This window comes from Lates calcarifer, linkage group LG13 (assembly GCF_001640805.2).
Source record: "Lates calcarifer isolate ASB-BC8 linkage group LG13, TLL_Latcal_v3, whole genome shotgun sequence".
NCBI classification, from domain to species: Eukaryota; Metazoa; Chordata; class Actinopteri; family Centropomidae; genus Lates; species Lates calcarifer.
Window position 1 is genome coordinate 1075718 of NC_066845.1, and position 233187 is coordinate 1308904.

The 233187-nt window shown below is 39.8% G+C and overlaps 7 protein-coding genes across 15 annotated transcripts; 4 read left to right on the forward strand and 3 right to left on the reverse strand.

Moving 5' to 3' along the window:
• Positions 1-20533: 20533 nt before the first annotated feature.
• Positions 20534-28160, reverse strand: suds3 (SDS3 homolog, SIN3A corepressor complex component). Of its 3 annotated transcripts, none has more exons than XM_018703680.2 (12): positions 27947-28160; positions 26196-26265; positions 26002-26057; positions 25332-25403; positions 24541-24560; positions 24271-24427; positions 23922-24017; positions 23752-23813; positions 23642-23663; positions 23153-23258; positions 22188-22272; positions 20534-21514 (listed from the first exon to the last, which is right to left on the reverse strand). In XM_018703680.2, the coding sequence occupies exons 1-12, from the start codon at positions 28056-28058 to the stop codon at positions 21416-21418; spliced, it is 957 nt and encodes a 318-aa protein (XP_018559196.1). In that variant the 5' UTR covers positions 28059-28160; the 3' UTR covers positions 20534-21415. The 3 variants fall into 3 exon arrangements, with proteins under 3 accessions (XP_018559196.1, XP_018559349.1, XP_018559271.1); XM_018703833.2 differs by lacking the exon at positions 27947-28160 and adding an exon at positions 27130-27748; XM_018703755.2 differs by lacking the exon at positions 27947-28160 and adding an exon at positions 26727-27056.
• A 2842-nt stretch (positions 28161-31002) lies between these two features.
• Positions 31003-95584, forward strand: taok3a (TAO kinase 3a). 3 transcript variants are annotated; one of them, XM_051074882.1, is made up of 22 exons: positions 31003-31173; positions 49839-49906; positions 54682-54808; positions 63019-63258; positions 66166-66237; positions 66987-67088; positions 67364-67409; positions 68945-69041; positions 69577-69690; positions 70820-70911; positions 71140-71233; positions 73945-74026; positions 77253-77420; positions 78830-79027; positions 80808-80936; positions 86659-86895; positions 88085-88213; positions 89222-89425; positions 90089-90328; positions 90860-91072; positions 91527-91709; positions 94172-95584. In XM_051074882.1, the coding sequence occupies exons 4-22, from the start codon at positions 63127-63129 to the stop codon at positions 94331-94333; spliced, it is 2694 nt and encodes an 897-aa protein (XP_050930839.1). In that variant the 5' UTR covers positions 31003-31173; positions 49839-49906; positions 54682-54808; positions 63019-63126; the 3' UTR covers positions 94334-95584. The 3 variants fall into 3 exon arrangements, with proteins under 3 accessions (XP_050930839.1, XP_018559454.1, XP_018559518.1); XM_018703938.2 differs by lacking the exon at positions 49839-49906; XM_018704002.2 differs by lacking the exons at positions 31003-31173; positions 49839-49906 and adding an exon at positions 31235-31698.
• A 582-nt stretch (positions 95585-96166) lies between these two features.
• pebp1 (phosphatidylethanolamine binding protein 1) lies at positions 96167-98011 on the reverse strand. The gene is given in 5 exon segments (XM_018704333.2): positions 96167-96484; positions 96486-96625; positions 96890-96990; positions 97332-97441; positions 97785-98011. Coding segments are annotated over 5 exon segments (564 nt in total). The 5' UTR covers positions 97920-98011; the 3' UTR covers positions 96167-96406.
• Positions 98012-99311: 1300 nt separating this feature from the next.
• On the forward strand, positions 99312-107216 carry vsig10 (V-set and immunoglobulin domain containing 10). Its single transcript, XM_018704456.2, has 9 exons — positions 99312-99707; positions 99805-100116; positions 101567-101872; positions 102736-103008; positions 104643-104927; positions 105169-105282; positions 105487-105499; positions 106636-106778; positions 106875-107216. The coding sequence occupies exons 1-9, from the start codon at positions 99656-99658 to the stop codon at positions 106967-106969; spliced, it is 1593 nt and encodes a 530-aa protein (XP_018559972.1). The 5' UTR covers positions 99312-99655; the 3' UTR covers positions 106970-107216.
• A 1604-nt stretch (positions 107217-108820) lies between these two features.
• On the forward strand, positions 108821-114851 carry wsb2 (WD repeat and SOCS box containing 2). 3 transcript variants are annotated; one of them, XM_018704707.1, is made up of 10 exons: positions 108821-109094; positions 109312-109480; positions 109950-110029; positions 110585-110784; positions 110875-111006; positions 111895-111995; positions 113140-113336; positions 113475-113564; positions 113667-113786; positions 114215-114851. In XM_018704707.1, exons 2-10 carry the CDS (start codon positions 109379-109381, stop codon positions 114426-114428), a joined length of 1236 nt encoding a protein of 411 aa, XP_018560223.1. In that variant the 5' UTR covers positions 108821-109094; positions 109312-109378; the 3' UTR covers positions 114429-114851. The 3 variants fall into 3 exon arrangements, with proteins under 3 accessions (XP_018560223.1, XP_018560077.1, XP_018560143.1); XM_018704561.2 differs by lacking the exon at positions 109950-110029 and having other exon boundaries at positions 108825-109094; XM_018704627.1 differs by lacking the exon at positions 109950-110029 and having other exon boundaries at positions 108826-109094; positions 113670-113786.
• On the reverse strand, positions 114815-119300 carry rfc5 (replication factor C (activator 1) 5). Its single transcript, XM_018704805.2, has 11 exons — positions 119131-119300; positions 118414-118478; positions 117975-118111; positions 117746-117825; positions 117552-117625; positions 116897-117056; positions 116671-116752; positions 116409-116538; positions 116061-116138; positions 115684-115738; positions 114815-115562 (listed from the first exon to the last, which is right to left on the reverse strand). The coding sequence occupies exons 1-11, from the start codon at positions 119175-119177 to the stop codon at positions 115463-115465; spliced, it is 1008 nt and encodes a 335-aa protein (XP_018560321.1). The 5' UTR covers positions 119178-119300; the 3' UTR covers positions 114815-115462.
• Positions 119301-120471: 1171 nt separating this feature from the next.
• On the forward strand, positions 120472-221964 carry ksr2 (kinase suppressor of ras 2). 3 transcript variants are annotated; one of them, XM_018705066.2, is made up of 22 exons: positions 120472-121719; positions 132718-132858; positions 133841-133991; positions 144490-144525; positions 145548-146049; positions 168605-168777; positions 181894-181963; positions 183251-183334; positions 183660-183745; positions 184446-184466; positions 184756-184865; positions 188145-188313; positions 189011-189052; positions 190947-191016; positions 195505-195553; positions 197136-197497; positions 200688-200784; positions 200872-201005; positions 203543-203677; positions 206128-206257; positions 207411-207544; positions 216615-221964. In XM_018705066.2, exons 1-22 carry the CDS (start codon positions 121546-121548, stop codon positions 216619-216621), a joined length of 2877 nt encoding a protein of 958 aa, XP_018560582.1. In that variant the 5' UTR covers positions 120472-121545; the 3' UTR covers positions 216622-221964. The 3 variants fall into 3 exon arrangements, with proteins under 3 accessions (XP_018560582.1, XP_018560424.1, XP_018560651.1); XM_018704908.2 differs by lacking the exon at positions 216615-221964 and having other exon boundaries at positions 207411-210751; XM_018705135.2 differs by lacking the exons at positions 144490-144525; positions 216615-221964 and having other exon boundaries at positions 207411-210751.
• The last annotated feature ends 11223 nt before the right edge of the window (positions 221965-233187 follow it).

Here is a 233187-nt window from a genome sequence, read left to right on the forward strand (position 1 = left end):
TGAAAACAAGTTTATCCCAAAGTGTTGTGAGAACAGTCCATTTGCTTCTTGTTTTTCATGCAGTTGTTTCCTTTGATTCAAATGGAGTTTCCAAACTGAAATCCCCCCGTCTGATTTTTCTTTTTGTTGTCGTAGTGAGTGGCCTTTTCCCTAATCAGCTTTTGTTGCAGACACTAGCCCCTCCAACATCATAATACCACATGGGTCAGACTGTTTTAAAGATGAGTGGTTTCTAATTGTTGTTGCGGCCACTTGCCTTTTGATTATCCATTTGGGGCAGCAAGATTAAAAGCCTCTTTAATTCACAAAGAAACAAAAAGACCTCCCTCTCATGTTGCAATGGGGAAACTGATACTTCATAAAGCATTTCTTTTTTTTTTATCACTGGCTGATGAGAAGTTATGTCAGGAAGCGTGCAAACATGTGCAGGGCTGCTACTGCAGATAAAGGGTTGTGAGGAGAGCTTTAAAATGGCAGTCACAATCTTGGGATGGATGCGTTTTCCCCCGAAGGTAAAAGAAACAGTGATTATGGCTTGATGTCGCTAAATTAGCGAGAAAAAAACAGGCTCTGCGAGGGAGAAAACAGAGCCTTATCCCCACTGAATCTTTTCAACTGTTTGGGCACAACAAGCTCTAAACTTAACTCGAAACCAGAGCACTCAGCAGCTGTAACAGGATTTATGTTCTGTGGCTTCACAATGTCAGTTTTTAAGACTTTATCTGAGGGCAGTTTTAGGTCCCTGCAAGGCCAGCAGCCATTTAATACCTGCTGGGTGAAAGCTACTCAAGAGTGGTTCTTTTAGAAGTTTGAAGCAGAGTGAAAATAACTAAAAAATGTCCTTGCTTATCTTTACCCAACACTCATTTGGTGAGCAGTGATCTGCAAGACATGCTCTAACATCAGTTGAGAAGAGCACATAGATAATATACACACAGTACAAAGCGATGCAAGAAGCAATTTTCATCTTATAGTCTGAGGTTCCATTTACATGATTTTTAGTTTCAGCTGAGGGCATCATATTGGTGTTAGTGTAATTTCAAAATATTCATGGGCACTTAAATGTATCCATTGTCCTTTAACCATCACTGGACGAGATGGGAGCGTGACAGCATCATTCATGGAGGACGACATCCTTCCTCGTCTTGCCCCCTGCATGGTAAAATAGCTGAGAGAAAGCAGAGCAGCGTGTTAGGGAGGACAGCGGAGAAGAAATGCAGTGCAGTGCAAGCAGTATGCCACAGTATAAATGATGAGCCCTGCTGATCCCAGTCAGTGATCAGAGGTTTCAGGTCAGTGTCAGCCTGCTGCATGGGCAAATCAATGATCCTTTCAGACACAGACTCAAGTAATGTAGCTTCAGGTGGATACTTCACTGACTAAATCCTGTCCAAGTTCCCCTCCTTAAAAAAGATTCCTCTGTAAGCCCCGTCTGTGTTATAATTGACGGCCTCAAAAGCAGCATTAGTGTCTGTGAGCTGAGATTTTAGAAATCGTTTTTTAGTGTACAGTGTTTAGCTCCACCTCCACTGTATATCATCACTCTTCTCCTCACTACCAGTGATCTCCAAACCTCTGATGTAAACTGTGTACAAGACACTTTTACTGTTGACATGTTTTATATGAGAGACTTTAAGAAGATGAGCCCATAGGTCATGTGTAAGCAGCTCACTATGATCCATAGTCACATTTTATTGTTAGGTGACTTCAAGTGACCGTAGTACTTAGAGATGGTTAGATGATGTAATATATACATCAACAAAGTCCATGTTATGAGGAGGATGGGGTGGGTCAGTGGGTAGACAAAGCACAGCACCACTGTTTGTTTCCCATGTGATACCATTAGTCATTGCTGTTTGTTTTATCCATGACTGTCCATACAACCTTACTCGCATGTTTACAGTTGTTACCAGGATGATAAAGGTCCTCTAACCTCAAGGAAACTTAACCCAAACCATCATCTTTTCCTAAACCTACACTCCTACAGACCATATTAATATTACCATGATGACAAAGGCGTGGTACGCCTGCTGCTGATACCCTATAGGTTGTATCCAAGGGTAGTGTATGGGTGTTTAAGTTTGAGGAGTTGTTGTTTTATGTAACCTTTCTCAATCATGTCATTGCACCACAGTTTATTTTTTAGCTTAGTTTTGCCATTAAACATGTTTGACTTGTTCACCTTGTTCTGCTTGTACTTTTTCATCCTCTTCTCTGTTTTATCGTTGTTTGCTTCCAGGACACATTTGCATTAGTAGCCTCTGGAGTCAGCATGAATATATCAGGTCCCCTCTGTGCTTGTGATGTGCATGTTTATCCTTGTGCTGCTAGAACAGATGATAGTAAACAACACAGGATCCCTTTAATGTATCAGAACATACAGTGGTACTAGTGGTCAAGTTATATTTAATTCATATATTTAATTAGCTACAATACATACATAATAACAGTACATACAGTGAGAACTGTATGTTTTAAAGGGTGCTCAGTCTGAAAACAACACTACCTTGCAAAGGGCGTCAGTGGAGGTGTATTCTTTTCAGGTTCAGGTGAGATGATAAAATACATTCTGTTAGGAAGCCCTGCATGCCCTACTGTGGTGACTTGGTTAACAAGAAGGTACATGTATTTGATGAGGGTTGGCTGTATACTCATTAAGTCTACCATGCAATAATAACTACATGTGTTAATTTACTCCAAACTCATTATGAATACAAATCATCTGATGGATAACCTGAGGATAATGATGATAATGGCAGAGAAATTAGCCCAAAGCAACGGCTGATGTTGAAATTATTATGGAGGAACATATATGCAGTGCACAGTGGAGCACTGTGTCATCATTACGGCAATATGTGTTGTAGATTTGTATTACAAGTAGGTTCAAATGTATGCGAACTGCGTGTGCAGAGGGATGGTGGAATGAGTCAGTGTCAACATATGTTTATTAATAAGCTAACTGTTGCATTTATGTATAAAAGTCAAACCACTTAATAAAACCAATAAAACAGAAAAGGAACCCTTAACCTCTAAATCATTGAATTTAGATTCAGGCAAACAACTTTATCTTCAAGCACTGCTCCAAACCTGTGATGGTATAAAATATATAATTTATTTTAAAAAGTTTGAGGTAAATGAAGAGAGTCACTGAGGGCAGAGGCCCTTTATGCACAGAGTTCTTTTAAAAGAAAAGGAGATGCTGCAGCTATTGATGAGCAGGGATTTGCAACTCAAACACGTTTCAAGGCTTTGGCACAACATCTGGTGCTGTTAAGTTGATCTGCTGCTCTGAAGAGTTGGAGAAATGGAGGATGCCAGGCACTTATGAAAGCAAGGTGAAAATACAAAGCAGAAATGCATTTCACAATAGTCTCCTGAGAGCAAACCCCTGTCACTGTCCAAGGTGCTGCAATTATTCTGAGAGCGTCAGCTTGAGAGGGGAGAAGCTTTCCTCTGCCTCCAGTCTCTCAGAGAATGTACAGCACATTATTTACAGAGCTCTTGTTTGTTTCCTCAAGGCAGTTCACTCACTGTATGTCTGAATCCATTTCCTTTTTTTTTTACAAGTTTAAATCTTCTAACATCCCTAAATGAAGCTTAAACTGGTCTTTATCAAAATTACGTGTCACAGTCACATGCTGTCCAGTAGAGGTAAGATTAAATGTATTTGTTCAAATGATGTACTTGTGAAATACAGGCAGTGCACTGAGTACTGGTATTGGTCACTAAGTAATCAAGTATAAGATTCCTTCTTTGTCTGAAAATGTCCCTTAACTTTAAAATTTAAGAGTGAAAGGAAAAATGAAATACAGTAGACGTCAGACTTTCTACTGCAGAGTCGGGGGCTACATTGCCATAAAAATGACCATGATCTTTATGACTCACTCCTACCTTAGTATGACTCATACTGCCAAATGTGAGCCTCAAATGCAAGCTGACCCAACATTATGTTTTAGTCTGTCAGACTTTTTCTATTGTACAAAGTTACAGGTTATACAAGTTATAATGCTGCATTGAAAGGGGGGAAGAAATGTCTTCATCATTTCCATAATATAACCAAACCTTAACCTGATTAGAGCCTGAAGTTGTGTACAGACAAGAATCTACTGCAGAGCAGCTAATCAGCTCCAGTCCAAAGCCAGAAGATCAGAGGTGCTTTCCAGACTGGAAAAGACACAGCCATGAACAAGCAGTCTGAGACACACGTGCATAGTATGAGGAACATGGTCACTGACAGTGACTTCTCCATGCAACAAATCAAGGGAAGATTCCATGGAGTAAAGACAAGACACTGCACAGTTTATAAGAGGCATGAAAAAAGACTGGGTCACATTTCATCTAGAAAATGTCAAGCTGCAAAAGATCAGTTTCAGCACTCCCAGAGACAAGAATGGACTAATCTGATTTATCACATAATGTATTCCTAAAGTACTCATTCCCTCTGGGTCGCATAGTAGGTGGGCTACTGAGTGCTAATTGTCCTTATCACACATGAAAAGTTATTTGCTCTAATCATGCAACTCATAATGGCATAATTTTACTAGAATTTACATATGCAATGAATATCATGATTGGCGTAGAGATCCTTCTCACTGTGTACCTGTAAAAGCAGGTGAATAATATTTCTGGAGATCATTGTAAATTCTCATGCTTTAAATATCACATTTTTGGTATACATTTTGTTGTTTTGTATGTTTTAACTGTATACCCTTACTTTAACTACCATTACTTCTATAATTAGGTCTATTAAATATGATCTATCTATTTATTTCTAACTAATGATGTTGGTTTTTCCTTTTTTAATCATAAGCTATCTCCTGCCAACTGCACAGTCAGCCTGTAGGAGCAGGCCTACCCATGTTTGGAAATCACTGCTCTGTTACATCAATATGATATAGTGCTGTAACCAGAGGAGTGATTGAACCCATCCACTTGCCTCCACAAAGCAGCCCTGTCTGGATGGTGCCAGTAAAACGGCGCTGCTTCTTGTGAATGTACAAGAAAATCACACATAACTTTCTTTGTAACAAAAACTTACAGTTGTAATAAATCGGTTCCTTTTGAAGAAAAAATCTTCAGTCTTGAAACCATCTTAATCTGTAAGCCTGGGCAAAAGGAACAAAAAGGGTAATGGTGCTGACGAAGGCTTTTCTCTTCACAGATAGGTGAAAAATGTTCCAATAATGCAGCAGCTGTGATTAGCAAGACCTTTGTAGAGTCTCTGCGATGCTATCACTTCTCCTAAAGTCGAGACAAAGAGCCGATATTGTGCTTACGTGGGACTTCTGGAGGAAAAAACCACACCACTGTCAGATTTTATAAGGTAGAAGTGGGTGTCTATATGTGTGTGTATGTGTGTTTGTTGTAAGCTTGTTTATTGAGAGTTGAGTTGTACCTTGCTGTCCTATAACATCTAACCCGTTGATTTTCATAGAGTCTGATGGCCACCTTTTTGATTTTTAAAAGGTGTCTGGGGATGTGTGACCTTCAGTATGTAAAAACACACAAGGCATACAAGGTCTTCCTTTTAGTGAGTTTACAAAAAAGTTAACATTTTTAGTTTGAAATTTCTTGCAATGTCAGTGCAGTTTTCATTGGTACTGAGTGACGGTTCATCCGTGAATATAACTGTTTTGTCCTATAGAGGCAGTGTAATGAAAGGTCAATATAAAGGCCTTCACTGCCACACCACTGGTTCAGTTGGAGGGATTATGTATATTAACTGGCTTTAACAACTGCTTGTATAATTCATGGCAGGATGGCATGTTTAATGTTGCATCATTCTTATTTTAATTGCCTGTGATGAGTTTATGGCCTATTATTACCAGGTTCAGTTTCACTGTCTTGTGCTGGAAAGGGGCTGTCTTCTAGAAATTTCCACATATCTTTGTTGGTGTCATATTTTAAAGTTAGCCCAATTAGTCTAGTCTAGTCTATAAGGTCTACAGCCATACAAGCAGCTCTGAGACCACATTTCAGCACAGCTGGGCTTTGAGCTAAATGCTAACATCAGCAAGCTAACATCCTCAAAATGACACTACTAGCATGCTGATGTTAAGCAGGTATAATGAGCACCATGTTAACCATCAGTGAACATGTTAGCATGCTAAGCATAAAATACAAATGGGAGTGTGACTGACTCTGCAAGTTGATCATAAAGTATTGAACAAATTAAAATTTTGACCTAATGATGGAGCTAGGTGAGGACATATTATTATCATTATTATTATTATCATTACAACTTACTATATTTTGAGGAGAACATAAATGTTGCTTCAAAGTAGAGATTTTTCACCTGATAAGTGAAAATTTGTCAATAACACTTCTACTACGGGAATCATGGATATTTCTGCCAAATTTTATGGTAATCCATCCAATAGTTGAGATGTTTTCACCAAAAAACAAAAATGTCAACCTTAGGGGAAAAGCTGGGATCACCAGTCAGCAGACTTCATCCTCTGGGGACCATGATTCTTTGCAACGAATTTCAGGGAAATCCATCCTATAGTATTTGAGATAGACGGAGAAGTGCACTGATCAATTGACAGGCTGACATTGTCATCCCTAAGTCATATCACTAGCATGGACTACAAAGAGTTCAAAAAAGAATACCTTTATTTGTGAGAATGTTTTATTCTTAATGACTGACAAGGTGGAGATGATCTGATCCACTGGTCTGTCACCTTGTTCTAAACTTCTGGAGTCCATGCAAGAACTTTTACATTACTACTTCAGGTATGAGTGCCAGGCGTCTGGACATCATTACGAGCTAATTTCTCCTAGAAGTAAGACACATTCAGAAACTATTTTCTCTCAATAATTAACGACTGTGTCTGTCGGCTGCTTGCCAGGCATAAGTGTTCAGCCTCCTCTGAAGAAAAGCAGGCCTTGATCCATCCTTCCCACATAATTAACCCCATTTGAAAGAAACCTTTTATTTTCTAGAATTCTTGAAAAAAGATTTCAAAACAGGTACTCTCTTTTAAGGAAACCGACATTAGAGATTTTAAGGTTGTGTGACTGCCTTTCCAGTATGGTCCTGATGAATGCAAATGCTGTGAGTGCTGTGTTGAGTTGCTGCTTGATTAACTGCAGATTGTGATACAACTGACGACATAGGCAGATTATCCATTAAAAAACATCAGCTTTTCCCTCACCTGAAAATTAATGTTGTGATATCCATAATCACAGTGAGGTCCAAAATTAAAAGGTTACACTCCTAGGAGCTGATTTAGTCTTACCTGCTCTCTTGCCTGCTTTGTGCATTCATAGCTTTGGACGCATCTGTACTGTCTCATTTCTCAGAGTTTCAGGATGTTGAGCAAGACCAGCGTAGTCTCCTAAATCACACTACTACAAGATACACTCTGTGCTAATTCTCACAGTGTATTGTGTCATTCAAACAGTGATTTTGGAAAGCTGCAATAAGATATTTGCCAACTCAAAAATAGTGAAAACGTAAAATCTGCAAAACAAAAAAAATAAGAATAAATAACAAATCTCTATAGTATCACAACAAGACATGTGTATTTTGTACCAACTGTCAATTTACATTATAATTAAGTGTTCAATTCAAATGTTCATGTTTTGATAGAGCAAATAAGGATCATGGCACTACAAATTGTTTGACAAGTCAGTGGAAAGCAATTGTAGGTAAATAATGGAGCTGTGAGAGGCCGATGGTGGTGACAGAGATATCACAGGCGCAGAGCTGGATGGGTGACAATGGAGCGGTGAGGTGAATGGGATCTGAGCCACAGGAAATGAGGAATTAACAAGAGCAAAAAGGAAACTGGCAAGAACAGAAAAAACGGAGAGCGTTTACCACTAGAGTAAACTGGCCAAGTGTTGAGGGAGGAACCAGGCTTAGATACAACAGCTTGCTTGTGGCATTGATGAGGTGATGAGTAACAGGTGTGCAGGAGAACTGGCAGGAGCAGGGATGAGATAGCCACGCCCTGCACGACACACACACGTACACACACAGACAACGAACAGGAACAAATAGTACACATAAGGGAGAGGGAAACTGAAGGTAAATAAAAAGGGAAAAGAGAGTGGAAACAGCTTAACCATAATAGCTGCATTATACGCACAACTAACCAGTGTGACTTTTAGCATCTATTTTTACACTGTTAGCTTACCTTAGGGTTGCAGATGGTTAGCACAGGAGCAGAACTTGGCTGAGGCTTGATGATTCTTGGGCTATAAGCCATATAAACCACAAGCAGGGGTCATTACTGTGGGTATTCTGGGTTACCTGGAGGCTAATGTTTGTTGGTCCATCCTTCTTAATGCTGCCAACAGCTACAGCCACATGCTAAGCTGATCAAAAAGAGGGATTCAAGGCTGTTCTATGGTCAGCTACCATACCACATCTTACATATATATATATATATGATCCTCCAACATGCAACGTAAGCGATAGCGGGTTATTTATATTTAAACTCCTACTTAATATCTTTAAGCTCTTCTACTTCTTCTCCTTAAATTGCTATTTCACAGACATAAAGTTAAACAGCAATACTTTAGCTGAAGTAAGCATACATTTTCTTTACATATTTAGCCTTTTAGGCCTGTAATGCACTTGCTAACCATGCTTATGTAAAAAGAACATATATGTTTGGATAACCTATAGGGTATAATATACATTATTTGTCTAGATGGCACTTAACAGACATGCTGTGAGGCAATCATGATGTGACTCTATGCTAACTAACCTACAGATTTCAGCTTTAACTGTTGGTGTTTTGGATTAAAATACATTGTAGTTGTATTGCACATACCTTGATGATATACATGTCATTACAAAACCATGAAATTCAGCCTGACTTTTCCAGTAGCTGTTCACAAACATAGATTGGATTCTTACTTCTGAAGACAAATGCATCTTTGTAATACCCACTTCAGTGTTGTAGCAGAAAAAAATATGGAGGAGAGAAACATCCCTGATATTTCATGCCATAAACACAAGGTAAGTGCTCCCGCTGCATATAAATAGCATCATTTCATGCCAGCCATCATTACACACCAGCATCATTAAACATTGCCTCAGTCAATCAGACCTCCACAGCCTCTGGCCAGGGTTTGTAATGCCACAGCAGTTATACTCTCCAGCCTGCAGCTGTCTGGGGTCTACTGGTGGATATACTTGTCCTTGCATGGCTGTAATGCAGTTTTATAGATATTAAACACACAACTGGACAATGTTCGTTTTGTCCTACAAAAGAACTTGAACATCATTATCATGTACAGAGGTTGTAACCACAGTTTATCTGCATCATAGGGAGGATCCAGAATGCTGCTAAAGTTGGTGTACTGAAACTTCTTGTTTTAGGATATAAACATCTGTGTGAGATAATGTCTGATAAATTTTTTAAAGTTTTTTTTTTTTTTTTCAATTTTTTAACAGCATGAAAAAAGTGTGATTTTTTATTTCTAGCAGGATTATTGATTTTGCCAGATAAAATGACAACTGTCACTAGCAAGTTTCATAAGCTAACATTAGTTCCGCAAGTTGGATAAATACACTGTCTCAGCAGACCTTTAAAATAAAGAAGGGCCTTGAATATGCACTTTATGGCGACATGCAAGGTACTGGCTAATGATTGCAGCTTACATTTAAAACTGAATTGACTTTTGCTTTTATGTTTTTGGTTTTAGAATGACTAAAACAAAGACATCACCATCCAAGTTCTTCAAAGTATTGCTTTAACTGAATTAACATAAAACAAACCACACTGCTTCTTCTCATAAAACATAATATTGCTTGTTTGAGTATTTATTTTTTGAGCAACTCTTGGCCCTGCGGCGCCTAAATACTCAGTGATATGTTGTGTAAAGCTTATCTAGACAACTGTAAACTCTTCAAACAGAACCTGCGGCTGTTTGAGTCCGTCCCTGTACAACAATCCTCAGAAAAATCTTAGATTAAGTAGTGTAGCTTGATGTGCTTCCACTGTGAGAGGTTATGTGATTGCATTTCACTCTCCAATGAATTGGACATTTGCCTTTGCCATTACTCAAACTGTGGCAAATGGAAAGTGAAGTCATCAGCATGCGACGCCTGTAACGCCTGAGCTTGGTTGATGTATTCTGAGGCGGGGTGTTGCTATAATCGGACCTAATGGAAACAGATGTTGTGTTCCATGGGACATGGCATCTCTAGCACAGCGTGCTGGCTGCCAGGCGTTTGGCTCATGAGAGACATCTTGCTGCTTTTCATCTCCACACTCACTTCACATCAGAAATAATCTTTTGGGAACAATGTCGTAAATAACATCCGTACACTCTAACTGAGGCAAAGTGCAAAACAAGAAAAGATTCTGAAATACACCACACATACAAATCCATACAGAGATTCCTTGTGCGTTTTTCTTTTTCTCCATTCTGCACATGTAAGAACACAGAAAGACAGAAACTGCTTTTCTCAATAGTCCTGACATAGCTGCACACAAAATTACCTCTGAAAGGCCAGGGGAGAGGCAAAACAATTTCCTGACAAGTGCAAAAACAGTGGGTACGAAAGCGGGGGTTGAGAAACAAAGAATTATATTATTATGCATAGCCAGTATGTTGTCAAGGAAACTCTAATTGGAAGTAATTTTGCACTCAGTCCTAATAAAGCTAATGGAAGCAGAGGTATCATATCATGGTCTAGCACATTTCTCTTTTTATTAGCTTGAATCTCTGGAAGCAGGGTGTGCCTTTGTTACCTATTCACACTGGCTGTTCTGTCAGCAAATATTCAGCCCTGAAAAAGGCTCCTGTAGCTGCAGCAGTGGAAGTCAGTATGGAGGAGAGAGTCACAACTGACCGACAACGGTGCCATCAAACTGATGACATCCCGACTCTGTCACGACCCATAAAGAAGGCAGGAACGGCAAGATGGAATCCATTATCCCCTCCTCTCCACTCCAAATGAGGCACCGGCAAGCACTCAGAGCTCTCCTCAATGCCTCGTGAAGACATCTCACAATCAATGGGCTTTAATCACGTCCATTTTCCCTCTTTTTTCCCTTCAATAAAGAGGAGAAAATGTCCCAAGCTCAATCGACGCTAATAACACTGGAAAGGAGCAAAATGTACACGTAGGTAGGAAGGCAGCGTTTGGGAAACAGTGAAAGAAGCAAAGGGTCATAAGTTCATAATACTGCAATTATCCACAATTTTAGGTTTGAGCTAGAAACATTGAAAGTGAATGGATTTTTAGCCACTTAAGGACAGAAGAACTCCTCCAATATCTGATATACCAACAGCTCTGACATAAAAATGCCTTGTGGCGAACACATTAGCTGTAGAAGACACGGAGCAACAGAGTCAGTTTGTGGCCAACTTTCATTTTTGATCTGTTTTAGCTGATGTTTGACATTTCTCATCACCTAGTCAGTTACAAGTATCTACTGCATATGCTAGCAAAAAATCTTTTGCTTCTTTCATTCAACATTCTTCACCAGTTGCCAATTAGCATAAGCTAATTGGCTTATGTCCAACAATTTTAGGCATAGCCTGACTTACTCTTTCCCTCTTCATGCTAAGCTAAGCCAATGTTGCTGGCTTTAACTTCTCTAATGTACAGACATAAGAGTGATATCAGTGCTTGGATGATACTCTCAGCAAGAGAGCAGATCATCAATTTGGCATGTTTTAAGCTAGGTGTCAAATGCATTGTCTTCATTTGGTTTCCACAGCCTTCTCACTGTTCACTGAGTGGCTAATTATTGATCGGGAATCATGAATATGTAATGCAGCGTGGAAATCACACTGTTTTTGCATCTGAGGCCACCACCGGCTTACACCAGGACTATAAAAGAAAATATTGATCTGTTGCAGTGATCCCACTCTTTGCCTCGACAATAACACTGAGAGTAACAGAAGAAAAGAGAATTAGTAGACCCTAGGTAACAACAACCCTCTGCTAAAGCCTTAGAAATCACTCAGCACAATCATGCTCATTTTATAAACACTGCTAAGGTAAAGCTCAGTGATGTTATTTATTAAATTACATTCATCTTATTCATAATTAAATTCATTATTAATCTCCTGTCCTCAGTTGCCAGGATGCAGTTGATTAGTATTCACTCATCTTCAAAAAATGAGGATGTATCTGTCCTGGTATCCCTGGTAGGTTGCATTGCACACTGCTCTTTACTTTGGACTAGTAACCTAAGTGAACTCACATCTTCTGGCAGTTTATTTGAATTCTAGAGCATTTACAGTTTTAATTTGGTGAGAACAACACTTCAGCTCAGCTGACACCCAATAAATACTTGTTTCTGTCTTCTACAATGCAAACCTTAGGGGTGATTTGTAATGATTGAGAGTGTAATCTAGGGAAACAACCTCAACTTGCAAGGTTTTTTTGGTTAGAAGGACAGATGTCAACATCTAATAGTCAGCACATCTTCACACTCAGTCTTACAGGATGTACCAAGGGCAGAAAGTCAAGCTGCTCTCTCGACTAATGCTCTGAGTCAGCTACATCTTCCTTGTGTGTCTCTGTTCATCAAAAGCAGATTTAGTGTCTGAGATATCAGACTTGATTGATGTACACACAACCAGATAGCTTCATTCTGATTAACATTTTTAAAGGTCTAAGTTGACATTTTGGAACATAAGTGTGTTGACTTTCTTGCCAAAAGACAGAACAGACAGACATAACAAACTCATATCTGTGTGGTTAATATGGAGTTAGTCTCAGATAGCCCGACCTATCTCCACAGTGCTGTCTCAGTGCTGGAGAATGGTCTGGCTGCACCCATCATCATTCTGCTATGGGGGAAAAATGCTCTGGATTGTCTGTATTTCTTTAAACCAACCACAATTGTCTTGGGTGGTTATAAGCCCACAATATAAAATTCCCTGCAAAGAAGACACCACCAAAAACACTAAAAGACATGTCAACTGTGTGATTGCACAATCCCAGTCATTTTAGCATTGAAGTTGCTGACTGAGATGTTGTTGTTCCACAGCCACTTGGATATTGAAAATTGTAACAGGCAGGACACAGAATTGAGGAGACTGAAATAGGTACCCAGTGTCAGGTTTATACCCACAGTCTACATCTAGTGAGTTAGACTATATGAAGTTACAGTTAGCCATTGCTTAGCTTAGCCTAGCATAGACACTGAAAACAAGGGGGAACAGCTAGTGTGGCTCTCAAAGCCAAAGTGTGACATAACTGTTTTAATGGGGGTTATGTCCCAGGTTATTTCTTGGCTTGGTGTAGTCACGTCCTGGAGTCTCTGCTGGTAACTTCCAAGGAATAGTCCAGTGTTGTTTTTACACTTTGGGTTTTATACAGATTAAACAAACACGATATAGTGTGTTAATTAGTGAGCTTTGGAGGTGCTGGCTCTCGCTTCATATTCAATGTGCAGACACGAGAGTGCCACTGATTTTGTCAAGTAACTCTCAGCAAAAAAGTAATGAGCCTATTTCCCACAGTGTCAAACTATGTCTTTAACTATTCCTTATGTCCACATCTGATGAAGCTCAGAAAAGGCAGGATCCCTGTTTTTTAGTACATGTAAAGTCGCTGCATCAAAATACAGCACCAGTCAAAGGAGAGATGAATTATGTGTAGGCAGCATCTTCCATATGCCTGCCTGCCTCCCAGAGGGCAAGACGCGATCTGTCTTTTCAAGGTAGGGACCTCTCCTGAGGTGATGGAGCACCTCGAGACACCCATGAATGCAGAAATTGTATGACAAACTTATTCTGTATAGCTATTTACAGATGACTGCGTGGTCCATCTTTCAATCCATGAAAGCTCCCACCATGTTTCTCTTTATCTCTGAAAGCCTCTGAATAAAATATGCAGAAAGCTGATACACTTCTAGAGAGGTTACAGAGGAAGCAAAGTTTTGATTCCTTTGGGGGCCTTGTGTGGAGAGACTGAGATGGATCGCTAGATATCTTCCTCTTATCAGAGAAAATCTTATCAGTGGAAGAAGGATCTCACTTTCCCAACTGGACACCAAAGTCAGTGTGAAGGTTATTGCTTAAAGCTGAGAGGATATTAGTAGACGCGCTCTTTGTTGAAGAGGCAAAATCACAATGGAATTCATTCACAGATTTCAGACGTTGTGCGATAGAAAAAAAAATGGTGTCAGGGATGTCAAAAATTAATTCAGATCTACACAATAGCTCTAATGAGGGAAAGAAATCTCCAAACATGCGCTGACCCTGAAGCAGCTGAAAGCCAAGGTCATCGAGGATGGTGTGGTTGTAAAAGCTTGCTCTCTCCAGCAGTGTGTGTCATTCTGAATAGCAATTTAAATAGCATGACACAGAGAGCCACACTAGCATTAGTGCTAGTATTCATGCAAACAGAATACATATATTACATCACACTTAGATTTTCAGGTCATGGGGAATGAATTCTCTCAATGCTTTTTCCTTTTTATTTTTAAATTCTTTGTTACCCTCTTCCCCTGTTAAATTATTCATATCAAATTGATGGAGTGGATCTGTGTCGCTTACTATCTTGTCTTCTATCACTTCTTTGGGTAATTGTAGTGAAGGAAGCTGACTGGTCAGACATCATAATTTCCATAAACAAATGCAAAAAGTGGAATGTTGGAACAGAGCTATGTTTCTATCATTCTTGCTCTCTTGTCTTTTTCACTGCACATAGATTACTCCCTGAAGTATAAAGAATAATGCCCTGGAGGGTGTTCTTTAAGGTGATTATGGCCACTCCGGCACTTGTCCACTCCTTGTAGCTAGTAGTGCCAGAAATGACAGTGAAAAACTCCCCCTTGGGGATTTGTGCTTTGAAATTACCTGCCATTCTTCTGCCATTCCTTGTACAAATCACCTGTTCTCTATGTAAAGGACAGTCATACTGGCCTTGCCTACTGTCATGTCCTGTACTCATCCAAGGTTGGATGACTATGTATGTGGGACGACAAGGGCACAGGACACGACAGGACATAACATCCATAGTTATCCTTAGTTGGATGGATGACTGTATGAAGCTGGAGTATGGAGGGCAGACTTTCATCTATGATTTTTAAAGGCACTTGATGTTTTAAGGCAGATCAGCTGTAAAGAGTAAATATAGTATAAAATTGCCCCTATCAGTATTTCGGTACATATTTTATATTATTGTTAACACTGATGCATGTATCATTAATTATCAGGTATCACTGTACTGTTGGGAAGTTTCATCTACAAAAATGCATTAAATAATATAAAATGATCAAATGTTTTGCATGTATTATAAATGTATTATAGTTCCTGAAATGTATGGAGTAGGACTATAAATACTCAAGTGAAGTATAAATACCTCACATGCTGCTTACACACAATACTTGGGTAAATGTAATTAGCCACTTTCCACCACTGGTATTTTATTTATTTTGCATTTTTTAGGAATCCAGGAATATGCATTACTTAAACAAACAACCAGCAGCCATGATAGCAGCCTGCTCTCGAGGACACTTGTTCTTTTAGATTATACTGTGCTTACATGGTGATTACACATAAGATGGTTTGTTTTTAATCAAACCTCCACACAATAAACCTGGGGTAATGTAATATTCCAGCATACACTCTGAGAGAGAGGGGGGAGGAAGAGAGGGTTAACGGGGGCCCAGTGGCTCATATTTGCCCCAGGGCTCCCTTGCAGGGCAATCTGGCCAACCCGTTTGTTCAATAAAGAGAGATCAAATGGAGGTGTATAACAAAATCTATTGAGGTAAGTAACAGAGAGAGTTTTTGCGATTATACTCCATCAGTGTGAAGCATCTTTAATATGTGTATGCCCATATAAGGACAGGAGATAGGACAGATCCCTGGAGTCTAGACACTAGTGGTGGAGAAGAGCCAGCGGGGAGTTGATGGAAACCTTTAGACAAGTGTCCCTGGACATTATGGAGGTTGTGGTGGTGATGGGTTGCACAATAGTGGGTCTGAGAGACAGATGTGCAGAATTGCAATGATATCTAAAAAAACAGCAGCCAGTGATTGAGTGGCTCGAGGAACACAGGCAGAGAGATCGTTGGTTTTAGGGGGTTGTTTTTCCCCATGATCTCCTATGTTTTCCCCTGTCCTGTTGTGTCTGGTCTGTCTTTTCTCTGCTGTCAGTCCTGCCTCTGTGTGTGTGTGTGTGTGTGTGTGTGTGTGTGTGTGTGTGTGTGTGTGTGTGTGTGTGTGTGTGTGTGTGTGCTGGGTGTGGCTTCCTGATTCCTACCCCTGCCAATTCACCTGCACACCTGAGACTCATCTGCTAATCCCCTTCTCATCAGATACTCATCAGCTGCCACTACTCATTAAACCCTGGATCTTCTCTCCAATCTTTGCCAAATTGTTCAGTCACCCAGTGCAGTATTAACACTATGTCCTACTACTTTTGAGCTTTACATTTTGCCAGTTTACCCATTTGCTCTGGAATAACTATTGTATGCCTTTGTTACTGGTTCACCACCCAGACCTTGCCAGCTGCTAGGCACATCCAGCCTCATCCTCTTCTGCCAGTCCTATTTGGAATCGCTGCATGACAAACACTCTGCCTGCCCCCCTCTCCAGTGTACGTGGTGCCTGCACCCTGTTTACCAGTTCTACTTTGTGTTTGTAACCCTCCCTCAGTCCAGATCTCTTACAACCCAGCTCTAAGACCCTTTGCAAGTTTTACAATAAATACTTTAAAACTTCAGTTGACTCTGAGTCTGTGTTCTGCCCACTGATTCCAGCCATTTTTAAAAAGAGACTTAACATTGGTCAGATATGGTAACAATTCAGTTGTGTATGGAGGGATTGGACAGTATGGGGAAGTGGAAACATAGGATCTGGAGTATATAGCCAACATTAAACCTGTGGTAATATTGCATCGTTTAAAACAGCAGGAACGGCTGCAAGACACACTTCAAGTGCTAAGAGTGCTAAACATAGACGTTGTTTAAAGGGGACCATCATCATTAGGCAATTCTCTCTGAATTAGCTGAAGGGTTGTGAGAGAAAAACACACAGAGAAAGGTCTAATTTGTACAAGCTTAGCTTTTGCCTCACTCTAATAAGAGGGGAAAACTCTGTAAGTGGTGTTAAGCTTTTCTCAAATTGTTTTCTCCTGGTTTTGTTTGGAAGCATTTGAAGTGGGGCAGAGGAAGTGAATCTGAGGACAGAAACATTTCTGGCAAAAAAAATAAAAGAATCTTTCAATACACAAACTTGTTACTTGAAATACAGTATACCAACTTAAGAAGCTCATGCATGGGCCTCTGAGACAGATGATTTATTTAACTTTGCTCTGCTTTATGTTATGCTGTCTTTAGTGCGTAACATCAAAAGAGCAGCCAAACAGAATAGTTGTGAGTGTATAAATAACTGATACGATGACCCGATTTTGTAATGAGCAGTAGCTGCTTAACAACATGAATGTTTAAAATGATCAATATTGCCAAGTAGTCCAGTGAGGCTGCAACTCTATTCCACAACCTGAGGTCAAATATCAAGAGTCAAATGAGAAGCATGTACTGTAAATGAATTCCTCTCCTAGTGCAGACCTGCTGGGAAGTGATAAACTGTAGGAACAGGCATACACACATACACACACACACACACACACACACTTATGCAGGGCCTAGCAGGGTTGTCAAGGAACTACCATCATCTCTTCAGACCACCAGAGGCAAATCTAAGTCTGCCTGGAACCCACTTGGGTCCCACCAGATAGCGCAGAGCGAGATGCAGCTCTTGGCCCTGTAGCCATGCATCGAAGCACTAACATGCGGTGGAGCGAATGCTCAATTTAGGGGGAAGAGGATGAAAGAGGGAATTCAGCACTGGAACTGGGGCTGGTGAGGGATTGCAAGGGGGATTTTTTTGATGCCCTGGGTGACTTTTTATGCACACAAGCAATAACCACCAAAAGAGTGTTACAGCTCCAGCGAGACTTACCAACAAACCCAAACCTCAGCCAGAGCGCTGTAATGACTCCTGGTCATGGAAGGCTGGAGAGCTTCCTTTTGTTTTGTGCATGGCGAGTGTCAGCAGGTGTTTTACACACTCTGGTGGGTAGACATGGTGCATGAGGAAGAATTGATTCATCACCAGAGAACTGTCTGCATGCTTAAGTGCTCCTCCCTGTTCCCTTGCTTATTCAGCATATTGATTAAAGACAGTATAAACAGCCACCTGCAGTGAAAGCTTGAGACTGATACACTCCCAAAGAGCAAGGGATAGATCATTTGAAAGGCATGGATGCGAAGGAGGGAGGGTGAGGGCTGCTGCTTTGTTAAATGTGAAGATTATAAAGCAATGAAATGGGTCATCGACACACCACTGAAGTGCATGTAATCTGTATGTGTAAGAAAGTGGGAGTACTCTGAACAGTTGTGAAAACCCATTTAAGTAGTTAGAGCAACAGTGGGAGGTATGGGTGGGGTCGATGCAAATTGTCTTAGACTCACATTTAAAGGCAGAGAGCCCTGGTTCTTGACAATTAGAAACTGTACATTATTAATAGTCACATCATTTATTGAGCATAATACATAAAAAAAAATCTAATATGAAATACTATATCTATTTAGTATCTATTTATCTATTTGTAACTCCAAGTGACCTATAGTTTAGATGAAAAAATGGGCCCCTGGATCCTTGCATGTAAAAGGTCCCTCATTCCTTCCTGTATAGGAGCAAATCATTTCTCCCCTCTTTGTGGTCATTTTCATCTCTTTGTGGTTGTTTTGTGTCTTCTTGTGGCCTGGGTTCCAGCCACCTCTGGTCACCCTTCTGTTCCTGCATCAAATTCCAGATCGATTAAAATGCCAACTATGAAGGAACACAGTGGTTAGATATGAAGCTGGTGCCAAGAAATCCATACCCTGTAGATCTAACATAAGTGTCTCAGTGTATGTTATTCTGGTGTTAGCCAAAAGCCAGACATGGGATGCAATAAAGGGAGCAGACAGGCATCACATTCACTATCAGCTCATTTCATGCCCTCGCAAGAGACTGAGCAATCACACCTGACAGGCTTCTGGACAACAAGCCTTTTGAGATGAGCCTTGCATTTTGTGCAGCATGGCAAAACAGTAATTGCCCTCCTTGTCAGGCTGTGTCATTAAGTCAGGCAAAGTGAAACATACCATCCGGTTAAAGCGATAGGACACACAAGAGGGAGAAGGCAGGCTGCTCGGCAGGCAGAGACCTGTGCTGAATGCCAAATAATTCAGCTGTTTACAAAGTGGAGGGAAGGTTGAGAGCAGCTGTGTGAGTTGGGAGGAACTGTGAAGCGACTTGGTCAGGTTGATTATGTGGAGTCACTGGTGATGTGGAAGAATATCCCCCTTCAGATGACACAGAGTGGAGATTGAGAAATACACATCAATTCATATGAGTCTTTACTGTGCCTTTATCCTTAATTGTCAATTTAAAATATTATTAAACATGTTAGAGCCTTATAATAAGCATGTTTTGCCGAAATATTGTAGAACGTTAAAACCTTGGTTCTCAAACAGTGGGTCATGGACCCCTAGTGGTCCATGTCTATATTGCAAGAGGTCAGTGGAATATTTTGAAATATGTTTATACATTGATGTTTGCTCATTTAAAGTAGCTATATATCAATATTTTCATATTAACAACAGATTGCAGAACTGCTTGTATATGAAAGGGATCACTCATAATAAGAGAATCACCACCTGACTCTGCAGCTCTCCCCAGCTCTGTAGCGTTTGAACATCTTTCACCTCATTGTTTTGGTTTTCTGCTTCCTGCCGCACCAGGGAAGTTTCAAATGAAAAAGATGCCCATTGTGTGCTAGCTGCAGAACAGAATCAGCACTCCCAGCACATTTCTTTACTCAGCCAGATGTATTTAAAGGTAGCTGTTGTGTTACATGCTAAGTTTGATCGAAAACATTCTTGAAACTCAGAGGTGACTGGATAGTTTGCTTTTGAACATCACCGCGCTCTGTCACATCTCTAATGTGGCTCTAAGCATGTTAGGAGCCTGGACCTCGACAGTCAGATTTTGTTGCATTTGTTCAATGAAAACTTTCCTCTCAGAGAATTTCTCTCTCTTCCAGTAAACCCGAAGAACCACAACTGGCTGCCTGACTAGTTCATATTCCAGAGATATCCAGCTGGCTAAATGGATTGAATGTAGCTTTGTACATGTACTTTTCAGGCACAGGTAGAGTCACATTTGTGCAGTGAGTGATGTCAGTGGTTTCTCTTAGTGAAGGGGCCTTTAAGGGGTGTCAGCTCAGGGTCAAAACAAGGTGAGAAGCACTGCTCTACTCGATATTTTTCAGACCTGGAAATGGGTCTCAGTAAGAAGCTACTCCAAATAACCAAGTTACAAAGGAACAACATAAACAATGCTCTGATAAAATAGGATGTATGAGTATCACATATTGTAGTTTTGGTACAAAATGGATGCTGAAGTCAAGGCACAGTCTTTTTGGATAAATTTCAGAATCTAACATTCACCTCTGTTTTTTTTCATCTCCATTATAGCACTGTCAGCAAACCTATTTGAATATTTCAGAATCATTCAAACAGTGAAAACTCATCAAGTTGAACTCATCAAAGGCAGAAAACATTTTAATAAAATGGAACACAGTACAAATCAACAGTCAACTTAATGCTCCACATGCAAATACAGCTGAACTAATCCAGGTCATTCACATACGGAGAGGATGACAAAAGGACATAAAAAATATTAACATAAAAACTTCAAAATACTTTTTTTTCTCCAAATAAGCACGGCAAGCCTCCATGTCTTAATGACAGTGCAAAAGGCGTATTGTTTTGAAACTGGCATGACTCCTGTAAGGAAACTGTAACATCTTCACTCGAGGGATTAATGATATTCAGCCAAACCTGAAGCAATTCCTCATCTCAACAGATGCAGTTTTATTAGACAGGTCCAGGTCTAATCAATGTTGTTGTTTTTTTTTTGTAGAGAGTTAATACCACAAATCCTGCCAACAAGGTTTTTCAGTGCTTGCTTTGTTACACGTCAACAGTGAGACAGTTTGAAAGGCTTGAAGACGGTTTCTGTGAGGCTGCTCAAGAGAAATAACTTAATGATAAATGTAAATAAAACTGCATGGTGTAGAAGAGACTTATGTTAATAGCATGTGACAAAAATCAAAGTAGCCTCCTTTATGACTACTAACTGCCTTCATACACATGCCACATAGTGACAAATAATTCTGGAAAACAGTCCTTTTTCTTGTGTTGGCGTTTGGTTTACGTGGGGAAACATAAAATCTGACGAGATATCCCTGGCTGTGGAGGAGTGTATGTGTTGTGGGGGGTAGTGTACACTATACGATGGAGAGGCCACATGTCAAACTCAACTGAGATGCATCAAACAGGGAAACAGTGGATGAACAAGCGTATGGATGAATGGATAAATGAACAGATGGGGGCTGGGCGTAGGAGGGGGGCGGGGTGATGTTTCATGCGGCCGACCGTCGGCGGATGACAAACGCTCCTCTCTGCAGCTGTCCCAGGTAGATTCTCATTTTCGTACTGTCGCTCGTCTTCCTCACCCAGATCTGGAGAACAAAGACAGACACAATCCGTCAACATAGTCATTTAGAAATAATGCATTCCAAAGCGTAGCTGTCACTGGTAAGACATGTCGGTGTAAACCACCATTATCTACTACAAGACAGTTTGTAAGAAGACAGTCAAACTGCATTCTCCCTATCCATGTTCAACTAAATCCAGGGTGTCCCAGAAATAAATTCACATTACATTTTTGTCAGAGTGGTCACCAGAAAGATGAACTTTCCTTTTCCTGCGATCATTTCTTCATAGTGATAGTTTTGTATTGATTAGAGTGGGAAATGCTTGCGTTACTTGTCAAGTACTAGTAACATCTGTAAAATAAATCTGTGGCTGTTATCTCTTACTGTTCTACCCTTCACGCAAGTACTATTGCCTGGTCCTCCACAACATTAGAGAAGGTAGATACAGGTGCTATTCTGTCATTTTCTAACTAACAACAAATCCCATCAAAAAGACCAAGGCTGACAATGACTGACTCTGCAACAGTGTAACTTGTGTGTTTCTAATGATTTTTAATTAACAATGGGGCAAGTTTTGGCTACATGGACAGAGGTCTCTTCACAGGATTGGTAGACAATAAGAAAAACATAGAATATCACCTTGTGTTTTAAGCAGTAAACCCAGTGCAACAGGAGCTGGGTAAGAACTAAAGCTCACCTCATTGGTCCCCACTGAGCTGATGACACAGCTAATCTTTGTGTTGTCCTTTGATTCCAAGTAGATGGCCTGGCTCTTGTGGTACCTGTCAGCATTAAAAAGGCAAACGTACACACAAAAACAGCATTAATTTGGCATACACAGTGAGGAGTGAGGGATTGGCACAAGTGCAGACAGGAAAGGGGTTCACAATATATAATTTTACCCAGCTGAATAAACCGCATTCCTCCTGAGATGGCACTAAATAGATAATTGGACTGGAAAGTCAAAACAAAAGTCTGTTATTTTTTTAATGGCTTCAAACTGTCAGTGGACAAAACCAACCCAAGGGAAGAGACTGACAACCAAAGTATTTGATCATTAAGAACCCACTGAAGAATAATGACTCATGTGTCTCCCTGCAGCTCTTTGAGGAGGCTTTCTGGTGGTGATGTCTTCTTTAACAATGAATAAATGAGACTTTCCCTTTAAAGAATAGTCCACACCCTGTACCTCAGAGCTCTCACCTCTCAACTTCCTCTGTCTGTATCAGCAGCTAATAAGTTAGAATTATGTTGTTTTTTTCATCCTGCTTCAAATGACCTCATGTTCTGACACGTCTGATGCAGAGCTCTACTCTCAAACCCGAAGGCCATCAGAGCTGAGTCTGGTCAAGCATTTCCATTGGCTTCGTATCTGCATCACAAAAGAATGCTGCTCTGGTTCTGAATATGTATTTTTAATGGTGGCTTCAAACACCAGCATTTATTCAGTGGCTCCTAAGTAATATCTCTTTCTGCAGCCCAGACAAATAGAGGCTGCCATCAAAGTGGTTGGAAAATGTCTTTTGAGAACCAGCTCAGACACAAAAGCCATCCAACCCATGGCAATGTGGCCATCTAGTGGTGACACAAACTATGTGAAAACTAGCACAATGTCAGAGATACACGGAGTTGACTGTTTTGAGGATGAAACTTCTAATTCACCATCTTTTGTCGTAGTAAAGTTTCCCTTCCTCAATGCGGGCCTCGTAACGCTGGGAGGGGTTCTCCATGGGAGCTGAGGGGACGTGCTCTGGGGACGAGGGAGACACTGAAGAGGGAGAAACATCCAATCAGTAACACTAAGTAAAACTTATGTACTAATAGGTTAATGCTTTAAGGAATAGTTTTGAAACATTTGGGGAAATATGCTTATGTCGAGTAGAGAGGGAGAAGAAAAGAAGAGATGAACAATACCACTCTACCAAGTAGCCAGTTAGCTTAGCTTAGAAAAAGACTGGAAACAGGAGACAAAATCCACCTACTGGCACCTATAAAGCTCATTAATTAACTTGTTATTTGCTTAATCTGTACAAAAATCAAAGTGAAGAAAGCAGGGCAAATAAGTGTATTTCCCTAAATGACAAACAACTTCTTGAACCTAGAGAATTCACATGAGAGGAAATTAACTGCAAAAGGTGAGTGCTGACGTACCTGGCCGTTTTGGTGACTTAAGCTGTAAAAGAGAAGATGTGAAAATTATTAAAACAGAAATAATATTCAGCAGGAACATGCATAATATCAACAAATTCCAAAACACTTACCTTATTAAGTGTTCTTAAATCTTCCATTATCTGTTCGTCTGTTAACAAATAATTTAGCTGAGGTATGAAGAGTTAAGGAAGGCATTTTAAAAACTGTACCCCTAACAGATTCATATAAAGAGGCAGGTAATTGTACCCAGTCTGAGACTACAAGTTTATATGAAGGATATCTGGCGCAGGTTTCCTCCGTTTGTCTGGTATTGGGACTGGATCATTGGGCCGTCTCCTCAGCTTCCGAGTCATGATAGGTTTTACCTCCATTGAGTCTATGAATGAAAGAAATAACAACAAACTGAGATCCAAAAATAACATCCAGATATAGTATTTGCTGTATCTCAAAAAGCACTTTCCTGTTTTATAAAAAAAAAAAAAACTTCCAACACAAACAAAAGGACAGCCTCTTAATTTGCTGTATGTGAAAAGTCTTACTTTAAACTTCGTATTTGTATATTTTAACTCCATTTCTCTTTCTTCTGCTCAGCAAGTTCCTGATTAATAATCCTGTTCTGGATGCCTTACCACCTGTCAGCTCCATTGTTAATTTTTCATTCTCGATCATCTTCTTCTTCTCCTCCAGCTCTGCAATTAGGTTTTCCTTCAGTTCCACCTTTTTATCGTCAAACTCCTTCACCGCTGCCTTCTTCTCCTTGATGTAGTTCCTCTCCACCTGCTCTGTCTGCAGAAGGTTGACACAGAAATAATGGTTTTTTTTTAAATTGTAATGTCCAAAAAGTAAAAGTCAATTCTGCAAAAGTACATCAGTCAGTTAGCAAGATGATTTTTACTCACCTCAAGTTGGAGAAATAAATCTGCAAAGGGAAGAAAAAACATAACTGGTCATGTAAAACAAACATCAGTTCAATGTCATTAGCTTAATCACTAGCACATTATACCTGACTTATAGCATGACATGAAAAAACAAAAACAGTGCAAAAAGTCAGATGCTTCAGCAAAAGTTAACTTTAAACTTTAGCAAATATCAATGAACTTGATAACAGGGGAGAAAATAAAGCCCCAGATAACTAGGAGTGTATATTTTACTGTGTTTTAACCTTTTGACATCTATGCTCAGCTGTTCGTTAATCATTATAGTGGGTTATTTAACAGAACCTGGGGCTGATTCTTTATTATTTCATTTTGTTTTATTTTTTGCTGTACAGTCAGGGCAAAACAAACCAATTCTACTAATTTTGAGCAGGAAAAGTCTGAGTGGTCAAATGGCAAAAGACGAACAGGTTGGGAGCAGAGACAGAGGAAGACAGCTCAGCCCTTTCTAAAACAAATGTGATTTCTGTTCCTGTTTACTAGAGTATAATGTATTTAACTGGGTATACACTGTACTTTTCCAGTAACCTCTCCCTCCTCCTATTCTTAAATTTGGGCTAGTTTCCTTTTTCTGCCTCTCACCTCCAAGCAGTTGTTTTGCAGCACTGTTTATTGCCAGTGTTCTCTCCTTGCCAAACAAACCAAACTAAATTAGGAAGCACTCCAGAATTTGAATAATCTCCTCCGAGCATGGTTGGTGTGGATGCATTATAAGCAGCACAGCGTGTTCTGTCTCTAAATATTGCTAAACTTGCCTGCATTTCTGAGTCTCTCTTTGTACTGCTGGTCCAGCTTCTTCATCCTCTTCTGATACTCCTGCAGTGTACCTGCAAAGAGAAAGTGTTTTACTTGCTTTGGTAAATTCTGCGGTTAATAAAACTCCAACACAAGTTGTTTCAATAAAATAAGTTTGTTGTGCTGTAGGCCTATTACTCTCAGCACCCATGCACAGTCTGGACTCAATTACGCTGACATTACACCTACATTTGAATTTACAAACAGCCCACAACATGTCACTACAGTTTCTACACGAAACAACAGTCTGAGTAATAAAGAAATCATGAACAGCTGAGGGTGCGACACTACCTTGAAACAGCACGATCAGCAGTTCAGAAACAGTTTGTATCAGTAAACAACAGGCAATCTTGATGATTTAAAATGAACTGGCCATGGCAGAGGACACTCTGTCATTAGTTATCATCGGTTTCTCTTTTTAGCCAGAGAAGATGGCTGCACTTTGAAACTACCTATGAAACTGCCTTTATGGCCCAATGATGTAATCTCTAACCATCACCATGAGTAATAAGATTTGGCTGTGTCCTTAAAAAATCTGTAACGAATTACCATCCTTCACACAAATCCCACATGACAAACTGCACCAGTCACTCACGTTTGAAAAAAAAGAAAAAAAGTCCAAGTGATTACCTTCTTGTAACTGCTGCAGCTGTCTTTTCAGGGAGGCCAGTTTGTCTTGGTACATTCTGCAATTAAATAAACCAAATATAATACCACATTTCCTCCCACTACGTGCTGCATTAAAGCAAACATTGGAAACTTTCCCCTTCAAATTATTTTTATTATGGTTAAAACAGCTGACCCACAGTTGGCAAAACACTTACTGCTCTTTGATTTCCACATAGTCATCCTCGTCATGCTTGGCAAGGTCTGTTTCACTGGCATCCTCAGTGTCTGGAAAAGGGCATGACAGGAGAAGAATGGGCTCACATTTCAAAACAATTTCTTAACTAATATTCAAAACCGATTCTCTGTTTTATTAATACTCTACATGTGATCATTTCGGCATGCTATAACACGAGACAATTGTTTTTTCTCGCTTTTCCAAGACAAACTTGATGCAACTGAGTTCACAGACAGACAGCAGAGATCTGTGCGGATCAAAGGACGTGCGTGGCACTGGTAAGGTAATGGTGAACACCCTGCTTGGGAATGCCCTCTGGTTTGTTAGATTAGGAGAGCAGGGAAAATATGTTTGCCACGAAAGATCATAACTATTTATATTCTCGGATCGACATCAGGAAAAAAGTTCAGCTAAACAAAGCTAAGGTGAGCACATCTAGAATACAAGGAACGCAGGCTATAAATTTGGTTCAATGTCATTAAAATATCGAGCGATAAAACGTAGCTCTTACTTTGAGAGTCAAGCATTTGCCGCATGGTGAGTTAAATCAGAAACGGTCCCCGGCTAACTTGGCCGTGCTGTCAGTCCAATGGCAAACATGTCTAACCGAGGCTAGTACGATGTGGCAAACGTGAGCGCTAAGTTTACAAGCACCGGCAAAGCGAGGTCAGTCAGTGTTACCTTCAAAACCCGACACATGAGAAGGGTAAGGCCCGGTCGTATTAAGCTGACACAGCAGCTTTCATTTTCGGTTAGCATTAATGTGCTAGCTCAAGTTAGCTCAGCCTACTGTTTAAAGGGTAACCCGATCCTAGCTCGCGTAGTTAGGTATAACAAAACCATCAGCATATCCGGAGGAGTAAAAAATACGTTCGGCTGTTCCCTTGTAAGTCAATGCCAGGAAACTAGATAACCTTGTAGTGCTGTCATCGCCTTGCTTTTCCTCCTGCCTCTCTTTCTCTTTCTCTGCAATCCGTCCTGTCTCACTGAATAGTGTGAAAAGGGCAGTGCAGTGGACACAGCACGCAGGGTTTCGCCTGCCTGGCGACCTGTCAATGCTCGGAACAACCGTTACGTAGCTAGTTGGCTAATTAACGCGATGTACCTACCCCTGGATATAATTTATTAAAACGGTGTATCTGTCCGCCCTGAAACAGGGCGGGACTAGCTTAACTTTAATTACTGTTACCTTTTGTTATGTATTGCACAATAACGTTAGCCTGTGTGAGCAATAATGTGGTTAAAGCTGATTTACGCCTCACGCGTAAAGTTGCCACTGAAACATTAGCTACGCAGCGTGTCAACAAACACGAGTTTATTTGATACTGTATTATCGTTAACCGTGGGTCAAATTTGATACCGACGCTGGAAACGTCAAGCCAGTGTAAGCGATTCCGTCTTGTTTACACCATCTGCTTCTTAAATGTTTCTGGGCAGGGACATAGTTGGCGGGTTGCTAACTTGTTATGTAGCTAATAAGCTAACTGTGTACAACTGCAGCTCGCATTGTGCTAGCTTTGGAAACAGACACCTTAAAATTTAGCATAGCAATGCGAAAATATTCTATTATACGAGAAATCGGTTTCCAGCCAAACCTAAGCCATAGATCGCTTTAAACGCCGAATTAAAAATTAGGTACATTTATGCAATAACCGAGCGTTTCCGTTTCTTTTCCAACAAGTAGACTGAGCCCGACGGTGGGAGCTTTTGGGTCAATTCGTTTAACGTTACCTTCTTCTGAGTCTCTTCCTCTAAAACTCCGATCATCGTCGTCATCCACGCTATCAAGTTCTTCTTCATCATTGTAATAATCCACCATGGGCGATAGCAAAGTCGAAGCCATTTGTTCGCTTGGAAAATGTAAACAAACACAAAATAAACAATCGATTTGTGTTTTGCAGCTTGCTTGGAACAGCGCCTACAACTGGCAGGACCTCCAAGTGTCAAGCTGCCTTACCTTATGCCTGTACACAATGTCTGTAATATTAACGTATAATATGGAAAAAACATCTTTAATTTGGTTTTCCAAACAATAAACGTACACAATTTATGATAGAGTTCATCAATCAACAATTGCCATATTTTATACATTCACATTCAACATTTTAAATATTTAAACAGGCATATTTCCGGACATGAGGGGCTGTGGGGTCTCTTTGTTTTGGCACCCGGTTAGTTCGCTACACCTTTACTGCTTCTACACTTACAGGCGAGCAAAATGTATGGTTATTAACGAAGTGTTTTTCAATAACGCCACCACCGCTGAAGATGTACTCCTACTTTTTATCTGTTTTCCAGTGCTTAAACATGCTTATCCAGTAGTTAACCCCATCACTCCTAAGACGTTTTTGACTAGTAGGCACCAAAATAGCTGTAAAGTTTATCTTTGTCCTACATTTATTTCGTCATTGAACTGAGCAGTTATGTGGGAAATGCAAGTTATGTTATCTCCCAACACTCTGGGATAAAGACTGTTTCAAAGCCTTCACCGACAGCACAAGGATCATAATACTTAATAAAATATTTTATTCCATTTTGACACAATGATTATTTATTCCATTCGTCTATGTATTTGGTGTCCAAAAACAGTGTATGTCTAAGTGTGTACTGCTGTGTGTGTTGAATGTAAGCTCCCTTGGAGGTGAATGAAACATTTCCAAAATTGTTTACCTTTGGGGGAGGGCAAGCCTGCCTTGTCCTATGGGGCAGCTATGGTCCTGTGTTTATAGGTATGCACAAATGCTCACTGACAGTCTCATCATACCATGGGGAAAACATCTGCAGTTACTGGTGTGGAACTACAACACTGAGGTCCACAAACTCACACATGAGATACAGCCTTAACATCTGTTAACATAATCCTCAACCAAAGTCTACTCTTATGCTTAGATTCCTGTGGGTATTTGTAATGCTGATAGTTTGTTATAGGTCTTGCAAATATATAATCCAAAACAGATAAATCCATTAATCTATGTAGCATCAGTACTGCTTTCCAGGAAGGACAGGATTCACATTAATGTGACAACTGGAGAAGAGGATCACCAAAAAATGGCAAAGATTCACGGGTTCTGGCTTCTTATTTATATATATATATATATATATATATATATATGCTATTTTTCTCAGTCAACTTTAGGTTTAGAACTTTTTGGATAAAGCAAGACATTTAAAGACCTTGGGTTTTAAGAATATGTAACAGGCATTTTTTAAATACAACTTTTGTCTGATGTTTTGTAGGGCTAGCAATTAATGTGCAGTGTAGGATACAACATCAGGCAGACACTGAGCACTTTCATACTTTCATGACTCACTGATTGTACTTCACACAAAAGCTGTTCCTTGTTCATAGAAACTGAACCAATGTCAGAGGGATTACTGTTATTGTTATCACCAGGAAACAGTGGCATGCTTACAGCTGCAGGTTAACACATAGAGCCCCAGTGGCCTAATGGATAAGGCACTGGCCTCCTAAGGGATTGTGGGTTCAAGTCCCATCTGGGGTGTGTAGCAGACCTACGGTGGATGGGAACTATATTCATAACCCTGAGGTCCATGGAATGGAACAATCCACTGATGTGTCTGTAGTTTTACATATAACCTGAAACTCCTTAGGTTTTGGACTGTTTTTCAGACAAAACAAGGCATTCACACATGCACCTGGGCTACTGGAAACTCTAACAGACAGTTTAGAATATGTCATAGTCAATAGTTTATGCTAAAAAAAATAATAAATAGTTGCAGCTCTAAATTGAATTACTATGATGTCAGCACCATCTACTTGCAGATGTTTACCAGTCTAATGTGGTATTTCAGAGTCTAGTCTGTCAGGAGACATGCACCTTTGTTTTACTGTAATATGTTATATGGACATGTAAGACACTGAGGTAGCATTGCAGCGGCATCATCTGAAACAAATTGAAAGGCACTGTGTACACAATAATTCAAGTTAAAAAAAATCAAACTTGAACATTTGGGCTACCAAGGAACAGGCCTACTGTGAATATCTCCGGACATAACACACCCACAAACAAGCACAAAATGACAACAAAGAAATGCCAAACAAAACCATATGTCTCTTACAGTTGTTTTGCATCTCTTTCAGTCTGAACGTCTTGCCCCTCTATAAGAGGGTTTTGGGGCCTTCTGGAAGTCTGCTTCCAGCCACCCATTGTCTTATAATCCATCCATGAAAATGTATTCAGTTGCCTTCGAGATTAAAATTACTACTGTTATTATTTGCTTCTATAGATACAGTAATACTATAAAGTAAACACAAATAAAGAGGTGTTTTCTCAGTCTTTTATTTTGTACAAAGGACACATTTTCGCCCAGCCAGGTACATCCTCATGGCTTTTTTTTTTTTTTTAAACTGATAACTGATGTGATGAAACTAGTACTGAGTGCTACAGTTGAACTTCAAATAAGCAGCAGCAGGTGGCAGCATTGTATTAAGTGGGTTGTATTCAAGAGAGGAGCTGGATTGCCATCGCCGAAGTTGCAACAGAATCGGGATGACTCAGTGCATGCATCTTTGATGATTTGCAAAGAAAATAAGGTATAGGATTGTTGGTCGTTAACTTTTAATTCATTACCTTGTTAATCAAAACAACATCACCGGAGCGATACGTAATGCTGTATATTTTTACGTTTGATTCGGGTGAACCAATTGAGCAAAAGATACTCACAAAAACAATCAATTTGGTATTTATTCAGCGCAAGAAAATAAGACACGCGGGCTGGAAAATGCACATCCTTCACCACATGTGACAACTTTATTTCCGCCCGTCTGTCAAACTAGCTGTCAAACACGAGCGAGGGGTTGTGCTCCTGCTGCTCCGTCATTCAGGAAGTCCAGACCAACTGACAGCACTTCGCAAAAGTCACACCGACATCTTCAGAGTCGGACTAAATGCTCTTGAAGTGCGTACGCTTTCCAACAACGGCGACTTTTACGAAAGGTGAGCGTTTTCTCTCTCTCTCTCTCTCTCCTCTCTCTCTCTCTGTCTGTTGTTGTGGCGCTGTCTCTTGTTTGTTCCCCCCGCAAACGGTTAACGTCTTGTGTGTGCTACATAGCCTGGCGCTCTCAAACTGAAATGACACTTCCTCTTGTCTCAAGGGCTAAGCTACCGTAGCTAAATGTCAAAGCGGTTAAAAGTGGATATAAACGAGAAACAGCGCTCATTAGGCTGCACCTGAAGTTGGAAATGACCACCATCGCCTGGTTTCGACGTTGTTCGGCTTGTTGTTTGAACGCCACTCTTACTCAGAGGTGGTGAGTACGGAGAGTAGCATCAGCTCGCTGGGGGTTAAGTGCGTAGGTTTGGTTTTTTTTTTTTTTTAACGGTCTTGAGCGTAGTGCATGTTTTGTTGATTGACGAGTCTCTGCACCTGCTGGAAAATCTACGCTGAATTTTGGATATTTACGCTGTGAACTGACTCGGGGGGAAGAAGACGCTTTCCTGTTTGGTTTGTTCCTCGGGGGGGTGAGTATGAAGAGCAAAAACGGATGACCGGTTGTCATGAAGTGTGCGCTTGAAGGTTTTTTTAAAGACAGCTTGACGCTATATAAACTTGTTCGGGGTTGTTATTTTAGCATTGTCATGCAATGTGGGTCAGTGTGTATGAGTCTGTCACATCTAAAATGACTGTGGTACCTTCCATTGCATCCTACATTGTTGTGAGTGAGATTTTACTATCAACGCGCAGTCACAATGGCTCGGTGTAACGTCCACTACACATGACCCCGAACCGCATTTACTACATTACTACGTCTCGCTGCAGTCGAGCATTGCGTGCACTCTTGACACTTTTTCTTTTTACGATTTGGATTGTAATATTGGCTTGCATTTACACAATAATTGCACGTCATTAATTAAAAAAAAAAAAAAAAAAGATTATTTCAAAAAGTCCTTCCTGGCCGTGAACGCCGCAGGAGGTCGTCACCTGCATGCAGGACGGTCAGCGCTCGGTTAAATAAGCAGCGTTAAAAGTAAATGTAGGCTAACATGACGCGCTCGAAATGGCAGATGTAGAGAGCAAGCTGAGCACTAAAACCCAAGCTGACCCAACATGATGTCATCTCTTGTGTGTAGAGCGCATGAGTGAAAGGCAGCAGACCTGGGTTTTCACTGCTAAAACTGTGTCATTTGTAAAGATTTATTTTAAGAAGACTGCCCACGCAATTTCAGGCACAGATGAACAGAATTTAATCTCACATTATGTCATTGCACCTGCACGTCATTCAGGTCGATTTATAGTATTTCTTTCTGCTCAGAGGTTCAGACATGTGGATACTAAATCCACATAAAGTTATTTCACACACATTTTGTTTAGTAGAATAGAGTTACTCGCCTTGGCATAATGCTGAGTAAGGAGTATCAAACTGATGTCAGTTAAAGAGAATATGATATTCTGAGGAAAGAGGTTGTCAGGGTTTGTGCTTTTCTTTACAGTCTTTTAGCCAAAAAGTCTCTACTCAAGAGTTTCAGTGCCCTACTTTAGTTTTCAGCCCTCTCCGTTCAAAGGGCACAGGACTGTTGTGCAAGTCCTCTACCCCGTTGACATCACCCATATCTAGGAGTCTCATTGGCAACCTAATGATTATGCAGGCGAGACAGGGAACAGAAAGTGACACACTTCCTTATTAGTATGTATCTAGGGCAGTTTGGCGTTTATGATTTTACTCTGTTAATGCCATTGTAAGGTAAATGTTTCACTTATCCAGGCTGGATTGACTGACTGATAATACCCAGGTTATGACGCACTCAGTTTGTTACTTGTAAAATGGGACCCAACTGAGGTTAGCCACATCTGGTGAGGTGAATGGTTTTTATAGTGCAGGTTGTGAAACGTGAGACCAAAAAGTGTAAACTGTAGAGAATCTGTTTTAATAGGCACATAATCAATATACTATTGTTCAGTATTTTGGATTAATGATGATGTGCTCATGTCATTTGGCCTTTGTTGAACACTTGATGACACTCTATATGTAATGTGACAACAAGCTTCCATCAGACAGGCAAAGGCAGTCTTAAGCATATTGCTAACAGTCATCTCTTTTTATAGAGCTGTGTGAGAGATTATTGAGACGCTAGCCAGGGGTCTTCTCATGAATTTGCACAAATCCTTTTGAGTACCAGTGGTGTGTGTGTGTGTGAGCTGATGGATGCACTGGGAAAGGACACATCAGCTGCTCTTGACAATTGGCTCATGTCGCTGTCAGACACAGGGGGTGGGGTGGGGGTGTGAGCTGGACATGCTCCCAGCTGAGCCTATGCTCACACTAAGGGCAGGCACCCATTTGCACATGGGACTGATTTAAATTGTGTTCAAGGTCAGGCTCAAGTCAGACTGTGAGAATACACTTTTTTTAGGGCTATGCTGGCAACATGGTCATGGAAGATTGTGTCATATCAGAAAGTCTTGATATTTACTAAACTTTGACGACTGTGTCTCTGCCAGTTATTTTTTCCAATTATACGATTAACCATTTTGTCTATAAAATTCTATAAAATAGTAAAAAAAAAAAGCCCTTTAAAATTTCAAACGGTCTAAGGTGACATTATCTTGTTTCTTATAACAAATAGTCCAAAACCCATATTATGTGCGAGTACATTCATAGTAAACAGTGTGCATTTGTAAATGTACAAGCATTCCAAGTTGGGTTCACCAACCTGTCTTAACTTCACAAACTTAGGAACCTGATGAATGCTGACTGTTCATGACGAGTTGCATGTTTTTCAGATTTCATCAGTAGCATAATCAACACAAAACTGCCATACAAGACTACCTGTTTGGCTCCCTTGGACAGGTCTCAATCACAAAAATGTTACCAAAGAGAGGAAAGACTTTCACTTTGCAAAGCCTTGTTCTGCGTTCAGAAATCAACAGACAAAAGCAATTAGAAATTTAGTAATGTTAGTCATATGAGAAGACCTGAAAATATCAGTAATACTGGTGCTGCCAACAATTTATCATCAGACATAAAGTTAGATGCTAAAAATGTCTTTCTAACCCAAAGTTGTCCAGTTGCAATATGAGAGATGGTTATGGGGACGTGACAGTCATTGAGATAGTAGGTGATGTTAGACAGAGGATCCTGGAGAGCGATCTGCATAAAGAGCCTGAGGCAGCTGTTGGAGTGAGAGGATTTCCCGAGAAACCACTGTAAAGTTTCAATACCAAAGTTTACCGAAAAAAAATTGGATATAAAAGAAAACCCGGTGATGGTGAACAGAATATTAAAGCAGCATTATGTCTGCTTTGTATGATGAAAGTATGATGCCACAGTCGAGAATTAACTCCTGCAGTCAGCGCAATGTAGTTGGTCCTGTTTTTTGGTTTCTGTTGACAGACAACTGAACACTACTAAAATAGCATGGTAACCATTTTTATTTTTATTTGTATTTCCTACTTTGGTCCACTGACCCTGGTGGTCAGATTGCTGTTTTGTGATTGTGACGTAGCCTGACATAGGTTAATAAAACCAAATTAATTTCAAAAGCTGTGCTGTGTGATTGCTGTATTTGGCATTCAAAGTGAGCAATCGCAGAGAAAACCATAGGTGACAGAAAGTTGGCTTCATATCTTTATTGCTACGAGAGACGGGTTCAAGATGCAGCATTTTTTGCGGGACAAGCGCTGGTTTAGAATGGATGGAATGTCAGAAGAGAAAAAAGGTGTGTTTTCAAATTTAGTCAGCTTAGTGTGGGCATGGCCCAACACTACCAGCAGACCTGACATGAGTGGGGGGAGGTTTAAATGCCTGGCAGCAGGCTTAATCATGCCCTATTCTGTAAAGGGGTTTGGATAATCTGGGTGAGTAAAGTTTAAAATATAAAGCAGAGCAATAGGTAGGTGCTTCTCTTAAACTATTCACCCCCAAAACTTTCTGGAGGGCTGTTATTCAGTAATTACAGTGAGGCCACACCAGCATTTATTACACTTTGTACTAAATTTGTTTAATCTGAATCGGTGGATTTGCTCATGGAGGCAGCAAATCCATGAAAATCCTTTAAATTGCATAGGAAGAAGGCAAAGCAGCACAATATAGAACAGTGGGAAGGACATCCCCAAATTTAGTGACCAAATTCAAACCCACATGGTGGCTCATATCCAATGTGCTACAGAGTGTTTGAGAAAGTGTTGGAGTGTATTGCCCTGTTGCTGTGCCTAACATCTGATCCCGATGAGAGAATTTGTTCTTACAGGAGCTGTAAATTATTACATTAACCTCACAAGGAGGAAATGGACTCAGCAAAACAGACATCTTAAACCCCCACTCCTTAATCAGAAACATTTCTTATTTCTGCAGGTTCCTGTCCATATGTCATTGAGATGTTCTACAGGCTTCAGCAAATTCATCTGTACAGCCAAAGTCAGTGCTGTCAAACAGGCTACAATAGTTACAATTGTTCGTGTGACCTCTATGTGCCTGTTTTAGCTTCTGCTTCACAGCTCTTCTAATGTGCTGCTGTAGTGCCTAATGCAATCTCTTTCAGTCTCAGCTGAATCTCGACTTGTCTAATTTAAGAACAACCAGAAGGCATACATGCCGGTTTGTGGCCTTACAGAACCTGAGCCTTTTTTAATTAGCGCTGAAAACAGTGTTTTGGACAGCCATCTCTGTCCCAGCTATTATCTAACAAGTGATGTCTCCCCAGATTGTCCAACTCTTTCTGTCCTCTTCCTCCTCTTGTGCGGGGTCATTTGGATGTCAAAGTTAACAAGTTTACCTGCCCTGCTGTCGAAGAACCATGACAGGCCCACTGGTAGGCCCATATGTCTTATTGCTTGCCACCAACCCTGTAATGAGTTTACTGGCTGTGTGCTAGGTCAGCTCAACATATCTGCAAGACAACCATGATGATATTTTCCAAAAATCTCTCTCTCTTTCGATGCCAATGGTGAATGTCTTGGCAGGTTTTACTTTGCATCTAGGGCAACCTGTTGAAAAACGCACACTTCTCCTCCCTGCTGACTAATCCACCTCAGCATTTCTCACAGCTCTCTGCTGAAAGTGATGAACTTTTCTCCACTTCCATGTGACAGAAGGTTGACTTTTGAAAAATATATTAGAGAATTGTCAGTTTAGCCTGGTGCTACAGCAGTTTGGTGGTTTATGCCACGGTAGCAGAGCGCATCAAATATTAAAGCGCTGCTGTCAGGCTTAATGTTCTGCAGTGATCTGGTTTAGCATGTCTAATATAGGAATGCTGTCTCCAGATGACAATGAGAATTATGCCCTCCCTACCCCCACCTCTCCTCTACTAGCAGATGTGTTCATGCGTACTGCTTTTAATGATGATTTCAAAAGACAGCAAAACTCTGCACTACTGCAAGATCGTGGTCTTGTGAAGCCAGCAAGAGAGAGAACCAGTACAAATATTTGGTAGCGGGATTAATCTGCAGTAGCAGTAGCACTTTATTTAATTACCCAAACGTGAGGACTGCACGCACATGCCCATGTTCCCAGCGGGTGGATTCTTAAGCCTTTGCACCCAAGATAGACTTAACCATCTAGCTTCTCAGTTAAATGTGTGTGTTTGGAAGACTACTTCATCTACATCTTCAGCTCTTAAGCAAAATGTATTTTTTACCATCCGTCTAGTGGTCCATGTCCATGAAGGCCTAAAAGACCAAGTCATAATAAGAAACTCTTTCATCAGCATTTACTTGTGCATTTGTTGGAAACTGTATTCGCATCACTGACCATGATAGGAGTCACAAGGAAAAATGTGAAATGGATCCAGTCATGGCCCAGCAGCTGGTGCAGACCTGAGTCATGGTCTTGGTCTACTGAAAGCTGTTTAGAAGGGGAGGAAGTCACGGCCCAACAGATGTCTCATCAGCAAATGCCTCCCCAGTGAGTGTGCCACTTCTGCTGTTCACTCGCCACTTTGCACTGCTGGAAATTGTCTTCGTCTGACCATCTTGTTTAGATCTTGGGCGAGCAGTGGATCCAGCTGTCACCCTTTGAACAGCTGAAAATCTTGCTTGTGTCTGGAGGTCTGGCCAGCCTTGATGCACCTGGCACATTCAATTTTTTTCTTTCTCAAGTATTTTACAGACTCTCTGCTAACATGACATCTGGCTTAATTTGTTTACCACATGCAATATTGATATGTTTTATGCCAAAATGCAGAACAGATTGGTTGTTAAATACGTCATTCTTTCATATACATTACATGGATTGTTTCTCCCCTCATTGTTTTCCTCCTCAAACATACTAAACCCTCTGTCATAAGAGAGGCATTTTGGCAAGTCAGCCTGACTGGGTGTGGGAGGTTAGCACGAGCGACTTGATCACAGCCCTTCATTAGAAGCACGCCTCCACTCCTTTGGCGAGGTTGCAGCTGTGACCATGAGTTAGCCCCTCTGCCTGCCCCTCTTCTTTTCAACCCCCATTATGTCCGGCTACATCTGTCTCCAGCTCTCCTGTGAAATCTGCAAGCCTCTCTCTGCTCTTCCATGACTAGGCCAAGTTGAAGTGCTGGGGAATTATGTGCAGCCATCATCATCACCCAAAGAGACGTCACCGTTGCTGATGGCTGACTTGTGTTATCTCTGCCCACCACCACCCCTCCTGGGTCTGGGGCTTAATTTAGCTCGGCAGAATGAAGGAAAGAGCTTAGGCAGATGTATTTTTAGAAATATATGGTTCACTGTAATAGGGATCTTTAAAAAAATTGAAATTGTCATGTCATAGGCCTACAATCATGCATCCATACTGCTGACTCTCCCCTGCATCCAACCAGCTGGGAAAACTATATGTGCTGCTAGCTTAGCAGAGTGGGGCATGTCAGCAAGGCTTAGGATGCATAATTGTGATGGACATGTTTGCTGATGTGAGTGGGGGTGAGGTAATACACTGCACCACACTGGTCTATTTTGGGAGCTTTCTTTGCCTGCCCAAAGCGCTTTTGTGTCTCACAGTTCTACATCATAATTTAAAACATGTTTCTGATTTTGTCCTTCACTTCTTTTTAAGAGTCAATTACAGAGCGTGTTTCACTGGTGTGTTGCTTGAGCACTTCCAGGTCAGGCTCAGTGGTCAATGTTGGCAACATGGCATTATTTAATGATCACTGTCACACTTTCATTCCATAGCATTACTAAATGACGTGGGATTTTTAAGTGTGATGTCGCCTGGCAAGATCGTGCTGAACCTTTTTGGTCTGGCTGCTACAGAATCCTGATGTAAATGCTTGATAAGTCCTCATCTGTTGGGCTACCAGAGTGTGTGCCAAACCCACCCCATCCCCCCTAGTCCCAAGAGAAACTAGGCCTCTGCCCAAGCTCTGTGCATCCCTAATGCTGCGACTGGACAGCCTCCATTGGGTCAAGTGGAGATTTGCCTCTGATGAATCTGGGGGAGATTGTGTTGTGCACTGGCAAGCCAGCAATGAATAAATGTGACTTTTATTTTTTATTTTTAGTTAAGTCTGTGCCTCAGCCTGGCTGAATATGTTTATCACAGGACAACCCCCCACACCCCCCAACAGTGATTTTAAATGCAAGTGAACATCAAGGCTCACAAATTGTAGAGGTTTTACTGTTGGGCAACACAGATATTTTCTTGCAATTCAGCCTCCTCCCATCGTTGCTGCTATTATCTTTCCAGCTGACCTTTTTCTTGATTAACCCCTGATTCATCAGGCCGGATGTGAATGGTGTGTCATATTGCATGAGGGGAACATATTAGAAATAGATCGTAAGGCGAGCCAAAGCAAGTGCTTCTGCCACCCTTTTCTTGCTTAATAGTCCACATTAGGTTAGCCTTGTATGCCTTTCTGAACCCAGAGAGCCCAAGGTTAAACTGAACAATTGTCCAATTAAACTGTGACTTGGAGGGAACTCTGCCAGTCAACACCCGGCTCCTCTACTTCCCTCACTCATTCTCGTTTCCTCTCTTGCTCGCGCACACACAAGCTCACCGCATACTCACAAACGAACCAGATGTGCAGTGCTACAAAGCCAGGGGGCCACGAACTTTGGAATAATTGCAGGGATGAGATTGTCCCTGAGGGAAAATGAGGAAATGGTTAAATTATCAGGCCGTGAGGGTATCAAAGAAACTCTTGCATGCACACGCCCTTCCTGGGTTTTCATAGACAGCAGCTTGCATGACCCGTGTCCAGCTATTGTTTCCTGGTGTGATACAGCGGTCATGTCAGATAGGAAAGCCTTTTGTGCATTCTTAATCAATTCACAGTGAAGGAGCAGGAAGCAGGCCAATATTACTGCAAGATTAGATTTCAAGGTTCAAGTTACTCCTCTCGCCAATAATCACAGGCTGGATTTTGTTTTGTTGATACTCTGTGATCATTGTCACACAGAAGATAATTAAGCATTTGTTCATAGATAAGCTTTTAAACTGTTGATAATGTCTAAGTCTAGGCCGACATTGTGACTAGGGAGTTTTTAGTTGTACAGTAATACCAGGAAATGAACTACCTTTGAGGACAGTTAAAGAAGCTAGGGCTGAATACTGGCCCTGGCTTCTTTCCCACACATACATAACACATACACATACATAAACAAAGTCAAGATAATAACCATGATTGAGGGCCATAATGGACACCAGGCAGGACCACTGCATCTGACGCGCTCTGACATCCATCTAGTCTAAGAGCTTTTGTCTATGTATGCCTCTCATTCTCTCTTGAACATAACCACACATCTCTCTCACCCTGATTTATTGGGCTGTGTGTTATAAATAAAGTGTTCCTGTTATTAATTTATGGCCCTTCCTTTTTTACTGACAAATATTTGCAGTATAAAAATTTACATGATTAATTATTGATTGGCAATGCACATAGGACTGCAGGGTTTTGTGGACTATAGGGGTCATGGACGTCTGAGCTGTGTGCACTGGTGAGGTTGGACTGTACAGCTCAAGTGGAGGATGCAGTGATAGTGAAACATTTACTGGAAGGAAAGAGTGACTGCTCTCCAATCCCCTTTCCATTCTCCCTTCCCAAAGAGACAGGGTGTGAGAGGTTGAGTTAATGGATCCCACCAGGAACAGCGAGTCTGGACCAACAGTGAATGTTACAGATGAAGGGGAAAAAAAGAGGAATAAATAAAGAACAGGCAGCAGAGTGGTGTACTGATTGGAGTGACAAAGTCCTTGAAATCTAAAGCCTGGCTAGTACGACTATTTTCCTGCATATGTCCTGGAGCAAGAAAGTGAGTCTACTTGCCATTAAAAGTCTGCTGGATTCCTTCAAACTGATACTAAGTGAGAAAGTTACATACAGAGAGCTTGTCTGTGCACACAATTATGGTTGAGGGCGTTTATCAAATACAAGCCATCTGGTTCAAACTCATGCACGTCATTTTTAGTAATCTTTTCGTCTAATAATTGATCGTATAAAGGCAGTGATGTAATCTGTGGTGATAAAATTGCCAGTATTAAAGGTAGCGCTGAAAGTATTTACAGATTACTTGATTGTCAGTCAACAAAAGTAATTTAATACCTGGTTGATAGTTCAAGTAATTTATCAAGCAACAAATCTTAAACCCTCTCTTGTTCTCCTCAGTTGTAAGGATTTGCTTCTTTTACACCTGTATGTTTCTATAAATTGAAGTTGAACGGTTGGTCAAACAAAACAAGCAATTTACAGATCTGACTGTGAGAACTTGTAATAGGGAGTGTTCATGATTTTCCCACATTGTAATAAATAACTAAACAGTTAATTTCTTCACTGAAAGTGGGTGAGTGAGTGGAAAAATTGATCCATAATGACTATGATTGCTAGTTGTTGAAGGCTGTTGAACATCAGTGAAGGCAACCTCAGATCACTCATGTCTGCAAACACAAGCACATATGACCTGTACATGACAAAACAAAGTTGTGCTGATGCCTTGCTACTGCAGGTACCTTCATGGAAATGGGAAATCTCTGTGATATAGCCTGGTCTGACCCAGCCAAGCTGTTGCCTGTGGTCACGTCTCTTTTTATTGGATAGTTTCACAAACAGTCGTTTAACAAAACCCATCAATACGCCAGTGCCTGAGGTTTTAAAGACTCGTCACTTTAGCTACAGTTGACGTATTGATGCACATTGAATCTTTTTTATGTAATTGGCCTGACACAGACAAATAGCCATTCTAACAATGGCATTAGTAAACATGTCATTGAGTTTAGTGTATTAAACCACATAACTGTTACGTAGGTGATACCTTAAAGGCATTTGTGTGGGTAAAATCTGTTCTCCACAGGCCTGATATTATATTTTTTTTACTCCCCCTCTCTTTTTGCGTGTGTGTGTGTGTGTGTAAAAGGCTTGGATGAATCAGTTCAGATCTAAAAGAGGAAGGGGGAGGCTAAGTTCTGAGCCTGAATTAATTCCCAAACTAATTGCGGGCAGACTTTACAGGGGATAAAAAACTAAAATCCTAAGGCCTAAAACCCATGGGCCCTCTCCCACTCTGCATAAATCCCAGTGATGATGTACATAATTTATACTGTCAGTGTATATTTGAAAAAGTAGAGGAAGAAGAGGCAAAACACGGGGGAAATGACTCAGTGGCCTAGATGCATGTTTCCTTTTTGGGGTTTTCTCTGCTTAATTTCCTCCGCTTATCTTTCTCTTTCGTTTTGGCTGATCATTCTCTCTTTTTTGGGCAAAGGAGGGTTGCAGGTTTGCACGTTTATGCTTCTCCTCCTGCTTAGCATCCACTGAGGCATTATAGCTAGAGTCAAATTACCCACCACCTTCTCAGGCACTCCTCAGCTGATGTGCTGTGATGATCAAGCCATTTCCGTGTTGACATGACACACTAACGGCTCGTCTATCACACTGATCAAATGAGGACAATAGGGGCACTGTGTCATGTTAGTATTCAGTGAGTAAGACAAAGTTTGTGGTGTTTGTCTGGAACCACTTGCAGGCTTTGACACACAAACCCTGACACCCCATTTTCTTTTTTCTTTTTTTGGTTTTCTTTTCTTCACGGTCAACTGAAAGCCACAGGCTCCTTCAGAAAATGGCTCCCTGTGATACACTAGTGGTTGCAGGACATTTTTATTCAGTCTATTATGAAGCTGACAGCTGTGGGAGTCCTGGCCATAAATGTATAACTGTGAATCACAACATCCCCCGCCATCCCGTGAGGCCCCGGCAAATGACTGCATGACATCATCATTTTCCCTCCAAGAACATGGCCTTCAAGAAAGTCAGAGAGGGCGTCTTGTTCATCCTGCATAGACGTCTTACATGGAATCCATTCGCTGAGCTGTTTGGAGGATTTAGAATAGACTTGTGTTCACTGCTCTGGCTTTGTCTGGAGGGGCTGTCGGTATTGCTCTGAATTCAGCAAACCTTGGTTGGCAGATTAGGGAAATAAGGCCGTTGAAAAGATTAAGATACTTCCTCAGGCAAGGGGTCTAAATCTTAGTTCTCTGGCTCTTGCACCAGATGACAGAATGAGGGAAAACGTGATTCACTCATCCTGTCTGGGAGAGGTGGACACATGCAAGGACAGTGGTTGCATCACTCCACCATTCACGGCACTAGAGCATCACTCACACTCCAGCTAATGCAGCTCAACCTGTCTGTTAATTTGAGTCTCTTTAATATTTCATTATGAAAAAAAAACTCAGCAAGTGGCAGCTGCATGTCCTACTCATTGCAACAATTTCTCCTTTGCACTGCTCTCAGTACGGTGCATCCAGTAGGCCTCTATTAATCTTTCTGCTGCTCTTGATTGGAAAATCCTGTTGGGCTTTAGAGTAGCACTTCACTCGACGCTCAGCCTTCCCCTTACACACACATGCACACATACACACACACTTGGAGCTGAAACTAGATCAGCTGGTGTGTACTTCCATGAGGAGAAGCCCCTCTGTGTGTGTGTGTGTGTGTGTGTGTGTGTGTGTGTGTGTTGTGTCTATGCACACTGCTGATTAAATGACTGTAGCACTTCATGTAATGATTACTTGCATTCTTCGTGTATGTGTATGGCTGTGTACATGTGCCAAGCCTATGTGTGTTTGCACATTGTCTTTCATACACTCAAACTCTCTGGTACTCTCATGCATTTTGCATGGCCTTGTGGGAAAGCAGAATGGGGATACAGCAGCAGGATGACTCACTAGCCGGTGTCGGCATTTGACCACCGGCACTTGTAACTGTGGTGTCGGGAACAAAGCTAGGACTCTCTCTGCACGAGTCTCCTCTAAGACACACATGCAAAGAGCGACTGAGTCTTTGAAGGGTCAGAATATTTGAAAAGAGGGCTCAAACCTCAGCCATGACACAGCGGGTGCAAATCATAGTCAATCTGTGTTGGCTGTCATGTGGCCTTGATGTCAGGCAGCCCCAGACTGGTCGGTCTCACACCACCACTTATGAGTTAATATGTGTGTATGCATTTTAAAATTTGTTTATAGTTGCATAAAACATAGGTCTTTAGTCATTGTGTACACATGTATCCTAGTACGCTTGCACATTGTATGTGTTTTTTTATATGTATGCATGTGTGATTCCACAGCTGTCATGTGTTTGTGTGTGCAACTGAAGAGTATTTTTGCAGCCACAATGAAAATCAATACAGCTGGGAATTGATAGTGTCATAAACAGGCCCTGGGTTATTGCCTAGTCAATATGGCCCATATAGTCACCGAGTCCCAGCTGAGCCTGGCTGGATGTGGCCAGTGGCAGTAAGTGTTACACACATTGATGAAAACACCAGCACTCATCGAATGGCCTGTCTTTTGCTTTCACACCATTTTAGCACAAGCAGAGGCCTGATGTGTCACCCAGGGTCTATAACAACCCGGCACCCAAAGGCCAAGACCTCACTGACCGAGCCTAATTGACATTTACTCTTAATTGCTGTCTGTCCTCTTCTCTCCCCTTTTTGTTAATCAACAACAGGAATATAATTTTATTTAGTCTGTATTTGTATTCCAGGACATCTTCAATAAATCCCTCATATTTGTGTTGAAATTTACTGTCAAGTTTCCCATTTTCTCGCCTAACCATCCTCCTCATGCACATTAATGCCAAACTAAAGCTTAAATCTACATATGATTTTTGTGGATATCATGAATAGTAAGCTGACGGCAGGCAGTGAAACTAACTAGGTGCAAAAGTGATGAAGCACAGACCATGGGGAAAAAGTAACGGACTCTGGCTAATGACAAATTTGAAAGTTACAGGACGGACAAAGGCTGCAAAACTGAGGAGTTAACATCCATAGAGCTTGTGGTCTGTTAATCCATGGAGAAACCTTGTGTCTCCCTTGTTTCGTGAGGATTGCTTGAAGTGTTAATAGATAGAGAGGAGGTAGTCACTTCTTTTTTATTTCTTCATGGCATGACTTGAATGTTATTTGTCCATCAGCAACTGTATGTAAGCCTCTCTAGATGTTAATCATATCCTCCTGCTCGGTGGAAGAAACACCACCATGACCTGTCCTCACCTGTGCTTGTGTTGGAAAACACACTGCCGGTGTGGAATAAAGCATAACACCAGATTTTTTGTGTGAACTCAACAGCCACAAATTTACCTCTTATTTAGATCAAATTTCCCACAAATCATACTCCAGCTGAGAGAATAATTTGCTTTGTTCATGTGACTGTGCTATTTTTGATTACGCTGTAATGGTGTAAGCATGCAAGAGCAGGGGAAATGTCCCAGTGGGAAAAGCTTCTAAAATATTAATAATTATGTGTTTTATTTTTTGATGTTTTTTGCTTTTTCCTCTAGTATTCTTGTAGTATTAAAACTGCAGTGTCTGAGGTTTAGACATCACCCTTGTTGAAATGTTAGATTTCCTTTGTCACCTATGCACATTATGAATGCCTTTAGTGGGTGAACACCTATCTTTAGAATTAGCTAATGTTCTTTTTTTTGGGGGGGGGGCATTGTAAAATTGGCACAAAGTGTACTGTGACTCGTGTGAACTAAATCGTTTGTCACCGGCAGCGTGAGCACTGAGAATGTGTTCATTTTGCAGTTGAAAGTTGCTGTCGTGAAAGTGAGCTGGTGTAGACAGATTCTCTGTTGAACCCGGTGACCTTAGGCCAGCTTCATGGATTAAATTTGGCTTGTGTGTGGGCCAGTGCTTTACAGATTACACCCTGTTAACCCTCTGATTGACTGGTCTCCAGTCACCCAACCCTGTCATTAACTCCTGATATAGGCTTATTGGCTAGCAGGACCATCCACTTGAACTGGCTGTAGTAAATATAAAGGTGGAACAAAAGGTTTTGAAGGCAAAGGGGTCGTGCATGTCAGTGAATGAGACTGTAAACTGTTGTAGGTGCTTAAATACTGGTGGCTTGTAATTGAAATTGGATCAAAAAGCCCTGACCTTGTGTTTCAGTATCTTGTGGTGAACCAGCTTTGGACTCTTCCACTACAGCTGTTGCGTCATCATTCTCTGTTCTCTGTGTTGTTGTGCTTTGCAGATATTCATTTGTTCCACCTTTAGAAAGGTTTAACAAGTTCAGTTGATCAGTCTTTGTTATTGCATAGCAGAAAAAGAACAGGTGTAACTAATCACATTAACGATGGCTTCATTTTTTTTTAGTGTTCCAGTAATACATGTCATTGAGCCACTAGGCACATGAAGCTGGCACACCTAAATACAGGGCACCTCCTGCTATAACATGTCAGATTAGCTTCTATAAAAAATCATGGGTGTGAAAGAATTTATTTTGTGGTGTTCAGTGCTTAGACATATAACATTAAAAACATGCAGGTACACAAGTGGGAATTTCTTTTGTTTAAATGACACAGGCAAAATTTTGGGTGAACCACTGGAATAAAAACTTCCTGTTGCTGTGCACACCTGTATTTTTTTCCTACACAGTAAATGCAGTCTGCACCTGTTATAACAATGGACTCCAGGGGCAGAAATTAAGATAAATCAGTCCCAACCTTTTCTCCCCTTGTTAGGTCATTTACTCCCTCCCTCCCTCTCGTTTTCTCTTTGTCTCTCTTTTTCTTTCTTTGTCATCGTCTCCTTTTGCCCTATTTGTCTCAGTCTCTCATTTTAATCCAAAAACACATACACAGTCATACTTGTTCTACAAACTCATATAGGAAAGTGTCCTCTTGTACTTAAACTTTAAATACTCTTACTGACACATAGCCAAAACCCAGGCTAATGCAGGATAGTTTTTGTCCAAGTTGGAAATAGACAATCTAGGTTAGTGTGAGCCCTGGGGTAATTTGAGTGTTATTTTATTTATTTATTTATTTATTATTTATTTATTTCAAATTCTCTCGGGGACAGTGACTAAGACATTATGGCAAAGGTGTACATGCACAGTCTCTGCGAATTGCTCCAGATTAATTGAATGGTTTTCAGACATAATTTGCATAAAATCCAACACACGTGCGTGTTGGTGCTTGTTTAGTGAGTCAGCTTAGAGGAGGTGGTGCTGGTGGATTCGTGCTTTTAAAATAATGAAACCGGCACTGTGCTGGGCCTACAAGGGTTTTCAAAAAATAGAGTTTGACCAAAATGATTGCCTGAGAGAAAAGAAATTACATAAACATGAAACTCCCACATTTGGACATGTGTTTTACTGCAGGCATGTCACGGAAGACGCACAGTGCAACAATAAGTGCTTGCAAAGTACAGTAATGAAAATACAAACAAACTGTTAGTAGGTGGGTTTGACTATCATTCAAAAGGTTTTGACACTGGTACCAGTATCTGTAAATTGCCTTTCAATACCAGTTCCTAAATGATACATTTCTATTTTAATACAGAAAGTCTTGATTTAAATCAGCTTTGTTTAGATCTTAAAAATCAGATTTTTCAGCAATAAATGAGATAGGAAACAAATCTTTAGTTTTACTTATCAGGGCCATGGCATTTTTAAATATTTGAAGCAGTTTTACAGCATAATAAGCTTATACATGCTCTATTTTTCAAGACAAAATGGAAATACATACTCGCTATCTTCATTTACTATTGCTGTCTTTATCTAACATTGGATCATAAAAATATAACTATTTTAGCTCACTAAAGGTGGGACAAAGGTGTGCATGTGTTTGTGATCACGGTTCAGTTAATTTACTCCCCTTTTTATAGCATTTCGTCCAGATGGTTGATCAAATGTATCCTGGTTGTCTTTTCTGTTTTCCCAATTCCTAGCTCTTTATAGTCTCCATTCAACAACAAATCTGTGTGGCCAATAAAACTTAAACATTTATCAATTTATCTATTATGTATGGTATTGGTGAACAAATTCACCATTTTGTTAAAGGTGGTTTACATGCATTTGTAAAAAAAATAGTTTAAAAAAACAAGCTAAAATTAAAATTGTGAGGAATGTGTTTACACGTCTTGCTTTATGTGTATTTGTGGCTATTCCTGGGCGTCACCTTGGCAGGTCCACTCCAGTGCCCTTGAAAAAACAACAGTGGAAGGGTTAAAACAATCACTGTCAGGTCTGTGGTTATAGTGGATTACAGGGTATGCCAAGTAAAAGGATGTGGAGTATTCTTACTTCAAACAAGAAAAAGGATCTGATTTCCTGGTTTGGTTAAATTGCAGCTTCCATAGTTAGAGGTGCTGCTCTCCAGCTCTTCAGCCCTTTCTCCTGTTCTGTGTATGTGTGTGCGTGTAACCTGTTGATCTTTATAACACTCAATCCTCGCCAGTGGTTCCCATGAACAACCCCCTGCTCCTCCTCCCTCACTTTCTCTGATGTGCAAAATTGTCTGTGAGGGACTGTTGAATAATTTAACAGCATGGTGACGGCGCTCATGTGACACTGTACTTAGTGTTTGTTCTTGTTTCATTCAGTGTGTGTGTGTGTGTGTGTGTGTGTGTGTGTGTGTGTGTGTTGTTTGTATATATTTAAGGGGGAGGGGTTCGGGAAAAAAAGACAGAGATTGATTTTGTGTATGTGAGTGTGTGTGAAAGACTATGTGGGTTTGGAAAAAGCAAGATAGTAGACCACACACACTATTGACCAGGTTTAAAAAAAAAAAAAAAAAAAAAAGCTCAACTGAAAAGGCGCTAACACAGATAGTTGCCAGACAGGATGAATGGCTTTAATAGAGAATACTCCAGGCTTTGCTCCGGAGGGACAGACACACACCCCGACCCCTCTGGATTCATGGGATTGCTCTATAAAAGCTTTCACACTGAATGAGGGATGGTTTTTGTGTGGCGGTGTGTAAGTGTGTGTGTGTCTGTGCTTGCATATGTGTGAATATTTGTATCTTTTGTTACCTTTTCACAGGTACAGATATATCCAATGCACAAGGCAAACTGTTATACTTTTACTGACGGCTCTTTCAGATAGCATACATATTTGCTCAATGCTTGCCCTCAATACAGATGAAAAGATCTCAGTCTTCACTGTATATTTGGGGAGGTTGAGGCACTGTGAAATTTTTTTTCCAGCCTCCAGATTGGAAGAGAGGACTTTTGTAGCTTTGAGAATAGAAAGTATTCCAAGGCAACTGAAAATAATAACAAGGTCTTGTCCAGTGGTCCTAGGTTGTCAGTCTCCTCAAAGAGAACCACATACACACTTAGAGAGATTTTAATTTTGCTACAGTTATCTTTGTCTGTTTTCTCACCATTGGTGATCCTCATGGCACTGAGATAAATGCATTGCAGTTTATCTGAAAGAATGATTTTAATTTGAGTGGGGCGACATGATCATGCCCTGTGTGAAAGCCACATAACTGCACCCTTGCAGACTCTTAAAGGAAACTGGTAAGCAATTAAGCTTCAGCTTCAGCAGGAACCTTGTGAATTCTCTGCAGAGAAATCTATAGTACCTCCAAAATGTTGCATGTGCATGTATGCAGATATGTGTTTGTGTGTGAGTGATAAAACTATAAGTAAAAGTTTCTATATTGTCAGTGCCATAATTGTACCACATTCCAGCCTTCCATAATGGAGAGAGATCATCTTTACCCCACAGCCCCTGGCCCTTGGCCAAACACCCTACAAATGCCTTAGGCTAAGTTAATATTGCATAGCTGCCACTTTACACACAGATCCTATATATGGACATGTGCAAGGGGGGGGGGAATTGTATGAAAAATTTTCTCACGTGTGAAGGTTTCAGTGTTGTGGTTGTGTGTGTGCTATTCCTATTATAATACCCTGTAAGTCTGCATCATTGCATGTGACTTTCCTACATCAATATGGAGATTAAGACTGATATTGACCTAAAGCTTTAGGGCAAAAACTGGAGCTGCTGTCTTCTGCTTCGCCAGAAGTGTGAATGATCTGGCTTGGCACGATTGAGAGCTAATCTACTTTAATGGACATGTCTGCGGAGGGGAGGATTGTTGCACTATGCACTTTTGACATTCATTTAATTGAGGTTGAAAGCTTTTGACTGTTTTTTTTTTTTTTTTGATGACAGTTGTTGCAATAAATAAATGAACATTTAAACATGCCAACACTCCTAATATTCAAACAGCGTCCAGTCACATTACAAGTTGAATACACGTGAATGTGTGTGGTGTAGCTGCTCAGCTTAATTGCATTTGTGCTTTTGACCAGTTGGATGACTTGTTCAAGGGAGATCACTGCTCAGAAGTCATCCACACTTTCCCATCTAGTGCTTGGAAAGACAAAAACCTGTTACTGATAAAGATACTTATTACATTTGTTGTCTCTGCAGGCACACAAGCTCATCTAGGATCAGCTCTTCATCCCCAGAGTGCTCTAGCAAAATGAGGTCCATAAAAGGTCATTGGTGCAAAGTTAAGATTTTGAACATCAACTACATAAGTAGAGTAGCCACTGTATGGTTTTGGGCTGTTGTTGCTTCAAGGCAACAAAAGGGTTTTAAGTTGGTGGATAGGCCACTTATTTGTCTCATATTTGTCCCTCAATCCACCAACACCCACATTTATGTTGGCATTAGCCTTAAAGCTAATCTGAGAAGGTAACAGTCTTTGGTGTGGGTGTGTATATGTGTGTTTGTATGCATGCATGTCTCAATGGTGTCACTAAGCTCTTGAGATGAGAGCTGCCCCGAAGTCTCCAAATCCTGCTTTAGAGCGAAGAGTATGTATGTATGAGTGTGTGTGTGTGTGTGTGTGTGAGTGAATGTGTGTGTATTCTTCACTCTGTGAAAATGAGTCACTGCTATAAAAATCCACACCATGCCGCCCTGGCAGGATAATCAGGACATAATGTTTAGTTTCTTTCTATCTCACTGGATTAGTTTATTTTCATCCTGGGAGAATTTTGTATATTGTGGAACTCGCCTCATATTTGGTTGTCTCAGCTCTATTTAAAGCAGTATTTCACTATGGGGCATGTGATTTAAAGCACAACTACCAACCTCCAGCATGACTCATCAAAAGCCCACCTTAGTCATCATCAGCCACTCTGGGATTCATCAAGTGTTGAATTTGTGCACACTTGAGTCTCATTATCATTGATTAAATTCAGGCTAATCAGGGCTCAAAGTAAAGTAAAGACAGATGAAATATTATTACTAGTTGTTTGTTTGTAGTGCTTTAATTGTGCACATTAATTCACAGGCTGCTGACGAAGGGGATCTCACACCCTTTATTCAAAATTCCCTAGGTTTCCATCCAGGAACTTAGGTCATCATGTGATGTTCATATCTGGCATTAATATAGTTCCTAGGTGATCTGACAACAAAGGGACATCTCAGAGTAGTCAGTTCACACCTGATATTAGAATGCATCTCTACATATGTCCTGAATGACCATTTGGATTGGATTTCACCCCACTGTTCTATATGCAAATAAACCTGTACATCATCTCTGTTTGAAGATGAAATGTGGTATTGTTTTTAACAGATGACTTGTGTGCATTCACACCTTTACTTAGAGCAGTCCACTCGTGATTAGGTATGAATGGGGCCATAGATATATGACGTCTTGAAAAACTGAAAGAGGAAGAGGCCCGAACTTGGCCAAAGTCCTTGTTTGATACCCGATATCACATCCAGCTTGATGAATTGCTTGGCCAATCCCTCTGAAAGCTGTTGCATTGGATTGTTTTGCCCAAGAACAGAAATGCAATACAGGGTTGTCGAAACAGTCTTGTTCGGCCAAATTGTGCCTCAGAAATTGACGGCTCGTGAGTCAGGATTTGTGATTCATTTCACAGCGTGTGTCATGTAACAGGAGGAATGGATAGTAGGAGTTGAAGATCAGGATTTTGATCAGTAGCCAGTGCATCAACGAACTTTGTCAGGAAGCCTGTGGTACAGTCTGTCAGGGATGGTGTGACATTTATCTTACTTAATTTGTTAGAGCCTACGTTGCCTGACCTTAACCCTACACACCTTAGAAGAAGTAAGAATTTGCTACAATGATCTGGCTCCAGAAAAGTATCTACACTCAAGGATAGCAAAAAACACAAATAGTATCTGTTTTTTCTGTCTTCTAGCTTCTTATTAACCAAAGAATACATAAGCAAGGCATAGAATCGATGTGTGGATCAGAAAAATAGATCTCTCTCTTTGCTTTCCTCCATCTCACTCTTCTTATTTTTCTCTCATCGCTTTTCATGTCTTTACTGTTTATCACACTCAGAACCTCTGAACCTCAGCTGGCCCTGTGACCTTTGTAACCTGGTCTCCTCAAACACAACAACAGTTACACACACACACACACACACACACACACACACACACACACACACATACACAGACACAGACCTTAGTTGACATTGCAGTGAATATATGGTATTCCTCTTAACCACTCGGCCACTGCACCAGTTGACCTGGTTTTATTTATTTAATGTGGCCTCGCTTTCTGCTTTTGTCCCACTCACAGCATATGTGCATATAGAATGGACAGTATTTATAAAACAAAGTTTCAGTTCTCAATTATTTAGCAAAGCTGTTAATAATTACTCTTGATTCCTTTGCAATGACTTAGTTTAGCAACTGCAAATCATGTGCTCAGCTGTAAAACGGCATGTTTTTAAAATAATTTTTACTGTGATATCCTCAGGAGACAATATTATGTTAAAAATTAAGTAGGTAAGGATATATTCCTGGCTTGTACCAGGTGCATTTACATCTTTAAGAGGTGAAAGAGACTTTTATGACATTTCACCAAAAACTAGATTTTATTTCTTACCTCTAGGATCTCAGATGTGAGGGTTTGCAGCTTTTCTCTGTTTTATATCATTGGAAATTGTTTTGGTTTTCAGATCATAGGTCTGCGAAAATAAGGCATTTGAAGGTTGGAAACCTTGAGTTCTGGATACTTGTGATGGGCCTTTTTTTCATTTTTTTATGGCATTTCTAAACTAAACAATTAATCAATCAATAAAGAAAATAATTGCTAATCGATAATCATTAGTTGCAACCCTGAAAGTAGATTATGTTCAGAATCAGAATAACTTGTTTGGTCATTGTCACATGTACAACAAAATTAAAAATGCCATCCAGTCGATGCATTATTCCTAAAATAGAATATAAAATAAATGAAATTCAGATTGTATCCTTGAAATAAAATGAATCTAAAGGCCTCTTGAAGATGGACTTGAGTAAAAGAAAAAAACACATTCTTTTCTCACTCTTTCCCTCCATCTATTTATGTCTTTCTGTTGTTGGTTGGTCACAAATGCCAAGCAGGGTGGAGTGAGCGAGGAGCAGGCGAAGTGCAGCCACAACTTTCCCAGAGGCTCATGCAAGCGTCAGTTTGTGTTATAAATCATTCAGGGACACTCAGAAGGGGCACAATACATTTTTATCCATCTTCTCTCATCCCTCCATCCTCTCCTTTTATTATTGAATGCGGTTCCTCTGAGCACCCAGTCTTCCGCTCGGCCCGATCAAAAAGCAGGAGGAGTAGGTTTGGAGGGTCAAACCAATAAAACAAGAGCACAGTAAAATATGGATAAAATGGTAGAAGAAGAAGAAGAAGAAGAAGAAGAAGAAAGGAGTCGTTCCAGTTTGATTCCACGCAGGAATTAATAGCTCAAAGCAAAGGCCACAGGGTCATTTATGTTCTGAATAATGGATCTACCGTACTTCCTGACTGTCCGACTGCTTCTAGACAACAGTTGGTTTTATTGTGTTCTGGCCTTGTAAATCACAATGTACACGGTAGAGGGGTCAGGTTATGGTCAGCAGTAATGCTATAGATGCTGCACCAACTGCTTGTCATAATGAAACGCAGTCTAGTAGCTGGCAGCGCTCTGCTGTCAGAACAGCTCGCTCAGATTTGATGTGTATTTGTGGGTATACTGCGTGTGTGACATTGTGTGTGTGTATGTGTGGGAGAAAGCAAAATATTGTATTTGTGCTTGCTTGTGGGTGTGTGAAAGCTCATGTTTGTCCACAGCGCCATGCGTAGTGTCCTTGAACACATGTATTTGAAAGAAGGAGAAAGAGAATGTGTTCAGCCTGAAAGAGGCACTTCCCTTGTTTAAAGTGCAAAAACATTTAGTTTGAGATACCATCATCCCAATGCATTCTTGGATAGACATCAGGCTTTCTTTGCCCCTGAATATGGACAAACAGATGTAGAAAATCTATTAACATAAAGATGGTTGCTATGTTATTATATTAAATGTATACAAAATACAGTGATACCTAACCTCCTTTATCTCACACTGATGATACTATGACAATGTCTCTAAGAATTAAGATTATATTGTATCTTCCCTGATGAAAGCTGATAAAAGATCATGGAGTTGTTGAGAAGATAATAACTGACAATCATTTTAGATATTTTCATTGGCCGTTAAGTCATTCCACCATCTGCTGTTGTGTGGAAATTTGAAAGCTCTACCTCTGTTTATACTGGAAGAACATCACTGTCCTTTTGCTCCACTCGTGTTTTATGAGCTGCAAAGCAGCAACCCTTTGTACTATAAAGTAGTCCTGCAAATATCTTATAAAATCTGACTCATGGCATGTGATATAAATGTATAAATTGCAGTGCAGATGTTTGCAGAGGCTGCTAGTCTTGTCAGCAGTCGTCCCGTGTTGAGTACTATCTCTGTAAAGAGGGAAGGAAAGACAAACTTTACTTTGTCGTGCAGGTGTTTGCAGAAGTTGCAGTCAGCCACAAAGTGTATCAGATCATCATCAGTGTCAAGAAGTCACAGGAATGAAAGAGACATATTTAAAAATAGACCCTGTATTTCATAGTGTCATGCTATAGTGGTTACAGCTAGCGATGATTTTCATTATAGATCAAACAAATTTTTTCAATCAATCTAATAAATGCTTGATGTATAAAATGTCAGAAAATAGTGAATAATGCAGATTTGTCCAAAGCCCACAGGTATTTACCATCAGAGAAGAAAACAAGAGCTCTGCATGTGTTGGAACCAATGAATCTTTAACAGTTTTGCCAAAAACTGACTTAAATGATTAATCCATGTTGCTCTATTATCATTTCAGCTCTAGTCACATTACGACAGGCACAGTTTTCTAATGTAATTAACTTACATTTACTCATTTAATCTTAATTTAACCATCTAACCTTTCTTTTGTTCATTCAATTCTCTTTTCTCAGGTACTGTTTTATTCCAGTCATGAGGAAAGTTGGCAGAAAGTCAACTCTGGACTTAAACTGAGGAGAGAAAGGAGAAGGAGAGGAAGACAGAGGCTGGTCTGACACCCCCTTTACACATTTCCTACAGGTAGGTTTGAGTCTTTTGTCAATTTTTTTCTATATTAGGCCACTCCATCATGTATTATGTGTGATTTGTAAAACACAACTTCTTGAATTTTATTTTAACTTCCAGGATGGAAGTTAATAACACAAAATATCTGACAGGCCATACAGGTGATTTATTGACCTGTCTCACTGAGGTTGCCCTGCAGGTCATTCTGTTTCACTCTTTGTACAAACAGTCATGTTTGTACAGTCATGTCAAGACATTTGTGTGTGTATGCGTGTGTCAAAATCCCCTTTGTGTTGCAGTTGGACAGCCAGCTCAGACATCAGCTGACTGTAAACCGGGTCTTGTTTGCCTTGTAATGAAAGCTTGCTGCCCTGATGGCTCACTGACATCCATAACAGCTAACCAACTCTCTGTCACACTGAATTAAAGCTGAGTCTGTGAGGCAGAAAAGTTTCTCTGGCATATACCATAACTTTCTCAAGTCACCTATGTGTGGGTATACACATGTACATACAACTGTGAATTTCTGTGTGTGGGGATTTCTGCACTGTAACAGTTTGAGGTTGCTTGTTTGGCAGCTTGCACAAAAAAGTGAGGTACTTAAAACCGGAAGCCTGGTAGCCTAGATCAGTTTAGTGACTGACTATATCTAAGTCAGACTGTCATTGTGTTTGTGTTTGTTAAAAGACTAATATGGTAATGATAATGGTATAATGATAATGTTACTGAAAGAAAGTTGTCTTGTTCAGGCATCTCAAAGCTGTAGTGATTGAGGGAAGTCTGAGGTTTGTCTGTGGTTTGGAGTCTTTGGTGAATTGGGCAATAATGTAAACCCCTCTGTCAGCTCATCATCATCGCACAGTAGAGAGCCAACACCAATAATTGGATTCAGTGGAAAGTCAGGCGTGTGTTAAAGTGTACATTCTGTGCTGTGGGCAAATGTTGCTGCTGAATCACACCCTGAGCGCGAAAAGAGCTTGAGGGGATTGGGTGTGGTAGAGGGGAACAATTTGGGTTACAGAACGCTACTGGAGGCAAGGCAAAGGCTGATTTCTAGTGAACCGATTCTAGACTAGTAAGCATGAGGGTTTGTGAAGCTCAGGCTGGCTCGTGGTGTCTAATTCCACAAGAAAGTCAAGAAAGTTTGTAGGGGAGTGGAGACACAACAAAATATGCTTGGTTGACATCTTCCTCTTTGTGATGGCTGACAGTTTGCCATGCTGTTGTATTCCTGTTAAAGTCATGGTATGACTTGAAGGGAGTGGTACTGTTCTTGAAAGTGACAAATGGAGATGATGTTGATGTCCACCGCAAGTCACTCTCAGGTAACTGGTAGCTGTCATCTTATTTTTAGTACACTAAAAACACTAAAACCAAACTCTTCTTACAGTTTGCACAAATTATGAGTGTGGATACCTTTCATAAAAATATTAAATAAACTTGACATAATGACGTGATGTCACAGTACCTGACTGAGGTCCACAAGGTTTCGACATGGAGGACTGACATTTGAATTCAACTATTGTGTTATAAGGTTGTGGTGCATGATGACTACTCTGTCCATACATGGCCACGTGTATTGACTTGCACTTCACAGGAGGAAAAAACACTCCGATTTTCCACTGATAAGAAACAACCTTATCACAGCCCTCAAATTGGCTAGTCATCATCACCATACAACTCTGCACTGTGCATTTAAATAGGCTTCTATATTATTCATAACGAGGCTGACCCATTTAATGTCATGCAGGAGGCATGCACATGCATGTAGACGTCACACATACGCATACAGTACTCTCATGGGACCCAGTGCTCTGGTGAGATGTGAGGCTCTGTCTGCTTTACTTTTTAACTTTTTATTAGACATAATTAACTGAAATGCAGTGATTTTCTTTTTTTTTTTTTCCTTTGAGTGAGTGTATGATCCAGGCTTCTTCTCACTCATACATACATGTGCACCTTCACACAGAAAACACACTCCACTCCAAAGCTCTAAGTCTACTTTCTGTAACGTTATGATAGATTAAAGGAAATGGGATCTTTACGTAATTCTTATTCCCTCTGTCTTAGACACACGCACACATGCACTATCCTTCACACAGTGTCTCAACACACAGTTTGGCAGATTTACCCATTCTTTTTTCCGTTTCTGATTAGAGCTGGTGATTTGAATTCCAGTACGAATTCCCACAGTCTGCCTAATTCCTGTTCCTGCCTAAAGCCGGGAGGGGGGCCAGTAAGCCGCTAAACTTGGCTATACAAGCACATACACACACACTTAGACTGACACACACATATGGACACTAGTGTGCTCCCACTAGTGTTACAGCGCAAATTTATTTTCACACACCATATGAACATGTATATATATAAATACAGACACATGTGCACAAGCACTGCTGTAATTTAACAGGAACACATATATTTTCCTACAGTACACACATGCACAGACACACACAACCTCAGAAGAGTTAGGAGTTCACAAGATAAGAGTTTATTTTGAATACTGGCAAACCCAGGAGACAATGCCGTAAAATGAATGATAAGAAATTCATGTTTTCTTCCTTGTCAAAGCTTTTCTTTTTTAAAGGAGTTATAAAAGAGAAGGCAGTAACAAAGAGAATTGAAGACAAAGTGTTAAAGAGTTGGAGGATATAAGAGAGGACACTGAAGGAATGAATGTAGGATAAGACAGGGAGGGAACCAGATAAAGTCACTTTGCAAGTGTCAGCAGCTGAAGAAACTTGGAGTTTCTGTCAAGTTGTTTTCCATTAACCTTTATCTTTACACATCTCAGAAGGGATATGATCATGTGGCACATGCATCCATATTGTCTATATACAATGTCATGTGATGTTCTATTATTTTCTATTATTTCTTGTATGTGCTATCCCAGTTAATTCTTGTGATCTTGCACTTACAAAAATAAATCTTCACTGTGTTTTTTTGCACAACATGTCAGTTAACGTGGACTTGGTTTTAGTTAAAAATATTGTGATCTTGTTTTCAATCCTCTGTATCAAATGAAGTCAGTACTGTGAACCAGTATTCTTGATCAGTGGCATATATATATATATCCTATTCTTGTACATAATTGGCAAAGAGCAGACAGTGTGGTGCCCCATTTCAATACGACTGTTGCAGCACATGGTATACAGTAGAGCCATATCCACCAGCCTGATGGACTTACAATAACATGTTGGTACATCAATTAGTCATAGCAACACCAGCAGGGGACCTGGGGGTGGGAGGGTGTATATATTTGTTTGTGTGTTTCTGTTTGTGTGTATCTTGTGCATGTTGAACTTTGGCCTACAGTAACATATGTATGCTTGCATGTGTTCATGTACAAGTACAACCACTGGAGAAGTACCAGTACCAATACTTTAGATCACGTGTTAGATTGTTTTTACCGACTTCAAAATCAATTGGAGTAGCCTTTGTGAAATATTGGATATCAGCCAGTCAGTGGTGAGTCACTCTTGATGCCTGTTTTGAATGCTGGCAGATTAAAAACACAAAGTTCTTTTCATATTTTGAAAATTCTTGATCAAGAAATTGTCAAAAGATATCAACTGTCAAAACTTTCAGTGCAAAAACCTTTTTATTTTATTGTTGAATCCTACAGTGTTTTCAGCTGTGTTTGTGTGTGTGGCTGTCTGTGTGTGGTCCAGATTAGCATAAACCATATAATCCCCTCTACATACAATTTATTTTATGATATATACATAGTTTTTTGTATACAGCAGATATTTTAGTCACATTACACACGCCCACAGTAACCCACACACACCGTCTCATTTACTCAAATGCCAGTGCATGCGTGTAAAGCATGTGGTATCCCTGAGCATACACACTGTTGCACACCTACATATAAGTACAGCGTCATGCAGCAGTGTGTAGAAGTGTGCATGTAGAAAAAATTCACACTCAAACACATGAAGCGTTTAATCTGTCTAAGCCATTTGCCTAATCAGCTCTCTCTTAGCACAATACCATTCATAGATCCATAGTAACCACACACACACACACACACACCACACACACACACACACACACACACACACACACAACACAAACAAGGCTTACTGTCCAAACACTGGGCTTTGCTGGACTAGTAACAGCTTTACCAAGCCCCCTGTGTTACAACCTGTTGTTGCCACATTGCATCACTTCACACATCTTAAGAGAGGAGGAAGAGGAGGAGGAAGAGTGAAAAGGAGGGGTGAGAGGGAGGTGTGCAGTCTCCAGAGTGATCACATGACTTCAGTGTTCATTTGCTCCATTTTTATCTGCTTTTTACTCATCTACTGCCTCTCCATCATTGTGGTTTAGAGCTTTCAAACCTCCGTCACACGGGGTAAAGCTGTGTGCTTACTTTTAGTAGGGCTGTTTCCCTTTTTATCCATCTCTCAGATCTTCTCTCTCTCTCTCTCTCCTCTCTCTCTCTCTCTCTCTCCTCTCTCTCTCTCTCTCTCTCACTCACTCCCACTCTCTCCAGGTTTCTTACTCTTTATTTCTTTATTGTTTTTCTCTATTATTTTGGAACCTTTTTATTCTCATACTCTCATTTTCTATTATTGAAAGCAACATAGGCATACTATGCGTGTATGTGCACACTCATGGTGTGTGTTTGTGTGTGTGTGTGTGTGTGTGTGTGTGTGTGTGTGTGTGTTTTCAATGGGGTGCAGGTTCAGATGGGGGTTGTGTCAGGCTTTATTTCAGCAGCTATCTGGAGCGCTCAAGCAGGAGAGATGAGAGACAGACAGGGCTGATGCAACCAGGAGACACAGACACATAACACAGATTCACTTATGCACATGGACACACACGAAGTTCCTATTGTAGGTAAACAGATATAAAACACACAATGCACACAATGAAACACACAGAAAGAAATACAGGCAACAACATGCACACAAGCACAAACTAATACAATGGACATAAACATGAAAATGGATGAGTTCAGACCCTTTATATTTCAATCATGTTGGTGTTATGTAAAGCTGAAATGATTAGTTGATTAACTAATAAATCAACAGAAAATTAATTGGCATTTCTTTGCCTTACACAATATATACTGAATATCTTTTGTATTGGTAACAAAATGTATTTAGTATCAAAGGTAGAAGTACTCATTATGGAGAATGGTCCCTGTCAGTGTTATATCATCAGATGGTTATTATTGATGCATTTACGTAATCATTGTCTTTAATGTTGGTCAAGGTGGAGCTAAATTTAATTAATGCTGATGTATAACAATGCTTTCTAATTTATAAACTGATCGTTTATTAATTGTGATTAAACTTTCAATGGTAAATTAAGCTGGGGAATTTTAGGAATATTCCAAGTTGGAAACTTGTAAAATATTTTATAATTGATGCTGAATAAATTAATAGAAACAGGTTAGATGAGTAGATGAACTCTCCTCAATCAGCTGCTAAATCAAACTATAACCTACAGTCTGTACAAACAGAAAACTGAACTAGAAACCGTATCACATTTGAGCTAGCTAGCACCATGATAGCTAGCCTCTTGAATTCAAGTCAAGTCAATTTATATTTATACAGCACCAACAGATCACAACAGAACTTATGTCAAGGCACTGTCTCTTAAACTTAATTAAACCACATATCAAATATATTTACCTCAGTAATATCATCAAACCTTACTTGACTGGAAGTAGTCTGTGGGCTCAGATACAGTAGTGTGGCTTCAATAATCCTGCTGTAGTGAGGATACATGAGAACTTCAAAGATAATTCCACAAATTTATGATTTATGCTCCTTTTTTGCAGTGTTAAAAGTTAAGCAGTTTTTGGAAATCCATTCATGTTTTCACCAATTAAGTGTATGATAGCTAATTTATAGCATCTAGTGCCAAAAAAAGTCCATTGATCAGATATCTGAAGAACAAGCATCTAAGGAAAGTCAAACAAGCCAGCAGCCTGATAGATTATGGCAGCTTAACTAAAGGGTTTTAGTTGAACTGCCAGTAACCATGAATAGTATATAAATAAATCTGCAGTCTACAGGCTGAGTGCATACAGTTACATTGCTATACTGTACTCTGTAGCTCACTGATCATTCGTCACAGCTCTGTCATAGGCATGGAGGTCTCAGCTAAGGGTTTCATGCCTCTCAGAAAAGCCTCTACAACCAACAGATGCCTTAAGGCAACAACCATGTGTATGCCTGTAAATGTGATCTTTCACATTATGTAAGCAGGTAAACTGAAACCTTGCCTGTTGTTTATGTGACAGCCTGTGGTTCTCTCCAAGCATGTTCTTGGAGCATTCCTGGAGAGAAATCAAAGCTTAATGCCATGAAATTGACTTTAGTGATGCTACAGTACAACTGGCTGCCATTCTAACTGCTGAGATGCTATAACAGCTTTGTAGCAGGCTGGCACTGTGACTACACCTTTCAATATAGAGAAGGTTAAAAGAGGCAGTGTGTATCTCCATGTTGAGGTTTTCTTGGCCAACACACTACTCTCACCTACTTTTGGGATATTAATCTGAAAAGAAATAAATCCAATTATCCAATTATGCAGTCACAACTTGAATGCATAACATCATTTCATTGTTGTCCAAAAACCTTGGGAACTAGGCTGTTTACAAAATTATAACCTGAATGATGACACACTTCTTTCCCTCTGCTCTACAGAGTAACAAATAACCAGTGTATCTTCACAAAGGCCTTGAACACATGAGCACTGGCAGAATGCCTTTGAACTGCCTTGAGCTTTTTGTTTTTCTATGGTGTAAATGATGATGCTGAACCTGGAGGCCACTGTCAGACTTTGAATGCTGTGCACCGCTTATATTTTACAACTTTTTGGTAAAGTTCGCCATTTTGTTTTTTTTTTAAATCACTGAAAAGCTGTAATTGAGTAGATTTTACTAAACATAATACAACATGTAGATATGTATAGGAGAAAATAAATATCATATTCAAACTGGGAGAAATAAATTGAATCAGAACATCCCCATTAATGTCTGTTCAACGTCTTCAGTGAATCAGCCTTAGATTCCCATACTGTACCTAAAGTAATACCCCCAAAGCTTGAGCCTGCCCTCTTTATATATCTGGTGCCATGGAGGAGAGGGTACAGGACTTTGCCTTTAAGACTGATATTTTTGGAGTGGGTGTGATGGCTTAGATCCCTTTAAGAGCAAGGGATTAGGATGATGCTGATGCTTAGTGTCTTGGCCTGGGTGCCTGTGTGTCTTGCTGCCTCTGCCTGTATGTCAGCTTGCTCTGTGTGGGGCTGGCCTTTGGAGCCAGATTTGCTTGCTGCATCTGGCTGATGTGCACAGAGATTTCATGGTAAACAGAAAGAGGAGAGAGAGAGAGGGGGAAACGGGAATGAGAGAGACAGTGTGTGACTGTGTGCATGTGTGTGTGTTGCATGTGCAGCGAAGCTAACTGGAGCAGGGTGTCCAGGATGCGTACACGCTTCACAGCCTGGCTGTAGCCTTGTGATACAAAACATTCAGCACTTTTGTGTGTGTGTGTGTGTGTGTGTGCGCGCGCACGCATGCATGCAGGCAACTGTTACACTGTGTGCATGTGTGGAAGTGGTGCATCAGTGACTCAGCTTCAGCTGTCAAGTGTGTTACGTGTGTGTGTGTGTGTGCGTGTGTGCGCACGCACATGTTTACATGAGCAAGTGTGACTGTGACTTTGATGAGCAGTAGGACTAGTCAGCTAGCCATCATCATATGACTGTCTTTTTTCCTGTCTTATCACCTATCAGCTGTCCATGAGATACACAAATGAAAACACTCAGAAAAAGGCATGCACACATATAAACACATGCACCCACTCTACACAGGCACATGTACAAACACACACACACACACACACACACAAACTTAGGTATCAACCTAAGTTGTGTGTGCCAGTGTAATGTAATGCTTAAGCATACATGTTATTTAACTTTACATGACAGTTAACATAATTCTGATTGTCTTAATAGTTATTCTCCTACACTGTATTCATAAAAGGTTAATTATTTGTTTACTTGGCTCTTGTAAAAATTGTCTTTCACTTTCAAGTTTCAGTTTCAAGTTTTCTGGCAACAGTAAGTGTTTGGAAAAACTGAAGAGAATCTGCGTAGTTGGCCTGAAGGAAACAAATGTGATAATCTTGTCCAGTGCAGTGCACAACAATAAAAATGTCAGCTCATCATCTGTTTTTTTTCTCTGTTCTGTCTCCCAGGTCTAGCTGGCCAATGCCGGGCCCATCGTGGACATCTGGTGGTGGTAGCAGCAGCAGCAGTGTGTATGTGAGTGTGGTCCCTGGCGCCTAGCCCATGTCCAGCCCATAATGCCGTCATCCACACGGAAAGGAGTGCCGAAGGACCCCGAGCTGGCCGACCTCTTCTTCAAAGATGACCCCGAGGATGTCTTCTGTGACCTGCATGAGATCGGACATGGCAGCTTTGGTGCCGTCTACTTTGTAAGTGCTTATTCAGGAACACAGTCTGAAGGAAACCTAAAAAAAGGCCTTCAAGTGGTTGTCAGGGCCATATTATCAGGACATGTCAGATGACAATCTTGGAATAGATTTCCAAATCCAGCATATCTTTGTTTCAAAATGTATCTAATGTAACTGGACTTGAATGGATTGAAAATTTTTGAAAGTTATTGAAATACTGGAGTAATTTATTGGAATTTTGTGATTTTATTGGAATTCATTTGGCTCGTTCATTTGAGTTTTATAGTTTTTAGATAAAAGGCAGTATATGAACGATACCATGCTGCCACTAAGCAACAGATTCTTAGCCCTTATTATTATTACATGAATGTGGCTTTGATTTATTTATTAACTAGTTAATAGATATTCATTTATTGATTCACTGATTTGTACACATGTTGTAAGTGAAGGCAGCTGCATTATGGTTCTCTGAATACAGTTAAATGGAGATATATCCCCTCTCAGCACTTTCACTGTAGCCTTTCTTATTAATCTCATCATCACTAATTACTCATCAAGCCTTTGATTCTGAAGCTGCGTGAAGGGGGGGTTGAAAGCATGCTGCAACTCTCTGCTCTCTCTTCGTTTCCCCTCCTCTCCTCTCCTCTCCTCTGCTCTGCTCTGTTCTGCTCTGCCCCCCCTCCAGATGCACGGCTGGGGGCGATAAGCCTCCTCCTTCCCTCCTAAGACAGCTGTTCTCTTGATATAGAAAAACAGAGAAGCTGTCGATAGTGGGGCAGGATTTTCTTGGCTGCCAGAGCTTTACTGTCCCCTTCTATCCCATGTCATTTACACACATACATACACACGCACATACGTGCGTGCAACAATACATCACTAGCAGCCCTGGTGCCCATGTCCGTCTGGCTAACAGGCTCCAGTGTGTGTTTAAATCCTGCCCTGCTGCCAGTGCTGTGATCACTGACACACTTCTGCTGTCTGCATTACAACTGGTGGACTTCTAGCTTTAGCCGTTAGTGAGAGCAGCTTTAATGAAACTGTTTCATGGCAGTGTACATTTTTTCCAAAGCTTAAATACTGATGACTGATGTCTATACATAGCAAATCACATGTTACGATGACACATGCCTGTGTAATAAAAAATGTATATAGAAATGCTATGGCATTGTTACTTTTCTCTTTTCTTCTGCAGTGTTCATCTCGCACAGTATATATTCACAGTTACCTCCATCCAGAAAATAGGGTATCCTGCATGTAGCCTGAGAATCAAAACCCAGGGCAGAAAAGGTCTGCAAATTCACTCACTGCTGCTCATTAGCTTATTGCTTTGAGCACACTGAGGAAATTCATGGTGAATTATGTTAGCATATCAACATTTTTATCAATTTATTTTAACTACTGGAGAGAAGCAAAATAAAAGTGCAATTGTAAAAGTGCATCCCCAGTGGAAATTATGCCGCTGCAAACAACCCAGTGTTTGGAGAAATCTCTAAGCACCCAGTGAAACTCATGGACACACTGGAAAAACCTCTGATCCACTGAGTCACTACTTTGATTTAGTTGTACCATCTAACATTTAAGAAGTAAAATGTCTGCATTACTGATACTGTATAAGACGAATGCAGGTTAAATGCATGACAGAAGAGTGTAGTGACAACCACTGTGAATGCATGAATATTCACTGGGTTATTCCCGTACATGCATGCATAGTCAAATAAATGTATGCAATTATATGTGCATTCATAGTTAACGCATGGGAAGACTGAGGAAGAACTCCATTATAGAAGAGAACAAGGGGAATTCCCTTTGTTGAGTATGCAGGCCCATCACCCAGAGCTTGTAGCACACGCTACTCCAGTGTATTGATACAACCCCTTTCTTCTGCCATTACAATTAGCCTGAATGTATTTTAATATTTCAGCATTACATGATTTTTTTTCTCTTCTCCACAGCCATCTATCTATATACTACACTAAAGGGAATGGCTATTATGCATGAACTGACAGGCAATCATAGTGATCAAATGAATCTAAAAAAAAAAAAAAAATTCAAATGGGAATACTCTGTTGCCTGCTCTCACTATAATTCCATTTGAATCTCAACACGAGATTCCCGTTCATTTGTAAGTGGGATGAAGCTGACATAAGGGCTTAGGCTGAGCTGCAGTGGAGCTGTCCCTAAGGTCAAATGCCCCCAAGGTTAACACCACTGGTTTAACATGTGCATGTGAATGTGCACAGATAACTCTAACACTCACTGTAGCTACAGTGTACATGCACCACTTACCTGCAGCCTTCCCCTAATCACATTGAGTGCTTTGATCAGGCAGAAATTTGTTTAAATTCAAATGTAAGAATCTGTTACTGCTGTATCACTCTGTCGCTTTGTGCATGCATTATGATGTTTGGCATGCATGGGATTTATCTGGCTCACTTCTGGATCACCCTTGCAGCAGTACATATTACTGTCAAGTGAAAACTAATTTCTTTTCAATTTACAGAATCTGTTCACTGCTGTATCATTCTGTGGTGATATTATAGTGCAGGTGATGTTTTTGTAAAAATGTGTTATTTGTAAGTACAGTGCATATTTATTTCACTAGCTCTCTATGATGTGTCTGTGATGGCATTTAATGTTCATTTTTGTATTTAACATTTTTAACAGAAAACCACTAGTTACCCTCATTAATCAGGCATCAGGAACAATGTGTTACCTCCTCATAGTGTGTTATATCAATGTGTGTCAGTTTCTCATTTATTGATGCCAGATTCTTTTTATAGAGCTTTATCGCTGGGGGACCAAAACAATGTCCTGTGATGCCTTGTGGGAGTATTACTGTATGAGTGTTTGTGGTAGCTGTCTTTGCCTGGGTTTTTAGACTTTGAAGACTTTAATATAAACTGACCTCTTTCATTTTCAATCTTTCAGGCACGAAACTCTTACTCCAACGAGGTGGTGGCCATCAAAAAGATGTCCTATAATGGCAAGCAGACTACCGAAGTAAGAAAGACACACACAGGAACACATGACCACCAGCATACCACACCTTGGATTTGTTAATGTAGCACCACAGTTTGGTGGTTGTGTCTTTGAACTATATCACAAAAAAGCTCAAGTTCAAGAGGGTATTTGGTGAGGCGGTGGTCAGATAACATAAATTTCTCATGCTTACACACAAATTTACACCAGTGAGAAGAAGTGCTCAAAATGCAAAAGCACTGTTAATCATTCTTGCTGCTATTTCACACAAAACTTAACTCTGGATTTTGAGATTATGAGAGGTCTCATTTGTGGTCATTAGTTATTAATAATAATTTCAAATAATTTCTCACCATGAAGATGTAAAGTTTGGAACAAACATTTGCTGCTCTCAAGCAAACCACTGAGGTTAAGTGTATTTCAGAAGACGGTGATCACAGCTGAACTTGAGCCCACATCTTTGTGGTTTAGTAAACTTTCTTTTTATAAACCTGTGAATGATGGTTTTCTGTGAAGGCTCTTGCTTGAGATGGTCAGACTGTGTCTAACTCGTTTCAGTTTTGTGCATTTTGTTGTTCTGTTTATTATTTATGTTGATGCAGTGCTATGGTAACAGGTGTATCAAATCCATAATACCTGTGAGTGAGTGGTTACTACAGTGAGGCCAGTTGTGCCAATGCAAGCAAAGTCACAGCAGTGCCTACTTATGTGCTATTGTAATCGTACCTGTAGTGTGTAACCATCTGTGTGCTTGAATTTGTTTTTGGCAGAAGTGGCAGGACATCATTAAGGAGGTCAAGTTTTTGGGACAGCTGCGACACCCAAACACGATTGAGTACAAAGGCTGCTACTTGAAAGACAACACTGCCTGGGTTAGTGGATCCTTCTTCATATCTCCTTTTGTCCCTGTCTCCCTGTTTTTGATTCTTTTCCTCTTTGTTTTTATTTCACTCACTGTGTTTCCCTGCTGCCAGCTACTGTTTCCCTTCATATGTTGTTATAAGTACCACCTCCACTGTAGGCATGGTATTGTGATCAGTTTGCAGTTGAGAACAACTTCACAAGTTTTCACAAACTTAACTTAAAGCTCTGTATTTAGGATATTGTGAATGATTAGTTATTCAACTGTAACTGTATTCTGTTCCAGCTGGTGATGGAGTACTGCCTGGGCTCCGCATCAGATTTACTAGAGGGTAAGTGTGTTTATTAATGTTTAATGTGCATACACACTTTCAAACATGTATAATTATAAAACTGTATAAGCTATAAAACTGTCTGTGCCAGGCTGTTTTTCTTAACATTTCACTGCATAAGGCCAAGACATTATTTTAAAACCACCCTGTAAACTTGTTGTTTTTACACTAAGGTTTTTTTAAATAGCTTTAGCAAATGAGATATAACATGTTAATGAGTGAGTTTTAAAGGCAGAACTAGACTACGTATTTCCTCCTGTTTCCAGTCTTCATGCTAAGCAGACAAATTGCAGAAGTGGTTACTTTTGGCATATATGTGAATATGTGTCTGCTGAAATCAGACCATTTTGAGTTGGCGATGGGGCCATGTGATGAGAGAAGATTTGCTATAACAAGATGGTCTTTACATACAATCACACCTGTGGTTTGTATTCTGTTGTATGTTTAAGAGACTTGTCACCATAGCCAAAATTATAACTGTGTTACACAACAAGAGCTTCTAAAGCAAGTCTCATCAACCCACAAGTAGCTTCTACCTGTAGGTCTAGTTAACTGTAATAGACTTATCTGTATTCTTTACCTAATTTTCCTTCTCTGTAGCTCAGTGGCTGATAATGAACATCAGTCCACTCACCAGCTGACCTTTTGACCTTAGTTCATGAGGTTTTGCTAGACTTGACCAGACATGGGGAACTGCCAGATGGCTGCATTCATTTCTTAAACATAAGGCCTCACAATCTATGATTATTTCCTGTGGTTATTTGTTATCATCATCACACATGTGAAGCTTACTAAAAACCAAACCAAAACTGAACAAAGTTTGCACTCCATACTTGCTCGGTGCGAATGCATGCAAGGGTCAATCACTGCAGAAACACCCACAAAAACCTTGGTGCAAATTTATACAATGAAAATGTAGAATCTGCCGGCTAATAAATTAATTTAGCATGATTTCTATGGTGTGACCTGTTACATTGAATTACAGATGGAAGACCATAACTGTGTTACTTTAGTTTCTAGCTTAACTACTTTTTGTAAATACCAAAAAACATTTTCCTGTTCCCCCTCTGGACATTTCTGACCTGAATCTAATGTGTTATTTTAGGCACCTAGCGTGTACTCATCATTGATGTAGATACACTGTCATGACAGTTGGCCATGGCCTGTTTTTTTGGACTTCAGCCCATATAAAATTTCTCACAGATAGTTCTGCTGTGACCTTTTTGCCCTGGGACCTAACTAGTCTCTCTGTTACTGTAGCAGTCCACAGGGAGCCAGCGTAGGAGCCCATATAACAGCTGTTTACTTGTTATCCATAGGGTAAATGCTAAGGGAGTATTTTGTTATTGCAGCAATAACTGTAATGTTTTGGTTACCAGGTCCTTAATCAGCCAATAAGTCTTCACCTCATAACTATATGCAGAAACTTTATTTAGTTTGTCGGCCTTTGTGTAGAATTGTTATAGCTCATTATTATATCATAGCAGTCCTCAGAGGATTCTTACTCATTTCTATTGTGCTTATTTCTCCCCAAGTTCATAAGAAACCACTCCAAGAGGTGGAAATTGCTGCCATTACCCATGGTGCCTTGCTAGGACTGGCGTACCTACATTCCCATAATATGATTCACAGGTGAGTCAGTTTGTTTCTTTGCTTGAAATTTTTTCCCCACAAGAACATGGAGTGACTTGAGCAAAACATGATAAAATGAGATGAGAGACGCTCATGCTCTCCCTTTATTGCAGGGCTTACTAATTAAGCTGTAAAATCTCATGTCTGTACTTACGTTTCAACCTTCTTGAACATCAGTGTGAGGAAATAACAACCCTGCTGTCACACTGGTGCCCACTATATTGTCCTTAATGGCAGACAAATTTAGTTGGCTGTACCATACTGTGGTGCCATAGGAACCTTTTTGTCTGTTTTGTGTTATCACAGGTCTCATTGATTGGATAAGGAGACCCTTATCATTATTTGCAGACATGCATCATATCCGATTGAGACATTTGTGTCATATTTAGCATTTTAACTCTGCTGTATGATATTGGATAACATGACATACATAGTTGACCGGTGTAGATTCATTGAGCTGATGTAGTTCTCTTGGCTGCCATGTCTTAATCTTCTCTTCATATGCTCATTCTTCATCGCTCTCTCCCCATTCCAGAGATGTGAAAGCTGGTAACATCCTGCTGACTGAGCTTGGTCAGGTCAAACTGGCCGACTTTGGCTCTGCCTCCATTGCCTCACCTGCCAACTCCTTTGTGGGAACACCTTACTGGTTAGTATACATAAGACAAGACACAGACTTATGGCAGGGCACAACACAGAGGACAGCACAGGACTACACATTCTGAGAAGACCAATATCAACTGGAATATTTTTGTTGGTGTATTTTGCATAGAGTTAGCTGTTTTTGTAGCTTTTTGTTGCAGGGAGAAAGTTCTTCATGTTGTTGCCATTGTGCTGTCTTTGATTTCTGAATTTTGACGCCTTTTTGTTGGCATGCAGACGTGTTTTACTTAAGTCTTTTTAGACATTCACCTTGTTATGTGCCACAGTTTTAAATGTTAGTTATATGTCTGCATAAGTGCCTGAGCTGCTTTTACATAAAAGTCACAACAGCAATTTTCGGTTTGACCTAGTAATACTAATAAATATCAAAAATCATTGAGGGTATTGACTGTGAGAATAGGGGTGAGCAAGCCTCGTGCTTAGAATGGTTATCTTTGATGCAGCCTGTGAGAAAACACTTCTCTCCTTCATATCCTACAGTGCTCTCTCTTACGCACCTGGTGCCAGATATTGTGCTCGCATTGTGGTTTTTCTGTATTAGCCCTGTCGTATCTTAAAGGAACATACCCTTTGTCTGAATTGCAAAAAGACAGCACTTTAACAGGTTTGTGAAACCAACAATGTTACATAGTCCATTTCATAAAAGGACCTGGGGTAATGTATTAGTATAGCCAGCTTCTGTAATGTCCTCTGTTGTTTGCCTTTCATATTGAAATCACCAGCTCTACTTCACCAACCAAAATATTCACTCACACACTCTTGGCAGCTTTGATGGTGAATGAAAACATCACACAAACAGCTGGACTAGTTATGGACTCTCATGTCTCACTAGTCATGTTAAATTCACACACACAAACACAAGTTGTCACACTCCACAGTTACAGAAACACACACATATTCCAAAAACTGAGCTGCTATCACGGCATACCAGAGTCTTTAAAAGCTCTGAGAGGCTTAGCAGATTATAACATTTTCATGGATTTTACCTCATACTTAATAAACTGTGTGTGTGTGTGTGTGTGTGTGTGTGTGGTGTGTGTGTGTGTGTGTGTGTGTGTTGTGTGCGTGTGTGCGCCTGTGTGTATATTTGCATGTGTGTCTCTCTCTGTCCCCAGGATGGCCCCAGAAGTGATCCTAGCCATGGACGAGGGTCAGTACGAGGGGAAAGTGGACATCTGGTCCCTGGGTATCACCTGTATTGAATTGGGTGAGCACACACCTACCTACTGGTTAAAATCTATATTTATAGGCCCATACAGTCAGAAATTCAACAGACTTAAACTGATTACAAAGTGGACAAAGCATACATTTAATTTCAAATCTGCCTCATTCAAGGAGAAGCAGATTGTGATGATTGCGAAAACTTTGGAGGTGAAACATTGCTCGTCTTCATTCTGACCCCATCCACCTCTCTCTCTCCCTTCATTTATTTTAGCGGAGCGTAAACCGCCCTTGTTCAACATGAACGCCATGAGTGCCTTATATCACATCGCCCAGAACGACTCTCCCACGCTGCAGTCCAATGAGTGGTGAGTTGATCACATGTCCCAAGTATTACTGCTCCGTTTTTTTCCCCCAGAGCCTGGGAGAAAATCTGAAGAGTTCAACCAAATATCTGACTAACTGTTTATCATATCCCTTGATTATAAATGCATAGTCCAGAATGGAGCCCATTATGTGATTCATCAAAGTCACACTTCATGCCAAAAATGCTAATGTCTGTGAAATAAAAAAATATTTGTCACACTATCAGAAATATTTATCTACAATCAAAATAAAAGCCAGTGAAACTGCTGATACAATACCTCCAGTCAACTGTGATTATTCAAGCCCAATCCGATCTGGGCTCAGTCAGAGTAAGACATCCCTCTGTTAATCTGCACGACCTGTGATCCCTACGACAGGCCTTGTGCAAGGTCACACTCTAAGTCTCTTATGTAATTACCTGGGAAGGCTCTACCAAAGAATCACTGTGAAAATACCCACAGCATCCCTTCTGGGCTGTAAAGCATATTTTAATGTAATCAACATCAAAACAAAGCAGTGTGATTACTCTAATATTATTCTAGCGGTTAAATCTCACATTTCCTTTTGTTTGCCATACTAACTAGGATGTTTCTTTGTATACAGACTGTGTTCAAAATGTAATATGGGAAAACAGCCTGCTTTCTGCATTACTTTACACTGGCTCTCAGCCTCACAGCTCATGACTGTGGATGCTAATAGATTCTCTAGAGACTCTCCTTCCAGACATCAAAAAAACTTTAAGCAATTTAATTTAGGCCAGCAGGTTTTAAACAGCTCTTTGCTGTCTCTTCACAACACCAGTCCATCCCACAGTGTTGGTAAAACAAACATTTTGGTCATGAAATTTGTCATTTTCATGTTTAGTGAAGCTAATAAATCAAGAAATTTTATATGAAATAGCTGATTTCTGCTGATACAAAATTTCTCCAATATGCTCTTTATTCTAATTTGGGTCTTCTCTTTTTTAAAATTGTGTAAAAAACATATAAATAACATAATGGGTGTTTATTGTTGCCTGGAGGACTCTCTCTTGGAGGAATTTCAGGGACATTATTTATTCCATAAACAAATGATATAGGCTATCTGGCCACTATATCTGACCTTTTTGATTATTTATTCTCTCAAGTAACAGGTAAACACTCCATAAATACATTCTGTGTAGTATCCTCTATATTAGCCAGTAGATAATTACTCCATGTCGACATTAATATACATTATATAATGTACTATTTACCTATAACTAGCTATATACTTCATAATTTTACATCCACATTTGCTCAGTATGAGATTTCACAAACCTGGAGATAAATGTTAAAGGAATGGGGGATTTTTGGTAGGAAATAATGTATACTTGGGCTCAGCACAGAGGAGGATATATATTAGCTGTGTAAATGTATAGAGAAGTAGGTGAACTAAATTGGCAAAAATTATGTAAAAGGGTTCTAGCAGGAAATTAGCGAGGCAGAAAATATTCATCTGAGTTGCTGTAGCCACTGCTCACACATTGCATGTGAGGTGCGATTGTCATGGGGGAAACAACGCTCATGAAATATTAACCCTGTGTTTGATGTTCTCCCTATAATTTATATTTGTGTACTTCTTTCAAATGCTATCACTGCTGTGGTATGAAAGGAAAAGTATTTGAGGTCATAGACATGTAAAGTCATGCCTGTATTTGTTTCTTGTAATTTATTGCAACAATCTGTATCTTCTGTGCAGCTAAGGCAAGTAGCTGGATGTTGCTGTCTACCTGCCTCAGAGCACCCTGAAGGCATCAGTGGCCTTCCTGCGTCTTCCACCTGAGCTCTCAGTTAAATAATGGTTCATTTTTACACTTTACAAGAGAGCATGTAATGTGGGCTCTGAGAGAAATCAAATCATCAGAAACATGAGGCAGGGGGAGTCTTTTAAGTTAGAATTTGCTGCCCATGACTGTGCATGGAGCAACGCCTGTTGTAAAATTAGCGTTGGTCTCTAACATCGTGCTGAGGCAAGCGATTGTGTGGGGCGGCGCAGGGTTGTGGTATTTTTGGAGGCGCTCCAGTGGCCTGAGGCGTTAGCAACATCCCGCCAGATGAGACTAGTAGAGACATCAGCTCCATAGTGTTACTTCACTACACAAACACAAGGCCGCACTGTATACACACTGGCCTGACATACCTTAGCTAACCACAGAGAACATTAGATGTAGAGGTTGAGGTGGAGCTAGGTGGTGGAGACGTGCTGGGTTTGTTGCACTCACTGACCCTGCAGTGACCCTGAAAGTCCATATTGACTGTCAAAATTCTAAATAGTTTCATAAGCGACTTAATCTTAACGGCCCATACCAACAACCTAAACACTCATTGTGTTATCATGAGCATATTTTTAGATCAGAGTCAGTAGCACAGTGTTCCACAGCTCCAGTGGCCTATATTTTTATTGCTCCACATATTTACATAATCCATATATAGTTCATATATGCGGCTACACTGAGAGATTACATGGGATTGTTCTGGTTTAATTCATTGATATGATAGACACAGCACAACAGAACAGAAGAAGAGATTACTCATCATGTTAAACATTCATTGACATTAAATACGGTAGGTGTGGCTGTAGGCAGCCTGTCATTAGATTGCCACTGCTGTTTCTGCTTAACTCATTCAGATTTAAATATGTTTGACAGAGAAGGGGAATTTGTAACCTCCATCTCACTGTCCTCTTTACCCAGGTCTGACCCCTTCCGGAGCTTTGTCGACTACTGCCTACTGAAAATTCCTCAGGACAGACCCTCGTCAGGGGAGCTGCTAAGAGTGAGTGGGCTTCCTCTGTAATCCTTCAAGCTGTGACCTCACTTCCTGTCTCAATCAGTCCTAGAGCCTTGCGAATGAGTCACTCCCACCCACCCACGGCTCCCTAATATGCAAGCAGATACGCACTGTGTTCTTCAAGCACAGGAATCAAGCACCCCACTGAGACTACTGCTTATTCTTTCTCTCTTTTTCCCCCTATTGCCTTGTAGCCATGGTCCTTAAGGGCTCCATAGAGCTTTTGTGTGCTGTTTCCACATCGGTCTTTTGATCAGCATCTAACTAACCGATTTTTAAATGCTGTTTCTACCCATCATATGTAGAGTTACTTAGTGTGTCCATTTGTTTTTGCACGCCATAAAATGTGCACCATTAGAAGCATTTTGGAAATGCCTCATTCCTTACTTCTTAATATAACAATCAGATTGCTTTTTACAAAAAAATCTTGTCACAAAGTCTGAAAAATTCCCAAGTCTGAAAAATGGACCTCAGGACTAGAAATGGCAACTTTTGGTATAGCTATTTACAAGGTCAAGGAGGAACCTCCAAGATAAAAATTTAGATAATTTTATTACGTCTCCAGGGAAAATAAGCAAAATTGTGTAACAAAGAAATGTAGCCACAAGTCAGTCATCCTGCCCAATAACACCTCTCTCTCACACACACACACACACCACAAAAACACAATGAACATACACTGTGTTAATCTGTCTATGTCCATTGTGTTTCCCTGTAGCTGAAGAGTTGATCTTTTTGTTTGTGTGACCAACAGGTAATCCTATTGACCCACTAAGAGATTTATGTTCTTGGTGATAGTGCTTAACAGTGCGGTAGCTCAAGCAGCAGCTTTCACACTTGCCTCCTACCTTAGGGAAGGTGTGAGGGTAGGTAGTGGTTAAACAAGGGGCTCTGGGCATCGTCAGGATGGGATCGATGTTCAGACTGGAATTCACTCTTCCCAGCACCCCTGACCCAAATCCCGTCCAAAAAAACAGTAAAGAGGGATAAGAACCAAACAGACTTTGGATCAGTGTCGAAGGGGCTGCTTTATGTTGAAGGGCTTTTTGGGGGTTGGGGCGTAGCTTATGATTAATACCCCACTTTCCCTTCTCAGACACACACAAAATCACTCTCAATGCACACACACAGTGACACACTCCTCCAAGCGCTTTAAAGAGGAAATCAGGTCACTAATCTGGGGGCCTCGAGCTATCAGTTATCTGGCTTCAGGTTAAACACCCTCTCTCCCTGTATACCTCATTCAGAGTAGTAGTAAGTATATAAATAATGAAATAGTAACTGCACAGACAGTGACCTCCTCTCTTATGTTCTCACAGTTTAGGCAAAAAATACTCTCTTGAACACTTAAAAATAGCTCTGGGTGTTATTTGGTTTTGGGTATATTCTTTTAATCCCATAAATTAACTAGTAAACCACAGATATTCCCAGTGTAACAGCAATTTCTAAGAGGATGAGAGGATGTGTTCATACTGATTATTTTTTCCAACTAACACTCCCAAACCCCAAAACACCATAAGGTTAATAATAGTAATATCTGAATAAATTCATTTAAGATCATAAATTGTGGATGCCCAACAGAGTTAATCTGGCAGAGGAGGCTGGTGACTGTACAGTATACTGTACATAGAGGGAAGGGACTGAAGATGCTGTGGAAAGGCTGTCACCTCTTCTTAACACTACCCTTATAATGAGGAAAAATCCTGGAGATAACTTCTCACTGGTCGATGGGATGGGGGGGTGGCCAACCACCCACACACTGTAGGTCCGTCAGAAAACGGGACAAATCACTCTCATCTCTATTTTGAGAGCGTGATGTCATTCCCCTGTGTCCTGACTAACCCATTACACCAGCATCTGTCACATGGAGAGGAAGGTGTGCAGAGAGAGAGAGCTGGGAATGGACCTAAAAATATATATTTTTTCATACAGTCCATATATTTATATTTTAGTCCAGTACTTTGAGGTTGCATACATTTCAGCCATTTAAGCATGCAATATTTTATGAATGAGAGTGACTAAGAGGAGGTGTGAATGTGTGTGTGTGGTGGAGTGGGTGGAAGCACAGGGGAGCGAAGATGTTTTGTTTTTGTTTTATTTTTATTTTCATCTTGTTGTCAGTACAGTAAACTGCCCTAAAAATACAAAAACAATAAGCAACTACACACACACACACACACACACACACACACACACCCCCGCAAAACCCCATTCCTACCCCCAACCTACTAGCCCCACCTGCCACTCTGACCTGCTGATTATGTAACATTGTAAATAATTACATAAATGCATAAAGGCCTGGCCTCCACCAAATTACACCTCCATAAAATTACAGAAAGGTTTGTTCCTTACAGTAGAACTGGTCACAGCTTAGAAATGTGATTTAAATGAGTCTTACCGATCAATCAGGAAATATCATTAAACGGTCAGCTTTTATAAAGGAAATCTGACTTTTGTGTCATTTTTGCTGTAGGAATTTGGCTACTTATTGTAAGAAATTTCAGGTTGCTAATATACAGCAGTGTATATAGTTTGGGGTCCCATATACTGTTATTAAATGATTCTTCTTAAATAACCCTTTTCTTCTCAGCCATGTTAATTTTTGTAGGCCTGCCAGAAAAAAACAAACAAAAAACCAGATTAAAAGACTGAAACCTCTCAATTAATTATCAGAATATTACTCATCGGTTGTTTTCTGTTTCTTGCTTTAATTTAATAGAGGCTGTCATTAACTCTGTGCCAAGGCAAATACAGTTAAGACATTATTTATTGGAAAGAAAAGGATTAAGTGTATTTGTGAAAATCAATTTTATGGACAATCTTACACAGATACTAGAGGATGTGCCGGGACTCCCAGGACCGGCTGAGCAACCTACAGGCGCCCTCTAGTGATAGTGGATGAAAGAAGTTGGTGGCAATGCAGTCCTTAAGTGTAAAATTAGACATCCTTTAAACACAATTTAGAGGACCTTTAAGAACTTCAGTGTGCAATATATAAGCTTAAAGGTTCTACAATTATAAGGATGTTCTCAAATCATAGTTTTCATGTTTACTGAGAATTGACTACTACTATATCATTTAAATTTCCTACATCTTTCCAGCAAACACCACCTCTTTGTTTGACTCCCAAATAAATCTTTATTGTCTGCTATTAATATATAAATATAAACTGCTCAACTCATTCATTTTCTCCCTGTTTTTTTCTGTCCAGCATGATTTTGTGCGCCGGGAACGATCGCCGCGCATTCTCATTGACCTCATCCAGAGGACCAAGGATGCGGTGCGTGAGCTGGACAATCTGCAGTATCGCAAGATGAAGAAGATTCTCTACCAGGAGAAACACAATGGACCCATGGGAGAGAGCCAGGAGGAAGAGGAGGTGGGTAGAAGAAGAGGAGGGACGAGGGACAAGGGGGAGTTGATTGGACAGAATTGTTTGTCAGGGGTAACAGTCGAAGGAGGCAAGTGGAGAACAAGGGATTAGAAACATGAAACCAGTTAAGCTCCATTTAAATTCTGTTCACTCTAACTTTCACCTCAAAGACAAGTCTGTCATCAGTTTCCAGTCCATCCATTTCCAAAGTGCACAGTGAATGTATAATCACAGCACAATAACTGAGACACTACTGTAGCTGAATAAACAGATGAATGATAGTCAGGTAGTCCACTAAGTCCACTAGTAGTCACTACTGCAACACATCACTTTCTTAGTTGGTACTGTGGTGAAGGAGTTTTTCACTTGAAAGCCAACACACAGGATCTCAGACTCAGTACAAAGGAAGAGGACAGGCTTCTTAGTCTGAAGTGATGTTATAGAAACCTCGAGAAAGCACTTAAGTTTAAAAGGGGAAGGAATCAGATACACTGGCTCTGGCTTTTTCAGTTCTGGTATGGTAAAAAAAAACAAAAAAAACACTGGAATACAGTTGATGGCTGCTCACAGAGGTTTAGCCCGTTGACATCACAACAAGCAGGAGCCTTTCTCCTGCAGCTGCTGTAGCCTGACATTGAGATGAAATGCCCCTTCGTTGACCTGGCCTGAGGCAGCATGAACGGGCATGGACAAGCCAGCAGCCACCACAGTAGTGTCATCCTACACCACGTGACGCAATTCAGAACAGCCACTAGACCTCACTGCAACAAGACACCGCTGAAGGCTTTACTGAGAAATCTGCAGTCCCAAACCTTGCTCTCTGGTTTGCTCATGGTGGGATCTGTTGTGTCTCTCTCTGTAAATTTTCTAAGATAGAAAATATGGTCTAGACCTGCTCTATATGTACAGTGCCTCAAGATAACTTCTGTTGTGAATTGGCACTATATAAATAAAATTGACTTGACTTGAGGGGAAGATGAAGTCCATGTGGAAAGACTGATTATAGCATCCTGATCTATAATTCTACACTTCACTTAACTGAATTGTCTGCTACTGTACAGTTTGATTCCCTTTATCTGTAATGTACACACACTCAAGTGAACATCTCAGTCAGACTGATGTGCATTAACATAAGCACTGACACAGATGAATGATACTAACACATACACATCTTAACAATTAGAGGCTAATTGGCAATTTAGCATGACTTTGACTCTAATGCAATCCAGAGGTCATTATTTTCCCTTTGTTGAGGTGACTGTGTTTAATGATACAAGTTGGAGAGACCTCTGTACTTTAGGGTGAAGGACATGCAAGTCTATGTGTGTATGTTTTTGTGTTTCCGCAATTTCATGACTTGTGAATGTTCATTTGTGGAAGCATGTCTTTATGAACACATGGATGTTCACCTGCAGGACAGCGAGGCAGCCAGCTGTAAGATGAACAGCCTGGGCAGCAACCACTCCATCCCCAGCACCTCGGTCAGCACGGGCAGCCAGAGCAGCAGTGTGAACAGCATGCAGGAGGTACTGGACGACAGCTGCTCTGACATGACCATGATGCACCCCCAGGACTACAGCAGCACCTTGGACTCCTCCCCACACACCAAGAAGGTAAAGGTCAGGGGTGAAGGGGTGGGGCGGTGGGTATTTAGAGCTGGATGACTGATTAAAAGTTGCACCATACCAAACTGGATCTTGAAAAGCAGTGTGAGCAGTTCTAGGTAGCTCCCAAAACCTTTTCTCTGATGAGATGAGCATTCATTGACACCTACCTGTCATGTTCCAAATGAGTTTATCTGAATATGTTTTAACTGGGCATAATTTATCACTATTACAAGCAATAATTTTTTTCATACATTGTCATGACTCTTTCCTCAGAAGATACAGTGTATTTCTACTTCTCTGCCTGATTGAATTCTAGTTTTCACACACTCTTAAATCACAGAACGTGACAGTAGGTTGTTGGGAGAGAGAAGCATGTCCTACAGTGTGGTGTTAGATCCATACATAGTTGTAATTCACATCTTTACTGCACCATACCGTCATGTCAGTCAAACACAAAGACAATAAGCACTAAAATGGTAAGGTTAAGGTGTGAATTTAGAAAACTTTGCAGTGTCATAGTGTCACTGCTCATGAAGGTGCCACGCCTCTAAAGTGCTGCTATAGCATTTAAAAAAAAACAAACAGCTTGCCTCAACTAGGGGTGTAACAATTCTGAAACCAAGACTCAAACCACAATACAAACGTCCCCAATTTCATATTGCGTGAAAGTTAGTTAGAGATTGAAGACTGCCCAGGCACAATCAAGATGTTCATCTGATATAGAGAAAACAAATAGGCACCTCCTCAGGACACAAACAACTTTTTACTTTCCCTGTAATTGCCCTCTTATTTAATTTGGTCAAGCAGTTCTCTTGCAGTAATGAACACTTTTCCCACAATGCCATGCACCTTGGTTTCTAAGAATCTTATTCCTCAATGAGTACGTAAAAGACAGCAGGCACAATCAACAAATGTCATGTTACTAGTACAGTCACTTCCTTTCTGAGGTAATAACTGCACTCCAGAAATGGAAAGGGCACATGGCTCAGTGCAAACATCCTCTGGGTTTCTCTCACTGTTTTCAGTATGCGTAATCCCCTCCCCCCTGAAACCATGGAAACCATCGACACAGTGCTCACTGTTTGGCAGATTGCTTCAAGTTCATCACTGACACCGTTCACACTCCAAGAACAAAGGCTGTGTACACATGTCGACAAGCAGCACACACACTCCCTGCAAATTCCCCTCTTACAACTCTGTCAACCTGCAAACACACACGCTCGCTCACATATTCAGTGCACACAGGTCAACACAATGCCTGACTTAAAAATCTGCGAAGAGAGGGCTGTCACTGCTCTGTCATTCTCTTTCTTCATCTGCTCTTTGTATTTTGACAGTGCCTGAATAAGGATGTCACTTCATGAACAGACAGCCAGTGTGTTGTTTCAAGTTCAGGGGCTGAGCTGAGAACAAACGAAAGTGACACATATTGTTTTCAGATGCTGACGAAGATCCCTCCTCTCATGAATCAACTCTTTGGTCCCCAGGCTCCTGAAAATGTTCAATTAGTTTTTAATTGTGCTGACATTTCGTCATGCTTTGCAAGGTTACAGTTGACACAGTTTTAGCAAATGCTGAAGATTCCTTTTGATACCTAGACGTTGCGTGATTAAAATCAATGGGGAGTTTTTATACGACTACACTTTTGAGTGAGTTTTCACCTTCATTTTTACACCTTGTTCACTTCAGTGCCATTTGTTCTTGTTTTATTTCAAAAGAAAACAGCTTTGTTACTTAATCAACAACTTTTACTCATTGGCTTTTCTCCTATTTATGTTTCGCCCAGGACCATCAGTACAACTGGGACGATGGGATCCACAGGGACCACAGGCCAGAGCCGAGGCCAGCCTCCTCCAGTCAAGCCCAAAACTACAAGAACCAGGGCCGCTTTGCCACCATAAAGTCAGCCTCTCTGGTAAGATTTAACAAATCTCTCCTCTTTTCTATTGTTTTTTCTTTTTGACATCCTAAAATATGTTGTTTTTTTTTTTTTTAGCTTTAAGGGATTCAGGACCATTAATTTGTGGAGAATTCACCTTGAAAAGTTGTGTTGATTTGAAAGCCAAAAAAAGGAAAAACGTCTTCTTACAGAAGCCAAAATCTTGTGTTATGTTTTCACTGTAGCAGCAGCTGCACATAAAACATGTCATTGAGTGTGAAGGAGATTGAGTGTGATGAAATGTCTCCATGCTGAAAAAATGCGGTGTGTGTGTTCATGTTGGATATAGAAGCTGGTCTATCTTTCCTTTGTGGACTCTTCACCCTGTTATTTTTCTTTCTATCCGTCCATCTTTTGCTCTTTACCTCTCTCTCGCTCTCTGTTTCAGCTCTCCAGTTCAGGCCCATTCTCTCCCACAGATCTCCATTTCTCCACTGTCATTCCTCTCTTTCACCTCACTCCTTTTGTTTCCCCCCTCTTGCTCTACGCCTTGCATTACCACTCCCCTCCTGTCCGCCCTCTCCTTTATTTCTCCCTCTCCTGCACTTGATAATACATCATTCTCAGACCTGACTCAATATTCTAAGTTGAAGGGGGTTGGAATTTTCTCTCTCTCTCCCTTTATTCCTATGTCTCTCTGTCTCTCTCTCCCTCCCTGTCTGTTGTCATGGAAACCGGCTCTAGTAACTAGTAAGTAGTTGTGGTGTTGTGTGTAAGCCTGTGAGTGTGCACATGTGTGTGTGTGGTTTTACCCATCCATGACCCAGTGATTTTAATTGTGAGTCCCTTCTGTTGTCAGGTCTTAAACCAGACATCAGAGACCATGAGCAAGAAAGATGTTGTGTGTGTGTGTGTGTGTGTGTGTGGTGTGTGTGTGTGTGTGTGTGTGTGTGTGTATGTGTATCCTCCAACTGTCCTTGACCAGAGCATGAACCACTGATGGACCAGGACTGTGTGTGTCTTTCATCTGTGTTCACACGTTACTGGAGGTTTCTTGGTTTTTTTGTCAGTCTTACAGTCATAATCTCTCTTGCAATCACATTGACATGATTGGATCTGTATGAGTCATTCTGGAAGTACACATATACAGTGTACACCATTAAAGTTGGTGGGTTGAAAATAAAAATGCGCCATTGCTCTAAAATTCCAGAGTGAGACAGTGAATAAAAAGAGGCAACCCTGTCAGCAACGTACCTTTCATTTATTATTATTATTATTATTATTATTTATTTCAAACTTCTGTAAGACATTTATTTCATTGTCTCATTGGGCAAACACTCTCTTTGCAGAAGCCTCTGTATCCAACCTTACCAACCTTTTTGGCTTGTGAATGTCTACTGGTTTTATGTTCACCAGTTGTGACCAAAGAGTGATTAGCTTTCTTTTTTAATATGAATGAGTTTATATAATATTATCAAGTTACTAGGCCATAATTATGATTTATCTCATTATTTTTGACATATTATCTCTCTTGACATTCAAATTCATCCTCCTCTCATTACTCAGAAAGACTCTCTCTCTTTCCTGACTGCAAGTTCCCAGTTTAAAAGTTTAGCAGAGCAAACTAACACCTGGTCAACAAATGCTAGCACCGACTGTGTTTGTCATTTGCTTAGCTTACTCTTCATTATAGCGCAGGCTGGTTGTCGCCCTACAACAAGCACAAATGCTATAGGCCACCAAGCCAAGTAGCACAAGATAGCCATTAGCTACATCCATGTACCATAGCTGCTGGACCCCAGTAAATGTTCCTGTCTTACTTTCTCAAGCTAGCTTACACAAAGCTTCCATAATAAGAGAGATAAGACCGGGTGCTAATTGGGGAGACGAGACAAATTTTTGTTCCCACACTAACGGTGTATGGTGACAATAAGCCTACCTCTTCCTCGCTTTACACAATGAGGGTGCTCTGGTGAAATTTATTCTTACACACAAAAGACAGATAATTGTGTCCTGTGTCCTCTTCTTACATAAATTCAACTTTAAAAGGACAAAAATATACTTCCTTTTTCCCATTTATCTGTCCAGGAATCACTTTAACATGATAGAGACATTGTCAGCATGCTATAGACTTCTAACAGTTCTGGCTCATTGTAAGTTGCTGTGGATTAAAGTCAAACTAAAATAACCTCCAATTTAAGCAGCTGAGGTGGCACACACACTGCGTCGACAGCTCAGTGTAACTGAGGCTGTCTGTCTTGAAAGGGAGGCGGCATAGTGTAAACCACAGTATGTCGGTCATGTGATAGCGCTGGTCCTGCCTTCCGGCGCTGAAAGAGATGACATCATCTTTTTCTGTCGAGCACAGACGTCCTCAGATTGGCCTCGACTCGCTGAGACTGGAATCAGCAGGTAGACAAAGAGAGAGAGAGGGAGAGAGAAGAATGGGGGGGTCCAGATGGTGAGGGGTGATGGATCGCCAAAGAAGGGAGAGAGAGATGAAGATGGACAACAGGAAAAGAGAGAGATCATGAACAAGAAGAATTGATTTAAAAAAAGGGAGAAATAAAAAAAAAAACTGGCAGTAATAAGGTGCATCCTCAGAGACACAAGTATGAGTATGAAATCTGCAATATTTCCAAAAGACAAAGGTAAATCATGGTGATGGAAGGAGATTTGGAGAGATTAAATGGTGAATGAAATGAAAGAGTATGGTAGCAGGAGGAGGTAAAGACATGGAGCATGCAGACGGCAGATATCAGGGAGATAAGAAGGACAAGGACAGATAAACAGAGGTGAGGCAGAAGCCCAGTGCAGATTGAAATCTGGACTGACAAAGAAGGACAAGGGTTTAGAGAGGCAAAAAAGAGGGTTTGTCACCCAGAGGTGACATGAAGCACAGAGTCCAATCTGGTGTAATGGAGAGAAAATGGAGAGAAAAAGAGCAACAAGAGAAGAGTAAGGGGTAAAAGTGAAGGGAAGGACAGATAAAAGGAGATGTGGGAAGGAGACGAAAGAAAGCAGGATGAAAATTTATCAAGGGAGATGTAAAAAAAAAGGACGAAGAGGGAGGAAAACGGCAGTGAGAGATGGGATGGAAAGAAAGAGGGAGAATGAATGTGAGACACATGTAGCGAGTGAGAGGGAGGGCAGGGGTTATTATAGGTCAGATGAAGTAACTGACTGAGGTGTAAGCCGGGTGTGAGAGGCAACATCGTTGTAAAATACTTCACCTCATCTGCCGCTTGAGTCGTCCTCAGCTCTCGGTTGCAGGTTGTCAACACGTCAACAGTGCAGCATATTGCAGTCACGTGTAAGACGCATCAGGACATGCATTTTCCCATCAGTCAGCTGTTTTTGCCAGCAGTTAAAGCTCATAGCAGTATGCTTTATTGGTATCTGTTAAATAGGTATAAAGCAGAAAATGATTAAATGTCATTTAACCAAATGCACCTCTCTGCATTTGCATCCCTTTTGAGGCCCAGCACATAGTTGAGAATACAGAGCCCCCCCCCCCAACACACACACACACACACACTTTTGTGCATCTACAGGAAAACAGGACAATAAATGAGGGTCTGTAGAGGCTTTTTGCTTCCCCTCTTTAGCCAGATGACTTCACCATGTGTTACCATACATCTGTAGCAACATTCAAAGTACAGCTATTGCTTCTTTTTCTGTCTTCTACCTGACAAAGAGCCTGTTCAGTCTTGAAAAAAATACTGTTCTTTATCTAAGTAGGAACAACATTACAGTGTTGCAAGTCTAGTCAAGTCAAAGAGCTGTGCTGTCCGTGTCCTGCAAACCATCTTCCATGCTCAGCAAGTTGAATGCCTTCTTTGCAACACTGAATTCTATTAGGAAAACAACCTTGACCTCCTCTGGTAAATGGTTTTTACTCAAATCATGGGCAAAATAAAGAAAGTCCTTTAGGCTGTTACCAGCCAGGAGCACAGACTTCTTTATATATATTTATATATATTTTTTTAATTTTTTTAATTGGCATTTTAATACTCTTTTGAGACTCTTTGTGATAATGTCTCTTTAAAAATTGTGATGGCCCTGGTTGTGTATTGAGGAGGAGAGCTGGAGTCAATTCATGTTTGCTGACACCAGACACCTGCTGAACACACACAGCTCAAACTGTCTGTGGCTATTAAGGAGACAATTGTGAGTGCTCGCCCTGCTTATTCGCTATTACACATATCAGTCACATCAAGCACCACCAGCACAACATTTCTTCTGTTCAACAAATCATGTCTCCTCAGTGCAACACTCCCAAAGAGTACAAAGTTATTTAAGACAGACCACCTTGAACTGCAAAATAAGTAAGTTCAGCTGCTAAATTCCCACTGATCTCACTGAAACATTCACCTTTGGCCTGCATGCCTCCCACCCCCACCCCCCCTCTCCCTGAATATGATCTCCTATCCAGTCCCTGAGCCTTGTGTGAAAGAGGCCATCACATGACGTGACTTGGCCCTTTGTGGCAGCATGCAGGATGGCAGCAAAGCAAGTGACTAGGATTGGGAGCTGCTATTACAGTAGGGGTATTGATTCAGTACAGATTAAGGAGGAGAGCAGCTCAACCATCTACTTCCACACCAGCAACCCCCCCCTCCTCCCACCTTGTTTTTTACCTCTTGATGCTCTTACTTTACTTCTCATTATTTCCATTTTTTCCCTTCTAACTCTCTCCCAGTCACTCTCCATCTGCTGTTTCTCCTTTGCAATCACCCCCCCTCCCCTCATCTCTCTGCCTGCTCCTCTATACCCCCCCCCTCCTCCAACTTCTCTCACTCTTTCTCAATGAGGTATTCATGTGACCCACCTGCTGTCCGCCGCTTAGCGTTAGCCTGACTAAAGAGCCGCTCTGTGCTCTTGTTGGCCTGTGGAGTTGGCCTGCCTCATTCACAGTTCACACGCCTGCCTCGGCCGCTGCGTGCCCAGGGCGGGAACCAAGGAGAGAGAGAGGGAGGGCAGGGAGGGGGGTCCTCATCCAGTAAAGAGGTGGGGGGTTCTCAGGGTGGCATCGGAGCTCAGACAGGGTTCTGTCGGGCATAGGATGCTGCACAAGGTTCCTGGATGCTGGTGCACTTGGCTAAAGTAGCCATCATGTTTGGCCTGAGGAGTTCAGGTGGAAGTTATGAGAAGATGCGGAGCGAGTACTACCTAGACGCGGAGAACCCTTTCTGTCCTCAGGTTGGTGTGTCGGGTGTAGGTTTGGCTAAACCTAAACCTAAAAGGGGGGTGACGTTTCTGTTAAGACATCCAGTATGGTCCTTGTCTTTGATTTAATATGAATATTTAGCTGTTTTCTGTTCATTTTTTTCTTGCTCCATCAGGTTTAAATACATCTCAGATCCTTTTTGGTCGCCTGATTTATGCATTGACGATGTATGTGCGATGGTCAAATGAAAGAGCTTTTGTTGGGCTCTAGTGGTAGCTTCATCTAAAGGGATTTCACAGTATTTCTTTTTTAATATCTTAATTTCCTATCACTTGTTGAAACCTTTGTAGTTGGTGATTGCAGCAGCTGAACAGACTTCTGTTTTCAGCTCTTCTCTGAAAAGATAACCTGGATTAATTGATACAGCATATTGACAAAGGACAGGTGATGTCAAGCGTTGCTGTTTGGATGCACACTATGTTTTAAAACCCATTAATCTCTTGTGTATGTTTAACTATGTGGTTTTTGGTCCGATTAAAAAATCAGACATCACGGCGCTCACATCTCCTAACTTGTCTTTCTCCACAGGTGACCAAGCAGATCCACGAGCATGAGCAGGAGAGCGAGCTGCGGGAGCAGATGTCGGGCTACAAGCGAATGCGGCGGCAGCACCAGAAGCAGCTGATCGCCCTGGAGAACAAGCTGAAGGCCGAGATGGACGAGCACCGGCTCAAGCTGCAGAAGGAGGTGGAGACGCAGGCCAACAACGCCTACATCGAGCTGGAGAAGCTGGCAAAACGCCACGCTGTGCAAACTGAGAAGGAGGTGGGATTTGAGGGGGGGTTGGGGGTGGTGGTTTGGTCATAGGACATGAGTGGAAAACATGAGTGGATGCATAAGTATGGTAACCCCTAAGTTATTTCACAGATGATCACGTCGACCTACATGTACCATGCAACAGTTGGCTAGGGGATAAGGTTTGCTTTGGAAAATCAGGGGAGGACATGATGTTGAAGTTGTTACGGTTCTGTTGTTGCTGGAGGAACGTTTGTAGAAATTCTGTTCAAAAATGTTCTTGATTGAACCATGAAGCTCCATCCTCAGTCTTACATTGAGTACCAAGGAAAATTTAGTCAAGACTTTACACACTGCTGCCACCCAATGATCCATACGATGAAACACAAGGGCAGAAGTGGGTCACAGAATGTCACACTCTGAAAAACAAGCCGCATATCTCAGTGATTAGCACGCAGCTTGCCATAGCAGCCAGGGAGATAGTATATCTGCTCATATAGACCAGCAGGCACCCCTAAAAAACAACATAAACACACAATGTCACATGTCATATGTGGGTGACGCATCACTCAGCTTAACCAACTGGTTACTAGGTATTGGTTTACAGTACACGACATATCCTCTGGTCTGAAAATAGGCTGCTTTAGCAATTAAGTCTACCATTTTGATACTTTTGATACTAATCCAAAACACTACACTGAATGTCTATAAATTGACCACATCTTCAACAACCAGTGACATCTAACCAGAACTAACCAATCAGCTCACAGCTGGTCATGTTGTAATCAAGCAGGACAAACATGTGAGAAGTTACCCAACATGAGATTAAGGGCTGCAATTAATTATTAATTTCATCACGGATTTAGCTCTAGATTATCTCCTTGATTGATCTTTTTTAATTGTTTAAAATTTGTGAAATGTTTTGAAAAATGGTTGTAAGAATGTCTTGTTTTGTACAACCTGCAGTCCAAAACCCAAAGATATTCAGTTTACCAAGATATGAAATTAACAATCCTCTCACTGGAGAACCTGGGACCAAAATGAAAATAGTTGAAATGATGAATTGGTTACCAAGGTAACTCTTGTTATCTTGATATACTGTGGATTTTAGGCGGTGTGAGTGTAACTGTTCACAGTACAGCACTGAGCTTGTAGCCTGCGTTCAGTTAAGAACTCTATGCTGAGCCTGTTTCCCTCCTTGTTTCATGTCTCCCTCCAGATGAAGACGGCGTTGGCGGATGAGAAGAAGTTCCAGCAGCAGATCGCGGCCCAGCAGAAGAAGGAGCTGACCACTTTTCTGGATAATCAAAAGAAGCAGTACAAACTCTGCAAGGAGAAGATAAAGGAGGTGTGCCGCATTTGTTGGTTTCCTTTTTCCTCCTCAGGCGAGCTCCTTTGTACGCCTCGCTCGTGTGTGACACATGGTCCTGTATGCTGTTTACTGTTGAATCAGCCCTCCTCCACACAAACATGCACATTCAGTACCTCCGAAGTGGTCTTTTTCAAAAGTTGTGCTGAGTCACTCAGCCTACTCACTATGTACCTACACATGTATACACACACAAACAAGGAAACCCACAATTCCATACGCACAGTGTAGCATTTATGTGCCTCCACAGCCTTGAAATTGAGTCCAGAGAATACTCCTGTGGGCTGGGAGTGTGATACACTGTGTTTTTCAGTTACAAGATAAGTGACCAAAATTAGGTCAGCGCAGTTAAAAGAAAGCATCGCTGGCTGGGAGAGATATTTCCCACCAACTGAGGGCTATAACGGAATTATACACCACAGAGAGGGGGGATCAGGCTCATGTGTTAAGTGCATTAGCGTGAGTTGTAGATTACCTTAAAGCCCATGAAAGAGAAGAGAAAGAGAACTAATACTGAGGAGGGATAGATTTGGCTGAAATTATCTTTTTTCCCCCCAACCCTTCCTTGCTATGAAAGTCAGCTGCAGTTCAACACAAAAGGTCAACTGGAGTTTGTTGTACGCTCTACAAACGCTGGATAATGTAGATGTGTACAGAGGCTTTTTCTTCCACATTCAGAAATATGCATATACAAAACTGTTTAGGAAATCTGCTTTTCACGTATCCACTGGTTTAGACTAATATCAAATTAGTCCCTCACCCACTGCCCATAGTGGATAATCCCTGATTAATATGGACAAATAAAACTTAAAAAACACATGAAAAACCAGCCCAAAATGTCAGATAAATCTACCAACCACGATTCAGATTAATTTATCACTGGCTACAGCCTCGTACAAATTCTAACCTTTAACCCTTTGTCCTGTACTTGTCAAAACAGCCTCTTCTCACAATTCCTCTGCTTTGAACTTTCACCCTCTTTCTCAGGAAATGAACGAGGACCACAGCACACCCAAGAAGGAGAAGCAGGAGCGTCTGTCCAAGCACAAGGAGAACATGCAGCATTCCCAGGCTGAGGAGGAGGCTCACCTCCTGGCCCAGCAGAGGGTCTACTATGACAGGAACTGCCGCGCCTTCAAGCGCAAAGTCATGATTAAGAGGCACGATTTGGAGCAGGAACAGATCAGAGAGGTGTGGAGGACGTACATTCTTAAATACACCACGTGTGATTCAATAAGTCATACATTTAAAATGGATTTGGTTTTTCATTTCATTGTTAAAAAATTCAACTCAGGATCACCAGACTGTTTATTTCCAGTTTGAATTGAAGTAAAATCCCTGTTTATGTGATGTTGGTGTGAACAGGCCCAACGTGACTGGAAAACAAAATACATTTTGCAAACAGCAGTGAGTCCTTAATAACTAGACCCATTGTTCTTTAGATCTGTGAGGTGTTTCCCATTAATTATAAGAAGATTATTACAGAGTAAAGCAAGGCAGCAATGTCATAATCTGAAAAGCTGTTGTGTAAATCTGGAAGAAGTCTTAGAGGGTCCAAAAGCTTTCTGTCGGGAAAATACACAAAACTCTGATTCACGTTTTAGATGATGGTTTTAATGTGTCAGTTAACAGAAAAAGGAAGCGTAAAAAGAGTTTTAATGTGTGATATGTATTGATTTTTTTCAGCTGTTGATTATGACAGCCAGTGTTCTAAGCTTGAAACAGGAGGAAAATTGATTTCTACAAATGAAAATGTGAATTGAAAACAAGCTGAGCAAACAATGTTAATCAATAGCACTCACTGCAAGTCACCCATACATTCCCTCCCTTCCATCTCCACCTTTTCCTTCCTAGGAGCTGAACAAGAAGAAGACCCAGAAAGAGATGGAGCACGCCATGCTGATCCGCCACGACGAGTCCACACAGGAACTGGAGCAGAGGCAGCTGAAGACCCTGCAGAAGCTGCGGATGGACCTGATACGCCTGCAGCACCAGACGGAGCTGGAGAACCAGATCGAATACAACAACCGACGCGAGCGCGAACTCCACCGCAAGCATGTGCTGGAGCTCCGGCAGCAGCCCAAGAACCTCAAAGTGAGTCGACACAGTGATGCTGAAGTTTTCAGTCCAGGATTTTACACATACGGTTTGTTATTGTCGTGAGGACACAGGTGCTTGAAATGAAACTTTTTTGAAGCGCTTCTGTTTCTGGATTCATTTCAAAAAATGTTCTTGTGTCATTGAAAAGACAAACTGGTTTCACCTCTAAGATGGCGCAAGCCATGAGTAACATCTTTTGTGTTTTGAGTAGTTTTTGATAACACAGTGATGCAACATGGATGTAACTGAATGAATCTGGAAAGAACGGTGAAAGAGAACATACAAAATGTGTCATCTCCAAATGTCACTTCATTTTAATTTGCTTTTGAGGATAACAAAGACTAGAAGTGGGATTTCTGCCTGTGGCTATATGAGACCTTTAACCTTTAGCAGCAGAATTCTGACTATATGAAACTTAAGACAGGGAGTAAATGAACAGACTTTAAAACTGATCTGCTCTTTCATTTCAACATTCCACGTTCTTTTCTCATTGTTTCTTCTGTCTGTATCTCTCGTCTTTACCAGGCGTTGGAACTGCAGATCAAGAAGCAGTTCCAGGACACATGTAAAGTACAGACCAAGCAGTACAAGGCCCTGCGCCATCACCAGATGGAAGTTACGCCCAAGGCCGAGCACAAGACGGTGCTCAAGGCCCTGAAGGATGAGCAGACACGCAAGCTGGCCATCCTGGCTGAGCAATATGAGCAGAGCATCAATGAGATGATGGCCTCGCAGGCGGTGAGTAGAGAGAGGTTAACGTGATCGTTTTTTATAAACAAAGATTAGCAAGGAGGGCGTATTTTGATGCAAGAAATGTAGTTTTCTGAATGAGATTATGAGGCCTGGCTCTGCACCTGTTGCTTATGCTTGTACATTTTTCTCCTTGTTTGTTCTCCCTTTCTGTCTCATCCTCATTTGCAATCTCTCTTCATGTCTTTTCCCAACCCCTCCTCCTCCCTGTCCATGTCCTGTCTGTCCCTGTTGCCCTTCCATTTTCCTCCATCCTTTCGTTCGCCGCTTCCCCTCACATCTTTTCTCTATTCCCTCTTCCTCCTCTCTCTCTCCTTTTGTGTGTCTTATCCATGTTCCCTCCCATCTCACCCCTGTCTCCCCCTCTCTCTTTCTGTCTCTCCCTATCTGTCTCTTTGTACCTCCCTCTCCCCTGTTGCGGGTCCATGGTCGGCTGTGTCAGCTGCGTCTGGACGAGGCCCAGGAAGCCGAGTGCCAGGCCCTGAGGCAGCAGCTGCAGCAGGAGATGGAGCTGCTCAATGCCTACCAGAGCAAGATCAAGATGCAGACCGAGGCGCAGCACGAGCGCGAGCAGCAGAAGCTGGAGCAGAAGGTGTCCCTGCGCCGGGCTCACCTGGAACAAAAGGTGTGGTGAAGGAAACGCTCATGTCATTTTAGAGAAGCCTTTATGACATGGCTGCATGTTTTAAAAACAAAAAACTGAAGAGAATTTATTCCCTCTCTCTTCTGACCCAAACCTGGTGTTTCTCTAGAAAGACCTCCACCAATTTGAATTTCACAAAATTTCCAAGGGCAAAGAAAATTTTAAAATTAAAAATAGAAAACAGAAATTTGTGACAATTAGCAAGAATTTACAAGACAGCAGGTGCTACAGAGAGAGACAGGAAGCAACCTAAGGCCTCAGGGTTTTGTGTGTATGACCAAATGCAACACCATGAATGCCTCTGAGGAGAGACTGTCTGAAAGTGTGTGGCGTTACCTCTCTTTGTATGATTCATCATATCTCATCCATCTCTATAAACAGTTTTGCCTTGAGGTCTGTTGAGACAACACTTTAAACTGCTCAATCAGAATCAGAATCAGAATCCTTTATTAACCCCTTGTGGGAATTGTTGAATAAAAATCAATAAAAGGGCACTCTCTGAAAAATCACTAACCTTCACACAGTGATCATCCTTCAAAATCCAACAGTCGTCCTCTCCTTAACTGATTGCATTGTTGACAGCTGACAATCCTTACTTGTGTTCCGTCCTCCAAGATCCTGCTCCAACAGGACTTACAGTACAAAGAAACCTTTTAAATATCTGGAGCATGCCCGTCTGCAGACACACAAACAACAATAGATGGTAGTAAGTCGACATACAAACAGCCCAGCTCTGGTTTTTTGCGCATGCCTTGATGCTCAAGCGAACAGGTCCGGATGCAGATTTGCATCCACCTAAGCAGGCAGCGCGGGCATGAAAGGCGACCCAGACAGACATTCATGAGTCCACACAGACACACACACACAGATTTCCCTCACCACAGGTGGTGATGACAGTGGCATGCCTTCCTGCAGGGAGCAGGCAACCATTTCTCTCCCACTCACTCGTAATGATGGTGAAATCTCTAGACGACAGTATTGTTCTCTTCTTACGACATTTTTGTCGTTTTCTATTTATAATATTTCACACTTAATGCAGTTTAGCTTATAATTATAGCTTGCTCTTAATAGGTTGTTGTATGGGTCCAATTTAAATTGTCTTATGCACAAACTCCCAAGATATACCTAAAATCACTCTAATGTAAACTCATTAACAGACATTTTATTGCTTTGACTTTGTAGTTATCAATTATTAAGTAGTATTAACTGCAGCTGATAAGTAGCTTTCATACTTTGTTATGTCAGTTCTATCAATCTGGGTCCTCTAATTTGGTTTGTGAGCCTTTCCTGATTGAGACACATCTTTAATGTGACTATTGAGGCAACCTGCCATGTATACCAATGACATGTGATCAGATTAGAACGGCCGAGTACGCCTCCTTCCAAAGTGACCGACGTCATTGCCACAGTCTAGTAGACAGCACTCCGACAACAAAGGAAGAGACATTTGAAATGCCGCCCTGATCCAGTTCCGCCGGGTCCAGTGTAGTCTGTGCGAGCTGAGGTGGTGTGTGTCGCCATCTCCTGGCTGCGTTCGGAGCTGCGCTTGGGAAACTGGGATGATGTCATGGTTTTTAGAAGCACTATTGTCCTCTGGTTGGGTTCATGGTCAGAGTCTGGAGTTTTCTGTGCATGCTCAGTAGTTGGCAGAGATTGCCGTATTGCGCCATGCAGTGCTTTGTCTGCACCTGTGGATGTGTGTGCTGAGTTCATGCGGGTGTTGGGCTGAAAGATCCAGCAGAGACAACCCCTGCCACCAAAGCCTGATTAATACAACTTAACCCACTCACACCCTCACAGTATTACAGTGCACATCAAAGTCTGCATCCAGTTACACATATTAGAGCTTGTCACATCTTCAGTGTTATTTAGTGAGGATATAAAGCGACTACACAGGGTGAACAAAACAAGATGAACAACTCTGCAGTGTAATGAAAACCAACACAATGGCCCTGTAATACATAAAGCATTTGTAAAGATTACACTGTGACTGTGACTCAGTGAGTTGTTGGTCCAACACTATTGTACAGACTGTGGCTGCAGTTTGTAATAATCAGTTGCACAGATACAGTGTTGATGGTGTTGATTTGTTGCTTTTTTTCCTATTTTGAGAATGAATTAATGTTTTTACACACTTGGAAGGAAAATTCTAAACTTTAAAAAGCAACATGGTGCTACTGCATTTGGACTGTATATTTTATAGATGTCATCATTACATATTTTATGATGAAATGAAGAAGAATTTAACATTACATACATAACTGTTCTTGTTTTTAAGTGCTGGATAACAAGAGAATGAATATTGGGCAATTGATGCCCCAAAGCAGTTTTACTACAAGCTCAACCTTGAGGAAAAACAACAAAAAAAAAAAAATCCAAATTCATCCAGTCTGCTCCAGTGTATTAACCCTGAATATCCCTCGCCCCTCTGTGTCTCCATACAGATTGAAGAGGAGCTGGTTTCCCTTCAGAAGGAGCGAACCGACCGGATCAAGCACCTGCTGGAGCGCCAGGAGCGGGAGATCGACAGCTTCGACATGGAGAGCATGCGGCTGGGCTTCGGCAACCTGGGCACCCTGGACTTTCCCAAGGACGACTACAGATGAGGGGGCTGCCTGTCGCCGCTGTCTCTCGTAGTCCCCAGGCGTCCGTCTGCCTCAGAACACCCTCTCCTCTCCTTTTTTTTTTTTTTTACCTGACCTGACAGTGCAGGTGTTCACTGCTGCTGACGTCCTCACTCAAACACACAGACGCATAACAAACAAAACGGCTCCAGTAATCAGCCCCGGTGTGTGTTTTCTGGGCCGGTCAGACAGAGCCTGTGGCAGATTTGAGTGCCCACCTAAACCCACCCAAACTTCCTCCCCCTCCTTGCCTCTCGTGGTGTCACAAGATGACAAAAAAAAATAATATGCTGGATAACTTCCTGTAGTTGTCATGTTTTTGTAAGAATAATGATAACATAGTCACAGTGTTTCTTGTTTCTTGTGCAATGATGACACTTTTGGTGTGACTAAAAGTGGAAGACGAGAGAAGGAGGGAGAGAAAAAAGAGGGCAGTTCGATGAGTGAAATCGCTCCACAACCATCCATTTTTAGAGGTGATTCATTTTTTCTTTAGTTTGTCTTTTGGTCTCAAGAAGTGCAAAAAAAATTCTTTCAAAGCGATAAATCGTACAGCTGATCCTTTCAGCAGGCGCTCGTCTGCGCTGCTTCTCTCAACACTTTTTGGTATTTGTTCATCAGGACGTTTTTATGACAAATTTGAATAATTTGATACTTGGAGAGACAAATATCACAATGTACATAAGTACACTTCTAATAAATGTGACTCCTTCGGGTGAATTTGATTACTGAGGGGAGGGTGAATCATGGTACTTGATATGTGTATCGTACTGATTTTTCTGCACTGGCAGTCAATGTGAATAATAATACATGTGACACGTGAACTCCAACTCCCAGCTAGCACAAAGGGCTTCATGAGGGGAGGTCGGGGGGACTTGTACTTTGTGTATAGAAGGATTTATGGAGAGCTTTTACTTATTTTCGTATTGTATTTTAACTGTCACTCATATCAAAAAATAATTTTTAAAGGCGCTTTTTTCCCTCCCCCCTCCTGAGATAGTATTTGAGATTCAGTCATCTATCAATGGGATTTTTTTTTTTTGTTTGTTTGAGTTTTTCTTTTCTTTTTTTTTCCAGCTTTACACAACTCTCAAGCTGTGTATTTTCTTATAAACCAGACCAGTATGATGCTTTATTATTGCATGCACTTTAATTTTTTTTCCAGGTTAAAAGAAAGCATGAATCTGTCAGAGCTTTTAATTATATTTGTAAATAAAGTGCTCATCACACAAACTAAGTGTTAATTAGTTTTTTATATGTGCAATATGAACTTACCATGAGGAGCAGCAAAAAGCAGGTAATATTAATAAACAAGGAGATAATGACCTTTAAAATATTTAATCACCTTTACTGTAAAGTAGCCAACTGGTTTTCAATGTCCTACCTGATAGCAAAGCTTGTTGAGCATTAAATCCAGCTACAGCTAAAGTATAGTAGGTTCACTCTAGGCCTCTGTCCCTTCCTTCAGTGATTTAAATTGTTCTAGTGGAACTATTAATATAGTAAAAAGGTTCTTGTCTCACACTGCAGAACTGGTGACAGCAAGCTGATGTCAAGAGCAAAGGTCACTAAAGGTATGTTGGAGAAAACTGAGCAAAGTTCATGGCAGTTACCCTTGTCTGCAGTACTCACTGCTTTATGTACTTAAAGCAAACTGCTCCCTCTACAGCTGAGGTGCCAAACTGTTATCCACCTCTTACTACTGTTAATAATTCATATTAAATGAATTACGAAAATGTTACTGAGGATCCGAGTCGGTTGAATGAGTCTTTAAGCATTAAGGATCAGAAAATATTTCCACACAGAACACAACCCTTTCAGTGTTTAACACCATTTATTGCAGATGAGTGTAGATGACATCACTGAGAGGAGATGTTATTTTTGTCACAGCATGAGTAGGCAGCAGTGGGAAAAGAAAATAGTTTTTAGTGGCACACACACACAAAACAAATGCTTTGATTCTGTTGGGGTTTTTTGCAAGAATGGGAATTTCCTACAGACCATCAGCCTCCATGGGAATTCCTAGTGCAGAGCTCTCTAGAGTCAAGTCTTAATTTACTTTCCGGCCAGCTGCTCGTACAGTTTGGGGACGTAGTCGTCCCACTCTGCCTGGTAGCAGGTTCCCGCCACTGGGGGCTCCCAGGTTATATTTCTGCCTGAAGCTCTGGATCTTGAACTTGCCGCGGCCGTCTCCAGAGCGGTTGGTGAGGACAGGCTCGGAGCAGGACAGGCTGCCTGGCTGCTCGTACACCAGCCACACATACCTGTGCAGACCTGAGGGGGGGCAAAGACAGAGGTTTTTAAACGCTGGAAAACAATCTCCTAAAATGATTAGTTACTAGAGCCAGGTTACAGATACTGTTTGACAATTGCTGAAACCTGCTGTATTAATATTTCAAAGGAACACTATTTGTCTTTAACTCATCCCCAAATATCAAACATTTAGCAAAATATGGACACAAATCCATCCATTCATTGGTTGGTCAAACAAAGTAGAAACCATTTCTATCCTTAAATAGTGCTTTGTCATTCTCTTACCTGTGTCCTTGGGAGGACCAGAGCCCACATAGTCCGACATGACACAGCCAGAGGACACATCACTCCCCTTCATGTTGACCACCAGAAAGTGGTGCCACTCCCTTTAGTTAAAGACAAAAAAAAGATCTATTTATGGTGTATTGGTTTGCTTTGATTTAAGGCTCCAGGCAAGATAGAACTACGCTGCTTTGTGTTCTCTATTGTGTGCTTGACAGGTACTTGAATGCAGCAGATGTACATGCACAACGCACAGAGTGTGGGTGGGATAGCGGGGTGTTTAATATAGGCACAAGTCAAGCCCCAGAGCTGCTTGACAATTTAACACCCCTAGAATTTAACCATTACTTGCATTTTAATGACAGTTTAATAATTTTCTTTATTACCTGAATACTATAGCAATATTTTAACTACCTTTAGATCTAGATTTTCCTGCTCATCTCACCTGAATTTAGGGTTTTTCCTACTGGGAGCGTCAGGGTCGGTCAGGGCCAGAGTGTACATCTTGCTGGAGTCACATCCTTCCCACTCGATGCAGGTGGGTCGATTCTGCACCTGCAGGTCAACACAAAGGAAGAACACAGGAGACAGGTGTGTCAGCTTAACGTTTGAATGGCTGGATGCCCAAGTTTTTGCAGCTATGATGTCGCACATTTGGGGGCGCCATCCGCCGCCTTTTGCATCTGCAGACACGCTGGATGCATTATGTAACATAATTCATTGTTGCCAAACAATTGCAAGCATGATGATCTAAAATAATCAGTGACAAAGCACTTTTATTGAAATAAATTTATATTAGCGCCATGCTAGTAATGTAGCTTTTGAGCTAACGGTCAGAAACGAAGCGAAGTTAGCTGAGTTGTTAGCTTGGCTAGCCAACATCAGTTAGCTGACTAACCTGTGTTGGCGTGAGCACTTTGCCGAGCTCGTCGATTTCCACAGAGCCGTATTTAATGGTCAGGGTCTGAGCTGGCTTCTCCTCGACCTCCTGCAGGGCAAGAGGACCGGTCCACTGGCTCAAATCTACAGGCATTTTTAACTTGCAGTCCGTTTGAAGACGCTGCTGACTGTGACCACTGCTGCAGGCACTCAGACGCTGCCAAAAGTGCTGCGTTCAGGTACCACCAGAACACATAGTAACTGTAGAAGAATTTGCGCAGTTAGCATATAAATTGAATCATGTGAACCAAAATGTCGTTATTTGTGAATCTGAAATTCAGCCTCAATCGAACTGCTGTAGTTGCTGGTCGTGTTTTGTCAGTTAAAATCCGACAGTTTCCAATCTGCTATCAGCATCATAAGATCATTACCAAGTTTGTCGCCCGTTATGACCATAGTAATCATATAGTAGTGGTGATATATGCTGACAGTTCTTCGTAGTGACAACATCAAGTCAAACTGGAGGTAAATTAACTTACTGGAACTTCTTCTGTTTACTACTGTGGTAAGTTTTAATTTATTCCTAATATTCTCACCTACACTTGAACGTCACCCTCAGCACTAGCTGCTGCTGGCCGGTAGAGGGCGCTCTCACCTCACTGCCATACGGATTGTGGTTTGCTGAAATTGCTGTCAATCGGGTCACCAGTCCCGAGTTGGTCTCTCCTCCTGCTCACATGCTCCATTAACACACTTTCTCTTTCCAGACATCCCATTTTTAGTAACTGGGGCCTGACTGTGAGATAATTGTTTTAATGACTTTGTAAATTTAGGCATATTTTGTCCCCTTTTAAACAAAGAACATATGTCGTTTATGTTTTCCCTCCCAATTACGATGCAATTATATTAATGTATGGGGTTAGGTCGGTTAACTGTGCAGTATTTTATGAGTGATGCCTGTTTATCTCCTTTATGGCAGTGGTTTGTTTTGCATACCACAGACCTCAAAATGCACACACACACAAAACAGATTTGATAAGATCTGTCGACTGCCTTCATGCGAACATGTTTGTTAAAGCGGAGAGAATTTAACTGTGCAGCATGCATTTTTATAAAGGTCAGTAAAAGTGTTACGAATACACAATTCATAGTTAAAGAGCCCAAACACTGGTTTTGTTCTTTAACAAGCTGTTAAAATCCCTGCACAGACATGTACATTTTTAGATTGTTGTATGTGGTTTTCATATTGTGTCAGAGTGTTATTGTTCTTCACTTCTGCTCTGTATGTAAATCAGTAAATCAGTTAGCAGACTTCTGAGACTTGCTTGAGTTGTTTAATCCATCGCAGTTAGCCGGTATCTTAGTTCATGTTTTTATAATTTTCATATTTTTAAAAAGCGTTATAAGACATAATAAAGGTTAAGAATAATCTTTGATAATATCAGAGAAAACATAGTATACAATATCTTAGGATACAGACATTATTATTGCTTTGAGACTGTAACACAGTGTCAGAAATGTAATTTGGGCGTCACGATAATCAGCATAATTTATAGGCTTTCACAAAATGAGTAGAATGTGTTACTGTATCTTTAAAAAGGTGAGGTCAGGGTGTGGTTTATCCGTGCCAAAGTTTCCGGATCAGCGTGCTCTAGTAAACAAAGCGCGTCCGGTAAATCTGCAGCAGAGAGACCGAGTAAGTCACATCATGTCAGACTGGTCACCTCTGCTGACAGTGTAGTGTGTTTTCTGTGTATTATAATGGGCGGACTGGTGTCCACTGTGGTGCAGCGTGTCACAAACAGGCTCACGCAGGTGGACTAGTCAGACAGGTTCGGCCTGGAAGCTTCTTGTTCACTTTTCTTTGAAGGCGATGTAGGAAAAGTTATCATGAGGATAGTCGCAACTGTAGCGCTTCTACACTTGTGTTTATGTGCGACAGGTGAGTTTTTATAACGATGAGACAGCCAGGTAAGGCAGGTGAGTGTCAAAATCCTTTTTTACATTGTTTCCCCTGTTTCTTCCTCTTCTTGTCAAAGCGGCAGTTTCGGGCAATGGCTTCGCCGAAACGGCCCTGACAGCCGCACCGGGCGACGTCGCTCTACTTCCGTGTTTCACTCTCGGTAATGTAACACCGTCTTTAACGACGTGGATGAAAAATGGACGAGAAGTCATTCGAGGTGGCGGGTCTTCGCCGAGCCCTTCTCCCGCCGAACAGCGCCTCGAAGTGCTGCATGACGGGAGTCTGAACATCAAAGGGGTGACACCTGGGGATGAGGGCAGCTACCTGTGCAACTCCTCACTGCCCGGCAACAGCACCTTTCACGCGCGTGTCCTGCTTCAAGTAACCAGTAAGTGAATGGTAGTTTGTCCCGCGTGATGCTGGGTGTCTCTGAATTCACAGAAAATCTTCTCTCATAAATACAAACCGGTTCTTCAACATAACAGACACGCTTTACAGTCACATGGAAACAGCGGACCATGCTGTACATGGCACTTTGATATCTTCACAGACACTGAAACCAACCAGTACTCAAGAGCTGAAATAACTACTTGATCAATTAATTAGTCGATTGAGCGGTTATATGTATTGTATTGGCAACAACTCTCATAACTGATTAGTCATTTAAGTGTGGTGCAAGTTTTTAAGCAACAGTTCCTAAAATTCACTGATACCAACTTCTCAAATGTGAAAATGTTGCTCATTTTCTGAAACGGTAAACTCCACATCTCTGTGTTGATATGACAAAAAAAAAGCTATTTTCTGACATTTTCTACACTGAAAAAACAGTCTGTTATTAAAGTAAACCACTGTCACACCTGCTGGTAATGTAAATAGCTGTAGTTTGCATTCTTGCAGTGCTTCTGTGATGCATTAATACAACCTTGTCTGGCGTTTCTGTGTGTTAATTAATTACACTTGACAGACATAAAATCATGAAGCAATTTGATAAAACACAACAACAAATAAGCTCAATATAAAGTCCAACTACTTAGGTCTTAAAACAAGATTTTGACACTGAGCTTCCTCAACAAGACCACAGAGCCACATGATGGAGGATCCTCAAGTTAATATTCTTCTTTAGTGGTTCAAATATGTGGTTAATCAAGTTACATAGACCCAAATGAGATGGAGTAAACCTGGGGCGTTTGAGGCTCCTGGGCAGTTGCACACTTGTATACAGCGTGATGAATGATACCGTGCAGGACAAGATACTTAAAGCTGCACAGAGAAGGTTACAACTGACAGCTATTTGTCTATTAGATTTTTAGAAAGAGAAAGGGGAAAATAAATTATACTTGTAAAATACAAAATTGTACTTTGATTTGTAGGAAAACTTAAACCAATGTTCACCAGCTTTTCTTCAGTCACTGCTCATGTGTTGTGGAGATTTAGATACCATTTATATCACATGACCAAACCTCCACACGTACAATACTGTATGCATTCCTGTATAACTTAGCCAAATAAGCGTGTGCTCTACTGTTCTTTTACTGGTACATCGCTGCCTATTATATCATATTACTGCCACCGACCAGCTGCATGACTGTGCTCTGCCATCATCATGTCACCTCCTCATCAAATCAGTCCCCATCACCATTGATTAAGAGCAAAAACTCAACATGATGTGTTTTAAAGTGCACTTCCACTTAGTTATGGGTGTGGATCCTGATGGGTATTTAAGTAATGAGCAAGTGAATTAGTTAGTTAGTAATTTTCCCCTGAAATGTCGCATTACAGACTTTTGACAATAGATGAAATTATACTCCGTTGTAATGCACTGTGCATTTTTCTTTCAGGGGGTCCAAAAGATGTGTCTCTGTCCATCAGGCCAGCCACAGTCCTGCCCAACGGGACGCTCGTCGCCCTCCGGGGCTCTAACATTTCCTTTAACTGCTCCGGCTCCTCCTTCCCCTCTCAGTGGCTCACCTGGGCCTTCACAGGAGCCTCGTCCAGCAACAGCTCACTGGTTTCGACTTTTGGATCCTGGCTTGACTACAGGATAGAGGACATTCAGCCCAGTGCACAGGGAGTTTACAGCTGCAGGGCCCGCAACACCGTCTCTGATCAGGCAGTTAACAAGAGCACACAGCTGCTAGTGTACTGTAAGTACCATGAGCTGAATACCACACTGTGTCTATACTGTTATTTACAGCATTTTAAGTGAGTCAGATAAAGGGAAAAATGATGTAACCCTATAGAAAACTGTTGTAAGCCCCATCCAAAAAGTTTAAATATTATAATGAAAATAAACCTTCAGTTTACTAATAAATCAGTGTACAAATACACAGGTGTAATCTCTTGCTGCAACTTCTTGGGAAGAAAAAAAAAAACGTATAGAGAAGCAGGTAAACAGAAACAAGGAACGACATGTTTAGAAATGCAGGGAAAAAAGTCATCATCTAATAGCAACTGAGACCAAGACAAATGAAAAGAAAGCTGTGTTTGAAGCGAATGACAGATGTCACACAAGTCTACTGATTTATAACCTTGACTGAAAATGGTACACTCAGATGTGGCCACACTGAGGACATGAGGTAAAGTAAAAAACTTCATGAGAAGAAGTATTTTATCTGCAGGGTCACGGTGCGGTTATGGCCATTTTGCAGTCTAGATAACAATACAATGAATGGACTTCCTGAATTCTTAACACACACACACTATTTTTCTGTGTTTTTGCCGATTTCCTGCAGCTACTCGCAGATACACAACCTCCATACAAAGAGACGTGTTTATAAAGGAAATTCTAAAAGTAAAATCTACAGTTTGCTTGTAGATGACTTACACTAATCAGCCACAACATTAAAACCACAGACAGGATGAAGTCAATAACATTGATCACCTGGGAGACCCTGAGTCCTGACATTCATCTGGATGTTCGTCACACACGTACCCACCTAAACAATGTTGCAGTTATAGCGCACAGTTGCTTTCTGTAGTTCCTCATTGATGTTTTTCCCCTGACCAGATGTCCCAGACAGACACCCTGAGTGCATGTGGGAACTAGCGCAGGACCCCTCCCATGTAAACTTCAGCTGCACCTGGTATGGAGCGTATCCCACCCCGACGCTGCGCTGGAGAGAAGAAAAGCGGGAAGGTGGCATTAATGTGACGGAGGTGACGGACAGTCTGACGGTGGCTCTGAACCGCTCCCTGCTGTGCGACAAGCAGACGCTGACGTGCACGGCCCAGCACCCAGCGCTCGCTCAAGGAAAGGAGAAGACGTGCTCGTTTACCCTCAGTAAGCATGTTGTGCTGAAATGAGCCTCGTAACAATCCTGAGATGTGCAGCTGCTGAATCTTTTATGTTTTTTCCACATTAGAGGCCACTGAGACACACTGAGGCTCTGACAATACACTCAGTATTCTTAGTACTGATCAGTTCACCCAAATTCCCTGATATAGCCACATAGATACTTTTAGGTTTTATTTGTTCAGGTTTCAAGATAGCTATCTCTAGTGAGCTTTGTGGATTTTATAGAGTAACAGGGACACTTTAACATGATATCCAGCCACAGTTTTAGGTTTTAACAGTGGGGCTGACATAGGTTTGCTATGGTGGGGAGATTTCTGCCTCCACTCTACTGCAATGGAGGTCAATAGGATTTTCTTTCCAGCATTCACAGCTTTGAAAAATATATATATTTAAAATGAAGAGAAAGAAAAGAAACATGTCTCCTCACTAAGTGTCCCACTACTTGCAAACCACACAGTGGATTGTTTTCATTGTGTGGTTTCAGTTCTGTGGACTATCCAGTGTTAGCAGTGTAACTGAGATATTCTGGCTTAAATTAAAATTTAAATGTTTTTCAATGCTGCAAATACCAGAAAGAAAATCCATTCCTATCCTAGTGTTGTACCTAGTTTACATAGTTCTTCCTGGAAAACACATCAGAAATTTAAGGACTTGTAAAGTAAGGTGTGACTGATTATTCATAGGTTTCAGAGGTGGATATGTAGATGGTGCTGGTCCTAAAGATTTTGACCAAAGAAATAGTCCCTGTGGAAAGTTTTGTCAGTATGTTCTGTGGCCAAATGAAACCAAAACAATGGAGATATCAGTAGAGGTATGTGAGAATGTTCTAGTGAACTAAGAGAAGACTGTGAGCTATGCATACTTTAGTTACTGATCATATATACCTCATCCCCTCTAGGCGACAAGCCCTTCCTGTTATAAACTCCAGTCACAAACTCTGTTGACAGGCTGACTGAGGCTTAGATTACTGCAGCAATGTGACTAAAATCAACACTCTATACACTCTACACCTTTATCACAGTGCTGCTTACTGTATAAACTTAAATGTAACATCGAGGTGTTTAGAAGTTGTTTATATATAATTATCATAACTAATATTCTAATAATTTGATTCCATATTAGTGTTGCATACAGGATGTGGACAGTCAGTGAGTCGCTCAGTAGTGGAAGGGTTATCGCAGGACAGGATTGTGCAAAACACAGATGACGCAGATGCAGTGTGTGATAATATATACTGTATGTTTGTATTAGTTTATCAGCCCTCTCTGATGCTCAGAAAGCTTTAAACACAACATGTGTCTTTGTCAAATAAGATCCCAAATCTACCTTTCTAGTATATTACTTCCTCTCAATAAAAAAAATGACTTGTTCTGATGTAATCATACATTAGATTTGAGTCTTATTTTTTGATATAACAAAGTAATCTTTAGGGTAGTTCATGTCTTCTGATACGTGCTGAAGCCTGATCAGTTATTTCATCAGGCTCTCTGTTTCTAGTCTTTATGCTACACTAAGTTAACTGGTACAGTCATTAGAGTGGTGTTGATTCTTTGATCTAATTTTTGGATAAAAAGTCTAATAATCCCTTTAAACGATCAGTGTTTGCCCCTCTCTCCCAGAGTCTCCGTACCCTAAAGGCGACCCGCTGGTCATGGCTCTAGAGGCGACCAGCATAACTCTAACTTGCACTGAGAGCGTGTCTGTCCCCCCTGCAAAAAACACATGGAGGAAGGGGCTCCAGCAGGACTTAATTGTGCCCAGCTCAAAGTATGTCCTGTCCAAGGAAGGTGCCGAACTCAAGCTGACCATACACAACATCAGCAAGGACGACGAAGGGGTCTACTTCTGCCACAGTGAGAACCCCCTCGCTGTCACAGAGCTGGAAGTCTACCTCACTGTGAGAAGTGAGTTTGGCCTCAGAGAGAGAGATGAACAATTTAAAAAATGTAAACAAATGAAAACTTTAACGTCAGAAGTAATGATTAATGATAAAAAAAATGAGTTGAACATACAGCTCTGACTACATACAAATAAAAAGCCAGTCACTGCAGATGTCGACTCCACCTCTGGAATGCTGATAAACCTGCTGCTCCTCCCTTTTTCTGCCTCATAATCCTCTCCTGTCATCTTGTTCTGTCTCAACAGCCTCCTCTGCGTACACAGGAGCGATCGTCGGTATCTTTATATCTGCACTTATCGTGGGATCAGCCGTCATCATAGCTAAAACGGTTTACTCCAGCCGACACCGAATTTGCCTGGGTAACTTCTGTTTATCTTTGCAGCATAAGCACAGAGGTTAAAGATGCATGCAGCAAATAACTGTCCCACTTACTCTGGGTTATGATCCTTTCAATTTCACACTGCATCTGTAGTGTTGGTTATGAGAATTGAACTGATCAAAAAAGTATGAATCACACAAATCCACGAATATTGATTTCACAATTTTCTCTTATTGTTTTCCAGGAGGTGGCTTTGGGTGAGTATCTGACATTTTACCTATCTAACAATCTCTGCTCTGCTTATTTTAGTGACCCAATCCACTAAATCAAAGGCATTAAAAGCAGCCATTATGTACTGCAGTTGCAGTATTAGTAATTTATTTTTCTTATTCCGCAAACATCTGGAAAAATGCACTGTAGATGCTCTTATGTCATGTTACAGTATCACCACTGAAGCTTAATTTGAAATGAATTCAGTTTGACAGTGAACATCAGGTTTTTGAGTGATTTGAGAAACATGAGGTTTTAACCCCCAACCCTCAACCCACTATTTGGCACCTGTGTTAATCATATTAAAAAGAAGCAGAGTTGCCAAATTTTGCACCCATACTAGGCTCAGTTGACCCTGTTTTTTCATAGATGAGAAAATTGATACCACTCATGTCTGTACTGTAAATATGAAGCTACAGCCAGCAGACTGTAGCTTAGCTTCTGGCTAGGTAGAAGCCGTTAGCCTGGCTCTGTCCAGAGGTAACAAAATCCTCCTGCAGCTCCTCTGAAGCTCATTAATTAACAGCCATGAGAGTGGTATCAGTGTTGTCATCTAACTCTCTGCAAGAGAGGGAACAAGTCTCCATCACTCCTATGATGATATGCTAGCAACTGCCTTTTTCCATACTGTGTAGACTCACTATTTTCCATAGCATAACATTTTTGCAGTTAACCTAAAAGAAAAGTATTTACATCGACTGTTTTCTACCAACTTCCTCATAAAACATTTGCAGTCCAGAGTCTTTTTGAGAGAATTTGAAACTTGCATCCATGTTTGACAGAAAGCAGTATTCTTTTTCACGGCGTTTGTTTGTCAACAACTGTCAGCTCATTTGAATAGTGTGACTGTGTATCATGCACATGGGCGTCCCTGTGCATATGCAGAAGATGCTAACAAAACAGGGATCCAGTGTAAAAACTTTTTCATAGAGCTGCTAGTGGTCAAAAACTGCAGAGTGCACCTTAAACTCAGTCAGTGTGAATGCACTACATCCTCAAAACCTCCTCAGAATTTGGACACAGAAGTTGACACAACACAGAGAAACTCCTGGAATGCATTGAGCAATAAGGATTTGATGATGTGTAGCAACTGTGATGTCACATTAATGTTTCTGTTCTCCAGGCAAATGGAGGAGGACAGAGGAGACGTGCTGAGTCTGGTGGAGTCAGATGACGAGCAGATCTTTCAGGACACCGTTCCCCGGCTGCCTCCGTTAACCAACGGACGCCACACGACGCTTGTACAGATACATCGAATCCCATCCAGTAGGATCCCATCGTGACTATTAACATTGATTTTTAGGGTTTGTAAATAAAGTGCAAAAAATGTTTGGTCATGTAAAAACACCCCTCTTTTTGTAGGTGATCATGAGGATGCAGAAACTGCTGACACGAGCCCACAGCAGCAGGAGGATACTGAACAGACAGAAGAGCCGGTGGATCTTGTAACGTTTTAGGTATTGGGTGCTTTTAGATAAATGTTTTATTTAGGTAAATACCATTTACTCCCAATGAGAATGTGAACAGAACTGGTGGAAGACAAATGTAAAAAAAAAAAATCATCTTTTAATTTGTTATTTTTTAAACAGGGTTTTGAATTTTTGTAAGCTTATTTCTATGATCCATTTGTTTGTACAGCATTTTGAATATGTTGCTCTGGTACTGAGATTAATGCAGTAAATGAAGCGGTTTTGAAAAAAGAAATATGATGGTTGCAGTTTTTTGAATGGTGAAAAAATATCTTTTAGGATCCATAACTTCCTCCTTATTCATAGATTACGAGTATCTATGATAAGGAGGTACGCCTCCACGCCTCCGCCCTGTATTGTGGACATAACGTTTACAGATTAACTCTGACTATCCCAGGCTAGAATGCAACTCTACACTGGACTCATTTCAAAAATGTGGTTCAGTCAATGTGTCATTCATCTCATGTGCAACACCAAGCAAAACTCAGTTTTCTCACCTCCTTACAATAACTTTAATCCAGCCAAGTTTATATGAGGTCAGGTGAAAGTGAAATATCATTATACTTTTCAGTATGACTCTGGGAAATATTTAAACCAGGGATTGGTGATATGACCTAAAAGTAAAATCACTGACAATCTGCATGTAAGAATGGAGTCATAAACCTACACTTACCTAGCACATCATAAGCAATTACTATGATCGTTGAATGAGTTTATTAATCTTTTACGTCAGTTTTCATGCAAAAATACCAAAGCAGTCCTCGTCCCAGCTTGTCATTTGTTTGAAGTTGTAGTAAAGTGGAAATGGAGTTGGAAAGGTCATTTTTATAGATCAAATGATTTATTTAGAAACTGCAGATTCACTGATAATTTGGTAAGATGACTAAAATAATGTTTTAAATGAATGACATCACTTAAAGTAGATAATGCTTTATCGAGTGAAATATTCAAAGACAATATGCCCTGTTACATCAAATGGAAATATATATTTTAACAGTAGTAGTAATAGAATAATTTGTCAAAAGGTATGCAGCATTTTACTGTCAGTTAAAGACACTTAAAAGTTTTTTTTAAGAAAAAAATACAAGGCAAATGTTGTTTAAAGCACATTTCATACACAAAAGCAAATCAAAGTGCTTTCCTAATGCATTAACACATTGAAAGGAGATCCAGATGTAAGTGCAATGAGTAACATAACAAGAGCTCAAAGTCCATTTAAAGGCAGTGGGGAATATTTATTAACTTTTCAGTCCTGGGGTTAAAGGCAGAGGCCTGAGAAAGGACTGTTACACTCATCTGACCCGCTGGAAACAGAAGCTTGGACATGCTTGGACATGAATCTGCTCATTCACGCTATGTTTTCAAAATGGCAGCTTGCAGCCCTTGTAACTGGTTTGACATAGCTGTTAAATATTCATTCTGAGTCTGAGATTACACCAAGACATGGCTTGGCTTTTGGTTTTCAAAGTCAGGGAATTGGAGATATAAATCAGTCAAATCAATCAGTGATATGGTAACTCTATACAATATGTTTTGGGAATTATTTAACACACAGTTCACCCTGACATTTTAGTCTTTAGCATTTTTTGTATTGTTTTATACTGAGATATTGGCAGAATGTAAAATGATATTCTTAATTTCAACAAGCAAAGACGACATAGTGTTTTAAAAATAATGACAGCACTGAGTAACATTGAGAACACGTGGTCTCATACCACATGCGTTTATCAACAGTAGAAACCAAAGGGATTAAAATGTATTATAATTTAATGCGGGGGGTGTGGTTAAGGCTGAGGGAGGTTACGTAATGAGAGAAAAACGTGACGACGTTGGGAAACATCGTGGCCAATGGTACAAAGTGAGTCAGACATCAGGAAATCAGTTGAACATTTTGTTTCCGACTCGTACATTTTTCTCATTGCAGGCGCTGTATCACAGGAAGAAAGGACGCCCCAGCTGTGTGCGGACATAAAGAGCGTGTCCTGCCCTCGGTTAAATGGCAGGTTGGCGTCAAAGAGCGAGGACGAATCCAGGAAGTGGGCGATAAAGCGAAGAATGTGAAAAAGGAAAACGATGTGCTCCACGGAAAACAACGCGGAGCTGCTACCGACATGTAAGTGATTTTGTGTGGGATTATTTGTGTTGTCATCGCAACCCTGCCGTTACCAGGCAGCGGTCGGTAGGTAACGTTAACCCTCCGGAGAAAACGTCCGACCGAGCCGAGGCAGACTCGGTTAGATAATCATGGGCGAAACGAGCTGCTGTTAAGAGGCAGCGAAGCGATGAATCTGTCAGCTCTGAATTAATGTTGCCTTTCCGTCCTTCTCCAGCGTCAGACCCAGCTCTTATCCTGGAGCTGAAGACCAGGCGCCCTCCGTCCCTGGTCGGCCGAGCGGGATGCGAGACCTGGAGCGTCGACTTCTCCCCGGACGGAGCCTGGTTCGCCTGGTCGATGGGACACGGCATCGTCTGGGTGGTCGCCTGGCCCCTCGACTCCGAGTAGGTGTTAACTACCTGTACATTGAATCCATGCAAGATGCGTTCAAGCGCCACTCGTACGTTCTGGTTTGTGTCAAAACGAGTGAAGGAGGACCAGTCAGCCATGTAACTGTCCAGTTTATTTGACCATCATAAACATGGTGATGAAAATTGGTATTATGAAATCAAACCGGTCACTCGGCAAAAATGTCACTGTGCAATAGAAACAGACTTTGGAAAGAAACGGAAGAAAAACAAAACAGCTGGAATGAGATAAAATGCGCAGCAATAAACTCTGCTGTTGTGAAAAGAAGCAGGATAAAATAACATGTCTCTACTGTGAGCAGAGTTTTAAATAATTATTAGATTATTGGACAATTCGTATAGCTGTATGAGATATTTTTGAATTGATTTATTCACATAATTATTAATTTTAATATTGAATACTTCCATACCATCTGTCCCTGAACATCTCATGTTGATTATCCAGGTGTGCAGTTTTACTAGAAACAGAGGTCAGGTGCAAGTGAAAGGATTTTCTTTTTCCACTCTGCTCCCTTTGTTCATCAGGTGGGTGGTTTGTTTGAAATGTTTGTTTTACTTTAACAAAATATTCAAAATTGTTCCACGCCCCAGTGTTAAATTACAGTTTAAAGAGGATAAGTTTCCCAGTTTACGTGAGCAAAGAATGAGTAAACAAGCTGAAGAATCTCTGTTACATTTAATGCCAACTTTCAATATGGGACATTTTTCAAATCCTATGGATTAATTTCTGTTGGAGCTTTGGTTTTATAACCACCCTCTGTGTTTACACACCAGCCCATGGGGAAAGTGAAAGTTGGAAAAACAAACAGTGTGGAGGCAGCAGATGCAACATTCAGTGACTCATATGAAAGGGTTTTTATTAGCTCTGTCTGTTTTTCCATCTAATTTAAAGAGATTAAAACCAGAAAATTAGATTGTACTAACCTCACTGGTGAGGGGTTTACATCTGTTGTAACTGTGATTTTAACATTTCCAACAGCACTTAAAGGCAGCATCATTTAATCACCAACTTCAGCTTCACACCGCCTACATGAGTGTTTTTACGGCTATCCACATACTTGCTGCTCTTCTCACCCACAGAGACAGTCAGAATGGAGAAACCGACCGAGGTGACAAGAGCTTCAGCTGTGGTCACCCAGTGTGGGGCCTCGCCTTCGGACCAAGACCGAAATCAGCTGCGGTGGCACAGCCGGCCAAAACATCATCAAAAGGGAACAACAGCCTGCTTCTGGCCACAGGCTTGGAGAACGGGGTGATCAAAATCTGGAATGTGTTAACAGGTACAATCTTTTAATTCCTGCTGCTGAGGATGTTATCTGCTGCGTTCAGAGACAAACTCAGAATTTAAATTGCTTTTCATGCCCCTTTAGGCGATGCTGTGTTTGATCTCCATGGCCACGAAGGAGTTGTGAGGGACCTGGTCTTCCCTCGGAATGGGACGCTCACGCTCATATCGTCTTCTCGAGACAAAACCTTGAGGATCTGGGACCTGGCTCACAAAGGTGTGCGCAGTTCAAGTAGCCCACACCCGAGTCTTTCAAGTTTTCAATTCTAAATTATGCCTTCACCTCCTTTTGTGATAACATCAGTTCAAGTGGTGTTCACAAACAACCAGTGCTGATATGACTCTACTGTTTACTTTTATCACAATGCAAATAGTTAAAAGAAATAGCAGCTGTTTACATTCAGGCGGATATTACTGAAGACCAGTGGTGGTAGTATTCAGATCCTTTACTTAAGTAAAAGCACCAATACATCAGTGTAAAAATACTTCATTACAAGTAAAAGTCCTGCACGAAAATTCCTACTTAATTAAAAGTGCACAAGTATTAGCAGCAAAATGTGGTTAAAGGATTAAAGTAAAAGTACTGGTTTGGTCCCTCTGACTAGCTGCTGCAGGTGGAGCAGTCACCTGATAAATCTGAGGGGTCGGCAGATGATTAATGGGAGAGAACAGGAGAAAAAACAAAGTTCTGATTCACAAATCTGTTTTCACTTTTTGCTCTTTTAATCTTTGATTTTTGGTGAGATATTGGATTTGAACATTTATTGAAATGAAACCATGTGAGAAGTTTGGAGAGAAGAATCAGTACTTGGTCGTCCAGCGGTCGTCTAGAACAGTGGAAATCGGTCTAGACTCATGGTTTGCTTCAGCGAACTGTGCAATTTACTGTAAGGTTTTTAAATAACATTCATCACTTCGCCTCTGTGTTTTATCACTGTGCAGTCCAGCAGAACTAAACCTTCTGTTCGAGTGTAAGAGGTTAAAGCAAACAAATGTTCATTTTTACACATATGGGAGTCACAGTCTCCACCACTTCAGGAACTGATATTATTTAGTTTTTTTTCTATCTCATTCAGTTCAGTTACACTCTGTATTCTGTCTGTAGGTAAAAAGGTGCAGGTGCTCTCTGGCCACAAAGACTGGATCAGCTGCTGCTGCGTGTCGTCAGACTGCAGCATGATTGCATCTGTCGGCAGATTTGACAGAGTGAGTGATAGACACAGAAATTTGCATCATAAGCAAATCTAAAGGACTTTATTTGATGTATTTGTTTTGTGCATGTGTGTGTTTTTATGTGCTTTTTCAGTTCAAAATCTCTGAGCTGTCTGAAATCTGACAGAACAAAGCTCCATTTTATCCTCCTCCCTGATCATTTTAAACCAAGATTCCCTGCATAGATGTAAGAAATATTTTTCAGTCAGTTCTGTGTCAAATCAGTGAATTATTGACATTTTCCACCAGTGTCCATATTTGTGAATAAAGGGCAAATATTCATCATCTCAGTTCAGGAGAATGGGACACTCACTCCATTTGCACAACGTTGTGATTTCACATAATCCCGAGTAAAGTTTATTTTTCAAGGACACTGGAATGAATATTAACTAAAGGCAGAGTATTTTTTTGTGTTTAACTCTCCCTCTTACAGGTTTTCCTTACTGATCTTAGTTAGATCTTAGTTATTAGTGGAGAATTTCAGCTTTCACAAGCCTGTAGTCACAAGCTAGTTTCTCTGATCATGAGGGCAGCATTTCCTTTGATGGTGAATACTTTTGGAAGATTGTATCTGCGTTAAAATTTTTTACAGTTACTTGTGGGTTTTGAGGATGAAACTGAAGGTCCACATGGATTTAAGTTGCATATAGCTTTAAAGACATTTCTCTCCAGCGCAGAGTTTTCTTGGCAGAGTGTTTGGCCCAGTCTGTGGCTCCTTAACATGCAGTGATCTGGTTAGCTTCATGTACTCTTGTGTTTAGTTGTTGTAAGACTGATTTTGACTGATTCTTTGTTCTTTTTCGTTCGGAGACATTTGGAGCACTGGGGAGCTCTTCCCACTCCTGTCTAACTGTTAACCTGACATGTTCTCATTTGCAGAGAGCAGCAGACAGCATTACATTGTGTAATAACAGACCTTAGGGTAACAACCACACTTTAAATGATTTGCTGCGTGTTCCACCCTGTCCTGTTGACATTCACTGACTTCACTGTAAATATAACTCACTACAATCTTCTGGTGTTGCAATAATGATCAGAGGGCAGGGTAAGACTGAGCCTTGGTTATTTTGACATTAAAAATAACCCTCGCAGCAAGGTATAAAGACTCATTAACCATTCATCATTTTACCCTCGTCAGATGGTGTGTCTGTGGAGTCTACGGTCGTATACATTCATCAGAAACCTGACAGGAGGGACTCGCAAGACCTTGTACCTCCTGTCTTCCTGTGACTTCTCTCCTGATGGGGCACTGCTCGCCACTGCAGCCTTCAGCGGCTCCAGTTGGTGGATCGACCTCTGGGACCCGTACACAGCAGAGAAACTGGCCACTTTGGTGTAGGTTCACATTCACTTTTCACTTTCAAATGTTTGGTGAATACCTGGAATACTGTAGTTTCAATGTATAGTGTGAAATTTAGTTTTCAAGATATGAACTGACTGTGGCTACTTAGCACCTGTTTCTTTTATCCACAGTGACTACTTTGAAGATTACGGGCAAAACCAAATCTCAGCAATACAATTCTCACCCAACGGTTTGCACTTGGCGATTGTGACTGACGACAGGTGTGTGATTTATCTCAGAAATCTTGTAAACTGTTTATCACATCGTCATTTAAATGTTTCTTGCTCCGGACACAGTGATTTCAGACAGGCGTTTTCTGTTAGCAGAGCTCTTCGGATCTGGGAGCCGGGAAAGAAAGGGATGGTGATGCAGACCAAAGCAGACCGAGACTCTAATGGACTCTGCTGCAACTACCATCCACAAGGGGGAGTGGTCGCCACAGGGTAAAAATCCTCAAGTGTTTATCACATTTTATGTAGCTTGTGGTTACTCTTATTGATCAGGATGTTTTTGAACTGGGGTCTTATTTTCCCATGGTTTGGAGTGTAAATGATTGATGAGAACACGTCCTTTGTGTTCAGTGCAGTATTGAACAGTGTACTCGGGCAACCATGAACAGCAGGTGTAATGTAATCCAATGGACAATTGTCTGTGTAAAAGTACGTCCACTGAAGTGCTGGTTTTTGCCACTGACATTGTTATTTTAAGTGTGTGACAATATTATGGATAGGATTCCTACAGAGGTGGACCTTATTATTAAACAGTAAGGCCCTCTGTGGTTTCTGGTTTGCTTGTTGTCGTAAGTTGCAGCTCTCTTTGTCCCTATGCAACTGTAACACTAACTATGTACGTTTCCCCTCTCTCCTGTCAGAACCAGAGACGGCCATGTGAGATTCTGGAGGGCGCCCAGGACGGTCCCCAGCCTGTGCCACCTGTGCCGATCCATCCTGCGCCATTCGGTCTCCACACACCAGATGGAGCCACTGCCCCTCCCCAAGAGGATCCTGGAGTACCTCACCTACAGAAACATCCCTGAACGCCTCAGGACATGCTGCTCCTCAGAGGAAGAGGAGTGGGAAGGGTGAATATATGGACACGAATTAAAATAGACAAACAATGCAACTGGCATTTACAGCAACTGATTGCTAAACACCGTCACATGATAAAAATGACTTTGTTTGCTGAGTAAGAGATGTTTTCACAGCTTGATTTAGCACAGGAAGCACTTCTTAACGTCATCTACTTTAGATGGATAAAAGATTTCATTTATTGCACTAATACTGTAATACAATGCATAAACTCGATGTTCACATGCTTACGTGACTTGAATATCACAATTTTGTACTTATAATTTATTGTGTAAATATCAAATGTATATGCATTTCTAATTCCTGTGTTTATTATCGTAAAATAGCACATGCACCACTACTGTACCTGCACATATTAATTGTTAATATAAGAAAAAGTGGACTTATAGGAAATAGTTTTATTAAACAGATTCAAACATTTACATGTCCAAGAGTTATTATTCTTACAGTGACTGTGCATTGATCCTGGTAATTAGATTTTCTGTCTATATTTTAACCGAGAGCCCACAGGATGGATGGTTTTTGGTGCTGGCGCTACAAATCAACTGCCTTCCATTTTGCTCAGTTTGCATGCAGATGGGAGTGACTCAGATAGCTGCTAGCATCTGTGTCGGAGACATCTGCCGCACTGTACATTCAGGCTGTGGAGCAGTGGTGGGCAATCACGCAGTGGACACCTAAGGACATCTGTTTTCTTCCAAAAACAAACAAACACTGCACACCACAGCCACAGGGAGAGAAATAAACAAGTGAAAATTATACAGCCTTATAGAAAGGATCTTGGATGCAGCAGGATTTTGGCCAAACTGTTTAAAAGGTTGTGGTTACATTGACAAAAGCAGCAAGAGATAAAAGACCAATCTCTCTTTTAGAGGGGTTACAGAGTTCTGGATGGCACCCTTGTTTTTCACTGTGGTACAAACTAGAGTGAATGTGGCCAGTAATGCGTCATTGAAATTTTTTCTCTTCACATGGCTCTGGTTAGCATTTAAGAGACAGATTTTTGTTGTGGGGTAAAGCAGTTACTGTATCTAGGAGGCCTCACTGGCCACGAGGTCTCTCACTGCCTGGAAAGCTGCGACCATGGAGCTCAGCTGGATCTTCTCATCTGTTCCTGAGGCGAGCCGGTGTCTGACGAGATAATACATAATCAGCATAAAAACAAAAACATCCAGATAACATCATGATGTCAACCTGACCGTTTTCAAGCCAATGCTTGTTGGTGATAGGAAGAATTAGGCATCTCACTTACTCTACGTCGGCCAACTTGATGAGCAGACCAATCCGAATAGCTGGAGGAAAGTCCACTGGAAGGGGGAAAAAAAGAAAAATAAATTGAATATTTGCCCAGTGCAAAACTGCTGAAAGGCTTTGAGGTTGCAAAAGGTCATCACCAGACACTGACACACACTTACAATCGGGGCTCTTGTATTAAAAAGACATGCAACTGCTAAAGCAGGCATATTATATACCTGAACCCTCCTTAAGCAGCAGTGGGAGCTCAACAGTACATTAAGCACAGATTATACCAACCACTAGCTGTTTTTTATAGGAGACATTTTATTTGGTTAATGCACTGAAAACACTAACATAGCATCTGTTTTTTTCAACATGTTTCCACTACCTTACCTCTGTGTATGAGCAGATGAATCTCAGTGAGGATATCGTGCAGAGCCAAACCTTTCAAAGTCTTCAGCTGAAGGATTTCTGTTAGGATGTTGTTAAAGATATTCAAGAGCTCAAGCTGAACTAGTGTTGGTGAGGGTCTGAGGTTTTACATTTTAAAAAGCTGAGCCAGTCAAATCTGAAAACTTCATATTAAATCATGCAAATCATGGGTAATATTTATTAATGTGATGGAGGCAGTTTTTTTCTGCAGGCACTGGTTCACATTTCAGAAGATGGAAAAGGCTGCTGGGTAAAATACTTGAATATGAAATACTGATGTAAAGATGTACGTGGCAGGGTGAGGGATACGTTTGTATGCTGTGGTGAAGTCTTTGTTGAGAGACCAGTCGAGGATGTTGGCTATGTCTGAGCGGAGTGGGTGACCTGTGCAGGTGTAAACTGTGTCCTCTGTGACCTTCCCATACGCCATACTGGTGCTCTGAAATCACAGAGGTGGAGTACAGTTAGTCCAGTTTTTCCCACTGTTTTAAAACACAATATAAATGAAAACACTAACATTTCAAGAAAACATCGACGAGGCAAAGTGATCCTGATGAGCTTTTGGTCGTACCTGCAGTATGTTGAGTGATCTTCTCATATCACCTGATGATAAGGTCACAATGGCCTTCATTCCATCTGGAGTTATGTCAATACTGCCACAATAACACATATCAAAATAAATGTAGGAATAATTTAGTGACGTTAAAAAGACAGACACAACACACAGCTCCTTAAAAACCCTTCTACCTCAGATTGTTATAACTTGAACAGAGTAGAAACATTCACATATTTCACACCTCTCCTGCTGGATCACATGCTCCAGGCGGGGGATCATCTGGTCCGGGGACAGCGGGCCGAAGCGAAACCTGGTGCAGCGAGACTGCAGGGCCGGGATGATCTTGGACAGGTAGTTGCAGATCAGACAGAATCTAGTGTTTTCTGTGAACTTCTCAATCACTGAGACAGAGAAAGAAGAGGAAGAGAGAGAGAGAGAGAGAGAGAGAGAGAGAGAGAGGATAATTAATGTTTGACTTCTAATATTCCTTGATTTTGCTAAATCTGCCACAAATTGCCCTAAAAATTCTTTGACCTCTGATCCTGAAGTAGATGAGTCCAAACACTATTTTAATACAATTGCACTTGGTTAAAGCGCAACGCACAATGTACTTTTTTCTATCCATGTCTCCACTTACAGCTGCAAAATTGCTCCATGATCACACAAGCTTATGTGACAAGAAAAACAGATGTTACATGAATTACTCAAAGACAAAACGTCCCAGTTAAACTCAGTTAATAGTTAAAACCAGATCGACTGATAGGCACTGGTTTTTAAAATGAATATCAGGGTGTAACAAGCAGATAGCCTGTAATTCACCAACAGCCAAATTGTCTGGCTGCTCAATGAGCCGTGTGGCTCACAGTGGGCGATGCCCGGCCAAACAGATGGCTTACCTCGCCGCAATGCATTCTGGGCATCCTGGGTCATGGCATCAGCCTCGTCCAGTATCACCAACTTGAAGCCCTTCCTGGAGGACAAGAGGGACAGACAGAAAGGTAGCAGTTTAAATAAAGATAAAAAGAATGAACATTAAGAACATTAATTTGTGAGTAGAAGGCACGTGATGTAGATGTATTTTCAGTCTTACTTGAAGATGGTCCGGGTGCTGGCAAAACTCAGAATAGGACCTCGCACCACATCAATACCTCTATCATCTGATGCATTTAGCTACAAAACAATTAGACAGATCTCAATATCACGTCTGAGAGCCACAAGGTTTCATCCTTAAACTGCTGAACATGGCAGGTGTAAGGAGAAGTGGAAGCCCTCAGACCCCAGTAGATCAAAAGCTTGTATAATGAAGAGTTGCAGCGTACCTCCAGCACCATGGAGTTGAACTCTTTGTCTTTGTACAGCTGCCTGGCACAGGCAAGAATGGTGGAGGTTTTGCCTGTTCCAGGGGGGCCATAGAACAAGAGATGGGGAAGCTTGTCCTCGCTGATGAACCTCTGGACTGAAAAGAGGAAAAAACAAAGATTATGAGTGTGAATATGACATTGTCCTTTTATAATTGTACTAGTAATTTACAACCCTTTGTGAAAATTGTGAAAGCTGTGGCTTTGGTACTGTTAATTATTAATGTAACTTGCAACACAATGACAATAAACAACACAGACAAGAGTCAACAACAACTTTTTAATGTATATTTACGTACTATTTGGGTGCTTCAAGCAATAAATGTGATAAAACAGTAAAATAAATGGGACAGCAGTTGTCTGATAAATATATATTTATTCTGCCAGTCCACATACTTACTGGTGCTTAGAATATCTTTGTGTGAAATCAGATCATCCAGAGTCTGTGGTCTGTATTTTTCAACCCTGGAACACAATCATATCATCAATAATAAATACTTCCAATAAATAAATAATAAATTGCATAAGCTTGCGACGCTTGGAGTAGTAACTGTAAGTAATGTGCGTTATACAATTAACAATATAACGTCTTAGCAACTTTTTAACCCCGACAAGTATCATTTTCAGCGTACTGGTGTAAACTACAGAAGAGACTTAATGTAAATTTGTCCATTATAATACATCTTACCCATAGGTTTGGGTTCACTAACAATAAAGTTTGACTAATCGTAATGACCTCAAGTTGTTGGGTGCCACTTTTCAATTCGGCATGTATATGTTTACATCATGCACCAATATATTAAATAAAATGTTAACTTTAATATCGTTTCACAGTAGAAGCTGTAGCATTTCTGATTAGCCAGATGGTTCAGGTAGCGACAAGTGGATGCATTAATTACACTTTTATTAGAGAGACGCTCACGTGGCTCCAGACTGACATATTCATAACACAAGTGTGAGGAATATCTAACGTTGTCTGTAAATACCATAATAGCTAACATTAGTTCATAGAGGAGACATGTTGCGGCTAGCTGATAGCTTTTATCCATAGTAGGCAGGTTAGCTAGCTGTCACTAACTATCAACCTGTCTGTGATAATCAGCGATTATCAACTCACCATGGTAAATTTCTGGTCTGTAACGCCGCTTTATTTGTAGAAGCCATGAGTCCGGTCAACTGTTTATTTAGCTCCAAGCTAGGTTAACAGTTATTTCTCTATAGTTTTAAGCACTACCACTCTGGATGCTGGCTGCTGTGTTGGCGCGCTCCACAACAAAACGTGCGTCAAACGTCACGGCGTACAACCAATCGCATCCCTCTGTCAGCTCCTATGGGCGGGGTTTGGGTAATATGAATGCCCACTGTAAAAAGTGTGTGTCATAAAAATGTCATACATTTACACTTAAAAAAAATGTCTATACAGTGCATGCACACACAATGTGAACACATGTGTGAACACATTTCTGGAACAAATGCATTCTGGAAAACATCTGATACAATACTGATAAAACTAAAATGATTAAACTAAGAATCAGCTCGAGCCTACTCATTCCTTTCTTTCAAGGATTCAAGGATTCAAGGAGCTTTATTGTCATTTCAACACATGTGAACATGAGGTGAAACGAAATGGGTTACTCTGGTCCCAGTGCAAGCCAGTTACAGAAAGTAAAGTATAGAAATACAATAAGAATAATTTAGAATAAAATAGAATATATAGATATAGGCTAAAGTAATATAAATATAGAAAATTCACAGTAATAGAAAAATTTCACAGTTTAAGAAATAAAAAAATAAAAATGAAATGAAATGAAATTGCACAACAACAGTGTCCGAGAGTGTGGGAGTTAAATGAACTTCACTCCACTTCACACCAATATGACCTTTTTAAAACTGCAATTCACTTAAAATCGTGTTAAAATGTCAGTTCAAGGCGATAATCAAAAACCGTAACCTAAGGGCCTCATAGTCAGAGAGTTTGTTTTGACTTGGTGTGTTACCTTTGATCAACCCCAACCAGTGTCTAATTCAAAACTTGCACAAACAACTTCTCAGGTGACTTAATATGTACAGTGATGACAATCAAATATGCTTATGTCTATGTATATGCCAAAAGTGCAATGTATGCACATATTTCTTAAGAAAATGATTAGCATGTATCACCCAATACTGATGCATAGCAGTAGTGACCACCCTCTTTAGCTTGTGACCCCTCAAAATGAAGTTGTTGGTTTGTGACCTGAAGTGGTGAAAGTCTCCAGTATTTCAAAAGAAAGTAGCAAAACACAAAAATAAAAGTTAGAAAAATGAACAGAATTTTATCTAACAGAAATATATACCTTTATTTCTTACCTCCTTAATCATCTAGTGACCCCTTAGGTTTATCTTGGGACACCTTCAAAGCATCCTGACTGGTTGGGACCTAATTTCAATCAAACTGCTTTGAGTTTTTTTCTTTTTTTTTTTTTTTTAATTATTATTTGCTGTGAGTACTGGTTTTAATCAAATCAAATCTGTTGTATATCATCTTTATTCAGATAGTATAGATCTGTTTTGCAAGACAGACCTGAGGACAGAAGAACAAATAAAAACAGTCATACAGATAATGATCAGAAATCACACACCTCTCCAAAACTAGAGTTTTAAATACTTTGATGATAACGTTTTAAAACAGGGAAACTAACATAAAATCACTGTACAGCTAGAGGTGTGTGTGTGGGCTGCAGGTCCAGTGTAGACTGTATGTGTGTAGGTGTCTTGCATGTTATGTGAGTGTATACATCTAGGTGTGTGTAGTAATAATGATGAGCCCCTCCACCCACCCGGTCTCTCCACCAAACGTGTAAAAAGTGTTAGTTCTGCTCCTCACCCAGGCCTGGAGACGGGATAAAGCAGTGAGCCCACTAACTGCACTTTAGCGCTAATCTCGCGAGAGCTGCTCCTCACGGCGGTGCCTGGGCGATGCGATGCTGTTGCTGTGGGTTTGATTGACAGGAAACATGTCGGTGTGGTGGGAGCGAACCGGGATGCAGCTGCTGCCACGGGAGACAGGGAGTACCTGCATCCAATCCACACATCAGCACCTTTAAAACCAACCAGGCTTCCCCTCCGATACGTCTGCTTACGATGCGCTGAACAGCTTTTCTCTCTCTTTTTTTTTTTAAAAAAAAAAACCCATCCATTTGAAACGAAGGGGGCACCCAATGGATGCTTTGGCAAACCGTGTAGTCCCGCTCGGTATCTTCATATTGTGTTTGATTTAGCCTAGAACCAGAGACACCTTGGTGAAACAGCAGGAACTACGAGGACTGTTGTTGCAATGGAGTCGACTCTCTCACGGCTCAAACCCCGTCTGTAAACCTACAACATCTCGTTTCATGGCGTTTTGCAGGTTGCTCTGCTCCGTGGGCTTCTCCACGTTTCTTTTCTGAATTCTTATTTTTTTCCCCCTTCCTCTTCTTCTTCTTCTTCTTGTTTGTATTTATTTATTTTCTTAAAGTGCAAAGGGAAAATAACGACCAGTGCTCGCTAAACTATGAACGAGGAGATGACAAAAAGCGAGGAGCAGCATCTGAGTTTGCAGAAAGCCTTGCAGCAGTGCGAGTTGGTGCAAAATATGATAGACATAAGCATTTCTAGTTTGGAGGGTTTACGGACCAAATGTGCCACATCCAACGACTTGACACAAAAAGAGATACGAACGCTGGAGGTAAGTACCCTTTGAGGGAAATGACTGAATTTCTGCTGTGCATCTTCATCTAAATCGATACGAAGGGCTGTCATCGTCTGTTATTTATTTCTAGGCCACTGTGCATATTTTTTTTTCAGTGCCTTTTCAACGACAAGCTGGTTTTCTGCCTGTCGGCGTTGTCACTGCATAAATATGCAAAGATTTCTGCTAAAGCCCACTGCTATCTGTTTTGTGCAGTGCAATAAATCAAGAGGCTACGGGGCTGCAGTGGGCTGTTATAGACTTGCGCATTCTGCAGGTGGCGGGGAGAGAAGGTGGCTCTTCTCCATCAGAATAATATCTGAGGCAGCCGAGGCCTATAGGCAGCCCGTGTTTACAATCCATTACCAATATACCAGCCTGCGCATCTGTCCTCGCAGCGCATCCAGGGCCCAGCCGTTATGCAAGGCGAGCAGATTACTGGAATTGTTACAAAATATCGTTATCCGTTTAAGTGGCCTGTGGGGTATTCCGTAAATTGCGTTACATAATGGCCATAATACCCCGGTGTTGTGTTTGAGACATCAGACTATCCGTTTTGAGACCACTTAAACCAGTCAAACACCCCCCCACCCCCACCCCCCCTCACCAGTGACAGGCTGTTACAGGACATAAAAATAAAATGCCATAAAGTGCGATAAGGTCAACTCACTATTGAGCACCGCAGACATAGTGCAGCGTTAAAGGGCCTGTAAGAATGTTATGGTGATGCCTCAGGAGATTAAAACAAATACCATTAAGTGCGATAAGGTCGCCATAAACTCACCACTGAGTATCTGTGTGTACCATCAACACACTTAAAGTCCCAGTGGGAATATAATTGAGATATTACATAAAAAGACCATAAAGAAAAGTCACACGACACACTAATCCCAACCCCACAGGAACATAAGGCTATATATAGTATTATAAAAGATATAAACATAGGCTATAGTAATATATTCAATCCTATGTCTGAGCTGTTAAGTGAAGTTTGTAAGTGTTGCACAGACAGGAGACAGGAATGTAATCCAAGAGGAGAGTGAACTAATATTAAGTACAAATGTGCTGCCAGCAATGAGCAGGCTACAGTGTGAAGATAAATGTTCACTATGTTCCCTGCATGCCTTGCAAAGCGTTGGGGGTACTGGATTATTTGTTAGAAGCATTACCGAGGTATTCGTTTTATGTATATTAATATGAGCCAGATGGATCTTTGTGAGTGGATTTTTGAAACTAAGGTTTGATTGATTGTGTCATGATTGGCATTTTTTCCTCAAAATAAATCCAGATAATCCCTTTTTTTTTTTTTTTTTACACACTGACATTTCTAAATCAGAATTGGTTAGCATGTACAGATGTATCTGCAGCAAATCTCTACCACAAACTGTGCTGTGTGGCTAGGGAACTGTATGAGAATTGTGAAGTGGTTAAATGAGATCAGAAAGGTAAAAACTGAAGGTAGGCTAGTCTGACTTTTTTGGGAGAACAAGGGAGCATAAATTGTTACATCAAAAAGACTTTTTTACTCGTGCCATGGTTGAGAAAGGTTTACTTTACCATAATGCAGAAGACAGCAGTTATGTCTCTGTAGGGAAAGGATTTTATTAGATCTACATCAGAGGTTTGATTAGATATTATCCTTTAAAATGTGATGGCAGTATATGAAGTGCAGCTTGTACATTTGCAGCCTGGGCGTTTGCAGTGACACCTGTGTGGTTAAAGGGACTTTGCGTTGTTTTAGAACACTGTCAAAGAGTGTGGAGTGTTTTCCTCAGACAGTATTGTTCGTATCACTTGTTCTATCAGACTGGGACCCATACGAGCATGAGGGCTGATGAGAGACACATTTCTGCTGACTGCAGAGGGCAGTAATGCAAGGTAGCAAATGTTCCAGTAAAAGAGAAGAAGATTCATGAAGAATGCAGATTCCAAAACATTCATAAGTTATTAATCTGAGCTATTGAATTGACTGTAGGAAATACTGTATAATGCATTAGAGATGTTGTAGTCTTTGTTGTACACCACAATAGTGGAACATCTGGCTTCACTTTGTGTACAGACTACAGCTCTTCGAAGTGACACTGTGCTCTGCTGCAGCATTTAACACATTGATTTCACCTCTTTTCTGGCTTCTACAGAGTAAGAAAAGTCAGAATTTACTTCCATCTCATCAGCTCTTTTGTACAAAGTTTAGTTTTTTCTGTACATTCAGAAACATTTTCTGTACCTTTCACCTAGGCAAATATTGATTGTGTTTCCTATGACGCATAACCTCACAAAGTTGTTAAAGTTTAAGTGATAGCAAATTAGACACAGAGGAACATTAACTGCTTATTTGATGAATATAAGTCCAATATTTATTTTCCGCTCTGTTCCTCTTTGTTTGTGTCTCCTTCAGCCCCATAGAAAAAGACATGGTTCCTTGGCTCCATTACATTCATCAGCTACTATAGTTACTATATTGTCTGTCTGGAAATGGAGATGTTGAGAACAGTTTGTGGGCTTTTCATATAACACAAAGTCATGTGATTAATATTAGACTATCGATTGCTATAGCTTTAAATTGTGTGTCAAATGGTCCAGCTAGTGAGTTCCTCTGTTGTCACGACTTATGTTCCCTCTGTGGTTGCTCACTGTCTCTTTTGGTTTTGGTTGATACTGATTTGACCATACGGTAGCAAATACAGTCATCGGTCACATTTTTATTAAGTGTATGCCCGCCAGACAAAATGATAGAAACACCAACATGAATTCAGGTCAGGAGTGAGATTCTTTTTTTTTTAGTCATGTACTGTTGTGGGCTGCAGTTCTTCTGTTGTTAAATTTAGGCTGCAATCCCCTTGTAAAACACATTTTATCAATATCTGGGAACCAATACAAATATGGCTTGTGCTACTTGGTCTGGATGGAACAGGATATATACAGTTTATATGTTTGTATCTAATTTTGTGAGATGTTTCTCAGTAGAAATTAATTAACTAACATGTGAAAGAAATATTCATCAGAAAGCATTAGAAATAAATGAGATCAAAGAAAAACACACTTGATAGTTAATTCACAAGTGCAACAAAGGAATTGCTCCTGAGAACCGTCTAATCTTCCTCAAATCCCCTGAGTTGGAGAGCCTTTCAGGGTGACAGTCCTCCTATTGCCTCAATGACAAATGAGTTGTCCACCAGGGGTTTTGATCAGGATCACAGTGACGTCAGCCATACGCAAAGCTTTCCTCGTTAACCTGTCCTGATCTTCATTGAATGAGGTGTGTGGAGATTCCTCTACGACATCTCTGTTTTTCATCTCTATTATTAACCTAAAGGACCCTGATTGTGCCTCAGACACAGTCTCTCAGAGGTGTTGAGCACTAACCTACCAAATGACCTACCAAGAATGGCAGCCTATATCATTACCTGGATGAAGTGTTTATACTGGTTTCCATTACTATGATTATGCATGGTTGGTGGTATCCCTTGGATACACTGGAATGATCAACGCACATGATGAATGATCTTTTTTTTTTTTACCTGAAGCTTTCATAGAGATGCAGACACATGATAGAGCATGACATGCAACCTGGTTATGTATTTCATGTAACAGAAATGAATGCAGGTCAAAACAAGAGTTGTTATTCATTCATATTCAAACAAATGAGATGGGCAAAGCCTTTGCAGTGTTTATTTGAACAAGAAGTCTAGCATCAGTTTCTTTTTTGCTACAGAGGTGGAACCAAGATATTTTTCTATTTAGAGTCACAAGATCAAAGTCTATGAAGAACAGTTCAGGTACAGTAGCTTAGAGGGCTAAAGGGTTCATTATGCTTGAGACAAACTAGGTCATAAAAAATTTCCACTTACCATGTCTAAAGGCACAACAATTCATACCTGTTCCGAATGGCCACACTTTAAGGGTGTATGAAAAGCTTACTGTTAGTCTTCCTGAGAAGTTCATACTTTCACACCTCAGCACACCTGGCCATTTGCTGTATAGAATAATGGTCGTACTGTCTGTCTTACATATCATTACCTTTTAAGTTGTTATGGTGAACTTGTTAGCAAACAGGTGCTAGTTACGCAGCAACATTGTCATTCATGTTATGTTTGTGTCTACCTGGCACATGTAAGTCCAATATTCACTCTCTTTTTGCTCTTTTTTTGGTCTCTCCCAACACTCGAGGGAAATATCTGGCTCCTTAGCTGCCATATGCTACTCTGTGTTCACCAGCTAGTCGTTGACTGTGTCTGTCTGCTGATTAGTGCTGATCATGTAGTGTACAGGGGGGTTTTAGATCTTTTTTGTTGAAAACATGTATCTGCTGCAGCCAAGATGACTAACAGTAATACTGTGGTCTGCACAGCTAAGCAATGAGCTGCGGATTCAGATGGTAATTCTCTGTCATAACTAAAGGTGACCCCCTGTCACGTAGTCATCTTTGCATTTGAGACATTGCTATTGAAAAAATATTGATTACAGCTGCTTTAACTGTTGTGTGTTTAGTTTATGTGTCTTAAGGAGTATTACTCATAGTGTTCTCTGGAGAAACTTTGTCAAGTTTGAAAAAATTACCTGGATGATGTCATCAGAGTCAAACAACAGAACTGAGATGCATTATAGGAGGTGTAGTTTAAAGAGACAGCACATTGTGGCTTCTGCTGTGTCGTCCTTTGTGAGTTCCCCTTTAATGTAAAATAAATAACATATAAATATATGATATAAATAAATCTACTTTAACAGGGTTTATTTGTTTCACTTTTTTGGCCTGTGGACAATCACCAGTGTCTGGGGTGCACTGTCACTGTAATGGCCTCACTGGCCTTCCTCTATGTAATATGTGACTGTTGAAAATCATGTGACTACATGTTGAATTTACAAAGTATGACAGGCTCCAGGATGATTCCAGGATGCTGAAATTTGAAACTAGCAATGAAGTCATTAAAAATCAGTTTTTTGGAGGGGTTTGAGGCCCCATCAAGTTTATGAATATGTTTTCAATTCATATTTGATTTTATTTTTTAGGATCTAGTATGTCCCAGCACTCTTAGAATGCCTTTACACATATAATGCCTTTTTCCCCAGTTCATTTTTACACACAAACCAGTTTGGCTGATAAATTATTAATCACTACAGTATGCTGCAGCTCAGAAGGCTAAATTTGGGTACTAGCAGTCGCTGAATTGCTGTTTTTAAGTACTATAAAAATGTGTGCATATTAAGGTACTAAAGTTAAACTCACAAATTTTACTGAAAGACCATTTATTATGGTCCTCATATCTTGAATGACAGTGGTGGACATTTATAAAGCAGGAAAGTACAGGACTCAAGTTAAACTGATGAGATTAAGCTGGTGTGGAAGTTATCAGCTGCTGTACATTCATTAAGTGTTCCAGTTTATCTGGATTAGCTGTGAGTGTAGCAGTTAAGAAGAGGTCACTTTAGCGTATGTCCCAAATGGGAATAGCACCATATAGACTCATCTACTTCAATAGTCTGCTTAAAGGAACACTACATCATTTTAGGAAATATGCTGATTTATGTTAGCCAGCATTACAGTTTTCCTGGTTTTATTGTTTGATAACATTAAAGTGGATGTAAATAGGTGGGTTGTGGGATATTATACAGTTCCAGTTTGTAATGTTGCAGTCAGCTGCTGTGATTCTCTAAGATTGACCCTACATCCTTATGACCTTACCAGTTTTAGCCACTTTTGAATTCTCTCTCCTGAGCTTTTGATCAAATTTTCAACTTAACTTTATCTTACTTTTAATACATTTAACTGGACTGAAACTATACTCTAAATTCAACCTTAGAGACACCGATGTCCATGCAGTTTGAGAAACAGGGTGGGTTTGACTTCTTGTTCAGGAAGCATTGATTGTTGCTTGTTTGTAACTTGCTAGTAAAAATATAAAAGAAACAGTATCAGAGTGATGTAGCAGTCCGTGCAAGGGCAGAGACAGAAGGTAAAATAATAAAGTGTTAAAAACAGGGATGATTTTCGGCTTGTGGCACACTATTGTTAGCCTGCTAGCCCTAGCAGCTTATGCTTGTACACCTGCCCACAGTACAGTATGTTCAGTGCCTTCTGGTTTTCGCCACAGCAAGGGAGTAAAGTTTGTCTTGCCAAATCTGCTGCTGCACCATACTGCAGCTTTAGAATGGTGATGCCATGTGGTGGTTGGTTTTCCATATTAGATTAGGGGCATTAAACTCACATCACCTAGCCACATTATTCTTATGGAGTGGGGTTGCGTGCTCAGTGTAAACATATATTTTTCAACAATGAATTTCAGCTATATACACTCTAGAGTTGAACAGTTCCCTTTTCTCTTTCCTCTTCTTTGTACCTGTTCTACATGTTTAGTCTAAATGACGCCTAAATACCACTTGAGATTGTATTCTTTGACAACAGCAGCTTTCTCCTTCCAGAAGAGACAGGGAGAAGTCAAATTCAACTCCACATGAATATAGTCAGCTGTCCACCTCTCTTGAAACTGGCTGTGCTCCAGCTCAATCTTTTAGGTTTAGAGAGACAATTTGGTGTCAGGTGCAGGGTGGTAAATCAGAGTGCTGTTGGTCACAGATATAGTGTTTAAAAGACAGACAACTGAGCCAGAGAGTCGCTACCTTAACTTATTTGTGTCTTGTAGTTATCTCTGCCTGCTAACAGTACAAACTTCGACAGCAGTAAGAGTCTATAGCCATACTAGGCTAGGATGGCGAAAGGAGGCTGCACTTATGCACAGTTGTGCTGTGAGTTAAATGCTAACATTGACAATGACACTTACAATGCTGCAATGCAGACATGCTGATGTTAAGCAGGTCTAATGTTAAACATACTGAAAATGTTGCCATGCTAACACACACAGTCACGAGAAATAACAACAAAGTACAACTGAGGCCAATGGGAATCAAAGTCAGTAATTTTGCAGATCAGAGTGATTACGGTTCATCCTGAGAGGGCAATGAATGTCTGAACCAAATTTCTTTCAGTAACTTTCTGAGAAAGATATATTTTAGCAATAGAAGTATTATTTGAAAAGTATCTACAAAAGTTTCTATGTCTTTCTGTCCCTCTTTCTTCCTCTCTCACTCACACTTATCCTCCTTTTTTTTGTGCTAAATTAAGAACCACTTCTTTATATATGCTGTATCATGCTATGTTATTGTATTTATACCACTATCCCACAAAGAAATATAAATGGCAAAATATATTTTAAGTAGATGTACAATGAGACATAATTATATTATAAGAATATGATATACAGTGAGAAATACCCTGGGTAAATGTGTGCCTCTCTGTAGGTGTGGACTGAGCAGTTGCCTTATCGGGCAGAACGTTCTCAGCCGTGGGCAACTGCTGTAGGGTTTTCTGCATTCAGAGGTGACTTGCTGGTCCCTCCTCCACTGGTGTTTACTGTGGTATACAGTGATGTAGGCCAGCACTGTCTAATTTCTAGCAGTCATTTTGTAGGTGTACGTTTGGAATGGGGCCATACACATGCATCATCCTTAAGTCTTCAAGCATCACGTCACCCTCTGTGGGCCTGGACCTTATTTTACCACCGTCTTCAATCAGACCAATTGTTTCAGCTCAACGTTACTTAACAGCAAAGATACAGTGCACTGTATGTCCTGCTTGCAATGACGTGAGGCTTAAGAACTGTCTAACATCATCAAAGTATATCTCATTAATAGCTGACTCTGTAATGAGATATGTCAGTGAAAAGATGTAAATCAAAGTGATTGTTCCTTCCATATAGCTCTGCGCTTTCCTTTAATTACTCTCTCCTGGCTGGTTGTAGCACACTGCGAAGTAACACAGATTAAGTATATAGTAAAGGTTTTTATTTTTCAGATGGCTGTCCTTTTTAAGTGAGAGAGTTGTGTGCACACTGAGGACATAAACAAAGTCTTAATTCTCTTGTAATGTCTTTGACATAAATAGCTCTGTCATGAGCTAAAGAGACAAGCAGCAATTATCCAGGAATCATTAAAAATCTATCGAGATAAATAAGAAAAAGCTATAGTTAATTAATAAAATACATTTGATTTAAAGTCTAAAGTCAGATATATCATCAGAGGGAGTCAGTTCTTTGACACTTAGTGCAGTTGCAGAAGATGAGACACGTATAAAACATGTTAAATAATCACTGTTTGGAAAAAGGTTACTGCCAACAATGTATTTTTAGTTTAATAGTATGATCACAGTTATTTTGTTTCCTCTCTTGAGATGAAACATCAGTTTCTCAACAGTGCTAATTCATATGAATTCCCAAATGACAGACTTAACACAAATACATTACTCTTGTAGACTACTGAGTACTGGATGATGTGAATTGTGAGTGAACCCCTGCCTTACTCGCACGCTATCTTTACCTCTTTAGTCTTTCTTGTGAGAACAGGTTCACTGCAAGGTCAGTGCACTCTCCTCCTTTCTTAAGATGTACTTATTGAAATAGCACTTCAATAAGCAATACATTTTTAATAACAAGTACATAAGGATGTATTAAATAGAGTGCGTTCAGAAAAAGGTTATTACTCCTTGCCATATAATCAAAGGCCAGAACACAAATGCACTGTTAACTGCAAAATACTTATGGTTTCATAGTAAAATACAAATAAACGAATATTTCACATCAATTTAATAGAAACATGTCTGATGTGAAATTAGACATGCCAAAAATTAATCATTAATAAAAGCATGGAAACCTTGTAGTTAATAAAAAGAAGAAAATAACTGATAACTTGAATAATAATTTATTATTTTGAAAAATCATATAAATATATATAAATATATCATAAATCATATAAATATAGCAGTTTGATAAAAGTGTTTACATTTACACAGTCACTGTGTTCATATAAATTTATTCAACATGCACATTATTTTTTTTAATTGAGCCTCCTGCTGTCCGATTCTTTCATGCCATGTCTTTTAGCATGAAATGTCTTTTGTAGTTCCCTCCTTTCCCATTACTACTCACCATCAAACATGCATTAAACATGTGAATTAAATAGTAAAATGTTTACATGACAGCATAATTGAAAAGCTGAGTAACTTAAACAGTGTTACTGATTATGTCCTCATGAGATGCAACACTGTGACAATCAGGTTAATTATAGTGAGAATGTAAATGTTCCCCAAGGCTAATCAAATACAGGTTTGAAATTAAAATGTTGCCAGTCAATCAGAAAGCAAGAATCAGTTCCTTGATTTCACAAAAGTTTAGTTTGTTATTGACATGAGGTTTCCCTCTGACACCTTCAGTATATTGACAACCCAAGCAGAATATTACAGCTTTAATATAGTTACATAAATGATCACTGGACAAACGCGCAGTATGTACTTTCTGCCGCTAGGGGTCTCTCTAACAAAACAATCACAACAGACGTAGTTTAATGACGTTGTTATACATGGCTCATTGACGTTGTTTCGCGACCACTGTCAGCCTGTCCCGGTAAGAATTAGTTCAGTGTCAGTCGTCGAGGAGGCTTCTGCTAGGGGCCGAATTATCCACAGAGGTCTCGTCCTCTCCATATCAAACGGACCTGGTGATTAAATCCCGTACAAACTCCCGAGTAAAGCAGTTTCACGTCAAAAATCACTCTCCCACTACGCTGTTCTATCGCTAACGTTTGCTTGGCGTTTTTCTCTTTTAACTTCTCCGATGTCCGTTAACTCAAATCGATCAAATCCCATCAAGGGAGTATGACGCCATTGACAAATAAAACGGACCGTTATTTTGATTAAAACAGGCTCGAAAATTGACTGGAAATATTTGGGATAATGTAAGTACACAATTCAACAAAATATATAACAAAGGTCTAGTCGTTTTTAGACGTTTTGAATGCGGAAAAGCTATCAACAGTAAGAAGTTTGGGACCCGGTGTAATTCACTAACCTCACTGTGGATTTACTTCCTTAATCAAAACTGCCACAAAACGTAGGTACCCACATGTGTAATCTCCACAGTTCTGTATTTTGATAAATTTACGAAGATAAGCAATGCATTTAAAGCAAAGGTCAGTGTTCATGTACAGCACGTTGCATCGAGACCATTAGTGTAGGGCTCTGGCTAATTACTGGCTTGTATTCTACAAACGGTAATGAGATTCTCCTCCATCAAAAAGCCATATGAGTGTGTCAGGATGAGTGGGTCCTAGCAGAAGAAAGAGCTGATGCTTACACCCATGTATCCACGTTCCATGGGTGCCCTTCTTTTTGCAAATGTACCTTGTTTCGCTCTGTAGGAACTCCCCACTATAACCACAGCTTTCAACCATTAACCACTCAGCAGTTCCAATGGAGTAAACAGGCGTTAGGTGATCTTAGTGCTAGTTGAGGGAAAAGGGAGTGATGCATTTATTTTCCCTGCATTGGTTATTTAGGCCATCCAGGGATTTCAGTGACTTTGCAGTAAACTGTACATCTCTGACCGTGAGCTTACTGCTTCTTGTCTGTCAGAATTTTTGGTACTTCGGGACAAAAGGCTGAAAATTATGGAAAAAGTAAAACTGTAAAAAAAACAAAAAAAAGTACAGTCAGAGATTAATGGCAAATAGATTGTGATACAGAGGTTCTTGAAAACCTGACATTACAGCTTACCTACATTTGTACAGCATCTTTTTGTGATAGTGGCTTTACATTATCAGCCTTGTCTGAAATAAAAGACAGGTAAATTCTTTACGGACAGATCCAGGTTGTTGTTTTGAGTCAGGACAAATACTAGCACATTTCACACTGTAGTTGTAAAAAAGTTAAAATATAATTTCTGACAAGTAAAATATGTAGTCTGAAGTCTGTTTTAGTTTTTTATTTTCAGCTATGCTTTTTTCACAAATAGGGTTTGATGGTTTAATACTGTGCAAGATATAAGAGATGTTGTACTTTAAACTGTTGCAAAAGAAGATATGTGGACAAGTGAAAATGTAAAAAAAACCCAAAGGTTTGGTGAGCATTAAAGAAGCCTTTTTTCCCTGTGTTTGTCTCTTTCCTCCCAGGGGAAGTTGGTAAAGTACTTCAGCCGCCAGCTGTCCTGTAAGTGCAAAGTGGCCTTAGAGGAGCGCAGTGCTGAGCTGGAGGACTTCCCTCGCCTCGGCCACTGGTTCCGCATCGTCAACTTGAGGAAGGAGGTCACACAGGTAAGATTTCAAACTGTCTAATTTATTATTTAATCTAAAGATACATCCATTTAGTTTTCCTTTATCACATCAAAATGTAATTGCTTAAATTAAAAATCTGGGAACTGATATGGATTTAGCTCTGGGCAAGGGCCAAATAAAAGCCATAAAAAATAAAAATACACACACACAAAGATAGCAGAATAAGCTGGACTTGCCATTGTCCCATATATCATTATTATCATTTTCCTTTTCCATCCCACATTCTTTGTTACATAGTGATCACTGAATCATGAGTGTGTGGGTTTTTTTTCTTTTAACTAAATTTGAACTGAACCTGGTTGTTCCTCTGGTAAACACCAGGACTGGACCATGACTTTTGTTGCATGTCACTGTTTACCGTCTTTCTCATATCACAGCCACTACAGTGCAAATGTGGGATAAACCGCAGTTCCTTTAATAGCCACCAGATGCTGTTTTCAAATTATCCACCAACTTCTCTCTTGAAATGCAAATGTCAGTATTTTTTTTCCACAAGCTAACAGGCATTCAGTTATTAATTTGACTTCTTTTAGTATCCATTTTAGTAGTTTTTGTAATTGTTCTGTGTGGAAGTTATTAATGCTATTGATTTGAAAATAGGACACGTTTACTTGATTTACACCCAGGTCCTCCTTTTAATCCCTTTGATCAAAATTTTGTCAGTTGACAATGTTTTTTGTTGTAAGTCAACTTTTAAAACTTGTCTCTGCCTGTAGTATTGGACACAAATGTTATGTCAGCATTTTTATACAGTGCATGACCTTGTTCCATTTAAAGTTTTAGATTCTCCACAGTACCAGCTTTTGTAGCTATTTTAGGGTGTAGTATTGGATTTTTCAGTGCAGTGCTTTAATTTAAAAACAAATGTTTCCATGCATTAATATGCTTCTAATGATGTATGTATGTGTGTGTGTGTGTGTGTGTGTGTGTGTGTGTGTGTGTGTGTGTGTGTGTTTTGCAGGAGATGAGCCCGGGTGAGGTGACCCTGGAGGGCCTGCTGGAGATGAGTGAGGAGCAGGTGTGTGAGCTGCTGCAGAAGTTTGGTGCCAATGAAGAGGAGTGTGCCCGACTCAATGCCTCCCTCTCCTGCCTCAGAAAGGCCCATCAGCTCGGTAAGGGTCCACCTAACACACACAGAGATGAGTTCACAGACACAGACGCACACACATACTCACACACATCTGACCATAACATAGTTGCCCTCCCTCAAAATGTTTTTAAAGGAAAATACTGGTGTCCTTAAAAACCTTGTAACTTGTTTTAGGGTAGATAATCATAGCAAACCTTTACTCAGCTTTATTTTTATTTTTTAAAATATGTAATTCTCACTTTTTTCACACTGGTGTCAGGTTGTGGTTGCATGGTAATACAGTTTGAGGCAGGGACTAAACATTCTTTCTGGTGCATTCAAGGACACTCTGGAATTTAAGGCTTTAGAGCCAGCTGCTGATCAGCAAGTCATTATAATTATTATTTATTTTTTGGGGCAGTTTATGCCTTTATTAGACAGTATACACTAAAGAGCTTTCAGGGAATGAGAGCACAGTGTGGATATGACATGCAACAAGGATCCACAGCCAGACTCAAACTTGCAATGCAATACAATTGTCAGCGTCTTAAACCTATAGGCCACCAGTATGCAATGATCGGAGAATTATTTAATGTTACCAACACATAATCCTTTTCTTAACTCCTGACAAAAAAAGTTTGTGAAAGTATTACTTTTGGCACCTAGTTGGACATCTCAGATGGTGGACCATGAAGAACCTGTATTCAGTGGTTGCAAGTGTGTCATCACACCTATCTTGTCTTAAAAAAAATTGTTAGGGTCTGCAGTTCTATAGTGACCTATTAATGGAGACCTATTAGTTATTAAGAGTAGAATCTAGTGCAGTATATGACAGAGTATATAGGCTAACTGTAACTCAGGCAAGGATCACAAAACCATCATACACCATATTATATAAAATAGTATGACTGTGGATGTGATAGGGGTATATTAAGAAATTAGGTGACACTTAATACTGTAAATATGACCTTTGCTACAGGTTTTCTATAATGTTTTGTTATTTTTTCTGTAACATTTGTAGAGAGAGTGTCACTGTGGTTCTGCTGTGGCAGGAAGCCTTTGAAAGGAATTAGACAGCTTATCTTAATCTCCAGTGTGAACCAAATACTGAAATTCAGGTGCAGTTTTTGGTTAACAGCAGCACTTATCTCTCACGGCTAATCTGAACCTTGATCCCTATGTCATGGCAGTGCTACAAAAATTCAAAAAGGAAACTATTTGGGACATAATCCATAATTAATGTTTATAAACATGACTAGACATGACATGACAATTCACAGCAGGTCTGTAGGCCAGGTTTGATGTGTGATGTGTTGATAGTGTAGTATTTTTATGACATCTGTCACAGTAGTAAATTTCAACTTTGTTGTTTATACCCCTCCCAGAAATGACTTAATCAAAAGAGTGAGCAAATTTCTATACAGTAGGTGGTGCTGTTTTCTATTATGTTAAGACACAGTAGTAACGTCCCTCTCACACCACCTGTTTAGAACAACACCTTTCATGAAGTGGATAAATCCCTATTATTTCACTCTGAATCATCATAGATGGCAACATAAAAGATATGAGGGGTGTTACTGCAACTGTCTGTGCCATGTGTCACCATGATCATATAAAAAGAAAGCGCTAGTACCTAATGTGAAAACTATGTGTTGCATAGAAAAGTCAGCAAACACCACTTTTCTGTCTTGAGTACTCTTTTTGCTTATGCAAACTGACCAGCAACACCATATGGATCAGAAATGTTGAAAACTACTTGTGCATCTGTTCCTTGCAAAATTTACAAAATTTTTATATCTTCATGTCTTACTGCATATTTACCATGTCATATTAACACATTATACTTCTTTATATGGATATAATGCAACAACAAGGACAGTGGCTCATCTCTGTGGCTCCTATTGTAAATCTTTGAATGTATGTTATTTGTTCTATTTGTCCATAGTGATCCAATGTAATTAACACAGGCATAATGACACCCAGTTACATAGTAACTAATCAGATCCATGTATTATCTGGACTAAATTGGAGTACAGTTTTCCTAGCTGTACACTATCAATTTGCCATTGAATCACCTGTCATTAATTGACCTTATTTATAAAATTCTGTAAAAGAGAAAGTCTCAGACCCTTTTATGAGAGCTCATGTTGTTCCACTTTAACTGCTCTGACTGTAAATCAGTCTCACCACTACCCTAGTAGCTGTTCTAGATCTTTCTCAACAGATTGAGTCATGGAATTGTTTGAATTTTCCTGAGGAACTTCTTGTTCATGTGGGTTTAAAAGTTGAGATAATTTCACAAGATCCAGTAGATTCCGTAGTAGATTTTATCTTGCCATTGGTGCAGATAATTGAATAATGAAGCTGATACTGTTTGAGCAAACATTGCTTTAGTGGCTAAGATGACATTGATGACGTGATGAATTCTTTATTTTTTAATGAGATCTAAGTGTGTTAAAGGACCCAATACTCACCAAGAGTTTTCTCCATTTTTGCTGCTTGAAGACACACATTCCACTCCTACAATTTGCCTTTTTCATAATGTATAACAATTTAGAACTTTCCTTTCCTTTCCTTTCTTTTCTTTTCAAGAAGGAATTTATTTTTCAATGATGACTTTGACAAACAAAGGGAACCTGCTGAGCTTTATGCTGCTGTGATGCTGCAAGTGCATTTCTTTTGTTCCATGCTCTCACACCAGGTGGCGTTACAGACAGTAATTTGTTTTCAACCTTTTAAGATTACAGTTGTTGCAATGATGCAAAACATCCAGAGGGGGGCAGTAGAGCTTCACAAAAACTGTGCTGTCTGGTTTAGTAACAACCTTTTGTAAACCTGTTTGATAACGTTTCTGTTTCTCCTCTACTCCCACTCAAACACACACACACACACAGACACACACAGAATCAATATACACAGACACACTTCTGTTCTGTAACAGATGTCCTTTCAGACGGAAGGCTCTGCTGAATAATTAAGCAAATTAACTTGATGAGTAGTTTTTTTTCAAAGTGCCCTCAACAAAACACTGCTTTAGTACTTTAGTAAAGGAGGAGAGGTTTAACTTGGCAGTTCATTAAATTTTTTTAATGTAATGAAAAAGCATCAAGACATTCAGACAAACAGGTGTTTTTTACAAACAGCCTCCAAACCAGGCTTTTTGTTAGGTACTCAGGTATCCTTTCGAAACACTCACACCTCTCTGTTGATCACTCTGCTCATTTGTCAGTCTGTCTGCTAGAGTTGCCCACCTCTTCAACTTCCTTCCTATCTTTCTGTCTCATTGGTTTGACTGGGGACAGAGGCGGATATTGTTTAGTGAGACAGACAGACAGACAGGCAGGCAAGCAGACAGGCGTCTCCTGGCAGAGTCCGTCAGGCGGTCCCAGCCGCCCATGCCTCAGTCCAGCTGGGTTCACACCAGTCAGGCATGCGTCTCTGGAGACCAGCTCACTTTTTGCCATCACTGTCTGGGACTTTGGCTATGTTCACACTGCATCTAAAAACATTTCCCAATTTTAGATTTTCCTCCTTTTCCCAAGTATTGATTGCTTAGTCTGGATTACATGCATAAATGTTACATGAGCTTGACGCAACCTGCAAAAAGGAACATGGCAATAACAAAATGTTATAGAATTATTCTGAGAGAACTATTTTGCTTGGGAGTACAGTGAAACAATTATGAAATGAAAGAACTAATGACTGTTAGGTGTCAGTCCATACATAAAGGCAACATAGCTATAAATGTGTTTGAAACACACAGAACGAGCATAGATTCAAAAATTGATGTGACAACAAATGTCTGTTTTTTTCAGCATTGTATTTAGATTGTATTGGTATGAGTGAGGTATGAGTGGGAAAATTCATTCTTGACCTTTGTTTTGTGGTACTCCATCGCAAAAGTTAGATGACTATGACAGGCTTCCTACTAAAACTGTAGCCTGAGCTTTTAAACAGAAACAGAAACATCATGGAAACATGGAAGAGATTTGTCCAGCTACCAACTGTCTTCTTCCTGAAACCCCTTACAGCACTGCATTATGCCCTTTAACAGAGATTTTTCTGAGCATCAACATTGATCTCTTACAGTTAAATCAGTGCTGAGCATGAATGTCCATTCTTTACCATGGAAAACTTGCTAACTTATCTGGAGCTTTCATCCTCATCTAATTTACTGAGAGACAGAGTAACAGAACAAGCAATGGATGCAAAGCTTCTGTATGTATCCACTGAGAATTTTAAATACAAACAGATTATTACAGATTAGACATTTAATTTGTTTTCCCATGTTAGAACTGTGGTATGAATATCAAATAAAAAGTGGCAGCCCTAGCAGGAGGACATTTACATTTGTCCGCAGTAGCTGTCTTTAAACAGAGAGAGGGGTTATGATCCCCTCCCATATACAACCACCTGCTGTCCTGATACTAAGATCTGGGCTGTCTCTGAATTTTTTTTTCTGTTTGTTTTATTTCTTCACTGTCCACCTCTTTTTTCTCTCTTGCTCCTGTCCTCCAAGTTATTGTTTATTTCTCTCCTCTCTTCCTCTCTTCTTTGCTCGTCACCTCAATTGTATTCCCATCATCTCCCTCCCCTCTCCTCCCTCCCTCTCTCTGGCTCTCCAAAGGCAAGGTCTGGCCACACAGAGCCACTAATGGGCTCTCTAACAGGGGGGCCAGCTAGAGATGTGTGAATGCACCACAGCAACACTGCCACCACTACACCACCGCACAGGGCGTTGAGAGGCACTTTCAGCCGAGAGAAATACAGGGTGTGTGGCAGCATTCTTCATATTCTTACCCAGATGGAGCTTGGAGAGCGAGATGTGTCATAGCTTCGAAACATTGCTGCATTTACACATCTGTGTGTGTGTGTGTGTGTGTGTGTGTGCGTGTGCGTGCACATGTTGGTGGGATTGTGTGAGTATCTGTCTACATATATATATGCATGAGTAGAAGAAGTGCATGGATTTTTATGCGGTTACACAGCCCTATGAGAGCATTTAGAACTTAAACACAGCAAGGAGAAAAGCGGAGGATGTTCTTACGTCTTGAATCTTTTCAGAGTTGTATTTTTTCTCTTAAAAATCTGGAGGTTGTTGCAAAAGTACAGATATAGTCAACCATTATGAATGAAAGCAGAGCGAAGGATTTACAGATTTATGTACATGCTTTTTGAAAGAAAATATGTTGTTCCAGTTTATGAGTCATCAGGAATTATGTTAAAATTGGCAGACATGTACATTCATATACTTTACAATCTTGGCAGTTTGTACATCACATAACCGGAGAAAGAGGGTATATAATAAGTGAATGTATATTGGTCTGTGGTGTAATGGTGGAGGAAGGAAACTAATGCAAGCTAATAGAATTTTTCACTACAGGCTCTTGGGATTGCAGTCCACGAGTTGCAATGAGGATGAGTCATACAATTCGGAGGCAGCCGGTCGGTTCTTTGTGCCGCAATATACACACATTATCCAGCCTGCCCCTCTAGACAAGTTCACACACACACACACACACACACACACACACACACACTCATACAAACATTTTCACATGGAGAATTTCTTGAATATGAGTTCTGTTGATCAGGCTAGTAGTGTTGATCTTTGCTTCGCACGACAGGTCGCCTCGGCACCTTTCCTCTGTAATCATTGATAGCTAAAAAGAATGTCCCCATGCCCTGCGTTGAGACAGCCTCACATGCATACAAACATAATTGGCTTCAAATGCCATCAGCAAGAAAAAGAAATGAAGAAAGGCATAGAAGGAAGCAAAGAATATGCAGGAGAGGGGATTGGAGAGGAGAGAGGAGAGTAAAGGGAAGTGGTGGTGGGGTTGGGGGGGCAAATGGGGGAAGAAAATTAGGGTGAGAAAGAGGCAATGACGACAGGAGGTGAAGAAGAAACAGTCATGTTGAGAAGAAAAGAGCAGATGCAACAGGGAAGGAAAGCGACCAGAAGAAGCATTGACCGAACCCCCAACACCCATCTTCCTGAGCACCTCTAGGTGGTCCTTATTGGCTGTAAACTAATTAGCAGAGTCTAACTTTGTGTCCCACTGATTACACTGCAAGAACGTCCACAAACCCTTAACTCAAAAGAGTAAGATTAAAAAGGGACACTGCATCTATTGAACACAGCCATTTGCCCTTTTCACCAAATCCTGTTTACAGTGGCAGTAAGATAGACCAGCTACTGTCCCAGTGGCATTTCACTGCCATTTAGCCCAAAGAAGCAACACATCTAGAGGTAATTAGTCCAATTATGAAGCTGTTATCTGCTTTTCTCAAAGCCTCTCCACATGTTAAGATTGCCCCATTAATGGTGTTGGGGTGTGTTATTTGCATTAATCACTGCAGAGGAGAAGCAGTTCTAAATGCTTTAGGTGCATTGTTTGGTTTGACAGTTGACATAAAGATGCAGGGTTATTCAGGTGAGAGGAGAAAATAGAAGATTGATGATGATGTGGCTCCAGAATCATATCTGATGGTATGCATATTCTTGACCTTGCTAATACACAGGAAGAAAGACTGGTCTATGATGATATATTAAAGGACATCTCATGTTTTTTGTCAGTGCTCTTTTTACTGATCCTTGATACTGCTCAGGTAGCCTACAGTTGATTTTTAAAGCTTCTTTGTTGATCTGGAAACAAGGGTAAGAAGAGTGGTGAGAGTGAACCATAGTACTTAAGTAGCAGAAAATTAGCTGAAAAATGTGGAGTTGAACTGAGTGGAACTGCTGAGATAGGTTACAGTTTTTGTTAATTTATCACCTCAAGCAACACCTTTCACATACAAACATGTAAATATTGACTAATTAAAGATTTGAGGGGCTTTAGTTGTGAAGCTTTAGCCAACCATTATCAGAGCTCATAGCTTAAAGACTGGAAGACAGGGGAAACAGCTAGCCTGGCTCTATCCGAAGTTTACAAATCTGCCTAACATCCGACTCCTCTTTAGCTAAAACTAGTTTGTTGTATCTCATTGGTTTTATCCATACATAAATACAAAACTGCCAATTTCAGGGTTCAGCAGAGTTATATTCTTCTTGATGAACAAAAGCTTGTTGGTTTAGTGCTTCATCTGTTCATCTGGTGGCCTGCCAGCCTCACAGTGACGACAAGTCACTTGCCTGTTGTTCACCAAGATACAGTAACAGCATGAAAAACAACAAAAAACAAGATACATGTTGATTAGTGAGCTTTAAAGGTGGTGTTGTTTTCCCCTGCTTCAAGTCTTTATGCTAAGCAAAGCTAACTGTCTCCCAGTTTTAACCTCATAGTTAACTCGTGAGAGCAGTATCTGTCTTCTCATCAAACTCTTGGCTACAAAAAATAGACCACATTGATTTGTAAAGTCTAGACTTTGACTTTCTACAGTACCTGTCAAAAAAAACATCACAAGTTCATAGTGTGATGAGTTACTCTGTAACTCTTGTACTCGTGTTGAAGTGAGAAGAGGAGAGAATTTCTTTCATCTCCCATTTTTATATTAGGGGCAGTAATCCAGCTAATTAGAGCAGACATCCAGCAGAAATGTCTAGTCAAGAGGTAATATTTCAAAATGCACAGTTACAGCATTTTATGATTTGGCTAGAGGCTGTGACATTGATTGCTTGCTCATAGCACTATCATGATTTTTGTACAGATGGAAATAAAAAAATGCTTGCAAATGTATCATGGTCATTTTGCATTATGGTACAGTTTAACTATTACATAATTCATCTAATAGAAAAGCATCAATAAAAGAAAAGAAAAGCAATATTCTACTAATGTGAATTCAGGAGCAGCATGGGAATGCGTTCACAGAAATTGATTAAACATCGTCAGGGTTTGATATCAGCAGGCACTACATTGCTGAAATACCTTTCAGCCCCTAGAAGTCATGACAAATTACAAGACCCCAATTTTTTTTTCCCTATCAAAGCTCTCCATGAAAAGTAACTTCTAAAACACAGTCTTTAACAAGCACAAGCCACACAAATGAACTTAAATCACAGTTCTCAGAGGGGTTATGCTCAGTCTGTGTTCATCTAATTTTGCTGTTTTTGGTTTGCCTGAGGCTTTTGCTTAGGTGAGATCATGTGAAATAAGAAATTCATAAGTCAAGTCCTGTTACTATTTTGCTAATGCAGTTGCTAAGATACTAGTGCGCTTGATGAATTGACTCATTACTTGAAGCAACAGTTTTGTGAGTGTGATTCAAGTTCATTGCTTCTCTTGCAGAGAAATTTCACTTGGGTATCAGCTTGATAAGCACTGTCAGAAGCATTTTTAAAGTGAGGCTGCTTCATGCAAGAATAGAATTACCAAAGGTAAACTCATAATTTAAATCAAAGGTGATTGGTTGACATAAAAAAAAACTTATCTGGTTAGATTTCTCAAGGTACTAATTTTGAAATGGACAGTACAAATTGGCACCCCATGTGTCAGGTATTAAAAAGCTGTAGACCTACCCAAAAGCAATCAGATTTCCATTGCCTCCTATCTGTAATTTCAGCCTCAGTGATATGAATTCATTGGTGGCCGTTGATTAGTTTTAGTCGTTCATGTAGGGTCAAGCTGAACTTTTACATTTCTGAGTGGCCTGTTGTGGTTTTATTCCTGCTAATAAAGGAGGCTTGATTAAGCGTCCTCCTCATCTTTTCCTGCATTTGTGGATGAGCACCCTTTCGAGCCCACTTGTCCATTCTGCATCTTAATATCCTCCTGAAGGGGTTTTTAGGGTTGAGATGTGGGCCTCTTAATGTGGGTTCAGGGACAAGTGTGTGTCGTTCCTCAGGTGGCCACACTGAGGGCAACAACTTGACTCGAAACACCCTATTGACTAATGTCCATGCGTGTGAATTACAGCTGTCATGTGGTTAATCAGTCCTTGCGAATGTGATCTGTATTTCAGGAACATCAATCAATGTTAAAAATGAGAGCTAATGCTATTATTATGACTGCATGTCTTCAAAAGTAAGCACTTAATTTTCACATTTAACATTTTGTACATTCACTTTTCACAAATATACTATGTGCAGGGGATAGTTAATCATGTACCACACAGTGCTGAAAACCAGCATGTTTCCATGACAAACATCAGGCTCACTAATTAGAAATCTTCAGCTATGTATGTCATGTTTTTTCACAGCTTTTGACACATATGTGGTCCTGATTGGTGGAACTATAGAGTTACAAAGTAGCAGTAGTATCAGATTCTGGAAGAATTTTTACCACTGCTAATTCCCATTTGAAACTTGTTATTCTCAATGTCCTCAGGTGGGAGTCTCCTGGATACTTTAAGAGTAGTCCACTAATTTAGAAAAAATCAAAGTTGATGCTGCAGAGCCAAAGCCAGGCAAAACCAGGTGCCTACAGTACCAGTTGCAGATTGGGACTTCAGCCCCAAATGACACTGACTCTAATGACAAATTCTCAAATTATTACCCTCTAATTGGTATTCCATACCTAGAAACATTAACGTTAATTTGGAATCTTGTTTGTCCACTATTCACCAGTTCCTGAGAAAAATATCTGACTCTGTACCTACTAATAGTCCACTATCTTCACCAGCTAGTCATTAAGTTTGTCTGGTAGCCATCTGATGTTGGGCAGTTAGAATACGGTTAGTTTTTTGCCAATTTTTCATTTAAAAGAGACTAAAATGAAACAGTAAGTTGCCATAAAATTTAAGTATGAGTGAAAAGATGCGAGTCTGTAATTGTGGGAGCTGCAGAGTCAGGTGATAGTTTTCTGTCTGGTTTGCACTGTAAATAAACCCTTTCACATTACATGTAGTCATTTGACCTGATGTTAATACAAATTGTTGATTCATTCAGTTTTTAATAATCAAAAGTATCATCAGACTTGACCTTTGATGAATGAAAACCTGCAGTCTCAATATTAGATACCTTTTTGGGCAATGTAAGAACCTCAAGTCAAGATGAGCAAAAATATTTAAAAAGAGAAAATGAGACCCTTGAAAATTAAATTCCTGTGTATTATGTCCCTTGTGTCTTTGCAACCCTCTCTTCCCACAACTCCTCATTCCTTGTGGCCTCTTCTTCATAACATTACAGAATAGGAAAGGCTGCAGGCTTTTCTTCCATCAAGTTTTGCTGTTCCTCTGGGACCTTTTATAAAAGATATTTTTCGTGGTTCATTTGATGTTGCTGGTGTTGATATTTTGTTTGAAGTTTGTGTTTTTCATGCTCATAGCTCCTTAGAGACTATGTCACAGGGAAGACGAATAATGACACAAAACAAAACCAAAAAAAAGTGTAGGGTTGTTGACAGAGGTTTACATTAATTGTGGCTTTGCGGTCAGTAGCGTTTTTTTGAAGACTGGGGGGTCGATGTTGCCCAGACTCAGTCATGCATGAGATACTGGAGATGCACCCAGGATCAATTCTACCAACATTATGTTTTGTTTTGCTGAACAGCCTTTTGGCTATGCATAACTGCAGATGGAAAGACAAGTAGAATACTGTAGACTATTTCAGCTGTGCCTCTGCCAGATCAATAAACACATTTTTTTGTTTCTTTCTGAAGAACAACTTGAAGAGGATAAATTGCACAGTAATGGAGGTAAAGTATTGTCATCTGAGCTCAAAAAACACTCATTTTGGCTGCTCACCTTCAAGTTTTTTGCCTCTGTTCTTTCTTTCTCATTCAGCAGAAAGTTTAGTTGTGGTAGACGTCGGCTTGTGTTATGACTCATGCAGCTTTGCCCTGTTCTGTTTTGGCGCACTCTTCCATTTCTCTCACTCTTTTTGCTCCAATCCATTCATGCTTAATCTGCTCCACATTGACATATTTGAACACCACCGCACTACTAATATGTTCACATCACATAACAGCAACGTTAATTCTTCATTACCCAAAATTGAGCACATTTGCCAGTTGTAAATGTCTGCCTGCTGCCAGGATTACTCTTACTGCTGCAATCAAGAAGTAGAGCTAATGGATGTTTTAGTATTAAGAGCATGTCAAGAAGCAATTTAGTTTAACTTGATACACCATGCTACACACAAATGTTCACCCAAATTATGAAAAAACATATTTTCTCACTCACGTTAAGTGTTATCTAGACATGCAAATAGTTTTGGTTTCATTTGCCCAGGTTGTAGATGTCTGAGATTCATACAGAGTGCTCTCAGTGCTGTGAAAAATTATGTTAAATTCAACAGCAACCTCTTTTTACATAAGAACACTGTTTTAACAGTTTTCGTAGGGAGTCACCCTTCACTAGAAAGTAGTTACAATGGAGAGGTCTATTGATTATCCAGAGTTACCGGGACGTTGTTTCTGGAAATGTTGCCGTTTCATTTTTCAAATGTCATTTTTTAAAAGCTTTGAGCAGCATTAACAAAATTCCATTTCTCGCCATGGCGTAGGTGTGGAGGCAAAAAGCTTACAGAGAGACATCTCAAAATCTGGGCAAATTAAACCAGAATTATTTGTGTGACTCAATACCACTACAGAAAAGGAAGGGAACATGTTCATTCGTAGTTGGTGTGAATCTCTTTAACGTGCATTTCATGCAGTATGTCACAACCAGCTGTTATATTAGTGGTGAAACAGTCTTTGTCTCTGCACTCTTCCAACAGGGAGCCAGGCAAAGCAGGACTGGTCCATCCAATGGCCCACCTCTGAATCGGGCAAAGAAAACACTCCGGTGTGCCAGCCAGAGGCCAGTCAATGGATCCGGTTCCAGCTCTCCCAAAGCCCCAAAGTCCAGTCCAAGTACAACCAGCACATGTGCCACAGCCCCCAGGCCCTGGCCCCCCCTTTGTACGTTGATCGACTCACCGTCGACAGCCCTGCCACAGGGCTCTTCCCTCCCTTGGACTCTGGTCATCGCTCCCTGCCCCCATCACCCCGCCAGAGGCATTTTGGCCACACACCTCCTCGGACTCCCTTGGTGATCAACACCATGACCCCACCAGGCACCCCTCCCATGCGGCGAAGGAACAAAGTGAAGGCTCCAGGAACGCCACCTCCGCCCAGCCGCAAACTTATTCATCTGCTGCCTGGCTTCACTGCACTGCACCGCAGCAAATCCCATGAGTTCCAGCTGGGGAACCGTTTGGATGACACACAGACACCAAAGTAAGTGTTAGAGCTTTCTGGATTTTGAATGACTATTTCAGAGCTTTGTGTGTTTATTTAATGACCCAAACCATGTTGCTGTGTAAATAAAAGTGTTGCCCCACTGCCAGAATTCTAAACCTAAAATGTTATACTTACTGACCTGGGTCAGCTTTATGTGCCAACTGGAGGTAGCAGTATTTGACTGTCACAAGGACAATGCAGTGGCCTGGCTGGTGTGGGAAATAACCGCTTTGGCTGATCAGCTTGACAGAAACCTCATCTCGCCAACAGAGGCTTGTGACAGAGCTAACTGAGAGACTGCCAGACAGTCTCATAATATTTTGTATTATATTATTAGATGATTACTACTGATACATTAAAATACAAGTAGCATTTAACTGTTGTTTTTGGTCAAGATAGATCTATTTTAGTTAGTTTCATCTTTAACATTGCATTGTATTTCATAAGCTTATGTGTTTTTAACCTGTAAAACAGCTGTCAGATAAATGTGGCAAAAAGTACAATACTACCCTTTGTTTGTAGAGTAGAAATATAAAGTATCATGAAATAGAAACACTTAGGTAAAGTACAAGTACCTCAAAGTTGTAATTAAGTATTTCAATCAGGAGAGACTTAGAACAAAAGCATGCATGAATCTGGATTAGAGTAGAATTTTATTGTGCACAGGAGAAACAGAGTTTTGGTGCGTAGACCCCGGCAGGAAGTATATCACCATGGGAAGCATTCAGATTTTAAGTGGTGCTTTCGATATATAGGAAACTACCCCCAGCTGGAGCCTAGACCTGGTGGCGGTGATGGTGAGTAAGGCTTAGTCAGGTCAGGTATTTATATGGCATGATCAAGGTTACCTTAAGGCACTTTTCGAATAGAGCACATAGACTGTATTCTTATATTATTGTGTGAGAGACCCAACAATTCCCACTATGAGCAAGCACTAGGCAACAGTGGCAAGGAAAAACTTCCTTTTAAGAGGCAGAAACCTCGAGCAGAACCAGACTCAGAGTGGGCGGCCATCTGCCTCGACCGGTTGGGTTTAGAAAGACATGGAGAGAAAGACACATGGAGGAGAGAATGAGGCCTGAGGTTGGGACGGCTTCCTGTGAGGGAACTTCTGATCAGGGGTAGATGGAACATGGCCAGGCATCCACAGTTGAGGTGGTGAAGGGGAGGAGCTGGTGTGATAGGGACTGGAGGAGCAGCGGTCCGTGTGGAAGAAGAAGAATGCCAACTGAAATGATTGCTTTCTGAGATGAGGAGCGGCATATTACCTGATTATCAATGTCGCACTTATCAGGTCACTTCAAGTAAGTGAGGGCATCTTGGTAAATACTGATGGCAGCACGCTTTCCAGCTCACAAAACTGAGAGAGCAAGAGTTTGAGGCTGGAGAATGCATGATAATAATGGTACACTTATCCTGACTGCTAGAGTCGTACAACGTTGCGATGCTGAAATGACTGCAGAGAGAGAGAACATTTTAAACTGATACATCTTACAGGTGATTGGCTCTAGTTGGGTGTGTCAGGTTGTGATTGGATGAAAATGAATTAGCAGGTGGGGCTTAGAGATAGCAGGAAACAGTTGTGATTCAGCAGGCAAGTGCAGATAGACAGTCTTCCTGACTGAACTTTCGCTAAGCTTCATTTGAATAAATGTACTTATGTACCATTACTGGGTATTATAAGAGGCCTTACTGGTTTCAGCAGAAATACAATGGGCATTACAGTCAGTAAGATTTGCATTGTGGCATTAATACATCATCAGATTTTATGGTTACGGTTGACTGTTAAGTGATGGCCAGTGCTATAATGTAGGACTGAGACTATGTGGTTCATATTGCACAAGTGTGTTTCAATGCCAAAGTTAGCATGTGTCTTAAGTTTCTTAGAGACAATATTCCAAGTTAGTAGTAGTCAGTTTTACCAATTGGCCTGAAGCAAACATTCAGAGATTTTAGTACTCCCTCTCCCTGATGTGTACAAAGTCTCACACTGTAATTCCATCTGATTAACATAGCAAGGAAAGAAAGTTTGGACCCCACCTTTCAGCAGTTTTACTATAACATAATCTTCCACCAGAGCCCAATCAGATTAATTTCTGGGAGGACATCATTGCCCATAAAGAACCAACGGCCTGTCAGTAGAGATAAGGGGCCTTGGGCTGAGTTCCTGACCGGCCATGTCTGTGTCTGGTGCTATGCTGATCAGATTTGGCCACAAACAGGGTCCACCACACCAGGTAATCAGGAACTAGAGTCTGCCTCAGGAGAGCTGCACTCATTTTGATAATGCCATTAGATGACAGTGCCCTATCACTGCTACACTTGGTAAGTTAATATTTGGGAGTTGTCCTCTGCTTTTACGATGGCCATCTGGGTTATATTCGGTGTGTGCTTGGTTGTGGACAGGGCTGCATCCACACGGCAGTACGCATGAGTGTGTGTATGTGCATCTGTACCGTGAGGAGTGGATCATAGCTGCAGTGAACAGGCTCAAACGGCATTAGAGAATTGATTACCGGTCCCTGAGCGCTGATAGACTGCAGGCTGTGAGTTGAGCCCCTCTAATCAATGGCCTGTGTGTGCCTGGAAATGTTGCAACTCAGAGAGACAGGGCAGATCTGCTGGCTTCTCTGATAGCCAAGTACCTCTCATAATACATCATAATTGGTTGGAGAACGGTGCTGGCAAGCATCAAGTTGGTGGTTCAGTTCTGGCATGAGGCTCTCATATTTGTTTGTTTCACATCTGTATGCACAAGGGAATCGGCTTCATTGAAAGTTGGCATCTGTTTTTTTCTTGATACAAGTGTAAATACCTAAAGGTAGAAGCCTCAGAAAGTTCACACCATACTATATTTTCTTAAATTCTTCATTAAGTTTACTGTTCCTCACCTTGTTTTTCTCTTAATGACTCAGGATTAAAAACAACTTGCAAACATTTCAAATCTGAAAAAAATATTTAACATTTCATACTTTAATGGCTGCTTTTCTGTGATACTCTGTTCCTTCCATACTACGCATATTTCAACCTCAGGATTTTAATAAGCTCACACTGCTCCTTAGGTCCTCATTTTCTCTTGCTTAATTGCCTGGCACTGTGGCCAGGACACAATAACCAGAGATTACCCTCTGACCCCAAGAGACATTTTTCTCCCTTTATCTTAATGAGATATGGCCTGATATCTCATTATCACTGCAAAATACAGCACAAAGACTATGTAGCTGAATGTGCAAGAATGCTTGGCATACCATGCTGAAGGAAAACTGAGGTTTGATTTTGACACTGATAGATAAGTGACATTTCATAAAATGAAATGTCACTTATCTATCAGTAATTGGAGAAATTGCAGTAATTGATAATCAAAGCATCTGATTTTCTAATGTGGTTAATATTCATGTATTTTGCTTAATACACTCTAAAAAGGAATTTGTTAATGTTCCTACATTGTTCTTTGTCTCTAAAATTGACATTGAGTGCTTTCAGGGAATCTTAACAGCCTTTCTAAAATGAAATAGCCACTATTTTAATGTTAATTCATCTTCAGCTGCGCAAAATGTGTTTTTCAAACACTGTACAGGGGTGTCTCTGCAATCATAGTCTGAATATAGTTTCCAGTCGTTTTTATTGTGAAAACTTGGCAAATACTCTGGTCTGTCTGTGTGGCCCCTCATCTTCTGTTTTATAGCTTTGTGCTTCTTGATTTAATGTGTTTGTCTGTGTGATAATGTGTTTTCCTTTCGGCTCGCAGTGAACCACAGGCTGGTTTCTATCCCACCCTAGAAATAATGAGCAAATTGCCTCCTTACCAATGTGTTCAGTAATATCTATGGATCCAAGAAAATCTCACCCCGAGATGAAACAGCTGCCAGTTTTGCAAGTCGTAATGCATAAGAAAGCAAACTTTCACCTGTGTGAGGAAATTGGAGTATTCTTTCTCATCACCTGTCAAGTGGAAGTCCAAATATATTCATTTTCATTTCACATTCATTTGGTATTTTAGAACTGATTTGGTCCTCCGTCTACTGACAAAGATACTTGGGTGTGTTTGGTTTGCTAGATGCTCACTTCTCTTCACTTTTAGACATTTTGGACTGGGCATTGATGGTCATTTTTGGCCTCTATGGCTGAGCAGAAAGTTATTCAGAGCTGTAGGCTGACACGTTGATTCTCAGTAGAATGACCAGTACTAACAAATGTACAATACAGGGAGTAATTTAGTTTATAAATATTGCTAAATGGAGACTCAAACTTACCCTGGAAAAGGAATACAGTTCTACTTTTTATATAATCACTGCTTTTTTTTTGCAATTTGGACTCAAATTAAAATTAAGTAACATTTTCTAGTTAATCCTGTAAATCTAGTTTGATACATTCAATAAAGATTTTGTAAGATATTGCATCAAAATTTTTCTCCCAAGAAAAAAAAAAGGTCACATCATTTCAGCAAAATAAGTCACGTTACATTTCCTGCTGGCAGTCAGCATTGATGTATTTTAATAACCGACTGTGACAGTTCTCTAACCATAGCCATGTGATTATTATTAATCAAGATGTTGAAAGTTCCTTAACCTTGCCGAAGAAGTTATGAGACAGCACACAGCTCCTCATTTCCCGTTTCCTACCGAGAATCAATAAAATATTTTAAACCTGTGACCTTTGTCTTTAACCACTGTGGACAGAGTATGTTCACATTTTTGTAATACATGATATATTTTAAATATATCTATTTTTGCTTAATAGTCCCTTAATGGACACTGACGGTACCACTGATATTGATAATATTTTCTGCGCTGTGTGATTTCAAAGGACAAAATTACATTTAATTTTCCTGCAGATATTTGGTGATGCACACTGAGCAGATTCTTCTTCCTATGGTAATGATGCAGGCTCTTGGTTGATAGATGTAATGTAAAATTAGAACTTCAGGCATGTCTTTAGCAAGTAGCATAATCTTGCCAATTAGTAGCATGTCATTTGCAAGTGACACGCTGTCCTTTCTTCTACAGAGGAAGCCACTGAAGATGTGTTACATCCTTTCTCTTTTTTTTTTTTGCTTGGTTCAACCCTACATTAGAATCTGAGATCACAGATTTTTACTTTGCTGGTTGTGATTATGTAAAACACTTGAATTTGTATCATATTTATTACTGTATGCTAAAACAGTTTGTCAGAATATCACTAGTTCTGACTCAAAAGCAAGATTTTATTCAAAGCCTGAAGCAAGTATGCAGTGCAGGAAATTGTTGACAGTCAACTCTCCTGTTTACATCTGTACTCTCTATATCAATTTGTGAAGACTACAAAGTAGAAAAACACATTCCCTATCCGATAATTAATGAGTTATTTCCCAGCATGAAAAAAATGCTGAGTCAAACTGTTGCCAAGTTTAGGGGAATTTAGGGAAGTAATTAGTTTGAAATTAGTCTGAGTCATTCAGTGTACACTCACAGCACATATGCATATGCAGTAGGGGACTACAGTTCATATTTAAATACTTTGCTTTTACTTGATTTATTTTGTGTTTTAAAATGTAGACAATTGTAGACTTGGTGTATTCTCTTTTTGTCATGTTTTCGTCAGGCTCTTACCCAACAAAACAGAAATGAAAATTTTGTCTCAATTTGATTTAAAGAATCCAAAAAGATGTGCATTCTGACCTACATGACTAAGTAATAAGAAACTTTGAAACTAACTAACCTTAACTAACCTTAACAGAGAGCGTCATCTAATTGGTTGATGAATTAGCAAGATAAACGAAAAATCACAATCTTCTAGTCATCACTCAAAAAACATGTACTTTCTGTCAACATATCCATCTTGGCAGCCCATTTTTCCCAGGAGGCATTTGCTACAGATAGGGTTAAAGAACACTGCCTGAGGATCAATACAGGGCCAATATTACTGTTTGTTTTGGTGTGATGACTGAAGCGCCTGTTGGTGCACTGTGAAAATGCCATCAAATCACTGTTAACCTTCTGTGACATTGATTGATTGTGTCCAGTATAACATCAATTCTGAAATCTTAAGGAATACACTGAGATGTGAGAATCTGCCGTGTTTTGTTTGTATTTTCCGGAGAGACAGAAATCAAATTTTTTTATGTCAGTGTATTTGATCTTGTCAGTTAGGTGAAAATTACTGATACCATTCCTATCCCGACATTTTACTAATTTGACTTTGAAATGCGGGACCCAATTTCTGCAGTCAATCAGTCTCTCCACACCCCACTGAGCACCTGCAAACACAGAATCACATACACACTGTAGGCAACACACACACAAACAGGCTCATATGCTCCATAAATCAATCAAACCAACAGTGCCCTTTTTTATGACACAGTCAAGAGATTTGCTAATTATTCTCTAATCTCTCTTTCAAGATTTATCCCATTGTCACTGTTGCACTGAAAAATAACTGACCCTCTAAATCCCACTTATTTAAAAAATCCATCTGAAACAATATTGTTGAAAATATGGATAAAAGCACCAAAATTTAAATGGAAGATTTGATAACTGTCAATAGCAAAATGTTTATATGTATATATATATATATATATATGTTTCGCAGTGTTTCCCCTACCATTGTCTTGGCAGGGCAGCCCACCCTGCCAACACGACCCCCCGCCCTCCCAAGAACAGCAAAGACTTTTTTTTTTTTTCCATTTTTTTTTTCAAAAAATCATTTACGCTTGTGTTTCTCTCCCCGCCTCCTGTTTCATGTGTGTCTCCGCGTATACCACCGCACACAGAATGTAAGAGGTGCAGAGGAGGCGAGACAGGTTGACAACTCTGTTAAGAGTAAGAAAAGCTCGGACAAGTGTTGTCAGTCTCTGTAAATCATAGATGGACAGATGCCGACCCTAAACGTATGAAAGTCAGACTTTTATTACATGCAGTGTCTGCCAATGTTAAAAACGTTAACACCAAAAAGGAGCAATAATCAATAAGGAGCAATAATAAGCAGTAATCTTGATTAGGGTACTTTTAAACTTGTTTTGATTTCAGCATCAGAAACAAATCAGAAAAGACAAAAATGATAACAGGGAACAGAAACAAGAAAACAACTCAAACTCTCCTTGTTTAGTTTGCATACACAAAATCTAACTATAACTTGATCACTTTTTATTTGCAGCTGGAGATGAAACACTGTTTACTGCCAACAGGAGAAAAGAGTAAATTTCTTTTTTACTTGGTTGACTTGGTTTACCAAAATATCTTGATTGTTACTGTAGATTTTCATGTGCAGGTAGAACTTACTCTCTCTCAACGTGCTATAGCTCTCATTTTTCACCCAAAAGGACAAATAGATACATAAAATAAATACATTTCCAAGTGTGCAGCCTAAGTAATCACTCTGTGGCCATACAAACTATGATGACTACTTCGTTCTACCAGCAATAATAACAATAAAACTTCAGCCCTGAGTCCATCAGAAAAATAAAACTATAATTTACAGGAACCTGTCACAAAAGTGCACAAATTGAGCACAAAAGCTCACTCACTCCCACCTTTCAGACTGCCACTCTCTCATGTTTTTCCTACTCCCTCTTTTTATTTTTGTCTTTTTCCAACTAGTGGGGAGCTACATAAAGTGCTAGACTACTGTGTGAGTCAATGTTGTACACAAGTTGCAACAGCCACAAGGCCTGTGATAGACCAGTCAGTGACATTTAGGGTCAGAATCTCTATGCTGATTGTTCTTTAGCCATTGGAAAACACAAACCCTGGAAGGGTGACTTTTTTGGGTCATACATTGGCAAAAGTTTTTATAATAATGGTAGAGTCTAGAGAGAATATAATTCTTCACTTCATAATGCTTCACTTCTGTAGTTGCATCTTTTCCTCATTGGAAAGCTGCATGTAGAGTTTGACAATGCTAATGTGACAATTTTGAGAGAAAATACTTTTAAAAAATGTAGCTGTATTCCAAAATACCTCCTAAAGTGCGCTGATCACCACAACATGTCTGTGGGTGGAATATTTCTTTGAAGTCTACGATAGCTCAACATTCAACATGTTAATAGTTTTACTTAGAAAATATAAGTGCACCGGATACCCAGCACCACTTAAACTTTAATTTCTAGGCAGAAGTGCAACAGCAGTTTCATTTTGCTTATGTTGTAGCCTGTCTCTCTCTCCCCCTCCTGTCTTTATTTCTTAACACCCCCACCCCTCCCCCCTCTCTCTCCGTGCCCTTTTCAAAGTGGAGAGGCTCTCTGGGCTGGAGTGTCAATTAATGAACCTCGTTGCCTATGTTAATGAGTAGTAACATGTGTGCGTGGAAAAGGCCAAGTGAGTTTTCAGTCTGTCACAGTCCCACTTGGCACGTCACACCAAGATCATTCTGGAAAGTGGGCGTGTTTGTTTCTCCACGGTCTCTTGTCTTGCCTTTCCCCTGCCAGTGGAAATGGTAATATCATATAGTTAATGCCACCTTATGAGACTTTCACAGCTTTTTGAATGTTAAGCACTTTCTTATTGAATTGGATGTTTGCTAATAAATCACATGGCGCCGGGGGTTGGCATGATTCACCCTCTGCTCCTCTCAGGGTAATTCTACCATGCAACACTCAGGGGAAGCAAATTTGCATCCATTCCATGACTAATTTAGCTGTTTGCTTTCACTGAGCTAGTGTACACATCATATATTTCTCTCCCTCCTTCCCTTTCCCCTTTCTCTCTCTGTTTCCTTTTCTTTCTCTCCTCACCCCTCTCATTATGCATCTCTTTTGATAACCTGTCAATGTGTTATTTTACCGTCATCTATAACATCTACCAGCTCAGTCAGAAAATAAATGTTTTATTGGATTTAGTTTCTCAGTGGTGCGAGGGAAACTGTGATGAGGTTGTGGCTTCGCTGACTGAGATCAAGTGTTGAACATCACTCAGAGAGAATTCACTAAAGGGCATTTGTGAGGTGCTAAATTCTTAAAGGTGCAATCTGTAATCCAGACAGGCTAACCCCTATGCAGGACTAGAACATGATATTATTTCCAAATTGATTTTCAGGTGTTTTAATGTAAGCACAAATAAAAGCAGACAAAATGCAACTAAATATACAGTAGTACAGTGTGAATTTTTTCCCTTTTCTGATGCTACTGAAGGTTTGTTTACAGCAGTATTGTTTGGAAACACAGCAGTAAAATAGTTCAGTAGTTCAGTATGAACTACAAAAAAACTGACTCACTGACTTTTTCATTTAGAAGTCAAATAGCATAATTTTGTATGTGCATATGTCTGTAATTTATACAGTAAAAAAAGATTTGGATTTGTATGAGTTAACCAAGAAAAGGACTAAAAGAAAAAAATGCTCAAGATTGATTCAGTTTTAAATAAATAAACTCAAAACAAGATTCATATAGCATGAGGTACAAAAAAGCATATACATTATAATGCAGTAATGGCAAGACAGTGGCCTTGGCAGGATTTACAACTCCATTCACTGATGAAGCACTGTGATATGGTTCCAAGCTTGGAGAAAAGCTAATAAGTGGACCTCAACAGTGTTTTTTCAAGCTATTATTTCAAAGGTCAAAAGTGAACTTTAAAGTCTTTCAGCCCAACATGGACAAGACGCCCTTAAGAGTTGCAAAGTAGTTACCAGAGTTATACTCTCATTCAGTTATTCATAGACAGTTTTATGTAATAGATGATGAACAACAAAAATATGTGATGTCTTCTGATACATAGTCAAAGGTAAAATCCTGTGTGTATATAAAATGTAATATGACAAAAGATACAGTAACTTAAAATTCTGTTATGGCTGCCATTAAGGGCAGGCGGGAGCTAAAGATTACTTTGTAGAGAAAACTGATAGTACAATATGCAGCTTAAATTAATTAACTTTCAGTTGGTTGTGGGTCAGTTTTGCATGAATTCAGTAATTATGGAACACTGTTCATAACTGCAACGACAGTGCGTTTAAGTCCGCTACAGCTCTGATTTGCTCTCCTAACTAGATAGGAAGGATATAATTAACGAGAAACTCCACACTAAATTCTTTTTTCTTCTTTGTGCTGATTGCATAGATTCTTATTGGCATACATTATGATTTTATTACAGGTGATTATTCCACTTAGTGTGTGTGCTGCTCAAATTAGCTGTTTGCTTGGATTTGAAAGTTTTTCTTAGATGAATTCTCTGACCCCTTGCTAACTTTGATGAAACAGGAATAGTGGTCGGCATGATCGATGTGTTTTGTCGGTAAAACTTGTTATTGTTTAGTCATTATTATTTTCAGGAAAAAAATGGAAAAAGATTTGAAAATGAGTTTTCAGGGGCTTTGAGAGTTGTTATTGCTGTGGGTCAACTTTTATAGCTGTGCCAATCTCATCCAATGCTTGTTGCCTTTTTTCTGCTGCTAATTTACATGAGTGTAGATAGGTAGTGCTCCAGCTATGTAGGAACTTGACATCTCCATTCTTTATCCCTGCCAGTTAACCTCTGGTTGGTCAAATGTTTCCTCAACTGGTGACGGTTCGGTGGTCTGGAACCAGGCTGATCTGGCAACATAGATTGAAGCAGCAGTACCATTGCTATAGTTACCTGCAGCTTAATACACCTTGTGCATTGATTTAGAACGAGGATGAAACTGTTGACTGGAACTGAGCTGTCCAGTATGGGATTGGACGAACATTTGTCAGAATATATATAAAATGAAAAACAACAAAGGTGTTTTCTGTGGCTGTGATAGGATTACATTGAATATGGTTTGTTTTTCTTATAGTTTTCTATATAAAACCCCATTAACACCAGAGAGGCTCAGAGCTCCAGGAAATGCATTAACACCACTACTCTATTCAGTTGACTAAAATCTGGTGCTGCTAAGCTCCATTTCATGGACAGATCTGTAATCTGCAGACACATTTATTGCCTTTGGTTGTGGAGAAAAAAAACTCGAGCATTCTCTGAAAATTCAGGCAGCATCAATCGATGCCGCTGCTCCCTAGACGATCCAGTGAGATACAAATCCGCCTCTCCCCAGGACACACACATCGTCACATTAGCTGATGACCTCTGACCTGTGAGGATTATTGGTCCCATATGCTCTGCTGTGTGGGACATTCACTGCGTATTAAGTGTACTGCACTAAGCCATGTATGTCAGAGGACTGAAATAATGCATGAATGTTTTAGAAAGGGAGCAGAAAGCAATGGTGTCTGTGGGTTAAGGGAGAATGTGAGTGTATATCTTATTTTCTCTGCGGACTAAAGCTCATCCATGTTAATCAGAGCTTTGTCCCCTTTGCCATTAATGACAAGTCAGGTGAGAGGGCATGTCAACACCAGGCCCTTAACAGCCAGACGATACCACCCTTCCCCTTCATCCATCCAACCATCTATCGGCTATAATGAGCACTCATTCGGGCGTCCGCCGGCGGCCCAGAAATTGGAGTCATGATTATGAATTTATATGAGTGTTTAGGAGTGGCGGTTAGCCCAAATGCCACTGTTGCTGGTGAAGAAAGCATTTATTAGGTTGATGATTTTTCTGTGGTAATTTGTGAATGAGTGGGAGCTGGTTGGGGCAGATAACAGGATTCGAGTGGGTGATTAGAAGTTATCCTTAAAAGTTGTATAATTCTTTTCTAAGAAGATGGAAAAAAAGAAACTCTGAGAAATTACCAAGCTGTACACAGGGAGGATTTATAGCATTTAGAGCACAAAGCATTTAGTTAATTTTGTGGAAATCTTGTTTTGCTTTTGATTGAATTATATGAAATAATTATATGAATCCTAAGTTTCCCGACAAGATCATTAAAGTTTCATTTCAGCATGCCTTGCGGGAAGATCAGACACTAAATTTGGAGGCACACAATGATGCTGTGCCAAAGACCAAGCACTCAAACAGGCCATATTGACAGCCGCCGTCTGATTTATTTAACAGTAGAGTATGACTGTTTTACTCCCCAACAGCCATAAAGGGAGTTATTACCATCGTTCATCATTCAGGCCATCAAGTGGAGCCTTTCATCTCAGAGTTTCTCTCTGATGTTTAAGTCAAGACAGATAATATCTACTCCAGGTTCCATATTGTCCCTGACCCCCTCCTTATTTTTAGGGTCGTTGTTATTTAGTGCTCTGCCTGTGCTACAAAACTACCACTTAACCCGCAGGGCTGTAGGCCAGATAGCTGTTCTCGCATCCAGCATTGTTGCTTTAATACTTGGATTAGAGAGTTTAAGGTTTGAGTGATGGTTTCATTTTGATTGAATTGAGAAAATAAATTCTGATTCAATTTGATGCTGAAGGAAAAAACACACAGCTACAACAGATAAGAGAACGAGGCTGGAACACAATAAAACCCCACAATTGCTAATTTCTTACATAAAAAGATGGTTATATTGTGATTTTCTGTAAAAAGATTTAATTCATTTTTGTTAAAAAGCCTGGTTAGTCATTGGCAAATAGTGACTTTATATTTCAGTTGTGCCATGATACATGGAACCTTCATCTAGTTTATAGTTTAAAAGTATAAAAAGCAAATAAACAGTGGAATATATATGTAGACAGTAGAATAAGGGGAAGACATAATTGACTATGAACAATAAAACAATTTTAATACATTATACTTTTTAAAAAAAACTACAAATGCATTTTAAGTTTGTCTGTTTGAAGTTATAATGCCTAAGATTTGCGTTATATCAATTACCATTTTAATATTATTTGCTACCAAATTTTTTTTCAACAATAGCCATTCAGTGTGTTTGCATTCTAAAACTGCCTTTTCATTATTACAAACAGTGTCCATCTTTCCCACCTGTGATTCAAATTGTTGGCCCATGCATTCAAAGGAAACAGAGGAGTACCCGCACACTAGATTAAAACTACCACTGACATTTTACCTAACAAAGATGTGTAGGGTTTTTTTGTTTCCCAGTGAAGTTTTGGGAGCTTCAATACAGTGTTTGAATACTCTAGACTTTTTCCTTGACTGAATCTGTTATCCTGCACCTGGCCTAGTACTGGACAGACTGGCTGCTAGTGCATGGGTACATTTGACATAATGTGGACGACAACATTTGATCACAAGTTCAGTATAGATCAGATGGCACAGTCTGAAAATTAAGAAGGACTTAACATCAAATTTGTTATCGTTTTGGGAGTGGGTCTTGTACATGTAGTGACAAAGAATCTTGGAACACCTGTTTGTATTTTAAAGCTGAATGAATGTTTTTTTATTCCTGTTCATCTGAAACAATTCAGCGGCAAATGAGGTACACAAAGACAGAGTCCATCAATGGTAAACATCCAAAAGAATCCTGTTGTCATCCTGAGTCAAGCTATCGGCTCAATACAGACTCTTTTGTGGAACCACAGAATGTCTCTTGAAATGACAAATTATCTCCAGGTGGTGGAGAGGCCTGATGTACAGCAAAGGTAATGACAGGAAACCATGGTGCCTGAAGAAATGCTACTAGACTGAAGAGTTTTAAGAATCCTGTTTTGTTTTGGATCACACTCAGAGAGAGCATTCCACAAATAATGTTTCTGTAAGAAAAGTTGTCATGTCATATCATAGATTTGGGCTAAAACTGCAAAAATGTCAATCTAACACGCAGCATATCACATCTAACTGACAAGTGGAGATGCTTTCCTCCATCTCCATGACAACAACTCTCTCCCTTGTCTCCACTTCTGCTTCCAATGCATTCTCACTGGGGGTGTGCTTCCATTATACAGTTTGAAACTGTTGAGCATAGTGCATCCTGCAAAGAACAAAATGGGAGTTGCACTCAGAGTAAGTGGCTGTTTGCTGTTGTTGTTGAGATATAATGGCACAGCATAGCCCTAAGATCTCATGCCAGTACAGGTGTTATATCCAGAAGAATGTGTACATGTACTGTAGATTAGATTAGATTATACTTGTCCTCTGAAATTCATGTTGCATTAAATAGGCAAACTCTTTCAGGAAGCAAAAACAGTACAACACAGTACCACACACAGTTGGCTGCTGTCCACTGTATTCAGCATCTGGTATACAGCTACATATTGACTGTCACAGATTTAGGAATGAATGATGTGCAACCTGTAAAGTTAAACCTTTGAAACACAACAAAGTAGTCTTCATATATTGTCTTTTGGTATGTGTAGTTTGAAACTTGAGTCAAGTGTCTGACCCACAGTCCTCGAGCCTACTCGTCAACAAATATCATGAGTCAAATGCTTAACTGAAGTTGTTAAACTGAATATACCAAAAGAATGCTGCCTTTAGCTAGTAGCTTGCAAATTAAGTTTAAATTTGTAGCACGCAAATGAATGCAGAGACTGGGGCAAATGATCTTTTCTTAGTACCTCATGCTTATTCATAGCATGCTAAGACTAACTGTCTACAGAGTTCTTCCTGTGACCTGATGGCTTTTATGTTCAGCTGTTCTCACCCACCATCTTGGCTTTGGATGGAGCAGTTCAGACTACTGAAAAACCTAACCTACCATGTTTTGAATGGTAGGTTAGGTTTTTTCTGCTGCACCACTTTGCAGTGGAAGCTACCAACCCTCTCTTTTAGAACTTACATTAATATACTACAATCCAGTAGTTTTGTTTACGCAACAAAAGCTCTTTGGTTAAGGTTAGAGAAATAGTGTGGTTTTTAACCATAAAAAATGCTGCTGTAGTCAATACAAGTGGATATTGTTCTACAAGACCAGTGTTTTGGCAAAAAAAACTAATAGGTTGTATGTGAACATTTTACCAATATATTCAGTAGCAATGTACTTGCAACTTTTCCAAAAAAATATTCTCATAATGTTGTTGCAAAGAAGTGGTTCATTAATGTAATTCCTAGGAGACAGGGTTGAAGCCACAGTATGATGTTGTGTCAGCAGCAGAATGAATGTTTGCAGTATTAAGTTTCAAATTATACATGACAATTGTCAGTTACATTTCAAACAGAGCTGAAATGAACAATTCTAGCATTTTAATCTGGACCAAAATGGTGGATTGATGACAGACTGACTGACATTAAACATCTCACAATTCCCTGTAACCAAAAGTGACATCTTCAGATTGCTTGTCTTGTCCACCCAATAGTCCACAACCCAAAGATATTCAATTTACAGTCATATAAAACAGAAATTAGCAGTGAATTTCACATTTGTTGTCAGTTTTGCCTGACAAGTCATTTACTTAAATGATTCTTAAGTCATAAAACATAACACATGTACATAAACACATATGGTGTTTCATTGTTTTGGAACAGTGACAATAAAGATCTATTCTAAAAACTGACACACTTGACTAATGCATTAATTGAACAAATTAATCAAGTAACTTGAAGTGGTGCTGCAAATACCAGCAGTTTGAACATTGGAGGGTGTCTAGTGAAGTTTATTCTTGCAAACAAACAGTTGTTTGTTTCACTGGTTTGCAAGCAGACAACAGTCATGTAGAATGTATGCCCATAACATCATTACCATACCATTGCTCATGGCATCACATGGCAGCAGTATGTAGGAATAAAACTATTTTAACCAGAGAGGCTGTGCAGTGTCAGTGTGCACCGACACACATCCCTGAGAAGCTACTGAAAAGACACCATGTCACACTCTGCCTTCCTGTCAACTTGTCACTCCTCTGTTCCTGCTCCCCAGTCCCAAACCACTGGTCTCGCTTCTCATCTGGTCATTGGCTCTCCCACCCCCTCTTTCTCCCTCTCATTTTCTGTCTCTCACACAGACTTGCTCTCTTTTTCAATTCCTTGTTTCACTCTCCTTTTTCGCCCTGGGTGTCTTGCTGTCTCCTCAGCATCATGTTCAGCGTTCAGTCTACAACATGCACACGATTCCCATCCCCACTGAGAGCCCTGGCCTCTGACAGCGCACTGACACCCACCCATACCCCAGTGGGAGATGCTGACAGGAGATAACAAGAGAGGGAAGATGATTTTTTTACTCGTTACTTCGTTATTATCATCCAACCATCTCAACAGGTGATCAGCAGATGACGTCATGATGAAACATCAAGCCACGACTAGAACAAAGCTCGTGGGCACACGCACACACCTACGCATACTGGGCTGCCAGACACACCCTCTCTGTTCATGAAACACGTGTATTAACAAACATGCTGTTATATTTAGTAGTGACGTCTGCAAAGGCAGTGCAGCAGTGTCTCATGGTTGCTTGGATCATCAGGTGGTACAGTGGTTGAGACTCTTCAAAATCTGTAAATAGATCTATTGGCAAACAAACATAACATTTGGACCGAGCAATAAAGCAAGCAAGTGAGACAGTTTTGTTAAAAATATTCTCTTCCTCCGTAACAGTGAGGGCTAAACTGTTACATGATATGTTTGTTTTCAGTGATATATTTGAGATATGTTTGTTTACAGGTAACAAACTGGCGAAGTTTGCAGATATCTTGTCTGATAAAGTCTAAATCCACCTTGTTTATTGTGACTCTAATCACTGTGTTTGCAAGAAATACAGTACTGTTAGATATATGCTAATTGTGTCGCAATGTTTCCCATGTGTTCGATTTATATTTTCTGTACCGATAAACTCACCTCAATTTAGATTTTTTATGTGTATTTTAAATAAGGTCCTGTCTTCACAGCCATAATTCCTTTTTACTCAAAACACAGAGTTTGGGTAATAATATCACCTTTGTTCTCTTTTCCACATAAGTTTGGCTAGCTTGTCTTCATCACCTGTTTGATTGTTTGACTGCTTGTTTTTTGCCATGCTGGACACATAAGGGCTTTATATTGTAGCAGACTTCCAGATTAGTTATATTACTGTCTGAATCCACACTTTTTCTGTAATCAGTCCCATCACGCCACATACATTATTCAGATATATTCAGAATAACCTTTATGTATATGGCCTCATGACTACTGGCCACAGGAGTATTGGCCAAGGTGAATCAAACAAAATCGTCAAATCAAGAAGATTAAAGTTTAGAAAAATGCACTGAATTTGATTTGGATTGTTGTACTTGTTGTACAATAACAATAAATTCCCTTCAGATTAAGTTTGGCATTGGCTTTACTATAGAGCCTAAGAAATGAAAACTAAAAAGCCTACCCAGGGTAGCAGGCTGCCAGCTTTTATTCAACTCAAGATTGATGCCACAGACTTCTAAAAGCAAGACAACCTGTTTTGGATGAAACTGCGCAAAGTGCTCACAGTAATTCTCTGTTGAAATCATTATTCTAGCCACCTTTATTTCATTTTTCTACCAACTTTATTAAAGCAGCAAAGAGTAGTGGCTGCCAGAGATATTATTCCACAGTTGCATTTGCATAAAAAGCAACAGGGTGCTTTTCTCGCCATATGGGTCTCGGCACAGCTCTCGGCATATTTCTGAGGTAAAAAGTAGAGGTATGCAGATGGAATCCTGCAAGTAATTTACTCTGCTAGATGGACACAAGTGTTAATTAGACAGAGCTACAGCATTTTGCAGTATCACAGCATCACTGTTGAAATATGCAAAGTGGATACTGAGCAACTGCTAGCTGGTTAGGCAGAAAGCTGTGCAATATTCATGACCCAGCCTTTTAAAAATCCTCCTGATATGTCAAAATTTAAAGGAGATATGTCATTTAAAGGATCGTTGCTCTCCTGCTCTCTCCTCTGACCTTGATCAAATGAAACTTTTACTTGAAGGTGTCACTGTAATTATCATCTCTCCGAGTGTGGGGGAAGTGGGTGTGGAGGGAGTGGGTGGATGAATGCTTGTGCGTGTGTGCATGAATGTCATATTCCTTTTTTTTCCTTGCTCACACATTGTGAGGTGAAAATCACCTCTAAACCTCTAGGAAACTTCAAAAAGTAAAAAATTTACAGGATTGATATGTTTATGTTGACTTTTTTTGTACTGTGCCCACACCACACTGAACACAATCCCTTTGATCCCCCCTGACAGAGATTATGACAAAGCCAAAGTCTGACCTACATGGATCATCTGCAAGAAAATTCAAGCTGTCATCTAGAAACATTGTGACTTTTGATTGCTAGGTTAACACAAATACATATTGTGCAAACTTTAGATTGTACTTTCATTCACGATACAATTCAATAGAACTGTGATGATTTCAGAGAAAACTGGGACATTGTAAAAGAACATAAATGCAAGGCAGCAGTTAATAAACTCGACACAGTGGGTAATCTAATAACCACAATATGTCAAGTGGAAATACCTGAATGATACAGAGAAAAAAAACCTAAAAACTACAGTGTTCCTGTTTACTCAGTATGGAAGACCCGGGGGAGATAAAAGACTCAGAAATGCTACCTGAAATGTGACACAAACATACAGTGATTTCCATCTGTGAGAGATGCATCGTGATGTACAATCCTAGACTAGATCAAAGGACAACTCAGCTATTCACACCCTCACTGATTTCTCTTGACACTTGACAAGTCACCTACCTCCCTCTTCTTCTGTCTTTCTGTATTCTTTAAGTTTCTCTTTACTTGAACTTTTCATATGCTGAGTAGAAAAAGGTGTCTGAATAGATGCGTTAACAACTGTGGAGTTGACGGCCCCCTCCTCCTCTCTGCCTGCCCCCCTTCACGACACCCGTTTTCAAAACCAAAATTGGGAATCCTTGCCCTTCTCTCTACATTCATTTTCACTCTTCCCTCCCTGAACATCTACAAATCATTTGAGGAGAGGATAAAGGCATGCATGCAGAGAGATGAATGGTTTAATTTAGATTCAAATGGCATAAAGTGGGCTAATCGGAATAGTTGACAAAAGCTCTATGACGGAGAAGTGATAACCTGCAGGCTGCTTCCTTATTGCAGGAGATGGGAGTGAAGTGCTGGGTTGGTTTACAGGTCTAATTGCATGAGTCAGTGTTGGGAGTGAGAGACTGACATGGAAGGAAAAATTCCCGTGGGATTTAACACTTAATGAGCGCTACTTTGCATGATAAGTCAGGACTCACAGCCTTAGGTTTTTTACTTTAAATGTCTTTTTTTGATGGATAAACTCTTTTTCTTTCCTTTTCATACTTTTTCTCACCTGCTTCTTTCATGCTTGCCTCTGGGATTCAACTAATATCTTCTCTTCTGTTTGCATATTGGCCTGCTTTTGTCTGCGTCCTGTTTTTGCTGGTTTGGTTTTTGTTTAGCTGTTTGTCACTCATGCCACTGTAGTTTTTTCTGCTTCTTCTATACAGGTTTTTCTTTTGTAGCATCACTCAGGCATACATGTACGAATCCATTTATAAACTTACATTTCAGAATCTGTTGCCCAACTTGAGAACTCAATCATGTTCCCTCCAGTGGTTAAAGGGAGGGTTATTCTTGTATATCTGGCAGATTTGCTACATGCATGCATTGTGTATATTTCTCAATGTGTGTTTGCCTCTTGGGCTTGTATAAGATTAGCTAAAATCCAATTTTGACATGATTAATAATACAGGGGAATGTGGAGACTTAAATATTCACTGGGCTCCTCAGTGATTTAACTAATCATTCCAGACCACATTTTTACCATCTTGAAATTACAGGAAATAGTCTGTAATAGACATTCTGCAGGAAAGCCAAATTGACAAACTGACAGGAGGTCAAAGATACTGCACAAACATTTGTAAAAAATCATACCTCTGCCTGAAATCGTAACTCAGTCAACTCTTAAAAGCATCCCCCAATTGAGTAAACGTAAAAGACCTGAGAAACATACAGTATTTATATCGTTCAGTGTGACTTGCACCTCCCAGGGACAGCATTATCTCCGATGTGTGATAAAAAAATAAAAGTAAACTAATATAGGACTATTTCTGCTTCCAAAAGCAGAGAGAGGAAAGAGGCAAAAGAAAGTAGTTAATGCCCGATAAGGTCTGTCTGACTGAATTTGACTTTATAATTTACTGAGAGGTAATTAACAGTGAGTGGATTATTTTTCTAATGTAAGACAACAGAGGGTATTTATTTCCAGTTATCATCACAGAGTCGCCTCATGTTATCCTGAGTTGAAGTGATGGAGTGTAAAAGCATCAACACTGTCAGGAATTAAAACAAATGCAGCTAAAATGCAGCTATAATTATCATTCATTCTGTAGTGCTGTCAGAGGCCCTGTTATAAACTCAGTCCTTTTGTCCTGTTTGAGATCCTTGAGTAATTACAAGTCCATTCTTCCAGTGAGGTTATTGGTCAGTAGTAGGACTATTGACAGGTTTTGATCTGCAGCATAGATTACCATGGTGATCTACCTGTGTTAAAAGCAAGCCAGTTTTGTAATACTAGAAAACCTGAGTTAACCCTAAAGACAGCAGAATAACCCACTAATCTCACTCCATGATACAGACACCTTGGTTCATGCTTTGATCCCAAAAGATAGTAAATAAATAAATAAGCAGTTGGAATGTCTGTACTGTGAGTTAACTGAGACATTTTTCAGTCAAATTACATATTTTTTATTTTTCTTCTAGGTTGTGCCACTTAGTTCACTCGATTCATAGTTACCTCACAAGCACATGAGGATCTGTTTGTCTAACAGGTGATATCTTAGTGACATGCACAAAAGTTTTACTAGAACAAATTGTATGACAAGCTGACAAAGACAAATAGTACTTTTAGGCTTAATTATCCAAAATGCAATTCTGAAATGACAGGTCTCCCAAGAGGAAGCAGGCTGACAAACAGAAGCTAGTGATTATAGGAAATCATTGGTGACTTGAGATTTGACATGAAAAACTTTTTTTTTTAAAAGAGATGTTTTCAAGTAATTTACAAGCTTCTGCCAAAAAGCAGGAATGTAACCACAGAGACAGTTGTTGGGTGTTAGGCGGTAACACCCCTTCTCAGCTCAGTCCAAAGAGCCAATTCATTAAGTCTTGATCCCATTGCTCCTGTCACAAAGTAGTCCTCAAACTTCAGTTTTCAAATTCCCACTGATGTTTCTCAGATGGTTGATCAGGTTTCATATTCTTCCTGCCAAGTATACTTGGAGTTTCTTTAACTTGCTGGATTACAGCACTCATTTTCTTCCATGTATTTATTGATCGTATGTTAGAACAGAGAGGTTTGCTCCAGCCAAACACTGTTCATGGTTTAAATCTTTAATTTAAACCTGGCAGGAATCTATTAAAGTTATTGGATAAGACTTAACGTGTCTTTATACTTGGTATTTTCAAATGAGTAAATTTACACAGATTAATTGTGCTGGTATTGTGATTCTGATGAAAAATTATGACGCCTGCTGAGGAATCAATTCCTGCTACTTATACTGCAGCTGTTATTCCATCCACTGCAGTAATTGGGCTATCTGTATAGTAGGTTTCTTCTAGATCTTTTCTTAAGGTAGTCATTTTACACTTAGCCTTTTTATGACTATGTATGTACAGTAAGTGTAGCACTCAATATCTAACAATTAGTAAAAGTAATGGTATGTATCAGCATCAACAATAAAGTACAAACATTAAATCAATGATTAAATTTAAGTGGAAAATCTCATTAATAAAAAATTGTATGTCAAATGATACATGACTTTTCATCTTAAATTGACAGTTTTTCTTTGTGTTGTCTTGTGAATCTTCTCTCCTTATCCCTGCCTCCATTTCTCATCCTGTCAGCAGTTTGTATTCTTTTTGGCCCACTGCCAGTGGTTTATGAACATCACACCCAACCTTGCACACTGTGTCACGATCACTTAATCCCTTAGGTTGCTATCACATCTACAGTGTGTTGTCTGTGGTGGTGCAGAAACATTACATTTTAATGGTTTAGAAGTTAGTTCCTCGAGTGCAAAATTGCAAGTTAACCAGATCGTGTGTGCATAAATTCACAAGCATTTTGGTTATCAGGTGTCCCCCCAAATTAAAGATGTTATTACCAAACAAAGAAAAATAAAACCACAAGATATAATTAAACTCTTATCCTCTATCTGTGTTCTTCAGTGCTTTCCAGGAGGTATTTTGCAATGACAATACTGTAAATAACTTTTCTCTCACCCCGCTGTGTCCACCAGGGTGACTTTCATAGCCCTCCAAGAGCTTGTGATGAACTTGTTGCACTCACCTGTGGGGGATACAGTATGTGTAGGTGGAGAGAGAATAATAACGATAGTTAATGGTAGGAGCAGAGAGAATTTTTCCATAAAAAGCCAGAGTCATATCACTTACTCAAAATGCAAAAACATGTATTGCAACTGTGCTGCATCATGGTCTATGTATATGGACTGCTGTGGGTGGAGAAATTGGTATCTCTCCTGTGTGACTGCAACTGAAGCCTTTGCACCATGATTCTTAGCTGATGTTATAATGTTGAAATATTTTGGGGATTTTTCGATTCTTTTATTTATTTTTTTTTAAAAGGAGGGGAGTAGTTGGCTTCTTTGCAAATTCTACATTTCTGTAAGTTGTCTACATTTTTTCAACCATCTAAGGGCATAAAAATACTTTATACTTTTGCTTTGAAGGCCATGCAACTTTCCATGCAGCTTTGAGTTTGTATCCTTTTGTAAGTTCAGGGTATATTCTAACGGTATATTTACTGCCACTATAATTTAAACAGCATTTTTTCCCTACCTCAATTTTTATGAGGGTACACTCATATTTTGTTAATCACATTGTTTTTCTTTTCTTCTCTTGTTTCCCTCAGAGCCAAGAAGAAGACCAAGCCCTTGAACCTTAAGATCCACAGCAGTGTGGGCAGCTGCGAGAATCTGCCCACGCAGCGCTCCCCCCTCCACACTGAACGATCTCTGCGTTCCTTCTTCTTCCCCTCCTTCATCCCTTCCACACCTCCCGTCCACGCCGAAACACCCTCTGCAAGTAAGCGAACTCTTCTTTTTTTAATCAGCTCACACTCAAGCATTTATGAAATGAGATTTTTTAATGCCTTTGATATACTGCATCTCTTTCGTATTGTAATCCCTTCTGACATCTGCTTATTTAGTTCTCAGGCAATGTTTCATTTCTGGGGTGTTGTTCTGCTCTCTGCCTGGTTAAGTTAAAACGTCTAGTGCACTCTGGGGTTGAAAACTGAACTTGGGTTGAGAGGTCCTCTGCTTTTGTAACCCCAAATTAATCTGTATTATCTCTTCAAAGTTAAAGCAGCCTGACACTGTGGAATGTATCTCAGTATTTTTCTCATCTTTGCAACAATTGTCTAATCTAGTTTTCCACTTTGGTGTGTTGGCCTTGACATCTGGGCGCTCAACCAAACTGACCTCTCCACAGTGATAAAAAAAAACAGCACTCACACACCATAAACATTCTCACCACCGTAACTCTTTTTGTTAAAAATATACTCGAGTACAGCTCAGTTGGAAAATGCAACAATTGGGCCGCGCCATAATGACCGGAGGTAGTGTGTCACTGCACATTGGCAGCCTTATTGGCTGATGTATTATGGGCATGCAGCGGAAGCCATTAGAGTGAGCGAGAGATGGGGAAAGGCAGACAAAATAGAAAGTAATGGAGGTTGTGTCAAGGAAAGGAGTGATGTATGGTCATCACTTAGTGTTGTGAATAGTTGTAGACCTTGACTAACAGGTATCCGGGACGCAGCAGTGCATATTTGTTGGTAGAGGCATGACATGGAATAATCACACACCATATGCATGAGAGCACACAGAAATAATGATGTGCTTGATTGAAAAAATACAGACATTGAGATGAAAAATCACCTCTCCGGATATAAATTCATTGGCATAGTCTTGCTTTACAATGCATGCATGTAAGAGTAGCAGTACAATTACACTTTTGTGAAACCACAATGGAAATGTTTTTAAGTACCACCTTAGAGCACTCTTACTGGGTTATAAGTTGTAATTAGTGGCTTTATTGATAGTTATAAATAAATAAATAAATCATTTACTAATGCTTCAATGATAAGCCATTGATAAAAACACAATTTGAGAAAAATACCCCTCAAATTTACCATCTGACCTCTGATCTTATGGAAGAGTGCTGCAGAAATATACCAAAACCTAGAAAAATCTTTTTTTAATACATTACAATTTAAGACTTAACAGATTGCTGTAAAATCAAATAAAAAAAATGATAACAGTGACTTTATAGCTTTTTCTGTTGGCCTAATAAAAAGTGACAAACCAACTGCAGACTTAACAGTTAATGGTTTTTTAATGACTGGACCATTAATGAGTCACCACTTAGAGAGATTTTTCACAATTTTAGAAGCCAAAAGGTTATTATTGTTTTTTTCTCTCTGATTTGACGCATATATATTAAGTTATCAACCCACCAGGTGAAACAGTAGATTTAGGCAGAAGAAATTCAGAGATTCTAGGTCCTTGATAATATATTTATGCTTCTCTCTATTCTTTATGTGCTCTGCTATTCATTCCAGATTGGAAAACCCATGCTTATATAGCTAAATATGAGCTTTCCAGGCATACAGAATTGCTGACTATCAGACTTCAGAATCAGTCTTTTAAAACTGTTTGCTGTGCTTAATTGGGATTATATTCTTACTTTGAAAAGGGAATCCAGACCTGCTTTTTCAAGTGTCTCATGAGAGTTATTTTGTGTGCACCTAAATCCAAAAATCAGTGTTCTCACCTGTCCAAACAAACAAAGCTTGTGTCATTCAAACAGTGCTGCTAATGTCAGCATTGTTATTGAGATGGAAAGGCGCCTTGCCACATTTTTAACTTGACATTTCTATGAAAGTCGTGTGTCACCTGCTTTGTCTTTAACTAAAGCCATAGTCATGCTTTTGACTGCTATCAAATGTAGGTGTTTAGACAATATGTGAACTGGCTCCACACTGTATTATTCTCAGAAGAACATGGTTGATAAGCATTTTATGGTATGATGCACACAAAGAATTTATTAAATTGTGTGGTTTGTTAAGGGTTGTTTACATGTGGACACGGAGTAAAAAGCCCGACTTGACACCTAAAGTATTAGTGTTGAGGACACAGGTTTTTATGGGATTGCAAGGTAGTGATAGCAGTTTGGTTGCTCTCTACCTGTGGATAGAGATAGGAAGTCAAGTATCTAAATCTGAAAGTTAAATGAATAAAAATATGCTATTTGATCACAAAGCTGTAAATAATGATCACAAGCCTGCAGTCATTCACAATGGAGCCATCTCCCATGTCTCCACCTGTATGTGTGTGGGAGTGCATACTGACAACCCACTGAGCTGGAGTGTCCAAGTTAACAGTGTCTGCTCCAGGCTACAGCAGAGATTGTACTTCTTGCATAGACGGAGAGTTTTTAGGAGGAAGTACATGTAGCTTTTTTTATCCTGCTGTACTAGAAAGCAATATTAGACACAGTGGGTATCACAGCTTTGTTTGGAAACCTGCCTGTATACCTAAAATCCAAGATAAGCTGTTTGCTGTGGACAGCTTTGAAGGTTGAAGGAGTCATACATCTTTATACAGTCCTCCAGGCCTCCAGTCAGTGGGCACGCTTGCTCAGAACTATCACCTCTGACTTCTCACCCTAATATGAGCTACTTCCCTCAGGCGTGCCTTTCAGTTTTTCCAAATACAGGTTAGACTGTTTAAAAAAATGTTTTTTTGGTTGGTTTCGATTACAGTTGTAAATGCTGAGAGCGACATGCAAGCTGTTTCTGTTTGCTTATCTGCATTTTTTTGATTAATGTGTTCCTGCACTTTAACTGATCCATCTGTGTCTGTCAGATTGTGTTGTGCAGCAGCAGCAGCACTGAGTTTAAGAGAAATTTACCCAGGGGGAAAAAGGTTTATCTTTGTCTTTTCTCTGTTAATTCACCATACCTTTTTTTTTTAAGGTGATGTAATTACTGTCTTTATTGTCATTGCTTCAACATTTAACTTTCTGCCCTTCAATTCACAAAGATTTCTTTTTATTTACTTCTTTGTGTGAGTAGTAGTGAGAAAGTAAATGTAATGCTGTGTAGCTGATATAGGTGTATATGTGACAAAACAGTGCTTAATAAAACAAAAATAGAAGAATGAAACTCATCACTTGCTTACTTGTAAATAGCTAAGAAAGATGTTTTCTTTTTAGCTCCTCAGTTCCCCTGGAGGTCTCCAGTTTTTATTTTAGGCACGGCATACATGTGTGTTTGTGTGTGAACGCCTGCGTGAGCATGTGGACAGGCGTGTGTGTGCGCCCCCGGTCAGCCAGGCTAAATATCCATCCCAGGTCTATGTTTGGTATTATGGTATCACTGCCATCTCGTACGTCAGGACCCTCCAGCCAACAGCATTCACACTCATCTCTCTAGTCATCTGAATCAAAACATGCGGCGGACCCACAAGACTGGCTGAGGTGACCAAACGCTGTCTGCTCAGGATGAGTCAGTGCCCAGTCGAGGCTGAAACGTCAGTGCCTAAGAATTTATTTGGCTTTCCACCTAGACATACTGTTTGTGATAATCTGGTTGTGATATGGTTGGTGATATGGTCTTTGCTCAGACAGTCTTTGGTCTAGAGAGAAGAACCAGATAGTTTTCTATTAAATCTGCAGATAACTGGTACTGTGTGCTGATGAAAAGAATAAGGCTGGCATTGTTCAGTATTTTCCTTATTGTAAAAAAAACACCATGGAAAGTGTTAGTCCATCTCTTAATACTTTCTGACTTTCCTCCAGTTCCTACTGATGACTTTAAGTCACATGTACAATCAGAATCATCATAAGAACACTTCTCAAACATGAAGTTATTTGGTTGGAGTTGAAAAACACTTATTTGTCAAACCCTGATTAAAAAAACAAGATCAAGTATTGGCAAACAAATTAGCAATCCAGTCCTGGGTGAGACCATTTCTTTAAACTGCATAGAGTGAGCTTGTCTGACATCTACTAGGCTGTGTCAAAAATGCTCCCTTGTGCACTCATCCACTGCTTCCTGTATTAGACAACACTCAATATCTTACTCTAGTACAGTAAGATGTCAGACAATTACTGCATGGGTCATTGTCATTTTGTGTCATTTGTGGCAGATGTATACGTGTTGAGGACACATCTGTTACCTCATTGTGGGAACTTTGTGGGCACTATATAGTTCATGAATTTCAACTCAGAATTTCAGACACCCAAAGAAAATGGCAGACTGCAAATAGAGCATGCTTTGGATACATGTAGTTGTAGTGAAGACCTCCCATAATCACCAGCGTAGTTCTGATCGGTCAAAATAACAAATGCCTGGGAGGGTGTTCAGGGCCTTCGATATTAACCTCCTTATCTCCTTGTTTAGTACCCTCTGACTATGCGCTCATCAAATGCAGTGAAGAAAGAATAGCTTCTAACCTGGACCATGGAGAAGAACAGAGACAGTTGCTTGCAGAAACTTCAATTATTTAGTAAAGTTTCTAATGCACAAATGTCAACAGAAGTTTGCAGACAATGAACTTGAGTGATCATGCCAATATATTGAGTTAGGTGAGCTATTGCACTGGCTTATCTACGCTCATGTTCATTTTCTTGCACAGTGCTTCTGTTTATATATGCGCAACAGAAGTTTAAAAAAAAATATTCCACTTTTTGCAAGCAAGGAGTGTCCCATTGTGTTTTTCATTGTTTATCCTCATGGTCAGCTTGAATAATAAATATTCAGTTTTCAGCGTTTCTGCTCTTGCAGGTGTTATGATAAGTCATTATTTTTCCAATGTAAAAAGTTACTGTGGTCACAGAGGGACATTTTCCATGGACAGCTCACCTCCAGCGCCTCAGGCTGTTTCAGCTCACACAGTTGGAGCAGACAGACGCCCTAGCTTGTGATGATGCCTTGTGTCCACTTGGAGGTTCAGCACCAGCCCTGGGACTTAACCAACACACACACACCTGCTGCATAACTGATGTGTGTGAGATGGAGAGAGAGAGAGCAAGAGAGAGAGAGAGAGTGTGGGAGTCTGTGAGTGTGTGCTTGTGGATATAAATGGCTTAAATGTTCTTCATTCGCTTTGTTCACAACTCACCCTTTTTATTTCTACATGTGTTCTAATGACGTCACCTGCTCTCCCTAACCTTGCATAGACACTTTCCAGTCGCGTCACAGATCTCCTAGCAACCAAACGTGGCACCACAATGGAGGTCCCTTTGAGATTTGGCAAATAAATAATAGCTACAAATAACAGCTAAATTTATAACAGGGTGAGGAAAAAAAGCTACCTTAGAAGAAGAGTTTAGGTTGGCATCAATTCAGTATTTCAGTAAAAACGTACAGTTTTATGCAAATGGTCGTCATTCAACCATCATTTCACAGCTTTATAGATATGAGGAGATGGATGTTGACTCATGCCTGGGGAGCCAAGCATATTCAGCTTTTTTGTATTTTTGACTAGTAGGCAGAATAGAAAAGATCAATTTAAATATCCTCATTAAAGGATAACTTTACTTCCATAATGTGATGTATTTTCTGTTTTTCTCTGTATTTATTGTGTATTTTTATTTTTTCTCAGAAAGTCAAGACAGTTTTCTTTCAGATGAGGCCCATGATTGATGTGCAGTGGCTTTTTGTTTACATTCCCCTGTAGCATCAGGACACTAGTAAAAAAAACGGTTTTCCAGGTGCAACACAGTACACTCTATTTCTGGTACAAAGCTCCAACTAATGAAACCCTGCAGAGGAGGTCATAAACCACAGTCAATAAACAGGTGGATTGGTCAATAGTTACTATGTTGGTTCCTAGAAAAGTAGGTCTGGCATTAGAAACAAGTCAGAGGAGCCTTTGTGAATACTGTGCTGGTACTGCATCTATATTGAAATACTGTCTCTGTGTAAAAGATGCCACTGATCCCAGTGTGAACTTTGCAAACTGCTGCCAGAAAAAAAAAAAACAAACCTTTAATCTCTGAAGCACTTTGCCCTGTAACTTGTCACCACAGCTAATCCAAACAAACTGCTTTAATAGCCACTTAGCCAGCAGGGTAGTGTTAATAACATTCAACCAGCTACTAAAACTTTCTTCTACAAATTGCAAAGTACAAGTTAAGGATGTTCATTCTTCCCATCTGTCTGCATCACTAAAGTGTCTTTTCAGTCCACTTTGGAATCTTTATCTAGTCATTTTCTCAATTTGATAGGAGACAAAACAGCTCATCAAAGACATAAGACCACAGTTGGGACAGAGCCCATGAGTATTCACTTCTAATGAGACTGCAAATTTGTATATTTACTAAAACAATTAGCTGTTTGTCATCAGTGGTGTCCAAGAGCAATGGATGTCTGATATAGCTGCCAGAGGAAGCATTACGTCACCTGAAAGCCCTCTGTGGTGTCAGATTGGCCTCACCACCAAAACCTGCTCTGTCTGTCGGTCGCTTTACTCTTCGGCGTGCTCCGAGCCATTTGAGTTCTCCAACTGAGGAAGTGTCTACCGAGCCATAAGGCCTACAGGCATCATCTGTTCTCCCATTCCTCCTCCCTCTGTCTCACTGGCACACTTAAACCGCCAGTCTTAAAAGACTCCCACTATCTATAAAGCCTTGTGGAGATACTTGTTTCATCCAAGATAATTGCTATTTTTCCAGCATTGTGATCGCTATTGTCAGTTTATCACAGGGACTTTGTGTGTGTGTATATAGTGTATTTGTAAATGTGTATGTGTTTGTGTGCGTGTGTGTTCTTGCTCGTCAAAGATGACAGCACAATATTCTGCAAAAAAGGCTGATCGGCGTGTAGCTGTTGTCATAGCAACTGAGCAACCTGGCTTTGTCTCTTGTTTGGAGGAGTTTTTTTTTTTTCTTTTTTTCCCTCACACAGGGATAAAAAAAAAACAAACCCTCTTGTCTATTTCCACCCCTCTCTTAGTTTGTTTCTTGCTGCCATTCCAAACAAATACTTGTTCAGTTGTGCACTTTCACCTTGTGGGAAGTCTCATTAAAACACATGGATGAGGAATGATGAGAATATGGTGCGCAACAGCCTGTAACATATCGCTCATATAACACTCATGTGCTATAATGCAGCACATTGTGCAGCAATCGCCCACACATTTTTTACAGTCCTGTTCACTTCTGCTGCTGCTCTGCACAGTCCAGTGTATATGTACTATCACATCAGACTATTATATTGTTCAATAGGCTTCAGCTTCTTGTTCAAACTGTGGGTTATATTTGTTTTCTGATGAATTTGTTTGGTATTCCCATCTTAAGCTGTTGATTATCTCATGATAACATCATGCCAGTTCTGCCGCTGATTGCATTCAAGCATTTTGTTGAGGCTTTAATCCAAACTGCCAAACTGCTACACTCTGCCCATTGAGCTGTAGGACCTTGATGATTCTGATAATGATGAGAGTAGGTGTGGGTGAGATGACTTGCTCATGAGAAAAATTAGAATGTGTGTGTGTGTGTGTGTGTGTTTTTGTGTTGTATGTATCTTGTGTTTTTTAATTGTCACACACTCCTCTCTTTCCTCTTTTACCTGCAGCTAAAAAATTTCTCCTCCATGGGGAATAGCAGTGTTTAGCACTCAGTCAATCACTTGGAGAAACATTTCAGTCTAACGTCAAATAAACTATATTTGGCTCTAAATAGGCTCCTAGACTTGGGTAGTCTTTTTTATCTTTGCACACATACACACACCCCACCCCCTCTGTTTAACCCTCACACAGAGAGAAAAATATATTCTTTCATATTTCCATGTAGTTGCATTTCTCTTTTTAACCCACACAAAAATACACACACACATGCACAACTGCATGCGCACACTCAACCCCATGGCCTGCTGTGTGTCATGTGACTGGCCAGTGGAGGAGGGGGAAGGAAGGCCTTGGCTTAATTAGGCTGAGGCCAATCAGAGAAGATGGAGGAGGACACTGTTGTCTGGCGCCTTGGGGTTTCTCAGCTCCTGCAGGCTCATCAATTACACACAAACGCGCACATGAATAGATGCACGTAGGAACTACCCACCCTTTTTTTTTTTTTAAATGTTGTTTTTGCATGTTTGCATGTTTTCATGGCCTTTGCCTAGTCTGTGTGACTGGATAATTGTTTTCTCATGAAAATGTTTTCTCATGGTAAGTTGTGTGTATACAAATGTTTAAAACTCTTCCACTCAGCGTTTATTTAGCCCTCATGCCTAATGAGATATCATGGCATCATAAAAATATAAGGATTACATGTTTTGTTTTGTTTTGCTGTTACACCTGGAAGAGAAGTCTGTTTACTAATGGCAAAGACAATACTGAAAAATGACCTGGTAGAGCATGACACTGTTGTCTAGGAGGAACATTAATGTTTTTTCTGTGGTTAGGAAAGGAGAATTGTTTCATGTGATGAGACTTATTTAATATACCATTGCAACATGGTGCAAAGATGTTAAAGTTAAAATCCCTTACATTTCCTGTGACTGCTTGACAGTAAAATGCAGCCATTGTTTTGTCATGTTTTGGCAATCTAAATTCCACAATGGCGGACTCTGTCGCTGTCAGTAAATATTACTTTAAAGAAAGACAACTTAAGGTATAAAACATATAACATAAAATTAAACAGTAGTCTTAAAACCAAAACTCAAACCAAACCCAAACAAGAAAATTAACATCCACATCAATACACCTAAATAGGACAAAGTTTAGTAGCTCAATTACAATTTTAGTCATCACCCTACTTGTAAATAACCCCCGATCTGACCTCTGACTTAACCTTAAAAGCCATTCTTCACACTGACTGCACAAATTTAAGTCATTAAGTCATAAAACACATGTACACAAACACTACATCTGTTGCACATCTGAAGATTTCTGCCATTTCTCAAGCTTATGTCTTTTTTATATGACTAGCATATGTGAGCATGTGTGTACAAGTTTGTTATCATGAGTACTTACTGACATAAACCTACACTCCCCTGCTCTTTGAGGAACAGTAGGATCATCAAGGATTGTCATCAAAGACAGACAACAGAATCATCAGCTATTGTCGCTGAAGACAGACAGTAACGTCAACAGCATGCACACAATGATAAACAGGCCTGACCATGTCGCTGACAAGTCCAATCATCTGCCAGTCGCCAACAAGGCCGACAAGAAACAGATGATGTCAGTTCCCCCTCTTTATTGAGTTATCAGGTTGATTGAGTGTAATTGAGCAATGCATCGGAGTGCAGGGTGAAGACACCAAGCCTCTGGAGAGAATGGAGGAGGAGGAGGAGGGGAGGAAGGGTGTTTCAGGAACCAGGAAATGCTATAAGGCAGCAGGGCCATGAGATTAGCACTGACAACGACTGACGATTACTAGCTGCCTTGTAATCAGCTAATAAAAGTGACTGAGCCCCTTCACCAGATAAAAAAAAAAGCTGAGTAACACAAAGATTTATTATCTGAGAGCATCTGCCTCAGTCCAACACCAATCATTGTTAAAAAGTGGAGACATAAAGTAAGCGCAAATTACTAAGCACATAACATCAGTTAGAAGCTGATGTGATCTGGACTTTGTTCCCACAAAAGAAATCTCTTTTAATGAACAAAATACATTTTAAAAACATTAAAATCAATGTCAAAAGAGAATGTGATGAATGGAACAATGCTGTCAGCAAGTTAATACAGCACGTTATGTGACTTTTATCGAGAGTCACCCAGACTATTTGGATCTGATTTACACTGATTTATGTATCAATTCAGGGCCACCAAAAATGTAATATAGATACGTGCAGAACAGCATCACACTTGCTAGAAGAGCAGATGTACCATGTTATTTTGAAATTGTGGCATATCAGTTTTAAAAAGCAACTATTCAGAGTGTGAACCATTCTAAGACTTCTTGCATCAGTTTGTAGAGACAGATAAGTCAGTGAGAGGTTTACTCAGACTGTACCACTTCAAACAGAGGTTTTTTACTCGGTCCTAAGGAAACAAGACCCCAAAATATACTCAGTCAGTACATTTTTAATACTCAGTTGGATCCGAATGGATCCAAGCATTCTCAGTATCAGCTCTTATCATATGAAATATGATAATCAGGAGCAGGAGAAAATGTTTTTTATGTAATCAGTAGCCTATGTAAAAAATGTAAGCTATTCAGTGTTTCTTCAAAATGTGATTCACAGGTTAGAAAACTGTTATCTTTTGTTATTCTGTTTTCCAGTTGGCTATAGAATAATTTCAGTGGTGTGGGTGAAAATGGGACTTCCAGTTATTTCTGTAAATAGGCCTATAGGCTTATTTGGAATTAGTTTATATTACTCTGCATACATTCTAAGGACATTAATATTACATCACTGCTCTTTTCGTCCATAGCCTCTTTTTAATTGACAGGACACCATACTGCTGCCGGTGTTGGAATGCTCTCTTTGTAAGGGTCTGTTTTGGTCGATCACATATAAGGTTAGGTCTAATAATCCTTTAGTTAATTTAGGTTTGGTCTGACTGTCAGTTTTGGGTAGGTTTTACATGGGTCTGTTTCGGATCTCTTGCTCTGGTCAGCATCTCCCCATCGGCAACATTACCTAGCCAGGCTAAATTTGTGTGGAACCAGAGGAGTCAAACAATACTTCAAAGCTGTCGTACTTTGTCTGTACCCAACAAGGTTAAAGTCAGGCAGTGAGAATACTTCTGTGACCAGTCAAACTTTTCACTTTAGGACTCCAATTCACAAGTTTTTAATTGTTCTAGGAGGAACTTTTTCATCTAAACAATGTATATTAATGTCTTTTTTCTTTTCTTTCATATAAAATTACACAACAATGAGCCTGTGAATATGAAAATTGACAAAGACGTCCTCAAGTCCATAGATGATTCATTCTTTTGGCAATATTGTGGGATATTGTGAAACCAACTCAGATATCTTTTTCCTCTCGGCCTAATTGAAGCGAATCTCTTCTGTCCTCTTATATAGAGATCAATCTCAATGAACACCTTGGCCCACAGTTCCATTTTCGAGGCATTAGGCGTTTGATGCATTTTTAGAAAGAACTTGGAATTGTTTTTTGCTTACTCTTTATCCTCACAATACCCTGATTTATTTCCTATTTCCTCCACCCACACAAAAATCTCAAGTCCCCTCTGCTCCTGTCTTCCTGGATTTCATTTCCCGCTTAAAAGTAACATAATACTCATGAATAACTCTGTTCAGAGGTCCTCAGAAAATTACTCCGTTAATACACATGACTCTTGAGACTCTTCAGCAAAGATTTTCTCATATTTATATTGTTTTTCCTCTCTTTTTTTCAGTTCATTTGCTGACTGCACTTTTTTCTCAAAAGTACACCTTCCAGTGCAAAGAATAAAAAGTGATGGGACAGTATGTTATTCAGTCACAGACGAGCACACCATTAACTTACGGGGAACTCCTCCACCAATTTTACACCTTTTACAGGCTCCACAGGTTAATTGTAAGTTGCCTCAAGTGATGTAATTTGAGTCAGCATTGGGCGGGGCAGAAGACTGCATGTTTAAAAAACATCTGGAGGTGTGGAGTTAGACAGAGGTGAGCTCACAAACATGGCCTGCTCCTCATCTCAAAGGCTGAAGGCTACATTAGCTTCTACTACCATAACACACCCAAATCTGTGACAGAACTGTTGGTGGTCAGATTGCTTTGTGGGTATTGTGGGTTTTGACAAAAAAAAGGAATAAAAATGAAATGGAACAACATCTGTGGTTCTACTGCAGTGCTAAATTAGTGGAGTATTCTTTTAAGCAATATTTCATATTCTCACAGGATGTTGGTGTGTGGTGAAAATTATATTGTTACATCTCTTCCTGTCCCAAGTTTTGTTTCAGTTGACTATATTTATTTATTTCAAAATTGTCAAAAGTATAAAGAAATCTAACATAAATAGACCTGTAATATGTGGGTTTCTGCAGAAATTGAGATAAAACACTAAGAAAAATAATCTTGATGTATAATGCTCTTTTCAGTATGACCTATGATTTTGTCAGCATTTTTCAGCATGGCTCTTTTGTTATTCAGTTATTGTCATTATCTCAACGCTTATCCATCACATCCAGCTGCCTTCACTAGCGACACTGTGTAGGCTGTCATTCTCACCTGGTATTGAGGGGTAGCGCAAAAATGTATCGGGCTGCTCAGGCATTGCGAAGCACTAATGGACCAAGCGAAAGGTTTTTGTTGTGAAAACCTTTTGAAAGCGAGAGTTCCTCACAATGGAATACAGGTAGCACAAAATAGCCTTATTATACAAGAAATCTACATCTACACACGCAAACAATTCAAACAGGCAGCTCAGACAGGACTTTCATATTCAGTTTTGGATTAAGAGAGTGAGTGAGAGAGAGTGTTTGTTGTTGCCTGATGCAAATGTTCTGGAGGCTGACCTGTCTTTATAATGTATTTCTTTTACATACATGTCAATATGAGTACTTTTATGTATGTATGCACAGTATGTGTATGTACAGTATACATGTATGTGTATATGTATTGTAATGCTGTCCAGGTTATGCATTTTTTGTTCTTTCTGTATTTATCAGTAATACCCTGACTGTCAACATGTGTCGTATGTTTTCCCTCTTGCAACAATATCTGCTTGTAGGCGTTAAAGGGTGATCAAACATTTTTATGGTTATGTTCAGGCACTTTAAGCACTTAGCTAAGCTACAGTTAAGGGTATGGAAAGATTATGGTCTTGGTTTAATACAGGAAAAGTCCACAGTGACTTTAAGCATGAGGCATGAAAGTGTTTACTTAATTATCATTTAACTTAAAGTAGTATTTTTCCTAACCCTAAGCAATCTATCTATCCATTTATCTTTGACAATTAGCACAACATCTCATTTACATTGATGAGTTGACAGTGAGTCATGACTAACTGTGTGCATGATATGCAAGCAGCTGATTAAGTCTGACACTAAAATGTCAGCTTGTTGCTACAAAATCAGTTAATTCCCCAAAATGCCATATGTGCTAAATCACTGTTTAATGCAAGACATTTAGTCAATTCTGAACGACATTGTGTCAGTATTACCATTTAACAAAAAAAAAAAAAAAGAGATGTATAACCTTCCTTCTCCTCTGTTTCATCCTCTCCAGACACTCTCTCAGTGCCTCGCTGGTCCCCACAGATTCCCCGAAGAGATCTGGGAAACTCAATAAAACACAGGTAGGCCTAAAGGAAAGTGTGTGGGTGAGTGCGTGTGAGTTCGCCTTTGTGCATACACTCATACATCTGTGATAGAATGCCAGTCCAATTAAAAAGGGCCTGTTGCATAACTCATCTCAGTTCTCTCTCTCTCTTTGTCTGTCTTTCCCTCTCTCTCTCACCCTGCTTGACTCCAAACGCTAGTGATCTAAAAAGTAAAACAATAGCGTATTAGTTGTGGGATCTCAGCAACCTCCAGAACGTGGGTGTTTTGCCTGCTGAAAGTCAGCGAGGTGGAAAGAGAAGCTCTAAGCCTCATCATATGCAGCCAAACTGAGCGCAAATGTAATTTATAAAGCATTTATTTTAAGATTAAGGCTGCTTTTAAGAGAAATGCCATTATTCCATCCAACAATCTCCTTGATGTGCCAGTTTGGATATATCTATACAATGTGCCCTTGATCATGTTGGCCTGTTAAGATAAGTGCATATGCATAGCTGGCACATAACGCACCATTGTGGCTTTAGGGCCTCGTCTGTGCTGAAAAAACATTTCTTTATGCATAATCAGCCCTTAGTGTCACATCATTGTTCATATTTGACAGCAGAGTCCACTAAAAAATCAGTCAGGGGTTGGATGGAGTCGTGCCTCTCAATTGAGGCGAAGGAGGGGCCTAATAAAGAGATTTGGATTCTGTCAAACTGCATTAGTCACCTGCCATTAGCCAGCCTGCCGCACTGCTGGCATGCAGCCGTCGCATCAGTAAATACAGCCAATAGTCGCATACGTGCTCTCACCGCTCCGTCAGTCTGTGCAGGGAATTGGTTGTTACTGCAAAGCACATTGTGGATTTGTTTGTTTGACAAGTGACTGTGTTGGACTTTTTAAGAGTGGTGGAGGCCTCCAAGCTCCCATCACTTGGACTGATTGTTGTATTGATGTAAACCCCATGGCCTCAGTCCTGCGCTGCAGAGCGACTGTCTAAGATGTTGATTTGCACAGGGCTACTGAAGAAATGAAAATGAAATGGACCCAAATTAAATCAGCAGGTGAGGGAGATTAAGAAGGCAAACACTTTCGCAGGAGTAGCTTCTTCAGGCATCTGTTATTCTCACGGAAAGGTTACACAGGGAATGCAAGGCCTTCTTTGGCAAAATCTGTCTGTCAGGATGAGAGAATGTTATGAAAGGCAAAAGGTCAGAAGCAGTGTTCTCCTCACAGTGATCCACAGCTCTTACATGTCATACAGATGTGCAACCAGCTGAAAGTAATATCCTTATCTCGCTCTCTTCTTCTTTTGCCTGCAGGTTTTCCACAAAGTATTGGATGTCCCAGACATGCATAGTATGTGGAAAGGGGATGTTGTTTGGACTGAAATGTAAAAACTGCAAGTAGGTTATTGAGACTGGTTTTTGTCTTAAGCATCATTCAGTGCAACATTGTTAGTGATTTACTGATATCTGTTATTATTTTGCTTGTTTTCTGTGCATGTCTTTTTTCATATTTAATTGTTTTTCTAGGCAACACATTTTTGAACCCTTTTGTTTTTATCTCACTTGAATAAATTAGCAATTTGCATCTCTTGTCTGTTTTTCTACATGTTAATGCTCCCACTTTACATAGGTTTCATCGCTGTTTAAAAATAGTAATGACAATAATAACAGCAACAACAAGACAAACACTAATCAAATTTCTTGTCCTCTTGTACGCACTCAGGCTGAAGTGCCACAACAAATGCACCAAAGAAGCCCCACCTTGCCATTTACTGATCATACAGCGAGGCGGACGAGAATCCTTCAAAGGTATTTTTATGTAACATTTCCCTTTAATCTTAATTCAACCACTTATACATCAACATCCATGGTAATATTTCTCTGGAAAAAAAATTGTTTTAACAGTAAACCAAGTTATTTCTACAGTTTTCATGAGCCAGAGGAAAATCTGGATCATGGACATTTCCTTTGTGTAAGGGTAATATTTTGTCAATTTCTAGTGCTGATGATTGCTGATGATTACAATGTGAAATTCAGTGATTGCACTGCAGGCATTAATACCACACTCTGTTACTTCAACATTCAGGGAGCCTGAAAGTTTGATGTAGGGTTAAATGGACACCACCTTAGGTTGAATGGTTTGAATGTTGTTTGTTAAACCACAGTATTACCAGAACTACATTTCTAGATTTTAAACCCAGCTGCTTTCACTTTCTGCCCTCATGATTATTCGTATATATGAAAGTATCTGAGTCCTTAGAGCCACTGAAGATAGTTTTTTTCACTTTAAGTACCCCATTTAAAAAAGTGAAAGAGCCTCTGCTGGTTTAATGAGATGAAAAGTTATCTGCTGATTAATTAAGGCACTTAGGTTTGACAAATGTGATTGCGTCATGCACCGTTTGTACTGACAGAGACAGCACTGAAAAAATTCCCATTATCTGCTTTCAGAATTAAGATTCTTTTGTCCTTTTTCTGCCTTCCTCCCTCTCTTTCTCCCCCTAATAAGATCACCAAGGAACAACTCAAGGTAAAGTACACTAATTAGACTTTTTCTACTCTACATTAGTAAGCGAAAGTGACAATTTCTTAATGACATAGTTTGCTTAAGGAAAGTTTTTTTTTTTTTTTTTAACAAAGTGCCTGTATGCGATAACAAATGGATGGCGTTCAAGAAGGGGCATTTTGTTCATTTTTCACATTAGAAGCAGGTCCTGATAACAAGTTTTTCCTAATTTTACTAAAGCTATTAGGTGAGTATTGTTTGATTTAGATCTCCCACAGTGTTTCATTGTTCGTCTGTGCTTTCTTTTCTGTAGTAGCTCGTCTGGTACGGACCGAATCAGTGCCATGTGACATCAACAACCCGCTCAGGTACACAGACCTGCACATCAGTCAGACGCTACCCAAAACCAACAAAATCAACAAGGTAAGTGTAAAAAAGAAACTGTGTATTACCATTTGTGTGTAACCTGTCCTACATATCACAATCTTTCCATTTTTGGGGGGGGCTGGAAAATGGTTATGAGTCATCCAGTCTTTCCCAGGGGATCTTGAAACCGTACGAAAATATCTTCAGCAGTATTGATGTTTACACAGATGGATTTGTTTTCATACACTGAATATTTTCCAGCCAGCACATCTAACAATTTCTGCTCCTTTCCAGAGGAAAAAGTTTGCTGGTAATCCTATGATGGAAATCGTGAACCAAATGTGCATGTTAAGAAAGAAAGTGAATGTGCAAATGTCAGGTCTTTGTAAACACACAACTTTGTGTTTGGCTTTTAAAATGCTGGTAAAGTACAATCAGATCATCTGGAACTATCTTTGTAAACAGATCATATTTATACTTAAGCCCTGTTGTTGATTTCTGTAATGTGTGTCATGTTGGAGCTTGAGAACATGCTGAATTTTAGGTTTTAGGAAACGTGGGTATATACATATATATCATGTTTCCATTATTTTGCCATCACATCTAATGCGACATTTGGACAACATCAAATAATGTTCATACATTTTGCAGCGACATAAGATATTTCCCATGGGAAGATAAATGGACAGAGATAAATATATGCCCGCATGTGAAAGCAAAAGCAACACTAAGAAATAACTTGACACAGCATAAAATGTATTTCCTTAAGCAAGGGCGTAGGTTTGGTTTTATCTTTGGTAGGGACAATTTTGGCCAAAATAAGATGTGCATTTGCTCTCTGTCTCTTTTTTCTCTTTCCATATGTGCATGTGTCCACATGCATACACACATAAAGACCTGACTCCAGAAAGTTTACTTGAATTGAATATGTGTTATATAGCTTGCTTGAAACAGAACTTGTATCATGATTTTTTTTTCTCTGATTTTAAACAATATTTTACATTTTTCTTTTTTAATTGCTAAAATGAATAAACTGATAGAGTTTCAAGAAAATGTTTTGTTGCTAGAACTAGCTATCTGCTGTGAGCCAATGTTCTTGTATTTTTTTCATTCAGCTCCTGATCTTAGGGCAAGACCTTTCACTTGGACATCAGAGCTCACCTGTGTGTGTGTGTGTCTGTGTGTGTGTGTGTGTGTGTGTGTGTGTGTGTGTGTGTGTGTGTGTGTGTCTTGCTCAGGCTGCTGCTGATAGGAGTTTCAGAATAAAACAATGCCTGACCTGACATTAACAAACAAATCAGTTGGACAAGCTGTGACTAATTGACTTTATAAATAACGTTCATGTCTTAATGACCCATATACAGTAAGCACTCTCCTCTTGATCCACTCATGGAAAAAGGGCGGGAGGCACTAAGTAGTAAATAATTATATAATTTCTAACTAATTTGAAGACAATACATGTTTGGACTGCTTCTTTCTTCTTTCTGCGACACATGCTACAATCACAATCAAACTATAAAACATGTCTATGGGTCATAGTAAGCTGCTTGCACAAATGACCTATGTATGGGGGGGTCATTTTTTTACAGGAGGATGGTCTCTAAGCAGCACAATGACAAGTGTCATGCTGATTATGCTAAAAATGTCTTAATTCAGTTTAGTGAAGTACTTGTAACTTGTAACTGCTAACTCTGCTAGCTGCTAACAAGGTGCTGTGTGTTTACAAACATACTGACTTCTAACTAACAATCACAGAAATCATTGTGTGGTGTTTGTATGTGTATTACAGAGCTGTCAATCAGTGTGGCTGTAGTAGCAGGTTCTAATGCTGTGTTTTTTTGTTTTGTTTTGTTTTTTGGCTACTTTCATAGTAAGTCCACACAGTCACCGGTAAAAGATAACTGTGTTATTGCTGTTACCTGTTACACTTACTTAAATAATTTGACTTGAATGCTTACTTGTTTAAAGAATATCAAGAAATGAGAATAACTGCAAATATCATGTCATTGTATTTGGGCAGATAAGTTGGGTTAGAGTTGACTTTTAAGTCATTCTCTACACATTGTACATACTTTGTGTCATTTCAGACCATTTTTCAAAGCATATCCTAAATCTTTAGATTGATTTCCCACCTTCCAGGCAGCCATTGATTTCCCTTCACTCCAGTGAGCTCCAAATCAACTAGCACAGACTTAAAACTTGCTTTAGGAATGTCATCCATCAAATTGAAAAGTTTTCCTTATGTTTTGTCAGTTACATTATCATCGCAATGCATTAAATGCTGGAAAAGCATTTGAAACCGTTAACTCTTGGTGCATTCAAGGATGCTCTGACATCTGAGATTTAAGAGTTGTTTTTTTTTTCTCCACCATGTTTTGCTTACTCTTAGTCTTTTGGATTACATTTTCAGACTGTGTAATTAATAAAGTGCTTTTCAGCAGAGTCAGTACAATCAGGAGAGAAAAAATGTGATTATTTAAGACTTATTACAGAAAAAAGTGGTGCACAAACAGGCTTTGGTTGATTAGACTCTATTATGAAATAATTATATTTAGCCATTATTAGAATTGAAATTGGATGGAGTCTAGACAGTGGTCATGATGTACATCTTAAAATGAGTTTGGTAACAAAGAGACATCTTCCAGAAGTTAGATCTTCAGTTGGAGAACTGAACACACGTGACTTGGAGCAGGATCACTGAGAAACTGATTGGACTGGACATTGATTTCACTGACAGTCCATAGCTGGCTGTGATGAACATAGGAGGAAAAAGCAGCCCAAAGAAGAGGAACTGCTTTACATTTTCCAAGCAAAAACTTGATTAATTACTCAAGGGCTTGGTGAGATCAAATCAGTTTAAGTGAACAGCTGGAACACAGCTGATTGAGTGAAATATGCACAAATGTGAGGAGAATATGAATGTAAAGAAATTTTCCTGATTCAATTTTAGCTAACCTTATTTTCCTGCATGTTGGAGCACCCTTCAATGCACCACTCAGGATAGTTTTGAGAATGCTTCCCGTTTACATCTGCAGCCCTACACAGTAATAACGTAACTTTGTCAGAAAAGTAAAGGCAGCATATTGCTCATTGTGATGGATTACCTCTGTCAGGAAAGTTTCAAGTCTTTGCAAGTTGAAATTAATGAAAACCAAGTGCTGCCTGGAAGGTAGAAAATCAATCTAGAAATTTGGTGGTATGATTCAGAGAGAGGCTAACAATAAAGTAGAGTTTGAGCACTTTGTGATTAACAGACTAAAACTTGCAAAATCACCAATATTGGAGTTTAAGTAAAGCTAATGTTGACCCTCTTTTTTTTTTTCTTTCTCCTCTCAGGATCACATCCCAGTCCCATACCAACCAGACTCCAGCAGTAATCCCTCATCCACCACCTCCTCCACCCCGTCCTCTCCAGCTCCCCCCCTCCCCAGCAGTGCCACGCCCCCCTCGCCCCTACACCCCTCCCCACAGTCAGCGCGGCAACAGAAACAGTTCAACTTGACAGGTATTAGAATGTCCATACACTCAATTTTAAATATTTGAGAGGGTTATCACAGAAGAAGCAATTAACCCTTTGCCTCGACTAATAGTTTACAAGGATGTTGATATAGCCAATGTGCATCACAGATAAACATCCAAAAATAATCTTGGGAATAAAATAAGAAAAATTCTGCATAATCTAAATACAAGCAAACAGGACTTAGAGTCTACAGCCATGCTTGCAGCACTGTGAGCTCAACTGTGTGTCTGTGCAAACACCCATGGCAATCCATCCATTAGTTGTTGAAAAATTCACAGAGAAGCATAAATGTCAATATAATGGTGGCACTAGAGGAAATGTCAGTAGGATACATTGTCTGGGTGTGGACAATGAATGTCTGTAAAATTTAATGACAATCCATCCAAAGTTGTTGAGATGTTGTGGTGGACTGACAAACAGGCAGACTGATAGTGCCGTTCCCAGAGCCATGCTGCTAGCAAGGCTAAAAGCCTTTAGCAATTTTATAATTGGCTATGATATGTCAGCTAGTGATTCTGCTAAAAGCCTTTAAAAGAGGAAGTGATAATCAAGTGTAAATGGTTTATCCAAATAAAATAAAATCCTCTCATGAAATAATTTGAGTATCAACAGTGACACAAGATTGGCGAGGCTACACACCTTCAGATCAAGCTCTGGCTTCTCTTTTTGTCTCTTTCTACAGCCTCCAGTTATTTCAAATACAAACAACAGTTCATCTTCCCAGGTAAGTGCCTCATAATTGATCATTACCCCTACCCATAATGCACTGCATCTAGCTCAGGATGAGTAAGGAGGGGGGAGAGAGGGGGTTCTTTTGATGTCTGTGGTGATTTTCATCTCCTCATCTTGGCCTGCTTTAAGACTCTTGGCCCCTACACCCACTCGTTGCTTTTCTCATTTAGGCCTCCTAATGATCTGTCAATGCCTGGACTCTTTGCTTTTGTCCACACTGGTACCACACAGTCTTTGCTCATTTGGCAGGTTGTTAGAGCCGAGACAACCCGCAGCGGTGTGTGAAAAAGAATGAAGTGTAATTGAGATTTAGGGAGACAGGTTTTTGCAAATGCATAAATATACATCACACAGTGGTACCCAGGTTCTGATTATTGTAGCCACACACACTGTTGTCTGTTCACCTAAATCACATCAGCTACCTTTAAGAGCTGCATAATAACACGGTCAAACACTACCACTTACTGTTAGTCCCATCAATCTAAAACCATTATGCAGTAAGTGGAACTAATGCCACATTCATGTCATATTAAATTTACTGTAAATGCTGGCTCTTGTTTAGAAAAGAAAAGAAAAAAACATTTCCATAAGCTTCCCTGGGGCAATTACAGTATGATTTAGCATGGTGCTTGTTTTCTGTGTCACAGGGACTAAAGCATGTCTTATATTTTTGGTAGAAAGCAGGAATGACCATTAAAAGTTGTCAGTCTGTCAAAGGGACCTCAGACATATCTATGTATGACTGGCTCAGATTTACACCATTGGATAATTTAGAGCCTCCAATCCTCCTGGCTCGCTGGTCTCTGGAATAAATCCATGCAAACATCCATGCAGGCTCCACACAGAAAACAAAACCAGGTCCTCCTTGCTGTGAGGTAACGGTGCCAGCTACTAATGCACCATGCCACAAAAGGGAATGTTTTCTGTGGCTCCCACTTAGTGTCACAAATTTTCAGAATGTGCCAACACAGGCAGCAAGCATGGCAGCGAATCCTCTGATGTCTTTCAGAGGTAGATGCAACACAACAGCTGACCTTACTTCATCTTTCATGTTGAACAGGAGCGCTTCCAAGAAGAATTCAACTTAGTCTTCCTCCATAATATGACATGCCGTGCTGTATAATCTATACATCCTTTTATGGTGGTCAGATTAAATGTATTTTACATATTTACACACTGTGAAGGCCCAGCAAAGTGACATCACATTGATGTATATCAACACATTATCTCTCCACAGAACATGCCTCCATGGGGACATTTTCTACACTGATTTATATAAGAATAAAAATAAAAATAAATCCAGCTATTGAATGTGGCTTTTCTGTTGTATAGCTGTTGTACATCTGCTCTAGTTAGACTATCCTGTATTATGTCTAATGTGCACCAGGTGCATAGGGAAATTAATTCATAAAAAAGAAAGTCCTGTACACTGTTGGTCATGGATCTTTGCCATGCATTAAATGCACAATATATTCTCAGTATATCATTATATGGTGGATTTGATGTCTTACAAATGTCCATATTGGAAACGTTGCATTCTCACCATATTCAGGTCATTTCTCTCATTGTGATAGAGTTCGACGATAGCTGTGGACACAAGGTTTGAAAAGAAAACGACTACTGTGCTTTTCTTCACCTTATTTAATACTGCCTTCATAATGAAAATTATCCACTAGTATCAGAAACTTGTAGGAGAAAATACAAGCAGCCAAGGCTGACCACTCATTGTTTCTTTGTAGCCACTGTTCTGTAGCTACACCTTAACCTTAATACAGAGCTATAAATCCTACTGAAGATGGAGATACATCTGTCCTACTTATAGCTGATAATTTGCTGATAAACAATGGATTTGTTGGTTTGATATTTTGTGACTCTAATATCTCCAGATGTTGCTCCAGAGGCTCCTCCCAGCAGAGCACCGCAGGTCATCCTGCACCCTGTCCTGTCTGAACCAGGGTGAGTAGAATCTATTACAGAAGGAATTCAATAAAACCACATGGCTGCATTTAAAGAAATTAAGAAAGTACTTCTGATCTTCATCACAGTCTCGTCTTCTTTCACTTACCTTCCTCTCATCTGAATGCTCCCTCTTATCCTCCTCCTTCTCTCTTTCTCTTTGCGGCCACTGGTCAGAGGCCAAGTCAAATTTATTGGAGCACAGATATTTGGGTGACTATTTCAATGCAAGGGCCGACATGACAAATACTCAGAGACTAATGTTAGCATGGCCTTTAGTTCATGCTACACTTGGGATGCCAACTGGATTTGCAGTGGCTCTTTGAGGAAGCCAGTGGTCACGGGAAAACAACCGGAAGAGGAGGAATGATGAGATGCCTTTCGACCCAGATGTTAATTAGATTAGGTTCTCAATCTATCACAAGAAACAGGGCAAGAGAACCTCATTCTACAAGCGGATGGTCAATTGTGATGAAATATGGGCCTGTACCCATGGACTGTAATGGATTCATCAATAGCAAATAATGCCACAGTTAATTTTGATTTTCGAAATATCAACACAGTCTTGAAAAGGTCCTATAGGTAGAGAAAGGCAAATGGTACGAGTTTCTAAATTAAGCTGTGGGACATGGGACTACACATGCTAGAGATGTATCTGGATTTAAAGAAGCTATATTTGATGTCTTCATGCCACATATAGCAGCTACCAGCTTTGAGATAAGAAATGGAAATCAGTGTCTGGAAATAATAAGAATCAGAGGAACATATGACAACAAATAATGGTATACATACAGTACACACAGTAAGCTCCATTTGTGTTTGAATAGAATGGGATTGTCTGATGATACTCATACATTCATTACCATAATGATTATGATGTGACATAAAATATTATTTTAGTATATTCATATTATATTCAGCTGTTGAACTGCAAAGCTCAACTGCCAGTTTTGCACGACAAAAGCATGTAGGAATTTTATTTTTCAAAGCTGCAAAACAACAGAGATAAACAGGCCAAGACAGGTTGGTCTCTGTAGACAAACTGGGGCTGATTGTGAATGAGCTGCAGCTGTGGAGGCTGTTGATCTCAAGGGGAGGGAAACTCAGTGAAGACAGGATGGTCATTTTCATGTGGGGAGCCTTGTATAGATATATTCATTTATATAGGGAATATTTTCAGTTTTATTTGGCAGATGGAGTGAAAAAAGGAAACAGCAGGTGAAGCCCCAGATTTTGTCCACAGGCTGCTATTTGCCAGTCCCTTTTAGCCAAATGGGTTCACCATGAAACAACAATTATTTTGTTGTCAAGCATCCAACAATTACAGCTCCCATGTGGTTTCAACAGAAACTGGATATCATTTTTGCTTGCTAGCATAATAATAATGGTTTTATCTTATCAAAATGATGATATTCTCAAAATTTACAGTCAGCAGAGCAGTGGACTAGATAAAGAGTGGAAGTGAAATAATGTAGACTAGTAAAATAATTCCTTGCTTGCTCGCTTGTCCTGGGCAGCACTATGCCGGTTTCTGGTCACTGAATTTCTGGATAACATTCTTTACTTTTTTACAGGTGTGTTCAAGGCAGAGAAGGTGGCATATTCTAGTAAATTCTCTTGAGAATATTTCACTTATTTATTATTTTTTTTTACAATTATTGGCTGCTCAAGGATATTCTGGGATACATTGCATAGCTTTTTCATACATCCTTTGCATGAGATGGCAGTCTTAATCTTTTAAATAGATCTCTTTAGAAAATGATTTTTAGGTCTAACTTGCAGTCATGAAACTGTTGCAGTAAATAGAGAGATGTTGAGCAAAATCTGCTGTTCAAGAAGTGCTATCCCCATGAAAATCACTCTGTAATCCAAAACCCTCTGCAGCTGGGTAAGTGAAATATGAATTTTCCCAGTTGGATCACAACAGCACATTATTTACTCTGGCTTCTCAAGAGCTGAGAAGATATAACCCAGTTTATTTGTGATTAAGTCATATGCATGCAGCTAAGAAATGCAAAATCACAAAACAAGAAAAAAGAAATGAAAAAAGGGATGAGATACATTAAAAATATCTTACATTTTTGTGTCTTGTGACCATCTACTCATTACTTGTTCAGGTAGATGGACAATTTTACTGCTTCACTATTTCTCCTTTTCTCATTCTTATACTCTCCTGCTCTTTGCCTTTTGACGAATGTGAATACATTAGCACGGTTATGAAACCCATATTCTTCTGATTTAATTAATGCTATTGTCCCTCCTTTCCCACATCTTTGTATGCTCTTGCAGTGGCAGCTGGCAGATTTCTCTGGCCCTAATAGCCTCATCCCAGGGTTAATGAGGGCCTGTCTCAGACCTCAACACCCGGCAGGATCCCCTCATTAGAGCAGAGATCGAACTGGTGGTAGGGGCCCTTGGCGCCACAGGAATCACATATTATTTTATATGCTGCCTCACCTGTGGTCTTTGCCCAGAGTCCAGGATTGCTTTGCAAACCAGTGTTAATATACCACAGAAAGGTTGTGAGAGGTTACATGCTGATGTTACACAGCCAGTTATATGGACGGTGGAGGATGGGTTGAAGAGGGGAAGCGGGTTCTTTTGTGTCATGTCATTGGCACCCACAGTGTAGGTGACGGTGTACATGCTGGGGTCAGAAATTAATAGGGACTCAGGGTGCAAATGCACTTGAAAGTTCATAAAACGGCTGTGAAATTAAAAATTAGGGTCAGAAAATGCCACCAGTAATTAGGACTGTTTTTTCTTACACTTCATACTGTTCACACTTTATTCATTTATCTGTCAAATAGCCTTGATATAATCTGCTTTTGCCACCTGTGGGCCAAGGCAGGTGATCTACAGTATGCAAACCTGTGGTCCAGTAATTCTTTTCAGTGTAATTTGAAAATATTTTTCAGAAACAGCCACAGCCTGGTTTAGTCAAATAGTACCAAAAAAAAAATGTCAACAACAACAAAACAAGCAAAATCAACAACATTAAGGAATGTTATAAACAACAACAGGCTAGGAAGATGGACTACTGGGAAACCAAGGAGGGAAAATGTTCCTCTGATTTTATTTTCTGTTGCCAGTTTGCAATGATAAGAAAGAAATGTTGGTGTATTATTCAAAGTGTATGTAAAAACAAGTGTAAAAACAGTTTGTTAGTCAGTGAAAACTGATCATTCATAGTCATTAAAAGTGTCTCAGTAAAGCTGTTCTTTACAACAAATTCAAAATTCTGCATCAACAGAATGCCATTTGTCTTTAATGTCTTGTTAAAAGAAGACTGAAAAAGTTACTTGCTCATAAAATAGCCTTCAAAATCCAACCATGCAGCTGAGATCAAGATATTTTTGCAGCTTTTATTCCATTGTGTAAAATTGTACACATCAGTGACAAACACTTAACACACACTTTCAGCAGTGCTTACAGATTCAGGGTTTCGAATCACTTAACCAGGCACAGGTGCAATCAATGGGTCATCAGTTTGATTAAGTAGAAAGAGGGAGTGTTACAACACCACAGGCACATAAACATTTCCAGTATTTACTTCTACTCAACCTACTGAAAAGGCAGCAATCATTTTAGTATACAGTAAAACAGTGAAAATATATTACCAATCAGGTGCATTAGCAAGAAAGTAAAAATAGTTCTAGAGCAAGGAACCTGTTCACTGAATTGATATTCCCAAAACTCATAATATACTGTAGCTATGATATCACAGGTTCCACAGCATGCAACCATGAAGGTCCACTAACAGATTTGCCCTGATTGATCACAGATGTGGGCTCCAGATCAAATTCTACCACCAATTCGAATATCCACACAATTCATCCACAGATGTTACAATGTTCACAAGATGCAGAGTTGGAAAACCAAGCATGAGTTAATTTAACTGCTGACAGAATGAAATACAATAAATTGCTATTGCTTAGAAGAATATGAAGATTTAAGGAAAGGTGTTCAGTAGATCACTATTCAGAAATAAAGCTCAAGAAACAACATGATAAGAAAAGAAGAGTAAGAAACAATAAGTCCACAAGTAACCAACATAAATAGTGACATTCTGTATTTAGGTAAAATAAGCAAGATTTACACATTATACTGAAGATTAGATATTAAAATATTTTTTAGTTCATGTAAAGGTACATTGTTTTGGATATATACCCAGTTTTCCTCCCCCTGAAAGAGTCTCCACTCCTAGAGGTAGTATCAAGTGTCTAAACATCTCAGGTTTCAGCTGTGCTAAATAAATCTTTCTGGAGGCATCAGTCAAGACTGCAATAATGTCAAGATATGAGAGATCAAAAATGAATCACCTAAACAAAATTTAAAAACATGATCAATGGAGGGGGAAAAAAAGGAAAAAAGAAAATGTAGGCTCATAATGATGAATAAATGAATAAATTAGTATGAAAACAGACCCACCTTATTTACATTGTTTTCTAATAGATTTGTTTCTACATCTGTTCTCTTTACTTGTAGGAATGAGGGCAACCCTTTACTTCAGATCGAAGTGGAACCTACATCAGATGTAAGTCCTTCTTATAATCTCTGAGTGGGATATTTGTGACGCTTTTGAATGTATGCGAATGTACAATTTTCATTTACTACGCTGTTTTACCTCTCCACATTTTTTGTCAGTAATATCAGTGTGAAATTACTTGTGAATCTGAATGAAGACAAAATACAGCTCTCGCCGTCGCTTGTCACAGTCGTTTGCGTTGTTCTCTCATTTAACATAATTTGGCTCAGCTCTCTGGGGAGCCTGCAGGTAAGTTATGCGTCAAAAGCAGCAAGAGGGAAAAGATGCAGCTTTTCTGATCGTAATTGCTGCTCCTGTAACAATGATATATTTTGAGAAAATGTGATGCATATTGCCTTGAATAATAATCCAGCAGGCATCTTTGAATAGGTTGTTTTCACTTCTGCACTACATCATATTTAAAATCAAATCTGAATAAATCTGCCAGTTTTTCCCTCTGGCTGCTTTCCCTTTTCATAGCTCTCTATTTTTGTTGTTAATGGCTGAAACAGCAATGAGTTTTCGTAATGCACACAACTTGACAAAGGTTATATTTTATATAGAGGCAACATACTGTATAAGTATGTTGTTTATGTTATTTCTTTTTTAACATACATCAAAGCTTATTTTTGATAACAGTTTCCATCTTTAGTGATGAATTTATGGAGTACATACCTTAGAGAGATAACATTTTTTTCCATGACGTAAAGCAATGTTATCTCACTATTATACCTTGAAATAACAGCTTCGTAATCCTTTTGATGGTACAATGACAATTGTAATAGAGTAAATCATTCCTACTCCACACCCTGAACGCTTCTTGCTCTACAACATAGTCAATGGCTCAAACTGCCAGATTGAGACCCAGCAAGTTCAAAAGTAATGCCAAATTCTATTTAAGAGTTAATAAGTAGAGTTAGTAAATAAATAGAGTTAGTTAGTAAAAAGTTAATAAATAGTGTTAAGAAGACCTAGGATTCAATTAAAACCAGTGCTCATCTCTGACTTTCAGCGAGGAAGCTTTGAAAATATCAAGAGTTATAAACAGAGTTTGGTGTGTTTGTTACAGCAACAGCACTTTTGTTTCTGAAAACTGGTGATTTATAAGGAATATACACCATTTGGTTGTGTTTCAGTTCAGTGAGTGGGGCAATGCAGTCTGACATCCGGTCAAGCGATTGATAAGCTTTGTTTCCTGAACATGAAAATCACTTAACTTCTCAGACTCTGAGCCCAACAGAATTAATTACCAGTCGTGGCTGCAGAGGCTGCTGCTGCTCAGAAAATTTATATTTTGTTGCTTTAACTGCTGTGCAACTTTGTAAGCCAAGGAAACAAAGATAGCAATATTGAATATATACAGGAACAATGTATAAAAATGATATGTCAGCACAAGGCTTTACAGTCTTTTGATTGTCAACCTGTTGAGTGGTATTTGTCAGAATATTAGACATTTGACATCTTGGTAGAATATGACACCACCTATTTGTGTTGTATAAGGTCATTTTTCACCACCACAGTTGCAAATCTGTAAATCTGTGTAAACGTGGCCTACAGCTACCAAAGAACAGTTCCGTTTGTCTAAATACAGAATGAGGAGGGCAATGATGAGGACTCTGGCGACGAGTTTGAGGAGATGAACCTGTCACTCCTGTCAGCTCGTAACTTCCCGCGTAAGGCCAGCCAGACCAGCATCTTCCTGCAGGAGTGGGACATCCCGTTCGAGCAGCTGGAGATCGGGGAGATGATTGGCAAGGGACGCTTCGGCAAGGTTTTCCACGGACGCTGGCACGGTGAGGTCGCCATCCGCCTGATCGACATCGAGCGTGACAACGAGGACCAGCTCAAGGCCTTCAAACGTGAGGTGATGGCCTACCGCAACACTCGCCACGAGAATGTGGTGCTGTTTATGGGGGCCTGCATGAGCCCACCACATCTGGCCATCATCACCAGGTAAGGATAAAGAAGTGAGAGGCTGTGTTGTACAGAAAGCTGGGAAATCAACCACAGGTGCTGTAGACAGAACTTGCTGTGTTGTCATATCTCAGTTACGTTACTTAAGTTTAATGTCCAGAAAAATTGGACCTAGCAAAAAGGGATAAGCAAATTTGTCTTGTGTTCCTTGCATGATCATATGTCCCTCACTTCTTTGGTTTCTGAACTTTTAAGTAGCTACTCTGTGGTTAGGCACCTGCTCAGTTACAGTCCTTGTTCCCTGGGAGTCATTTTAAATTGGCCACAGATCTGCCCCCTATTGGGACAATGAGTTTAAAGTGGATGACAATGAAGCATGCAGAGGTTATGATTAGAACAGGCAGCTACCGTTGTTGAATGGATGAACCACCCACACCTCACAGCAATGGTGTATCCGTCTTGACTACAGTCTATGAGAGCAGATAATACAAGTGTACGGGGTCAGAGTGAACTTGAATGAATTCTCTCATGTAGTGAACAACTTTAATTATTCCATGGATTAGAGTTCAGAGTTTTTGCAGCAAGTATTTTCTCAGTCATAACAAGGAAGGCAGCGCTGTGTTCTTGTTAAAGACCATAACAAGGAATACTCTCTTGTTTAATTAATTGGCACAGCTAATAATGTTCAAAAGGAAATTGTTCAGATGTTTGCCACTCTCCCACTGTCATCTGCACAGGCTGTGAACAAAAAGGGAAGTCTCAAATAATAATTTACCCTTTTTTTCTTCTCGTCTGTTTTGTCTCAGAAGAAATAAACTTTTTTCTTTCATTCTCTGTTAACAAAGACAGAGGGAGAGAGAGGGGATTTTCCATGCTGAATTCACAGCTTTATAAATGTTTCAGGAAACAAAGCTAAATGTAAAAGATGTGCTCCTTTCCCATCACATTCACAGTGGTGGTAAATATATTTTAAATAGATGATTGACTGATTGATTGGGACGGTTGATTGCAGTTGATGCCTGCTGAAATTGTTGTGAGTGCAGGGGAGCTGGCTGCTTCTCAGAAATCCTCACTGCTGATTGCTGAAAATAATAGCAAATGTCAGTGCAACAGGTGGCTTTGTTATCCACCAATACAAGAAGGGAAGTTTAAGAAAACAGGAAGCAAAACCTGCAATCATTATCATTCTCCTGCAACTCCAAGTGGAATATGAATGACAAACCTGTAGAATTACACATAGGAGAGGTTTATTGGTTTATTAAGGATGAGGGCTTTTAGACTGTGTTAGTGGAAATATCAATATTGATTGTTTTCTCCAGTTATTTCATTCTTTACAAGTGGCTGTGTGGATTGATGTTGCCAAGCATACAGAACACAGGGTCATTTGTGATGTTACTCCTGGGTTTCTGTCTGTGTATGTGGTGTAACGACTTTGTTTCAAAGCGTGGAGATGATGTTCAGCATGCTGAGGAGGTCTCATTAGCTTTTAATCATCCTGAGTTCCATGAAATGCTGCCTATTACTCTTCAGAGTAGCTTATAAACATTCTGTTTGTCCGAGGTAACTGTTGTCAGAAGACATTTTTTTTTTCATAAAGGTTTCAACTGAAGTGACACTAAAGCCATGAGCTGCATTTCTGTGTTGAAATGACCCAGAGGGAAGAGAGCTACTAAAAATGCAGCTGCTGTCAGGTGGCTGTTAGGAATGAATATGCATGAACTGTTGGCTTCAGGTCCTTTTGTTGGTCACCTGCGTGGTGCAGTCAGGGCTGGGGGCTTCAGGTGTGAGGCAGGGGGTGGTTGTAGAGCTGTCTATTAATACAACATTGTGATGGCGCCCCTCCAGAAATATGACACCACCTCCAACCGCAGTGTAACAGCTTCACCCTGGCACAGAGTGGGCCTATGTTTCGGCTCAGAATGATGACATTTTATCCTCTAACAACATCTCAAACTACACTAACTCACTGACACAATCTCACACATGTGAACTTCAGGGTAAGCCTGTTTTTTGGTTAAAAGTGGCAAAAACACAGTAAAACATTTAAAAGACAAGTGGTTAGATGAAGTGAGTGGAGCAACATGTGACTCTCTCATGTCACCAGTCATTTAAAAAGAGTGTTTGAAAAGCTAAACCTCTGAATACTGTGTCAGTATTTCAACAGTGGATGCTTTCGACCTGGACGTTTACTCTGAATCCAGGAGCGCTTTGCTTAAAAGAACTGGTAATATTTTGTATTTGCACATGTGTGGGAACCACAAAACTGTACAAGAGACAAGGCGGTGGAAAATTGGTTTCAGTCTACAGTCCACACTCCCACCATTAGAAAATGAATGAGTCATGAAATCATTAGAGGCATACTGGCATTGTTACGCCACGTTCATGTCATATTGTGCAGACTGTAAAAAAACATCAGCCTCCTGGTTGTAATTACAAAGATTTTCTGACGATGACAGTATCTCCCACTTGGTGAAAAGAGTGTACAAATTGGTGACAAAATGGCACCAAACATTACCCTAGGTGTAAATAAAATGCATTACAAACACTAATACATTTGATTTAGCTAATAAAGAATGAGCTATAGAATGATAACAGCGTGTTCTTATCTGGTTTAATATGCTAATAAATCACCATACATATGTATAAGTCAAGAAAAGAGGCTAATTTAAACCTCACTGAAGTTAATTTGCATAGCACCTTTCAACAACAAGGCAATCAAAGTGCTTTACATAACACATAAAATGCCTTAAGACAAGATATAAAAAGAAGCACAAGGCAATATAAAAGATGCATATGAATGCGATTTAAAATAAAATAGGGGCTAAAACTAAAAGAAAATGGAATAAAACAGAATAAACAGTGCAAGATATGAATGGATTGTCCCCAATTGAATTTACTTAAAGGCAGAAAATCTTTAAGCAACATTCAAGCTCAATTTATTTGCTGCATAATGTGTTATTTTGTAGAATGGCACTGGTAGAGTGATGCTCACTCACCAGCTCTCATGTAGCTTTACCAGTCACCATCACCACCTGTTACTTTGGTAACTGTGGAAAATGAGAAAAACATTACACAAATGTACAATAGATCAGACCAACAGTAGATGAGGATAGGCAGCATGTTTGATCAGCTGGCTTTTGTCAGTAAAATGTTAAAAATGTTTTGATAGGCAGATCTGTTTTGAAGTCAGGCTCAAGATCTTGTCCTTGTGTTTTCTTCCCTCTCTCAGCTTGTGTAAAGGCAGGACACTTTATTCTGTGGTGCGGGATGCCAAGGTTGTGCTGGATGTTAACAAGACCCGACAGATCGCACAAGAGATGGTCAAGGTAAAACAACTCAATGCTGATTCTCCTGAACACTTCAGCAGTACACATCATATTACAGAACAGTCACATCTCTCTCTCTGCCCTCAGGGGATGGGCTACCTCCACGCTAAGGGGATCTTACACAAAGACATGAAGTCCAAGAACGTGTTCTATGACAATGGCAAAGTCGTCATCACCGACTTCGGACTCTTCACCATATCTGGGGTTCTGCAGGCTGGCAGGTAATTATGTTCAATACACGTCAGAGAAGGAACAAGTTTTTCACCATGAACAATGCAGGAATTTGTCTTTGAGACAGGCTGAAATTATACCGACACATATAGTGCAAGTCTCTCACTGATTTCACTGAATATCTGCTTTGTTGATTTATGAACTGTGAAAAATAATTTTATTTAATACAAATGTAATAATAAACCTTCCTGCTTATTTGCTTTTGTCAGCTGTTGTTGCTGGTCCCTGTTTTCACTGCTGTTCTTCATAACAACCAGAGCATCTGGAGGCAGTTATGTAGTAACTTCCTCTTTTTGACAGGACACAATGAAGATTATGGGAAACGAGATACATTGTACTATTTATTGGAAAAACAAGAACAGTTCAAGCTTTTGTGTGCAATATTCAGTCTATGCAGTAAGTGTAACATGCCTAATTTGCATGAGTGCGATCTTTTAAAGGACAACTCCGGTATATTGGGTGTAAATGATTGATAGAGACGAAAATCTTTGGAATCGGTGCAGCATTGAGTGAGAACCGTGTACCCAGCCTCCCTCTACTTTTATTCATGTGAAGGTTCTGAATACTTCTTCCACCACTGAAAGTCACTCAATAACACAAACAAATTAACCATTCGAGCCATTGGTATCCCATCAACTCCAGTGTACGGCTCATTAAAAATAACTGTTTTTGTTAATGGAGTCTGATAGCGATATATATAGCGATATTTCTGGTTAAACAAAAAGGATTTTACTCCTTAATAAATAGCTCTATCTGCTAGGAATCCTCTGTAATGTTGTCAGACACTTGTATACTTAAAATATTAATCTGAGCCTGTCAGTGGCAAAAACAAGCACCTCAGTGGGTGTACTTTGATGTGGACAATTGCCCATTGGATTACATTGCAGCGCTGTTTACAGTTGCTCCATTCTTGCTCAATTCTGCACTGACTCCAATGATTTTTTTTGTTCCCAAACACATGGGAAAATAAGGCCCAGGTTCAAGAGTGCCAGACTTATCCTTTAACTTAAATTAATGTAAATTAAGTGAAAACTGCTCTGCCTCTCTTTTGTCTCTCTCTCCTCTGTCCATCTTTACCGTTGCCATGGAGGAAATTCCCACTTCTCCACTCAAGAACAGGAACAGTGTTAAAGAGAGGTGTTCAAGAGAGAGAAAACAGTAACCAGGTCAATGATGAGCAGAGAAATTCAGCAGCGGCTGAGTAAAGCCGACAGTACAGAGCACAAACAGAAATATCATACAAAGAAACAGTGAATCACTGGTAACGATCATAATGCTATAAATTGGCTCTCACTCCACTAACAAATAGAGTATATTTTTTGTAATTTACCATGTCATGGCTGAGCACATCAGTAATCACATACTGTATCTGCTCAAGATTGACCTCATGAGGCCAAGACTTTCATCAACCTTCCAGTGGAGGTAGTGAGAGCTTTTTGGAAACAGACCAGTGAGAGCAGCGCAGTGAGCTGTCTGAATACACCCACAGCATCTGCAGGCACTCCTTCAGCACAGCAGGATTATATTAACAGTGATATTTCCCTTCCTATACTCTATTTAACAATTATTATTGATGATTATTTAACTAAATTAGTCTAGAATATTACAATAGTTTAAAATCATATTGTTATAGATTAAAGTAAACTACCTACAAACTAGTCATGTATCAAATCAGAAAATGTGCAGAAGAGCATAGTGGTAAGATGTAAAATAGTGGGAGAGCAAAAAATAATACACAATTTCACAGTCCACACAGATATTTGAATAGTGTTTCAGAGCTCTTTCCACAAATCCTACACATTATTTGCATGTGTTTACTGAGAAATAGTCTTATCTGGGTTGTTGCCAAGATTTACGTGATAAGATTGATCTCACTGTTATATCTGTGCATTAGCTATGGAACTAGAGCATAGTTTAGCACAAACACTGGAAACGGGGAATCGGCTAGCCTGGCTCTGTCCAAAGGTGAAACATCTGACTACCAGCATCACAAAACAGAGACAGATTAGCTTTTCCCCTGTAGTTAAGCTAACTGGCTGGTAGGGTCTCTGTGATGATGTTGTGGCTTTCACTGAGCTGTTACTTAGTTTGCTTTGAAGTATTTATTTCACTTTATTGCCTCAAAACTAAATAATCTGTTTCAATAATACAACACGCTACAATTAGCATCTCTTTTTTGTACCTGCAATGACTAGCCAAAACTATGGAAAAACTATAAAAATGACACCTAGGTTGTAAAGAAGCATAATTTTTCTTTCCAGGATTGTGGATAGATATTTCTAATTAGTCAGAGGATTAGTGTGGATTAATAATGTCTTTGCTTGCATCTTTTTCATCTCTTTACGTCAGAGAGTTACAGTTCAGCAGAATCTGACATTCATCAAAACTGATATTGTGAAATTTACGTCAGACTGTGATCAAGACTTTATTAGACCATCTTGCACTTGTGACTTGCAGTGCAGATTGTCGTTATCGCACACTCAATAAACCCGGACAAGTCTCCATCTCCATTTTTCTTGTTCTGCAGCCGGAGAGAAGACAAACTGAGGATCCCCAATGGCTGGCTGTGTCACCTGGCCCCAGAAATCATCCAGCAGCTCTCTCCGGACACAGAGGAGGACAAACTTCCCTTCTCCAAACAGTCAGATGTCTTTGCTTTTGGGTGAGTGTTTTCTGTTCTGAGTCACAGAAAGGGTTTACAAACCCCAAACGTGTGCGAATTCAGTAAATTCTTACTTTTGCAGAGCAGTGTCCTAAAACTCCACATCACATGACAACGAGGCAGCTCTCATTAACTGGTTTTCTGATCTCATTATAGATACAGATTTTCACTGCTTACTGTACAAAGACAGAGGTAATGTAATAATCTGTGATATTTGAAATGACAAATTTTGTTCTGTTACTCTCAGACTTAAGATGTCCAACCTGTAACCATTTAATGAGAGAAGGATTAACAATTTTAAGAGTTAATTGCTTAAAAATTATCAGATTTTGACATGTACTCCACTTGGCCCCATATATCAGATTACAGGGGGGGACCTCATATTCTGAAGCCCCCCTGACTTGGCATGTATCCTTTATTAATGGAGACTTGGTTATCATGGTGTTGGGAGGAGGAAGTGGTGCACAAATAAGCACTGGCAGCTGGTAGACACATTGGAGAGTCTGATTGGAGTAGATAAAGAGGACACTGATAAGTGATCAGTTCTCCCGTTCTGGTGTGAGAACAAGTTTGGAAGCTTGAACAAATAGTACAAACCAAGAGAGAGTTACCTTCTTGAATTTTAAACTGATTGGATAATTGGAAGAAGAGGGAAAAACGTGTGAATGGTGAGGAGCCAAGAGACATCAACTAACTGATTAAGCAGGAGGAGAGAATCAAAGAGTATGAAAGAAAGAGAGATTTACAAGTGAAGCAATTTTTCTGATTGAACCTGTGTTAAGCTCAGTCTTAAGGAAGGTTTGCATTTGGGCTTCGAAGCACCTGGTGTCTAGTGTGAGTCTTTACCAGGTGAACTCTCAGCTGTACCGGAGGTGCTGGAGTTTTATATTCAGGGCAGCAACAACAGCAGTTTGTGTAAATAGCATTTAAGGAAAAGGACATCTTGGTTAGTCCCTCCTGAGTGCTTAAGGCTAACGAGAGAGAACAAATGGATAACTGCAATTTGACCAGACAATTGGTAACCTGGTGCCAAAACTTTGACACTCTGCACAGTGGTTGGCGTTTTGTATCAAGCTTGGTCCATTTTCAGGTTTAAATCATACCTTAGACTCCTTTTGAATCTACTCACTGACTCCATCTTGATTGCCTTTCAACTGTACTGAAGTCCTTATGACTTTGAGTTTGCTGGCAAATTAAATGGGACCAAGTGTGTGTGCTCTTGTATGCCCTCAAGCTTTGTTTTGTGTTCTTCACTGAGGTTCAAATAAGGTACACCCACTTACTGTTCAGGATATCTTATGAATCTCTGTCGATTCTTGTAACCTTTACTTTCCATTCAGAGCAGTCATAGTAGGTTTGTTTGCCACTCAGTAGTGGTGAGGATGTTGCTTGCAAAAGGACCAAGTAGTTCAAGTGTATCAAACCAGTATCAAACAAGTATTTGATCAAAAAGCCAAGCTTTCAGTCTTGTTATCTAACTCTCAGCAAGAAAGCAAATAAGCTTATTTTGCAAAATGTTGAACTCTTACTTTTTACACATGCCACATAGCCAAGGAGGTAAGGAAACATGTTGTCAGTTATTATTTATATTCCAATATTCCAATAATTATTGATGAAGCAAATACATCGACTGGTTTATTACAACAAACATTTCTCACACATGAAAGCACACCTGCCCAAACCTTGCCAAGTATCTCTTTTGTCAAAAATATGTGATAACCAAGGTGTCCTCTGTCTCCCCCTTCAAGCCCATTTTTATATTTCTAAGTTGATTAAAAACCCCCTTGGCTCCTGTTCTTCCTCCACTGTCATTACTGATTCATTTGTGGGCGTGGACCCTGCTCTGTTGAGTCCTAACACAATTGCATTTTCAGATGGTCCCCCATATGGAAGTTTCATCACTATATCATTTTAAAGGGAAGAGCACAGTACTGACGAACAATGTCCAGCTGCTCTGTTAGCCCTCGCATTACCTAGAGGTGACCCCCATGGCTGTTTTACATATTCATCAACTATCTGCTGTCATTTTTTCCCCTACTGCTGGCAAAATGCTATTTTTATGCTACTCAAACTTGATGTGCAGGAGGATACTGAAAATAACTGCTTATTTGCACAGGGAGGGTTGTGTATGGTAATTTTGCATGAGCAGTAATTTAAAATCTGTTGTTTCTTTAACTTCTAAATAAAATTTCTTTAAAACTTAGGGCTCGAGGCAACATTCACCACAAAATGTTGTTTTTGCATAAATCATGATCCATCTACAACTGGAAACTATTTAGCTTGATTAGTTTATAGTTGTTGTGACTGACATTTTATCAGTTAGTGTTAGCACTGGCTGGGATGTGAACCCTCCATAGGTGTGTGTGTGTGTGTGTGTGTGTGACAGTGGTATTATTCTCTTTGTTTGACAGTCCAAAGCACTGACCCTCTCTCTTCCTCTGTCCTCCCAGCACCATCTGGTATGAGTTACATGCACGTGAGTGGCCTTACAAGAGTCAGCCAGCGGAGGTGATCATATGGCAGATTGGCAGCGGGATGAAGCCCAACCTCGCCCAAACCGGCATGGGAAAGGAGATATCAGTAAGACTTTTTTACTTTTCAATTTGTCTTGGTTCATGACTCATTGTTTTATTTCAGTGAACTGCTGCATCTTTTTCATGTTTGAGCACTCCTTGAATCTTAGTCTCATTTTGCTCAAACACGTTCTATAAACTCTGAAAAATTTGCCTTGCATGATGAAGGCAATAACCAATCTGGGGCTGGATTCACAGAAGAGCTCCTTAAGTGGATCTTAATACGATACTAACAAAGAAAGTTTTTAGAAGAATGCTCCTACGAGAATTTCAAGTAAAAAACTTCCTGAAGAGGACAATTAGAAACTTTTTAGTCACCATTATGTAATTTTCTATAAGTACATGTCAGTTACCCTGGTTGTTATAATATGTGTGGAAAAATATTTTTACTACCTGGCATTGACATTAAAGATAGATTAAACTAAGAGGCTGTGTAACAAGATATATTAGTTCACAAATTAATTTCAGTTTGTAAAAAAAATGGCTTGAAATTCTGTGTGTATATTTACAAAGTGTGTCAGGTTAGAGTTAGTCTTATAGACCAGAGGTTTTCAAAGTCTGACACTGTGGGGCCCCCTCTCAGGGAAAATCATGACAACTGTGCCTCTCCCCTGGTAGTCTTGGCCTTTCCCGTCTTTGCAATGCACAGTGTAACACGGTATGAGTCCTTGATTACCTTCAGTCGACTTTGCTAAACTCTCCACCCCTCTCCTCTCTCCTTGAAACACCCTCAGTCTCATTTAAACTGATCTGCTGGTACACCTGCCAATTCAGTATGGTTAGTCTCTGAGTGGCTGCAAATCTTTGCAGGTCACATTCCACTATTAGCCAGCATTTCTTTACAAATCACACACTGAGGCTGTGATTTAGTCAGTCCAGGTAAAGTCGAGTTGAGGGTACAAATTTCCAGCCTTTTGGTTCAGCTTCTGTGGTGTCAGGTGGTGGCTTCTCTCTTCTTTTTTGGTGGTTCAAGTACCTTAATTGCCTCCATGAGCTGTGTGCCACAGCTGTTTTGTATTCAAAACAGATGTTTTTAAAGGCCCGGATTTAAAAAATCCAGGGACTTGGCTCATTTATTGAGTAACTATGCATTCCCTCTGATACATCTAATTGTGATGAATTGTGATGTCTAACAATGTGGTTATCTCTGTGTCTTCCAGGACATCCTGCTCCTCTGCTGGGCGTACAAGCAGGAAGAGCGGCCCAGTTTCTCCAAGCTGGTAGATTTACTGGAAAAGTTGCCAAAACGGAACCGTCGCCTTTCCCACCCAGGGCACTTCTGGAAGTCAGCTGAGTATGTCAAATGAGTTAGGGACACAAAACCGCAAACAATCAGCAACTCTTAAAAATCAGCCGCCATAACTCTACATAAATAACCCACCTCCTTAAAGAATGCACTGAATCCAAAAGCCAGCCCAGTGATGAAAACTGCCCGTGCTGTGTGTATTTTCATGGAATGTTGGCATGTGTGTGTACAGATAAGTTGACTGTCCAGCTTCTCAAAGCAGTCGGGACTCATATTTTCTTTGGTTTGATTTAAACCATACTGGATATCTTTCCTTTATCTTTTTTGTCTTTTACTATTGACTTGTTCCCGTCATAATATTTTGATTTATTTCCTGGATGTATCTTGCTTGTAACTTTCAACTGATCACATCATCTTGGACTTAAAAAACACGTTTTAGAACAAATGTAGATTTTTTTCCATGTCTTCTTTTTTTGTTTTGAATGAATGTAACTGTTGTACATCACACATTGTATATTTTCATAACATTGTTTTGCCATTCCTTATGTCTGTCAACTGTGTAGACCATTTTGTCAGTGTTACCTCATGGTCTCATGTGTGGATGTCTGTACAGGTTACACGTTTGTCTCAAAAGCTTTATTTAACTTATAATGTCCTCTTATTTACACCGTACCATTTGAATGTGAAGAAGCCAGCATCCCTGTTTGTGTGGGGATATGTTGGCACGGTTCTTTGATGGGAGACTGTTCTCTGATCAGCCTGTGCTTTGATTATTGCCTGTGAACATAAACGAGACGTTTGAACAATAACGGCCTTCTGGGAAAAAAGAAGCCGCTGGTCAGACCAGGACTCCCTCACTTTGACGCTGTTTTGTGAAATCACTGACACTTGAAATGTATCTCGTCAGCTGTCGCAGAAGTAATTACCCTTCAGAAATGCTATCACTGAGCCCCCCCCCATCCCCCATTTCCCAGAAATAAATGTATATTATTTACTTTAAATAGCTATTGATAGATACATAATATGATAGATGAAAATCTAAAGCTTGCAACTGTAAAGTCAGTGAAGTAATTTTAAGTTAATTCAACTGATACATTAACTTTGTAGACCTTAATCAGTGACAAAGTATTGAAAATGACATGTTAGCTTTTTGCATAGTATGAAACTGTTTTAAGAAATAGTTTTAAATGGATTAAAGACCTGTTGCCTGGGTTTGAGGATCAGGATCATTTGGATCTGTACAGTTTCGAGATTCCTAGGTAAGTAATGATGTGACTGTTAGACACATAAAGGGAGAGCACATGACCTTTAAAAAGGCAAACAGACACTCTGAGAAGTCAAAGTAAACACTGAGTTTGTTTTTGGCTCGTTAAAATTTGTTCAGAGTTGCTTAAAAGCAGTGTTGTAGTCACTTTAAATTGGAATACTTCTAATTAAAATCCTGTCTCATCTAAAATTTTTATCCAAAAGAAAAGTCTTTTTTCTTATTTTCCTTTACTTTTATGCTGTGCATTTATGAGAATCGTAATATATTTCCAAGGCATTTAATCTGGGTAAATTTGAACGTTTTTAAAGGTTGAGATGTCTGGAGATGAACTCTTCCAAATCATTGCTAGCTACCTGAAGAAACTTCCCAGTCACTAATAAATTACTTCAATTAATAATTTACAAATAAGAAGTATAAAGGTGTGTTCAGACTGAATGCAAAGTGAGTTTTAGACGGCAGCTTGACTGCATTCAAAGCTAATAGGAAGGACAGAAGAGGATGGAAACACATGCTGGATTCACTCAAAGTGGAGCTAATTAAAGCAAGACTATTCTTAATTGTCTTGATTATATCCACCATTTTCAGATGTTGTACAGGTTCCCAGTGAAGTGCTGGAACTATAACAGCCTTTGGTTTTGATTAATTTATATAACAATGTAGAATTTGGTCTTGTCTTGGCATCGACTCAGCTGCTTGTGAATACAACACTGCTGAGAAGCTGACTTTGTAGAACAAATAAACCTTAAACTTGCCTTCTTTTCAATATATGTATCTTTAAAGATTTTATTTACGCAAACCTTAAGAGTGAACTGACTTCTTGGATTATAAAGTAACAAGTAAGTAACTTAAATCTGGCTGAACTTTCCCTTTAACATATCAGAAAAGACATATCAGGATGCTGAAGACCACCCCAGGCCATTTTTCTACTTCATACTGTATATCATAATATATTTTAAATGTGTGTTTTAGAGATATAGCAAATCTGAGTCATATCATCATGAATTGGAAGTTGTGGCATCATTCAAGCTGTATACTGCTTTTGATTCTCTCTAGCCACGTCAAATAGATAGAGACAATCCAATCATGTTAAATAGCCATTTTCCACCTCATTATTTACACATCTGCCAGTGTTGGAAAATGCATACAAACAATCTGCTGCTGTTTTTTGGAGTCTGTCTGTCTATTTTGGAATTGCTGGGATTCAAATATTGTAAGTGGAACATTTATATTTGTACTGTTTACAACTTTCAAGTGCATGAGATGGACTATCAAAGATTGATTCTTGTAAGATAATCCTTCAACACTATATATATATATATATATATATATATATATATATATATATATATATATATATATATATATTATACATATAAAACGTATGTGAGCATTTTTCTGATGAACTGTTGTCCATTGAGCAGTTTGATCTCAATACCTAATGAAGTTTTACGTCAGGCTTTGCAAAACTTTTCAACAGCTTTGTTTGAGATTGTTTCAGTATATTTATAGATTATATAAATGATTAGACTAGCATTTAAATAAAAAGAGTTACGACCTGTGCACATGCTAGAGTTGACAACCTGACTGGACTACAATCAAAGATCTAACATTAGTGCCAAGTGTACATAACAGATTGTAGACTATGTTTTATCGTCACTTGCCGTAATACCAATATTCCTTGTGAATTTTTTGGCTTCTTTCTTTTGAATGTACAAATTGTGTTGTGTTTTTTGGTTGTTTTTATTTTATTTTTTGTTCATTTAAATTTCTTTTCCTCCATTTTCCTTCTAATTGCATAAGCATTGATGCTGTGACGTTTTTCCCCCCTTGATTCCGTCCTTGTATTGTAGATGATAGCTCCAAAAAGCTTGTATTTAATGATGCCTTATGGTCCATGGCTTAGTGATGAGTAGGTTTTGATCACAAGCTCTTTTATTTGCACTCATCCTTTACAAAGTGTATGACAATAAAAAGATGTTTTCATTTTGGACGTTTTCTGTTTCCTTTTATGTCATCTTTATCTTAGTCAACCCTTATCCATATTTTACTTTGGTTGATATTTTTTTGGTGGTCAGTGAGTCAGTGCTTATTGCCTAAATAGTTGATTTAATCATTTATAATTCTGATTTTAAAAAGGTGTACACTCAAGTTGTAAATACCTAAAACAGGCTCTCATACTCCACCCAAAATATTGTTATAACTAATTACCCGTAGGCTTGAACAATGGCTATCAAAAATCTACTACTTTAATCATTCACAGAGACAAAAATACCAACCTATCTTAACCCTTAACATCCAGTTTTCCATTTTAAATAGCTTCAAATTTGTTAAAATGATCCAAATCTTCATTGTCTGTCTGACAGTAATAGACATATATATTCTGTATCTGCTTGTTCTAGGTGCTCTAGGTGTCTAGGCCATACAGAGTGAAAAATTAAAAACATTTTTTTTGTCCATGTTTATTATGGTATGTATTTTGTGTTGTGTTTGGCTTCACAGCATGAGATTAAGCCAAAGCTGACCAATGTTCAGATAATTTCAAACATACATTTTTGCTAACACGTGCCAAAACATATTGCTTCCCATTGGTAGTTATGCAGTGAGCGAAAGACAATGCAAGCAGCCACTCTGCAGCTCTCTGTGAACAGTGACCTAAAAAGATAAATTTAGTCCCTATTAGCATAGGAACATTCTCAGTTGTCCACACTATGAGAAAACTGTATAGAAATTGGAGTGTCTTCCTGCAGCAGTAAACAACAAAACAATTAGAATGAAAATTGGTTTAAACTGGTGTCCTTTCAAGAAAAGCTACTGAAAATAGGTTGGGGGGGGGGGGTGATGAGACTTCTCTCTCATCTCTAAGGTCTAGGTTAGAAACATCTAAGTGACCTGTTTCCATTACAGCCATTTACTGAGCTTAGTTGGGTTCACCATTTTGAAGAGCTTCAAAGTGATCTCTAAGATCTCCAGTTATATACCAGTTTATATCTGCCATTAGCATGTGATCTCTATCTGGATAAGGAAAAATGTAAGTTAAAATGTTAATGCACATAGAATGCAATATGATCACAATATAATCAGATTTGCCAGGCTATATCTGCCGTTTGTCTGTCTCGACTTGTGATCCAAATGCAATTCACACAGCTAACCCTGCCTAACAAGCCAAAAGGTCACCTCATCCTGCTAGCTTACACATGTAGGTAGAAGTAATTTGCAAGTACTTTGCCTTCGCCTCCACATGTGGTCTGGCTGATCTGATTAATACATTATATCATATGTTAATACCAGGTGTAAATAGGGTGACGCCAATGAACAACTCTCTCAACTTATCGTCTCTGTATATAGTGATTATTTTCTGTATCTTGACTGGAATCTGTCCACCTTTTTTACACTTTAAAATTAATTCTAAATCTAAATAGGGAGGAATTAATATCAGTAAAGCTGTTCAAACAGTTCAAATCCAGAGATCTGGTGTGTTTCTGTCTTTTCATTTATCTCAACTCCTCTGTGAACAAGCTGGTATGCTGATAACAGTGTATGCATGCCTGTATGTGTGTGTTTGTGTGTGTGTGTGTGTAGGTATTATTCATGTTGTGGGGACCTATATGTGTTTACATAGTCACATTATGGGGACTTGTCTTCCTTATGGGGACAAAAAGCAAGTCCCCATAAAGTGAATCATAAAATTTAAAGGTGAAGACATGTTTTCAGGCAAGGGCAAGATTAGATTTAGGTTACGGTTGAGGTTAGACTAAGTATTAAGGTTTAGGCAAAGGGTAGTTATGGTTTGGTTAGAGTAAGTCTCCAGGGAATTAATGTAAGTCAATATAGTGTACCCTGAAGTCGTGGAGACAAGAATGTGTGTGTGTATTTGATTGTTTGTGTGTGTGTGTGTGTGTGTGTGGTAATACAATGTCAGACCTGTGACTCACTGGTTGAAGAAAAAGAGTGAGTTAGAGGGGGCACAGAGTAGGAAAATGGAACCATAAATAAATATATAGATAGATGAGAGCTCTACCCATCTGCACAGCTAGACCTCCTCCTTCTTCTTCTCTACCTCTGAAGTCCAGCCTCGGCCACTGAAGTGTAAAAAATCCACATCACCCAATCTCATGGAGTCTGAAGCCCACCAGAGCATGAATGTCTGGTTTCTGTCAAGATTCTTAAAAGTGTTAAAACCTGATAGGGTTCAGTGAATTTCTTGTTACAGTACATACAGACATAAAGAATGAAAATAAAAACTATTGGGATTTAAAAGATAATTAAATTAGGTAATATATCTACTGGCTGACTGAAAATTCTAATTAATTCTATATCAATGAGCACAGGAAAGCATGTGTGTAACATTCCTTACAAATCCCACAATGTCACAAATAGCTGCTCAAGTTCATGTACAAAATGTACAGAGATCATTTAACCTCACATTATTTATAGTTACAGCTGTGGTTACATAGTAATGAATGAATGTGAGTCCAAAGAAATCAATTGATGAGGACCACATAAAGAAAAAATTCTGTCACAAAGCAAAATATGTCATTTAGAAAATTTTTCTTTATGTTCGTCCCAATGTTTGCATGTGACTGTTACCTGTGATACCTTTTTGATCTCTTCATTATATTTCGTTTTCAGTCACCATTTTTTGTTTAATCCAATTTTTTGGTTGTTGTACTATCTGAGCTGTTTATAAAGGAAATATAGGAGCGACAAGGATGCAGGTAATAAAACTTCATTTCTGAATGTTCATATAACAGAGTGACTTTGATAGGCAGCAACAAAAATAAATGTCATACAAGGGGAAAAAACATTTAACAACATATTCCCAGAAAATGTAGAAAAATTTCAGCTCTCTAAAACATCAGTGGTAAATGTCGGCACTTTACACCAACTATTCAACCATTTTTACAGGGAAAGAAATATTCTATAAGAGGCATATGTGGAAAATCTGCTGCTAGACATGGCCCTGAATGGGTAGACTGCATTGCTGCCACTAGCTATGTTGTATTTCAAAGGTGAGGCCATGGATGTATTATGAGTACTGGATATGTTCCAAGATTGCACCCAGAAATATGCAGTTGGTTGCTTAGTTGCAGAAAATGAAGAAAAACAAGGAACAGCACTGGTGAAAAGTAAGACCAGAGATTTGGTGGAACTGTTACTGAAAGTAACACGAGTATAAGTTGAATCAGGGAAGGATATATCGCAACTGGGAAATCCCAGTCAGGAAGCAAAAGAAAATATCTATGTCATTGTTCAGTCTCTGAAAATTAGAATATATTAGTGTGGATGTAGCCTCAGTCTCACAGGAGATAATGTATAAAGCAAATGGTCCAAGAAAATCCTGGACTGTGAAAATTCATTTTGTTATTATCCTGTCATTACCACTTGTGGCCACAGTTGTCACTGTTGAGCATTTGCTACATAGGCCCACTTTAATAGTAATAGACGATTTTTTGTTGCAGTATTGCAGTTGTCCCCTGGGACTTTACCCAACTTTCACCAGCTCTCTTGATACATCCATTGGTGTGGCTCACATTTTTTCTCTCTTGCTCTTACTATGCCATGGCTGTTACTCCCTCTGCCAACACCTACAGTACTGTAACAACCCACAACTTGGTGTAAACAAGTTCTTCTGAAGATTTTTAATGAGGTATTCTGGGAAATGCAGTGAATCACTGAGTCATGTAGTGGTAGGCAAGACAAGTTGTTAGAAAGACATAACAAAATCTAACCATAGCATCACGTAAGTGAATAAATGCTAGTTTGACCTGAATATCACAAACTCAGGACATAAAACAATTTAAAGAGTTCCCTCTTCTTGTAGGCCCTGGTTAGATTAATGAGGCTAATTAGATCAATCACTGTTCACCTTCACAAACATTAACGTAGGTCTACAAAAACCACACAGTGTATGTCTTTGAAAATAGCCAATTTAGAGCAGCAGATTAGCTCTGCCACATAGCCTCTAAGGACTGTGGGATTCTCTTTATTCATTTAAAGACACCCACGTGGCTTATTATGCTGGAGATGTATTTCATTAGAGCAGGATTTTGGAAGACAAACACAGAAGAGAGAGAGAGAGAGAGAGAGAGCAGAAGCACTGCTAAGTTTGCTATATAGGGGGGGGCGTCCTAGAGGTTCAGCTTTATTAAGCCCAAAGCCGTGCCAGTAAGGAAACGCTTGAGGCCTTAAGGCTAAGAAACATGCTGGCAACACCTGTATGTACATCGCAAGTAAATCCCACGCAGCTGTTGGCCTGACTCAGCGAGCAAATAAATTTAACACTAATGCCAGAAACACTGTTGTTATCAAATCAGGTGGAAATATCTTGCTTCCTTAATAATTACAACCAGCAAGGCAGCCTGTCTGACATATCTGGGGAAGAAGTTTTTGGCGGTCAAACTGTGGTGATTTCACATCATGCTCAAGAGCCTGAGAGTGGCTGACTGTCTGACAACCACTTGGCAAACCCACACTGGTTTGAACTGTACGTCCCAAAAATAAATCCTTACATAATGCAAGAGGATGGAGGATGTGACCCTGTCTTCCCCTCCAGCAGGCCCTATGCTGACCCATCTGGCAGATAATGTGCAACGACAGTGCCACTCAGACTCGTTAAGACTCATTGTGGTTTTCCTGGATGCAAAGTTTTGATTTCTGATCTACACAGCATGTGGTGATGGATATTATAAATGTCTTAAAGCTTGTCTAGACCTTGATGCAACTGTATTTACTATATGTCCTTCTCTTTCTTGCAATTACGTCAAAGTCATATGAGCAATTGGGATTTTTGGTGTGCATTAGTGGGTTAATGCTGCAGGCCTTTGTGTTCTTGTATGGTTATGTTCAGACAGCAGGCTAATACAATTTCATTTTTAAAATATGACCTTAAAGGCCCTGAAAACTATAACATCAAATATTCACCAATCAAAACAAAAGTTCAGAAAGAAAAATAATTGGTCATTATTTATTAAAAGAAAAAAAAAATTGTATTCTTGCAGCAAGTTAGATGAGAAGTGCAGTAAATATACATCTACAGCCAGGAGTCAGTTAGCTGGGCTTGGTATAAGCACTAGAAACACAGGGAAATGACTAGCCTGGCTCTATCTAAAGGTTAGGGTTAGGTTAGTTTTATAAAATAGTGTATTCTATATGTGCAAAAACCAAAGAGTAAAAATGACAAATTGTGGTTTTGTAGTTTACTATTATAGTTGATCTTTGTCAAATTGTTTCTTGTCCACAAAAAGTCACCTCCTGGAGTCTTGTCATGGTCAAGCTGCCAGACAATCAGTGGAAACTCTGCAAATGTGACTTGCAGTGCTGGCAATATAACTCCCCAACTGTCGTCAGATTTTGATTCAAATCTTGCCAAATGGTGATTGGTACACAGTTGTATCACTCAGAGGAGCACAGGCCGAAAACAAACAACACAGAAATCTCTCATGTGAAATAACCCAACTGCTCTAACAGAAAACCTTATGTTTTTGTAGGATTCCACTGTTCTACTTTAAAGGCTTTCATGTGGTTTGAATCATTTTCTGTTGCTGTTTCTTACACGCTGCAACAAGTTAGAAACACATTAGAAATATGTTTTCTTGGAATTTATCATGATAGTTACAACATTTTCTGCTCACGATGCACTCATTTCTAGACACTATTTTTTTTGCCCTCACTTGGCAAAAAGATCTGAAATACAGTATTAGGGTGCTTTTTAAATTTAAATTTATGTGCTCTACACTGTTGGCTGTCTGAACATAGTCTGGTAACAGTGTGGTGTCCTGCAGGGCTGTGTGTTAAGATTTCTTCAAATTTAATGATGTTTCTGTTTTCCTTCCCTCCCCCTTCCTGCTCTAGGCTGTAACGGAGGCATCGATGGGACTGTGTCTTTGCGTGAAGCTCGTCCTCAGCTCTGCTAACATCTGCTCCACCACCCGCCCACCTGCCTGCCTGCCTGCCTGCCTGCCCTACCACCCACCCCACCCCTCCTTTCTTGACCCCACCCTGCTTCCACAATCCCCCCTTCCCCACCTTTCCTGCTCCTCCTCCTCACTCCAGCTCTGACACTTACACGTTTCCCCTTAATGCCTGATTGGACCCTTTAGCGGTCAGTATTTGCCCACTTTGCCAGAGTGGGTGACAGAACATGCCGCAGACTTTCAAACAGAGAGGCCTTTCTCCACTCTATGCCTGAAGCCCTTCCCCAAAACAGCACCCTTGTCTTTCTGTTGAGGAAATTTCATCATTCATACGCCACCATTCATGCCATGCTGCTACTCATCTTCAGCTGCAAATATGTTTTTTAAAACCCTGATTGTGCAACATATCATTCTTAGCTTTGTAGCCGTTGAGAGACATTTTCACAACAGCTCACCCTATACATCTGTTAATTACAACATCTGGAGTGTACAAATTATGCAAACAACTCAACTTTGACACATTTTGAGATAATTAGAGTCAGTCATTTTGGTTGCCATCCTTTGAAGACTGTATATCTCCACAATGTCAACTTAATATGATTTAAACAATGTATTCAACAATCTACTATTTTTAGAGGTTTTATTGGGCTAAGAAGTGGGAAACCTTTCAACCGTGAGAGTAATATTTAATCTTCCAGTTCAGAAAACTTAAAAATCACTTTTGGAGATTTATAGTTTGCTTTGGACAATGAAGCATGGCTACTGTGCTTCAAAATGTGTATTTCTATGATATCAAGTCTAATTTACCAAGTAATGCATACTTATACTTTGTTATCCACTGCACCACCATTTTTTTTTTTTTTCCAAAGGCTTTTTCTTTTTTTCTTTGTTGTCTTCTTTGGAAACTGTGCCTGTAACCAAAAATAGTCCCACACCACAACATGCAAGTCTCCTAGAAATTACGATAATTTACTACTAATATACTACACTTTGGGAAAAACATAACGTTACATGAAGTACACAATGAGGCATACTTAGCACAATTAAGGCATATTTTGATTGAATGTCGCAAAATATTCAGATAAATATGACCCACCTGCCTACCCTGTGAACACAACCCATGCAAGGCAGCAATTACGTTTCTTACCATGTAACCGGGAAAACAAGTTAGTAGTATATTAAAGTAATTTCTAGAAAGCATGGTTGACATGATAACAATTTGAACATCGTGCAGTTGTGTGAATGCTATGTATTATACACAGCTGCATCTGCAAGCTGCCCAGCACATCAACAGACTTCTACTGGTGGCCACCCAACAGCTGCATCTCTGCAGTCGGTAGGTTAAGTGCCTTGTTCGAGGGCATCTCAGCAGCAGCGGTTATTAAGGAGGAAGTGATTCATTATTTTTGCCACTTAGATTTCCCAGATGGTCCCAGGATTTGAACCAGTTTCTTTTTGAATGCTCACAGGTGTGACTCCCTAACCTTACTTCACAATACTCCCAAAAGACAACATTTCACTTATAGTATTATCTGTACATACTGAAAGTCAGTCAAGGTTACTTCTTCCTCTGTTTCACAGAGAAATTGTAAAACTGAAACAAAGCTACTCATCTGACATCTGATTCAAACTCTGAATGAAGCTTTGCAACTTTACCTGGCAAGCTTGAACAAGTCATCACTTGTGAAAAAAATGTGAGGCACCAGATGCTGGTGGAGGGAATCAAACCTTCCAAAGAGAATATCTCAGTTTAATTGATTCCATTACATGGTCTGCTAACTTAGAAATCAGCACACCCATTTGTCTGGACCGACAAATTAATCCCTTCCCAGTGAGTGAAGAAGAATGAAATGAATTCCAAAAACTCGCTACCCGCCATACGAATGTTAAAATATCTCTATTGATATTCGCATCCAGTGGAATGACTGAGTTCTCTTTTTCTCTTAGGAATTTGCCTCTGAAATATTAAATCTCCAGGTGACTAAAGATGTTTTTGTGTATCACAGTGTGCATGCTGTCTGAGCAAATTACAAAGACACTAGAATACAAGTAATAGGACAGAATATATGTATGTGAGTGTGCGAGTCAGTGAGCTAATAGATTATTCAAACTCTTCCCCCACACATGTAGGTGTCTAATGACCTCAAGGCTATGCAATTAGAATAAAGAAAACATACGGTTAAACACTTTAAACTAAAGTGCTGATTAAATAGACTAATTGTCCTTGACAGTTGTGAGTATGCATTTAACATTTTTCTAGTGGTAAAAACAAAAGATCTTTTTTGTCTTTTAATACACCTGCAACTTTTACATAAATTTAATGCATGATTTTGATTTATTTATGGAGCCTATCTTCCAATAAAATCTGATTTTATTTGCTAATCAAGGTGGAGGATTAAATATTCAAACTCCCTTTATTCTCTCTGACAAGAGCACTTGAAGCATCGCTAAAATTCACAATGGTCTTCAGAGGCAGCCTGAAAATCACTTATTCATAATTCAGGGTTGGTCTTTAGCACTCAGTTAACAGCCAAAATCACCACATAGTGAGCGCTGGTTTGTCCTGCATCTATCTGATACAATGGCTACTCATACATGTGCACAATAATGCATTTATTTCCAATAATGTGAGCAAAGTAAGACTTTGATTAAGGCATTGACATGGATTCATGCTATGACAACTCTAGTTAATAACACCATTTACACGAGTCATGTAATTATTTTGATTGTTTGTTTTATTTTCACCCTGTCCTGCCATTATTCAACTTTAAAATGATGACAGAAAATTTGGAAAAAAAAAAAAAAAAAAAAAAAATCTGAATTTCTCATTCAGAGTGAACAATACCCAATCACCATATAAGAAAGACGGTGGTCCTTTTTGTGTGTAAAAGCTTCAGGCAGACCACACAATACAGACATGGAAGATGTTTGAATTGTGTGCTCTGCCTGTAGCTTTACAGACTCCTGCTGCATATTGCTTTGGTTTTAAACTTGCAGGTTGACAGCTTACACGAATCACAGCTATTATTCTTCACACTCATTGCTGGTTTTAAAGCATAAGGGTGATGATAGTCACTAGATGTATGCTTTATCATTTGATTAAGAGCATAATCACATATACTGCAGTGTAGCATTAGCTACATGTGTATATAGTATTTGAATAAATTGTATTTATATCAACTGTGCCATGCTTATATATGCTCAATTGCTATTTTATTAAGTGCACCAGGGTAAAGCAGTAAATGCAGTAAAATACAACAGTCCTGCAGTAAATCCTCCCACCAGAGACATGTTTCTCTTATTTAGTCTCATTTCAGTGCGATAAATAGAGAAGACAAAATAACACCTGTCAGCATGACAGAATCCAAACATACACTTAAACGAACACTTCACTTACTTTGGTGACAGTATCACCAAAAACTGAACATTATAACTTTACTCAAGGTTGAATTTATTGCAAGTTATGCAGGCCTTGTTATAAAGTTTGTGTTTTTTGTGCAACATTTGGGTTTGTTCTACTGTCCAGAAGAAATGAAAAAAATGTCAATAAAAACTTTAAGTGATAACTTTGCATTTATTGCAAGGCTGTTGTATTGGATAGCATTAGTTTTAGCTGGGTGTGGTGGTGGAAACGAAACGAAACGAAAAGAACACACGGCACATATATGACTTCAACTTGGTGCCCACATTAATTGAAAGTGTGAAAGTCCTCCCCTAACTAGCTCCTGATGTTTTAACAATTCTTTTAAGACAACCATGCTCTGCATCCTATATGAGTGTGCACAGTGTGGGCAGAAGACAAACCCTGTTAGACCTATTTCTCTGCAATTCCTCTTAACCTTCCTACACGCACTTGGCTAACAGTGCCCTGTTGAGATCAAACACAGTGGCAGGACATCAAAAAATGGAAAGGAAAAAAAAAAACATAATTCACCCAAGAAGAAAGGCAGCACTAGACTGCAAAATGAACTGTTCTCAGTTCCCCTGCCCACTTAGTTCTCTCCAGCTCGACAAAAATATTTTCAGGTGACACAAGTATCATACCGTACAGTCATCTGACAAATGACAAATGCAGATGAGGAGGTGCAAAGATTATTTTCCTATTCATTACTGACAGTAACAATGACAAACAGTACAGGCTGCATGAAATGTATAGATACGTGAATTTTCCCAAAATCTGTGGTCTTATATAGACAATGTGCAACCTTGTCTGCTGAGACAGTGTCATTTAAAACCTTTAAAAAATGACATGATATTATAAAAACAACAAAATGTTAAAGTCCCTGTGTCTCAATTAGCTTTAAAGGAATAGGGAAACATTTTGGGAAATACTTGTTGGGAGTTAGATGAGGAGACTGATAGGAGTGGTATTTGGATTTTTTCATCTAACTCTCAGCAAGAAAGAGAACAACTTTCCAAAAAATATTAAACAATTCTTTTAAAGCCAGAAATTCAGCAAGGAGGACAGTGAAGTCTGTTGTTCCATTAGGCACCACAAAATTGTCCCTAGTTTGACTGTTATACAAGGGAGCACACCGAAAGGGCTTCTCACAGTAGTTCTGTCAGTATCTACTTTTTCCAAGTCTTTTTTTTTTTTTTTTTTTTTTTTTTTTTTGGGAAAGGTTTAAAAGGTGATTCTGTCTCTGTCATCAAATCAAAGTCATGAAAACTTGAGAATGTACAGGATGATGTCAAATACAAGCAGCTTTTCCCAAAAGGGAAGAGTTGTTCCACTATGAACAGATTAGCCTGCATATACAACATAACCTCCTTTCTGATGACAACCGCTCACAACTGGTCTATATTTTGATTCATGTCATATTGCTGATTCAAATGTGCTCTGAATCTATTTTTGTCCAGGGCTCATCCCTCCCCCATTGTTTGCCCCATTTGTCGTCATTTTGTACCTAAAATGCTTTGCTGCAACACAGTCATAATGCTTCACTCCGCCCGCATTCACGACCTCATCATCATCTCCAAAATCACTTCTTTATGACCATCATCATCCTCATTATACCATCAATGACAATGCTGTCTTTACTCGAAAGAGCATATCTAGCATTCAAGCTTGTAATGGATCTTCATTTGTATAATTTGTACAGTAAAGTTTATAAAAGTTTTCTACCCTTCCAGAAATTATTTAGTTTCTGCTGTTCAACTGAATGTCATTGAATTACAATTTGCAGGCCTTGTTATAAAGTTTGTGTTTTTTGTGCAACATTTGGGTTTGTTCTACTGTCCAGAAGAAATGAAAAAAATGTCAATAAAAACTTTAAGTGATAACTTCATGTTGCTTGTGAGAGGGGACTTTCCCCTTTATTTTGTTTCCATTCTCCAAATAGTCAGACTCAAATAATGAATCTAGAAATGAGACAGAAGACACATTGCTTTAAAAAACATATCTGAGCTTCACCTCATGCAGCGGTGCACTTCAGTGAAGTCAGCTCCTTTGTGTTTTACCATGTTGTCTCTGTTCTGAGACAAGATTGATGTTTTAAAAAGAAAAAAAGAAAAAAAGCAAACAGTCTGACTCATATTGTGCCCGGAGACATCATTAATGTTGCTATTAATGCAGCTTATGTTGCCTTGACATTAAATTTAGAAAGCTAATTTATTATTCTCTTGATATTGACCAAGGAAGGCCAAGTGAATTTATTTGATGCTATTCTTTTATAGCTCATGGCAGTAATTTGAAGGATAGCACTCACACACGTAAGGCTTCTCAAATCTAACAGGGCAGGCTGAACCATTAATAAGTGTGCTTGTTAAGCATATTAATCATCTTAAACTTTGGTTACTTTCCAAAATGCTATTTATCCATGTTGAGAAACCATGAAGTTCTATTGTCCACAGCAAAGACACAAAGAAGCCCCTCCATCTCACACTGGGAGACACAATATGACAAAATGTGATGTGACAATACTAACCACTACACTTCTTTGCAAAGCTCAGCGATATTTATATGTATTCCTTCAGAAACATGACTATTCAAACTATTTATCTCTGTTGGGGAGATGGGATGGTTTGAATATTTCCTGTGCTGCTCAGTGATCCAGGTGAATTTTCAATCCCAGCTGAGTAATAATCACACCTGGCAGGACTTACTGTTTTTAAACCCCATCCAGGATGACGTCCTTGTATTTCAAAATGGATCTCTGACAGTAAAGATTCCTGTTCACAAATCCAAACTGCTTACCATTGTTTTAGACGCACATTCAGGGATTGTATGTTGTGTTTTTGAGCTTTTGAAATTTGTGTGGATGGAAATGGCCATGATCTATATGGACATATAAGTACTGGACTAAGGAAGCCACAACAAACATTCTTGCTTCTATGCCCATTGAGTGATTTCAAGGTTTAAAATCCCTTCAGGAACTCTGCTTCACCTCTGCAGAATAGTCTCTGTAGCTGGGTCACAGCTCCTGTAATGTGATGTGGCACATATTACTTTGGTTAGAAACTGGAGCCAGGACACAGGCAGAGGTTCAGATAATAATCCTTGACATAATGTGTCTCTTTATCGCAGCCTTTTACCCCTGTTTTCAGCGTTAAAAAATAATTTCAGTATCTCCACAGCTCTGGCACGACTAAGTGTAGAATAAAGACTCTGCAGGTTTCAGCTGGACTGCCGCTCCTGTGATGTGATGTCACCTTGGTCAGAAACCAAGGCCTGGAGAGGCACGCAGTCAATACATTTATGAGAATGGCACAAACTGTGTCAGCTGGAGATGTGTTTTGGCTCATGAGCCTCCCTCTTGGATACAATCAGTGTAATTTCAGACTTCAGAGGGGGAATGCAAATCAGTGGACATGAAAGAAAAAACAGAAACTGCTCCTGCCCGCGTGGACTCCCATCTTAATTTTCCATAAGTAAACATGCATTTGCCTTCTGACCACCACCAGCTGACAGTTCAGTCTGCTTTTATGTGGAGGGTGGGTGGGTATGTTGTTTCTATAATAAAAACCTTTCATCTGGATTTTACTTAATAATAGAAATAAAACATAAAGTATGTGCAGAACAGTGTGAGTGCACTTTATTGATCTTCAGCCATTTTAAAGAAACATATTAAAGATATTTTGTGTGATCTGCAAGGTTAGCAGAGAATGAATGTCAGTCAGTAAGAAGATCTGGATGACTGATCTTTGATATAAATAATATATCCTGCTTCTAGGTTTTGGGTACCCTGATGGTGTAAGGCTCTGACCTTGTTGCATGCGTGCAATGCCTACTGTGTGATTCTGTGGACTCTTCAGTTACTTCCTGTTTTTTTTTTTTTTTTACCATCCTTGTAGTTTTCTTTGAACTGCCTTTATTTTGGACTTCAGATTTATCCTCTGTTGGCCTTACCATTAAAGTAAGCCTTTTGTGTTTGTTTATTAATTACATTTTTGAACTCCATCCAATGAGTCTAGTGTCTGTATTTGGATTGTTTCACTTGTGTTCCTGGTTACATCATGACAAGAAACTACTGCTTCATCTTGGAAACTAAATCAGACCACAAGCAAGATTATTCCTTGACTTGTCACTGAGCAGTAATCATTAGTCACTCTAGTCATTAGACTTGCATGGTGTGATTTCCTGGATTGTCCCAAAATTGAAATTTGTTGTCTGTCTTACCCTCAACTAGCAGCCAGGATGACTAAACCATGTCTGTGTTTCACTGTAAATGATGAGGGAGAACAATATTGAGAAACTTCAACACATGTGCACTGATAGAGAAGGGAGCACAAAAAAGTTTTGGGGGGGGTGCGGTAGTTATAGTTTTGCTTGATAGGTGTGATGTAAAAAAAAGTGTTGTCTTTTTTTTCTTACTGAAATCCAAAGAGTAGAAACCAGCAGCTCCTAATCCTGTCCCTGATTACCTCTGGTTTTCTCCTACCACACACTTAATTACAGTTAATTACAGTTAATAACTGTTATTTGGATTCACCTTGCATTCACCTTGTGTACAACACTCTCTGATGAGATGGCTCAAGTGAAAACCGTGAAGACCAGTAGGGTTTCGGAGTCATAGGGATCAGGGCTGAAAACCCACTCCTTTGAAATCTGATACTGAAAAACATGACATTATTTACTCCACTGATGACTTACAGCATTACAAACACTTTAAAAGGTGAAGTATGTGGAAGAAATTACTTGATAGTTTTTCTGTGCTTGACTTCAAATTTATGAATCATGCAGTAATATGTTAGACAGCGAGTCAATGGAATAAAATCAATTAAAAATATGAGTTAATAGATTGATTGCTTGCATAAGTTATTAGTAAATAGTAGTTTGATGAAATATTGTAAAGTGTGGAGAGAGCTCTGACTCACATTGTTTAATAAAAGCATGAGCTGTAGAGACAAGGTAATTTTTTCTTTAAAGTTGCTGCAACATGGTTGAAATACAAAATGCAGAGAGGACATTGTGTTCTATGACACTGCACAGCTTACTGAGGCTGCGGTGAACTCCTACAGCAATTATTTTGCAGAGGGCTTCTGAATTATGTGAAACGAAGCAGTGAAGAGCCTCACAGCTAATGACAAGTTTGACCTTTCGGGGCGAGGAGGAAGAGACTGGAGTTGTCGTCGTTCCAGGCAGTATTTTTGAAGGAAGGCAGGAGCAGATGGGAACATGTCAAAAAACACATGCACACATAAAGCAGGTCTTTAACTTTAATTGTCTACATATAAACAGAGAGATGAGGCTATTGCGGTACAGCTCTCTTTTTGGTGCGGGGTTGTTCGGTTGGGGTGAAAATGGAAGCGCCCCTGCACAAAACCATCAAGAAATGGCATCCGAAACACGATAATGTGAAACATTCACTTGATAATGGCATTAGCCCCGTTCACATCATCTAAATAATTTGTGTTGTTTTGTTTTCCCACAGAGATTCTAACATATTTATAGATGTTTGCAGGAGCCATTATGGTTATTTGATATGACCACATCAATTGTTTAAGACCATTGACAGAACACAGAACAGAATTCATACCCGCACTCGTTTGGAGGAAGTTTTTCCAAAACTAATTTAAAGTTCCGGAGATCAATAGCACCAGTGGGCTCATCCTCTGACTTATAGATTATGAATTTGAAATTGTTTGCCACTCCCATGGAACCCATTATTGTGCTTCACTGGAATTTGGGAAAGTAATTTCAACACCTAATGCAGTTAAGTTCTAAATCTCTAATAGGTCAAAGCAGCCTCATGTGGACTATAATCGGTCTGGTCGTTTTGTGTTTATGGTTGTGGTCTCAGGAGGACAATCTGAATGAAGGTTTAAGACCAGGTGAGCACCTTGATCTCACCAGTCATCAGAGACTACAGTGAAAAAAAAAAAAAAAAAAAGGGTTCCTTCCTAAATTCATCATGTCCAGCAATTTCAAAAGAAAGAGGATTTCACAGTCTTTGCTCAGGACTATTGCTTTTGAATTTCTATAGAAACACTCGGAAGGGCTCAAGATGCAAATTAATTTATTTATTTTTTTTTTTGGTATAACACATTTCTTTGAAAGGTCATACAAGATGCTTTTGATTTTTACAGTGCAAAATTTAAATCAGAAGTTGGTATCCTTTCTTCTTGACATAGAGACATTAGCACAATTTACACACTCTAGGAATAATGTTGATGTGTTTTCTCATATGACACAACCATGGCAAGAATGGCAGACACATGGGTAATACTGATGGATGAAGAACATTTATTTACAACAAATAAATCAAAATAATACAAAACAGAAACTGGATGGATTGAATGTGTAATCAGTAGTGTAGAGAGTGGATAACTGAGAGTGTGTTGTGTCAAAGGATAAAGCAACAGAAGAGCCTACATAAGAACAGGTGAGGGAAGAGGAGCTCTCCTTGGCCAGCAGCACATGGGGTTTACCTGGCCCAGGTGAGCTTCCTGGAATAGCAAACAAAGCAGAGAGGCTGTTACAGTGGCTGGACAGATAAAGCCAGGACCAGGTGGTGGTGATGGTCGTTTTCCAAGAGCTTCAGCCATCGCTGCATTTTACAATACAAGAGGTTAGAAGATGTCCTCCGAGCAGTCATCAGAGTAGTCTTGATGCTTCAAGTGAGTCGCTATCATAGAGTGACAAGACAGGCCGAGGCTGGCATGGTTAGCATGCTAACTCCAGAAGAAGAGAAGCCACAGAGTTAGAAGCAAAACATGGCTGTTGCTTTCTACCACTGGAGACAGCTCTTGGTGAGTGAAGGAATCAAGTTTGATGCTGAACTCCGCAACGTTCCTTCTAGCACTGCTAAAGTAAACAGCTATTAATGCTAATGTTGGCTATACAACGATAACATGTAAACAATTAAGTTTGTGCATGGTCGTCCTTGTGTGCACGCACAAGATAAACAAAGAGCCACTTATAAATAAACAGCTCCAGAGTGTCAAAAGCACCACAGTTTACCTTTAAAGTCTGATGAAATATGCTTATTAGTTAATAGATGAGAGGACTGATACCACTCTCACATCTGATTAATATGAAGCTATGAAGCCAGAAGATGGTTAGCTTAGCTTATCTTAGCATACAGACTGACTAGAAACAGGCAGAAACATACATATTTCAAGAATAAAATTGTTTAAACTCTTTTTGGAGTATTCAGTATATGTAAGAGCACCTCTGTAGTGACCAAATATGGAAGGAGAGACTTTCCTGTTGATTGCTAATTGAATCACACCTGTGGCAGGTGATAGGCCATTTTCACTGAAGACAGTTTGACATGCCAAAGTAGCAAAAGCACAGATAATGATGGAAGAAATTCATAAAGCTAGATTCGTTTCAGGGTGTGGGTATTGTGCACATTGGCTCACTGTCATAATGTCACTGTTTACTTGCACACTTGAATAGAAAGATGTCATCGTTAATTTGCTTTTCCTACTACATCTGCTGTGAAAAGGGCCGTTAATTGTGTCGAGGGTGATTCACCTGTTGATCACAAATTGAGTCACACTTGTGCCAGGGGATTGAGGAATGTGTCACTTCCTCAGTTGAGGTCTGAGGAAGGTTAATAGGGCTAAAATGTTGTGAATAAACAATTCTCCAAAAACAAATAACCATTATTTGAAGTGATGTACCAAGTGGGAATTTTCCTCCAATCAGGCAGCATCATAAACTGTGTTGTGCCATTAGAACTGTTAAATTCATATTTAACAGCATTGTTCCTTGACTTTTGGATAGACGCAAAAAATAGACCGCAAGATCTAAATCAAAGAGAGAAATATCTAACAAAGTATTTGGAATATATTGCTCCAGGATATATACTGAAAGAAATGACTGTAAAATACAGAAAGTTGGTTGTTTCAGATTTATGAAATGGTGCTGCAAATTTGAGCTTATACTGCTTATAATAAAATATTCAGAAATGTCAGGAGGAGCACAGTAAAACATGATATGATTTGGATAAACCACATCTAAAACACTGCAAGCTCTTGCATACCACCCACGGGCATTTTGGGGCTGACGCCACACAGGCTACTGTTATCATCCTCAACAGTCTGTTGCGAAGCTGAGAAACAAGAAACAAAGTGGAGCTCATCTGTTTCAATGATGATTTTACCCCATGACCTTGACAGAGTACAAACAGCAGATTTCCATGTGCGGCGTTGCCCTTGGCTCTTCTCAATCCTCTGTCTTTGGCTCTGCAGCGTTGACCCTTTTAGCTGTGCTCAATTTGTTGGTTACAAGATGATCTCAATGCCAACAAAGAGTGGGTGTTTTCTTTTCAAGTAAGAGATTCTGCATGAAATGCCCTGGCTGTGTTCCTGATTCGCACTGGCCCACTGGTCTTTACAGATTTTCAGTTTCACCCAGGAGCTACAGAGGAATCAACATGTTACATTTTAGATCACATCAAAAGCAACATTCTCTCCACATCATAGCTGGTGGGGAAACGCTGGCCTGGTCTTGCATATTCCAAACCTTCTCATTTTTTATCACCATTTTGCCTGCATTGCCCACTTCATTTTGAATTCTCCATCACAGCTACACAAGCAGTAAATCTGACAACTTCTGAGCCCCTAACACTCATGCTGAGGAGAAAATATATTACAGATACTCTCTGAGGGTTGATAGTGTCAAAAAGATTTCCTCTTACCTTGTGCCCACTGGGAATTGTCCACCTGTTTTACTAAAATGATTTTTAGGTCTTTCGGGAAGTGAATCTTGGACAGAACTGAGAGGACTGCACAGGAATTTTTGCAATAAATGGAGCAAATAAAACAAAAATATATATTTCAAATAGCAATTAATTAAGGGTTTCTTCTGAGAAGCAAATAATTTACAAATGGCTGACTCAGAAAGCTAAATTTGTGGTAGTCTGCCTAGTAGTATTTGCTTATGCATCTGTTGCAGTCATGCATACGTGGCCATAGATGTTGCCTACATAACCATCATTTGAAAAGGTCCTGCAATTTTTTGCACCAACACAAACACTCCCACATTTAATTCTGTGTGCACAGTTTGGGTATTCCAAACAGCCGCTATTAAAAACATGGCATTATTCCTGTCCATCAAGACAGACGTGGGAGAGTGAGCTTCTTCAGTGCTGTAACACTCCTGTCATAAGTTGGACCTGAGGGAACAATTGTGTCAGCTTTGATGGATTAGGTTTTAGAGTTTAAATATCCAGTCTGTGTTTGATGAGCACGGTTATATATTGCCCTGTTTTGAAAGTTTGTATGTACAGGATGTAGAGAAGGACCTCCACTGATCAGGGAGTCAGTGGTTCAGCCCCAGGCTCCTCCAGTCTGCATGTTGAAGTGTCCTTGGGCAAGATACTGAACTCCAAATTACCCCCAATGTACCATCAGTGTGTGAGTGTGTGTGAGAAGTGCGTTGTATGGACATACATGCAGTCCATATACCATTTTCCACATCTGAGTTTCAAATTGGCCAAGGAGCATGACAGTAGTCCACCGTAATGACAAACAAAGCCTAGCTCTTCTCTGGAACTGTTGGAACTGTTATTTTGCTCCAAATTGAAAATGTCTTTTTTTTAAAAAAAACATTTGCTGTACATTAGAGCTCTAGATTCTTAACTTGGAATGTTTTCTATATGATTTCATAAACTCACATGTTAAATTTCAGATTGGACTAACCTTGTCTTTTTCATTCTTGTTTTCGGTTAAGTAGTCCCCTTTTGTACGAGCCGGATTGATGCATTAGAAAAGATGCACTATTTTGTTGCCGTCATTGAGCTATTCTTGGCCACACCGTGCAGTATGTTTTGGGGGGGAAGCAGCTCAAGGCTAAATCATGGGACTGGTTAAAAAGCAGATATACATTAAAGAGGCCATCTGTCCTTTCAGTTTGTAATGCAATTTATCACTGATAAACATACAGAACTAAAGTACAGACAAGAGTGAGGTACATCAGCCTCGAGCTATAAACCTGGCAAGTCTGGAAAAAATTGAATGAACTCATGATTTCTCTTGCATTTACAAGCTGAGGGGTAGTCATATATCTCAAAATGATAGATGCAAAACTGCCTGTAGTGGCAGACATTTCCTGTTTAAAACTAAAGTCCTCAAATTGTCGTCATTCAAAGTTTTCTCTCTCAAACAGAAGAAACTCAAACAGAAAGGATTTAAAAAGAATTTAAATGTTAAATATGAAAATAAAGGAAAAATAGCTGAAAATTTGATAAATGAAATAATGAGGGAGAAGAGAGTGAGTGGACAAGATGCCCAAAGAATAAGGAGAAGCCCAAGTGAAGATAAAGCATGACTAGATGAAGGAGAAAAAACCCAGTAAGAACTGGTGTAAATGCATTACTGTAATGGAAATGTGAGATTATAAAAAAATAAACCCTCAGATTCTTAGTTATAGATTTATCCTAGTATTTTGAGAATATAGAGTGGGGTAAGAGATTAGTGTTTCTCCTTCTCCCATACAATCATTTCTTGTTTATCCTTTTGTAACTATAGACAATACTGAGCCATCCTTTCAAGTAAATGATAATTGCACTTAACAGAATTGTCAACAGGGCTGAGATCACCGGGTGAAATAGAAATATAGACTGGTGTATCATCTGTGTAACAATGGAAATGACAAATATCAAATGACAGAAACCTAATGGTTGCATATAGAGGCAAGCAAGCCCTAAGAGCTTACAGCTGTGCAGCACTCTTGTATTTTATGAAAGCACAAATATTAATTTATTTATATTGTAGTCACATTGAATCCAAATGCATTCACATTGAAATTGAATATTTTGAAACACTCCAATCAGAATTAGAATTATTTTTGTTACTGTGTATTACCTGATAGAGGTGCACAAATATATGTAATCAGTAATAATTCACTCAGGCCTACATGTAATCACACACAAGTATCTTGGTTGAGTGTCATGTTTTTAATCAATCATCAACCCTCCACTTGACAAATTTCACAATTGACACTAGAAAGTGATTCTATACAATCAAACAATGATACATTCATTGAGCTGACAGGATTTAGTTCTGATGGATCCATCACGAAGCAGAAACATGATACAATAATTTTTAATTAAAAGTTGCCATAGAAACAAAAGACAGAGCCCTTGTCTCTAACATAACTAATTAGATGTCTTAGAAATATTGGAAAAGGGTAAGATAGGAAAGCACTGCAGTGGCAAGACAATACAAGACATACCTGCACCTGTAACATATTGCATGCATCTGCAAAATTGAGTCATCAAAATCTATATTCACTGTACATTCCTAGATATGCCTGCTCTCCTGCTGTGTTAATACCAGTACTTCCTCAAAATGTATGAAGAATACACACTGAATGTGTCACTGTATAATCTCTCAGTCTGGTAAAAGACTGGTTGTTGGTTCAACAGGCTGATGGAAAGGAGAACATCACATAGAAAAGACTGAATTGAAAACTAAGAGAAGTGAATTATGGTTGCTCTGGCTTACGTGTGATGAGGAAATCACTGGCACATGTATTCATGCAGGCATAAAAATATAGTCATGCAAACAAAACATCTCCTGTAGCTACACACACATGCATGCGATACAACTCTTCTTGCTTTCCTCTAATGTGAAAAAAGGCTAAGTGTCTAAGGACAAATAAGAGGGGAAGATGTATAAAAAGAAACCGATGTAATTTTAACCCGGGAGTCTTAACTCTGAGCACTGTGCGATGTAACGGGGCTAAGCAGGGGCTTTGCACAGTGATCCACATGGTGTGTGGCTTTATGAGAGGGCAGATGGTACCACTCAAGCAGGAAGTGATTGACATAATGACATGGCCGACCGTGGAATGTGGGTGTATGTGTGTAGTGAATGAGTGTATGTGTGCCTGTGTGTGTCCAAAGATACATCCTAAAAGTGGATTCAGAGAAATCTCTTTTTTTTCTTCTATAAACCATGTTACTCTGTGTGTGTGTGTGTGTTTGTGTGTGTGTGTGTGCGTGTGCGTGTGTGCGTGTGTGATATCCAGGAATTGCACTCTGTTATGTCTGCATGTCAACACATCGAGTGGTGGCTGATGCAAGGCAAAGGCCAGTCTCATCACACTGATCATGTATGAATAACAACACACACTTTGAACTCTTATATCTCACCATACAGCTGTATAATTTCAGCGTGTCAATTTAGCTGTGGCCCCATATCTAACCACGTAAATAACAATATGTGCGTCATTTGAAAGATAGCAGAGAAAACTTATGGAGGAAAACTCACAGTGTCTCTTTCAGCTTGTTATGATAAATGGAGGTAATTATTTTCTTCTATTCTTAGGAGAACCTTAAGAACTGCTGGGGAAATAAAGACTCACTTCGCGGTCACATGCTGAGAAACTGGGCTGTAACTGGGATATAATGTATCATTTGTTATCACTTGGGTACCAAAGTGGGGTAGACACGGTGGTGGGGGGGTTGAGACAATTTTCCCTGTGATTACGTCAAGAGGGTGGCTGGGTGCAGAGGGGTTGCACAAGGTGTTCTGCACCCTTAGGTCATGTATTTGATTCCTGAAATGGATAAAGTGCATCCATCAGCAGCTACGTGTGTCCTGTCTAAGTGCCCTTGAGCATGACACTCAATCTCATCACTCCCTCAGTGAGTGTGTATTCATCCACCATTTTTATGTGCATTTTCAGTTTATAAATGACATAAAAAGCCTTGAAACTACAGTGAAAATGCCAGAAACTAATTTTAATGTTTGAAAAGTTTGTGTATAGCCAGTAAATCATGACAAACATGAAACAGCTGAAGAGATGAAAACATTAGACTATTAGATTTCTCAAGTTAATACATGTAACAAACATAAATGTCATCTTTCCATCATGTTTTCCACATACGTTTCTGAAAGTTTGGCTGGTACTCCTTTCAAGGGCAATACTTGCTTTGTACTAGTGGTGTGAGATTATAATCATCTCTTAAATATACTATAATTGTCTGTAGATCCAAGTTAAAGGTCATTACTAATCAAACAGAAACTGGTACTTTCCAATAATCACGTGTAAAATTATTTCATTATATGCCATCACTGTGTTATGACCAATTACAAATCAAATTACAGACATT

Excerpts from the sequence above, each read along its gene's own strand:
- suds3 (XM_018703680.2), bottom strand. The coding sequence starts at position 28,058 with ATGGCTTCGACTTTGCTATCGCCCATGGTGGATTATTACAATGATGAA. Across the intron at positions 26,266-27,946 it reads AGGAAGAGACTCAGAAGAAG|ACACTGAGGATGCCAGTGAA; the intron begins GTAACGTTAAAC and ends GCCCTTTTCCAG. Across the intron at positions 24,428-24,540 it reads ATTTATTTCTCCAACTTGAG|ACAGAGCAGGTGGAGAGGAA; the intron begins GTGAGTAAAAAT and ends AACCTTCTGCAG.
- taok3a (XM_051074882.1), top strand. The coding sequence starts at position 63,127 with ATGCCGTCATCCACACGGAAAGGAGTGCCGAAGGACCCCGAGCTGGCC. Across the intron at positions 74,027-77,252 it reads CGTCAGGGGAGCTGCTAAGA|CATGATTTTGTGCGCCGGGA; the intron begins GTGAGTGGGCTT and ends TTTTCTGTCCAG. Across the intron at positions 86,896-88,084 it reads CTGTGCAAACTGAGAAGGAG|ATGAAGACGGCGTTGGCGGA; the intron begins GTGGGATTTGAG and ends GTCTCCCTCCAG.
- vsig10 (XM_018704456.2), top strand. The coding sequence starts at position 99,656 with ATGAGGATAGTCGCAACTGTAGCGCTTCTACACTTGTGTTTATGTGCG. Across the intron at positions 103,009-104,642 it reads GACGTGCTCGTTTACCCTCA|AGTCTCCGTACCCTAAAGGC; the intron begins GTAAGCATGTTG and ends CCTCTCTCCCAG. Across the intron at positions 104,928-105,168 it reads AGTCTACCTCACTGTGAGAA|CCTCCTCTGCGTACACAGGA; the intron begins GTGAGTTTGGCC and ends CTGTCTCAACAG.
- wsb2 (XM_018704561.2), top strand. The coding sequence starts at position 109,055 with ATGTGCTCCACGGAAAACAACGCGGAGCTGCTACCGACAT. Across the intron at positions 109,095-109,311 it reads CGCGGAGCTGCTACCGACAT|CGTCAGACCCAGCTCTTATC; the intron begins GTAAGTGATTTT and ends GTCCTTCTCCAG. Across the intron at positions 111,007-111,894 it reads CTGGGACCTGGCTCACAAAG|GTAAAAAGGTGCAGGTGCTC; the intron begins GTGTGCGCAGTT and ends TTCTGTCTGTAG.
- rfc5 (XM_018704805.2), bottom strand. The coding sequence starts at position 119,177 with ATGGCTTCTACAAATAAAGCGGCGTTACAGACCAGAAATTTACCATG. Across the intron at positions 116,753-116,896 it reads CATGTGATCCAGCAGGAGAG|TATTGACATAACTCCAGATG; the intron begins GTGTGAAATATG and ends TTATTGTGGCAG. Across the intron at positions 115,739-116,060 it reads TCATCTGCTCATACACAGAG|TGGACTTTCCTCCAGCTATT; the intron begins GTAAGGTAGTGG and ends TCCCCCTTCCAG.
- ksr2 (XM_018704908.2), top strand. The coding sequence starts at position 121,546 with ATGAACGAGGAGATGACAAAAAGCGAGGAGCAGCATCTGAGTTTGCAG. Across the intron at positions 189,053-190,946 it reads ACAACAGTTCATCTTCCCAG|ATGTTGCTCCAGAGGCTCCT; the intron begins GTAAGTGCCTCA and ends TAATATCTCCAG. Across the intron at positions 200,785-200,871 it reads TCGCACAAGAGATGGTCAAG|GGGATGGGCTACCTCCACGC; the intron begins GTAAAACAACTC and ends CTCTGCCCTCAG.